Genomic DNA, 262,621 nt, shown 5'->3' with positions numbered 1-262,621 from the left:
AGCAGAGTCAAAACCCTGCCCCGATTCCAAGGCAGAGAATGTAGATCGCTACCTCTTGATAGGAGCAGTGTCCACATCCCAAAGCTCGTGGGATGGGAGGTCGTGCTGCAGCCACTGGGGAAATGATACAATTTGCCAGGAAAACAGTCTCCAAAATTCAGCCAAAAATGAACTCTAGAGGAAATCCCTAGAAAGAAAGCATTTGTAGACAGACAGCATCTAGATCTTAGAATTTTCTTGCTTGAATTCAAGCTGCCACCACCAGTCCCAGGCACACAGGGATGTGAGCGTGACCAATTACGGAAGCCTAGCCCATTTATGAAGCAACTTCTTTCACCTTGTTTTCTCTCAATATGCCAGAGACCAGTCAGCATGTTTAAAAGAACTTGGAAGGAGAGAAGAAAATAAACAAAGGAAATTGGATTTCCGAAGTATAAATATCTCATCTTAAGATCTGATGCAGGAGAAGTGGGGAAAATCTTTGCAGGATTCTAAACCTTCTTATCATAAGAATTTTCCATCTCAGCTCAAAATGCTCACAGATCTTTGCAGGCACCTGCAGCCTCTGGCCATACGTTGTTTTTCTGGACCTGAATAGCTATTCTAACAGTCCACTTTGTCCTCTCCAAAAATAAATTCCTGGAGACTTTTCTTTTTAAAACTCAAACTTCATTATGATTCTAATTTCCCAGAATATCCAGTATTCTCCTGCTCAGTTACAGTTTCCCTGGAGGCCACATCTTGGTGAGATGGAGGTGGTGACTGGCCCAGAGACAGATCCGGGCCTTCCTGGCTTAAGACACCTGTTCCCGCCACATAGGATCATTTTATGATGTCTCATCCAGATGGGTCCCCAAACATGGGAGGGGGTCTACCAGGACCCCACCTGTTACAGAGCGTGATGCTGCAGAACCGTGTGTATGGTGGGACATAGCAGGTGGGTGCCAGTTCTTGGAATTTTAGCCAAACTGTATTCGTTTCTTGTCTGGCTGAAAAGAGATCAAGTTTTTGCCCTAGGAAGAAAGTAGAGCCATAATTGAGGACGATTTTATCTGAAAACCAGATGATAACCCTCTCAGCCTTACCAGCCACGCTCCTCTTCCTCCGTGGCCTTCCAGGCCAGCTCTGAACAGTCTCAAAGAAGACATGTTTCATGTTTTTGCGGCTTAATGTAAGAATGCAGGAAAGAGGTTCTCCGTTTTGCATCAGATCTGTCCTACAGAGCTTAGGAGTCCTGATGACAGCCCTCCCTGTGAAGTACCCACAGGAATACGTGGCCGTCGCTCTTCAGAAACCCCTCACCATGCCAAAGGCTGCGTCACAGAAAATGATGGACAGGACTCCACCTGAGTCTGCCCTTGCCTGCCCGGAACTAAAGGCCCAGCAGCGAGGCACTGGAGCAGGTGGAAAGCTGTGGCCCTCACTTCCACGCTCTGGCTTCCAGGTGTCTAAAGGGGCCATCCAGCTCTGGCCCTAACAAGCTGGGGGTCTGGGTCATTCTTTTGTCTGAGCCATACTCTCTCCATCCATAGAGGGGGCAGGAGAAGGTAATGGGGATGAGGGTCTGCAGGAGAGGAATCTGAAAGGACGTATGTGCTATTTCTCTGTCTCCGGTTCTGTGCCCCTGCTGCATTACATCGGAGAAAAGCTGGGCCCGGCCTCATCCCAAGACCGTTGACCAACCAGAGATTCTAGTATAGTGTGGAAGCTTCTGCAGAGGCACATGGAGCCATGGATTGGAGCTCCTGGCATCATTGAAATTGGCAAAAGATTGATGTCAGCGGAGGATCAGGAATTTATGGGGAATCCGCCAAAGAACAAGTCATGCCACCACGCAGGAAATGGAGAGATCAAGGAGCAGGGCTCAGGGCACAGCAGAAGAAGGAATTCTCCAACTGACAGGCAGCCTCGGAACCAGCTTGCAGTCAGCACTGTGCCAGGCACCGAGGAGGAGGACAGAAGAGTGACAAGCCAGCAGCCCTGTCCCCCGGGAGCTTAGCAGCCATTTGGAAGGATCAGGCTGGGCACTTGAGCAACACTTATTACTCTGTCAGCGGGGGCCTGGGGAGAGACTGTGGTCCAGGCTCGAACCTCCAGAAGGTGGAGACGGGTGAGAGCTGAGTGGAGGGTGTGAGGAATGAGCTAAACCTTCAGGGAGGGAGCAGAGGAGGCAGGATGGGGAACAGGGGCTGCTGCCAGGGTACCTGTTGGTCTGGGAGCCCCGAGGGCAGAGTTGGCCTGCCTCACTCTCTGCTCTCCGTACCCTGGTGCCTGCCGGGCGGCGGTGTTCATTGGGCGTGCGTGGGGATGGACCTACAGGCGGGGTGGTACGGTGACACAGGGACAGCAGAGACTGCACTGGAGGACTGAGGAACCGGTGGGCCAGGAAAGGCTGAAGAGAAGCATCTCTATCGGCTCAAGTAAAACCAAGGGGCCAAGGGTGGTGGGGGAGCGGGGGGAACGAGGGGCCCAGGCAGTGAAAGGGGAGGGGCTGCGCTTCGTCTTTGGACCCACAGATGGACGGGGGGGGGTGGGGTGCAGCCACAGCTGGAGGGCTCGAGCGGGTCTATTTCTGGCACACATTCCACCCCCAGCCCTCTCTTTCTCGGGCCCCTCCACACTTGGTTCTCAGCCCCCACACAAAAGGGCCTTGTGCGGGAGTGCTAGGACATGCCCAGGGCATCTTTATTCCATGCCCCCCCTCCCCCAGAGCCTTGGCATGAGCATCGCTCTACCAGGTGCAGGAAACAGGAGGGGGGGCTGGGGACCAGACAGGAGCCAGAGGTCGGGTGCAGATGCAGCCCCGCCCTCCCGTCCCCAGGCTCCTCTGCACCCAGCGGCTCCACCCTCACCCCCCACCCCTTTGCCCCTGCCCCCTCCTTCTTTCACTGCCCCCTCTATCACGAGCCCTCACTGCCCAATTTTCTCTCCTTCTCTTCCTCTCTGTTCCTCCCCTCGTTGGGTTTCAGAGTCGTATGGGGAGCCTGGAGACAGAACCGGATTTATTCTTGGAAAAAGCATCCATTGCAGAGGGTACCACAGCAACAAGTTGCCATGGTGCTTGGACACAAGGTAAATATGGTGTAAAGAACCAGTTGCTGGACCCAGAGTCAGGAGACCTGAGTCCCCTCCCTGCCTTGTCTCACCAACAGTGCATCCTTAAGAAAGTTGTGCGACTTCCCTAAGCCTCGCTGGGAATTCCAGAAACGTCCAACCATGTAATCAGCAGCTGGCACTCACAAATGTGTACTGAGCACCTACTGTGAGCCAAACACCCTGCGAGGTGCAGGATGAGCAAAAGGCAGACACATCCTCGTTGTCACAGAACTTACAGCTAACAGCCGATAGGGATGTTCAGAAGAATACAGAGAGCTAACGGTCAGCGCAGTGGCCAGTCCATAGCTGGAGGAGGAGGTGTACCAGGAGCCCCTGTGGGACGCAGCTGCTTCGGCGCCGGTTAAAATTAGAAGGTGGTGCTGAACCTCTAACCTTGCTGGCAGCCCAGTGTCTGTTTCTAGGTGGTTAGAAACTAGGAAACAATGTGACAGAGTGAAGATTTATCTGCACAGGAGAGGATTGCCGACCCAACCCGGGAAGAACCAGCTATAGGGAGATTCTGGCGTGTGTTCTGAGAAGGGTGTGTTCCCTGGGGTAGGGTGGGAGAAAGACGTAAACAGTGATGAGCACCACTTTGGAAAGGAGGAGAATTCTTCCAGAGCCCCAACTTCTGAGGGCTTCGAAGCTAAGCTCCCTCCCCCCTCCCTTTCTAGGAAACCCACTTGGAAAAGCCCATGGCCTTGCGGGGTGGGGAGTCATGGCTGCCAGGGAAGCCCAGGGCAGGAGGGTTTGTGGGAGAGGCCAGTTGAGGCGCTGAGAAGATCCCATGGGGGACCCAGACAATAAGCCCATAGAAGGAGGGCTGTGCAGAGAGAGGGCGGGGAGGGGGGCAGGCTGTCATGACGGCTGCTCTCCTGGCAGCCTCCCAAGGTTAATTGAGGGGCACCAAGACGACCCTGTTCCATTCCAACAGGAGGGGGGCTGGTTTGAAAAGAGCATTTGCTGTGGGAGAAAGAGTCTTTCTCTGCCCGGGGCTGCTGTCCTTTGTGGAGGTTCTTTGAGGCATGAGCCCTGCAGAAAGGCGCGGGGCACGGGGCCGGGTGGATGGTCTGCCGTCTCAGCAGCAACGGTCCTCCCTGGTGGACAAGAAGGGGGTCCATGGCTGGTTCTGCTGCTTTCAGGCCCCTGAGAGGCTGTTCTCTCTATGCAGAATTCCAGCGTCTGACTGTCCCCCATGAACGACGGGTATTTACAGGGGGGCAGAAAGGGAGAGAAGGGAAGAAGCAGCTGGAAATCGGGCAGCACGTTTAGAGGGTGGGGTCAGGGGTTCACAGCCCAGGAAAATATGTGGACCCGTCCCAGGTCCCTGCCTAGGTTGAAGCCTTTGGCATGATAACGCCAAGGCTTTACCACGTGGCGTGTTTGTACCACTGGAACCCACCTCTCTCCACAAACACACACAGTGCACACACCTTTGCAGGGACTCACACATGAAAAATCACACACGTGATGTGGGACACGCCTGTGCCCACCTCCATAAGCAGGATCTCTTCTCACAGCCACGCACGTGTCATGTCCACCTCTGTACACGCCTGCGGAGTGCACATCCTCCCGAGCTCTCACACGGCAGGTGGGTGCCTCAGCCTTCCGCCCCCGAGCGTCCCACGTGCACGGACCTCCTGCCTTCAGCCAAGAGGCCCAGCATGGCATCCGGTCCTCTTGCCTAAGTCAGGCCCCAAGGAGCCTTGTCCAGTGACGTCCACCTTCGTCAGACTCGCCCTGAACGCGGCTCTGGGCTTCGCCCCAATTCTTGTCTCCGGGGGCCCAGCTCCCCACCCCGACCTGTGCAGACACTGGGGAGAGGCCACCAGCAGGTGGCGCCAGCAGGAGCCGCCTGTAAGCCCGTCTGGAGGAAAAGCGGCCGTGCAGGTGCCGGGCCCCGTGAGTGAATCTGCCACAAGCACCAGGCCAAGGACCCCCACTGCCGAGGGGCTGGAGGGGAGCACGAGGAACAGGGGCTCCGGAGAAGAGGGGCTGAAGGTCAGGACGCGGAGGCGCAGGGCGCCAGCTGAGTGGACGCGCGTGCTCACGTTCTGTGTGCGCGTGCCTTGCACAACTGCTGGGCTGCCTGTGCCCGTGGATGTGGAAGACGCAGGTGTGGACAGGCTTGAGGGTGCAGGTGTGTGTGCGCGCGTGTGTGCACCTGCGTGAGCGGCTCGGGGCGGAGGTGGAGATGAAGCCCAGCTCGCGGGGCTCCTCACCACGCCGCACCGCCAGCACCACGCGCTGCAGTCGTTCACCCCCGTCCTCACTCTCCACGCCACACACTCCAGGGACACAGGCTCTCACCGCCCACGCGGGCAGGTGCTGTGGCACCACGTTCGGACCTGCCGCCCACGCGCTTTCACACATATATGTGGCCCTGCGCAGAACCACGGGGATACGGATAGATGCCTCCAAGATGCTCGCCGGTGCCCAGCACCCGCGTCACGTGTATGCACACTTGCACACTCCGTGCCGTATCCGGGAGCTTTCGGTGCCGCCGCTCCCAGGAGAGATGGCTCTCCCAGCTACACAGCATCCCAATTTCTGAGCAACGAGAGCCCCTGGTCTGAGGATTGTGACAGCAGAGTCAGCACTGCGGACAGCGCCTCCACCTGCCGGGGACCCCTGGGCCATTCTGGAGGGGGGGACTCTGGGTCTCCCTGATCTGCACCCAGAGCAGCACTGGAGTCAGAGACTTTCGAGTCCCAATCCTTGGACTTTGGGGTCTTCTAAACGGGGGCTGTTGTGAGGGTCACATGAGCTGAAGACCACAAGGCCCCCAGCACCATGCCTGGCAGGGGGACGAGGGCAGCAGCCCTGGGTTCCAGCCCATGGCCCTCTAGCCCGGGAGCTGACTAGTCTGTGCAGAGAATACCGATCTGATTGGTAAGAGGGACTGAGAGCTGGTGATCTGCGTTTGAGCTCCAGCCTTGCCAAATTTTAGCTCTGAAACCAGGCCGCTCGCTTACCCCGCTAAGTCTTGAGCTCTCCTTTTATTGACCCGAAGCAGCTAACACTCACCGAGCCTCCTATGCACTGGCCCTGTTCCCAGCACTTTACAAAGAGCAGGTCACTGAATCCTCGTGACGCTAGGTGGGACACTCTGTTACATCCCCATTCTACAGAAGAGGAAATGAAATCCCTTGCCTAAGATCCCACCAGCGGCAGGAGCTGAGGCAGGGCTGGGACCCAGGCAGCTGCCTCCAGAACCCGTGCTCGGAACCGTGATGCTGCACCATCTCCTCCTCGGTGTCCTGTGCACCAGTGACATCAGGGGCCTAGTTTGTAGTTTGCAGACAAGGCTTGTCACAAACGTGAGGGCCAGTTGTTATGCGTCCCAGCCTGGCTCGTGCTCCGAGTAACTTCATGGGAGCGAGAACCGGGATGAGTGCCGGAAACAGGACGGGCTCGGTGCCACCGGGGCCTGGCACGTCACTCAGGAGAGAGGGGCTCCATGCCACAGCCGTGAGCATCCTTCACTGGGGCTACACTCTTCTCAGGCCATGGTGGCCTGGCACCCGAACGGCTCTGTGAAACGTTAAGATCATTCTCAAGTCTCCCAGGAAGTTCCTCTCAATTCTAACTTCGGCCTCCCCAGCTCCCTTCCTGTCAGCAGCCACAGCCCTAGTGTAGACCGTGTCACCTACGGTGGCGTATTTGGGAGTTGCTGTGATGGGACAGCTGCTGCTGTAGCCCAGAGCGTCCTAGGAGGGTCTCATAGCAGAGCCAGGGTGAGCGGGTATCAGGCCCCCCTGCCGCCTCAAAAAGCAGGACGTGGAGACCAGGAACTCTGTTTGCAACTGACTTCGGGGAAAGGAGACCCCTGAACAGTCCTTGAACCCCAACCTGACTCATCCTGGAGAAGATTCTCTGACTCTCAGAAATGAATTGCTCCACAGACGTGGGGAAGAGCCCCATCTTTTTGGAAGCTCCCCGCCCCCCGACCTCACTTGCTCCACATAAGACAGACTAGTCACTGGCCGGGGACGGAGGGGCCCTTAAACCCCTCACACCACCCCACCTCCTGCTTTTCCCAACCCTCCTTTCCAGAATCTTCCCCAGCCTGGTCCTTCCTGCCTTCCTCTCCTGGCTGATGACCCATCAGGACAGAGTCCTTTTCTTCTGCCCCTCAAGCTGGCAGCACGAACCCACCCGTTCACTAGGAATGGCTGTGAGCCTGATGCGATTAGCAGAGCCACGAAGGTGCACAGCCTCCCAGCTGTCTTGCTCCCGCCCCTTTTCCATCTCCTATCGTGTCCCCCTCGACTCAATCTGGATCCCCCTCCTGCATAAGAAAGACACAGCAGCTCCTTCTCTAAATTCCAAAGAATGAGCTTCTTCAGGAGCACGCGCTGAACTGGGGAGGCTGGGAACCCCGTGAACCCCAGATACCCTGGCTCTAAAGGGTCCTTGTCCCGCCCCCTCTTTATTCATGGTTTGGACCGCCCCCCCCCCAGCACCTTCCCTTCTCTTTCCACCTACCGCAGGCCCACATGGTGCCCATCACTCACATCCTCTCCCGACCATCCTCGCCCTGAGCTGGAACAAGCTTTTCCAGATGTCCTCCTCTCAGCCCCTAGCGCTGTGCTTCTCCACAAGCGGCTCCGGGTCCACCTGCGTTAGGAGCATCAGTGAAAATCTCAGGTCTGGGTCCAGCCCTCCTGAGAAGGAGGAAAGGCCTGAGGACTCGCCCTGCAGAGCCCCTTGTGGCTCAGGCCCACACTTTGAGGACCTGCTGCCCTAATGTGCGGGAACCAGCCTCCAAAGCCATCCTTACTCACAAGCCTTCACCCCAGACACTTGCATGTCTGTGCTGCACTGGAGAATCGCTGGTGTAGCCCCAGGCTGGGCTGGGACAGTGCACAGCTCCACCCCTACTGTCCACGGTGACTCGACTGTCCCCGTGCACCTGGCCTATGCCTGCTCACCTGTAAGATGGGGTGATGCTTGTTCTCTCACCTTAGGACTATGCTCTAAGGTTCAAATGAGAAAAGAAAAGTGAAACCCTGTGGAGAAGCTAGAAGCCTTGACTAAAGTACATGTGTTTTTATTATTATGTAAGCGATGCATGGGAGGGGGCGGCGAAGCATCTGTCAAGGGCTCCCGTGCTCGTGCCCCGGCAGCAAGGCCAAAGCCAGGAAGCTTGGCCCCCAGCCCTCACCCTGAGCCCGTCCCAAGCCCAGCGAGGAAGGAAGGCTCGTTGGCAGGAGGGCTCGAGGCAGAATCGCTGGGACCCCCTTGAATGAGTCTCCTCTCCCCGGCACCCCAGCTGCTCCCAGGCCACCAGCCTGTCAGGCGCAGGGCCCGGCCCCCTGCAACTGCTCTTCAGCTCTAATCACTCTGGCACCAGCCCGGCAACCAAATTACAATTGATCCTTCACTCCTCCTGGGTCAATGCCATCGACCCAGAGCAGGGGGATGAATACAAACTCCCCTCGAGGAAACCGCCGGCCCGAGGTCAAGCCCAGCACAGACCCGCCCACCCAAACTGTGCACGTGAGCACGTGCGCACACAGACGCGCACGTGCACTCGGGCACATACGCACACATGCGTGCGCACGTGCCCAGGAAGGCACACGGATGAGCATGTGCACAAAGGGCACCGGCCACACGTAGGTGTTCGCGTGGAGACACGTAGTCTGATGCCCATTCCTGGATACTCTCGTGCGTGTGTACACAAGTGTCCACACACACACGCACAGGTGGGGGCACGCACCTGCCGTTGGCACAAAGAAGAGGCCCTCTGGAGCCACAGGAAGAGTGTCCCGGCCAAGCGGAGAGCAGAATTCTAGTCCTCCGCAGCACCTCCCGCCCGCTCCCCGGCTGCACACTCAGGGGCCCGCAGGCTTGATTCACACCCACGTGCTTCCGACACGCCTCGGGCGGAAGCCTCTGTGGCTGTGTGGGGCTGCGGTGCCCACACCTCTAGGACGTGCCCTGTCCGCTAATCTCAACGGGGGCTGGAGCAACGCCCGGCGACTTCCTCCCCTGGCAACGCCCACTGCAGCTCAGCCGGGCTCCCGTTACACCGCCATCTGAAGAGAAGCCTGGTGTGCGTCTGCACCGGGGCCCCAAACAGCGGACGATGAGGTGCCCAGCCATCCAGAAGCCAGAGCACGGGGACAGCCACCAGCGCGATCCCGGCGGCTGCGGCGTGGGGACCAAGAGAGAGCGTCAAGTGTAGAGCAGAGAGAAGGCAGAATGGGACCCCCGCTCGGTACGGCCCATGCTGAAGCCCAAGGCCTCCGGCTGCGCGGCCCCCTGCCCTTGAGGTCAAGTTCTTCCACTCAGCCTCACACACACCCCCAGGCCACTGACCTCACGCCAGGTCCCCCTCTGGGTCGAGTCACAGAAGCACCGAATGTCAGAAATAGAAAAGGCCCGGGTACTATCGGGGACCCCGCCCCATCCTCTCCATGCCCACCTTTCCTTGAGGACTTTCTGGATAAGTGACCGTCCGTTATGTAAACAGGTTCACTGGACACTTGGGAAATGCAGAACCTTCATCCAGTCCCAGGATGAACAGCTCTCGGATTCTCTCCAAATAGAGTCAAAACCTTCCTCCCGACAGCATCCACCACTTGGCATGAAGCAGATTTTAATCATAAATGGCCGGCTCTGCTACTGCGGCTACTTCCAGACAGGGTCACCGTTTCACAGTGTCTGCTCACAGCTCCCAATAGGAGGCGCCGTGCAGAGGCGGACGACCAGGCCCCGGGTGGTCTGCCCCTCGGAAGGACGTGCAGGTGACTTTGACCTTAATCGTGCAACAGGAGACGATAGAAAAGTCCAAGATGCTTTCAGCCTTTCCAGGAAGCCTGACTTGGGTTCCGGCTCTCATTCTGTAGACTGATCTTCCTAAGTGACCGTGGGGGTCCTCTGGGTTCACAGGATCGTAGCAGACGCCACGTCCAAGGTCTGAGACGAGCATGTGGGCTGCCGGGCGCACCTGCTCATGGACGCCCAGCCTCGGCCCAGCTGTAGACTCTGGCCCTCAGCCCAGGAGGCGGGGTCCCTGAAGTCCCCTTCTCCACTTTGTTTGAAGCTTCTCCGCGTGACCCAGCACCCCTCGCTCACGCAGAGCCTTCCCAGCCCCTCCCTCTAGGGCCTGAGGACCCTCAGCCATGCCCCTGCCCCACCCCCAGGCTGTAACTGCTCCTCATCCCTCCGTCACTCCAGGCAAAACAACAGAGGGTCCGTCTGGGGGAGAGAAGCCTGTGGGGGACCCCATGTCACTCCCCTCCCCACCGTCTCCATGGAGAGGTTGGAAGCCGCCCCCCGCCCCACTTGATGCTGTGATTCCAGGTGTGAGTCAGACCCCGTCCCTGACACGCACCCACACAGGATCGGGATGCCCAGCAGGTGGGGGTGATGTGCCTGCAGCCTTGGCTGTCGGCCTCAGGGTCGCCTGCCGGAGCTTCCGTGTTTAGTCTTCATTTTCTGCATTTGGTAAACAGCAGCCTCTCCATCCGACTGTCTGATCCCCAGAGTCTACGGTCTGAGGCCAGTGGCAGCTCCAGTCTCACCGGGCTCAGCCCCCCGGCAGCCTCAGTGCCTCAGCAGCCCGGATTCTGCACTGGTCTGGGAGGTTCTAGTCGTCCCAACACTGAACCTGCCTCTCCCGCCCTCCAAGAGTACAAGCCCCTGTGACCCTGTAGCACATCCCTCTCTGCTTGGAATCTCTAGAGGGGAGACGTCGTCCTTCTCTGGACCTGGACAAACAAGGGGACGCTGGGTCAAGGGCAGTTTGGGAGTCAACTCAGTGTAGCAGGTTCTTGATGAGCACAAACTGTTTGTTTACCCTGGCCCGGTGCCCACGCAGACACGTACACATCAAGGGCAGGGGGAGCAGAGTCTCACCCACCCAGCCGGCTAAGCTCAAGGGAGAGAGGCGTGTGGAAGAAAGGGGGCCTTGGGAGGTGGGCAGACGGGCTCGGGCCTGGCTCCAGCGCTCACCGCGGTTGAGTGTGGGCACGCTGCCTACTCTCTGTCTAGGGCTAGGCTCCTTTGCTTTGCCCCTGCTGCCCCTCCTCTCCTTTGTCTCCATCATTCATCTGCCCAGACACTGGGCAGTGTCCTCTCCCCAAGGTCCCCTGGATCTCCTCCATCAGTGCCTCTGTTCTACACTAACCTCTCCCATAACCTCTCTGCATGGTCCATACAAAGTGCTCAGTAGACTGAGGGCTTCCCTGGTGGCTCAGTGGTTAAGAATCCACCTGCCAATGCAGGGGACATGGGTTCAAGCCCTGGTCCGGGAACATCCCACATGCCGCGGAGCAACTAAGCCCGTGCACCACAACTACTGAGCCCACGTGCCACAACTACTGAAGCCCGCATGCCTAGAGCCCGTGCTCCACAACAAGAGAAGCCACTGCAATGAGAAGCCCACGCACCACAACCAAGATCAGCCCCCGCTCGCCACAACTAGAGAAAGCACGCACGCAGCAACAAAGACCCAACGCAGCCAAAAATAAATACATTAAAAAAATTTTTTTAAAAACCAAAGTGCTCAGTAGATTGAATCCATCTGATTCCCATTCCAATATTTCTTTCACACACACACACACACACACACACACACACACACACACACACACAGAGGAAGAAACTATTTGTCTTAGGTTGAGTTCCCTAGCCACAGAACCTGAGATGGGGATTCTTGTGCAAGGGATTTATTGGGGTGGGAGCTCCCGGGAGGAAGCTAAGAGGCTAGATAGGAAGCCAGGAAAGATGGGGTTTCATGTGAAGTTGCACTCTCCCCTGGAGTCCCCAAGCCCCAGCCTTGAGGAAAGGCCTTTGTAACCTGCAGGTCACCCAGGCGGGGACACGACCTCCCCAGCGTTTCCCTGCAGGGCAGCTGCGGCGGGCCTGGGAGAAGCGCCGCCTGGGAGAGGTAGGAAACAGCAGGTGCACTACAGGATGCCTGGAGAGTGACACCTGGACAGACGGGGTCAGGGTCCCCGTGCAGTTGCCTTCCTCCCCCACCAGCTGAGCCAGAGTGGGTGGAGCAGATTCCGGCCAAGACGGCGAGATGGTCACAGCAAAGACTTGGTTGTGCCTGCAGGTATGTGGGGATTAATTAGGCACCATAAAGCTGCAAGGTGTGACCCTTCTCACCTGCCACAGGCAGACCTGTTGTTTGGGTTGCAGTGAATTCTGAACAGTCTGGTGGGACCCCGGGGGCCACCAAAGGGCACAGCAGGTGGAAGAGGCCTTACTTTCCAAGGCCACCTCGTCTTAGCATCTTCCCAGGAGGCAAGGGGATGTCTGGCACCCCCTCTTTCTGAGCAGCCTGTAGAGAGCTCTGTTCCATCCATAAGCCCGGGAGGGACAGAAAAACTTAGCGCTGGGAATGCAAGGGCAGCCCTGCAAAGACACAGCAAGCAGGGGCTGTATGGCCTGAGTCCGTCCTTAGTATTTCCTTCGCCCAGAAAGAGAAAGAGCGGAGCTGGTCAGAGCTGACCTTTCCCAGAGACAAGACACAGCCCAGGAGCCCGCAGGGTGCCCTGGGCCCTTGGGCTTTGGCCAGGAGGGACAATGCCAGAGGGACCTGATGCCTGGGCTTCCCCTTCCCGGGGACTGACGTCAGAGCTGCATGCTGCCTGCCTTAAGGAATCTCCCATCTTGGCTTGTTTGGTTTCTCACCTCTAAGCCAGGAATCTTGAGTCCCACACGCCCTACAACAGACTCCCAGGAGGCCAGAGTCACCAGAGCCGGAAGAGCAGCGCTCTGGGGGCCTCTGGTCCCTCTGGCCTCAACCCCACTGCCTTCCCTTCTCCCACCTCCCCCTGCCTGAAAGAAGCAGGTGGTGATTCCTCTTGGAGCAAATTTGCCCTAAGGGCTATCTGCTCTGGCCGAGAAGAGAAAGTAACAGCAGCAGGTCCCGGAGAATCCGTCTAGAGACCGTGGATGCCGGAGCAGTGATGCCCTCACGTGCCTCTCCGGCCCCGGGTCCCCGGCAGGCACCCACTCTGCCTCCCAAGGATACAAGGCGAATGGTGGCTCCCTGCTCCCAGGGCCACATCGTACGGGCAACAACAAGGTTGGCTCTGGTCTACAGGGCGGCACGGCGCCGAGCACTGAAGACGGGGTCGCACTTTACAATAGTTAGAGTCCTTCCCACGTGATGAGAAACTGCTGGACATTCAGGGGTAGCCAAGAAGATGGGACTCAGGTTCCAGGGGAGGTGGGGAGATGGGTGACACAGGTGGGGCAAGGAGGGGCATGGGGAACAGAGCAGGTGCACATGCACGGTCTGCCTGGGTCAGCGCGGCCCTGGCCGGTCTCCAGGCTAGAGCCTGTCCTCGCTCCCTCTTGTATCCCCCAAGCCCTCCGGCAAGCGTCACCCCCTCACCTCTCCAACCTCTGGATGCCACTTCTGGTGGAAACACTGCACTGGCTCCGCTCCGGAAACTCTCCCTTCTCACTTGAGCCCTTGTCTTAAGCAATAGCCGGAGCTGGGAATGCAGAAGACTGGGGGGATTCTGAGGTCATTCAGAGGTCAGGCCGCCCATCCCGCTTCCTCCTGTGACGCTCCACAAACCACGGTAACTTAGAAGACTATGCTCAGCGGGGCCGCGGAGCCCGCGCGCCTAAATGCCTCCCCGGCCCCGTGGTGCCCCTGTGTGGCGGACACAGCCAGCCTGGTGTGGTCTTGAGGTCTGGGCCGCAACCCCCTGTGGAGGAAGCAACACCCAGAGCGGCCGGGGTCTCCTCCTCCCTCCATCTACACCCACTTCACCAGTGCGGACAGGGAAGCAGAGGTCAGAGCACTTCTCCCTAAGGCGTCTGCCAGGAGCCCCCACGTCAGGACAGATCACAAGTCCGGGGCAGAGACCACAACTGCAGCACCTGGGCCCCAAACCATCCTCGCCCTTGGCGCATGGAAAGCCACCTCCCTCCCGCTTGTGCATGAAACGAGCAGAGGAGCGCTGGAGCCTCCCTGCAGCCAGCAGGTCCCGATAGGAAACCAGATGCACTGCCCGCCCTCAGGGTCCTCTCGCCCTCACCTGAGCTAACAGTGCGAGAAGCCAGGTCGCTGATGCAGCGGAAGACGTCAAGTGGTGTTTCCTGTAGGAATTGCCTCCAGCCTAACGTTGTATTAACATAGCTCTGCCTGGTGATCACCATAGTATTATATACTAATCAGAGGAGAACGAGGCACACTCACCTGCTTCTCTCCACAGTCCAGGACAAGATGCCCTCCCGTATCTGTGCCTCCGCCCCCCGTGGGGGCTGGCCGTGGGCTCAGCACCCCTTCCTGCAGGTGAAGACAGGGGGTCATCTTCTGTCCGTCTTCCAAGCTAACAATGTCCAAAGCCAGAGTTTGGAGCCCACACATCCCGGCCACCCACTGGCCTGTCTTTCATACCTTCAGGTGGAAAAATCTACCAGACAAACTAAGATCCAAGAGAGAAGAAAGAAAGTTCTGATGGTTTGCTGGGATCCAGAAGAACGCGTGCTTACCCGGGCCTGGGCCCCTCGTCCACGGCTGACCCGGCTCTGCTCTGTCAGGCACCCACTCGTTCCCTTAGCAAGGACCTGTTAAGCCTCTGCTCGGCAGGCACCGCTCCTACCCCGGAACTTCATTCCTGACGGAGGGACCGCGTCAGGCCACGGGGATGCAGCTTGAGAGGTCTTGGTCCCTGACCCCTCGCAAGGACACTGACCGACAACACAGGATACTGGGTAGCATTGTGACCTCGTGAGCAGAAGAACCAGGGCGGGCAGTGCGGGAAGAGACAGTACATAGGAACAGCTCCCAGCCCTGACTTCCACCAAAAGGCACCGCACGCGGGAGGGACCCGCGCTTCTCGTCACGGGACTGCCACTTGCCAGCGGTGATGGACACAGCGGCTCTGGGGCAACGAGAGCTGTCAGGACACAGAGGCAGTGCAGCCGCAGCAGCACAGGCGAGAAGAGGAGAGTAAAGAGCTGAAATCTATTAGCAGCAGGAAATCCATAACTGGGTGTGAGGCCAGGAAAGGGACTTGCAAAGAAAAGTCTGTTCATGGTGTATTTCCTTCTTATCACAGTAAATGGTCGGCCAAAGAGTCCTTGCTCTGTGTTAAAACCCTGCTGTCCTTTCAAAAGTGCACGCAGACACTCTGCATCGCATCTGCCGTGTGTACGTGGGGGCGGGGGGACGCACCCCTCCCACTCACAAGCACAGGGCCTGTGGTGTCTGAGGACTCACACTCCAGTGATGGGTAATCCTAGGACTTGTACCTAGGGATAAACGCCACCCTTTCCCCTTTTAAAGATATTTTTATCATATAATTATTATACAGCAGCAAACGCAGCTCTTTTTTCCTTTGGTGAATAGCTCTAATGAATTCCTACCCACATATAGGTCCATATAACCACGATCCTGATCAGGTCACGTGACAGCTCCATCACCCCCCAAACTCCCTCCACCACCCCTTTGTACTCAAGCCCTCACCCACCCCGCTGATTCGCTCCCCATCACCACAGCGTGTGTCTAACAAATGGAAGCACGTGGTCCGTAGCCTTTCCCACTGGCTTCCTCACCCAGCACGTCTGGGCGAGTCGCTGACCTGTTTCCTGTACCAGCAGCCCACGCTCTGTCTGTTGAGCGGTGTCCCCGGGGGATGGACCCGAGTTTGCTCCCCTGCCCTTTAGGCCGCCTCATAAATCCTTCCTTCCTTCCTCACATCGTGGGCAGAGGAAGAGAAGGGAAGACACCTTGACCTTCCACGTCTCTCCCTGAGTGGGTGTGGGCTGAGGTCCCCCGCGGGTGAGCACGCCCTCTGACTGGGGGTGCACACAGACCGAACCGTAACCCTGACGAGCGGACAGTGTGGGCTGTTAGGAGGTGCTGGGTGCTTTGCAGCAGAACAGAGGGCAAGGGGAGTCAGCAGTGTGGGCAGGGGGTGGGCTTAGGGACGGAGAAGGAGACATTTGGGCCAAGACTTGAAGGATTCCTGGAGCCGAGCAGCCTGGCGAGGAGACCCTTCGAGGAGGGGACGTCCCGCTAGAGCAAAGCTCACGACGCACGACGGCTTGGGGGAGGGGCCGGTCCTGCAGGCCTGGGGCTCAGCCTCCGCCTCGGACTGTGACATCCCGGAACGTCCTGGGGAGTCAAGCATGGAAGGGCACCAAAGGCCACCGGAGCACGTGCCCACGGAGGGAGCGGCCTCCCTAACCCACCACAGCTACACCCAGCCCCCCAAGCAGCCCCAAACCAGAGACCCTCGGGTCCTGACCCAAGAGTCTATTCTGCCCCCAGGAAAGTGGCATTCTGGTCACACTCTGCCCACACATCAGCAGGGCGACGCCAGGGGCCAGATGCAGCCCGAGTCCTGGGGGCTCAGGCCTCGCCAGGCTGAGGTCACAGGGGCCGGAGTCCACAGGCCTCTGCGGGAGAGACTGCTAAGCCCTCTGAGAGCCCAGAAGGGCGCTAATCCTCGCCTTCTCATTAGCATTTATAGAAGTTGAATTAATCCTCCGTTGATAATCTGGTGGTTATTGATTTTTATTTTTAACTCTTGTTTGATGAAGACAAATAAAGTGCCTTCCACAGCACAGATGTTCCCAGGGGTGCCGAGGAAGGGGAGAGACAGGACCCGGGCATTCAGACAGGACCAAAGAATCTCTTGTGGCCGAGTGAGCTGGTCCTGGGAGCAGGACAGGACATCAGAGTGGCCAGAGTCAATTCAACTGGACAGGGCCAGAGGGGAGCCCCAGAGGGGACCTAGAGGCCCAAACCCCTAACTCCCCAGTTAGGACCACCTGCAGCTGATGGGGGCAGTTCTGATTCACCTTCATCGCAAGCAAGTTAAAAATAAGCATCAATAACCAACAGCTGGCAGAGAGGAGGGGCCGTTTTGAGAAGCAGATGAAGTGGGACGTCCCAAAGCCAGGCGAGGAGGTGCAGTCCCTGACCCCGCGGCAAGCCTGGCCCAGGACCCTTGGGAGGCTGTCCCTTGCCCACACCTCTCAGGACCCAACCCGGAACGGAGCTGCTGTTTGTCCAGGCTGGAGCCGTGGTGGCCACCGCACCAGTGCCTTCACAGTCACGATGGTGCGGTGGGCAGGCCTGGTGCCGGATGACGTGGCTCCAGCCTGAGCTCGGGCTCGTCCCAGCGGTGGGAGCTGGACGCTGTGCAGGCCACGGGGCTTTGGTTAAGGTGTGTCACAGGTATACCGAGAGGCAAGGGCCTGCAGGGGCCAGGTCTCAGCAAGCCTCACCCATTCCTTCATGTTCTGCTTCCCTCAGAAGACAAGATCCACTGGGTAGAGAAGTTGGTTTAAGTTACAGAAGATAAAATACTTGATTAGACATCTCATCTAAATCAGGGGCCAAGGACTCTGCAGTAATATACGGGGTCCTTGCAATATATATTAAATCCCAACTCTTACCCACACAGAGCTTAAGAATCAAGCTGGGCTGGGCTTCCCTTGTGGCGCAGTGGTTGAGAGTCCGCCTGCCGATGCGGGGGACACGGGTTCGTGCCCCGGTTCGGGAAGATCCCACGTGCTGCGGAGCGGCTGGGCCCCTGGGCCATGGCCGCTGAGCCTGCATGTCCGGAGCCTGTGCTCCGCAACGGGAGGGGCCACAGCAGTGAGAGGCCCGCGTACCGCAAAAAAAAAAAAAAAAAAAAAATCAAGCTGGGCTGTTAGAGACACGGAGGAAGCAGAAGACAGACTCTCCCCCACGTCCACACAGACATCGGTGCACGGCTCAGACTCCGTTCTGCCAGGAGCAGGGGCCGGACGATGGGAGGGTGGAGGCTCCATCTTGCATCTTCTGCCCACGACACCGTGTTCAGTCCTCACCAGCCTGCAGATGAGGAAACTGGAACTCAGATGAGCCGCGTGAGTTAGAACCCGGCTGGGGTTTTAAGCATGTCTGTCGCTGTCAGCCCAGGGCCCCGGCGGCTACTCCCTCCACCCGGATGCAGAGCGGGGAGACCTCAGTCCAGCAAAGAGTCTGGACCAGTGGACTCACCAAGTCACCCAGTGGCCGGGCCCATCCCGACCGTGCTCTTGGCTCCAGCGTCTCTGAGTGCATCCGAGGCCCCTAACTGGCCCGTTAGCACGGACTCCAGCCCCCTCCTCACCTGCCCCCCTCAGCCTTCAGCCCCAGGCCGGGCAAGCTCCAGGGAGGGCAGGGCCTGGGTCATCCCCGGGGACAGAGACCTTTCTCCACGGAGAAATCGTCACCTCTCGCTCCTGGCGTGGAGACCAGCTGATTGGGAAGGCTGCATTAACCTCCAGTCAAAACCGCTGTGTAATACGAGCTGTGACAAAATTGTCACGTTAGATGTAGCTGAATAAAGTCTGCTGGGCGGCCGGCAGAGCACCATTTTACATCATTGTGACAGCCTGCATTAAGAAGCTGCAGGCGCCACCGGAAAATTACCTCCAAGCTCAGCCCAAATTACAGCCACTGCAGCGCATGCAGCCTTCGTGGGGTGGGAGGCTGCCCGGGCAGGGCTCTTCCTCTCCTGTCCTCCCACAGCCGGGAGGGCAAGAAAACGGCCTTTAGTGCAGTTCGGGGTGTTTAAAACTCAAAATTCTACCGAGAAGATGTCAAAGCTCTTACTGGCTTCATTCAAAAACGTTCAGGAATCGGGCTGCGTCCATCCAGCAGACAGAAAGGGGCTCCAAGGAGCACAATGAAGGACTTCCACAGGCAGGGCGGGGGGAGGGAGTTACCAGCAGCACGCTGGTATGGTTGGCCGTGGCAAAGTCACCCTCCCTCAGGGGCCGGGTGGCAGGGGTCTGCCAGGCAGACCACCTCCCTAGTGCGGACCAGGTCGTTCCACATGGACGGGTTCAAGAGTCCACTCCGGAGAGGCTGAAACTGTGATTAAGTGAGGTATGAAGTCTCGATTTAGGGACGGGGCTTAAGCACACACGATTCCACTTTAGGCCTGTTGTCCTCTTTCTGACGGGGAGACCAGCTTCCTTCCATCTGACCAGGAGCCCCTGGGCTTGCACTTCTGTATGGTCTCCCAGGAGAGCCGTCCGGGAAACACACTGGATGAGGGAGGGAGGGGAGGTGGGAAGTGGGGAAGGAAGGCAGGAAGGGAGGGAGAGAGGGAACAACCAAGAGGCAGGAGCAACCAGATTTCTTAATTATTCGAACAGCCTGTGCTTAAAGGTCCAGGGTGGCCTTCTCCGGAAGTAACCATCCTCACAGGCTTCACGGCAAGTAAGGAAATCTGTGCCTTTTGCATTTTCCCAGCGGGGAGCTCGGATGGCCAGAGACTTCTTGCCCTTGAAAGGGGGAGGTAGTGAGAAATAGGACCTCAGATGTCCTGCCTACGCCCAGCCTTGCAGAGGCAGAGGAGGCCTGAGCTCTGCGGGCTCCACCCCCCAACCCTAGGTGTCTCAAGTACAGTTTGGTGGAGCAGGCTGGGCTGGGAGAGATTGAGGGGAGCGGATGCAAAAGGGCGGGAGGCTCTGAATATTCATGATACTAATTAAGCAACAGCTAATTGGAAAATGTTGGATTTTATTAAGACCTCACACTTATACCACTGCAACATAACAACAGTCATCTAATGGGCACTTTGGGCTCCTTCCAGAGTTTCTTTCCTCTCTCCCTGGCTGTTAGTGTGCAGGAGAGAGCATGGCAGTGAGCAGACCAGGCCGAGGGAGGCGGCTTTACAGCTTGGCTTGGGGCCCTGGAGCAGAACGTTAGACCAGAGGACCTGGGGGCACTGCCCACATCATCAGGGGCGGGGCTGTAGAGAAGGCCAGTCTTCCCCCTCCCCTCTCGGGGGCTCCTGAGATGGGGGAGGCAGGGAGATACACAGAAGGAAGAGGGTGGGGGGAGGAGTACAGACCTAGTGTCATGCTTTGCACTCAGCAGACAGTTGGTGCTGATGGCCGAACAAAAGGGCCTTGGGGTGGAGTCATGCTGGTCACCCTCCCGAGAGCTGGGACCCAGCCACTTTTGTGCCCCCGGGAGGACGCTTCTCACAGCCTGTGTCAGCCTGAGGCGCAGAAAACAGCTCGGAATTTGGGGCAAACTCCCGTCTACTAGTTTAATTTCTCTACCCTGCAGACAGAAAGGCACCACTCGCAAGGAAACTGCGTAAACAGGGAAGAGCGCCCTGGAGCCTCTGGGTGGTGCGACGCTGGGGACAAGGTGCAGTCACACCTGCTCTGCTTGAGACTTTCGGGGACGGGGCAGCGTAGGGAGCAGACCAGAGGGCGCGGCCCCGGAAGCCCCTTCCCGGTTGTTTATGAGGGTATCACAGCTCAAACACGCTCCGAGTTCACATCCCACTTGACCATGGAAAGGACAGAGAGGGAGCAACAATAAATGTCTAGTTAGACAATCAAAACTGAGCATCAGAATCTGGGGAAACGGCCACAAACACCCTGATGAACAGTACTGGATTAATCCTCTGCAGAACAGCCTTGGTCACCAGCAGCCGGCAGCCCCCTCCCTGGCACCTAAGACACAGTGAGCCGCCCACGGGCCCTGTGAGAGGGGCAGGGAGCGGAGCCATTCCTCAGGCGATTTCATCGCCCTGCATCCTTCCAGCGACGCCATCCACCACCCTGCCCACCCAGCCCAGCCCACAGACCCCTTGGTGACCCTCTTGGGGTGGGAGTTCTCCCCCAGGCAGGGGGGCAGGCCTGCTGAGGAGGAGGTGGCCCCTGGCCCCCCTCTCAGGCAAGGTGACGGAAGTCAGGCAGGACAGTGAACGTCTCAGGGAGGGGTCACTCCTTGGGGACTTGTTCACGGGAAAGGAAGACCAGAGGCCTGAACTCTGACAATATCCCAGTGGTTTGCCGTTTTTTAAATCTGGTAAGAAAGGTTTTTTTATTGACAAGAAAAAATGTTTGTTATGTTTAATCAAAAAAGGCAAGTTGGAGAGCGGCATTTTTTGTGCAGATTAAAAGCAAACAATATATTCGTTTAAGTTTTCTCCCATCGGTTTGCTACTAGGAAGCTCTTTCTTCCCCGTTTTGGGGGAGCGCACTCCATCTGTCCTGGGAACCTAGACTCAGGCGCACTGTCATCTCTGGCCACGGCTCACCCACCCTCTGCCGCCAAAATGAGCTTGCTGGCGAGGGCGTGGGGGAAGGCAGCCCTCGTGCACTGCTGGTGGGGATGTAAGCTGGTGCAGCCACTGTGGAGAACGGCATGGAGGCTCCTCAGAAGACTGAAAATAAGACTGCCATCTGATCCAGCAATTCCGCTTCTGGGTATCTATCCAGAGAACACAGAGACAAGAATCTGAAAAAATGTCTGCACTCCCATGTTCACTGCAGCGCTATTTACAATAGCCAAGACACGGAAGCAACCTGCATGTCCATCTATGGGTGAACGGATAAAGAAGATGTGGTCCACATACAAATAAAAAGAAGGAAATCTTGCCATCTGCAGCAACATGGGTGGTCCTCAAGGTCATTATGCTCAGTGAAATAAGTCAGAGAAAGACAAACACTGTATGATCTCACTTATATGTGGAATCTAAAAACCAAACAAAACAAGCTCGTACCTACAGGGAACACACTGGTGGCTACACAAGTCGGGGGAGGGGGAGGGGGCGTGTGAAATGGGTGAAGGGGGTCAAAAGGTACAAACTTCAGTTATAAAATAAATAAGTCATGGGGACGTACAGCATGGCAACTACAGTTACTAATACTATTTTACGTATTTGAAAGTTGCTCAAAGAGTAAAGCTTTAAAGTTCTCATCACAAGAAAGAAGTTTTTTTGTAGCAATGCATGGTGACAGCTGTTATCGACTCATTTTGCAGCGTACACAAATATCAAATCACTATGTTGTACACCTGAAACTAATATAATGTTATAGGTCAATCATACCTGGATAAAATAACTTTAAAAAAGGAAAACAGATGATGGCTAGATGCGTTGGTGGATGGATGGGTGTAGGACAGCCACGAATAGAGGTGATGGACGCAGATACACAAAGCAAGGCAAAGCTCGGGGATTAACAGAACTGTGCTGTGTGACGGAAGATGCGGGCCCGGCTTCAGTGAGAACTCGGGGTGCGCACCCAGCAGCGGGGTGGGTGACACTGGCCCAGAAATGAGGGGGCTTCCGTGCCTGTGAGCAGAGGGCCAGAAAGATGGGCGGGGCAGAGGTCCCAGCAGCCTGGACCTCTCATAGAGGGAGGGACCAGCCCCGGCCCCTGGCAGGGCCTGTGTGGGTCCAGCTCCAGGGGGCACCAGGTCCACGTCCACACTGTACGTCCTCCAGGCCACGACCCAGAGCCCGTGCCTCCACCCACGAGGCCGCCTCCGAGGACTCTGCGGGGAGAAAGACCGTTGTTTTCCAGACTCCCAGGTCTTCTCCCTTCTGTTCTCCACGTGACCGCGCCTCTCTGGGGGTCAAGGACCCCCATGGCCCAGCCTCCCCGCAGCCTCGCTCCCGGCCTCCCCGCCCAGACTTTGCTGTGGCCGTGAACCTGCTCCTGAGACACAGGAAGCCCTGCCCACGGGACAGCTCACTGTGGTCCCCAGGTGGCTTGGCCCGTGAGTCAGCCATCCTCCCCGACGCAGTGAGGAGACCCCCCAGGACAGGCTCCTGCCTCCTCTCCCCCACCCCCAGCCCTCCCCCTGAGGCAGGCAGGTCCCGTGCACAGTGTCCCCTCCCCCACCCCCAGCCCTCCCCCTGAGGCAGGCAGGTCTCGTGCACGGTGTCCACACCGGGCTCCAGCTTGAAACAACTCACAGAAGGTGCCGGGGGTGGGGGGGTGGGGGGGAGCGTGCGAAGCCTCGGCTTGCCCGCTTCTCTGCATCTTCGCCATCGATACCGAAAGGCCCGGCAGCCTCCTCCAGACCTTCCCGAGCCCCAGCCTTCCAGGGGGAAAGCAGGGCGGGCAGCAGCCCCAGCTCATCTCCAGGAAGGGGCTGCGGAGACACCGCTGCCCGCGTCCCCCCACCCCCCGCACTGTCTTCCGTCTCCCCGGCCTCTCCCTCTGAGGCTTTAGGTGACAGGCTTGTCTGGTCCTCACCCCACCGTCGGGCCACCTCCCTGCCAGCCCCGGTTTCTGCTCCCTGCGTCACCTTGACCCCGGCTGCCACTGCCAGCAGCCTCCGTCCCCGCTGCCGTCTCTCCCTGTGAGTGACAGCTCTGCTACATCACGCTGTGTGGCTCAGGCAGCACTCCGCGTCCTTGAAGACTTTCTCCTGCCTGCAGTGCACGCGTGGCTGCCCCCCGCCCTCTGCAGCTTCCCCCAGACACTGCGGCCACCCTGTTCTCCCACCTCGACCTCCCCAGCGTCGGGAGACATTGTCACCCCAGCCCTGATTCACCACGTGTACAAACTTGGCAAACTTCGACCCTTTCTGAGGCTGTTCTCTCTGTAAAACAGCAATGATAGTGCATCTTCCTTAGCCTGCCTCACAAGACAACCGGGAGGTGAAATGAGATCCTGTGTGTGGGTTTGCTGAGCACCGTTAAGAACGGTTCTTACTATTCTTATTCGTACAAGACAACACACCCCAAACCTGATCACCAGCAGGCGGGGCCGGGGCAGTTTTAGTGCCTCGGGACTGTCACCTCCCACTTTCCCCATGACTTACCCCAGCAAGCTCACTCCACCCGGGTCTTAACACACGGGAAGACTATCAGGGCCCTACATGGCTGTGATGCTTAATTTTGTGTCAACTTGACTGGGCACAGGATGCCCAGGTATTCGGACGTTATTTTGGGGGTGTCCATGAGATTTTCGGATGAGATGAACGTGTGAATCTGCAGACTGAAAAAACCAGATTGCCCTCTCCCGTGTGGGTGGGCCTCACCCAATCAGCTGAAGGTCTGAGTAGAACAAAGGGGCTGACACTCCCGAAAGTCACAGGCAACTCCTCCTGCCTGACAGCCTTGAGCCGGGGCAGCAGTCTTTTCCTGTCTTCGGACTCAAACTGAAACATCAGCTCTTCCTGGGTCTTGAAACTGCCGGCCTTCAGACTGGACCTCACACCGTCTTCTCTCCCGGGTCCAACTTGCTGACTGCAGCTCTCGGGATTTGTCAGCCTCCATAACTGCATAAGCCAGTTCCTTATGATAAATATCTTCCTATACACGTGTCCTGTGTATAGTGGCCCCTGTCAGGCAGTATGTAGCAATGGAAACGCATGGGGGGATTTTTGGTTGTCAGAACGACTTGGGAGATGAGGTGCTACTAACAATTAGCAGGCTAAATGCCACCTACCACCCACACCCGTCTCACCCCAAATGCCCACAGCACTCCTTTCAGAAACTCTGGATCGATGCCCGCCGGCCTCTCCAAGCTCACGCCCTCTGCCAAAGCCACACTGGCCTCCTTCCTGCATCCCAGACACAGCCAGCTCACTGCTGCCCAGGTGTTTTGCCCTCGGCCTGGAGCTGCCTCCCCATCCCCAGACAGTTGCGTGGCTGCTTCTTTCTCGTCCTTCAGGTACCACCACCCAATGCAAGGTGGTCCCTCCACCCAGACACGCTCCAGTCCCCCGTTCTACTCGCCAGAGCCCTCAGAGATGACCGTGGCTGTCGCGTCCCGCTTCACCGCTGTCCATCTACTCGCATGGGGACAGGATCATCCTGTCACTCAGCCCCATATTCTCAGGACAGTGGGAGCTCGATGAGTGTTGATTAGACCTAGATCGGGCATTCATAGTGAGCCAGACGCTGTGCTGGGCACGGAAAGTAGAGCAAGCCCTCTCCCCTGACGCGGCGGTCCTGGGGGAAGGCCCAGCTCCTACGTGTTCACCAAGGTGTTGGTACAACCAGGTTCTGGCCCCAGTCCAGAGTGCTGGTGCCACTTCACCTCTAGCCTGCTTGACCGCAGATACCCCGCTACTTCCTCCGGCTCCACCAGCCTTGCCCCCAGGCCCTCCAGAAGTTGACTCACGGGGTGCCGACCACCCACCAGGGCCCACTTGCCCCAGGGACCCCCTCACACCTGCCAGTCCAGAGCTGCCCCTCCGACAAGCCCTCGAGGGCCAGCTGTTGACCCAGGAAGCAGTCTCGGCACATGGTTCCCACAGCCCCTGCTCTGTCCAGACCTGATTTCTGTCAGTCCTCCTCCAACTCAGGTTTCCAGAACCCCAGCCTGCCTTGTGCATAAACTCGCTCAGGTCCAGACCAGCAGACCACCCGCCCAGGACCGGATGCCAACTGACCTTTGACCTGGTCCTCACTGGCCCCCTGCACTTGGGGTCGGCGGAGTCTCAGGGGTGCGTTGGCAAACCTCTTACCTGACAGCACCTCTAGAAGCCGAGTTCCAGGGCTGTGTGCAGGCAACAGCGGCTGAAACAGAACATATGTTGTAAGAGACCTCAGCGCTGCCGGCGACGCTGACCGGCGACTCAGCCAGACGCCCCCCACCCCACCCCCCTGCCTGTAGCTCAGCGCTGTCTCCGGAAGCTTTTTGTTAAAAATGTAAATTTTATTCTTAATATACAAACCGGGAGACGTGGAACAGCAGTATTACCAGGTTCTCATTGTATCATAAGAACAGATCAAACACGAGCTGGGAGCCAGAAAAGCGCACCGGAAAGGAAGGGGGAGGACGTGCTGAGACAGAGGCTGTGGTTTCAGAATTTCGCCTCGGGTCACCCCTTGGAGCCGGTCTCCCAGGAAGGGAGCTCCCCTGGCAGGTGGGGATCACCAGGTGTCACCGCGTGGCACAGTCTGCTCTCCAGTGGCAGCAGCCCTGCATCCCCACCCCAGGGGTGCTGATCTGATCTCTGCCCTGTCCCTGCAGTGGGAACAATCACCTGTTTGCCTTAGGTTGGCTGATACAAGGTTGAAATTATTCTGGAAGTGTAAGAGGAGAAAAGCAAAAGGGGAAATCAGAAAACACAGCCACTGCTTTCTCCCAGGGCATCTGTTTGTGCAGGTAGGAATGACCTTCTTAGAGACAGAGTTTCCAAGTGTCCTCAGGATTTGAGATTTCTGTTCGTTCAAAATAATATCAAATCTATAAAGGCCCCATTTTCCTTCAAAATGAATAAGTTATGTTATGATATAACAGCAGCGCACTCTAATAAATAACATAATTTGCAATATAGATTGTAGTCAAAACTTTCTAATATTATGTCTTTTCATTGGATCTATAAATTTGTATCAAGCATATCTAACACATTTGTTGAAACCACCTGACAGCTGAGAGACAGAGGCCTCACCTGGGCCTCCAGCCAGAAGGAGCTCCTGGCTGAGTCCTGCGGGACAGCCCTGGGCACCTGGTCTAGGCAGGGCTGGCTCTCTGCCCGCAGCCCAGCCGCCATCCCCACACCTTGCTCTCCACCCCGGAACTGAGGGAGGGATTCTTCCCACAGGCATTTCAGTCCCCAGTTTAACCGTGAGGATTCTTCGGCCTTCTCTTGGTCACTAGCCAGCTGTGTTGGGGGCTCAGGGACGTTTGTATTTGGGGCCAGTCTCCCCACTTCAGTGCTGTCTGATAGGACTTGGTGCAGTGGTGGACACGGTCAACATGGTGACCTCTTGCCAGCCACAGGTGGCCTTTCCTCAGGGTAACACAACTGGGGAACTGAGGCTTTAATTCTATTTAATCATAGTTCATTTTTAAAATAATTTTTACTGGAGTATAGTTGATTTACAACGTTGTATTAGTTTCTGCTGTACAACAACGTGAATCCGTCATACAAATACATATATCCACTCCTTTTTTAGATTCTTTTCCCATACAGGTCATTACACAGTATTGAGTAGAGTTCCCTGTGCAAGAACAGTAAGAACTTACTGCAAGAACAGTAAGTTCTTATTAGTTATCTATTGGGTTGGCCAAAAGTTTAGTTCGTTTTTTTCCGTAAGATGGCTCTAGTAGCGCTTTGCTGTCTTTAACTTCGTTCAAAACAATTTCGCTAGATTGTATTGTGACAGCTGTCATATCAGCGTGCCTTTTAAAACGACATTAAAATTAGCGAATTTTTCTGTAGCCTTTTTAATATTGAAGATGGAAGAAAAGCAACATTTTTGGCATATTATGCTTTATTATTTCAAGAAAGGTAAAAACGCAACTGAAACACAAAAAAAAGATTTGTGCAGTGTATGCAGAAGGTGCTGTGACTGATCAAACATGTCAAAAGTGGTTTGCAAAGTTTCGTGTTGGAGATTTCTTGCTGGACAACGCTCCGCAGTCGGGTAGACCAGTTGAAGTTTATAGCGATCAAATCGAGACAGTAATTGAGACCAATCAATGTTATACCATGCGGGAGATAGCCGACATACTCATCATATCCAAATCGAGTGTTGAAAATCATTTGCACCAGCCTGGTTATGTGAATCGTTCTGATGTTTGGGTTCCACGTAAGTTAAGCGTAAAAAACCTTCTTGACCGTATTTCCGCGTGCGATTCTCTACTGAAACGCAAAAAAAACGTTCCGTTTTCAAAACAAATTGTGACGGGCGATGAAAAGTGGATACTGTACAATAATGTGGAATGGAAGAGAGAGTGGGGCAAGCACAATGAACCACCACCAACCACACCAAAGGCTGGCCTTCATCCAAAGAAGGTGATGTTGTGTATATGGTGGGATTGGAAGGGAGTCCTCTATTATAAGCTCCTTACGGAAAACCAAACAATTAATTCCAACAAGTACTAACTTGTTGGAACAGTTAGACCAACTGAAAGCAGCACTCAACGGAAAGCGTCCGGAATTAGTTAACAAAACACACATCATCTTCCATCAGGATAACGAAAGACCACATGTTTCTTTGATGACCAGGCAAAAAGTGCTACAGCTTGGCTGGGAAGCTCTGATTCATCCGCCAGGATGAATATTCACCAGACATTGAGCCTTCGGATTTCCATTTATTTCAGTCTTTACAAAATTCTCTTAATGGAAAAAAATTCAATTCCCTGGAATACTGTAAAAGGCACCTGGAACAGTTGTTTGCTCAAAAAGGTAAAAAGTTTTGGGAAGATGGAATTATGAAGTTGCCTGAAAAATGGCAGAAGGTAGTGGAACAAAACAGTGAATATGTTGTTCAATAAAGTTCTTGGTGAAAGGAAAAATGTGTCTTTTATTTTTACTTAAAAACTGAAGGCACTTTTTGGCCAGCCCAATATTTTATATACAGTAGTGTGTATATGTCAATCCCAATCTCCCAATTTATCCCTCCCCCCCATCATAGTTAGTTTAAATTTAAAGAGGCAGATGTGGCTTGTGGGCCCCGTATCAGTTGGTGACCCCATGGCCCCCAGACACCACCGTCACCCTGGTGTTGTCTGGCTCCGATCAATGTCCAGCCCATCCTTCCCTGTCGGTTACAAGATCACTGACATTGGAACTTAGGTTTAAACCCCTATTTAGTCCAAGAAGAGATGCCTTACTTTCATCATATTTGCAAAGCAGATTTATATCTTTAGCTTTTCATTATACCTTTAACCTGCTGGATGACCTGTGTCTCTTCAGTTTAGGGTATAAATTCTGCCGCTTCCCCAGGAGCTGCTCCCCCATGTGTGCCTGAGAAGCTGAGACAAACTGCCTGACAGGAAGGGAGAAGATAAAGTTATGTCATGAAGACTCTCAACATCAAGAAGGAATTTAGACACAGTGCCCTAAGACGTGAAAAACTGTTGGCAATTTCAGAGCCGAAAGGGACAAAGGAGGCAGGCATTTAAGGAAAACCTGGTAGATTTAAAGCCTAGCAGAGCTGAATTCGAGTCCTTTAACCAGCTATGAATAAGCGACTTAACGTTTCTGAGCCTCAATTTCTTTGTCTGTAAATAGGGGATAATTCTCACCTGTATTTGTCAGGGCTCTCCAGAGAAACAGAACCAACAGATGTGTATAGAGAGAAGTTTATTTTAAGGAACTGGCTCACATGATTATGTAGGCTAGAAGTTCCAACACCTGCAGGGTGGAGGCCCAGGGGAGCAATGTTGCAGCTCAAGTCCAAAGTCTGTCTGCTGCAGAATTCCTTTGCTCAGGGGGCGTCAGGCTTTTGTTGCATTTGGGCCTTCAACTGATTGGACGAGGCCCACCCACATCATGGAGGACACTCTGCTTTATTCTAAGTCCACCGATTTAAATGTTAATCTCATCCAAAAATACCCTCGTGGAACAATCAGACACACTGCAGAACCACATCTGACTTGCATCTGCACACCTTGGCCCAGCCAGCTGGACACACAAAGTTGCCCATCACTGCCCTGCAGTGAGGGTCACAGTCACTCATGTATTTGGCAGTGTTTTGTCAAATGCTGGAAGCACGTCGTCATGGGGGAAAGAGTGTCCATGGTCTGGAGGCCGCGTGCGGAACTGAGTGAGAGGGTGAAACAGGGTCCTCGCTGGCAGGAGGTGGGCCAGTGCAGAGACAGCTGGGATCTCGGGGCCCTGGATGCGTGTGGAGCGGGGGAGAAGTGAGCGTGGGTGGCGTCTTAGGACACGAGAGGACGCAGAAGACAGATCCCAGAGGTGGTCTTGTGGCTGGGTCCCGGGGGCCACGGACACGAAAGCAAGGACTTCCGTTTACTCACAGGGGCAGGAAGCCCACCCCAGGCCGGCCTCCTCTCCTAAGCAGGTCACTGTGGCTGCCTCTGCCCGTGCTGTGTGTTCACTGGAACCTCCTCCCTCAGCTTCCGTGCAGCCCCTGCCTCACACTGCTCAGGTATCTGCTGGACATAAATACGCGTCTGGGGCAAACTTCCCTGATCGCTCTGCATGTAATCTCCGTGCCTGAGGCCCGACCTCGGGTTTTTTTTGTGAAGCAAGTGCCTGACAGGCCGTGACTGCGAGGCATCCACTTCTGGGCAGCAGGGGTGGGGGCATCTCGCGTAAACACACAGCCAGACCCCAGCCAGGCCCCTTTGCTTTAGGGACCCTGGTTGATTTCAGTGACTGACGGCTTGGGCCACTTGTTTTCTCTCTTTGCGCTTTAAATTCCTGCTCTTCTGTTTTAAATTCACCAATAAAGCCTGAGCCTGTGAAACCCCAGGCCCCCACCCTCGACCCCAGTGAAAGCAGAGCCCCAGGCCCTGCTCGCTCGCTCACCCCCCACCCCGCAGCCCCTCACAGCTCGCTGTGTGGCCCCAGGTGTGCCGTGTAATTTCCAGGACGCGATGGTTGTTGCCGAGGGCATCTTGCAATCAGTAAGAACAACAGGGCCTGTCCTGCCACAGCGCTGGTTACAGATAGGCCGAGACCAGCAGGCAACAACCACACACAACAACCACACGCTCAACAACCGCACACGCAGCAACCACACGCGCAGCAACCACACGCTCTACAACCACACGCTCAACAACCACACACGCAACAACCACACGTGCAGCAAACACACGCGCAACAACCACCCACACAACCACAGAGAACAATCTCACATGCAGCAACCGTACACAACCACACACATAATCACACAACCACACACAACCACACACACAGCCACCACACACACCCCATCTCTAACCCCCCAGCCTCGCCCTTGCCCTGGTCTCCCTCGTCACTTCCACGCAGTTTGTGCACCTGCTCCCTGTCCGCCTCGCCCAGGAGCAGGACAGCTCCAAGAGGGGAGAGCGTCCCTCATCTCCACCGTGTCTCTGATGCCCAGAGCCGCAGCTGGCATGTATCAGAGACACAGATAACTTGCTGAGTGAACAAATGAGTGAACAGATGAACCTGTGAGGAGGACGGGAGAGGCCGGAGCCGATGCTCCAGCCCATCCTTCCCTCCCCTCCCCCGCCCAGGCTGTGGTGGACCCGCCCAGTGTCACTCGAGGCCCCGTGGGCGAGCCCGGGCTGCCCAGCACTGCGGGGCCTCCTGGCAGAGCAGACGTGGCCGTTAGGAGCTTCGTCTCCAGTAGCAAAGTGGGAGGTGCTCTCACGTCTTGGCCTCCAGACGGCAGGTCCTGACCCAGAAGTGGTGGCAGGGATGCCCCCTGGTGCCCGGCTCCCCCTGGGACTCCCTTCAGGGACAGTCATCACCCTCCTCCCCCCAGCAGCCCCATCCCCACGACCCCGTGGAAGGAAGAGGCCTGTGAGACGGGCTAGGGGGGCCTCCACCTCCCTCCTTTCTCCCAGCCGAAGGGAAGAAGCTTCCTACAGGAGTGATTTTAAAGAAAAAAAACTTACTTCATGAGTAATATTTCCAGATAAAAAGTGCCAGGCACGTAGGAGGAACTTATTATACACGTTTTAAAGGAAAGAATAAGGAAGCTTTGCCAGCCTCCGGGTGGGGTGGGGAGCCACGCCGGACCACAGCTGAGAGCCACGGCTGGCTGTCACATGGCATCGCGTCACCTCCCTCAACATGCTCCTTCCCGCCCACCTGTGAGGACCGTGTTGCTGTCTGTACACAGGGACCTTAAACAGGAAACAGGTGCAGCCCCCCTGGGGCTGAGAAGGCGTAATTACAGCTTTTCCAGACCATTTGCCACCGACAGCGTGATCTCTGGGCACTGGCTGGGAGGACCCTCTTCCAAAGTGGGGAGTCCGCTGTGGTGCCGGCCGAGGCAAGGCCACGGGACAGCCGTGGGGGGCAGGCCAGTCATCCCGCCCCTCTGGGCAGGACCGAGGCAGACCGTGGCCACCTCTAGACCCCTGCACGGTGCACACTCGCCGCCGAAACAGAGGACTCCACGGAGGCCCCTGGGGATCGAGGGCCTGGGCCAGAGGCAGAAGACCTGCTTCTGGTTTCAGCTCTGCCTTGACCTCGGCGTGTGCCCTGAGCCTGGGTTTTCATCTGTCTTCTGGAAGGGGGCGGCGACACATCCTGAGGCTTGAGAGGATTTCACGAGGTGCTACATGCGAAGGCTGAGCACAGGGCCGGGCCAGTCCACGGCCCCCTCTGGCCCTGCCCAGGAGGCCCTGCCTCACTGAGCGACGTGCCTCCGTGACCTGGTGGAGGAGACTGGCCCCTGGATGTCTACCCCCAGCTCTGTCCCTGAGTCTCTGGCCATGAATCGCACCCTTAACCCGTCACCGGATGACAACAAGAGGCCTTGTGCAGGAGGAGCTCCGGAAGCTGCGTCCACTGTGGCAGACGAAGTGCCTGTCCTCTGGAGGCAGCAGCACGGGGCGGGGCGGGCACGCACGGCGGGAGGAGGCCGCGGGTCTCCAGATCCTCTCCAGGTCCGCACGTTCGTTTGCTTGCTTGGTGAGCGGTCGAAGCAGGGGCTGAGGGGACACGGGGACGCTGGTGGTAACGTCGCACGACACCACGCTTGCACTTAACATCTCCTCTTGTCCCAGAGCCCAGAAAATCCTGGTCGGATGTGACACCTCTACCAGGAAAGGCTTTGCGACAAGGCCGGTCTGCTGGCTGGAGGCCTGCGGCGGCATCATTAGTACCTTCCCGGGGTGACCAGCCATCTCAGCTTACCGGGGACTGAAGTGTTCCCAGGACGTGGGACCTGGGTGAGTGTGACAACCAAGACAGCCCTGAGCACCACGGTGGGCTGCCCCATCCTTCCCATCCCAGCGAGCCCCCCCAGTCATTCCAAACCAGCCTTCCTGCTTGAAGTCCTCCAGCCCATACCTCCCTCCATCCCTGCTTGCAGCAGAGAGACAGGTGGGCAAGGCTGTGCCCGTCTGTGTCTCGGGCACTTTCAGGGCAGGACTAGTCTTTCTAGAAGCTGAGCTGGGTTAAGGACTGAAGGTGGACTCCAGAGGTGGGTGAGAAACCAGAGGCCTGAGCCATTTTATTAATGAAAAACCAGCCACTTTGTTCACAAAGCTGGGCCCAGCCCCTCCAAGTCTCCCCCTCGGGACTGCGGGTTCCTACTTCCTGGCTGTACGTGAGAAGGCGGTGACGTGCTGCTAACAGATCTGACGAAAACACGTGTAATTTAGACACAGCAGCAAGGCAGTGGTCTCCTCCCTGGGCCTGCGTCCCGGGGGTCTCCTCTGCCCCCTCACCAAAGGAGCTGAGGGCCAGGACCAGGGCTTACCGGCCTGGGTCACAGCCTTGGGTCTAAGGATCTAAGATGTTTCCTACTTTCAGAGCATTTACGCCCTTCTAACTGCAACAGTCCTTACCTCACCTCATTTTTTTCCAGAAGAGGTTTATTTGTTTATTTTTCCAGCTTTACTGAGATGTGATTGACACCGAACATTGTGTAAGTCAACTCATCACTTCGTACACCTTGAACACATCACCCCTTGACCCCGCTCAGCCTCCTGAGCTCCAGCCCCCGCGTGAGCTGCACCAGGTCCAGCCTGTCTGCTCGCTGCTCAACAGCATCATCTGGCAAGCCCGCCAGGCTCTGCGGCGGCCCAGGCAGGGGAGGAGAGAGTCACTGCCGCATCCTGATGGGTAAACCACAGGCTCCAGTGACCTGAGACGCGGCCCAGATGTCCCCGCCCCCAGGGGCCCCACTTTATCCATCTCAGCCAGGCCTGAAGCCAGAGGAAATACCTTTCAGGACAGACTGTACCTGCAGAGCTGTCGGCGAGAAGTCTGTGGGTCTCTAAATGCTGCGCTCGTTCAGACAGATACCAAAATATAACAGAGGTGTCAGCTTTTTAAAACTGCATCTTTTATAGTTTTCTCAAGTTGAAGGAGCTTACAGCAACATCACGTCCTCTGGGTGATTGCCTGCAAAGACCACACACGTGCACACACACACACGTGCGTGCGCACACACACACACATGTGCACACACACCAGTGCTGAGGATGGGTGGGCTGAGGTTCTTCCCACAGTCCTTCTAAGTTATCAGCACTGATGGAGAGACAGATGTTGGAGAGGCAAGTGCAAAGGACAAGGACCCCCCTCCCAATCAATTGCTGTGACCTTCTTTGAATCATCATGACAGAACAATTCTTATTCCGAACAGGAAGCGTTAACTCTTTATTTATTTATTTATTTACATCTTTATTAGAGGATAATTGCTTTACAATGGTGTGTTAGTTTCTGCTGTATAACAAAGTGAATCAGCTATACGTATACATACATCCCCATATCCCCTCCCTCTTCTGTCTCCCTCCCACCCTCCCTATCCCACCCCTCTGGGTGGTCACAGAGCACCGAGCTGATCTCCCTGTGCTGTGCGGCTGCTTCCCGCTAGCTCTCTACCTCACATTTGGTAGGAAGCGTAACTCTTGATGGCAAACCGGAGGATCTGGTCTGTGGGACTCAAGCCACACTCCCGAGCGTCGTCCATTACGATTTCTCTGCGCGGAGGCCACCGAGAAGGGTGCTCACGGGAACTTGACATGTGTCACTTTGTTACTTATTTTTTAAAAAGCCTTGAATACACAGGTATTAACTCCTGTTTTACAGATGACGGGGTAGTGGCTTAGAGAGGCTGCGGGGAGACTGGAGGTGTAGGCCCTGCGGAAAGGCTGGAGATGGAGATTGCTTTCAAAAATACACACTCTGCTTGAAGCTTCCACAGCTTCTCACGCACTGAGACTGAGTCCCGAGGCTGCCTGTGGCTGGCGAGGCCCCACCCCAAGCCCATCCACGCCCCCCTCCTGTCACCCTGCCGCACCTGGCTGGTACCTCCTCGGGGCCACCCCCCCAAACGTGACTGTGAGAACGAGGAAGAGGCGCCCACCCTGGGCAGTGCCGGCCATGCAGGCCCTCAGCCTGGAGAACAGGCTGGGCTTGGCTGCCATTCCTCCCACAACAGTCCCCAGAGCCGTACAGAGCAGCCCCCAAGCTCAAATATTCCTCAGAGAGGCCCCCGGCCCCTAGTACTTGCTAAGTCATGATTGTATTTTTTACGTGTTTATTGGTTCATATTTGTCATCGCCCTCTTGGCTCAATGAGAACAGGAACTGTACCTGACTGAGGTCCATGGTACACACTAGGTATTAAATAAATATGAATTACATAAATAATTGAATGAGTGAATGAAACAGCAAGGTATGCTTAGATTAACTAGGTCACCTATCGGATTCTGAGAGCATCTCCGATCAGGGTAAAAGACTCTGTGATGAGATGGACGGAATGGCCCCAACCAGACAATCTGGACCTTCTCCTTGTGCTCAGTGTCATATTCTAAATTTCCAGAAGAGCTCTACTTGCTCACAACTATTTCCCCCGTGGGGACCACAGTCCGTGACACACGGTAGGTACTTAATACATTTTTGTTAAATGAACAAAAGTTTCTGGCAAGTGTGGTTTCAAAGCAGTCACATTTCTGCGTTTAAGCCAGAGTCCTGTTTCCTTGATCAAATATTAACAGAAAATCATATTTTCTGGAAATTATCAGAACGATCCCTAGAAAATTCAGGGTCTGAGCATTCAAACATCAGGATGTTAAATGAGTAGATCTTGCTGTCCTGGTCTCTTTACAAATAACAATAATACAATGCACACAGTAAATGCAAATAGTCTCCAACCAAATCCAGTCTCCACCATTTTCCATCAAGGGCCCTTCGGAAAAGCGTCTTCCCTGAGCCTCAGTTTACGCACCTATAAATGCAGGTAATAAGGATGCCTACCACCCAGGGGAGCTGTGAGGATTAGACTAGGTTTCTCCCGGTACATGTAAGCAGCTACTATTATAATTGCTTGAACAGAAGGCATCACTTCAGAAGGAAGCCGTATACAGCTCTGAGAAAATATTGTAGAAAAGTTTTCCTGACATCATTCTATATACAGAAAAAAGTCAGGCAGTTCCTTGAAATGCGCTGCCCTAATGAGAGTATTCCCTCCTGATGCCGTTTCTCTGGCAATCAACAATCCAGTCTGAGGTGGATTCTGATTGAAATTACAAAAAAAAAAAAAAAATTGGCAACAAAAAAGTATATTGCAAAACAAAATGTGTTGCTTTTAAAGTGATTTTGGAGCCTTAGTAATTAGTCTAGCAGGTTCCAAAGATACATTCTGTAGCTGTCATTCAGTATTTGTTTCCTTTGGTTATCTGCCTTTCTTTCAAAATAAATACATAAATAAAAATAAGCTGGGGAAACATGTGTTCTGAAGCTGCCTGGGAGGACAGGGCCCCCGCCCTGGTGGGCTCTGTTTTAGGAGGAGCCCCCTTGGATCCCACACTCTGTCTTCCTGGCAGGCTGCTCTTGGGTCACTTCTCAGCTCTGGTGGCTGCTGAAACAAGACAGATGCTGCTGTACAAAATAACTTGAGAACATACCAGAGCCTGTTGCTTCCAGCACTTGGAAAATCTTGACATTCAAATATGCAAATATTTTATGGCACGAAGCGAAAAAAAGGAGAGAGAAGGAGCTGGAAAGTCACATTTGAAATGAAACATACTCGAGATGTAAGCAAACTCTGGATTATAATTAAACTGGTGCTATTATCAGAGAAGACCTCGGAATCGGCCGCGATCCGCCCAGGGGGTCTCCTGTGTCTGCGAAGCCACTCAGTGGGTCCTCAGCCCCTCCAGGTTGGCCGGCACGGCACACGTGGAGCCGGGTGCACCTCCTTCTCTGCCGGCCCCCAGCCCCGTTGGCTCAAAGGGCAGCCGGCAAGTGAGAACACTGTCTTCCTCCATTTTCAACAGTGTGATATTTATGTTTATTTTAAAAAGCAGGATGTCTTCAAGGATGTGGATTAAAACTCTGTCACGCATCCAAGTCCTCATAAGCTCTGAGTGCCCTTCTAGGAGCTGTGGAGATGCACACGGTGGGTCGTACCCTCAAACGGTGGTGTGAAAAGAAAAACAAACCGGAAGTCCCAAACCAACCTGGTCACACCGCTAACAGCTGAGCTAATTCCATTGTCTCGTGACTTTTTAGTCTCCGTCTCCTCAGGTGTGTTAGAGGAGCTCGTCTAGAAGATTCCAAAGCTGCTTTCCCGATCTTGGGTTCTGTGAACAATGGTAGTGGGAATGTAACCGAGCAGGACCGTATGGGCCCATATCCTCGCCCCTATCCTCCGCTGGGCTCCCCTCTGAAGTAGCCAGATCATAGTACCTGATGCACACTTCCTGAGTTGCTTTACAGATGCTAAAACCACCACCAAATGGAAGATGTTAACTACCTGATGACCCAGGCCTCCTGGAGCCTCAGGATTGATAATGCTGACCCTGTGACCTCACCATCAACCAACCAGAGAACTGCGCACGAGCTGCTCGCATGCCCTGCGACCCGCCCCCCTCACCTGGCCTTTAGAAATGCTCTGCTGAAAGCCTTTGGGAGTTCGGGGGGTTTGGGGGGCATGAGCCACCCGTCTCCTTGCTCAGCTCTGCAATAACCCTTTTTCTGCTCCAGACTCCCATGTTTCGGTATTGTTTGGCCTCACTCTGTGTCAGGCACATGAACCTGTGTCTGGTAACAGGAAGACTGGAACCAGGCAGATTCTGGTCTGAATGATGGTCTCATGATTTTCTCGATTATGTGAAGTTGGCATGTTGCTTAAGAGAATGGACCCTGTAAACAGGGATAACATCTGTAAACAGGGATAACAGCTCCCATCTCACAAGGTCGCCATAAAGTTGAAATGTAACTTTGTAAGTAATGCATTTGCCATAGAGTAAATTCTGGTTTTGAGACAGGCTGGGCCCTGGGCCCTTTGCTGCAGGACCTGCACCTGGACAAACATCTCCTTGAGCAACAGATACAAAGAAACTACAAGGGACTAAAAATAACTGCACTCCAGCCGCAGGGGGTGCAAATTATCAACAACAAGATACAAAAAGGCCACAAACCAACAGCCACTTCTGAGGTGCGGCAGGCAACAGCGGGGTCCTGTGCACAGTCCCTGCACACAGCACCACCAAGGGGGCGGGCAGACCACCTAAGCCCCACCTCTGGCCCGACCCTTGCATCCATCCCTACCCTCACCCCATTTAAGGGACCAGCCCGCCCTCCTTGGGGAGCAGCAAGGGCACCTGTTACTTGCTTACACTCCCTGTGCTGCAGGGGCCCCAATAAAGCCTTGCCTGAATTTCCCCTCTGGCCTCTGATCAATTTCTATTGATCAATGAGTCCAAGGACTCAGGTCATTAACAGTTTCATTCCCTCTTTCTTAGAATTTCTTCTCCTTTGTCAAGGAAGCCACAGAATTCAGCTAGATGAGAGAAGTGAGAGTTTGTGGCTGGGAACCTGCAACGGTGACCCCATGGGTGACATGTTCTAGACGCCCGAGGTAACTGTGAAGGTCTAGGCTCAGATCCAGTCATCCATGGGACTAGTCACTTAACTGAAGGACCACCCTCGGCACTTTTTATATATAATTTGCCATCCTCTGATGCCAAATGCACGTCCAGTGCCGCAACATCATCAGGTGGTGTGTATTTAGCGAATAGCAGTCATTTTTATTATCAATCTAGCAATAAGAGGTGAACTTTACCACCTGACTTCCCCTCCCCCATAAATCACATGAAGATATCCAGAAATGAGTTTCACTGTGGGTTTTTCTGAAGTTTAAAAATTTTATTTTATATACAAAGAGTTAGTATTGTTTCTGAGGAAGGTAGATACGCTTGATGACCCATTCAAGAAGTTCACACTTAGTCCAACCTAATGAAGCCGATGGCCTTCGCGTACGGGCAGAAACACGGGCGGCGTATATTGAGGCCATATTCCCGGATCACACCGTGCCGGTCTGAGCGAGAACCCTGGCCAAATTTTCCCAGATGGCTCCAGTAGAGCTACTGGTGACCCATGTTGCTTTCTCAGCTGCAACGAGGTAAAAGCTCATTGCGGTTTTTTGGGGGTTTTTTTTAAAATAAATTTATTTATTTAGGGCTGCGTTGGGTCCTCATTGCTGCCCACGGGCTTTCTCTAGTTGCAGCCAGCGGGGGCTACTCTTCATTGTGGTGCGCGGGCCTCTCACTGAGGTGTCTTCTCTTGTTGCAGATCACGGGCTCTAGGCGCGTGGGCTTCAGTAGTTGTGGCACACGGGCTCAGTAGTTGTGGCTCATGGGCTCTAGAGCACAGGCTCAGTAGTTGTGACGCATGGGCTTAGTTGCTCCACGGCATGTGGGATCTTCCCGGACCAGGGCTTGAACCCCTGCGCCCTGCATTGGCAGAAAGATTCTTAACCACTGTGCCACCAGGGAAGCCCCTCATTGTGTTTTAACTTTATCAGTAACACTTATTTGACAGATACTGAAATTTATTGATTTAATTAATTCGCCTGATTCCTCTGGCATTTGCTCCATGTTTTTTAATACTGAGACAAGCTATTTACCAGGCACTATGCTAAGCCCACAAAATAAATGAGAGGAACATTCTTCAGTTTGATTGGATAAAGGAAGGCTGATTTATCAATAGGCTCGGCTCCAGTAAGACATCATTGGGAAGGGCATGGTGAAAGAAACCTCGTCACAGAGAAACACACCGTATCAATAATCTACTGCTGTTTTACAAACCACTCCGAGAAAGAAACAGTTGCTGAAAACAATACACATTTATCGTTCTGCACAGTTTGTGGAACCCAGGAGGAAGCCGACAGCAGCTCTGACGGATGGTCCCGGCTCAGGGCGTCTCCTGAGGCTGCAGGCAGGTATCAGCCGGGGCTGCGTCACCTACAGGCTTGACTGGGGCTGGAGGACCCACCTCCCGGCGGCTCAGTCACACGCCGGGAAGTTCCCCTGGTTTTTGGCAGGAGCTTGTCCCTGGTAGACCCCTCCACGGGGCTGCTGGGCTACCTCCTGACGAGGCAGCCGGCTTCCCACGGCTTCCCCCTTCTGTGCCTCTACAGCTTCCGACTGGGCACCCAGGTGTGGACGGGGACCTCGAGGGGTGTGGGTCCCAGCAGGTGAGGGTCATCGGGGGCCATGCTGGAGACTGGCCATCACATGGATGATTGGAGAAAGAGAATGGACTTTAGGCCATGGAGGGGGACAGGGGACAGTAATTCTAACCAAAGGCAAGGAGAGGAAGGAACAAAGCCATCCACTTTGTTGGATGGGATAGGGATAGAGATCAGAGAGCATGCAGAAGCCACCAGCGTTCGCCCCGTTAGGAAGGTGGGTGGTGGTCTGGCCACCAGGAGCCTAACCCCGCTGCAGGGAGTGAAGGCAAGACAGAGGCGGGGGAGGGGTCAGAGGCAGTGGGAGGGCTGATGCTGCCTTGCGGGAGGGGTGGCGAGCAGAGAGAAGGGGCGCTGGTGGGGGGGGGGGGAGCACGTAAGCAATGCAGTCAAAGCTCTGGGACACAAAGGGGAGGCGGGCAGGCCTGGGGAGGGACACGCCATCCTCCTGGACGCTCAGCTGCCGTGCTCTTTCCATCAAAGGAAACCATCCAACTGGTGCTCGAAGCCCACCCCCGGCTGGGGCTCCGGTCTTCCCTCGTTCCACAGTCCAAGCCTCACACGTTTTCTTTCCTCATGTGGTCCTAGGACAATGCCAAGAAAGAAGCATTTATAAAGACCTCGAACTAGGAATTTTCACCAGGACATCAGCCTCCATGAGGCCCAGCAGCTTGGACACTGAACCTGGGTCTGGCTGGGATTTTTCTCCCTTTAGTGATTTATGTGGTCGGTGTTGTAACAGAAATCACCATGAGTTACATTTAAAAGCTTTACCCTGTGAGGCTCCTCACGAAGCGGGTAAGTGTGTTTCCTGCGGCTCTGTGTCCTTGCCTGGGGCGCATCCCTCGGGAGTGCTTCCAGACTGGCAGGCCAGGTCCGAAAGGCTGGGCACAGGACTAGCGAGGCGGCCTGCAGGCACTGAGTGGCCCTGTGGCCTCTGCCCAAAGTGGTGCCCCTGGAGGCTGCACCCAAGCCCACAAGCAGAGATGGCAGCGGCTCGGCTGCACCTTTTGTTTTTTTTTTTTTGCGGTACGCGGGCCTCTCACCACCGCGGCCCCTCCCATTGCGGAGCACAGGGTCGGGACGCGCAGGCCCAGCGGCCATGGCTCACGGGCCCAACCGCTCCGCGGCATGTGGGATCTTCCCAGACCAGGGCACGAACCCGTGTCCCCTGCATCGGCAGGCGGACTCTCAACCGCTGCGCCACCAGGGAAGCCCTCGGCTGCACCTTTGAGAGGCTGACGGCGACGAAGCTGGCCTCGCAAATGGAAGGAAGGCGAGGAAGGTGCGGGGAAACTGTCCAGCAGTGCTTCACTCTCTGTCTGGGCCACCGCACAGGGTGGCTGTGACCCCGGCCCCCAGCTCCATGGGGGCAGTGAGTCTGAGCTCAGAGACCATGGGTTGTGATGACCCCATTTACCCTGGTGAGTAATAAAATCAGGGCCCATCTGCTCAGATGCTTTGTCCCTCGAGGGAGGACCAGGGGCAGGACAGGCCGACGGAGAGATGGAAGGGCAGCCAGGACCTTGTCGCCCACGAAATGACGCCATCTGACAGGAGAAGCCGGCAGAGACCGACCTCAGACCCCCTGGGGGAGGAGAGCTTCTCCACCAGCTCCCACGCTCTTCAGGGCTCGAGGTAGGTGAAGTAGGTGTCGGGATCCCTGCCAGGCTGCAGCACATCTGGCCAAGATCACATTATGCAAACGGGACTGCCAGAGGAAGAGCTGAGACGCAGATGCCCAGATCCCGAGGGCAGAGAAAACAGCATCTTCCCGAGCCCTCGGTTCAGCTCAAGGCCGTTCACCATCCCCATCTCAGTTGCCTGGGAAAGCTCCGCACCCCACCCACACAGTCATGGCAGACTCCCCGGGAGGGGCTCAGCCTCTGGGTCCTTCCCCTCCAGCAACGCCCCACGGCACAGCCCCAGCTCCACTTCCTCGAAGAGGCTGCTGTGGTCAGGCCCTCATGTGGGGACTTGGCAGGGCTCTGCTCTCAATCCAACTCCTACACGAGGTGCACTGGTACTTACAGGAATTTCCCGAAGAACGACACTTTGGGGAAGGAGCGGGGATGCTTGGAGGGACTGGCACGTCCTTCCTCATCTGCTCACTGCCTCCCAGGCATCCACCGTGTGTTGAGCAGCCCACAGGCCACACGGGGGTCTTGGCTCCGGGAAAAGCAGAGCTGCTTCAGCGTCTCCAGGTTCCAGCCCGTAAGGAACTTACCATTTCTCCATTCACAAAATGCGAAGCCTTCAGAGTTTCTAGGTAAAGCAGAACCTACCTACCCCCGAGGTAAACTTGTTGACTTGTAAGTAAGACCACACACACTGTGTGCACGGGCTATATCCATGCAGCGCTCAAAAGGGAAGTTTAACAAAGGGGTCAAGGCTGAACAAATGAAAACAGGTATTTTACCTTTTTGAAAACCTGCCCCAAAGTTCATCACTAGCACTCAGCTCTCTCGAGTCACCCCGTGACCTCTTACTCAGTCCACCTCTCACAGATGACAAGACAGCAGCAAGATGCTTTAGCCAGAAGGTTACCCGTATCTGCGCCTCTGTCCTCTAAGTCTTTGAAAATAATTTAGGATACAAGGGAGGGAGCGTTTCCTGAGGGAGCAGCCAGGAACAGATTAACCAAATGATATCAGAGTGCAAACCCGCTTACCTTAATGTATGCATGATATAAATGCTTACTGTCTAGTGTTACTTTTTTAAAGTTTGCTCTTTTTGTCCTGTGGATGGCTGCCCATATCAGGATGTCTGTCTTTAGACTTCTGATTCCTCAAAGACAAGTCTTTGTCTCGAATAACAATTGTTATTTTATTTTATTTTATTTTATTTTATTTTTTTTTTGCGGTACGCGGGCCTCTCACTGTTGTGGCCTCTCCCGTTGCGGAGCACAGGCTCCGGATGCGCAGGCCTAGCAGCCATGGCTCATGGGCCCAGCCGCTCCGTGGCATGTGGGATCTTCCTGGACCGGGGCATGAACCCGTGTCCCCTGCATCGGCAGGCGGACTCTCAACCACAGCGCCACCAGGGAAGCCCACAATTGTTATTTTAAAACATGAAAGAGTACATGATTCTGAGTGGTTTTCACCAACATGGAGAACAGGGCCCTCAGGAAGAAAGCAAGACTGTCCCCCTACTCAGCATTCCTCCCCCACCCCACACCCCCTGCTCCTCAAGTTAAGAGAACCTTGAGGGGAGGCCTTTGAGATTTGACAATGTATCGAGCAGAAAGGTTGAGGGGAGTGGGTCCTGCTGCCCGGAGACCATTAAGCTGCTGATGGAACCCCTGGAGGTTGGGGTGGGAGGATGTGACAATGGTAAAATGTCCCCAATAATCAGGAACAGAGGGTTCGTAAAGGCAGACAAGAGGAGATATTTGTCAGGGACACGTGATTAAGTGTTAGAAGGAGTACGATCCTGAAACTGGGGTGGACAGAGAGCCAGAAGCCACCAAAGCCAAGCTACACTTGTCACCAAGGGCGAGGGGAGCAGCAGGTTTCACAGTTCACGTTCCCAAGGAGTGGTGTGTCCTCCCCTGTTAGTTCCAGGCACATGGTCGGTGCTCATGAGACACTTGTGCACAACAGGACTGGAGGATTCAAAAATAAAAGGGTCTAAAGCCAGATACATCCACTCCTCCCACCTGTGTCAGACTGCCTCGGGGTTCAGCCCGAGGTGTGCACGGCAGGCTGGCCCCCGTGCCCGAGTCTCACACCTTCCAGGGGGAGCTCACGCCCAGCTCTGCATTCCTCCTTGACTGCGCTGTTCCCTGGTATTTTTAGCTTGGCTTCTTAGCAGTTCCTCAGATGCTTCAAGATGCTCACGGGTACGTCTCGAGAACTACATAGTACAAAACTGAGGAGCTCTCCCAAGGCCCGCCCACTGCATCTTTATTCCACAGTCCCACCTACGAAGGTCTCTGTCTTGTTCTCCTGCCAGTTTTCCTCTCTGACGGGCTTGGGTGCCAGAAGCCCAGGCTGGATCCACCCCATAAATCAACCTGAACTCTGGCATGAAATAAAAGAGAAAGCTTTTAAAGATATTACTTTTCTGTCATTAGGCAAAGAGACAGTTCTCCAATGGACTGACAACCTTCATCTGACTTTCAGGGGCTAAGCAGATGGCCTATGAGCAAGGAAGCTCTCCTATGTCAACTTCAACAAGGGAAGCAAGGCCCGGGGAGGGCAGATTTGCCTATTTGACACCCAGTGAAAAACACATAAGGGTATGTATAAGGTGGGACCCGCTTTCTCTCTTTAGGAAAGATGGCAGCAAAACCAATGAAAGTTAGATGGAAAGACTTTCCTGCTCTTAGGATGGCCCCTCCCGTCTTAGAGGTTTAGAGGCGTCTGGGTCATCTTCTGCATACGAAGCTTAAAAACACTTGCCCTTATAAGAAGTTCAGGAAGAGGAGAGATGACTTTAAAGCAATTACATCTAAAGGTGAGGGCAGGGTGAGCTACAGGTGAGTTGGGGTAGGGGGAGAACGTTGAGGAAGCCCTTGGTCACCTCTGGATTTCAGGTTCCCCTTCTCGAAAAGGTGAAAATCGTGAAGACCTCTTCAGCCTCTAACACTGCATCGTTCTGGAGATCTCACCCAACTTGAGAAGAAGTTGATTCTAAATGGTGAGTCCTGGGGTTTATAAGTTTCCACCACTGGTAACTGGCAAGTCAGTTTCTCAGTCATTCGCAGTGGAATCTTGGACGCCTCTGATGCCACAAAGAAGAGGGAATCGTGGCCAGGCAGAATCCAGCTCTCAGAAAATCCGCACTAACAGGGGCTGCGGGGCCAGTAGTCTTCTAATTAAATGAAGACCTTTTCACTTGGCGGGGGTTAGTGAGGACGATGGGGGCTGGGGAGACTGAGGCAAGAAACTAGGGGAGGAGAGCCAAGACCTTCTTTTGAGAAACCCACCCCCTTTGGGGACTTGGAGGGGAGCGGAGGGGACCAAGGAAGAGAAAAGATTATGTCAGAGGAGAGCATGCAGTATATATTCCTGCACTCCTGGACAAATCGCAGGTGACCCTATCATGATACTCCTGCCCGGATCCTCACCGTGCATTTAGACACAGGGCAGGTGACAGAGAGGGCGGACCCACCGCTCCCGCTCTCAGCAGCAGTCACTCGGGCTAGAAGCGTGGCAGGGTCTTAAGACGACTGTCCTCTAGTCAAGCCTTTGTGCCAAGTGCCTGTTCTGCGTTGCCCTCATCATCTGGAAAACCCACCTCTGTGTTCTTGGAGCAGATCCATCGGTCCTGGCTGAGCAGACAGCCTGGTCAGAGAGCACAGTGGTTGGCTTCTACACAGGCGTCTGCCCTTACTTACGAGAACTCCCGCTCTTTCCCTCTGTGAAATCATAGGCGTCCAGCAGGCAAATGTGCCCTCCCTGTGGCCCCTTCTCCTTCCTCTGGTCAAGTCTTCTCTTGCTGAAGTTAAGGAAGAACTGCTAAGCTCGTAAGCCATCTGGTTGGCCCCCGAGGTCACGTGATGGGATAAGTACCTCTCGCTGAGATGCTCCCTGCTGAAGGAGGCTGCTGTCACCACACGCTCTCTGAGCATCTTCGTCATCTTAGACTAAGTTGCCACAGAAAAGACATCCCCGCCTCTCGCCACCTGGAACAGACATCTTGCTTCTGTCTGTTTTATTGGTTGCTGCCTTATTCCCTTCCTTGCTTAAAAAAAATCTTTCCTCCCTTGCTGGTGTCTTAATTCCCCTCTCCTTTGACTGTAATTTCGGCAGCTCTGCTATTTAGCTCCGTGGTGTCATAGCAGACTGTTGGTGGGGAAGGAACTGTGCTAAGTGACAGAACGTCAAAATCCAGGACTGGCTCTGGGTGGTTAGCAAGCCTTCTTCAAAGCTCGCTGCCATTTCATAGCTGTGCAGGGACTTCCCTTTGGCGAGAGAAGAGAAAGCAGCCTTAATCCACTACTTTGCACTCCTACACGTCTAACCCGCCCCCCCAGGCGGTGTCCAGTGGGCCTTTACTGCCCGCAGGACATGGCCGTGACCATATTCCTCCCCTGGTGGAAGGAGACATGGCAGCAGGGGTGGGGGGAGGCGGAGGGTATGGGGGGTTTGGTGTGGCCATCCTGCTCCAGAGCCCAGAGGGCCCAGCACTGCACTTTAGAACTTGGAGAGGCCGCCTTCTCCTCTGTAGCCTCAGCCTGCTGACCCATAGCTGAGTTCACAGAACCGTCCAGAAACCCCTGCCTTGGTCCACACACCAAAAAGCCTCAGGATGTGGTAGAAAAGAGAACGAGCCTGGAGTCAGTGTTCCAGCCCGACTCTGTCGCTGCTGACGGACCGTGGGCAAGATGCAAAGTGAGAGTCAGATGACGAGAGGTGTCGGCCTTCCAGTCACACACACCTGTTAGAGGATTTTAAAGAGAAGGATTACAGCTTATGCTGTGCAGGTCTGTAAGGAAGTTGGCCTGGGACTTTAAGACCCCTATGTTTTGACAGTTCACAATTCCAATTCTTTAATAAACTCATAAACCCTGAAACTGGGGTTATAATCATCAACAATTAGAAAACCAGTCATTTATTGAACACACACTGTGTATCACTCTGCTCTTTCCCTTGAAAGGCTTGAAATGCAGACGGGCTATATTTTTTTTAGGTCAATGAAATACATGCTAGCATATGCTGAGTGACAAACGACAGCATTGTGAAAGCAGAACGTCCCCCTGGGTTCCGAGGAGGAAGCAATTACCCAGAAGGCCCCAGTGACACGTCTGCCCAGCCCAGCCCCCCTATACGACCTTCACCAATTTCCATCTCAGCCAGGAGAAGCCAAGCACAATGGATTATTGGGAGGATGTTTTGAACTCCAGGTTTTTCGTCTCAAGGACACAGCGGGGGGTCCCAGGTCCTGCCTTCCATGACAGCGTCTCTCTCGCCAGCCCTGCGGTTTGGGAGCAGAGCTAACAGGAGGTGCCCGTGCTGGCCCCTGGAGAAGGGGCGCTGCTTGGAGCTGTGTTCATCTTTCTCAGATGCGGAGAGCCAGCCGACAGGAGACGTGGCACTGTTTGCATCTAATCCGTCACCCGGCCAGGACCCAAGTCTTTGCATTTCCCTGGGTTCGTAAACTGTCAAGAATTTCCCCCCGCATTTCAGGGGTGAGGAAACTACAGCTCGGAGTGCAGAATGACGTTCACCCAGGTTTCAAATCCACTAGAGCAGCACCTTGCTTGACAGTACTGTTTGGTAAGGCCCAGTGTCCAGGCAGACTCTGAGATGAAGCCTCCCTGGCCAGCCCTGCTGTCATCCCCCACCCCCCGCCGCCCAAGAGTGGGACCTGGGACCGAGCCCAAGCACAGCGGGCACACCGAGCTGGGGCGGCGGCTTGCAGGGGACAGACCTCTCCCTAGGGAGCCAGTTACTCCTGCTGCTTGGTTTATGTTTTTGGAATAAATCACTGGTGTAATAATAGAAATGAAGGCGCTGGAGTGAAACATCGTGACAGAAGGGCTCCCACTGGCATCTTGATCAGCTGTGGGTTTCTAGAGCGGTCTAGGGGGAGAGGACAGTTCTGGGACTGGAAGGGACTTGAGAGACCATCGTGTCCAATTTTCTCATTTTCCATGAGGTCAGGGTCAGTGACTTGCCCCGGGTCCACACCTGTATCTGACTTTCCTGCTGGGGGAAATTTCCACCATGACACCCTCCCCCCGGTGAGGAGAGGAGAGATTTCCAGTGAGTTCCAGGCAGCTGGACACCCGCCTGGCGCTGCCCCTTTTGCATTTTCCCTTCCCTCACACCCTTCCCCTAGTTGACCCCCAGTGGTCCAGCCAAGCACCACCTTCTCTGGGAGCTTCCTGCTCCCCAGGTTGACTTGACTGTCCCTCTTTTTTGCTTTTCAACTCCTTTTGCCTGTGTCCATTATGGCCAAACATGGGCCATCATGCTGCAGTGAAGCCATTGATTTACCTGGCGGCTTCCTCACTCACCTGAGCACTGCTCGAGGGCAGAGACCCGGTTGTAGCATCGTACCCAGCACATAGCAAGGGTGCACAAGACGTTTGCTGAGTGTGTGCAGAAGAGCTCACGTGGCCAGCAGGAGTCTGTTCTGCAGAGAGGTGGGCGCCCCTCCCCGGGCAGGAGCGAGGCTTGGAGAGCACGTCTGGTGGGGACAGAGCAGCGGCACCCGGAGCAGCGCATGGAGAGGAGGCGGTGGGGGGCACACTCGGGCTCAGCTGTGGGAGTGTGATGATGACAAGTCCAAGTGTAAGGAAGTGATGGCATTGCCAGGAAAGCCACGAGCCGCCCTGGAAGCAGGAGAGATCAAGGAAATGGGAGGCACAGAGGCTGCAGCAGAGACTGTGGGACTTCCACAGAGCGTTGATTCCTGCAGAGTCAGGAGGCTTATCCAGGCTGAAACCCCAAAGGGTCCAGTGCCCCCCGTGCTCCACCGCCGAGGCTGTCAGGCCAGGCAGACCTCAGGACTCCCGTGACACTCAGTGCCGGGCACGGGATGCCTGAAAGTGGTCGAGGTTACACAGGTTGCCACTCCGCCCCCAGAGCTGTGCCGCCACGTCATGCTGGACGGGACGGCCTCTGCGGTGGCAGGAAGGCCCAGGCGTCTGATGACCTGAGCGTAGTCGTGCTCTCCCGCCAACGAGCATGAGCTCCTAAACAAACCGATTCATCTCGCCAGGTGTCAGCTCCCTCACCTAGACTCCCACGTAGCTACCCTGAAGCTACCTGCCCCTCTGGCTCCCCACGGAGCGTCATCCTGGGCCCCAACCCTCTGTCCTGTCCCCTCCCCCCACCCCGGGGGGACAAACTCTGCATCTTAAATGCCTCGTGGTCACAGACTCAGCCAAGTTTTGCTTGTGGCAGAAATTCACAGGAGGACCAAGACCCAATGTCCAACTAGAGGATGGACAGGAGAAATCCTTCTAGCATGGGGGACGTGTCCTGAGTGGCAGCCTGGGACTGACAGCTGGAGGGGACAGAGACAAGCCAGCTTGTCTTCCTGCTCCTTCCTTCTGCTCCTATGGGGGGCGGGCACTGTGATAACCCCCCATCCAGGCCCCTCCCCTTCTCCTTGGCACAGTGGCAGGAGCGGCTGGTTGAGCCCTCGTCTGAGAAGCCACCTTGCCCGTAGAAGAACCCACCTCAGCTCTGTAACCCCCCCTTTCCACTCTGCTCTCCCCGTACTAGCAGCTCAATCAATACACTGATGGCTGTTGTCCTGGCCTTCAACGGCAAGAGGCCACAGCCCACACATGCCAAGCGAGGAGGAAGTTTCCCAGGAGCGTTTTCTGCTGCTCTGAGGCCAGTGGAGGCCGGGGCGTGTGTGAGGAGCTGGACCTTGGGAGTAGGACTGGGCTTCTGGGGTCAGAGAACGGTGCTTCACGGGCACCAGGCCCCTCCCACCGGCAGGTGCAAGAACCAGGATCTTGGTGACTTGGCTCCCAATCTGATGGTTCAGTCGCCCTGATTGTAGAGCCCTTGGGTCTGTGGGGCTGTTCTGGAAGCATTCTGCATCCAGAATTCAGACAGGCCCGAAGCCCAGGCCTCTGCCAAGGAAAAACGGCCTTTGCTCTTCCCAAGGTCATAATAAACACCGGGAAATAGAAGGAAAGCTGTGTGTGAGTGCCTCACACTGGCTGAACAGGCCGGCTCATGGCAGCGGTGCCCAGAACGGTCAGGCCGTCGGGGTGGTCAGGGCAGGAGGGAGCCCACGGACACCAGGATGGAGGCAGCATCTCGGCGGGAGCCCCAGCAGAGCCCTGGCCCCCTCGGGTGGGTGGCCTCAGCTGTGATCTCACGGGGGCTCTGGGCCTGCTGGGTGGTCCGCTGGTCTGGGATCGCCCTGCAGGCTCTGGCCGAGGCCTCCTAGAGGTTAACGTGGTGACATCCCGAACTTTGTACCTTTGCACCTCGTGTCAGCCACCCGTGTTTGCATTCTGGCAGCCACTTGAAGTCCCATCCTTGTTCTTCTCACCGGTCAAGGGTTCTTGCTTCTCCTTTGGGATAAAGAAAAGTTGGAGGGACTTCCCCGGTGGCACAGCGGATAAGACTCTGTGCTCCCAAGGCAGGGGGCCTGGGTTCGATTCCTGGTCAGGGAACTAGATCTCACATGCATGCGGCAACTGAGAGTTCACGTGCCACATCTAAGGAGCCTGCGAGCCACAACTAAGGAGCCTGCAAGCCACAACTAAGACCTGATACAACCATAAATAAATAAATAAATATAAAAAGCTCATTAAAAAAAAAAAAGAAAAGAAAAGTTGGAAAAGAATTAGACTCTTCCTCAAGGCATATGTTTGGTGTCGCCCTGGCCTGAGATGGAGCATTTGACGAAACCTCCAAGGTCTAGTATCTTGATTATTTATGAAAATGGTATCTTGATCATTCTACACTGAAGGTTCACACTTCCCCGACTTCTAGTTTCTAAGACTCCAAACCCAAGACAGAAGGGGTACCATCTAGGTCTCCTCAGAAGCCAATCAGGCATTTTCAAGGTATGTGCACCTCTGGTACCTTCCCAAAGGCGGCTGCCAATAATAAAGCGGCCTCTTTCGTTAAATATTTATTGTGTTTGGGGGGCAATTTGCATCATTGTGTCACCCAACTTACTGTTCTATGTGACCACAGTGTACTATAAACCTGGTCCCCTCGGTCAGGATTTCTTCCTTGTCTTTGGAACAGAGGCGAGAAACTGGTGAAAAGTTACCTTCTTCGTTTAGGGCCGATGCTCAGTGCTGCCCTGCCCGCCTCTGCTGCTACAGTCTGGTCCCCACAATCCCCATGAGCAGGAATTCTATTCTCTTCTTACGGGTGAGGAAACAGCCTCAGAGAGGTGGGGTCAGCTGAGCAGAGCTAGGGAGTCCAAACTGGGTTCATAGCCAAGTGTCTTAACTGGACAACCTGCCAGCCTCTCCCATCAGGGCCGTCCCCAGACCCCTCACTTTTCTGGTGTGGGCATTATCACTGCTTCGCCTGTCCAGGGCCCTGGCAGTGTCCACCCTGGGCTTCGCCCCTAATTCTCAGAAAAGACCCCAACCTCCTCACATTACCATTGGAAAATGAAAGAAAAAAAACAACACCTTTGATTCAGAATCAGAAGCTCATCAGCTTAAGAAACGCTGCTTTTTAAAGTGCCTCTGAATCACTCACCTTTCCAACAAGCCTCCCCCTCCAGCCTGCAAGCGGGGCAGGTGAGGCAGGGAACAGAGCAGCCACGAGGAAGCTTCAGCCCTGAGTCAGCCGTGCCTCCCAGGCTTTCTCCTCCGTGGATTAATCACCTCCGATTACGGCTCCTGACTGGGTGCGAGTCACTCACGGCGTCACCTCCTTTGTCTGACCCTCGCCTCCCTGCCATCCGGCTGCTTGTTTGTCCAAGATGCTGGAGCGTGCTGTACTTGCTGGTACCCCCAAAAGGAAGCCCGGCAGACAAGTGACTCAGGAATCAGGACCCACCAGCCTCCCCCTCACCGTCTGCTCTCAACACCGTGCGCCTCTGGGGCAAGAAGAGGGGCCGTGAGATTGCTCCCCCCAGAGCCTGCAGATGACTGATCCCTCGGCTTGCGGATCGGATGGTACCCTGTGCTTCTCCCCAGCAGTGACAAATAAAGCCATCATTTCCCCATCACCCTCTGAGAGGATGCCAACAGCCCACCCGGCCTGGGGGCGTTCCAGGGCTCCCCCGCAGCTCCCCTCACCTCCCTCTCCAGCCCTCCTACCACCTGCCAACGAGGCCTGGGGCGGCTGGGCCCCTGCTGCCTTCCCGCTCCCTCGGAATCGCCGAGCCTCCTCGCTCTGGCTGCTGATCCAGGCACATGGTACCCAGAGGCACCGTGCCATCTGCCTGCCCAGGGACACCCACCCAGGGACACCAGCCCGGGCTCTCTGCCCTGAGCCACAGGCATGGGCGCATCTCTGTAGCATGGCTCAGTCTACAAGGACGCCCTGAGGTCGCTTGCTTTGACCGGCGCGTAGCCAACAGTGACTCTACACAGCGTCCCCCAAGAAAATAGGGTACACTGTGACCCCTGCTCCTGGGAGACAGGGAAACCCAGCTCCAGGAGCCCACGCACCTGTCCCACCTCGGTGTTGTGGTACCAGGTGTGGAGCAGGGACTCCGCACGTCGTGGTCCGGCCCTGGCGAGATGACGTGAAGCACCGTGAACACCTTCTCGGGGCGCCTAAGCGCCAGAACCGGACAGAATGTGGCTGGACCCTGCTCTGCCTCTGCTTCGTTTGGTGGCAGGGGCTGTTCTAAGTGCTTTTCAAATGTCGTGCTGCCTCTTTTAACTCCTTTGGGGTGGGACTCGTCAGGATCCTCGGTGTGTGGCTGGGAGACCAGAGACCGGGCCCCGAGCTCGCAGGCTGGGGTCAGGCCGGGGCGCCCTGGTCCACGGCCCCTCGCCCCTCCGACGCCTAACTGCATCGACTTGGCAGATGGCTTACTTTTTTGTTGCTTCAATATTCTCATCTCTAAACAGCAGTGGTGAGGGAACGTACTCCCCCGGCGTGAGGGTTGATGGGACCCTGTGGACAGGGTGTGTAAGATGCGGAGCTCAGGGCCTGGGCACAGCAAACACGCGTGGTTTACACGGCCGACCTCGGGGGAGAGCTGCGAGGCGGAGGAGGGCGGGAAGGATGGAACATTCAGGACGGTCAGGAGGGTCACCCCACCCCCTATTCCCAGAGGTCCCCAGTGGGGCAGATGGTAGGTTTCAGTCCCTGTGGGGGTCCCCGGGTAACACGCCGTCTGTCCCTACGCTGCCGCGCTCACCCCTTCCTCTGTGCGTACCTCCCAAGCCTGTGGATCAGCCAGTCCCTGAGCTCATTCTGACTCTGAAAGCAAAAGCCTCCGTAATTGCGGCTCTTACCTACTGGGGATCTTAGTCTTCTTTGAGAGTTGGATAAAAACTATAAACTCTTTCTCAGAAAAATCCACATACACAGAGATACACAAACATGTTCTTAGAAATCAGGGGTGATCATCCGACCCCAAGATTACGAGCTGCTTTTCCATGTAGTCACGAAGGATCCCGGGGCCGTGGCAGCAAGGCTGGCCCAGGCTTTCCCCTCCCAACCTCATAAGCACCTCAGCTCTGCTGGACATGCACTCCCTGCCTCCCCCGAGAGCATCTCTGGACAGCGCCCCACTCCCACGCCCAGCCGCCAGTGCAGAAGCTGCAGCAGTGGTGGCGATGGCGCTGGTGACGGCAGTTGCTAAGGAGCCAGGAGGCTGGGTGGGGGAGGTGAGTGGGCAGCAGCCCAGCAGAGCTGCCCCTTATGCAGGTCTGAGCGCCTCGGGCCCTGGAAACGGTGCTCCCAGCTGGCTGCCATGGCAACTGGCAGGCTTGGGAAACTATTCATCAGGGTCTGGACAGATTTCTCCAGCTCCCCCTGCTCTTTCTTCTCCCTAAGTGGCTAACTAGGGTGTGAATGGGTCTGCTGGATGCAGGCCAGGGGCACAGAGGGCAAAGGGCTGGTCACACACCCCACACGGCAGGCTCCCCGGGAGGCTGAGCGACCGGTGTCGGGCCTGAGCCAGCTCCCAAGCGGAGGCCCGACCCCAGAAGAAGGACGCTCATCCCTCTTCCAGGGGCCCCGCCCCCTCCTGCCAGGGACCGCTGGCTCCTGGCCCAAGGAGTCACCCTAGGAGGGAGACCTACCTGCTGTGCCCCAGGTGAGCCAGCGGCCAGGTGGGATGGGTCTTTTCCAGCAGGGCCACTCAGAAGATGCGGGGACCGTGGAGGGTCAGGCTGACAGGAGGAATCAGGAGATCGGGACTTAATGGCACTGGGTCTGATTTAAGCGAGGCAAAGGGACAGAGGAGGTCAGAAGTTAGTGAAGTACACTGTCAAGGCCACCAGTCACTGGTCTGGCTGTCGGGCCACTGAACACCACCAGCATCTGAAGCACCGTCCAGTCATCTCCACTGTGTGGTGATTAAATGGTGTGCCTCTCGCGGCTTGCTCTCGGAGGCCGCCTTCCGAGTGAGCCATCGTCCTCCTTTTGAGACCAGAGAGCTGGGCTTAGGGAGACCAAGCCACTTGCCCACGTCGTGCGGCCAGAAGGTGATAAAGCTGAGATTTGAACTGACGTCTGTCTGCCTGCAAATCCGTCTCTTACTGACGTGCCAGCAGGTGGCAGAGGGACCAAGGCTGCGGGGCTATGACCTGTTCACCTCTCCAGACAAGGGCAGGCCCGTCCGAGCCGGTCTGGGGTTCAGGGCGCTCACGGTCAAAGTGGCCCCTCGCTGTGCATTGTCACCTGTGGCTTTAGACCAACAGTTACATTTCTCCTGAACCCCGGGATCTGCTGTGCGACCACTTTGCATCATTGTCTTTAAGACACGTGCCCGAGAGTCTGTGACCGGGGCTCTGGTGCCTGGCGGTGACTCCAGAAAGCTCCACAGGAAGAAGACCCTGGACAGGAATCACTGGGCCCTCCTCTGTCAGAACAACTGGGGCACCTGGAGGACGTCACCTGGTCTCGGCTCTCAGAAGCTTGGAGGGCAAAGCGAGGGGGCTGGGCCAGCTGGGATCATGAGAGGAAGGGGACTAGCAGTTAGAAGCACCTACTACGCTCCAGGGATTCTAGTACATTTATTGCTGAATCTTTTTTCTTTTTCCTGCAGGTATGTTGAAAGCTTTACTGGGGTTCAGACAGGGCTGGGCCGGAACCACACCGGGAAGCAGGGCCAGCACACCAGGCCAATTCCAGTCTTCAGGGCAGGGCTGGGCGCTCAGAGCAAGCGCTATGGGCCAGGGGTCTGGCTGGGCTCCCCATAGCAGAAGCCACCATGGAAGGGAAGGGTCGTCTGGTTGTCTTTAGTGCAGGAGGGACAATGTGGGGTGGGGAGGAACTTTGCTGAAGAAAAGTGGGGACGGAAGCTTTAAAGGATAGATGAAAAGGGAGTTGGGAGGGAGATAAGGGGGCCGAGAAGGCATCCAGAGTGAACAGAAGGAGGAAGAAAAACACAGATGGTTCTGGGTGCACGAGATCCAGCTGTTTTCCAGGGCACCAGCTCCCCACTCCCATCTCCTGGTTCCAGGACACTACTTGTTGCCCCACATAGAGCAATCTTTAGAAACAGAGGGCCTGGAGGCAAGTGAGTGGACTTCATGTAGGCAGAGATCTTCTTCAGGCCCTCAAAATGGGAAATGAAGTCTTTCAGGTTTGGGAACTCATGCAGGCGCTCGGGCTCACGTATGCAGTGCACGTCGGGATGTTATAGCCAGGAAGTCCACATAGGTGAGCTTGCTCCCTGCAAACCAAGGCCTCTTCCCCAGAAAATCTGAGAAGAGCCTCATCTTTCCAGGGGTCTCCTTCAAGCACTCAGGCTTCAGTTTCTCACAGTCAGAGCTGTAGCAGGTCCTGGCCACGTACAAGCAGACATCCAAAACCTGGTTCTCCTACATCCACGCGAATCTTCTCTCGCTCTGTCTCGCCGCAGGTCGTGCTTGCGAAGGACGGCGTTGCTCTGGGGGAGCTCGTGAGCCGCGTCCGTCAAGTGGGGCAGATTGGGGAAGTCCAGGCCCAGCTTGGATTTCTCACTCAGCCGCTGGCTCCTGTCATAGTCGGGAGCATCCCCCATCGTGTACGTCCTCTCCACATCGTTCGAGTCTGTGTACTCTGGGAGCAGGCGGGCGGCGTGCACCAGCCCGCGGATGTCCCAGTAACCCAGGATCGTGGGCCGGGTGCTGGTTTCTGTGCTCCGAGTGGAGATGCTTCACAGGAGCTGGGCTGGAACTTTATTGTTGAATCTTCACTCGAACCCTTTAAGGTTGGTAGTGCTACCCGTGTTAGGGAGTGAGCTCAGAGAGGTTGGCGATTTGACCCAGAACAGCAGGACTTCAGCCCAGATTTAACTGGCTCCAAGTCTGTCAGGTTTCTGTTCTATTCTCTGACCTCCCACAAGCACGGGCTGCTCCTCGGGCCTGTGGACGCCAGGGAGCCCCGATTCAGCCTCTTAGCTGGGAGTCTACATAGCCTCCTTCCTCCTCAGGCCCCATCACTACACGGCAGATGGGCATCCTTCATCCTCCAGCTACTTCTATTTCTCTTTCCATTCTTCTTTCCCTCCTGGCTCCATCCAAGCAGGAGACCAGGAGGCACAGCCAACAGGCAGAAGCCAGAGCAAGGCTCTCACCCCATCCCCCGCTCCGACCACAGCAGAGGTGGAGACTGGGGTCCTCACCAAGCCTGAGTACAAAGGAGGGTCATCGGGGAAGCCTGGAGACGGGGTCTCTGCCCCAAGCTGCAGGCTGTGCATCTCCAAACTTTCCTCCACATCTCTGCTTCCTTGGGAAGCCTTCACATCTGCAGGCCACGGCAGGATCTCAGGGTGTCCTCAGTACCCCTCTCTCTGGGATGGACGCCTTCTGACCAAGCTCAGCCTGTCTCTGGAGTCATGTCCCCTTTTGGAATTGTTCCTTAGGGGGCAGCTTGCAATCCTGCGAAGCGCTCAAGATTGGGGGTCAGAAGATCTTTGTGCTGTTCCCACTTCTGCCACCAACAAGCTGGGTGATCTTGAGCGTCTGGGCCTCGGCTTCCTCTCCTGTAGTCTCTGGACTAGCTGGCCCATCCTAACACCCTGCACTGTCCTCCAAGCTCTGCAGTTCCTCGGCCCCCTCCCAACCCAGCGATGCCTCCACCCCCAGCAGCCAGGTGCCCCTGTCCTGTGCCAACCTGCCAAAATGCAAAGTGCGCAAGGCATTTGGTTTGTTGGTGCTATGATTCCTTTTGAGGCAGGAAGTCGAATTTAAATTGTGCCCCAATCAGCACAAAAGCCGGGAAGCTCGGGCCTTCCACACAACGGATTATATAGAACAGCTCAGCTCTTCTTCCCTTTATTTCCCTCTCTGTGTTCCTTCTCTTTCCCAGTCATTCAGTCAAGTAACCTGTATTAAGTGGATGTGTCCGCGAGGCTGGGTGCAGACGTGTGATCCAAGCCGACAAGGGCTGTCGGGAGGACTTGTGGTTCCCCAAGAATACGGCACAGACCGCGGAAGGACAAAGAGTTCCTCAGTGCCTCTGCTCCCGCACCAATGGTATTTGTCGATTTTATAGTGAGATCATGTTTTCTGTGCCCGCCTCCTGCCTTCTCATCCAGGCAGGAGATCAGGCTGCTCTCTTGCCGGGGCCTCACCTCCAACCTGGATGGGCTGACCTAGTTCCCGCATCTCTGGCACCAAAGACGAGGGTCTGAAGATGTTGATGTGCTAGCCGTGCCCATCCAGGCAGATGACGGGACGCTGATGGAGCTGGTGTAGGCAGTGAGGTCGCTGGCCTCTCCGGAGGCCCCGGGCATCCGTGCTCCTCGCTGAGCGCCCCCCGAGGGCAGGGGATGCCCGTCTTCCCCGTGCAGAGGCCCCGGGCATCCGTGCTCCTCGCTGAGCCTCCCCGAGGGCAGGGGATGCCCGTCTTCCCCTTGCAGTGCTGGCACCTCGGCATTCCACGCCTGCTTCTCTAGAGCTCTGTGCGTGCACCCAGTGCTCGCACCCCTGCTTCTTCATTTCATCTTCTCGGCAACGCAGCGATGCAGGACTATTACTGCTGCTTCCTCACAGATAAGGACCTGAGCTCAGAGAGGCTCATGAGCGCCCCAGACCTCACAGCTGGACCGGCCGGGCCGAGCTGGGCTCACTGAGCTCTCACGGCACCAGCTGCGCCCTCGGGAATCTCCCTGGGGAATCCGAGGGGCCCCAGCTCACTGCTCTCCTAAAACTGACGACACCTGCAGCCCCAGGGCAGGGGGCCCGGAGACCCCGAGCCCAAGCTCTCCCTCCACCGCCTCACACTGCACAGGAGGCCAGGGCTCGGGACACGAGAGCAGGAGGTCAGCAAGGAAGGCAGCGCTCGTGAAAGGGAGCCAGAGGGCACGGCTGCCCTTCCCCACCTGAGGACCACACCGACGGAACCTCCTCGGTGGGATAGAGTGTTTGAAACAGAGTGGGTGTTGAAGGGTTTGTTAGATTTGTTTTTCTTTTCCAGACAGAAATAAAAGAATGTTTAAGAAAGTATTAGGACATTGGCCCAGGAGTCCCATGTAAAACCGAGGTAGGTGTCTCGGGGCGGAAGCGTCCTCTTTGGGCATCGGAGGCTGGCTGTGTGGGCGGGAGGGGCTGGCGGGAGCCTTCCCTGGAGAAGAGGAGGTTTGCCTGCACCGCAGCTGCCGGAGGCCCCACGACCAGCCTCGAGGCGAGTCTGTGTGGCCAGGTGCCCGTCAGCTGGGTGCCGGGGCTCATAAGGAAGGGGTGCACGGGGCCCACCCTGGGAGTTTAGACCAGAGTCAGGAGCTGTGGAGGAGGGATGCGGTCCCCTCCGACAGCCCACGGGCTTCATAAAGGAGGGTTGCCCCAGCCACCTTGAGGCTGCACTGACCACGTTGTCACTGAGAGACAAAGGCCGGGCAGCTTACGAGGAGGTGGTCAGGGGGCAAAGAGATGTGAGGAATGGGAAAGACAGAAGAGAAAGGGAGCAGAGGTGGGGGCTGGACCCCGAGGATGGGGGAAGACAGGCAGGTGCCGTGAAGGTTAGGCAGAGAAAGAAGAATAAAGCAGAGAAGGAATCCCAGGGCCAGAAGATAAAAAGGCAGAGAGAGGAGCCGGCAACCAGGGGGGCCGGGGGACCGTGAGCCCCGCCCCACCTCCCAGGCTTGTGGCCCCTCTGGGCCTGCTCCCCCCTCCTCCCTGTTGTCCCCTCCCCCCGGGGGGGCCGGGGGGCAGTGTCTCAGGCCCTCCTCCCTCAACTGTCACTTTTCTCTGTCCTTCACCGGCCACGGCCAAGGGCTGGCATCCCAAGCCCAGCTGTTTGTCCAGCGCTGCAGGTGCTGGTGGAGCAAGTCCCGGCCCGAAGCCACAGTTCCTTCGTTTCTGAACCTCCCACACGAGTTGTAAGGGGGGTGCAATACGGCAGGTGTAAAAGGATTGTCAGTCACCAAAGGGTCAGGTGCTTGGGGCCTACGTTAATTTCTAGGACTGAGCTCCTCAAATCCCTTCCACGGGAACCTGTCCCCGAGGTGTGGGGCTTCCTGCCCCCTGACCTCACTGTCTTGCTGGTCCTCGCCCTGCAGCACAGGCCTCACACTGGAGGAGGCACCGAGAGGGTAGGCGGCCTCACCGATACTTGCCAGGCAGTTAATCCAGGCTGGGGTCGGAGACAGGGACGCAGAATTATGGGGTGAGAAGTTTTATTCTTTATTCCTGAAGCAGATCCAGGCTGTTAGCACTGAGAATAGTCTAGGTGGATTTTCAAGGAGCTGCTGAATATGTATGATGGAGAGAATCTGAACACGGGAGAAACAGCAGAGACGCGAGAAGAAACTGGATGGATGAAGGCCGAGGGGAGGAAGGTGGGACTGTGGCACGGATGGACGTGGCTGGACAGGGATGGGGGGAGAGGCAGGAAAAAGGAGGCTCAGGAGAAAGGAAAGGGAAGAGGAATAGAGGCCAAGGGAGCGGGCCAGCAGCCGGCGGAGCGGCCAGACGGAGCAGCACACGGCAAGGCCTGGCCGCCAAGCCCCGCGGCTTCCGAGGGAAGCAGACGCTTCCAGGGAGCATGCGGCGGATCCTTGTTGACTCAGGCCCAGCGCAGCCCGGAGGAGCGACCCAGTCCCTGCCCTGCGAGGTTCTGTTCCCTCCTCTCCACCCTCCTTCAGGCTCCGCCAGCCCCTCGTGGGTCCTGGTGGAGGCAGAAGCCACCACATCTCACCCGGGAGATGCGCTCTGGGGGTGAGTGTGTGCAATGTGTGTGCGGGTGTGCAAGCAGGCAGGAGGCCAGGGGAGGGGCAATGACTCGGGGGCGATGGGCCGGGGCGGGCCCGACCTGCCGGCCGAGGGGAGGCCAGCCTGTCCCGTCGTGCCCACCGGGAGCACCTGCAGCTTCTCGCTGCCACCGACTTTCCTTTCACCCAAACCACCAGACTGCCACGGCCCCGCTCAGCAGGAAGGGCTGGAGTCCACCCCGGGTTCTGGGGCTTCCCTGTCCTCATTCTCTCCTGCTGCTACTCACGGTCACTTTCCTCCCCCTGCTTCGGGACGAGGGCAGTATCTACATGGTGTCCCACCCACACCCCGGCCCCTCCGCAACCCAGCAAAGCCCTTGATGGGAAGGACGCTGAGAATGACCGGGGAGGGCGGGGTTCCCACAGGCCCCAGCCCCCTCCTCAGTCCAGGCCCCTCCCACGCTACCCTCCACCACCCACCTCAACCTCCCTTCCCAAGGGCGGCCCGAACACTACAGGGACACCGATGCCCCTCACTGCCCCTCCACCCAAGGTCAAGGGCTCCCTCGGTGGCCCAGAGGGGAGAGCCAGGCCCTGGGAGGGAAGTGGTGGAGGAGGACAGCGGGGCGGGGGGCACCCGCGGGAAAGACAGGTACCAGGGAGCCAGATGGGCCTGGCGGGAACAGAAGTTAAGTGGGAAGAGACGGATAAACAGCAGACATCAAGCAACCAGCCAAGCATATGCTCCGCAAGCAGGCGCCACCGGCCCCCAGCGGGGTGGGGGGGTGTGGACCCACGGCAGGCGCCCCTGGCACCCAGTGGGGGGGGGGGGTGTGGACCCACGGCAGGCGCCCCCAGCACCCAGCAGGGCGGGGAGGTGTGGACCCACGCAGGCGCCCCCGGCCCCCAGCGGGGTGGGGAGGTGTGGACCCACGGCAGGCGCCCCCGGCACCCAGCGGGGTGGGGAGGTGTGGACCCACGGCAGGGCACGGTGGAGTTGCTGCGGCTGACTGTCGCCTGGCCGGAACCAGGGGTCGAGGTCCCCTCCGTGGAGCCTCAGAACCACGGAGCAGCCTGTGCGGGCCGGGTGGGGAGGAACGTCCGGCCGCCTGCCCCAGGGATGGTCTCTGGCGGAAGAACCGAGCCCCAGACTTGGACGTCTGAATATCCAGGTGCCGGCTCCAGGACCCCAAAGCAGAGACCCAGGGCCCGAGCAGGATTCAGGGGATGAGCAGAGAAGCAGGCCTGGGCTACCCAGGAAGTCCTGGAGCCCCGCGGTGCCAGCTTCCAGATCGCAGCCCAAGCAGGCCGGAGCCCTCACTCGGGTGATGTCATCCCTTCGAGCCGCGGGGCGGAGCCCGGCTGGAGCTCTGCGGACTTCACAGGCTCCACCCCCACACCAGCTCAGCTGCAGGCCCTGTCTGCCCGGCTCCAAGCAGGCCTCCAGGCCAGCCTGCCTTCGGGAAACTGCAGAGCCCGAGGAGGGAGAAGGGAGGAGGGGCCCCGCACACTCACCCCTGCAGAAGGCTTACCTGGGGCCCTCATCCACCCCATCGCCGTCCACCTAGGGGAACCCCGAGCTTCCAAGGCCCCGAGCCTGCTGGCAGGAGGCCCTTTTCCTGGTATTCCAGCCTCAGCCTCCCTCTCCCCCCAGAAAGTCCAGAAATGTTCGTCTGCTCTGCAAAGTACCAGGTGTCCCAGTGGAATGTCTTCTCTAAATAGTGCTGCGGGAGGACGACCAGGGAGACAGGCCCTGTCCTGGGCTCATTAGCGCTGAGCTAAAGGAATAAAAGCTCTGAGCTGAATCTGAGACTGTTCTGAGCCCCAAAGCCAGACAGCCCTCCTACAGAATGGCCCCATCACCTCTCACATGCTCCTGTGGACAAAAGCCAGCTAGAGGCCAGCTGCTGGCCTCCTTCCATAGCTGGCACTGGCCCCAGCGTGCTGCCCGCCCTCCTTGCGCTACCCCGGCCTGTACCAGCCACCATGGCACAGCTCACTGAGGACTCAGGCTCGGCCAAACCCGGCCTTCCCACGCCCGGCTCAGGGTGCTAGTGGGGGTTGCCTCGGGGCAGTGGAGCTGGGGTATTGCAGATTCAAGAGCAGCCCATCCGCACCACAGGGCCTCCCGTCCTGGCAGCGGCTTGGCATGGCTCCAGGGCCCAGGAGCAGAGAGGAGCTCTCCCAGGCACAAGCCCACAGGAGCCTGGGAGCAGGGCCCACGTGAGCCCACACGCCCAGGGCAGATGCTGGACCCCGTGCCGGCACTCCTGGATCTTCCTAAGCCCTTGGCCTTGTAGCCAGGACGTGTCTGGGGCAGACGAGAGTGAAGATGAGGGTGACACCAGCGTGAAGGAAGGGGGACTGGGAGTGAAATTTCTGCTTTGGTTCACTGAGCCCTGGACCAGGAGCCCTGGCAAGAGCAGCTGCGGGACCCACTCACTCCGGGAAAATGCTGCCCCTACCTTTGCTGGCTCTCGGACTGGACATCACACATGGGCCCAACGGCCCTAAGAGCCCATGTGTCACGCGTGTTACACTTCCCAGGCTGCTTCCTCATATATCAGGGCTGGTTCCCATAACATTGCCATGATGGAGATAAAGCGATGGTACTTTCATTTACTCTGTGGATGAGGAAAGTGAGGCTGGATTTGAGTATCTGTTTATTGATGGCCTCACAAGGCAAGTGAGGTTATGCAAGGATAAATGAACCAAGGAACTTAATATGAGCCGGGCTGAGCGGACAGCCCAGGCTCCCAGCCTCCTTCCCCACATGACATTGCTGCCCGTACTCAGCCCTGAGGGAAGAGACGCGGCTGGGAAGACGTGTCCACCCAGGGATGCTGCTTGAGGAAGGAGGGGGTGTGTGACAGGTGGACTGTCACCCTGCACGGGGCCTGGAACAGAGGCGCTCAGGGCGTGTGAGCACGCACTGCACTGCGCGTTTTCAAGGTGAGCTGGGGAAGGCACGTGAGCGTGCTGGAGGTCACCGTGCAACGTGCATGTCGGCCCCCGAGCCATGACAAACGCGGGACGGGAAGATGCCCAGGGAAGGGAAGGATGTCTTCCTGCGGAGATGTGAGCAGGGTCTGGGTGTGTTTGTCTGGGTGACGGTAAGAAGGAAGTTTTGCAGACAGGTTCACGCATGTGTCCACGATCGTGGCCTTTGCGTCGGGTGTGCACACGTGGACCTGTGTGTGGGCGCCGGTGAGCAAGTGTGTAAAGGAAACTAGCACACCTGGGCCAGGCGCTTCCTGGTGCTGCCGCTAAGATGCTGAGTCAGGCGCCTCTGCTGTCCTCTCCCAGGGGCCTCAGGGCGTCTTCCTCCCCAGACAAAAAGGTGAGTGAGCCTGCTCCCCCTGCAGAAGCACCTCCACTCTCCGCCCTCCACATCTGCCATTCACAGAGGACCTGAGTGGTCAGTTAGAGACATTTAAATTCCAGGAGTGCCGAGGAGGCCCAGGAAGAGGGAGGAAAAGGCGGCGTGGATTCCGATGGAGGGACTGGAGTTTGCAGATCTTACCACTCGGCACCTGGAGCCCCTGAGTCCTGTTGAAGCCACGCTGGGCCAGAAGCACAAAGGCCAGGTGGCGCCAGGACCTGCCCCCTTCCATGCCCAGAGCCGCAGCCCACAGGCCCTGGAGCAGAGGGGCTGCATCTCCCCCGCCCACCCCGTCTGCTCCCAGCAGGTGCCCCAGGCTGAGGACGAGGGGCGTCCCCCGTGCAGGGCGCCCAGCTGCCCAGGAAGCCGACCCTGTCGAAGCCCACCCCCTCCATCTCCAGGTGTCTGGGCTGCACTGATCTGTGAGGCCGTTACCTCTGTCAGAGCAGGCGACCTCGGCCTCAGGCCTAAAGTGGGGGGGTGGGGGGCGTGTGACTGATGAAGGAGGCGGGCCTGCGGGGCCGGGTGGCCGGGAGCACAGCGCGGGTCTGGGCCCAGGTCCCAGCCCCTCTGGGGCGTCAGCACATGGAAGCGCTTCTCCCCGTCCCCTCAGTGGAGGACACACCTGTAGGGACCACGGCAGAGATTCTGGGCACATCCGTGCCGGGAGGAGCCTCAGCTCTACTTCAGTGTCCAGCCCCCTCATTCCACAGATGAGAAAGCTGAGACCCCCGAAGCGGGGGGGCTTGGCCAGGGTCACAGAGCTTGTCAGGCCGCACCACAACTTTAATGTGTTAGGATTTCTGCAAATGGGTCTTCTATAGTTTGGTAGGACTTAGAAATGTTTCCATAGCCTGGACTGTCTGGGCCCTAATCCGCACTGTGATTAAAATTCAGCCGCACACCTCTCGCTGGGAAATGCAGTGATGGAGCCCTCAGCCCAGGCCAGGCAGCTGCTTCTGCTCTTCAAACAGGGCCTCTACGCACAAGGCCCTGCGTCAGCTTCCCGGGCTTGTAAGCCCTTCCAAGGCTCGGCAGACTTCTGAATGTCTGTGCTCTGGACATTCTTCTGGAGAGAAGCTTACAGCCTTAATTGATTTACAAAGAGATGCAGGAGGTGAAAGGTTGAGAATTGTTGCCTGAAAGCATCAGGAATCCAGACTCCAGAGAAATCAGATCTTCACAGCCAGTTGCTAAGCGCCTTTGCAGCATTTACAGACATAAAAGCGTTGGGCTCCTGTTCCCTGGGTTTATGCGTGTATATTTTTCAATATGAAAGCGCTTCTAAGCTCTAGGATGTAAGTTCCTCAAGGGCAAGTTTCTGGCCCACTTGTTCACTCTCTAAGCCATCCTTGGAGCCTGGGTCAGGGCCTGGGCAGATGAAAACGCGATTAATGTATTGATCTAGGCGCTTCTCTTCCATGCCCACCACTACCTGGTCTGCAGAGATGACAAGAATCGCAGTCATACGGAGGCAGTGACTCAAGAATTGCACGAATTATTTTATGATTCAGTGCTGATTTTTCAGCACCCTTTTCATCTCCTGTGAAAGACTGATCACCTTTGGGGAGGTGAAGGCAAACCCAGACCTCCTGACGCATCCTGGGAGGCGTTCCACCACTGCCCAAGACCATTTGGTGGGGTGCGGGGGGGAAGGTTGCTCATGCAGACAGGAGGGCAGAGCTTCCAGAAGCAGGGCAGCTGTGCCTGGCATGTCTCAGACCCCGGACCTGGGGAGTCTGAGTCCTTAGCTGCAAAGAGAAGAATTCTGAGTCCACCGAGGACCAGCGTGCCTGGCCTCAGGACACAGGCTGCAAGCCCCGGCCTCTCCACCTTGCCTCTGACCCTACTTTCCTGTCCCACTTCGTAGCCTCTGCAGCTCAGCCACTAAGCCCCCCGGGGATTAAGACACTGGAGGAGGGGGCCGGAGGGCAGCTCATCTGGGGGCGGGGCCGCCTTCCCGGGAGGGAGGGAGGACGGACCAGGAGCTGGGGTCCCAGGCCCCCTGGACCCGCCCTCCTCTCCTTCCTCAGGCTTGCCTGGGGGCGGGACACTCCTTTCGGGAGCCGAGCTCTGTGCAGTGGCTGCACAGCTGCTGCTTCTGTCTGGGGCTAAAAATAGCCTCCTCTCTGCCCTTGTCCAGCTCAGGCTGGGCCAAGGCTGAGAGGGGGACTCACGGGCAGGAGGGGAAACAGGTGGGCAACACTCAAGTGCTGCCCGAACGGGCACAGCCTAGGGGACACAGGGGACCCCCCAGGGGGGACAGAGACCCCCCAGAGGAGATGGGGGACCCCCTGGGGGTAACGGGAGACCCCCTGGGGGAGACAGGAGACTCAGGTCCTGCATATTGACTCTGACGCCCCAGAAACTCCCCCAGGGAAGGGATGGGGTTCCTCGGGGCAGTGCTTCTGAGGGGAAGGAGGCGTGGAAAGACTCAGCCAGCTGACCTGGCCCTTAGGAGGTACTTGCCAGGTGCCTGCTTTCACTGGTTGAAGCACCACAGACATAAAAGGACCCTATGATGTAGGTGGTGGTATTATTATTCCCTTTGGCAGTTGAAGAAACAAAGGCCCAGAGACACGAACTCGGAAGCCACGGAGCCATCAGGTGGAGGCCGCAGCCCGAATGCAGAGCCCACCCCAAGCACGGCGACGCCCAGCTGGCCTGGGTACAACCGTCTGGGAAGAGGACACGGGGTCCCAGAGCTGCCCCGAGGAGACGGGCGCGGTGGCCCCGGCACCACCCTCCAAAGGGCTCATCGTAATCCTGGACACAGGACACGTCCCAAGGCCCAGAGCCACTTCCTCAGATTTGCTCCGAATTTTCAGGTAAATCCTCTCTGGCCACCACATCCCCGTTTCCTGACAAGGCCCAGGGACGTGATGTCCAGCTAAGTCCTGGTGAGTAGGGACCCCAGAGGACAGGGTGGAGACTTTGCCTGCCAAGCTCCCCAAAGCCACAGGACCCCCCTTGGAGGGTAATTTTACCTCTGAGGACAGAGTGTGAGACCGAGGGTCTGTGCAAGGACTTGTGCACGACTTGGAGACAGGATTGTGTACGTGTGTGTGCGTGTGTGCTCAGTCTGGAAAACTGGTGACTCATTGAAAAAGGGAGATTTCTGACCCAAAGAGCTTATTTTCAGCTATTTTTATCTCCTTTTGTATCTTGGCCCTTTTTCCCCTTGTCTTTTTCAGAAGTGGAGGAATTTGGGGGCAGTGAAAGCTGTGTGTACGCATGTGAGGCAAAGTCTGGGCTGAGAGGGGACCCCTGGGGGTGCAGGGACGGTGCACACAGGGGTCTGCGGGTGCACACTGGTCCCCTGCTCTGGTACGTGCATGTGTGGGCGTACAAGCAAGGTCCCTGCCCTTCCCCCACCTGCAGGAACGCTCTGACGGAGCTGGGCTGTATCTCTGCATTTTCCCGTTGACCTCTGCCTCCTCCCAGGCCCCAGCCCCTCACACCCACCCAGGTGGGTGCCCTCACGTGAATATGTGGACACAGACACAGTCCTGGGCCCCTGTCTCGGGAGTGGCCCTGGACCCTGAATTTTCTCTATTCTCTGCCCTGCCATCCTCACCCCAAAACACTGACATCTTCTCAGGAAGGTCTTTCTCTGCTCTTTCTTTGCTCTGCTAGGGAACAAGAACTGGGCTTCTCTGGAGACTCACCCATCCCTCCCACCCACCCACCCACCCACCCGCCTTGGCCCTGAGAGCCAGCAGTGGTCCGGCTAGCTGGGGCCAGCTTGTGCAGGGGTTTGGGGGCCTGGCCACTGCTCAGAGAGGCTGCTCAGAAAGAGGGACAGGAGGAGGGGAGGTGTTCTCTGATTTCTCCACCTCGGGACCTGCCCCTGCAGAGGCCAGAGCGGCCTCCTCTCCCCCCGCTCCACAGGGACAGTGCAGGGCGCAGATTGCGTCCTTCAGGGATCTAGAAGGCCTGCGTGTCCCTTACCCAGGGTCTATGTGGACGTGACCATATATGAGCACGTGTCCTGGTGTCACGAGGCACACGTGCACACGTGCAGATTCTGCACAGCGTGTGACAGACACTCTCGGTGTCACTGCCCATGGGCATGGCCACCTCCGCCGGGGCGGGGGGGAGCGTGCAGGTGTGTGCCCACTGTGTGTATGCGTGGGCAGACAAACCGGACACATGGCAGTGCCCTGTGCTGCTCCCTGAGAAGCAGAGGGAGCGGAGGACGCTCCGGAAGGCCTTCACCGGAAGCCGCTCTGGCCTCTGCAGGGGAGGGATGGAGGGGGGGGACAGAGGGCCAGCCCCTCCGAGGGCTAATGCCCAGTGTCCACTGCACACCAGGAGCTACAGAGCCTCTGGGCATCCTGAGCTCCGCTACGTCCCGCTGAGCTGGGCTGTAGTTCACGCCCGGCTCAAAGGCCCTGGCCAACGGAGGGGCCCGAACCCAGCCTGTGTGCCCGGAGGGGCCATGTGTCCGGTTTGTCCGCCCAGACAGTGCCTGGGCGTGGCGGAAGGAGCAGGCCGCATGGGGCGGAGGTGGGGTGGGGAAGGGGGAGGGGGAGGGGTGGGTTGGTGGTGGAGGCGGGGTGGAGGCAGACCCCGCCAGCCGGCCGCCCAGTTTCTGATCCTGCCCTGACTCTGGCTCGGCAGCCTGGCCTCAAGGAGAAGAGGTATTGAATTATAATCCTCTCTTCTCACCCTACATGGAAGGGAAAATCTTTGGCTTTCTTGAAAGATCTGAATCCCTTCCAAGGGGTGCCTTCTAAGTGTCTATAAAATGGGGATCCTGATGGGGCTGCCCCACAGGGAGGTTCTGAAGATTCATTCAGGGGAAGGGTGAAATACGCACTAACTTATTAGTCATTATCATCGGCCTGCTCTGTGAGCGAAGACAGTGGTTCTCAATCGATGGTGTCCCGGAGGACGTCTTGCAGTGTCTGGACACATGTTGGTTGGTGAAAGCTGCCGGGCTGGGGGAACTGGCCTCTAGGTGACAGAGACCAGGGATGCTGCCAGCGTCCTGCGGAGCACAGGATGCCCCCGCACAGGTGACAGAGACCAGGGATGCTGCCAGCGTCCTGCGGAGTACAGGATGCCCCCGCACAGCGGAGCACGCAATCCGAGAGGCAACTAGTGCAGAGGCTGGGAACCGGGGCGAGGAGCTTGCGTTCCTCCTGAAGGCAACACGCTGATGACGAGCTGAAGCACAGAATGACACAAGGAAATCTCGGCTCTAGAGAGAAAAGTCCAGCCAAGTTGTGACATGACTACAGAGCTCAATTAGGGGCCCTGCAGACCTGCAGATCAGCAAGGTGCCATGAGAGGGGCCCGGGGTGGCAGGGAGACCAGGAAGGGGGCACCCGGAGAACTGGCCGGGGCCAGGGAGGGAGGACTGGTGGGGCCGGGGGGATGCTAAGGCTTCTAGCTTGTGGGACCGGGCAGGGAAAGACTCTGTCTGGCCTCCAGGAGTCGTAGTTGGGGCGAAAGCACCTCCAGCAACCTGGACATCAGCCGTGTCCCCTCCACTGCCCCCACCCTTCCCCCAGGGCCCCCTTCAGGAGACCGCTCCGCACGCCCTTGGGGCCCCGAGAGATGGGCATCAGATCTCCTCCTCCTCCCCCATGGATGAGTGGAGATAGAGGCCCCTCAGCCGACCAGCGGCAGACAGAAGAGGACACTCTGGCCCCGAGGCCAGCACCCTCTGCAGCTTCCCAGGGGCCGGAGCTGCTGGGGGCAAACGGGAGGACGTGAAGCCAGGTGGGCTTGACCAGCACGCAGACTGAGCCCCCTCTAGCCCCGGTTCCCCTGCCCCTTCACACAGGTTCTGAAGACAAGTTACAGGACACGGGGAGAAACCCCCGGCGGCCACGCCATCAGCAGGTGAACAGGTGGAGTCCTGAGCTGACGCCAGAGCAGTTTAAGACATCACCTCATGGGGAGGGCAGAGGACAGCCCGAAGACAGAGAGGCCCTGGCGTGGTCCAAGGAGCACTGGGTAGGGACTAGACCAGAGCTCCAGCCCACACCGTGCAGCCCGCAGCGGGTTCCTCACCTGTGCGGGTGACCTCTGACTGTCTAGGTTAAGGATGGTGGTAGCACTTCTGCCTGGACCACTGGGTTGACAAGGACTCTGAGGCTGTGGTTGATTTGTGACACCTGTGGGGAATGCCCGGGGATGCTAGTCAACATGTTGCTACTTCTCTACCATCCTGATTAAGAGCAACGGACAGGGGTCATTTGTAAGGGCTCTTCCTGCCCGCAAACTCTATCATTCTATGATTTCAATGTTAAATTTCCAGGCACTGGCTGGAAACACAGTAAGTCAGAGCAGGAGGGGATTGAGTGGGTTAGAACCCTCAGCGCGGGCTTTGGGAAGGAGGCGGCACTCCAAGAAGCTGTGCGGCTGCCTAGTGCGTTTTCTGTACTGGAGGTGGGAGGACATTTATGGGCAAGAAAAGGGGGCTGAGCAGGGGCTGTTTCCGGTGCAGGAGGAGGAGGCCGGCGCCACGGGAACACGCGGTCTCCGTCTGGGCCAAACAGGATCACATGTGTGAGGTCGGTGGTGCGTGAAAACCAGAGCCAACTCCGTGGGAATCCAAAGAGCCAGATGTCCCTGCGCACGTCATCCCAGGGGTCCTCGCCCATGCCCCCTGGTGAGCGCCGTCAGCAGCCTCCCCTTGAGGAGGGCACACAGGTCAGGGCCGGGGGTGACTGGCTCAGGGAGAGCCTGGGGGTCAGCCTGGCTCGGGTTCCGACGTGCAGGCGGGACCTCTGCTCTGTGGCTCCCTCCTCTTCAGAGCAGTGGAGATTCTCTGAGATCCAGAAGGAGGGCAGGGACAGCTGCATCCCAGGAAGAAAGACCTGCCCGGGGAAGTGGACTGCCCGACAGACCCCAGCCAGGGACACTGGTGTGGGCGCTGACCACAGTGAGCACCTCAGGCTTGGGTCCCGGCTCCTGGACGCTTTCCCCAGGCCCTACCTAACCCAAACTGCAGAGAAGGCAAGAGGGCCTGAAATTCCAGGGCCTCGGGGCTCAGCCTGTGAGGGTGAAACAGATCCTGCCCGCCCCCCCACCCCCACCCCGGCTCCACGGCAGCCCGAAATGAAATTCCAGCTGACTTCAGAAATCCTGGCTCAGCTTGGCCCCGCCCAGGGCCGCAGCTCCCTCCCCTGCACTGTCACCCGCGCCCGCCCCCCCCACCAGCCCTGCTGGTCGCTGGGCACTTCTGTCCTTTCTCCCTCTTCTCTGCCTCTCCTGTGCCTGCCTTCCCTCCCAGGTCTCCCCAGCTTTTGCTCAATGGGACCCAGGAAGGTCTGCTGTGCTTCTCCTGCTGCCAGGTGCCCGGGCAGAGGGAAGGCTGTGTCCTCTCCTCTAGGACTTGTCCACATCCACCTGGGCCATCTGGGCCCGGCTCACCGCCTGCCTCCCTCCCTGCTGCCCACCCGGCTCTTTCTCAGCTGGTCCCACTCATCTCAGGGCCCCTTGAGGTCCTTCCTCTAGCTCCCCCGTCTGGGCTCAGGGCCACCTGGGCCCCCATGAAACGTCCTCGCTTTGAGGAAGGGGCAGAGGGTCGCTATGGGCCGGAGGCTCCCGCGGACCACCAGCTGCTCCGACTGCCCCCTGCAAGCTCTCCTTCTTGTCCACAACATGCTCCCTCCCAGGCCACTGGGCCCGTGTGGCCATCCTCACCATCGGGAAGTCCATCCTCACTCCCAGCCTGGTGTCACTCCCTCTCATTCTGGGGAGTAGCCGGCAGGACGCTGCAATGGTGTCGCCCCCCAAAACACACCTCCTCACTTTCTCCACTTTTCCAGAGCTTCCAGTCCCAGCCCCCTGAACCTGAGGCAAAAGAAAAAGCGCTTTCCTTCCAGCAAGTCGTAAAGGGCAGCAACGCTGGGCATCCCCAGGGGCCTCCGGCTGCCTCTCAGAAGCCCGTGGAAGCCCCTCGACTCTGCATGGACTCCCGAGCCCTGCTTTCTCCCGGGGCCCCGGGGCCTGCGTCCCTTGGCCAAGCCTCTCCCCAGTCTGTCTACAAAATCACTCTGGGTCTTATCTGGGCTCCCTGACAGAACCATGTTGTGACAGGCAAATGGGCTCTGGTGTCAGAGACAGGAAGCCCGAAGCTGCATCTCCCTCTGCCTGGAGAGTGAGGTGATAAGAGAGCAGAGAGAGGGCGGCCCTGCAGCAGCCAGGGACCTGGGAGCCGGCCCTGACCTCACCTGCCGCTGGGCTCGGGCGGATGCAGGAGTCACAGGGTGCTGTGGGCGCCCCATCTTCCCATCAGCCCCGCCTGATGCTGGACTAACAGTAGGGAAAGGAAGGCATCCCCACGGGGCCTGTGAGGATGACCTAAACCCCTTTCCAGTGGGAATAAACGTCAAAGTGCTACTTCTTAAAGGGGCCACCACCTGGCTGGGCAGGTAAGAGGGGCTGGAGCAGGTAGGTCCTGCTGGGGGTGCAGCAGCCATCCTGGCCCATCAGGTCCTGTTGTCTTTAGAACAGAGGCCCCGTTACATAAGCTCCAGCTGACTTGGTAGAAGCTATGACTAAGAAAACTTTCCAAAGACAGTTGGTGGCCCTCCACCCCCTCTGAGTGGTGAGAACCCCCCCCCCCCACGGAGAGGGGGGCAGAGATTAGGGCTCTGAGGCCCTGACTCACCACACACACAAACACTCCCCAACACTCTTTCCCAAAACGGTTCCCGCCCACCCGTCCGCCCTCCTACCCAGGCTGGTGACAAAAAGAACACCCCAGAGATTTTGCCAAGTTCTGGGCCAGGCTGAGCCCAGGGAACATGAAATTCCCCGTGGAGTGGGAGGCCGGATCCCCACAGAAGCAAACAACGTCCAGTCAGGGGACAACAACGACTGCAGCCCACCAAGATCACCGTGTGGTTTCTCTAATAGCCGGGGCTACTCTCCCTCAAAGAAGAGCTCCCAGCTCTGTAATCACAAATATTAGCTTGTAAAGGGGTCTTAAAGACCACCCTTAGCCCGTCCACGGCCACCCCATTTCCAGGCACCTACCCATCCACGCACGTATCCATCTATTCCGTCACCAGATAGTTACTGAGCTCCTACCATGTGTCATGAACGGTCCAGGCAATGGTGACCCAAAGACTAGTCTTTCCTCAAGGAGCTAATCGCCGTGTAGGTGAGAAAGGCAAGGAGGCAGCTGCAGCCCGGTGCGCTAAGTAGGGGACAGGAAGAAGGCTCGTTCTAGAAGCAGCAGGGGTGGGGTGGGAGTTGCGTGGAGACTTACTGAGAGAAATGACACCTAGGCTGAGATATGAACGAGAAGGACATTCCCCTTTATTCACTAAGGGGTCTGCTCAGCACGCAGTGTGGCCAGAGCAGTGCCAGGCAGGCTCCGCAAAGACGAGCTAGGATGGTATCTACTAGTGGAGCTGGCCACCTGGCAAGGGTGTAGAATAGAGGCCCAGACGCCTGGGCTGTACGGTGAAGCACCACCCAAGAGAAGGGTCCGTGAGTCCCCGCGTGGGTCCAGGAGAGGACGAGGGGATGGATATGCAGTTGGGAAGGTCAGGAGAAGCTCCAGGGAAGGAGTGGAATTTGGGTTCACTGTGGGGATGGATGGAACTTAGAGGCACAGATGAGGTGGGGTGGGCACCCCAAGCAAACGGAAGGACACCAGCAGACTTTAAGAGCCAGCGCTGTCTGTTTGGGAGGAGGAGAACAGACCGGTGTGACTGCAGCATGAAAGAGGATGTGATGGCGGCTGTGGCTTGAACACAGACCGAGGCCTTACAACGGGTGGTTCTGAAATTTAAGGCGAGGCCCAGAGAGGCTAAGCAGTTTTCTCAAGGTCACAGAGTTAGTAGAGAAGCAGAGTTCACCTCCAGCGCTCCTTCTGCTGGCCCTAGGCCACGGATTCCCCTCCCAGGCTTGGGGCCCCTCCCTGTGGCCCACTCCCCTCTCCCCCGCCACAGGGGTCTTGCCCTCACGGCTGGTAGATCCCAGGCTGCCAGTGCAGGCTGCCCGGCTCCCAATCCTGCATTTTTAGATGAGTACGGAAATGCTCTTAAAGAGGGTAGAAAAGTCATCTCACAGCCTGGGTTAGGGACTCGGCCCGGCCCAGCCCAGACTAAAATACCTGGAATTTCCCTAGCTGGCCCCTCTCCTCTTCCTCACCCGACCCAGATCGCTGACCCGTGGGTTTACTATAGCCCTTTCTGTGCGCCGTCCACGTCAGTCCCCAGAAGTCCCTCTGAACAGTGGGCACAGAACCAACAGCTGGGGTTGGAAGACAGCGCTGCCTGCGTTAGGGCGGGGTCGGTGGGGAAGGAGCCGTGGTGGCAGGAGCGGCCGCCAGGTGGCGCCATGAGCCTGGCGCCAGGCCAGCCCGTTGGTGGCCGACACCTGCTGTCTGGGCGGCCGGGTGGCTGTTCCGAGGGGCCACGGTGGGCTCTCCAGCGGGATCGGAGCACGGGGGAGGCCCAACCCGGGGCTACCCTCTGTCCCCTCCTCTCCTTTGTCAGCCGTTGGGGACCACGCGGTTGGATCCTACTCAGGTGGGAGGGCCAGCGTGGGGAGCGGGGAGCTGGAGGAGGGGGTGTGTGTGTGTGTGTGTGTGTGTGTGTGTGTGTGTGTGTGTGTGTGTGTGTGTGTGTGTGTGTGTGTCCTTGGAGTTGCTTTTTTTTTTTTTGGCTGCCTTGGGTCTTCATTGCTGCACACGGGCTTTCTCTAGTTGCGGCTAGCGGGGGCCACTCTTCGTCGTGGTGCATGGGCTTCTCATTGCGGTGGCTTCTCTTGTTGTGGAGCACAGGCTCTAGGCGCGCGGGCTTCAGTAGTTGTGGTGCATGGGCTCAGTAGTTGTGGCTCACGGGCTCTAGAACGCAGGCACAGTAGTTGTGGCGCACGGCCTTAGTTGCTCCACGGCATGTGGGATCTTCCCGGACCAGGGCTCGAGCCCATGTTCCCTGCACTGGCGGGCGGATTCTTACCACTGCGCCACCAGGGAAGTCCCTGTCCTTGAAGTTTGAGAGTCAGGGTGGGACAGGTCAAAGATGCTATTTTCTTAGTCTAACAAGCTTCTTGGAAACAAAGCCAGTTCTTGGAGGGAAGCCAACCCCTGGATGTTTGCTGCTGCCCCAGAGTCAGACATTTTAAGGGGTTTACCCATGAGATAACCATAAAAGGGAGTCAACTTCCGGTTGGGTGCTTCTAAGAAGCTTCCTCTCTGTTTTTCATCCAAAACCCAGCCTTCCCAAAGTCCACACAATCAAACACTTCTCCCACCTCAGTTCATTTCTGTGGTTAAATATGCATTTCTACAAATGTCATTTTCCACACACACACACACACACACACACACACACACATACCCCCAACAGCTTTCTGCAACACACAGCTCAGACACACATCTGTGCACATGGGTTCCTCCCCACACCAGCCCACATCCCCCCGACTCCACCTCCCCACGCTTCTCACACGGGGGCTCCACACAGAATTCGTGCATGTTACCTCATAGGCACTGCTCCACGCAGACAGGCAGATGTACACCCCTGTGCACGCACATGCGCGCATGCACACACACACACACACACACAGAGACACCGAGACAGCAGACACAGGGTGATGCAGAGACAATAACAACCCCACGCAGGGTGAGGCCTGATCACCGTTTGACCTTGGGTGGGCAGTTTGTTTCCCTCTCAGCACAGGCTGGCTCTGAGCTCAGCTTGAGGAGGGAGACGAGGAGAAACAGGACAGTCTGTCCTCGGCAATGAGGAGAGGGAGCCCCGGCTTTGGAATCTTCTGTGAGGTCAGGGATGAGGGAGATGCGCTCGGCTCCGCAGGAGCCAGGAAGGGTTGCCTTTGAACTTGGCCTTCGCAGGTCAGCCAAGGGAGTTTGTTGATGCAGGAACAGAAGTTACAAGAGCGTGGGGCTGCGTGTGTTCAAAACAAGGGGGAACCTGCAGGAGAAGGGAAGGACCACACCACAGAGATGGGAGCAGGGCTGGGACGGTGGGGACCAAGGAGCCAGTCAGAGAAAAAAAAAAAATCCCAGACGCGGGAGAGGGGATGGAAGCTGAGGGGGACCGGAGGAGGACCAGCCTGGGACTGGGGCGATGGGAGCGCGGGGGCGGGGAGCCCGGGCGGCCGGTTGGCAGCTCAGCCGCTACTTAGGAGCACACGCGCCCCTCAATCCTGATTAACAGGAATTAGTGGCATGCGGCTAATCCTCCCGCGCTCCGTTAGTGCTCTCAGGCCTGCAGAGGGACCTGGCGGCCCTCCCCACCCGGACCGGCCTCCCTGCATCCGCTGACCGGGGCATCTAGCCAGGGGCAGGAGGAGGACGTGGTGGCTGGAAAACTTTCTCCACCGAGCTGCACAGAACACCCATGCACTGTACGTGTGCCCTTTCCTTTTCCTTCTTCCAAAGTCCGTGTCCCTTGTTTCCCGTAGATCATCACAGCACGGGAGACCACGCGATCCATGCCCGTGAAAGAATTAGGAGAACAAACCCAGAGAGCTGGGAGAATTTAACCCAGGACTGCCTGCTCAGTGGACGACTCTGGGCATCCTTTCTCCCCGCCCAGCCCAGCCTGAGATGATGGTGGCTGATTTGCTCCTGGAGGAAGGAAAATAGGAGATGGGGTGGGGGGAGGTGGGGGAGTTGGGGGGAGGTAGGAGGAGGAGGGGGGAGGCGGGAGAGGGGAGAGAGGCGGGGGAGGGGGAGGGGAGGAAAGAAAAGAGCTGGAGAGACTTGAACTTGCGATGGTGGCTGGGTCAGAGTCAGCATGCCCTGAGCCCAGACCCAGTGCTTTGTGACTGAGGACCCCGGCCTCCTTCCGGGTAGCGTGGGAAGCAGACTCAAGGTGATGAGGATTTGTGTGGAAGAGAGTGCCCTCCCCGCCCCCGGAGGGGGCAGTCAGAGGGTGGGGAGAGAAAGGGTGCCTTTCAGGCAAAGCCTCAGCCCCAGCCCATCCTTAGAGGAGCCTGGAGGGAAAGCCAGGCAGCTGGGCCTCATCCTAGGAGAAGAAGCCCCTCCCCACCTGGGACACTGACTCCCAGGCACTGGGCTCCCTGAGCAGGGGAGTGCTCCAGGGGCCCCAGGCAGTGCCCTGAAGAGGGGTGGGCCGGCCACCCAAGGGAGGGAACAGAAGCTGGGGGAGCATAGAGCCGGCACTCTCTGCTACTCACAGAAGGCTTGCTGGTGTCAGACCCTCACCATTCCCATAAAAGATAGCTAACTTAGATTTCTGAAATGTTTCTTCCCTTCAGGAGTTCACAGACCAGAAGAAAGACAGTTGCATGCTATATACACGTGCACATAAATAATGACATACTGTGATAGATGCTATTTCAGAGATACCCTCCAAGAGGCTTTGGAACACGGAGTAAGTGCTTAGTTCTGCCCAGGGTGTGTCGGGAGTGTAAGGTGGGGCTCGATCCCCTGTTAGAAAGCCTTCTGTAATTCCCATCTCCCGTGGGATGTGGTACAAAGCTCAGCCTGCCATCCAAGGACCTTTGCTGGAGACCCCTTCACCTCTCCACTGATCTGGAAGTTGAAAACTTCTTTCCTTTTAAGGAGCACCCCCTAAATGTTCCAACTCCATATGCTCGAATTTTAAGTCTAATTTAAACATTAACTGTCCTCCCTATGCTCTAAGTGTCTTCCACCCCTAGTTTTTTATGTTATTAGTGTCTAGTAGTTTGGCTTTATTTTTCAAAATTCACAGGCTAGGTTACTATTATTATTATATTGTTGCGTGTTTTTAGAGCCAGTGCTTACTTGCAGATGCCCACCTGCTTTTACCAAAGCTTTGGCTCATCTTTGCTTCTTTCATCCCGTTGCTTCCTTCTGGATTGTCTCCTCCTTTTCCTTTTATGCTTTTCTTTTAGAGCATCCTTGAGCATCTCTTTCAGCACATGAGCAGCTGATCTGCTCTCACATTTGTACCCTTACTCTTGAGCCCTGCTTTACTGGGAGGTAGAATCCTGGACTGACTCCTCGTTTCCCTCAGCTCTTGGGGGCAGTTATCTCCTTTTGTTCCAGCCTCTACTATTGCTGCTGTTATTCCCTTGTAAATAGCCCATCTTTTCAACCTAAGTAATTTTGGGATGTTTCTTCTAGTTTTGGGTTCTGATACTTCACCCTGTTATATCTAGGGATGGTCCATGTGGCTGGGTGATTAAACAAAGAGGAGACATTTCTTTATCCTGGGCTATCATGTGGGATACCCCCTCAAACTAAGGATTCATGTCTTTCATCAATTCTGGAATTTCTGAGCCATTATCTCTTCAGTTACTGCTTTTTCCTTGTTCTTATTTTATTCCTCTACAATTCTTATCCTCTATTGCACATCTTAACACCTTTTTCACATTTTCATGTCTTTACTTCTCTGTGCCTCATCCTGAGTAATTTCCTAAGATCTCTCACTTTGCTAATTTTCTTTCAGTCAACTGTCAATTCATCCACTGAGTTCTTTTTTTCCCCCCTAAATGTTTCATTCCTAGAAATGTGAGCAGGACCCCATGGGGGCCTTCCCGGGACAGGCCCTCCCCCAGATCCTCTGCTTTGCTCCTCTCTGAAGTACCTAGATAATAGTGTTTGATGCACATTTCCTGAGTTGTTTTGTAGATGTAAAAAACCCCCCTCTCCAACAAATGGAGGAGGTTAACTCCTTGAGGACCTTGAGCACATAACCCCAGGCCTCCTGTTGCCTGAGGACTGATAATGTTAACCGGTGACACCACCCTGCTGCCTCACCATCAGACAGTCGGAGAATTGTGCACAAGCTGATCATATACCCTGCGTCACCTCCCCCCGCCCCCCCTACCCCAAACTTTTAAAAGTGCTTTGCCAGAACCCTTCAGGGAGCTCGGGGCTTTTTAGGGCATGAGCTGCCTGTCTCCTTGCCTGACCTTGCAATAAGGCTTTCTCTCCTCCAAACTCTGACGTTTCAGTTTGTTTGGCCTCGCTGTACATAATCGGGCACACGGACTTGCGTTAACAGAAACTCTCTGTGGCTCTTTTTCTTGTCTTCTTAGTCCTTCCGGTGCCCTTTTATTCCTCCATATTTTTCTAGTCCTCTTATCTCTGTGCACTTTGTAGGGCAACTTATTTTGTTGTCTCTTTTGGATTATTTCATTATCTCAGGATTTGGGGGGAGTCTCCCGCTGGTCACGGGCTGCCTCTGAGGCAAGCTGCCTTCTCCGGAGCTTGTAAATCATGCTTAGCATCCTTGCCACGTTGTTTATTCTGCGGGGCCTTTACAGGAAGAGTTGTCGGTTTGCTTCAATTGGTTGCCCCGAGGTTTCCCCATTGTGAGAACGAGTTTTACATTAATTTTGGGGTTTGGGGATTTCCACACCCTGAGAGATGGTGTAAGTTCACATCCCACACCTGGAAATTTTTTTTTTTTTTGAGCTTTGACTTAATCATACATTTTATTTCAATATATCTCCAAGATACAACACTTTAAAATGCTTCTTTAGAAGTTAAAAATGGTATTGTTCTATGAAGAAAGATGATACACTTTTAAAAAGAAGTACAATAGATTTTACCCATATTTAAAACCCGTATTTAGATAAGACGTAACATAAGTGTTCCAAAATAATCAACACAAACTAATCTGCTAAAATGTATACAAAGCAATGCTTTCTGATGATACATTTGCAAGTGATAAAAATCAAAGAGCTTGATATCTAAGATGAAGCTAAGGTTAAAGTACTGTAAAGTACGTAGACAGACACAATTAACGTCATCAGATAGATTATGGAGCTGTAGGTAGAGTGGTGCACTACATTTTACTGAGTATTTTATTAAACCAAATTCCCAAACAGCTGCATATATTGCTTTTTAATCTGCTATAACCCTCTGAAGAGAACCAGCAGGTTGGGATGTTTATGCGGACCTGCCACCCGTTAATACTCTTGAAGCACGTGAGAATAAATGAAATGGAAACCGGCATCCATACGTAAATGTGAGACAACCTGGCACCCTCGTCGCACTGTAAGTAAGATACACAGCAGATGCAAATGCTTAGTTTTCAACACTAATTCAATAAGAAAATGCATTTGATAGATTTTCATAACTGAGAAATTTAGTGTAAAGGCAGACGGAAAAGGACCGGTTGGGGATTGTAAGCCGTGGAGCAGAAGAGGTGACTGTGCGGGTCCCAAGCAACTCCACAGCGCTGGGATTTCAAAATCCTCAGAAACTTGTGGCCAGACCTCCATCATCACCTTGCCGGGACTTTTTCAAAGACTGTTCTCCTAAAAGCCTCTGTCTACCAACCAGCACGCCTGACAAAGGCATAGTGTCGTCTGGCTGCTTCCCAGGGCTCTCGAGAAACACCAGGGTGTTTGGGGAGGTTAGCTCTCCAACATGCACCTGGGCAGTGTACTCAGCTGGCCCTCCTTCTCTCTTCATAAATGAGGACACAGAAGAGAGAGAAATGCAGAACTAGAAACCATTTGGCTTCTGGGGAGATGTCACTTTGGTAATGGGAATTAAAGTAAGGTACGGGACCTGACTCTCTAAAGAAGAGTTAATATTAAAGTTCAAGTAAGTTGTCTCACTTTTCATTCTTTCATTTTTCTCAAAAAAGCTGAGGCTGCTTTTAACCTGGATCAAAGCCGTAAAATATAGACAAGTCATTTCTTTAAGAAAATTTATTTGTAGCTCTAGAGCAGAATTAGGGAACTCATACCACATTCATTTGAATAAGGCCTGTTACTGCAACATTGTTTCTAGATTTTCCAAATCCAGCCAACATGGATATCTCTGCTACTCTGTTTTGGCCTTCACAGCAGCTTCTTCTCTCAGACCAGCTTTCTTTTCTAGGTTCAGGCTTGTTAAAGACTCGTTTCTTTTGGCAGCCTCCTTGCCCTCAGTAACCATCAAGGTGCATCCTGCCACTGTCTAGGCAATCATTACATAGCCGATCTTCACCCGGACCTTGTTCTTTGCAGCATCGAGCATCTCAAACGAGACAGTCTCTGGGATTTCATCTTCCTTTTTGAAGCGACCTGACCATGTTAAGATCTTCTTCTCCCAATCCGTAGGCTTATGCAATGGCGCTCTGTGGCCGTAAGTGTGGGCTGGAGGCTTTGGACTTTCCTGGAGTTTGTTGCAAAATCCATTTATTCTCTTCAAATCAGAGTTTCTGGTAAGCCTTAAAGATGAGAAAGCATCTCTTTCACAGAACCTAAAATAACTTCCGGCCGCTGGGCACAGGCCAAGGAGGCTCCCCATGGCCGCCTACTCCGCCGACCAACACAGTGCCCCAAGGCCGGCAGTGGCACAGGTAAGCTCAAGGTCGCCTAGCGCTGCGAACAGAGACCCGAGCAGGACTCTGGGGCGGGGCTTCCCACACCTGGAAATTTGAGTTTCTCACAGGAAACTGTTTTCTTTTTCTTACCCAGAGCCTAGGGCAGAAAATGATGGATGGAGATTTTTCCTAGCCAAATTCCCCTGAAGGAGCCGGGATTTCCATCCAGAGTCCTGCTGCCCATGGGTCCTAAGGCCTGTCCCCTTGCCCGGTGTGGTGATGAACTGCTCCCCTGGTTCTGCACCCTCCTCCTCCCGTTAGCTTTGCCATGGCTTCAGTTTGCAGACTTACTATTTTGGCTTTAAATTCCTTCCTCGTTTCTGTTGCTTATGGATTTCTTTATTTTGAACTCAATATGCATTTTAATTTTTCGATCCTGTTTTATTGAGACTCTCCCTGTGTGATGGAACAGAGCAGTGGAGATCCATGGTAGCTCATTCTGTGAGTTACTTGATGCCTAGGGCATGATTATTTTTCCTCCTCTCTCTCCTACCGGACTGTGGGCTCCTTGAAGAAGGAAACTGTGCCCATATTATTTCTGGTTCTTCGCTCAGTACCGGGCACAAACACAATGCGCATGGCCTTTGCCGGGCGGATAGTTAAATGATGGAAGGTGATTATCAAAGGTTATACAGCTCTCTCCACATCTCCAGGAAGAAGATTTCCTCAATCATTCCGAACACAAAGATATTCTTTTATTCTGAAAAATCTTTTACAGGTGATTCTGTAGCATATGTCATTATTATGACATCTATGTGCATGTGTTTCTCAACATTCTAATGTGGTCATCAAGCCAGCACCGCGTGGCAGGCCCTCAGAAGACGTGACACAAGGCCAGCACTGACCCGTGGTCCTCCAGCTGGAGGCCGTGACTTGGAAAGCATGTCTATCACGTGATCGTTTGCCATGATTTCACTTATGGAGAGGACTGTGTTTGTTTGGAGGAAAATGTTCACCAGGCCTACTTGGGAGAGCAGCTAAGCCTTCAGGGAACTTGACAGGGAGAGGCTGCTGAGGCCTGAGGCCGGCAAGGGCAGCATTTTCCTGGTTGAGGCCGAGGCAGAGGGGGAGGGGAGGAGTGGAAGCCAGGAGGGTGAAAACCACAAGCTTGCCCCATGCTGTCCTCGGGATGGCACGGTGCTCCCGAACCTGTGCACGTGTAGCAAACATAGAAACGTAATGATGAGAGATCCACAATCACAACCTGATATTTAACCAAACTTTCCCAGATATTAATAACTAAAGTAAAAAAGGAAGGCAAAGATATGGACCTTAAGTGGCACAATAAAAAATTTAACTGAATGTATATCCAGGAGTCTGTACCTAACTGAGGCAGGAGACAGACGGGCCCCAGGCTGAGCAGCTGGAGTCTGGCCCCTGTGGACAGAGACCCCGAGATAAACATCATAGCAGGAGCAGGGAGAAGCCTCTTCCCCTAACCCCAAACCCTGGAGGAGGGGTTGACCCCCAGAGGGACTCCAAGACAGACAGCCTTCCTGCAGCAGAAGAGGACACCCTGGTCTCTCTCCGGTGCCTCCAGGAAGTAAACACTCCGTCGTACCATTTGTGTGAAGAGAAAATTAGCTCTCATTGGAGGGTTGGGGTAAAAATATCTCCAGTCTGTAAACACATCGGTTGGGGCATCCTGGAGGCACACGACTGGAGCACCACGGGCTGCAGGTGCCTGTCTGCCCTGCGTCTTCTCACCCCCACAGGTGCTCCTGGCTCTGCTTCAGGACAACCGGGTCGCACACGTGTCCCCAGCCCTGGAGCATAGATTAGGAAAAGTTTCTCACTTTTCTCCAGGTCAGTGGAAAAGTTCTTGAGACCAAGTGGAGGGAAAGAAAGAGCTGGTCTGTTTTCTGTCTCAGCAGATGTCCTTCTGGAAGGCGATGGGGAGTGTCGTTTACCAGCATCCCTGACCCCTCTTCCCTGGCATCCTGGCACCCAGCCAAGCCCTGTTTCTCTGCTTTCTCAGAGAAGGTGCTCAGGCTGACACCCCGACAGGGAGCTGGGGTTCCTAATTCTTAGGGCTCTCAGCCCGGGAGAAGCAACTCCTGTGTCAGGCTTCCTCGTGGCCATGTTGCTGTCCATCCCTGTTGGTGGTACCATGGCTGCCTGTACCCCGGTGAATAAAGAGGCCCTGACTGATGCTGACCCTGGGCAGAGGGGAGGGGCTCTTTCTTCCACCCACAGCATGTATGATATCTTTACTTAAACGCACACACACACTGACACACTCTAGCACATGGCACAGAGCCTCCTTCGGGTGAAACGTGTAAGGCCTGCTCAATCGCTTCTTAAAAAAGTTTCTCTCTAGGAAGCCACTGTAAGCCCAAACTTTAGCATTAATATGACCTTTTTCGAGTGAACCCCTACAAAGGAGAGGAACGTGCAAATAAATCAAAGTGCAGACTTTGCTTCTTAATCCAGCATAAGCAGCATGTCTGGTTGTTACCCCCAGAAAAATGGGGTTCACCTCTTGGTGGGTGTGGAGCCAGAAGACACAACCAAGCCAAAGAGTGGGAGAAGGGAGGATTTATTACTGGCAGCAAGTGAGGAGAACACAGGGGATCTTCCCCGAAGCAGTGTGTCCCCGAAGAGCAAAACTGGGGAAGTTTTACCCTAAGGGTCACATGCATCTTCATGAAGGGGCTTGAGCAGAGGCAAACTCAGCATAGAATTGGGGCAAAGTTCAACAGAGTCCACACTTGAGGGTCCACATCATTGCTCCGTCCTCCTCCTGGGTGGGGGCCTTAGTTCCTGCAGAACTCAGAGACTGGATCCCATGTTATATGTAGCCCTTGAAGAGGAAATGGGACTCTGTTCTACTTCTGAGCTGTTGTTTCTTGACTGCTTTTCCTGTGTTCCCACATTCCCTTACTTCTCTGAGAGCATTGATTACTGAGACCTGTTCAAGGGCAAGCGCTGTGGCCAAGATTCGATCACAAAATGGCTCAGGCCAGAAATGCCTTCTCTTATGTCTAGAAAGCCATGCCTGGTTCTCTCTCTCGGGGGACCCCCTACTCTATCGTTAAAGGGGATGTCTGCTACTTGCACACAAAAAAATTGTTGCCTGCCATTTCAGTAAACAAAGAATGCTGCCTGCCATTCTGGTAAACAATGAATGCTGCCCACCAGCAAGCCATCAGACACTGCAGCCCACCCTGCTGTGAGCCCTGAGAGGAACTCAGGATGGAGGAGAAAAGGATACAGGCCCTAGTTAAGGTGCACCTCAAAGGACTGATTTCAATGAGCCCAGACTCTTGCATCCTCCCATACATAGAAAAGCACTAAAGTCATTAATTTGAGATGTCTGTTTATTTTTGTGATTAGCAGTCATCTTTTGACGTTTGACTACATGTGATTTTTTTTCAGCAAAAACTTCTCTACATCCTGGCTCTCCCCTACCTCTTTGGAGCAGTCCCTCAGAGCTATCTGCGAGGCTGTCTCCCCAGCTGTTGACCTCAGTAAGGTCCCGAATAAAACATAACTTTCAACTTCCAGGTTGTGCGTTTTTTTTCAGTCCACATACTGTTTCCTCAGGTTATGGAGACGTGTCCTTCTATTCAAAAAAAGACGAAGGAAAGACATTGAAGAGAAAGAGAAGATGGTAGACGAGACAAATGTGTGAGAACAGAGTTGGAAATACTGCAAGAAGTTGGGACCTGACGAGAGGGAACCTGGAGCCACAGAACCTTGGATCAACCCAGCGGGCGTGCTTACTGGGAGGCTCTGGGGTCAGTGACTTCCCTGTCAGTGGATCCTGCTCTCTCCTTCCCGGAGGCTGACTTCAGGTCGTTGCTCTGGTGTAGGATGCACAACAAAGGAGCAGAAGCACAGTCCTGTTACTTTTTCAGAACTTAGTCACACTGAAACTGAGCAGGACCCTGTGGGGCTTCAGGGCACAAAAGTCCTTCTGTGTTCCCCATTTCTTGTTTGCAGGAAATAGGCTTCATTCAGCCTCCAAGACCTTCCCAGAGTTCCAAAGGGCAGGTTCAAACAGATGCTAATCAGGGAAGGGAGGGGATGCAGAGACAAGGGAGGAGCAGTCAGGAGACAATAGTGCAGCCTTGAGGCAGGGTCCTGGTGCCCCCTCAGGGGATGCACACAACAATGTCTTTGAGCTGTTTTGCAGATACTGAAACTCCCACCAGGTGGGAGAAGTTAACTGTATGCTGCCCACAAGCACGTAGACCCCAGACCAGTTGGAGCCAGGTTGATGACGTTGACCCCTGATTACCTCACCACCAATTCTTCTGATTGCAGAAGAATGTCCACCAGCTGATCACGCCCTCTCTGAACCATCACTATAAAACTCCTCACTACCCGCTCCAGGTTGGGACACACAGTTTTGAGGGCATTAGCGCACTGTGGCCCCCTTTGCCTGGCAAGGCAATAAAGCTATGCGTTTCTACTTCACCCAAAGCTCTGTCTCAGATTTAATTCAGTGTTGGGGTGCAGAGGCTGAATTCAGCATCAAAACGAAAAGAATAAACACACTTTGATGTAAATCTCCCTCTCTGCTTCTCATTCCTTCTGACCCATCTGCAGACTTAAGTTTCTTTTCTTTATCAAGACTTTCCAGGACTGTTATACCATTTTGCCCAATCTGAACCAAAATAGTAGGAAAGGGAAGGGGTCCAGGCAACAAACATGTATTGAGCACCTGGTATGCTCCAAGTCTTTATCTCACATGATCTTCAAAATGACCATTTGAGGTGGGTATTTTTATCCCTATTTTACAGACAAGGAATCCAAGGCTTAGAGAAGTTAAGCAACTTTCCCAAGTTTACAAAAACCAAGAATTGGAATCATTGTCCTTCAGACTCCAGAGCCCATGTCCCCCCATGTTGCTTCCAGCATCTCTCCAGTCTGTTTGGAGGTGAGTTTTTTTTGAACCCAAGTTCGTGTGCTCGACGCACAGTGAGGCCAAACAAACCGAAACATTGAAGTCTGGAGCAGAGAAAGGTTCATTGCAGGGCCACGCAAGGAGAATGGGTGGCTCGTGCTCAAAACCCCCATACTCCCAGGTGGTTTTTGGGGAACAGTTTTTAAAGGCCAAATTGGGGGTGAGGGCTTCAAGGTGTGTGACTTCCTTCTGTTTGGTTGGTGGGGACGTAACAGGGCAGTGCCCCAGGAATCTTGTGCTCAGCCTGAAATTACCATCCTCCACCTGGTGGGGGCCCTGGTTCCTGCTGAAGAACTCAAAGACATATTGTTATGTAAATCCCTTAAGGAGGAAACAGGACCCCTCTTTTTGGAAGCACTATGGTTTCTCAGCTGCTCCTCCCTTGTCTCTGCAGCCCCCGCTTCTCTAATTAGTAACCATTTGCATCTGTCCTTTGGAACACAGGGAAGGTCTAGGAGGCTGAAGCCTTTTCCCTGCTGTAGACGAAGAGTGTCGGCCGCCATATCAGTAAACAAAGGATGTTTCGGCCATCAAGGCCTCAGCCACTGCAGCCTCCCCCAACTGTATACCCTGAAGGGACTCAGGAGGGAGAAAAACAGGATACTGGCCCTAGATAGTTAAGGAGCATATCAAAGGAATGATTTCAATAAGTCCAGACTCTTGCATCTTCCTATATGTAGAAAAGCACTTAATTCATTAATTTGAGATGTCTGGTTTTTCTTTAATTAACAGTAATCTCTTGCTGTTCCGCCCATGTGGTTTTTGTTGCAAAAATTCCTATATATCCTGGCTCTTCCCTCACCTCTTTGGAGCAGTGCCCCAGAGCTATCGGAGAGGCTGCCACCCAGGCTTAAGTCCTCAGCAAGTCCACCAAATGAAACCCAATTGTCAACTTTTAGGTTGTGCATTTTTTTTCAGTCAACACTACAAATAAGAAACGGGGGACACGGAAAGGCTTTTGTACCTAGGGGTACCCCACAGGATCCTGCTTGATTTCAAGTCTCGAAGGAAAATTCAACTCCCCATTTGCTACTTGATTTGCGCTTTGTGTTGGTTTGAAAAGCATTGCAAATGCTTTTGTTCAAGTTTAGCACAAATGTATTTAGTTCCCTGAGCTCTTTTAAGACATGTATCTCTCCTTAGTAAGCCATCATTAGAAACAAGCGTAGTTAGTTGGATAATGTGGTGATAGAAGCACAGACTCCACAGCCTTGCTCACTGAATGCGTCCAGGGCTCTGCTGCCTTTCTGCACAGGGCCAGAGCTCTCCAGAGAACAGTGAAATCATAAGGAGGAGCAGATCACTTGACAGTCAAGTGCCTCCTACCGTGTCACTAGTTAGGCTCCATTCCAGGATCCTGTCTCAGCCACTAGTCATGACATGTGTACTCCATCTGTGGAGGAAAATCAGTGTTTTACAACGAAGCACCTGCATTCACTCTCATAGGAACCTCTGCTCCATATAGAATATTCATGGAGCCTTTCTCTGTGATCTCGTTCTGAGTTTCAAAAGATTCCCTCGCGGAAAAGACCATTTAACAGACAGAACAATTTCACAACGCAAACACAGGAAATTCAGCGGGAGAAAAGAGACACTGATACTGAAAACTGCTCTTTCCACAATCAGACACCACCTCATATTTCCCAGGTCACCACAATGGCAAACATGCCTGAGCATATAAAGGGAATATAAAGGGAGCATATAAAGGGAGCTAAAGGGAATGGCAGAGCACAGAGAGAGCAGAAGGAAAGTCAATGAGCCTAAGTAGAATTCTACTGTTTTTAATTTCTCTATTGTGTTTAGTGATGGGACAGACCGTCACCATAAAATAATTTTTACTTGTGACTTGGGAACATGGTAAACTAGAGCAGAAAGAAGGTTTAGTAAAGGAAGACAATAGAAACACAATAGGTGATGGAGTTATTTCAGTATTTTTATTCTGTCTTTATGAGATTTGGAGGAATGTAATTAATTCACACTTACAAAAGTGTGAGCAGTTACAAAGACATAAAGAAGATCATATAGTGATGACAGTTGAAGCATATCCTTGTCAACAACGTCAATCTATTTCATGTTTCTTGGCATTCATAATTTAGTATAGTAAGTTATATATGTGTATACATACTTATTTTTTTAATTAATTAATTAATTTTTGGCTGCATTGGGTCTTCATTTCTGTGTGTGGGCTTTCTCTAGCTGTGTCCAGCGAGGGCTACTCTTCATTGCAGCGCGCGGGCTTCTCATTGCAGTGGCTTTTCTTGTTGCAGAGCACGGGCTCTAGAGTGCGGGCTCAGTAGTTGTGGCGCACAGGCTTAGTTGCTCCGCGGCATGTGGGATCTTCCCGGGCCAGGACTTGAACCCGTGTCCCCTGCACTGGCAGGCGGATTCTTAATCACTGTGCCACCAGGGAAGTCCCTGTATATATATACATATATACACACTTACAAAATTCTACTTTTGTAAAACCGATGCAGGGGACACGGGTTCGTGCCCTGGTCTGGGAAGACCCCACATGCCGCAGAGCAGCTGGGCCCATGAGCCATGGCCGCTGAGCCTGCACGTCCAGAGCCTGTGCTCCGCAACGGGAGAGGCCACAACAGTGAGAGGCCCGCGTACCACAAACAAACAAAAAAAACCTAGGGTGACTGTATGAAAAATGAAGTCCCTAAGTTAAACATTAAAAAATATTAGTCATTGGAAAGAAACTCTGTCATATTTTACTAATAACTATACTGAGAATTCTGATTTGACTCTGTTGCTTCCTGGAGCATTAGGGATGTACTTTCTACGTTGGATGTAAAACAAGCTATTTCAAGAATTTCCCACAGTGGGACTTCCCTGGTGGTCCAGTGGTTAAGACTCAGAGCTCCCAATGCAGGGGGCCCGGGTTCGATCCCTGGTCAGGGAACTAGATCCCACATGCCGCAACTAAAGATCCCATACGCAGCAACAAAGATCCTGTGTGCTGTTACTAAGACCCCACGCAGCCAAATAAATAAATAATAAAAGAATTTCCCACAGTATTAAATGTATCAAGATCTCCTGCATCCTTGAGTCCAATTTCCAGTATGTTTAATCCTCCTCATTTTGTGTGTTGGTCCTCAAAAGATTCTGTTCCATTTTTCCTCCCTAACCTTAACATTTCCCAATATTCAGAAATCAGAGCAAAGAATTATCTTGCTTTTCTGCATAACAAACTATTTGGTATACCATCATGCTTTTAATCTAACACAGAAACGAAGGATTATGTTTATTTTAGAAATACATCATTTTTATGTACTGTATAATGCACATCTTGCTTATGTTTTATACAGATTTCAGCGCTTTCCCCTCTCATCACATTTACAGTCTGGGCCCCAAAAGAGGCGCAGGCAATAATGCTTCCACAGTAACTGGGCTCCATCCTTATTTGTAAAATAAGAAGCACTTCATTTCTCAAATTTTAATGGAGCGTTCCTTCCCGGATCTGTAGTGACGGATTCATTTTATAGATGTGGAAATTAACCCCGCCCACTCTTGAACGCGCTCCTTCACCTCCTTCCACCAAATTCTTTGAAAGAGACCCCGGTATCCCGGTCCAGAGCATCCCTGCCTCCATAGCAACCAGACTCGTCTTGGGCTTCCCGTGCACCATGGCGACGGCGCGCCGCCGTGGTCGCTATGGTGACCGGGGCGGGCGCAGGGCCGCGGGCAGGGCGCCTGCGCCGGGAGCGGGCCCTCGGCCCCTCAGCTGCTCTCGACATGGCGCTGAGGCGGCGGCCCGCGCTCGCCCTGCTGCTGCTCCTGCGGGGTGAGTACGCGGGCCTCCGCCGGGCGCGGCCGGACGGGTCCGGGCGGAGTGGGGGGCGGGCGCGGGGGTTCGGGAGTGGGCGGTGCGGGGGGTCCTGGGTTCAGGGAGGGGAATCCCGGGGATGCGGCGGTCCGGTCCATGTACGGGGTCAGGGATGTGGGGGTCCCGGGGTCCGGGAGGGGCGGGGAGCGGCCCCGAAGGTGCGGGGGCCCCAGAGGTGCGGGCCCCGGGTCGGGGTAGGGGGTGCGGGCCGGGGAAGAGGTGTGGGCGTCGGGGGTCCCAGAGGTAGGGAATCCTGGCGGTCTGGGGGTCTGGGTGCAGAGCGTCCCGGGGTGCGGGGTCCGGCCCGGGGCCCGTGGCCCTGCGCTCCATCACTCCTCGAACAAAGCCGACCCGTTCCCGGTCCCCTTTGTCCCGCCGGCGCCCAGCCCTGCAGCCCGCCCTGGAGTGGCCCGGGGGCGGCTCGGACGGGGCGTTGGTCTGTCCTTCCTCCCCCCAGCCCACCCCCAACCCCCCCAACCCCCGGCTGGAGGCCCCGGGCAGCCGGACGGCGAGACCACACGCTGGGGGCCGTGGGCGCGCGCTAGGCGCTCGAGACCGCGGTCCCACGTAGTCCTCAGAGCAGAGTCCAGAGAGAGCACTGAGCCCGAAGTCTGCCCCCAGGAGCAAGGGACACTCAGACCCGGGGTCCCGAGCGCCGCGCCAGCCTCGCCTGGGGCATCAGCAGTTCTCCCCCGTTCTCGGGTCGGTCTGTGGTCTGCTTAGTTGCCATCGTCATCCCGTGATGTTTGCCAGAGTGTACACAGCGAAGCCCCAAGTGACTGTTTGGGGGTGGGGTGGGCGGCGTACTAGGAAAACAAAGGCTCCTGTGTTGGAGGCTCATTGTGGGGTGGTCCTCGGGGGTGACGTGAACAGTGAGGGTCCGGGCAGAAGCCGGGGAGCAGGGCTCTGTGATGAGGGCGAAGTTCAGGGAGTAGATGTTGTCCCTATGCTGTGCTTGAAAGTGGTTTCCACAAACGTGTGGTTGGGAGAGATGAATGATCAAAGGCTAGCCAGGGGACAGGGGTGTCAGGAATGTCCCCTCCCGGCTTTGTTGGTCACACTGACAGTGTCCTATTCACAGACTGGAACAACTCCCTATTGAGAAGATCTGTTCACATGAGAGTTTGCAGTTTTTATCGCAGAAACATTTGGCAGTTTAGTTCAGGAATGAGTTTCAAGTTGGTGGTTTGTTAGTAAAACTAGTGGATGCTAAAGGCCTTCACATCCCCTTAACTTATTTTAAAAAAAATTCTTTTTAATTTAATTTTTTTTTAACCACTGGACCGCCAGGAAAGTCCCCATTAACTTCTTATTTTGGTATCCCGGAGGGGCTACTTGTGTGCCTTTCTTAACGCTAAGGACTGGTATTCACCTGTAGAACACAGGAGGAATAATCACAGTTTTGCAAAATAGCACTAATGACAAAGAATAGAGGTGGTAGGATGTATTAATACACTTTGAAGGGATGTAGCTATCATTTTTAGTAGGGAGCTCTTTTCTGTTATTTGCTTATGCTCTAAATATACAGTAATATCTTGAAAACTGTATTCGGTCACAGGGCATCACAGCTGTGTCTCTTTTATTTTCATGATTACACTTTTCAATTGCTATTATTTATGCGTGTTCGCATTTAAAAAAAAATCTGGTTCCTGATATAATACAAACATTCTTTATTAGCTACCCTTTGCCAGCCTCTGTTATAAAAATTTAATATGTATTAATTTAATATTGATAACTCTAAAAGGTTGTTAGTATCATCTTGCCCATTTTGTGGACTAAGAAACAAGTACGGAGAGATTCAGTAACTTGCTCAGGGTGACATCCCATGTGTTTCAGATGTGGAAATCAACCATTTGTGTTAATCCATTTTTTTGGTTACTTGTACTATTCTGTTTGACATGGAGTTCTTGTTATGGATCATTTTAACCAGATTTTTAAATGTTCAACGCTGCGTGGTTTGTAGATAAAGTATTCTTTTGTTGAATTGGTGACAGGTGCAATTCATCTTTGCAAATGTTATATACCACATGTCTTTTTTGAATGATTATGTGGTAATTATTGTCGGGTTTCCAAATCTTTTGATGTCCTAGAGAAGTGCTTCATTTAGAGTTAAAACAGTTACAGTTTGTGTATTCTTGGGGTAAGACAATTTGTGTGTGAAAGTTTAGCAAAATCTGAAAATCATAATTTCCAGGAAATTTTTGAAAAAAATTGTAAATTTTCCATTTGCATATGTTTGGACCTCTGAAACATTTTTAAATGACCTATTTTGTGTTGTTTTCAGTCTTTTGAATTAATTATATCTGACTGATATAAGCGTTATCAGACATGCATGTGCATGTGTGTGTTCAGAAAAACAAGGACCACCTGCCCTGAAGCATGCACTGCTACAGATCAGCTGTTCATTCCTGAAGGGCCTGTTGAAGGCATTTGTTCTGAGTGCTTCAGGCTGAGGAGACTGAATGGGCAGCTATTAGAGATTCTTAATCACAAGTAATTGCAGCGGTACATACAGACAGAATGTTCACACACCCAACCCCAAGCTCTGGGAAACTTGCTCTTAAGGCAGCCTGGCGGGGTAGGCTTCAATCAATTCTTTTGAAAGAAACCAGGTTTGTATTAATAGCCCACTTTCTGAGATGGCCATATAATGTGACCGAAGAGGCTGTCGATTTAGTACAATCCAGCCAGCAGCTGTTAGCGATGTAATCTTAGCAAATTCCTTCTCCATAAATTCTTTGCATTTTTTCACAAGCACAAGTGGAGTAAAACAAAGGAAAATTTGTGTGTGGATGAAGTCAGGATGTATGGAGTCTGCTAAGTGATACCCTAGTCATGACACTGGATTCTCTTTAAGACAAGTGTATAATCAGGTGGTGAATGTGATGCTGTTAGGGCTGAAGCCGATTTCACATCTCCTGTGTTTACCCCCTGGATGCTCACAGTACATGCAGATAGCTTCAGTGGAGTCGAAAGGGTTCCTGAAAGAAAGTTTTGGTAAGCACATTCTTTTACACCTAGTTTAGTAAGGACAGTATCCACTGTGGTTCTATATGTGGAGATCTAAGGCCTTAATCTTCTGCCTTTTCCCACATGTCATGACACACACAAAGCTTCCTGAGAATTAGCCCTTGTTTCTGATGTCTAGGAATGCTGTAGTACTTTGTGTTGGTGTGTTTTCTTTGTTTTTAAGTAATATCTACTATGTATTATATATATATTATTTTTCCCATGAGTAGTTACTATGTACAGCTGAGGTTTCAAAGCTGTTCGTGTAGAAACATCTAACTCGTTAATAGATTAGGACTATACAAACATTTTTTTCTTATGCCGTCTTTCATTTTCACAGCATCCCAAGGCTTCTATGGTTCAGCTTTCTTTCTGCAAAATATTGCTCAAATCAAGTTCTGCCATGTTCACGTTGTCTGCTTTGCCCAGCTTAACCTCAGCTCACAGTGATCTTTACTGTCTCTGAAGCGTAGCTTGTAGTTTGTAGCTCTGTTCAGTACAACAGACATTTACTGAGTATCTGTAATATGTCCTTCATGCTAGGGGTGCAGAAAGGGACAAGGCATCCCAAGCCCTTGAAGAGCCAGGGTTATTGCATGCCGAATTATGCTGCACTTTAGTTGTTGGGTGTAAATGCATTTTATCTTCTCAGTGTTACTAAAAATCCATTGGGAACAGAGGCTGAATTTAATTTCTTTTGTATCTTTCCAGGGACTATAGTAAATATTGCCTTTGTCACTTGAAAGTCAGTTGACATTTCTTAAACACTTCCTATGCATCCAAGCATTTTTTTATGTATCTTATCTCCAGTGACCCCAGAAACTTTTGGAAATTCTTGGTTTTTACTACAGTAAAAACAGGAGTTTCTGTGGAAGAACGAGAATGGCATTTCTTGACTTGGTTTACTTTTTAAACATCTTCTTTCTCTCATCTACTCTATGTAGTTATATGAGGTTATGAAGAAGAAAAACATGGGGAAATGCTTGTGGAGTCATTTAAGTAACACAGTCATACACCATAGGATTCCAATTACACAAAACATCTTTTCCTTAGAGGAAAAACATCTGGAAGATAGTGAACCAAAATGTTGATAGGTGCTGTCTTTGAGTAGCAGGTCTTATGGCTGATTTAAAAAAAAAAATTATTATTTATTTACTTTGGCTGTGCTGTGCAGCACGTGGGATCTTAGTTCCCTGAACAGGGATCGAACCTGTGCCCCCTGCAGTGGAAGCGCGGAGTCCTAACCACTGGACCACCAGGTCTTATGGCTGATTGTTTTCTACTTTTCTCTTGTTTTTCTGACTGATTCTTTTGGGGGTTTTTTTTCCCCCAAGTTTTCTTTGATAAGGATTTTTTTTATATAATGAAAACAATTGCATTTTGGGGGCCTCCTAGACAAAATAGTGGAATTTTAATTTTGACACTTAGTAAAGATTTTCTTTTAAAGTGGGAAAACTTAGTTAAAAGTGATAGCATGTGATTGTGGCTTTTTCTAGCTCCTGAATTAATGTCAGCTGCAGTGCAAGAAGGACGGGCAGCCTTGAAGTTGGGTTTGATCACGCATTCTTTGTGACCCATTTGAGAGATTTGCTGTTCCTGGCTCTTGGGTTGGGCAGCCAGCTGTGGCATCCTCCGCAAGTGCTTAGCTGGAAAACTGAAAGAGGGTTGATGAGAATACCTGCCTCTTCCTTTTTTTGAACAAACAAACGGAATCATCTGAGGAGCTGCTTTGCTCTGCCTTTTCGGCATCAGCCCGTGTTTACTGGACCCCTCGTTCGTGCCAGCCGGGCAGCTCCTGGGGGACTGTTTTCTTTGTCTTGGGTGATACAAATACCAGGCCAAATTGACTTCCTTGGGAAACAGACTCTGAAAGATGTTTCCTGAAGTAAGCTGACAGCTGAAGTTCCCTTATCACTTCTTCCTGCCCACCAGGACTTCCTCGTGGGATGTCTTTCTCTAAGGAAAATATTTGACGTCTTTAGAATGAAGTGCAGCTGTCTGGAGGATTACAAGGAATGCAGCACATCCTAAGACAACTGCCTTTTCTTTCCTTTTTTCTTTTTTTTTAAATTTGGTGCCATGTTTTTCCTCTAAAGTGTCTCTACCAGGGCCCTGGAGCTCAATCAGCCAATCCATCATTATTAGGCAAAAATCTCCGTTTTCATGGCAGTAGAGCTTTCCACAGGCAGAACAGGGACAGCTGAGATAAGCGCTTCCCCAGACCAGAAACATCACACAGTTTAGGTAGTTAATGAACAGAGTAGCACTTTGGGTCAATGTTTTACGTGTTTAGAAGTGAGAGCACTTACTTTGGGCTGGCCTGGTAGAGGAAAATTTCAAGAAGCAGCTGGACTTTTGGCAGTAATTTGGTTGACTTAGTGCAGATTTTTGGGGAATGGACGTGTTAGGGGCCAGTGAAGTGAGGAAATACCGTGAGCAAAGGCGTGGCGTTGGGAATGCATATGTTGTATTTTGGGACCAATGAGTTATCATAATGATAACTAGTAACAGCTGCCAGGCACTGTGGAGAGCGCTACGGTATGGGGGTCTTAGCCCATGTCAGCGGTCAGTCCCTATAGGGCTCACGTTGCAGGTGCTGAACCTGAGGCTCAGGCAGGTTAGTTACCTGGCCCAGGTCACAGCTGGTAAGTTGAGGAGCCAGATAGATGGTCATGGACCTTATTATGTAGGTTCTAGAAATTCATGTGGCAGTTTGAAGCAGGAAGTGATCTGATCAAATGATTTTACATGTGTTGGACTGATATTCTATTCAAGATGGTGGGAGAGGGTAGGTCAGTTAGGAAGCTTCTAGAATAGTTCACAGTCACTCCCTTTAGGGTAGGTCTATTGATGTTGAATTCATTTTTGTTTATATCCGAAAATATCTTTATTTTCATCTTGTTCTTGAAGTATAGATTTACTAGGTATGTAATTTTAGGTTGACAGTTATTTTGACTTGGAGCCTGGGCTCCATTACACGGATGCTTTCTGGTTTCCATCGTTCCTGTTGTGAAACCTGCCGTCACGTCATCAGCCTGTCTTTCTCCAGCCACTTTAAAGATCTTGTCTTCTCTTTGGCGTTCTGAAATGTTACTGTGTGTGTCTAGGGTGCATTTCTTTTTAATTATTCTACTTGTTAATTTGTTATACTTTGTGTATCTGTGACTTTATATCTTTCTGGAGAATTCTCAGGTAGTATGAGTTCAAATACTGCCCAGCTTCTATTTTCGTAACTCTTTCCTTTTGGAACTCTGATTAGATATATTCAGTCTTCCATCTTCCAAGACTGTTAACCTTTCTGTTGTAATTTCATGTTCTTCTTTCTTTGTGCTGTTCTGGGTTATTTATTTAGTTTTGTTTTACAATTGTTTCTTTTGCCAGCCATGTCTAATCTGTTATTTAACCAATGTATGAAGTTGTTTTTTTAACCCATTATATTCATTTTTGAAAGTTTACTTGATTCTTTTTATAATCTGGTTTCTTTTGCCTGCTCATTTTCACTCCTTTTTAATTTTATTTATTTATTTTTGAAAAAATAAATTTTATTATTTTATTTATTTATTTTTGGCTGCGTTGGGTCTTCTTTGCTTCTCACAGGCTTTCTCTGGTTGTGGCAAGTGGGGGCTACTCTTCGTTGTGGTGCACAGGCTTCTCATTGCGGTGCTTCTCTTGTGGAGCATGGGCTCCAGGCGTGCAGGCTTCAGTAGTTGTGGCTTGCGGGCTTCAGTAGTTGAGGCTCACAGGCTCTAGAGCACAGGCTCAGTAGTTGCGGTGCACGGGCTTAGTTGTTCACAGCATGAGGGATCTTCCTGGACCAGGGCTCGAACCCGTGTCCCCTGCATTGGCAGGTGGGTTCTCCACTGCGCCACCAGGGAAGCCCTTACTTTTTTATTTTTAAACATTTCACGTACAGCTGTTTTATATTCTGCATGTGAGACTTCAAATATCTGACGTTCTTGGGGGTCTAAATCTAATGTTTGTTGTTTCTTATGACTCTTACTTGCAGTGACTTGTTTTTCTTTACTCGTAAATGACGTTTGGTTGATCGCAATCTGTGCAGATCTGGGGACGCTTTGTGTGAGAGACATGGTCATCTGGGATGGCTTTCAGGGCCTGGCAGGGTTGGGAAGTCTCAGGCTCAGCTCTGCCTTCCTGCTGGCCCATTGGCGCAGTCTCCCTAATGACCCTCAGGGTCATGCCCCACCCATCCTATTATTTTCTGGGTTCAGCCTACAGCTATTTGACTTGCTGCGTTAAAGATCGCCCCCTTCTCGAGAGCCCAGAGGTGCAGTAAAAACTGCAGTTTGCTTGCGTGGGCTCTCCAAAGTTGGAGTGCCGAGGCCTTTTGGAGAAGCTAACCCACAGCTGGAGCTGGAAACAAGAACCTCGGCTTTACCTAACGTAGGCCCCCTTCTATATAACTTAAGGGTCACACACCTTCCTTTAAAAGTTTATATTCTGAAGGTAATGCTTTTGTTTTCATTTTTCAAGTATAAAATGAAATTAAAATATTGGCTCTGCTTTTTCAGAGCACATATACGCCCACGAAGGTCTGATAGGGTTGGGGGAAGGGGTTGAATGAGTCTTGCTAAGTAAGCATCACTGCTGTCAGGATGGGGCTGTCCTGTTATAAAGACATATATATACCCAACTGCACAGCCGTTATCCCCATCCTTGGGTGGGTTTATCTGAAGAGTAATGAGCATTGATCATTTGAGACGCAGCAACTTAAAATTTGGAGAATTACTGCTGTCCCACACTATACAGGTGTCTGGGACAGCAGCTCCCCACTCTGCTGGTAACAGGACAGGTGAAGAGCTCTCCAGGTTTTCAGATTCAGATGCCTACAGGGTGAGGTGAGAGGGACCACCCATCCCAGGCTCCGCTGTCCGCTGCCTCTCAGATCCTTTTCTGGGTGGAGGAGGGAGCACACGTGGGTGTCAGGAACTCTGGACCCACTTCCCAGCTTTGCACGTGATTCATTTGGGGACCTTGGGGAAATAATATTGGTTTTAATCCAAGTCGCTTGAAAGTAATTTAAGCAGCATTCCTCTTCTCCTACCACCAACACATTCACATTTCTTTCCCCTGTTAGATAACTCACAGTGTGAATTTCAGATCCAAAGAAGTGGTTTTATGGGAATACCAGAGAATACCAGAGAATTTTTAACTGATTCGTTGAATTACTTTATTTGTTAATTAAAAATTCATTTGAAGGTTTTGAAAGCCCAGTTCATAGAAATGTCTTCCTCTTCTGAAAGTTTGGAAGTTTTTAGAGCCGGGTAACCTTGGTTTGAAGCCCTCTTCTACTCCAAGAGGTTAGGAAATTACATCTTTCAGAAGCTCAGGTTTTGTGTTTGTTTGTTTTTTTAATCTGCTACAACCTTACTTACTGGATCTAGTGTTTTAAGAGTTCCTGTGTTTGTTTACCAGGAAGAAAAAAATAGACCACTATTTGGTTGGGTTGGTAATCTGTTGTTTGATATCTAGTGTCAGATATGGAGTTTTCACTCTGACCGTATTTGGTCTCGCTTTTAAGTCCACTGCCAGTAGAGAACGTTAGCCGTGAACCTCTAGAGCAGTGGTTCAGTAAGAACAAATGTTTGTGTCTTTAATTCACCAGGTCCTGTTTCAGACCTTCGTCTGTGGAGTAGTTTATGTCAGGAACACCGTGTAGATGATGGAAGTTATGGCCCTTTTTTCCAAATAGTACTTTCATGTACATATGTGGAAATTTTATATACTATTTTGGGGGTTACAACCCCCAGAAGATCATTTGTGACCTCAGGGTGAGAGGCCTCCTCGAGGGCCCAGGGTCCCTGGACTGTGTGTCTTCTGAAGTAGATGCTGACTGCGTACAGAGCTCAGGACTGGTATACAAGTGTGTTCTTTTATTATTCTGTTATTTCTTCTTGCCCTTAACTCCGTCCCAGCCTGACTTCTGTGAGGCTGTGTTATGGATGGTGACTGTCCGTGTGAAGCATCTGGTCGTAATTTCCGTACATTTCCAGTTTAGCTCACTCTGTGGGTAGGTCAGAGGGAAGACTTTTATTTAAATGGAAAACAAAGTATGCACGTGGCTTCAGAGATGCTTAATTCTGCGATTCTGCAGTGCTCTGTCGTGTTAGCACAGGTGCAGGAGGTGTGCAGGGTGAAGCCCCAGGAAAAACAGAGAAACCCCTGCTGGAGCTGCCTTTCCATCTCCCTCGGTGTCCGTGTCTGTGTCTGTCTGTCTCTACCCTAGGCAATGGTGATGAGAGAACAGGCCTAAAGGACGTCTCGTGATGTTGGATGAGGGATCTGGCCCTTGCTGAAGCCAGAACAAATACCCTCCTGGTGGCCCCGTGGCTGACCCCCTCCCCTGCCCCCTACATGTGGTTTGCAGCACAGAGGGCTGCTCCCCCTGGGCATCCTCAGGGTGGTGACTTTCTCTGGGACGAGTGCGTTTTCGTGTTTTGTTCCCTCTTCCACTAACACATTTGCTTTCTGTGCTGTTCTCAGCAGGTACGTTTTCTATGTGCAGAGTAAATAAAACGTGTTAGGACTTTGGTGTTTCTGTCCTTGTGCGAGCAGCGCCTTTCAGCTCCCAGTTTTTTCTTTACTTTTTTTTTTTTTTTTTTGCGGTACGCGGGCCTCTCACTGTTGTGGCCTCTCCCGTTGCGGAGCACAGGCTCCGGATGCGCAGGCTCAGCGGCCATGGCTCACGGGCCCAGCCACTCCACGGCATGTGGGATCTTCCCGGACCGGGGCACGAACCCGCGTCCCCTGCATCGGCAGGCGGACTCTCAACCACTATGCCACCAGGGAAGCCCTCAGCTCCCAGTTTTGAAGCTACTCCTCACAAAACTTGGAGGAAGACTCTTTAACTGGCGCTCAGAGACTCCAGTCTGGGGGTCCTGTCTTGGCTCTCCTGCCCTGCCCCGCAGGACTGGGCTGTACAAGTCCTGGGCTCCAGCAGGGGCGCTGCCTTCACGGGAGAATCGCCGGGTTTGGGCTTCGGGTGGCGGAGACGAGGCACTTTGGCGTCCACACCAGCCCTCTCCGTAGAGGAGTTGGGTTCTAGAGAAGCGTAGCCTTTTCCTTTTCTTTTACAAGATAATGGCTATGTCATAAAGAGAAAATTGACCCTAAGAGTGTATTCACTCAATTCAGTTTTGTCGGGGAAATCACGCGATTTGGAGCATGGTCTTGGGCTCTGTAGAAGTGTTCCATCACTGTCTCCTGAATCACCCTTGTGTGTCGCCATTTGTTTTATTGTCATGGCCCATCTACCCCAGTGCAGATCACCCTCTTTCTGTTCAGTTCCACTCATTCCCTGGTATCCAGCTCAACACACTTCTCTGTAAAGCCTTTTTTAGGTCTCTAGCCTGTAGCGATCTCTTCCTTTCTGAATTCCTGTTCATCAGGAAGAACGTAAGCTACACCAAGGTTTGAATCTCAGCTCCACTGTAGGACTTGTCCAGGTCAATCTCCTTACCTATAAAAAAGCAGAAAAACATATAACTTTGTAGGATTGTTTTGCAAACCAGTGACTATATATTAGTGTTCCTATCAAAGTTATCTATATGAGTGCTAACAAAAATTACACTAATCGATATAGTAAAATTAAAATTAATTACATAATTAAGTGCTTAGCAGAGGGCCTGGTATAATAAGCTCTCAGTGCTGGGTTTTAGAGATTTACTGTCACTACTAATTGTTGATGCTGCTGCTAATACTCCTATTACTACTTTACTACAATTCATTTAATCCTCAATTAATCAGAAGCAAATGGAAAATGAACCTTATCAAGTGCAGGCTTTTGGACTCCTCCATTACAAGGAGGCCCCTTCCCAGGCCCCAGGTTTCGTCTTAGCAGTGTCCTCAGATTTGCAGCACTTAGACGCCTTAGCTATAATCAGGTAAGACTGAGAAGTTCTCTTCTTCCCCTCTGCTGCCTTCGTGGCCTTGCACTGGCCCAGCACAGGGAGGTGAGTGTCTGTTCTTAGTTGTGGTTTGGGAAAGGGGCAGGGGGTTCACTAGCCATTTTAGATGGGGGCCGACACCTATTTCTATTCAAACAAATTACAACCTGGACAGATGAGAAACCAGGACCTAATTTGTATGTTTCTTTTTTTTTTTTTTTTTTTTTGCGGTACGTGGGCCTCTCACTGTTGTGGCCTCTCCCGTTGCGGAGCACAGGCTCCGGACGCGCAGGCTCAGCGGCCATGGCTCACGGGCCCAGCCGCTCCACAGCACGTGGGATCTTCCCAGACCGGGGCACGAACCCGTGTCCCCTGCATCGGCAGGCGGACTCTCAACCACTGCGCCACCAGGGAAGCCCTGTATGTTTCTTAATTGTTATTTTAAATAATTTCGAGTCAGAAGACCTGGTTTCTACCTTGGCCTCTGATACTTTCAAGTTTTGAGGCTGTAATTGTCTCCTAATATATCCGAGCCCTCTTCTCTTTATCTGTAGATAAATACCCACTTTACAGGGCTCTTAGGTGCATCAAGTGAGACTGGACGTGAGAGTGGTCCTGTACATTATAAAATGCTATGCGGATGTAACAGTGTCGTTCTTGGCTTTATTCCCCTTGGGTTCTAGGATTTTATTAGTCCTCTGGTTCTTTTTTTTTTTAATTTTTATTGGAGTATAGTTGATTAACAATGTTGTGTTAGTTTCTGCTGTACAGCAAAGTGAATCAGTTATACATACACATATATCCGTTCTTTTTTAGATTCTTTTCTCATCTAGGCCATTGCACAGTATTGAGTAGAGCTCCCTGTGCTATACAGCAGGTCCTTATGAGTTGTCTATTTTACATATAGTCCTCTGATTGTTTAGGTTACAAACCTCATTTAGAGGAACTTTCTCATATTAAAGCTTCCCTGATGCCTTATTTTGATGAGATAGCAAGTTTTTACATTTATTTTTTCTGTGTAGGAAAGACATTTCACCTAAAGTACATATTGGTGTCCTGATTTTTTCTTAGAAAAACAAAAATCCAGTTTTAAGTTTCAAGAGTAAAGAAGAAGAAATTATCTGACATTCTTGGATTTAAAAAGTGGTTCAGTGATATTTGTAGAAAAGATTAGGCCTCTTTTGCTTGGGGACATTTTCAGGCCTGCACTAGCAAACTTTGAATAATAAAAAGTTTCCGTGGAAATTCCAGCCTATCTTTAAGTAGAGGAGCTGCCAATATAAATCAGTGTGTTTACATTAAAAATAAGCATCTTTTTAGATAAATAGCTATGAAGAATGGATGAGTTCAGGACAAGAAAATGTCACGTGAGTACATAGGCCTCAGTATCCACAGGAATCCCGTGTCCTGGGACCAGGGTGCCACGTGATGGTGGGCGCCCTCAGCTGCGGGCGTGTCCAGAGAAAGTAGGGGAGAGAATGGAAGAAAGCCCTGAGGAACTCAGCAAGTCTCTGCCTCTGTTTAGACCCAAGGGGCGTGTAGTTTCCAAAAAGTGCTAGAACAGAGCATGCGTTAGGCATGGAGTCTGGCCTCCCAGCTCTCCTGGGTTACGTCCCTGCTCAGTTCAGGGCGTCAGCTGAAGAGCCGAGTCCTGCAATCCGCCTCTTTCCAGACCCGCGAGATAAGATGCTTAAAGCCATTCCCTCTTCCTACGAGGGAGGTTGGTGTCGGACTTCTGTGGAGGAGGGAACCGTCTTACAGGCCTGATTTCTCACCACCTGTCTGGTTACAGGAGGCGTGAGTTCACCCTGGTTTACACTTGGTCTCAGCAAGTCCTCCAATCCTCTTTGTTAGCTTTATACCCAGAGAAGTAGTATTTACCCCTCAACTCAACAGACATGTAGGTTATAGAATTTTGGAGCCGAAAGAGACCGTGAGACAGGGTTTCTCGAGCTTGGCGCTGTTGACATTTTGGGCCGGTTGATCCTTTGTTATGGGGGCGCTGCCCTGGGTGTTGTGGATGTTTAGCAGCACCCCTGGCCTCTCCGTGCCACTACTAGCACCCCCAGCTGTAACACCCAGAGACGACTCCAGGTGACCCGGGTGGCAGGGTCTCTGCGGTGGAAACCCTCTGCTGTGAGAGGCCCAGAGACGCGCAGTGCCCAGCGTGGGTCACGACTCCCGCCTGAGTGGGAGTGTGGAGCTACCCCCACTTCCCAGTTTCCCCTACCTTAACACAGAGTGGAAACACCTCCTAAAAACTGTCTGCAGTTGCTGCTCTGCGTTTCAGGGCGTTTTTGCACGTTGGATGGAGTCCTGGCTGGTCACCTGCTCCCTGCCTCATGTGTGGGAACAGGGTCCTTAGCAACACCTTCACCTTAGATTAATGACATTCTCAGCTCACGCTGCTGGGGTCTCTTTCGGGCATCAGTGACAAGCTCAGTGTCTGTTGCAGAGACATCTCCTGGCCTGGGCTGGCCTTGAGCGGGGAGAAGGCTGACTTGTGGCTGTGAGTCAGCTCTACAGGTTTTTTTCTACTAGCGGAGAAGGAAGCATTGTCAGGAACGCAGAATCCAAACTACAAAGAATTAAGAACAATTTAAAACTGTATTTTACTTGAAATAATATTTGTTATATTTCTGACCAGAGAATGTTTACTTCAGGTTTATGTTTTCTTGCTTTCTTTTTCTATTACAAGATGCCACTTTAAAAATCTCCCAAATCATGGAAAGTCATTTTAAGGTGTGATCTTCAGGTTTTTAAATTTAAAACCTATTCCTAATTTTCCTCTTCCGGATCTGTGCCCTTCTTGGTGCCGTGGGATGGATACTGAGTTCTTGCCTTTATTAGGGGCTCTAGCCCTTGAGTTCGTGAACATTTCATGCTTCCGCAGTTGTGAGCACGGTTTCGTCTTTTCCAGTCATTTCCCGTCCGTGACAAACCTGTCCACTTTGTAGGGCGCACGGGAAACATCCCCCTTGAGCTTCGCCACTTCATTCCCCAAACCTCAGGGTCCCCCACCCCCACCCCCTGGGTCCAGTCCCTATTTATTGAGTGACTGCTGTATGCACAGGGCATCACGATGAGGTGTGGCCAAGGCCGTGCCCCTCCGCGCCCGGGGAGGAGACAGCGCTGGCTGCTTCTTCCACACCCTGTGGGCCTCTGCCTGCCTGCGAACGCACGCGGAGGCTGCGGTGTAGACTGCGGCGTAGACGGCTGTTGTCTAAGGAGAGAGCCAGAAAGTTCACCTTCGGAGAGGAAGGCTCAGCGCTTCCAAGCTAAGAAAAGTCTTCCGTTGGAAAGAGGTCTGTTAGTGAAGCAAGCTAGTTCTTACAAAAAGCACAGTAACCAAAGCCAGATAAAACCCATTAGAAGGTTCACGTGAGATATTCGGAATTTGCAAAATTAGCTTTAATGAGCCGGGAAAGGTGCGAACTGTCTCTTCCAGGGCAAGATCTGCTTTTCCCAGGCATGTAAAGCCAGAACCAGCGGTCCCTGAGCCGAAAGGCTCCCAGGCCGAGTTCCCTGTGTGGTGGGTCAGTGTCACCTGTCACAGGTGGGAAGCCTTCCGCTGCATCCATCACCCCAGGGCACCGTCAGGGCCCTCAGCTGACGACTGGCTGTGAATTAGACCAATAGCACTGCCTTCTCTTGTGTTTTCAGGCCTGATTTTTATGGTCTTCTGAAGAGCCAGCGCTGGCCCCCTCCTCCGACCTCCTGCAGAGTCTGCTCTGGCCTGGGGCGCCGGTTACAGCAGCACCAGCCTGGAGGGCGCCGAGGCCGCTCCTGGTCTAGATGTTCTTTTCCTCACCCCCGCCCTCTACGTGGTGGAGGGTCCGGTGCACGCGGTGAAACGATGCAGCCGGCCGGGTGAACTCTCCCCAAGCTTCTGCTTCCATTAGGAGAGGGCTTTGAGGTGACCCCCTGTCCCCCTTTTTAGTGCCTTTCTCTGGACCTTCCGTGGAATGACCACTTTTCTGATCCAGACGAGTTTCCGGGACTTAATTGCAAGGCCCCACGTTTCCGGAGGCATGGCTGCTCCCCCACTGCCCCTGCACCAGCCCCACCCCAGGGCCCAGGGTCCACCCACACAGCCTTTCCTGATGACGAGGGGGCGCCACTCAGGGGAAGCACAGTGCTTTTCAGGCCCAGATGACGAGGAAGATCCCTCAGGAAGCTGTACGCTGAACGGGGTGGTGGGGGTAGCAGGATGAAAAAACCTGTCATCAGGCTCCCGTTAGCTCTAAGACCACCTTGTGGTCCCGCTCTTCGTTTGTGTGTCCCAGCAGGCGGCGAGCTGGTACTCCTTGGCGGCAGCATGCGTGGAACTGCACGCGTCAGGACAGCAGCCCGGGCAAGAGTGCACGTGTGGGGCCGCGCCGACATTCTCCGCGGGCCCTCCTCTCTGTTTGGGGGGCGGTCATCACAGTGCTGCCTCACGGGGCTGCCCGGAGGACTGTGAGAGCCCAGAGCCTGCAGGGGCCGGTGCTTGGCACGCAGGCATGCTCCTGAGGACGTCGGTGCGCGTGCGTGTGTGAGAGATGGCGCGCAGCCCTGTATCTGTGTGGACATCTGTAATTCATGTCATGTACACACACACACTGCATTCTTGTTTAGTGTATGGCTGTAGTTTTCACTTGGAACCTGCATGTCATTCCTGTTCCCGAGTGTACAGCTCATTTTAAATTGCTTTTCTGTGTTAAATGTTGCCACATGAGAGGGCTGCTTGTCACGTACAAGCTATTTTCTGTTTTTAGAGACCTGCTGTCTTCCTTGGTTCTGAAACCGCCCTCGCCTTCATGTGATAAGGAGGCTGGGGAGGAGGGAGGAGAGGCTGGACCCGGATAGCCGAGTTGCTTGGCTCAGGGAGTACGCTGGGCCTGAGTTATAACAGTGGGAGATTGGGCGTGTGGGTATCCTGTTAGTTTATGGATCTACAGAAACGAAAAAATGAAACACTTGTCTGCTGAGACAAATTATCTAAAAAGAACACAGAGATTCCTGCTTTATTATTTATCTGGAATGAGAACAACACATTTTTTTCGAAGCTCCAGTTTGCTTTTTCCATTTCATTTTGCAAATTATTTATTTTTGAGAAATGAAAATCATATACATTTAAGGTGCATGTATATGTGCCATGTAATTTTTTTTAATTGGATTATAGTTGTTTTACAATGTTGTGTTAGTTTCAGGTATATAGCACAGTGATTCAGTTATATTTTTTTTCAGATGTTTTTCCCTTACAGGTTATTACAAAACATTGAGTATAATTCCCCGTGCTATACAGTAGGACCTTGTTGTTTATTTTATATAGTTTGCTTTCTTAAAAATTTTATTTATCCTTTTGGCTGCATTGGGTCTTCGTTGCTGCACGTGGTCTTTCTCTAGTTGCAGCGAGCGGGGGCTACTCTTTCGTTGCAGTGTGTGGGCTTCTCATTGCAGTGGCTTCTCTTGTTGTGGAGCACAGGCTCTAGGCACGCGGGCTTCGGTAGTTGTGGCACTCAGGCTCAGTAGTTGTGGTGCATGGGCTCTAGAGTGCAGGCTCAGTAGTTGTGGCTCACGGGCCTAGTTGCTCCGCGGCATGTGGGATCTTCCCAGACCAGGGCTCAAACCCGTGTCCCCTGCATTGGCAGGTGGATTTTTAACCACTGTGCCACCAGGGAAGTCCTTATAGTTTGCTTTTAACTTGTGATTTTTAACCATTTCTGCACTTTGCCATTCTTTGCTTTATTCCTTGGTACCTTGTAGGGTCCCATTTTAAAGTTCAAAGACAGGGCCCAAAACTTAATTCTGGCTGTGTGGGGAAGATGGTTACATGGTCTGAGAAAAATTAGGAGCTCCTTCCTTTTGAAAACTATGGTTTTACTCACCCATAGGATCATGCAGAAGGACAGAAATGAAAGTGCTTGAATTGTCACTGGTGTCTTTCTGTAGCTGAGTTAAACAATGGATGTGTGGGGTGCAGGCAGGCGTGCAGCCCCGGTGTAGGAAAGGTGTAGTGAGGACAAAGCGGCATCTTCAGGCAACCGTGTTGGTCCTGTATCCTTATGCCCTAAGCTCCTCAGAAAGGAAAAAGTCCGGGTACCTCTGTGCCTGTGCCCAGTCTTGGAAGCAAGGGCTCTGGCTTAGAGCTGCTGCATCCTTATTCTGCAGGTCACCATGTCACAGGGCCACCCACCTGAACCTGTTTTTCAGTTTTGGAAACTTTTAGAAAACAGTTGAGATGTAATTGACATATAATAAACCACACATATTTCGTGTAGTTTGATAAGTTTGGCCTGTACATGAACTCCTGTGACTTCTGCCACAGTCAAGATTTTGGTTCTGTCCACCGCTACCAAGTTTCCTAGTGCCCCTTCCTCTCTGCCCACCGTCCCCATCCCACCCCATCCTGCCCTGGCCCCAGGCAACCACTTACTGTTTTCTTTCACTGCACGCTGGTTTGGATTCCACAGAGCTTTGTGTAAATGGAATCGTACCGTAGGTACTCTTTCTCATCTGGCTTATTTCCCTCAGTATAATTATTTTGACATGTTGCAGCAGCATCAGTAACTCACTTCTTTTTACGGATGAATGGAAATAACTGCAGTTTGTTCATCTGTTCATTGTTTATGGTTGGTTGTGTTGTTTCCAGTTTTTAGCTGTTACAAATAAAGTTGCTGTGAATATTTGTGTACCAGTATTTCTTTGAACATCATTCTCTTTGGTAGGTATCTGGGAAGAGGATGATATATAGATAAATAGAATGAACCAAATGATAGGCATGTGTTTAAATTTTAAAGGAACTGCCAAGCTCGCTTCCAAAGTGACTGTGCCATTTTACACTCCCACCTGCAGTGGGTGAGAAATCCAGTTTCTCGCATCCTTGTTGCGAAAAGACTTGACCTAGTCAGTCTTTTTAGTTTTAACCATCCTAATAGGTGTGTAGTGGTGTCTCATTACTTTAACTTACATTTCAATAATGGCTAAAGATGGGGAGCATCTTTTCTTGTGTTTCCTTTCCATGACGCCTCTGTCTCAGTTACCCTACTCTGCCGCTTTGGGGTGAGAGCAGTAAGTAGATGAATGGGTGGGGCTGTGTTCCAGTGAAACTTTATTTATCCAGATAAACAAACAACAGCAAGAGAAAACAGGGAGCAGGATGTACACGGCCTTCGCATCATAGTTTGCTGACTCCTGACATAGATGATCCAGATGTCTGCAAATAAAGATAGATTTACTTCTTTTCCTATCTGGATGCATTTAAAATTCTTTTCATGCCTGATGGCACTGGCTAAACTGTCCAGTACAGTGTTGACTGGAAATGGTGAGAGCAGATATCCTTGTCCTGTTCCTGATCTTAGGGGGAAAGCAGTCTTTTATCATTAATCATAATCAATCTTAGCTGTAGATACTGTTTATCAAGATTAGGCAATTCTCGGGGCTTCCCTGGTGGCGCAGTGGTTGAGAGTCCGCCTTCCAGTGCAGGGGACACGGGTTCATGCCCCGGTCCGGGAAGATCCCATATGCCATGGAGAGGCTAGGCCCGTGAGCCATGGCCACTGAGCCTGCACGTCCGGAGCCTGTGCTCCGCAACGGGAGAGGCCACAACAGTGAGAGGCCCGCGTACCACAAAAAAAAAAAAAAAAAAAAAAGATTAGGAAATTCTCTCAAGCTGGTTTGTTGATTCTTTTTTTTTTTTTTCTGTTATCTATCTCAGGAAGTTCTTTTCTATTCCCAAAATTTTTATCAGGAATAGTAGATAATGGTTAGATGGTTAATGGATAATGGTTAGATTTTGTCAGATTATTTTTGGATTTATTGAGAATGTCATATAGTTTTTCCTTTTTAGTATGATGAATTATATTAATTGGTTTTCAAATGTTTAGGCAAGCATCTATGTTCATGAGATATATTGGTCTGTATTTTCTTTTCTTATAATGTGTCTAGTTTTGATATTGGGGTAATGCTGGCCTCATAGAATGAATAAGTTGGGAAATATTTCCTTTTCTTCACATTTCTGGAGCAGTTTGTTCAGAATTGGTATTATTTTTTCTTAAGATGTTTTGTAGAATTTACCAGTTAAGCTGTCTGGGCCTGGAGTTTGCTTTTGTGGGGAGGTTTTTAACCTCTATAAATTCTTCTTTTTAAAAAAAAAAAAAAATATTTATTTATTTTTGGCTGTGTTGGGTCTTTGTTGCTACGCACGGGCTTCCTCTAGTTGCGGCGAGCGGGAGCTACTCTTCATTGTAGTGCGCGGGCTTCTCATTGTGGTGGCTTCTCTTTGTTGCGAGACACGGGCTCTAGGCGCATGGGCTTCAGTAGTTGTGGCAGGCAGGCTCAGTAGTTGTGGCTCGTGGGCTCTAGAGCGCACACTCAGTAGTTGTGGTGCCCAGGCTTAGTTGCTCCGCGGCATGTGGGATCTTCCCAGACCAGGGCTCGAACCCATGTCTCCTGCATTGGCAGGTGGATTCTTAACCACTGCGTCACCAGGGAAGTCCCTAAATTCTTTTTTTTTTAAATAGACATATAGATATTCATCTCTTTATTAAAGAGTAAAGGAAAGTAAAAGTACTTATAAAGTAAAACTCTGAGTGCAAGTTACTCATTTCTTCTTGAATGAGCTTTGGTGGTTTGCGTCATTCAAGGAATTTATTTACTCTGAGTTGTCAGATTTGTAAGCATAAACTTGCTCATAATGTTGTCTCAATGTTCTTTTAATGTCTGTGCAGTTGTAGTCACCCCTCTCAATTCTGACGGTGTTACTCTGTGTCTTCTATTTTTCCTGACCAGTCTAGGTAGAAGCTCATTAATTTTGTGATCTTTCCAAAGAGCCACCTTTTGGTTTTATTAGTTTTTCTCTATTTGTCTGTTTTCTCTCTTGTGACCTCTGCTTTGATCTCTGTTATTTACTTTATTCTGTTTATTTTGGATACAATTTGCTTCTCTATTTCTGCTGTCATAATGTAGAAGCTGAGATCGTTGATTTGAGACCTTCTCTTCTAATATAGGCCTTTACTGGTATAAATTTCACTCTACTGCTTTAGTGACCTACCACAAATGCTTATGTCATGTTTTCATCTTCATTCAGTTTAAAATACTTTCTAATTTTCTTTTGATTTCTTCTTTGACCTATGGGTTATTGAAAATTATGTTATTCAGTCTACAAATATTAGGGATTTTTCAGATACTTTTCCGTAATTGATTTCTAGTTTAATTTTATAGCTAGAGAACAGACTTTGTATGACTTGAATTTTTAAAAATTTATTGTGGTTGGTTTTATCTCCCAGAATATTATCTACTTTGGTAAATATTCCATGTGCACTTGAGAAGAATGTGTATTTTACTGTCTTTGGGTAAAATGTTCTATAAATGTCAACTAAGTCACATTGACAGTGCTTTTTAAAATCTTCTGTATCCTTACTGATTTTCTTTCTACTTGTTCTGTTAATTACTGAGAGAAGTGTATTGAAATGTACCCAATAATAACTGGATTTATATATCATATAACATAGCTTTGTTATTAGGTGCATAATTGTTTAACATTGTTATGTCCTATTAACAAATTGAAGGATAAAAATCATATGGTAATCTCAATATATGCAGAAAAAGCTTTTGACAACATTCAACATCGATTTATGATAAAAACTCTCAACACAGTGGATATAGAGGGAACATACCTCAACATAATAAAGGCCATATATGACAGGCCCACAACTAATATCATATTCAGTGGTGGAAAGGCAGAAGCATTTTCTCTAAGATCAAGAACAAGACAAGGATGCTGACTCTCACCACTTTTATTCAACATGGTATTGGAAATCCTAGCCACATCAGACAAGAAAAAGAAAAGGAATCCAAACTGGTAAGGAAGAAGTAAAACTGTCACTGTTTGCAGATGACATGATACTATACATAGAAAGTCCTCAAGATGCCACCAAAAAAACTAGAGCTCATCAGTGAATTCAGTAAAGTTGCAGGATACAGAATTAATATAGAGAAATCTGTTGCACTTCTGTATACAAACAGTAAGCAATCAGAAAGAGAAATTAAGAAAAAAATCCCATTTACAATCTCATCAGAAAAGAATAAAATACCTAGGAATAAATCTATGGAGGTAAATTACTAGTACTCAGAAAACTATAAGACACTGATTAAAGAAATTAAAGATGACACAAACAGATGGAAAGATATGCCAAGTTCATGGATTGGAAGAATTAATGTTGTTTAAATGACTATACTACCCAAGACAATCTCCAGATTCATTGCAATCCCTATCAAAATACCAGCGGCATTTTCCACAGGACTAGAACAAATAATCTTAAAACTTGTTTGGAAACACAAAAGATCCCAAAGAGCCAAAACAGTCTTGAGAAAGAAGAACAAAGCTGGAGGTATCATGCTTCCTGATTTCAAACTATACTGCAAAGCTACAGTAATCAAGACAGTATGGTGCTGGCACAAAAACAGTTGCACAGATCAATGGAACAGAATAGAGAGCCCAGAAATTAACCCACACATATATGGGCAATTAATCAATGACAAAGGAGGCCAGAATATACCTCATCAATAAATCGTGTTGGGAAAACTGGACAGCTACACACAACAGAATCAAACTGGACTACTTTCTCACCATATACAAAAATAAACTCAAAATGGATTAAAGACTTAAATGTAAGACTGAAGCCATAAAACTTCTAGAAGAAAACATAGGCAGTACACTCTTCGATATCAGTCTTAGCAATATTTTTTTTTTCAATCTGTCTCTTCAGGCAAAGGAAACCAAAGCAAAAATAAACATATGGGACTACATCAAACTAAAAAGCTTTTGCACAGCGAAGCTTATCAACAAAGTGAAAAGGCCACCTAGTGAGTGGGAGAAGATATTTGCAAACGATATATCTGATAAAAGGTTACTTTCCAAAATATAGAAAGAACTCATACAACTCAACATCAAAAAAAACCCCAAACAACATGATTAAAGAATGGGCAGAGGAGCTGAACAGACATTTTCCCAAAGAAGACATACTAATGGTCAACATGAAAGGTGATCACCATCACTAGTCATCAGGGAAATGCAAACCAAAACCATGATGAGATGTCACCTCACAACTGTCAGAATGGCTGTTATCAAAAAGACAACAAATAACAATGTTGGTGAGGATGTGGAGAAAAGGGAGTCCTCATGCACTTTTGCTGGAACGTAAATTGGTGCAGCCACTGTGGAAAACAGTATGGAGATTCCTCAAAAAATTAAGAATGGAACTACCATGTGATCAGCAATTTCACTCCTGGATATTTATTTGAAGAAAACAATAATACTAATTGGTATTACTAATTACTAATACTAATTGGTAATACTATTGGTAAAAGGTATATGCACTTCTGTGTTCATTGCAGCACTGTTTACAGTAGCGAAGACATAGAAGCAACCTAAGTGCCCATCAACAGGTGAATGGGTAAAGAAGATGTGATATATATATATATATATATATACACACACACATACATACATACATACACACACACATACACACATTGTGGAATATTACTTGGTTATAAAAAAAGGAATTAAATCTTACCATTGGCAACAACATGCATGGACCTAGAGGGTATTATGCTAAGTGAAATGAGTCAAAGAAAGACAAACATTGTATGATTTCACTTATGTTTGAAATCTAAAACACAAAACAAATGAAGAAACATAACAGAGACAAGGTCATAGACACAGAAAACAAATAGGTGGTTGCCAGATGGGAGGGGGTGGGGGGAAGGAAAGAAATAGGTGTATGGGTATGAAATGTGCAGTGTAGGGAATGTAGTTAACAACTGTGTAGTATCTTTGTATGGTGATGTATCGTAACTAGACTTATGGTGATCATTTTGAAATGTATAGAAATATCAAATCACTATGTTGTGTAACAGGAACTAACATAGTGTTGTAGGTCAGTTATACTTCAGTGAACAAACTCATAGAAAAAGACTTCAGATTTGTGGTTACCAGAGGTGGGGGCTAGGGGGAGGGGGAATTGGATGAAGGCAGATAAAAGGTACAGACTTCCAGTTATAAGATAAATAAGTCCTAGGGATGGAATGTACAACATGATAAATGTAATTAACACTCGTATGCTATATATGAATGATGTCAAGAGAGTAAATCCTAAGAGCTCTCATCAGATGAAAAAAAATTTTCCATTTCTTTAATTTTGTATCTGTATGAGGTAATAGATGTTTACTAAACTTATTGTGATAATCATTTCATGACGTATGTAAATCAAATTATTATACTATACACCTTAGACATACAGTTCTATATGTCAGTAATATCTCAAGAAGACTGGAAGAAAAATAAAAATAAATAAATTGTAATTATATCCTCTTGATGAATCGACCCCTTTAACATGAGTGACCTTTCTAAAAATCCGTGTTAATATTTTTTGCTCTAAAGTTTACTTTGTCTGATATTAATATAGGTACCCCACTTTTCTCTTGACTAGTGTTAGCATAGTATTAGGTGGGCCAAAAAGTGCCTTTGGTTTTTTTAAGTAAAAATAAAAGACACATTTTTCATTTTCACCAAGAACTTTATTGAACAACACATTCACTGTTTTGTTCCACTGCCTTCTGCCATTTTTCAGGCAACTTCATAATTCCATCTTCCCAAAACTTTTTACCTTTTTGAGCAAACAACTGTTCCAGGTGCCTTTTACAGTATTCCAGGGAATTGAATTTTTTTCCACTAAGAGAATTCTGTAAAGACCGAAATAAATGGAAATCCAAAGGTACAGTGTCTGGTGAATATGGCAGGTGAATCAGAACTTCCCAGCCAAGCTGTAACAGTTTTTGCCTGGTCATTAAAGAAACATGCGGTCTTGCGTTATCCTGATGGAAGATTATGCGTTTTCTTTTGTCTAATTCTGAACGCTTTTTGTGGAGCGCTGCTTTCAGTTGGTCTAACTGGGAGCAGTACTTGTTGGAATTAATGATTTGGTTTTCCATAAGGAGCTCATAATAGAGGACTCCCTTTCCAGTCCCACCATATACACAACATCACCTTCTTTGGATGAAGACCGGCCTTTGGTGTGGTTGGTGGTGGTTCATTTCACTTGCCCCATGATCTCTTCTGTCCCACATTATTGTACGGTATCCACTTTTCATTGCTCGTCACAATTTGTTTTAAAAACGGAACGTTTTTGTTACATTTAAGTAGAGAATCGCATGTGGAAATATGGTCAAGAAGGTTTTTTTTTTGCTTAACTTATGTGGAACCCAAACATCAAAATGATTCACATAACCAAGCTGGTGCAAATGATTTTCAACGCTTAATTTGGATACTTTGAGTATGTTGGCTATCTCCTGTGTGGTATGATGTTGATTGTTCTCAATTATTATTGTCTCGATTTGATCGCTATCAACTTCAACTGGTCTACCCGACTGTGGAGCATTGTCCAGCAAGAAGTCTCCAGCATGAGACTTAGCAAATCACTTTTGACATGTTCGATCAGTCACAGAACCTTCTCCGTATGCTGAACAAATCTTTTTGTGCGCTTCAGTTGCATTTTTACCTTTCTTGAAATTATAGAGCATAATATGCTGAAAATGTTGCTTTTTTCTTCCATCTTCAGTATTAAAATGGCTACACAAAAATTCACCAATTTTGATAAGTCTTTTTTTAAATGCATGCTGATATGACAGCTGTCACATACAATCTAACAAAATTGTTTCGAATGAAGTTAAAGACAACTAAGTGCTACTAGAGACATCTTACAGAAAAAAATGAATGGAACTTTTGGCCCACCCAATATATTCTCTTATTTCTGATCTTTTTGTATCTTTATATTTAAAGATGTCTTGCATTTTAAAGAACTCTGACAATCTCTGCCTTTTAATTGGGATGTTTAGACCATTTACATTTAATGTGATTATTTTTTATAGTTAGGTTTACATCTATTATTTTTCTATTTGTTTTCTACATGTCTTATCTGTTCTTTGTTCCTCTTTTCTCACTTCTTTCATATTATTATTTTATTTTATCTCCTTTGTTAGTTTCTTAGCTATTACTCATGAGCTTGACACATTTAAAGAGTAGTGGTTGGGTATTTTGTAGAATGTCCCTCAGTTTGAGTTTTTTTGATGTCTTCTCATGATTGGCCTTGGGTTATAGATTTTGAGGGGGTAGGTGGGAGAATTCCATAGAGGTGTAGTACCCTTCTTATCATCATATTACCATGACATTTCACTGATGATGTTGCCTTGATCTCTGAGTTTAGGTGGTGGCTTCTGGGTTTCTCCCCTGTGAAGTTACTGTTTTTCCTTTTTTGAACACTATTAGAGGTTCAGCCAGCCTACCTCAAGGGGAGGGCAGAGTATCAAATAATTTGTGGACATATGAGAAACCCACATAAGTATTTGGTGGGATCAGATATTCTGAAGCTGTCCAAATATTCTGTTTCTCTTTAAAGTTTTTCAACTAAGTTTGGCAGTCATCAGTGGATCTTGCCTGAAGCAACTATTACTTTGTTGTTCTAAAGGTGGTTTTCTGTTTCCCTCATTCATTCTACATTATTAATTGGGATTCTTCCGTAAAGAAAGTTCTCTGTCTCCCTTCCATTTGCTTATTCATTCACTTATTGCTATCTAATGGACTCATGGATACTTATTTTATTCTTTGTGTGATAACAGTCTATCGTTTATTATTCCTATCTAATGGACTCATGGATACTTATTTTATTCTTTGTGTGATAACAGTCTATCATTTATTATTCCTATCTAATGGACTCATGGATACTTATTTTATTCTTTGTGTGGTAACAGTCTATCGTTTATTATTCCTATCTAATGGACTCACGGATACTTATTTCTCTATTTGTGTATATTTGAAATAAACATTGATTTGTACTAGTGTCTCTGACTGGTCCAGCCCTACAGGGCTACTTCTGGCTTCTCTCTTTCATATTCATAACTTTCTTTGACAGTGAGAAACGTGGCTCTCATTATTGATGACATCTTTATAGTTTTTATTTACTCAACCCTGTTATACATGTAAAGTATTTTCAGAGTTGCTAACCCACGCTGCTATGAGAAGTAAATTTATCAGCTAGAGTGCAGTGTTTGTGCAAAATTCTTCTCTTGGTAGCCTTGTTATATCCAGTCAAAACACTGTTTCCCAAAGTCATTTATGTCAACTCCTTTCTTCCCCATCTCCTTCAGTGAGGTTATTTTACTTGTAATACAGTTAGCTTCATTTCTCAGAGTCCGCATTCCATCCTGGTTCCCTGGACATTTTGTATGATGCATATTTTTAAATGTTCACGCAGTATAATGTTCACTCTCTGTGGTGTAGAGTTCGGAAGGGTTTGGTGAATGCTTGGCCGTGGATTCACCGTCATGGTACTGCACCCTAATATGTCCATCAGGCAGCCCCTTGCCTCTTTTTAAAAATGAAGTTATTTATTAAAATAAGTTATTACATGGATCCTTATAGTGTATTTTGATATTAAAATAAACCATATAATGCTAAAGTCATTTCTTCAGAGCAGCTTTTGACATGAAATACCGTGCAGGTCAGCCAGAGCTGGAGTTCTTGTTAGGTTGAAATCAGCAGAGAAACAAGCGAAGACAACCATGGCTTTGCTCGCTTTTTGTCCCAGGGTGGTAGAGTCTTTGATGTGGCTTCCCAGGGAAGAATTTCAGAAAATCAGCATCTCTGATCTTCCTGTCCATAGTGGAGCTGGTAAAGACCAGGTTAAGAAAATCAGACTGAAGCTGCCACAGCAGATGTTTGAGCTATCTCTAGAGCCGACTTTTGGTCTGTGTTCCATTTCCTCTTCTATCTCCTTTCTTACACTTCTGCACTTTCTCCCTTTTCCTATGTTTGTTTTTTTTTATGCTATTTCTTTTCTTCTTCTTCTTCTTTTTTTTTTTTTTTTTTGCCGTGCTGCTTGTGGGATCTTAGTTCCCCAACCAGAGATCAAAACCATGCCCTTGGCAGTGAATGTGTGGAGTCCTAACCACTGGACTACCAGGGATTCCCTTCCTGAATTCATTTGTATGTGCATTTATTCAGTAAACTTTATGTATTTAGTCGTGACTGTGCCTGTGTCACTAAACTCTAGATTTTTCTCTCATATTTCCTTGTTTCTTTCTGTCTCCTTACAACTAGCTTTAATGTAAAATTAAAATATTTATTTTTTAGCATTAGTTATATTTTTGAATATATATGTTTAATTTGGTCTGAATTTAAAATGTAAGTGGATTGAATGTTTCAGTCTTTCTTGAGACAAGAAAAAGCAAATTAAATTGCTTTATAATGATTTGTTTAGTTTGTGTATGACTCAGTGGCCATCCTCCCATGTTAGAGAAGAAATAGAATCTATTCTTCCACCTCAGGTGGGACGGTGCTAAAGCCAGTGTGTATAGACTCCCCCCACCTCCCCACCCCAGCACTTTGGTCCCCACTGGAGTATTTCATAGCTTTTCCAACATGCTGACCCTAAAACCCACTTACTGTAGCTCAAATTTGTTTCCTCTTGTTGGTGGATCAGTGGAATAAAAAAGGAACAGAAACAGCACCAACAGGGGACTTCCCTGCGGGTCCAGTGGTTAAGAATCTGCCTTCCAATGCAGGGAACACGGGTTTGATCCCTGGTAGGGGAACTAAGATCCCACATGCCACAGGGCAACTAAGCCTGCACGTCACAACTACTGAGCCCGTGCGCTCTAGAGCCCAAGTGCCACAAGCAGAGAGCCTGCATGCTGCAACTCCTGGGCCCGCGCACTCTAGAGCCCAAGCGCCACAACTAGAGAGAAGCCTGCGTGCCACAAGGACAGTCCCGCGGCAGCTAAGACCCAACGCGGCCAAAAGAAACATCGGGTGCCCTGCCTCCACTGTGGTCCTCAGCAGTGACACACCCCTCGGGCCTTTGACCCAAGCAGCAGGCGACCCCCAGCGCCTCTGGGATGGGCTGCACAGACACACTTGGAGGGTTTCTCTGCGGCTGCGAGCATTCATCCTCTAACCCTTGGCATTCTCTGACCCCAGAATCTGTAATAGCAGAACAGGGCTCACGCTCAGGGCCAGGTTTGTGGGACTTATTTCCTGAGGAGGCGTTTTACAGAATGACGTGCTTGACACATGGTCTGTGATGGTTACACATACTTGTCAGACCCCAGTGCCTCTGAGGCTTTTGTGTGTTGATCTGGGCTTTAGAGCCAGGGCTGGCGTACGTTTGGTCCGACTGGTCTGCGGTGCTGGGTTCATGTGACGATGGTGCCCGCCCGTGCAACTGGTACCCGTTTCAGCACAAGCCCAGCTCATGGGGAGAACAGGGCCCTGCAGCATCTCTGTCCATGCACAGACATGCCTGGAGCTGCTGTAGACACCGAGGACCACTGCACTGGCGCCACAGGCGTGCTGCCTGCCTGGGTGCCCTTTCCCTTCCTCTCCCAGGCCCTCTGCCTCCACCCCTCTCTGCTCAGCTGCACCCCCCTTCCTCTACCCTTCTGGGCCAACTCCCCAAGCTCTGGTTTACTGAATGGTTTGACGCCAGTGGGCGTGTAGGACCCAGCCCTTCCCTCTTTCCCCCTGGTTGTCCCCTTCGGCTTCCTTTAGTGACGGGGACTCCTCCCTCGGTAACCCCGGACGGTTTCCCTGGACCGTGCCTGAGATGAAAGAAGGAGGGGGGTCCCTCCAGAGCATTAGCTCTTCAGACACTCTGTCCAGGTGACCGCTTGATGGACTTGTATCTGCTTTGACCTGGCCCAGTTGGTCGGACTCATGGTCAGAAATCTTCCACGGCTTTGGCTTGGAGATAGAATTAAGTGAACTCACGTCAGTAGTGCCTCAGCTGACGTCTTGCTGCTGAGCCGATCCCTGGAGCAGGATGTGACCGTGCCGAGACTGTCTAGTGTCGCCACTGAGCATTCTTCATGGGGCACATGTGCAGTTTCCGATAAACTCGGGATTTAGAACAAGACACGCCGTGGCCAGGGTATGAGTCAGGGCTCTCCAGAGAAACACAACAAACAGGATGTGTGTGTGTGTGAACAGAACACAGTAGAATTTATTTACCTTATGTATATATCTTCTGTACAGATAAAGAGATTGATTATAAAGAACTGGCTTGTGTGATTATGGGGGCTGGTGAGTTGACACTCTGCAGGGCGGGCTTGCCGGCTGGAGACCCAGGAGGTCTGAGGGTTCCGTCTGGTGGAGAAACACCCTCCAGCCTGGGGAGACTGGTCTTTTTGATTTGTTCATGCCCCTCAACTCATTGGATGAGGCCCCCCACATTATGGAGGGCAGTGCACTAAAAGTTCACAATTTAATGTTAATCACATCCAAAAACACCCTCCAAGCTGACACTTGGACCATCACAGCCAGATTTATTTGGAATTCCATGATGTTTGGTTGGGTCTCTTTATACTTTAGTATGTATGTATGTATGTTATTTTTGTCTGCACTGGGTCTTCGTTGCTGTGCGTGGGCTTCTGATTGCGGTGGCTTCTCTTGTTGCGGAGCATGGGCTCTAGGTGCGCGGACTTCAGTAGTTGTGGCGCGTGGGCTCAGTAGTTTTGGCTCACGGGCTCTAGAGCGCAGGCTCAGTAGTTGTGGCGCAAGGGCTTAGTTGGTCTGCGGCATGTGGGATCTTCCCAGACCAGGGCTTAAACCTGTGTCCCCTGCGTTGGCAGGCGGATTCTTAACCATTGCACCACCAGGGAAGCCCTACAACGGGCCATCTTTAACCAGAGCTTCAGCTGCCTGTGTTCTTGTCAGAGCCCATATTTGATGGGTTTACTGTGGATTCTTTGCTGTGTGTCTGGAAAATATCACTGACATGGACTTCTCCCCCTGCTCTTAAATTCCTCTAAAAATCGGTTAAGGAACCAGAGCAGTGTTGAAAACATGTATGGGGTACTTTCTTCTCTAGGACGGGTTCTGCTAAGCAAGCACACAGAAGTTGTCTTGAGGATGGCCATGCAGTGTTCTCGCTGGAGAGCCTGCACTGCCGTTTATATTTAGCCTGGAGCCTGGGGGAGCAGCGAGGCCCGCAGTGGAGCCACCGTGCGCCCGCACTGCTCCAGGCCTGGTCGAGAGCGGGGGACATGCTGGATGGAATGTCAGAGGCTAAATATAACTCTTTACAGAGCCAGACACACATGTGACTTGGAGTGGAAACATTTTCTAAAAGAGCTGCTTTTTGCTCTCAGTTTACAGTAATGAATAGAAACCCAAATCAGTTTGACTTCTTGTTGAGAGCTGTCTCTGCAGTTAAATGATCTCAGGTGCTGTTGAAGGTAGAAGGAAGGCCCTCACCCCGTGCCCATCCAGGAGCCGGCAGGCCTGTCTTGCTGTGTTCAGATTGGTTTTGTTTCCACAGGAGGAAAAGATGGGTAGTTTCCACTTCACACCTTGATGTGTCTGGATGTGGGTTGAGTGGTGGACGTCGGCATTTCGTTTTCCCTTGGTCTCACTCTGCGCCGGGACGCGAGCACCGGCGTGGGCTCCTGGGAGAGCGGACCACAGCAAGGCAGGCTCTGCTGAGTCAGGGAGCCTGGGGCCGAGACTGCCTTACCTCCACAGCTGTTCCGGCTTAAATGTACTTTTTTTGTTTTTGCGGTACGCGGGCCTCTCACTGTTGTGGCCTCTCCCGTTGTGGAGCACAGGCTCCGGACGCGCAGGCTCAGCGGCCATGGCTCACGGGCCCAGCCGCTCCACGGCACGTGGGCTCTACCCGGACCGGGGCACGAACCCATGTCCCCTGCATCGGCAGGCGGACTCTCAACCGCTGCGCCACCAGGGAAGCCCTAAATGTACTTTTTTATCATATTTTCTGTTGTTATTAGTTCCTTTGCCTGAGGATTCACAAGCACTGTGTGGTTAGTAATTTCTTGAGAAAGTAAAGGGGAGCAGGCAGCGTCCTCAAGCCCAGCCCCAGGGCTGTGCCTCTGTGGACCCGGCTCTCGATTTGGGGTGGCCCTGACTTCATGAAGGGCTCAGTGGGGTTGCCAGATGGGCCGCGCATGAGAATCACGTGAGAGGCTTGGAGAGACACAGATCCGGGCCTTTCCTAACCTGCTGAGTTAGAATCTGGGGCGTGTGCTCTCGGGCCGAGGAGGGGGGTTGGGAAGCGGGCTTTTAAACGGGCCCCCTGAGGTGATCCCCCCACAGCCTGCCTGGCACCAGGCCCCCAGGCCCTGGCACGATTTCTGAAAGTTCTCCCGCAACCGCAGTAAGAAACTGTACTTGTCTCTAAGAGCCGCTGGGATGGTTCCAGACCAGGAGAGAGGCGGGCAGACGGGGGGCCAGGAGCCACTGGGCGCAGCATGGCCTCCTCCCCATCTGCCTGCCCCTCCACTCCCCCAGCTTCCCGGTGGGAAAGGGTGGCTGCTGGAGATGCCATCGGCCCGTTGTTCCCGAGGCTTTCTCAAGGCCGCTTCCCTTGCGCCTCGGCTAAGGGAGGTCCGGAAGAACAGTGGGATATGAGCTGGGCTTCCGGGTCTGACCCGGGCTTCCTTAAGCTACGATCCCCCTCACACACCCTTGTTGCTGTCTCTTCTGGTTCTGGGCGTGTTCCTTCTCGTAAGAGACTGTGTGAGCCAGAGCAGGGAAGTAGGAACTGGCTTCTGGTTCTCGCTCTGCGCTCACAGACGTGAACCAGCTGGGCTCGAGTAGTCCCCCTGCCCCACGACGACGGGAGCTGGGGGGCTGGAGCGCGTTCAGGAGGGGCTGGAGCCGACGCACAGGATGAGACGCCCGCAGCACCTGGGCCTTCCCACTCCCTCCCCCTTGGTTCCTCTCTCCGTGTTAGGTCATCCTGCAAGCTGGGCATCGGTCCTGTTCCGGGAAAAGGCCCCAGCGGTTCAGTTACCCTTTTCAGCATCGTCGTGGTTGAGCTGCAAGCAGCAGCGGACCCGCACGCCCCCCCGACTCCTTGTGTGCCTCGAGGCCTCGCGTTCCCCGTCCGTCAGCTCCTCTCCCGGAGCCCTGCTGGTGGTGAAGTTTATTCTCCATGCAGCACCCCTGCCCCAGCCCACCCTGGTCGTCTCAGGAAGAGCATGTTTCCCTTGCAGACCACTGTCCAGAGGGGTGGGGTCCTTGACATCCTGGAGCCCAGTTGCTTAGCCAGATGATACTGGAACTTAGAAACGGACCCCGGTCCTCTGGCTCTTACTCTGCATCTGCCGTGCCGGGCACCCCAGCCAAGGGGCAAAGGCTGGTGTCCAGGGCGCTGACTTATGCAGACAATGCCTCCGTGTGCCTGCCCTGCCGCCATCACTCTGTTTCTTCCAGCTGAGCCCGCGCCGCAGGGCCCTTTGGGTCCCTTTTTGTGCATGACTCTCATCTGTGTCTGAGTGCAGGCCTCCTGACCCGGGGGGCCTGTCTCTGAGTCCTCCAGGCGGGATTCCCGGCTGGCGCCCTCCCTCACAGCAGTGCCTTGTCCCTCACGCTTGGCAAACATACAGGAAGGGGCACTACTGGGTGGCCTGGGGACGAGTAGTGGAGATGGCTCAGGACGTCTTTGACGAGCCAGGACAGCAGTCAGCCTTGGTCAGCCCTAGTTTCCTACTAGAAAACTTGTGCCGGACGCTGCTGTTCACGGCCTGGGCGTGTTCCCCGTGTCACCCTTCTGAATCTTGGCTCTGTCTCTTCCTCCCCAGGTCCTGCTGCTTCTACCACTGTTGGGCCTTAGGAGAGTGGGTGGGTCCTCCCTGCCGCTCTAGTAACCGGGTGTGGTGGGCATCCATAGAGCAGAGGTAACCTGGCCGTTGGGCCATTTTAGTGTCACTTAGCATTTGGGGAAATAAGTGGTTAGATTGTAGAGGACAAATCCTCAGACTTCTGTCATCTGCCACATTTCTTGTCACATGTGTGACAAGATGCACATGTGTGCATCACACATAAAACCAACCGCGTGTTCTTTTTTTTTTTTTTTGGCTGCGTTGGGTCTTTGTTGCCGTGCACGGGCTTCTCACTGCAGTGGCTTCTCTTGTTGTGGAGCGTGGCCTCTAGGCCCGTGGGCTCAGTAGTTGTGGCTCACAGGCTTCAAAGCGCAGTCTCAGTAGTTGTGGCACACGGGCTTAGTCGCTCCACGGCATGTGGGATCTTCCCGGACCGGGGCTCCAACCCATGTCCCCCTGTATTAGCAGGTGGATTCTTAACCGCTGCGCCACCAGGGAAGCCCCCGACCACATTTTAATGAATTCTTTCATGGAGTCACAGGGAAAAGAAGGAACTGTAGACAGTACAGTGAAATGGGAAGAGAGTTGGACTGAGTCTGAGGATGAGCTAGAGGACGAGCTGCATCCTCCACTGAGGACAGTCCCTTAGCTGCTGCTTCGTAACCTGGAAATGCCACTCACCCTCACCGTCTTGAAGGGTGAGCTGAGGAGGGAGTCGGAATCATCCTCACCTCTGTCCCCAGCCCTGGACGGTGCCACCTCTGATGGGCGTGGTTTCAAGAGTAAATAACGCCATTGTAATAAGCCACTTCAAAGCATGATGCCTCTGGAGATACAACTTAGTTTAATATTTTTCAAACAAGTAGGCCCAGTGGAGAATAGAGTGACCACTGCTGCTCCTAGAATAACATGAAGAAGGGCACAGAGGACAACAACAGGAAGAGAGACCCACGAGGCTGGCCATCCTGTCCCCGCATGCGTCCTCAGCTCCTGACCCTGCCCTCCCTGCCCTGGTGTGTGGCAGCGTGGCTGTTCGGTTGGTATGAAGTACCTCCGGGCAGAAAGCACGTATCAATTCTCACAGTGAGCCAAGTGGTGGTATTTTTTGCTTGTAAAAATAAAATCAGAGCCTTTTGGGTGTTATTTACAAGAAGAAAAAAGACAGGAAAGAAAAGATTTCCCTCCTGGGTTTTAGCCTTGGCTCAGCACTGAGCTGGTATATTTTTGTAATTATTATCAGCTGGAGAACACACCAGCTTGAGGTCAGGTTTTCTCCTTAACATAGTTGGAAATGCCATTCTGTGTGGTTTCATAAATCCTTTGTCATCTCTGCTCACTTGCAGAGATGGCCCTCCCAGGAGTGGACCCCAGTGTCTGCATCCTCAGAACTGATCTGTCCCCCAGCTGGGATTAAACACCATCAAGCCAGAAGACCAACAGCCTTTGCCAGCTATGAATTCAAGCATATTTTGATGCTCAGAAATTTAGAATTTCTGGATTTAGTGTAAAGTCAGGAATCATCACTTTGATGTTTTCTTTTTTTTTTTCACTGCCTTTCAGTCCTCTCTTTTTCAGTTCTTCTTGTTCCCCTTCTTTCTTTCCTTTTTCTTTTTTAGCCTGTCTCTCCCTCTCGTGTCTTAGATGTTGTATTGAATTTTCTTGGAATTCTCATTTGTATTATTCCACTCATGGTATCCAGGGTTAATATATTTTCTGGCCTCTGGCCTAAAGCCATTAAGTATGAAACTTACTGTTCCTTGGGCCACTAGAAGAATGTTGGTTCCTATAAAGCAAATATAATAATAACAATGATAATAAATGACCCCTCTTCTAAATGTTTATTTATCATCAATTATTGGTGAAAGAAGGGTAAAGAGTTTCTAATAATATTTTATAGTTGGAAAAAATGAGGGGTGCAGAATCACACTGAAAGTCAATAGGAATATTAAAAATAGGGCCCAGGGCTTCCCTGGTGGCGCAGTGGTTGAGAGTCCGCCTGCCGATGCAGGGGATGCGGGTTCGTGCCCCAGTCCGGGAAGATCCCACATGCCGTGGAGCGGCTGGGCCCGTGAGCCATGGCCGCTGAGCCTGCGCGTCCAGAGCCTGTGCTCCGCAACGGGAGAGGCAACAAGAGTGAGAGGCCCGCGAACCAAAAAAAAAAAAAAAAAAAAAAATAGGGCCCAGATTCTTGGTAGTAGTTCATAGCTTTAGCATATAGAAGAGCTTTGAAAATGAAATTAAAAGCCCAAGACTGATTGGATCAGTCCTCTGTTCTGGACTGGACCGCCTAGTTCTTCTGTGTTGAAAACACATTTGTCAGTCCTACTTGAAGCAGTGAATCCTGGGAAATCATGGAAACCAAACCTGCCAGTTTCCCAACTTACAGTGAGAGGTGCACTGTCAGAAGTGACACCAAAAGAGCAAAGATGGTGAGTTGGACAGTCCTGGGCTTGGATCCTGGTTCTCCGGCCAGCTTCACTGTGCTCTGCAGCCTTCTTTGTGACATTTATCATATTCTATTGAAATCCTGTCTCTCTTCCTCACAGTCAGTAACATTTCCAGAAACTCTTGCATCTCAGGTATGGTGGTAGGGAATTGGAGATGCATAAGAATGGCTGAAATAAAAAAGAAAAAAAGCAGCAATTTTCACCTGCAGTGAAATCAGGAAGAGGCAGAATAGGAAACTCCAGGCCCTTGTTCCCCGACAGAAACATTGGAGAAACAAACAGGAGCTGAAACAACTGTGTAGGAGATCTGGAAACAGTTGAAGGTTTATAGCAACCACGTCAATACCTGATCAAGAAAAAAAGATCTTCAGAGTGGTAGGAAGGTTTCATGAGACATTTTCTCAACCTTGCCCCACCGTCTACCCAGCACATCCTCCTCCCCTCCTCCCACCAAATTGGAGGGAGCAGAGCAAACCCTATTTGCAAATTATTGTGTCCATCATTCTCACCTGCCTGGGGATACCTGAAAGACTGAGACGAGGGGCTTGTCTTTGTCTCCTTGGGATGTAGGTGGGAAAGGCAGCAGGCACTGCTTGTAAGAGCTACAAGGGGATGACAAACCCACAACTGCCTGAAGAGATTCTGGTGGAGGCACACAACAGGCCATCTGAGGCTCAGGAGAGAAACTGTGGTGAGACAGGGAAGGTAGGACAAAAGCAACCACATCACATCTCAAGGTGACCCCTACACTCTGAGCAAGCCTAGCTGAGAGGTGAAGGAGTACCTATACAGCCAGTTTGCAAAGACTTGGGAGAGGGGGCTCCTCCCTGCCTCCCTCCCTCCCTCCCTCTCTCCCTCCCTCTCTCCCTCCCTCTCTTCCTCCCTCCCTCCCTCCCTCCCTCTCTCCCTCCTGGTGTTTTTGTTTGTTTTAGCTCTTGGCATTCAAGGGAATCTTAATCAGAATGTTATTTGAAGATGAGGTAAAGGAACCTCAGTTATCATGCTTGAAAGGAAATAGTGTTTGAGAAAAAAGTTTGGAACTCAAAACAAATGCACTCCTATAGCCTTCAACAATAATAATTTTGAATACACGTGTGTGTGCATGCGTGCGCACGCACACACACACACAGGGCACAGGATCTGATTTCCAGAGAAACTGCTTTATAATAGATGCCCAGTTTTCAACCAAAAAAAAATCACAAAGCATACAAAGAAACAGGAAAACGTGGTTCATTCAAAAGAGCAAAATGAATGAACAGAAACTGTCCCAGTTTCTGAGGAGGCCCAGATATTGGGTTTACTAGACAAAAACAAATTGTCTTAAATATGCTTAGACTAATGCTTAGACTAAGGGAAAACATTATATGAGCAACAAAGTATCAATAAGGAGAAAAGTTATAAAAAGGAATCAAAAAGAAATTTTGGAGCTGAAAAGTGTAGTAACTGAAATGAAAAATTTACTGGAGGGGATAAACAGCTTATTTGAGCAGGCAAAAGAATCAGTGAACTAGAAGATAAGAAAATTGAAATTATCATGTCTGGGAGAAGAGAGGAAAAATAATGGAGAAATGTGAACAGAGCATGTATGTTTGCTAGGCTGCCATAACAATATCACAGACTGAGTGGCTTAAACAACAGAAATTTATTTTCTTACAGTTCTGGAGGGTAGATGTTCAAGATCAAGATATTGGCAGAGTTGATTTCTTCTGAGGCTTCTCTTTGGCTTGCATATGGCCACCTTCTTGCTGTGTCCTCACATGGTCTTTCCTCTGCACACACATCATTCTATGTGTCCTAATCTCCTATTTTTATAAGAACACTAGTCAGATTGGATTAGGGCCTCTAACAGCCTCATTTTAACTTATTACCTCTTTAAGGACCCTAGCTCCACATATAGTCACATTCTGGGTTGCTGGGGGTGAAGGCTTCAATATATGAATTTGGGTGGCAGGGGGACACAATTCACCCCATAACAGAGCCTAAGGGCATTGTGGGGTGCTGTCAAGCTGACCAAGATATGTTTTTTTTAAAACATCTTTATTGGGGTATAATTGCAAGATATGTTTTATGGGAGTCCCAGGAGAAGAGGGAGAGAGAGAGGCAGAAAGGTTATCTGAAGAAATAATGGCTGAAAACTCCCCCAATTTGACATATGGCATTTATCTACAAATTCAAGAAGCTCGGTGAACTCTAAGTAGGATAAACCCAAGAGGACCCACTCTGAGACACATTATAATCAAACAGTCAAAAGCTAAAGACAAAGAGAGAATCTTGAAAACAGCAAGTGAGAAGTGTCTCATTACATACAGGGGATACTCAACAAGATCTTAAGCTGATTTCTCATCAGAAATGTTGGATGCCAGAAGACAGTGGGATGAAAGATTTAATGTGTTGAAAGAAAAAAAACCCAACAACAACACTGTAAACAGAAGATTTTATATCTGGCAACACTGACTTTCAAAAATGAGGGAAAAATTAAGACATTCCCAGAAGAACAAAAGCTGAGGGAGTTAATGACCACTAGCCCTGCTCTACAAAAAGTGCTAAAGGAAATCCTTCAAGTTGAAATAAAGCAACACTAGACAGTAACTCAAAGCTGTATGAAGATCTAAAGATCTCCAGTAGAGGTAATTAATGGACAAATATAAATGCTAGTCTTATTATAATTTTGGTTTGTAACTGCACTTTTTATTTCTGTAGAATTTAAAAGATAAATCCATTATTGATAAGGCACACAATGTATAAAGACGTAATTTGTGTCTTCAACATAAAGGGTAGGACAGAGTTTTTGTGTACAATTAAAGTTAAATTGGTATCAATTCAAGTTTGTAATTTTAGGATGTTATGATAATCCTCATGATAACCACAAAGTTTGGTTATCATGAGTATACACTAAAGGATATGAGAAGGGAATCAAAATGTGTCAGTACAAAAAAAATCAACAAAATACAAAAGGCGGCAGTAGTGGATGAAATGAGGGACAAAAGAATAATATACACAGAAGACAAGTAGCAGAATAGCAAAAGTAAGTCCTTTATCAGTTAATTAAATGAAAATGGATCAAACTGTCCAGTCAAAAGGCAGAGATTGGCAGAATGGATGAAATAGTGTGATCCAACTTTATGCTGTCTACAAGACACTCACTTTAGACCTAAACACAAATAGGCTGGTAAAGTGAAAGGATGGAAAAAGACATTCTATGCAAATAATAACCAAAAGAGAGCTGAGGTAGCTATAGTCATATCAGACAAAATAGACTTTAAGTCAGAAAACAGTTACAAGAGACAAAGAATGACAATGTATATTGATTCACCAAGAAAACATAACAATTATAAACATATGCATGAAATATCTAAGCCCCATAATATATGAAGCAAACATTGAGAGGATTGAAGAGAGAAACAGATTGTTTTACAATAATAATCGGACATTTCAGTGCCCTACTTTCAATAACAGATAGACAAGATAGAAGATTAATAAGGAAATATAGGACTTGAAGAACAATATGGACCAGTCAGACCTAACATATACAGAACACTACACCTCAAAACAGCAGAATACACATTTTCCACATGTGCAGATGGAACATTCTCTAGGATAGATCATATGTTAGGTCAAAACACAAGTCTTAATTTAAAAAAATTTTTAAGCATATAAAGTATCTTTTCTAATCACAGTGGAATGAAGTTAGAAGTAAATAACTGAAGGAAACTAGAATATTTACAGATACGTGGAAATCAACATACTCTTAACCAATGGGTCAAAGAAGTTAAAAGGAGGTTAGAAAATACCTGAAGAAAATGAAAATGAAAACACAACATACCAAAACTTAGTGGGATTCAGCAAAAGCAGTACTAAGACATGTAAATTTCAAAAAAAAAAAATATATATATATCTCAAATCAGTGACAATCTTACACCTTTAGGAACTGGACAAAGGAGAACAAACTAAACCCAAAACTAGCAGAAGGAAGGAATTAATAAAGATTAGAGCAGAGGTTAATGAAAAAGAGAAAAGAAAAACAGTAGGGAAAAATCAATGAAAACAAAAGTTGCTGATTTGAAAAGAACAGCGAAATTGACAAACCTTTAACTAGATTCAGTAAGGAAAAAAGAAGACTTGAATTACTAAAATCAGCAAAGAAAGTGGGGCTATAACTACTGATTTTATGGAAATAAATAGGATTATAAGACATTGCTATGAACAAGTATATATCAACAAGTTGGATAACCTAGATGAAATGGACAAATTCCTAAAAACATAAAATCTAGCAAAATGTAGTCATTAAGAAGTAGAAAATCTGAATAGAACTACAGTAATTAAAAACAGAAAAGCTTGGACCTGGTGGTTTCATTGATGGATTCTACCAAACATTTAAAGAATTAATACCAGTCCTTCTCAAACTCTTCCCAAAGATTGAAGAGAATACTTCCTAACTCATTCTGTAAGGCCAGCATTACCCTGACACTAACACCAGGCAAAGCCACTACAAGAAAGCCATAGACCAATATTCCTTAACATTGATGCAAAATTCTTCCAAAACATACTAGCGGATGGAATTCCACAACACACTAAAAGGATTATACACCGTGAATGAATGGGATTTGTTCCCAGAATGAAAGAATGGTTTAACATATGAAAATTACGGTAATACATCGCATTAATAGAATATAGGAAAAGAACCACATGATTATCTCAGTTGATGCAGAAAAAATATTTGACAAATTCAACACCCTTTCATAATAAAAACACTCAGTAAACTAGGAGTAGATGAGATCTCCTTCAACATAATAAAAGATATATGAAAAACCTTATAGCCAGTGTCATAATTAATGGTGAAAGACTGAAAGGTTTTTCCCTAAGATCAGGAAGAAGAGTAGGATACCAGAGCTCACCACTTTTGTTCTACATAACATTGAAATTTCTAGCCAGAGCAATTAGGCAACAAAAAGAAATTTAAAAGTTGTCCAAATTGGAAAAGAAAACATAAAATTATCCCTACTCGTGGATGACTTAATCTTATACGTGGAAAACCCTAAAGATTACACCAAAAACAAAACAAAGAAACAAAAAACCCTGTTAGAGCTAATAACAGGAAAACAGAAAACCAACCTACAAATATCAGTTGCATTTCTATACACTAACAAAGAACAATCAGAAAAGGAAATTAAGAAAACAATCCCATTTACAGTAGTATCTAAATGAATAAAATACTTAGGAATAAATTTAATCAAGGAGGTAAAAGACATAGTACACTGAAATCTAAAAAACACTCCTGAAAGAAATTAAAGGAGATACAAATAAATGGAAGATACTCCATGTTTATGGATTAGAAAATCTAATATTGTTAAAACTATGGAAAGCCATCTACAGATTCAATACGTTCTCTATCAAAATCCCAATTTTTTTTTTCAGAAATAAAAAATCCCATCCTAAAGTTTTATATGGAATCTCAAGGGAACCCGAATAGCCAAAGTCATCTTGAAAAAAAAAAAAGAACAAAGTTGGAGGACTCACACTTTCTGATTACAAAACTTACTATGAAGCTACAGTAATCAAAACAGTATGGTACTGGCATAAAGATAGACGTATGGACCAATGGAACAGAACAGAGAGCCCTGAAATAAACTCTTGTGTATATAAGCAAATAATTTCTGACAAGTGCCAAGACCATTGAATGGAGCACAGTCTTTTCACCAAATGATGTTAGAAAAACTGGATATACACATTCTAAATAATGAAGTTGGATCCTTGCCTTATAAAAAATTAAAATGGACCAAAGACCTAAACATACGATTTAAAACTATAAAATTCTTAGAAGAAAACAGTGCAAGATATTCATGACATTGGATTTGGCAATGATTTCTTGGATGTGACATCAAAAGCACAGGCAGGCAACAAAAGAAAAAAATAGGTAAATTGGACTTCATTGAAATTAAAAACTTTTGTACATCAAAGAATACTATCAAGAGAGTAAAAATACAACTTAGAGTGGGAGGAGGTATTTGCAAAGCACATACATAACAAGGGATTAATATCCAGAATATATAAAGAACTCCTACAACTCAACAACAAAAACCCCAAACAATGCAATTTAAAAAATGGCAAAGGATTTGAATAAACATTTCTCCAAAGAAGATATGAAAATGGTCAATAAACACATGAAAGGATGTGCATTATTAGCCTTTATGGAAATGCAAATAAAAACCACAATGAGACACCACTTCACACCCATTAGGATGGATATTATTGAAAAAAAGGAAAATTACGAACATTGGTGAGGATGTGGAGAAATTCGAATCTGTCTGCATTGCTGATGGGATCATAAAATGGTGCAGCCACTGTGGAAAAGCTTGGGAGTTCTTCAAACAGTTACACATAGGATTGCAATATGATCCAGTAATTAAGCTTCTAGGTGCATACCGCAAATAGTTGAAAGCAGGGACTCAGATAGATATTTGTACACCACTGTTCACAGCAGCATTGTTCACAATGGCCAAAAGGTAGAAACAACCTAATGTCCATCAACAGATGAATGGATAAACAAGACACGGTATACAGTCAGCACTCTGTATCTATGGGTTCCATATCCCTGGATTTAACAAATGCAGATCCAAAATATTTGAAAAAAGATTCCAGAAAGTTACAAAAAGCCACACTTGAACTTGCCTCGCCCTGGCAACTTTTTATATAGCATTGGCATTGTATTAGGCATTCTAAGTAACCTAGAGATGATTTAAAGTACCTGAGAGGTTGTGTAGGTTATATGCAAACGCTAGGCCATATGAAGGACTTGAGCATTCATGGATTTTGCTAGCCGAGGGGTGTCCTGGAACCAGTCCACTGCAGATACCGAGGGATGACTGTATACGTACAGTGGAATATCATTCAGCCTTAAAAGGAATGGGCTGCTGCTACATGTTACATGGATGTACCTTGGAAACATCATCCTGCATGAAGTAAGTCAGACATAAAAGGACAAATATTGTGTGATTCCACTGGTGAGGTCTGTCAAGTAGGCAAGTCCAGAGACAATGGCCTGGAGGTTGCCAGCGGCCAGGGTTCCGAAGAAGTGGGGAGCTGCTGTTTAATGGGGATGGGGTTTCTGTTTGGTACGATGAGCAAGTTGTGGAGACAGATGGTGGTGTTGGCTGCACACATTGTGCATGTACCTAATGCCGCTGAGGTTTTACACGTAAAAGTGATTAAAGTGGTAAATTTTATGTTGTGTATGTTGTACCAGAATAAAAAACATTGTTAAATAATGATGATGGTGAGACAGTGGGAAAAGTGGAAAACGCAGTGAGAGTACAAAGGGCGGAGCCCCACGTCTCACATTCAGTTGTAAGAATCTCCTGAGATAAAAATACCACATTTGATAAAGGGGGAATCTTGATGTCACCCTGACTCCTGTTTTCTCTGTTCACCAACCTTCAGCTGGGTAGGAACAGCAACTTTCTACCTGCTGCTGCTGCTTTTTAGAGTCCAAAAGCAAAACCTCAGACATTACTGTTCAGTGAAACGCACTGCAGATTATTCATGACCACACGAGTATTCCTTTTATATACTTTGGTCATGAATACGGTTACACCAGTTGATTTTTTTTAATTTTTAAAAACCATTTATTTATTTGGCTGCGTCAGGTCTTAGTTGCGGCACACAGGCTCTTTGTTGCGGCGCGTGGGCTTCTCTCTAGTTGTGGCGCGTGAGGTGCGCGACCTCAGTAGTCGTGGTGTGCAGGCTTAGTTGCCCTGCGGCATTCGGGATCTTAGCTCCCTGACCAGGGATCAAACCCTCATCCCCTGCATTGGAAGGCGGATTCTTAACTACTGGACCACCAGGGAAGCCCCATGCCAGTTGATTTTTTAACTGATGTATTCACTGAAAGAATTCAGGAGGCCTTACATAAAAATTTTTATCTAAGTTTAAATAGTTGTTAAGTATATATATGATTTCTGGTGTATTGTGAATATCAATGCTTTAAAACTGTTACTTCAGTTTTTTGCATACCCAACCGATTCCAAATGCCATACTGATTTCACTATCATCATTTTAGAAATAGAGAAGTGTTCTACGATTTAATGTTGAAATAATTATAGATTCACAGGAAGTTGCAAAGGTAGTACAGAGTGGTCCGGTGTACCCTGCTAAGTTTAAAAACCAAAATTTAGAAAGAAAACTTTCCTACAATGAATTTTTGGTCCAGCCCAACTCTGGAAAACAGTTATTAGTTTCTTTAAAAAACTAACCATGCCACAACATACGACGAGGGTTTGTGCTCTTGGGCATCTGTCCCAGAGAAAAGGAAACTTATGTTCATACGAAAGTCTGTGCACAAATGTCACAGCAGTTTTATTCATCATAGCCCCAAACTGGAAACAACCCAGACGCCTTTCCGTGGGTGAGTGGTTAAACACAGTGTGGTGCATCCCCGGTGCGGAGCGCTGCTTGGCTGTAGAAAGAAACAAACTGTCATTACACACAAGGTGGATGGACCTAAAGGGCTTTATTCTGAACGAAAAAGTCAGCCTCAAAAGGCCACCGACTGTGTATTTCCTGTTATATAGCATTCTCCAAATGACAGAATTATGGCCATAGGGGACAGATTAACATTTGCCAGTGCTGAGGGATGGTGAGGGCCTGCAGGAGGGAGGTCTTTGGTGATGGAAGAGGTCTGTGTCTTGACTGCAGTGGTGGTTACAGGAATCTTCACATGTGATAAATGATGTACAACCATCCACATACACTGTACACGCGTCAGTTTTCTGGTTTTGATACTGTGCTGTAATTATATAACCATTGGGGGAGGCTGGGTCAAGGTCACATTAAATGAACACAATATACTTGGAACTTACCACACCTGCCTCCAGAGGACAGTCTTAAATTTCTTTCGGAGGATTTGAATAGAAACAGACAACTACACATGTCTTAGATTCCTTCTAAGTCCAGGATTTAATAATGGATTCCTGGGCAAGATGAAAAATAGAGTAGCCACATTACAGCTCTGTGAGCAAACTGAATTCAACTAAATGATTTTCTGGAAAACTCAAGGAGATCCAATCTAGAACATAAAAAATGCACATTGATTTATTCGGTAAACACTTTTGGAGTCCCTGCTAAATACCATTCCACACTAGATTTGAAGATAGAAAGATGAGTGCATATGATACTTGTTTCTTTGTACTGTTGATAGAATGTAAGCTCCATGAGGGCATAGATTTTTATCTTTTATTCATGTATCATCCCTCATGTTTAGGCCAGTATCTGGCTTATAAAAGGCAATAAATAAAAAATTGCTGAATGACTGGATTGTCCCAAAGAGCTTAGAGTCTGGCAGGCGCAAGCCAAGGTTGGTATGAAATTAAAGAGGAACAGCTACATGTGATGTATGCTGTAATGGATTTCCCCCCTTTTTCTCCTTCCGTCCAAAATCCCTTTGCTGAGTCTTACATAATGTAGCCTCAGTGTATTCCGACAGCACCAGGAGGTTGGCTTATGTCAGAACCTCATGCCCAGGCACTGGCTCATATCCGGAGGAGTTACCTGCGATGTCGTCAAGCGTTTGGTCTGGGGCTTCCAGTCCTCACAAACACCGTTCTGATACACAAGTTACTTCTGTATTTTAAAGTGGGACCCTGGGCTGTTGGAGGTGGGCAAAGTAAGGAACGTAACCGTCTTTACATTTAAGAACAGCTTGGGAGCAGAAGGAAATGCTGAGGAGAGACTCAGCACGGGGCCGCGGCAGAGCCAGGGCCCGGCTGCTGTGAGCCATCACTTCGTCTAGCTCTGCCCTTACGCATGTGGTTGGGCAGGAGAGAGTCAGGCCTTGGGGTGCATTCACCTTGGCCACAACGCAGGGGGAGAAAAGAGGTGATTATCTCCATCATCTGGGGCTGTGTTACCTTAGCTTCTTTTAGGTTATAAGAAACAAGTGGTCTTGGTTTCCCTAAGAGGTTTATTGTGAAGAGTTGGCCCCCGTGACAATCTGACCTTTGTGGACACTAGAGTAACCTCAGTGTCCCCTTCTTGTCCCCTGGCTCATCTGTCGCCAGCTCTGTGTCCTCAGGCTCTACTTCAGCTGTTTCTCTCGTGACTGTAAACTCTCTAGTTTATTCTCTTATTTCTCTCAGCTTCATACTTCTCAAGAGAAAGCCTCAGATTGGGTTGTCCTGTCATTATCCAGTCAGGCAAAGCTCTGGTGACTTACCTCTAAGACCCCTTAGATGGCCTTTGGGTCGGAAGCTGATCCCTGGTCATAGTCATTTGGGACCACAGTTTTGGTGTCTCATCACCTAAATTACAGTGATCGCACTGAAAGGACTGAGGTCATTTTCCCTAGAGGGAACCTGTGTGGCCTTGGTAGATACTCAGAGCGTCCCGTGTTCCTCTCTGTTAGTGGGTCCCTGGGGGCTTCTGGATGGAAGGAGCAGTGGAAAGGGCTGCATTAGTGTGGGTGGGTTTCCCCAAAAGGGAAACCCGTGGTTACAAAACAAAGCACGTGGTTACAAAACAAAACAGAGCAGGCGCCACTTGTCCTGGATCTGAAATCTAAAGTAGAAGTGACTGTTTTAGCAACTAATGACAGTTCAAGTATATTATACTTCTTCTTTTTTTTTTAATTTTAAAGTTTATTTATTTATTTAGGCTCTTCGTTGCTGTGCGCGGGCTTTCTCTAGCTGCGGCGAGCGGGGGCTACTCTTCGTTGTGGTGCGCAGGCTTCTCATTGCTTTGACTTCTCTTGTTGTGCAGCACGGGCTCTAGAGCGCAGGCTCAGTAGTTGTGGCGCACGGGCTTAGTTGCTCCGCGGCATGTGGGATCTTCCCAGGCCAGGGCTCGAACCTGTGTCCCCTGCATTGGCAGGCAGATTCTCAACCACTGCGCCACCAGTGAAGCCCCTATACTTCTGATTTTCATCCCTATTATTAACATTCTTTAAGGCTTCTGCTGTAATTAATGAAGTCTTACTAAATAAGACAGAAAGCATCAAAACACATACTTGGAATGTATACATGTAGCCAAACCATTAAATAAGATTTAAAAATTAAAAAAATGGATTGTTGTGACCTGCAGCTCAGAGTACAGGTCTTCACATTTTCTTACCTGGTGTGGTAAGCTGAGGTCCAGGGACCTTAATGAGGGTTAACATAGGAAGGCCTTCTCTGGGGATGGCATATTCTCCTAGAGGCCAAGTCGCTGAAGAATGACATTTTGTAGGTGGTCAATGTACCTAGTTGATCTTGTCTCCAAGAAATCAGCTAAGACATTTTGAGACCATAATAACTGATTTCAGCGTTGTTTAAACACGTGGATAGTCAGGTGCTAATTTCGAAAGAGATCACCATGCAAATGGCATATTTTGATTCCATCGATAGCTTCATTCAGCTAAGCTTCATGAAAATCGCCATGTTGTTATTTTTCTTATTTTACCAAAGACTGGTGCAAACTTTTTAATGGATGGAAATCACGGGTTGGATAAACAGCTAATCCAGCAAGGTGGTCTCTTACCTGGTTGGTAACTGTACCCAGAATGTCCATGCCATCATGCAGGGGAAGGTACCAGGCAGGAGGGAGGAATGACAAGAAGGCCCATGTAGGTCTGGGAGATGATGAAAAGAAAATTCTTAAAAAAATTTTTTTTATTGAGGTAACATTGATTTTATAACATTATATAAGCTTCTTGTGCACAACATTATACTTCTGTATCCACTACAGCAGCTTACCACCAAGAGTTTACTTTCCACGCATCACCATATTGACCCCCTTTACCCATCCCCACCCCCTCTGGTAACCATTACTCTGTTCTCTGTATCTACATGTTTGTTATAGTTAGGTTTGGTTCATTTATTTTGTCATTTTGTTTGTTTTTTTATATTCCATGTATGAGTGAAATCATATGGTATTTGTCTTTCTTCACCTGATATTTCACTTAGCATAATATCCTCAAGGTTCATCCATGTTTTTGCAAATGGCAAGATTCCATCTTTTTTATGGCTGAGTAATATTCCATCCCACACACATATATATACACACACATGCCACATCTTTGTCCATTTTTCCATTGATGGCCACTTAGGTTGCTTCCATATCTTGGCTACTATAAATAATGCTGCAATGAACATAGGGGTGCATATATCTTTTATAATTAGTGTTTTTGTTTTCTTCTGATAAATACCCAGGAGTGGAATTGCTCAGTCATATGGTAGTTCTAGTGTTAGTTTTTTGTTTGTTTTTTGCGGTACACGGGCCTCTCACTGTTGTGGCCTCTCTGGGAGCACAGGCTCCGGACGCGCAGGCTCAGCGGCCATGGTTCACGGGCCCAGCCGCTCCGCGCGGCATGTGGGATCTTCCCGGACTGGGGCACAAACCCGTGTCCCCTGCATCGGCAGGCGGACTCTCAACCACTGCGCCACCAGGGAAGCTCCCTAGTGTTAGTTTTTTGAGGATCTCCATACTGTTTTCCACAGTGGCTGCACCAATTTACATTATCCATGTACACCGTGGTTTCCTTTTCTCCACATCCTTGCCAACACTTGTTATTTCTTGCCTTTTTGATAACAGCCATTCTGACAGATATAATGTGATATCTCATTGTGGTTTTGATTTGCGTTTCCCTGATAATTAGTGATGTTGAACATCTTTTCACATCTGTTGGCCATCTGTATGTCTTCTTTGCAAGAATGTATGTTCAGTTCCTCTGCCCATTTTTTAATCAGGTTATTGGGGTTTTTTTTTATTGTTCTTTATATATTTTGAGCATTAATGCCTTATTGGATATATGATTTGCAAATATCTTCTCCTATTTGGTAGCTTGTGTTTTCATTTTGTTGTTTTCTTTGCTGTGCAAAAGGTTTTTAGTTTGATGTGGTCCCATTTGTTTATTTTTGCTTTTGTTTCCCTTGCTGAGGAGGCATATCTAGAAAGATATTGCAAAGACTGATGTCAAAGGTGTACTGCCTGTGTTTTCTTTTAGAGTTTTATGGTTTCATGGCTTACATTCAATCTTTAATCCCTTTGGGGTTGATTTTTGTATATGGCATATGATAGTCATCTAGTTTCAATTTTTTTTTTTTGCATGTGGCTGTGCAGTTTTCCCAACACCATTTATTGAAGACTATCCTTTCTCCATTGTATGCTGTTTGCTCCTTTGTCATAAATTAATTGTCCATATATGTGTGGGTTTATTTCTGGACTTTCAATTCTGTTCCATTGAGCTATATCTGTTTTTCTGCCAATATCATGCTGTTTTGAGTTCTAAAGCTTTATAATGTAGTTTGAAATCAGGGAGTGTGATATCTCCAGCTTTGTTCTTTTTTTCTCAGGATTGCTTTGGTTATTCAGGGTCTTTTGTGGTTGTATATGAATTTTAGAATTTTTTGTTCTATTTCTGTGAAAAATAAAAATGCCCTTGGGATGTTGATAGGGATTGCATTGAATCTGTGGTTGCTTTAGGTAATGTGGACATTTTAACAGTGTTAATTCTTTCAATCCATGAGCACAGAATGTCTTTCCGTTTCTTTGTGTCTTCTTCAGTTTCTTTGAACAATGTCTTATAGTTTTCTGTGTACAGGTCTTTCACCTCTTTGGACAAATTTATTCTTAGGTTATTTTATTCTTTTTGTTGCAGTTGTAAATGGTATTGTTTTCTTAATTTCTCTTTCTGCTAGCTTGTTGTTAATTTTTAGAAATAGAACAGATTTCTGTATGTTGATTTTGTACCCTTCAACTTTACTGAATTCATTTATTATATCTAATAGTTTTTTGGTGGAGTCTTTAGGATTTTCTGTGTATAAAATCATGTCATATACAAATAGTGATAATTTCACTTCTTCCTTTCCAATTTGGATGTTTTTATTTATTTTATTAATTTTTTTTCTTTTTTTTTTTTTTTTTTTTTTGTTCGCAGGCCCCTTTTTTTTTTTTTTTTTCCCGTTTGGGGAGACAGGTCTCGGAACCCCCAGGCTCAGCGGCCATGGCTCACGGGCCCAGCCGCTCTGCGGCATGTGGGATCTTCCCGGACCGGGGCACGAACCCGTGTCCCCTGCATTGGCAGGTGGACTCTCAACCACTGTGCCACCAGGGAAGCCCCTAATTTTTTTTCTTTTTTTTTAAATTTATTTTTTGGCTGTGTTGGGTCTTCGTTGCTGCACACGGGCTTTCTCTAGTTGCGGCGAGTGGGGGCTACTCTTTGTGGTGCTCGGGCTTCTCATCGCAGTGGCTTCTCCTGTTGCAGAGCACAGGCCCTAGAGCACGTGGGCTCCAGCACTTGCGGCGCGTGGGCTCTGTAGTTGTGACTAGTGGGCTCTAGAGCGCAGGCTTGGTAGTTGTGGCGCATGGGCTTAGATGCTCCATGGTATGTGGATCTTCCCGGACCAGGGATCAAACCTGTTTCCCCTGCATTGGCAGGCGGATTCTTAACCACTGGGCCACCAGGGAAGTCCCCGGATGTTTTAATTTTCTTTTCATGGCTAATTGCTCTGGCTAGGACTTCCTGTGTTGAATAGGAGTGGTGAGAGTGGGCATCCTTACCTTGTTCCCAATTGTAAAAGAAAGCTTTTAGTTTTTCACTGTAGAGCAGTGGTCCCCAACCTTTTTGGCACCAGGGACTGGTTTCATGGAAGACAGTTTTTCCTCAGACTGGGGGTGGGGGGGTGGTTTAGGCAGTAATGTGAGTGGCAGTCAGGCGGTAACGTGAGCGATAGGGAGTGGAAGATGAAGCTTCGGTCGCTTGCCCGCCGTTTACCTCATGCTATGTGGCCTGGTTCCTAACAGGCCTACTGGTCCACGGCCCGGAGGTTGGGGACCCTTGCTGTAGAGTGTGATGTTAGCTGTGGGTTTGTCATTTGTGGCCTTTATTATGTTGAGCTTCCTTCTATACCCATTTTTTTTGAGAGTTTTGTCATAAATAGGTGTTGAACCTTGTGAAATGTTCTTTCTGCATCTGAGATGCTCATATGGTTTTTATCCTTCATTTTGTTAATGTGGTGTATCATGTTCATTGATTTGTGGATGTTGAATAAGTCCCACTTGTTCATGGTGTATGATCTTTTTAATGTATTGTTGTATTCAGTTTGCTAATATTTTGTTGAGAATTTTTGCATCTATGTTCATCAGAGATAATTTTCTTTTTGTGTGTTATCTTTGTCTGGTTTTGGTATCAGGGTAATGTTGGCTTTGAAAAATGAGTTAGGAAGTGTTCTGTCCTCTTAAATTTTGGGGGATAGTTTGAGAAGGACAGGTATCAAATCTTTGAATGTTTGGTAGGATTTACCAGTGAAGCTGACTGGTCCTGGACTTTTGTTTGGGGGGAGCTTTTGATTACTGTTTCAGTCTCCTCACTAGTGATCTATTTAGATTTTCTTTCTTCATGATTCAGTCTTAGAAAGTTGTATGATTCTAAGAATTTGTCCATTTCTTCTGGGTTGTCCAGTCTGTTGTTCTGTAGCTCTCTCTTACAATCCTTTTTTTAAAAGTACATTCTTAGAGGAAGGTCTTGAAAGTTCTAGGGGCTTTGTTCTGGGACTAAGAAGGAAAGTGCACTCTGAGAATTCTCTTTCTCCTGGGTTCCTTCCAGTGAAGGTCAGACTCAGAAAGCAGTCACCCTGCTGTATCTAAGAGACTTTGTTTTGGAACATGACATTTGACATCCTCTGTGGTTCGTGACTGAAGCCGCCATGAAGGGAAAGTCTGATGTCAAGTGCGGGTTCTCTGCTCTTTTAGTGTCGCGTTGTCTCTGATTTTACTTTTCTTTTTTCCCTCAGGCTGCTTGATAGGGGCTGTGAATCTCAAATCCAGCAACCGAAACCCAGTGGTACAGGAATTTGAAAGTAAGTCCAAGGAAGGGTTTAGGCAAAGGGGCACCACTTGGTGATCTGGCAGCTGATGCAGGATAGACACACACGGATGTGTCCTGCCCAAGAGGCTTGGGGGTGGCCGGCTCCCCAGCAGCCATCTGACGTGCACGTGTGAGCGAAGCACCGCTTCAGCAGCCCGCGGGCAACTCTGCAGGCTTTCTGTTGGCTGAAACCTGATTCCTGGCCTGGCTTTGCGTTTACAGAACCAAGAACGTTCTTATATACAAGCAAGAGTATTAGGGGGAACGTGTGCTCTCTTTAATAAAAGTCTTTGCTAATCATCTATATTGTTTTTCTAGCTAAAACTAAAGTCTTGGAGCCTGGAGCTAGCTAGATTTTTAATCTACACGACAGACCTAAATATACATGTAGCTTGCAGGGTCTGGGTATACAAGTGAACCTAAAATTGTTCCACATTCACTGACAGTTCTCTTTCTTCCCTTGCTCATTAGGTGTGGAACTATCTTGTATCATTACGGATTCACAGACAAATGACCCCAGGATTGAGTGGAAGAAAATCCAAGATGAACAAACCACATATGTGTTTTTTGACAACAAAATTCAGGGTATGATCCTGTAGTCCTCTCGTTTGTACAGAAGGCCCAGGCATGCACTTGTGGCCAAGACTTTGCTCTAACTGGACCTGCATCTGTAGCCAGGATTGGTGTTCTGTCTTGTTTTATATATGGAAAAATCAACATGCAAAAGTAGTGAGAATAGTGTATGGAACCTCCCTGCACCTGTGACCCTGCTTCAGTAAATACCACGTAATCAGTTAGGATTTTAGTCCACACGCAGCCGTAGCTTTGAGGTATCTGAGTGAACATTCTCCGAGGCCATCTCCCTATCGTGACCCACGACTTTATAAGTGACTTCATTAGTAGGACAGTATGGAACAGCAGGGGGACAGCAGCACCCACTGTACACACCTGGGTGCTGAGCGCACCATGCGGGAGGGCAGGGTACGGGCTGCAGGGAGGCGCTGGGCCATGAGCACGTGGGGCAGAAAGACGTGGAAGCGCAGGGAGCTTCTCGGAGGGACCGCTGGCTCTCGGCCCAGCAGGGGAGGGCGGACACAAGGTGGATGGCGCTTGGAAGGCCTCAGGAGGGGCGTGATGTGGTCCCACTGATGCTTTAGAGACGGGGGTGGTTGCTTTGCAGACGGGGCTGGTGGTGGGCACAGCTGAGAGCAGGGCCCAGTTCAGGATTCTTCTGCAGAGGCCAGGAGGGGGTCAGGGTAGTGTGGATGGGGTGGGGGGGTTGTGATGGCGGGAGGGGGCCACCCCGGGGGACAGCAGGCAGATGGAAGAGTCAGTGCAGCTGCAGAGGCGGGCAGCCCCGATCCCTCGGAGAATGTGACAGTGGGGGTTTCAGGGAAGGGGTGGAGGCTTTGCGCATCAACCTGAAATTACGGCCTTTCTGCCTCAGGTCCTCCACATCATCGGGGGTCATCGGCTCTTAAAAACAGTTCTGTTTGCCCACCAGTATCCTCCCACCTCTGGTTTACGAAGAGATGGCAATGCTATTCTCAGGAAGCAAATCGGTTTTCTCTGGCAGCTTCATCAGGCTGTTCTTGATAAGCCCTGACCGAGCAGGAATGTTCTTAAGCAACTTTCTGTTTCTTCCCCCCCCCCCCCCCCCAGAAACTGCCACACAAAATAGAGGCCTGGAGGGAGGCCTTGCCTAGGGCAGGGCTGTGCCACCAGCGCCTGGTGGGTTTGCGTTTACTTGTTTCCCACACGGTGGACGCTCTGACCCCTGCTGGTGCCTGGATGACGAACCTTCCCGCTAGAAAACGCCGTCAGAAACGTTCGTTCTCTTAGCAAAAGCATTTTGCCGTTTCCATCACATGTGGTAAATCCTTCCTAGACTTGTCACCAATTAGCAGGTTTAGTAAATTCGTTTCTAATTTTTGTGTCATTTTCTTTTCTAACTCTTTCCCTATTTGTCAGTGCCCGGGTTCTTTGTGCTTCTTTGAAAGAGTTACTGTGTCCTTTATGCTTTAAAAATGTTTTAATTGAGACACAGTAATTCACATAGCATGAAACTCACTGTTTTGAAGCATGTAGTTGGTGGTTAGTACATTCAGCAAAGACGTGTGGCCGTCACTGGCAGATTCCAGCACATCCCCGCCCCCAAAAGAAACCGTGTCCCTTCTTCCCCAGCCTGGCAGCCACTAATTCACCTTGTGGGTTTGCCTGTCCTGGATGCTTCCTATAAATGGAATCATACAATATTCGGTCCTGGCTTCTTTCACTTAGTGCATCGTTTTCAAGGTTCATCCATGTTGTAGCAAGTGTCTGTATTTTGTTCTTTTAAAAAATATATATATATATTTATTTGGCCTTGTCGGGTCTTAGTTGCAGCACGTGGGATATTCATTGCGGCATGTGGGATCTTTAGTTGTGGTGCACGGGCTTTAGAGAGCACAGGCTTAGTTGCTCCACGGCATGTGGGATCTTAGTTCCCTGACCAGAGATTGAACCCATGTCCCCTGCACTGGAAGGCGGATTCTTAACCACTGGACCACCAGGAAAGTCCCTGTTCTTCTTTATATCGATGAATAATATTCCATTATAGATATGCCGCATTTCATCAACTGCTGTACATTTGGGTTGTTTCCATTTTGGGCTATTATCAATAATGTTCATAAACATTGTAGAGGTTTTGGTGCAAACGTAATTTTTCACTTCTTGGGGATAATTAGTAGGAGCACAATTGTGGGGTCATGTGGTATCACATGTTCAGTTTTCTGAGAAACCGCCAAGCTCTTTTCCACAGTGGCTGGACGATTTTACGTTCCCTTGGCTGTGTGTTTCCCCGCATCTTCAGTAACGCTTGAGATTATCCATTGTTTTGAGTCCAGTCATCCTAGGGGGTGTGAAGTGGTATCTCGTTGTGGTTCTGACTTGCATTTCCCTGACAGCTAATGATGTTGAGAATCTTTTCACGTGCTTATTGGCTATTTGTCTATCTTTTTGGAGAAATGTCTATTCAAATCCTTTGTCCATTTTTAATTAGGTTGTTTATTTGTTGAATTGCGAATTTTCATACGTTCTGTGTCCTAGTCCTTTGTCAGATATATGATTTTCTCCCAGTCAGCAGATTGTCTTCTTACTTGCTTCTGTCCTTTGAAGCACAAAAGTTCTTAATTTATTATGAAAGGCTCGTGAAGGCTGATATAACTTTGTGTGTGTGGGCTTGTGCTTTTGGTGACCTAAGAGATCACTGTCTAATCCAAGGTCATGGTTATTCACGTCTCTGTTTTTTCCTAAGGGTTTCAGTTTCAGCTTGTGCAGCAAGGTTTGTGTTGTGTGTGGTGTGAGGTAGGGGTCCACGTCATTCTCTTGCATGTGGGTACCCAGGTGTCCCAGTACCATTTGTGGAATGCTGTTTGTCTTTTAATGTTGTTTGACTTGTTTTCTCTTTTAATTGGGAACCCTTTCTGGGAATGATGAAAAGGAAAGGAGGCCCTTGCCTTAACAACAGAGACACATGGCCAAGTCCTCTTACAGCCCAGGCACTCCCTTGGTGCTCGGCATTCTCACAGGAACGGAGACGAGCCAGTTGCAGTTTTCCTGCCGAGGCACCAGAGATGGCCCCAGAACCTCCTCCTCAAGCAGCAGAGCTGTCTGTAAAGAGCCCCTCAGTGCCCTGTCTTCTGTACAGGAGACCTGGCCGGCCGTGCAGAACTGCTGGGGAAAACTTCTCTGAAGATCTGGAACGTGACCCGGACGGACTCAGCCCTTTACCGCTGTGAGGTGGTTGCTCGGCACGACCGCAAGGAGATTGATGAGATTGTCATCGAGTTAACTGTGCAAGGTGCGGGTGCACGTGGGGTGGTGGCCCCTGCCCTCGGCTCAAGCGCCTGCCTGTGGGGAGAAGACCAGCTTCCTTCCTTCCTTTGCTTCTACGGTCACGTCCCCAAGGGTGTGGCGCTTGGTGGGGCAGGGGAAGCTCAGGCTGCCTGCGTTGGGTTGGAGGTGAGGAGAGAAGGGGAGCTTATGCCTCTTCTGTCCACCTGCTAGAGGGGGTGGAGGCACTGGGAACGCTGGGGGGTCACCTACGGGGGCAACCACAGGCAGCGCGGGCCGCAGGGGAGCGGGCCTGCCCGCAACACAGCGTCTGGAACCCGGCTAGCTGACTCGTTTTTGGAGCAGGTTCATTGTGGGCTGTGGTAAGAACAGGGCCCTGTTGCTGACCGTAACCCCTGCTGTGCTTCTCCTGCAGTGAAGCCGGTGCCCCCAGTGTGCAGGGTGCCAAGGGCTGTGCCTGTGGGCAAGGCGGCCACGCTGACCTGCCAGGAGGGCGAGGGCTACCCCCGGCCGCATTACAGCTGGTACCGCAACGACGTGCCACTGCCCACAGATTCCAGGGCCAACCCCCGGTTCCGAAACTCCTCTTTCCTCTTCAACCCTGACACGGGCACCCTGGTAAGGTCTCTCAGAAGGGGGGCGGGTGCGCACATCTGTGTCGTGGGAAGAGCAGTTATTAAGAGACAGTAAACTTTACGAGACAGCAGCTTTGAGCCCCGCACATCGGGGACCCTGCCCTCCCTTTATAGACAGAAAAGTTGTAAGGGGGCCAGGGAAAGGGGGCAGAGCCAAGGGGGGGACAGTGACTGAGGAGGGCGTAGGTGGCCTGGCCGGTGCTGTCCTCGGGACAGAGTCGGGAGGCAGCTGGGACTTGCTCCCTGGCCACACGTCTGATGTTGAGGAACTGCTGGCTGCGTTCAGCATGGTCGTGGTGTCGTGGGCACGACTTTTAAAAAGTCCTTCTAGAGACACACAGATGGTCGTGGACGACCCCGTGGTGGGGAGTGAGGAGGCAGTGGGTTGGAGTCGCGGGCGCGTGAAGCCCGGCTGCTGCCGGCTCTGGTGCCCCTGGCATGGAGGGGGCTCACTGTGCACCAAGCCCTGTTGTCGGGTCCCCATTCACTCCCAGTCCCCAAACAGGTGTTCAGCGCCATCCACAAGGAGGACTCGGGCCAGTACTACTGCATCGCCTCCAACGATGCGGGCTCAGCCCGCTGCGAGGAGCAGGACATGGAAGTGTGTGAGTGTCTCTGCCGAGCCTTGCCCTGCAGACCGGCGGGTGCCCCTCAGCTGTGACCCCCTCCCCCCCCGTGCGGGCACACGGGCTCTGCCCGGGTCCGGTGGGAGGAGGCGAGGACGCACCAAGGAGCAGCTGGAGGACTGACACGCTGGTCCTCCTCATCTTGTAACTCTTAGCGACGTTCCATGAACTCCATTTCTTTGGTAACTGATAGAATTATCGAGATACAAGGTTCTCCAAAAATGTATCAAGTTTAACCGTTTTGCAGTAGCAGTAAGCTGAAACCCAGGGTTTAGCCCCAGTAATTCTGCCCTGTTCAGGTGCTTCTTTCTCTGGGGGCGTTGGCTCTAAGGGGGGGTTGAGGGCAGGACGGGGTTAGACTTCAGGGCCCCCCTCACCTGTGAAGTCAGCCTCCAGGCGACTCTTCTGGCTGCTGTCAGATTTGGGAAGCTGCTCTCGGCAGGAGGAAGATTCCTGGGCTTTGCCCCAGACCTCTGGACTCTCTATGGATAGAGCTTGGGAACTGACGTTATGAAATCAAAATTTCAAAGACTTATTTTTAAATAACAGTGCACTCACATTCAAGAATGCTGTACTAGACAAGGGAGAATTTTTTCTTCCTTAGGACTCTGGCTCCTAGCTGTCTTTGTAGTATAACCATGTTGTCCAGTAATAATGTCCCCAGAGGATTGTTATGCCCCGCAGGCAGTGCCACACGGCTTTGGCGCAGCGGGTGGGTGTCATGGCCTGTGGGCGGAGGTGTTCTGGGCCGGGAGGGGCAGGGGCGGCAGGCCGTGTCTTCTGACCCCTTCTCTTCTCCAGATGACCTCAACATCGGCGGGATTATTGGGGGAGTCCTGGTTGTCCTGACTGTACTGGCCCTGATCACAGTGGGCATCTGCTGTGCCTACAGACGTGGCTACTTCATCAACAATAAGCAGAACGGGGAAAGGTGAGCCTGTCCTACCTGCACAAAGCTCCAGTGGGCATTTCTGTGGTCCACTGGTGGTCACTCGGCTCCCCTCTGTTACAGCTACAAGAACCCAGGGAAGCCGGATGGAGTTAACTACATCAGGACAGACGATGAGGTAAGGCAGCCTAGAGGCTGCAGTGTCCCGAGCAGGGAAGATGACATTCCCCTGAGAACCAAGCAGGTCCTTAAAAGAGATTTCTGAGTCACATCCGAAGCGCGAGCCCTCAGCCCTTCCCCTGGCTGTGTGCTCGCGGGGCACTCAGTCCACAGGCCTCGCGGCCTCTCCTCAGAGCACGCTGTGGGGAAGCGGTGTCAGGCTCCCTTCCCACTGCACGCTGGGCCGTGCGTGACCGCGGGCTGCCCTCTAAGCCGATGTTGGCCTTGCAGGGCGACTTCAGACACAAGTCCTCGTTCGTGATCTAGACGGCAGCACGGCCGCACGCACACGTGGATACCTCCACGGGGGACCCTGCTGGGAGCAGCCCTGCGAGGGGAGCCAGACGGGGCTGGACACGCGCACGAAAGCTTTTTGTTTTGGCCAAAGTTGACCGCTACTCCTTTCTTACTTTTTAACAAGCCACACGAATAAAAGAGTTTTCCTCAAGATGGGCACAGTCACAAGGCCAAAAAGTGACCGACCCCATCGGGGTCTGGGTGGCCTCAGGGCGGGCGCCAAGGGCCCGGGAGGCACGGTGATCTGCTCCGTGGCAGGTGGCATCGGCATCGGTATCCAAGGGCTGGCAGAGGGGGGCAAGGCATGAGCCTCAGCTGCAGTGACCTGGCTTCACGGTGGCCAAGTGGTCAGGCCACTTCATCCTGAGGCTTTGCTGTCACTGTCCTAGTGTCCATCTTGGGGAATCTTTTTGGGTCAGCATTTTATAACAACAGTCCAAATCAGGAAGGTAAATTGCTTGTTAGAAGGAGGGAATCTTCTTACCTGTAGGAACCCTGCTCATCCATGGCGGGTCCCAGTGTTGAAGGAAGACCTTCATCTTATGCTAAATCTGAAATGGTACTGATACTATGTTCTGCTTTTCTATGGGTATTTTATAAAATTTTACATTCTAAATTTTTGCTAAAGATGTATTTTGATTATTGAAAATTTCTATTTAAACTGTAAATAAGTTGTCATACAATGTTAAATAACCTCTCTTTTTTAAAAGTTCAACTTAAGGCAGGAGCCCAAGCTACTCCTGTTCAATTGGACACACCACTCAGTGTTCCTTGTGCTTAGGAAACCTTTAAGAAAATTCCAGTTGAGTACTGTCTTGGTCTGTTTGCGTCTCTCCAGAAGAGACATGAAGGGCTCTCGGGTTGGCTTCAAGCTGCCTCTTCCTTGGGCTCCTCAGACCACCTCTGCCCCAGACCCACAGACGCGGTGTGCAGACCGTGCTGGTTGGTGCCCGGGGTGGGGCCGCATACCTGCTCGGAGTAGCATTGGCTCCTGACTCCAGGCCAGCCCGCCCACCCTTGTCCGACGCCCCGACGCTGGCCGTGCGTGGATCAGCCCTACCTAAGGTGCCGTTCACGTACCACGTGGGTCAACCCAGGACGGCGGCAAGGGCGGGGTCCTCGGTGTGGCACCCCAGCCTGGCTTCCCTGGGACAGAGGTTTTTGGCTGAAGATGGCTCAGGAAACAGCAGCCCTGCTGTCTGGCTTTTAAATTCATTTTACTTACTTGTGTAGTTCATACGACGGTCCAGGGCCAAAGGCAGTTTTGAAATCAAATCTGTTAAAGACAATGAACCCCACTGTCCCTCTCTGCCATAAAGACAGCGCAGGTTCTGTCTCGCCGCACAGGAAGCTGTTGTGCAGGGTCGCGAGGCCAGCCTCTGAAGAACAGCAGGAAGGGCGGCCGGCGACGGTCTGACTGACGATGGGCAAAGTGTGTGCCTGAGTCAAAGGCAACTTCCTGATCGTGCCCCACATGCTGCCTGCTTTGTGGGGGCGTCAGGAACAGCACCCTTTGTTCTTAGCCTCAGACACACTGCTGTGTTAACTCAGCGTGAAGCCCTTGGGACCAAGGAGCTTCTCAGAAGGATGCCTCCGACTCTGTTACAGGATGGTTTTTATGTAGAAGAACATAGTCATCTTGGGATGAAACTTTCAGTGTCTTACTTGAATACTCGAGACTTGCATTGCCCTTTCTTTTCTGAGTCGTGTGAACGCTGTCATGGAGTATTGGCAGCAGCAGAGGGCAGCGCCTCGTCATGCTAGGGTGCCTGACTTCTTCCATCTGTGTCTTGAGAGCGCTGACAGACCTAAGACTGTCCCTTCATCTTCAGCTCCTCTGGGTGGAGAAGGGTAGGGCCCTTCCACCTGTGGGGGCAGCTCCAGCCTCCTCCTCGGTTGTCATAGTGATGGGGTAGTCTTCTTGTACCCTAAAACCTCCGTCCTGGTGCCATGTGACCTGGCTCTGACTCTGACGGAGGAGAGAGGAGTGAGTGTGGGGTCTGGGAGGCTGCTGCCCGTCACTGTAAAAAACGCAGACAGAAAAGGAGCATCGAGTGATTTTAAGATGTAAACGTTGCTGGAGACGCAAGGCCACATGGGCTGCTGGGGCCTTGGTGTGGCTGCAGCTGTACACAGTGCCACAGACCTGTGCTACTAACACACCTGTGAGTTGGTATTTCTTAAACCTCATTTATAAAAGCTTCTAAAAAAAAAGCAGCTCGGTCTCTTCATTTCTCTCCTTCCTGTGTCGTGTCAGGCATGGCCCTAGGTTTGAAGTGCTGGACGGAGGTGAGGGTATTCGCTTAGGGGCAGCCCTGTGACTGACTCCGTGCATGCGTGTCAACACACACGGGAGCTGGGGGGTCATGACGACATCCACCCTCTCATCCAACCACCCCGTCACGTGCAGGACACGCAAACAGCAACCCTGTGCTTTTACTTCTGTAGAACTGGGATTAAGACGTGAACCAACCAAATTTCTTTCTGGTCATTCTTGGACAAAACACGCACATACAAGGGTTTTAAGGTTACCTGATGGCGCCAACAGAGGAACCTAAGGCCACTCTCCTGCGGGAACAGCCCTTAGCGGACTACGCGCATGTCATCAGCGCTGCTGTTGCTCCGGGTAAGGAACACAGAGGGTTTTCTTAAGCAGAGACTTGTAGTCTATGCTAAGATGTCTGCTGTGAGGAAAAAGACAGAGGCAGGGGCAGAGGACCTGGACGTTAAAGACAGATTGAGTCCTTTTTCCCTAATGGGGAAGATTTGGGTTCTTAAACACTTTATGTCAATTAAGTACCAATTAAAGCCCTGCGCTAAAAATACTCGAAGGCTGTACTCATACTTTTATGCATTTGAAAAAGCTTTAAAAGTCTGCAATTTATAAATAAGAATAGAAAAAATATTACAATCAAGATTTTGATATCAGATACGGGAAACTATGTACTTAGTATAAGGAACTGAAACCAGCTACCAGAAGCTTGACTATAGAAGAGAAAGCTCAGGACCGTGTTCTTTAAGGACCAGAACAGCGCTTATGAGAAGGGACTGGATATCTTCAAAGTTTTTTTAAATTCACAAATCTCTTCGGTTTATTGCACACAATTAGCACATGACACAGGTTGGCAGAAGTCGGGAAAAGAGGGTCACAAACCACGGTGGGGAGAAGCCAGGGAAGGAGACCTTTCTGCAAGAGCAGGACCTCCAGTCCAGCAAGGGTCCCTGGAGAAGCAGAGTGGGAAGCCGCCCTCTGGCAGCCTCCTTCCATCTGGAGTAAAGTTACAGTATTAAATGCTTAAGGCATTTCTCCAGTATTTTACACTTTTTAACCAGGCATTTCATAAGGAGAAACTGAAAAGGTTGACCAACCACACAGGTGAAAAGCTGGGCGGCGCTGGACTCACAGGCGAGCCCTTTGCTCACAGTGGAAGCGTCTGGGGCCAGGGGCACAGTGGTCAGTTGGCTGTTTTCAGGGGGGCCTTGCGGCGTGACCTCCTGGGGGCTGCGCTGTCCTTTCCTCTGGCGGGAGATGTCACGTTCCACTGCGGGGGCTGCGGGGGCCTGGGGGGAATAGGCGTGTCACCTGGGGTGGGACAGCCCCCCCGCCTCCCAACGGGAACACCTCTGGGCGGGGGCCAGGGAACTTACGGCATGTCGGGCAGCGACAGACAAAGAACGTTGTCCCCGTGGCCCGGGGCCTCTGACACCCCCAGACTTCCTGGAGTGCCGGCACGGCTCGTGGACCTGGCCGGGGGGGAGTGGCCTCTGACGGGAAAGGGTGTCCGGGGTGAGCTGATGTAGCTGAGTCCCGCTCCAAACGTGACATTCTGGATGGTCCCTGGGTGGAGGGGAGAGTCAGTGGAGGGTTAGCGAAGGCCTTCAGGGAGAGAAACTGAGCAAGGTCAGATGCGGGTCTTGCTATGGGTCCACCCAGGCCCACGCGGTGCCCAAGCCCGGCCTCCATCATCGGGCCACCCTGCAGGACCAGACCGCTGGCCTGACGGCCCTCCGAGCACCGGCGCGTACAGCCTTGGCTTCTCAACAGCCACTTGTCGTGCCTGAGGCCCCACCCGCAGCTCAGATCCCCCTGCAGAGCCCCCTGCTCTTCCTGTCACTGCTCCAGAGTCCCGTGAAGATGCTGCCCTGCTCCCTCCCTCCCTCCCTCCCTCTGGTCACTGCAGCCCTGCTGCTACCCCGGATGTCCCCTCGCCTGCCACCTCCCCTCCCACCTTGGTCAGACTTGGGCTCTGTGTCCCACCGGTTGTGTGAGCTACTCTGGGAACCTCGAGTTTCTTAATCTCTAAAGGGGAAACACATGCACCTCCCTGAGAAGAACTGCCAGGTTTGAATGAGATCACTTGTGTTAAGTCCTTAACACAGTACTCGGTACAAGGTAAGTGCTGAAAACACTGAACCACGACTGTCGTTTACTACCTGGGTCCCCCCATCCCCAGAGGCAAATCTGCCCAGATCCGCGTGTGCACCCCAGTGGCTCCGTGCTCAGGGGGCCCGGCCCCCACTGCCCCTGAGACGCCCCCACCCCGTACGCGGTAGGCACACTGTCACCGCACGCATCAGGACGGCCAGGCTCTGGGCATCCCCTGCGCTGTGGCTGGCTAGCGTCAGTGCATCCCTGGTGCCGTGGGCCCAGGAGCCTCTCGCGCCCCCTTAACAGGCAGCAGCAGGGTATGTTTCCACCGCTGCTGTCCAGACCCTGGGCCCCTGGGGGCTCTGAGCCCCCTCCCCGCATATCCTGGCACATCCAGGCAGCAGCACCTTCGCCACTGACTTACAGCCTAAGAGGGACTTGCTACCCGCCGCCTCCCCCCATTTTCAGTTAAAATCTGGCTCTGAAAATCCCTCATTTCCACTCAGCAGAAATGCCATGTCCACACCGAGTGCAGCCGAGACCACTTCCCCATGGTCACCCCACCTGAGAAGTGGTGACAGAACCGGTACATAAACCAGAGAAGGCAGAACGTGGGCTTCTTAAGTTATCTGGTAATTCTCAGAGGAGGGAGAGCTAGGAGGCAACCTTCCAGCATTTCTTTCTGGTTCAGTGTGAGGAGAGAGCCCCAGGAATGTTACATTCAAGAGACTCGAGAAGTAGTCTCACTTCCAGTGCAAATCCGAGTGGCAGCAGCCGGGCCTCCTGTGAGGGGCACGTGCGGCCAGGACAGAGCAGGGACTGGGGGACAGCAGAGGACGGGAAATGCACTCCCTCCCACAGCATCTGGCACCAAACCGCCAGGACAGGAGCACAGAGCATACACCGCACTCTTCTGCTTGAAAAAGGGTGACTTTTTACATATATAACATTAGACCCCAATTACCCCTGCTCTTCATGACAAAAGCTGTCACGATTCAGGCATCATCTGGGGAGGGGTGGGGTAGGAGTTCTGTTCATCCATTAATCTCCCTTCACAGGACGACGGATGAAAATCATCTCTAACCCGTTAAGTATTCTAAGAGCTCACAGGTAACAGAACCACCAGACAAGGCGCAAGAACACAGCAGGTGCCCAGTAAGTGCCCGCTGATGGAGCACGACTGCACGATGGCCCAATGCCCTGAGGCCTCGACACCACGGGGAACGGCGTGTTCCGCTCCTCCTGTAATAATGCCTAGGACCAGTGCCGAGAAAGCAGTGGGGCCGGAGAGAAGCACCCAAGTCCTTGCCCAGCTCGGCCACCACCTGACCTCTCGTCCCGCCGGCTCGCAGCCCTCGCCGTCCAGGCCCGGACAGCACCCCCAGACGTGGTGGAGAGCAAACAGTTACAAACCAAAGCCAGACGGACGGTGAAGGACTTGCAAGTGTGGTGCCAGGGGCACCTCATCCACTCTGAGGGTCAAACAGGGCTTCTTCTGGAAGTGAAGGGGTGATGGCTGGGGGAGGGGCCCCAGGACGCGGACGCCAGGAGAGCGGGGCTCCTGCACCCTTGGGAGGACTGCCCACACTGGGGTGCAGAGCCAGGGGCAGGTGGCGGGAGATGGGCAGAGGCCCATGGGCCACGCCAGGCGGGGCCTTGCAAACATACTACAGACTCTGGACAGGCAGAGTTTCTTCATACTGCAGTAATTTTCTCAATGGTTTTTATGGGTTTTGAGATAATAGGCTACATATAAAACGAGTGATAGAAATAAACACACTTCTAACTCACCTCTATTTTCAAATAGAAGGAAAGCACGGGACATTAGAAAAACCTCCCAGTGGGAGAGAGAGGACAGACTCTCCTCACGGCCAGCAGGGGAGGCCTCAGCCCACTCAGGCAGCCCGCAGTGACGCGCGGTGCCGCGAGCGCTGAGGCCTGGCCCCTGAAGCGGGTGGCCTGAGGTGTTGGCCACCTGAGGTGTTGGCCACCTGAGGAGTCACCAGGTGTAAAAGCACCTGGAAGAGGTCGGCGGTCAGCTGTGCCCAGTCTGACCTGATGCCCCGCGACGTGGCTGAAGCAGCTCTGCTGCGACCCCCGCACACGCGGTACCTGCCGCAGAGTCAGAACGGCTCGTCCCCGCGAACCACTTACGGTCAGGGGTGCTGATCGCCCGTTTAGTTATGAGGTCAAGAGCTCCGCTGGACTCCTGCTCCAAGCCCTGCGAGGACACTGGGATGAAATGGGAGAGCGTTACCTCCCCGAAAACCCAAACAGCCCCAGAGACAAAACATTCCAATGAGAAAAAACACTTGCAAACTACACAACACACTTATTGTCCCAAATAAAGTATTCTTTTAAAGAGGTAATTCAGAAAGATACAAATAAATGACAAACACGAGAAAACAATGGACTTTTCTCACTGGGATTCAAACAAGTGGAAATGAAAATGAAAATTTTGGGTCTATAAAGCTCAGCAGAGGGCTTCCCTGGTGGCGCAGTAGTTGAGAGTCCGCCTGCTGATGCAGGGGACACAGGTTCGTGCCCCAGTCCGGGAAGATCCCACATGCTGCGGAGCGGCTGGGCCCGTGAGCCATGGCCGCTGAGCCTGCGCGTCCAGAGCCTGTGCTCCGCAACGGGAGAGGCCACAGCAGTGAGAGGCCCGCGTACCGCAAAAAAAAAAAAGCTCAGCAGAGAAAGTGGAAAATTATGAAACCAGTGTTTCTCTGTAGGACCTGGGCTCTCATGGGCCACGGCAGGGATGTCACTGAGGGGAACTGGAGACGACAGTTTGACCATCAAAAGGTTAAGACGTTCAGGGGGGTTAATCCTAAAGATCACACACATACAAGACTGTATGTTCCAGGATGTTCTTTGTGATGTGATTTGTTTCAAAACGTTGAGAAAACCTACATTTCCAGGAATGGGCAGGCGAGCAACACGTCATGGCTGCCAAGGCACGGCAGAAGGGTGACGGGAAGCCCTCCCCATGTTGCTGTGGTCGTGGGGTTGTGTGCACGACAGTTACAAAGCCACACAGCCTCCACCACAACTGCATACACAAAACCACACACACACCTCACCGCTATGGCTGGGTCTCCACATCACCCCATTCTCCAGATCTTCCATCATAAACAGGATTGTTTTACTCCCTGTGACCCCAAGTCCCCAAAGTCCCTTGTTTAAAGACAACAAACAGAAATGCTTTGATGGGGAAGGAGAAGGGGGCCCGGGTCTCCGAGAGCCCTGGAGCCACCCGGTGGACTCACCGCGCTCAGTGGGCTCGCCTGGGCCCTGGGGACACATGGTGAAGGGTGGCAGCCCCACGCTCCGGCCGCTCGACTCCACGGCCTTCTTGACGGAATTCAGGATGGCGATGGTGCTCGGCGACATGGGCCTGTTGTCGCAAAGACACCAGTGAAGCACAGAGGCGAGACGCGCCCTCATCCTCCCTCAGACCCAATCTGCACCAACATGCGAACAATGCTCAGGGTGACCTGGGAGGTGCCTCTGGGGACGTGGTGACTCGGCCCTGCACACCTGGCTTTGGGCACCAGCCTCTTCAGTGGCCCAGTGTCCAGGGACAGAGGTGCGTGGGCAGCATGGGGCCTGGATGTGGACGCCTGGCTGGCGGCGGTGCCCACGGTGCCATTTTCTCGGCCGGCAGGAGCTGGCATTTCCAAACTTGGAACAACCTGTCGCAGAAGAGAAATTAAGACTATGTATCTTCCAACACTTAACGTCAAGAAATGTTTACACCCTCTGAGCAGTTCCGTCTCAGACCCCCGCCCCCGGCAGCTGCCTGGCACGGCACTCACAGGGCTTTCAGGGATTCTGGGAGAGAAGCTCACCCCAAGGGGGCTGTGGGGGAGACCAGGTTCTCTGCCATCAAAGAGCAAGGACCCTCAGCAGGGTCCTCGCTCTCCAGGAACTTGCACGCTCCCCACACCGGGACTCAGGACTTTCCAGATGGGCGGGGGCGACGAAGAGAAGGCCCTTGGCGATTCTGTCCACGGGACACGGGAACACTGAGACACCCTCAGGCCTCCAGCCACCCCAGGGCCTCGCTCAGACGACCGCGCTCACAAGTGCATGCTGGGACACGCTGGGGAGGCGGGTGGCAGGGAGCAGATGGAGAGGGGCCGCCCACTCACCTGCCCGGCCTGCGCCCCCTGGGCGCTCGCGGCCGCCCTGTCTGCATCGGCCTGCCTCGCCAGCTCCTGTTCCTGGGCCAGCTGCTCCTGGTACCGTTTCATGTCGTACTCGAGCTCTGAGGCCAGCTGCTTGTCAACCGCGAAGAAATCCTTGATTTCATCTCGGTAATCCTGCATCACCTCCTAAAACAGACCCAAGGCATCCATGAGCATTCTCTTGAATAAGTGAATGAGCTCTCCCACATGACATCATCAATAACAGGAACATGCCGAGACCAGGCGGTTCCCACTACATCGACCGACCAGTGAACCTGACGGTATCTCCCCAGGAAGTGCCGGCTGCACTGTACTGACCACACAAGCAGGGGCCTGAGCCCCTGGACGCTTCCCACATATCTGCCAGGTAACCCGGCATCCCACATTCTTAGCCTAAAGCAGCCCGTCACAGGGCACAGAACTGCCCTGACAGCTGGATGGGGGTGGAGGTGTATCTGGGCAGCCTGGCTCGGCTCTTGGTCACCACCAGTTCAAAGGGTCTTGTGGTGCCATGAGGCAGCCCTTCAGGAATCCCAGCCAGAGGCTGGGGAGCGGGCAACACACAGTATCCTGGCTGGAGCCAGTCACGGGGGCTGTCCATACTGGCTTTCTCAGGGGAGGTAGCTGCGGCTTGGAGCCAGATATCTGTACATCCTGACAGAGGCTATGAGTACATCAGGGCGAGGATGCTCTCAGGTCTTAAGGACGGATGCCAGGACCCAGCCTGTCTGCCTTAAGGAAGAAACCATTTTCCCTAACATGTTGGAGGGAGAAAAGATCTACTGTGGCCCCACATTAGGGGATGAGACCCGCCCAGTCCTCCAGCCGCCCCAGGGCTCCCAGGTGGAGGAGAGGACTGCGGGAGCTGCTCCGATGGGGTCCACACGAAGCCGTGCCACCCTCCTCGGTTAAAGCCGTGTGGCCGTGCTCGGTGTGTGCTCAGAAACGGGGACTTCCTTTCCTCACGTGTTTAAGGAGTCTACCTAGGACCTAAGCTCTTTTTATTCCTCTGAGGTTTAGCAGGGCAAAAACATGAGTGACCTGAAGTCCTCATTTTCTCCACAGTCAGCCTGTCTTTCCCACCTTCACTTCTGTAGGATAAAGAGATATTTGAAAAATCATTATTAAATCTAATTTTTTCAGCGCCCTTTTTGGAAAAAAATGCTTAGCATTTTTTGAGGAAGAAAATAGCCTAGTGTAAACAAAAAGGAAAAAAATGCTGCATTTCTTTCTAATTGAAAGATTCTGCAGAGAGGCCTGAGGCCTCATTTATGTCCGCTCTGCATGTATGCGTGCCCCACTGCGTAGACCAGGATCAGGACGCCCCGAAGCCACCGCTCTGGGCAGCATCTCCCGACTGGGAACCCAGAGAGTGAACTAAGACGAGGGCTCTGCTTGTAGCCGCAGCTGAGAAGCTTCAAAACTGAATGTAATTGTCAGCAAGGACACAAGACTCAACTGCCCGCAAAAGGCAGGACCAGCTTCTGAGGAACCTGCGGAGTCAATCTGTCTTCCCCCCAGTCAGAGGCCGGCCTGGGGCACAGCTCCGAGCGCGGATGCACCCACGGTAAGGACTGCAAGACACCCTGAGTAACCAATAGGGGCGTGGCACCAACCACAAATCCCAAGGCCGACTTTACCCTGAGATACTGCATGAGTTCCCGCAGAGCTGGGATCTTATTCTTCTCTAGTACAGACTTCAGGGAGGTGATAATTGGAATAATATTTTCTATGAAATTCCTCTTCTGAACCTGTGGTAACACAAACGAAGACTGTTTGAGATGCACAAATTTCTGAAAGACAAAGACTTTCCCTCAGCCTAGTTCTGCCTGCGTGGCCGATCTCATACACGACCTAAGTTTACTTTTTATTTTTGATATGATTCTGGGGATTGGAGAGGAACGCCACCTCAGCCGGGGAGACTGTAAAACCATTACCTCAAAACGCTCAGAGGGCTTTGTAAAGCAGGATGCAGACAAGTACTATTCTTATTTCTAAACAAGAAAAAGAAACTAGAATTACAGTTAACCCTTGAACAACCCCAGTCTGTAAGTTACAGAGATTTTCAACTACGTGGGAAGAGCGGGGTGTCGGTGCCCCAGCCCCTACACTGCTCAAGGGACAACTGAATGAAGAACTTGACACAAGCTCCAAACCTCCCCACAACCCACCACGGACCCCTGGCTCCTCGCCGGGCCCCTCCTTTCAACATCCTCCCTGGGACTGGGGACATCGCGTGCCTGCAGGTGGGAGGGCGATGCGGGGAGGGGCCGGGCCTGGAGACGGTTTGCGTGTCCCCCTCTGTAACTCTGCACACATTTAGAACGTGCTGGGTATTTTACACAGTGCCTTCGCAGTCTTCACCAAGAACAATCACTAACCACAAAGGTCTGCACTAAATCTCTTAGAATTAAAAATAACTCATTACAGTAGCCCACATATGCAAGACTGTCATTCTGAATCTGAAAATTATTCTTTTCCTCATTTAAAGTCACTAGTATATGTTCCTTACTTGTAATCCACTCATTTCTAAAAAATCTTATCAGAGTTCTTGAAACAGGAGAGCAAAGACTAAAGGAATAAATAATTTAATAAAGATGAGTCTAAGCAGAGGCTAAGTATAGGGACAGCCTTAAAAAATGGCTTAAATGCATTCACTCCACAAATATCATCCAACACCTTCTCTCTACCAGACACAAGGCTAACCTCCAGGGCTACAGAAATGAGGCCAAGAACTCTTGCCTTCAAGTTACTTCTAGGCCAGGCTGTGCGTTACAATGTGTGGCCAGGTGACGAGTGGCAGGTGTTAAGGGACTTTGGAAGAGGGATGCCTAAGAGGGAAGGAGCAGGGCGGGATGTGTATCAGGGAAAACCCTGGGGACGTGTAGGGATTGGGTGGCAGCAGGGGAGGACGGGGTGGGACAGGGCACCTTGGGCAGAAACGGCAGCACACAAAGGCACAGGGCAGGAGAGCACATCTCCACAGAGGCCAAGAGTCAGCGGACTGGAGGGATGGGAGGAGGCGTGGAGGGAAGGGCGTGCTGTGCACACAGGAGTTCTGTGTGCCTTGAAGAAGAATTGGGATTTTATCCAGAAGGTGACAGGAAGCCACCAACCCACTTATTAAAGATATCATTGATGAGGTGTAACTTACATACCACAGCATTTGCCCGTGTTATGTGAACAGATGAACGAGTTTTGGCACAAGTATATGCTGAGTAACCAACACTGCATCTAGATAATCACCCACGATCCATGGCCCCAAAAGTGCCCTGCTCCCCCTCTCTGCCTCAGTCTATTTTAAGCAGGAGAATAAAAAGATCAAATCTGCACTTAAGAAAGATTACCCTGGCAGCAAGGCGGTACACAGCCCAGAACAAAAAGAAACGAGATGGAAATGGTACAGGTTAAATAAATGTGGAGCTAGTGGGAACGTGAGACAGACAGATTTGTGGGATGAATGGACAGGACCTGGGGACACACTGGATGTGACCAAAGTCCACTCCTTTGGGCTCAGAAGGCTTCAGGGCTCAGGTGGCGATGCGGGCTCGGTACCAGAACCTGGGCCTGGTGAGCACCACAGCTGTTGTTCGAATCCCAATCCTCACACGCACCGGCCAAGCAGTGCTCTGTGCCTAGCCTGCCAGACTCAGGCTCCCTTTAGGGTAACTTGGCAGATAAAGGTGCCCTTCTCCACAACAGAGCCCCCGGGAACCACGATAGAGAGACACGTAGGAGGGAGAGATGACCAATTCTGCCTGAGATGCCCGCAGCACAGCCAGGCCACAGGCTCGCAGGTCCAGGCTTGCAGGAGCCGCTGGAGCCACAGGCACAGGTGGAGAACAGCACCGCACAGGTGGAGAACAGCACCCCCCAGGTGAGCATTGAGGCCAATGGGAAGAATGAGGCGGGGCCTTGGCAGACACCCGGAACTCGGGGCGGGGGTCGCACAGGCCCCTTCAGGGAGTAGCACACTCACCTGGGAGATGAGCTTCTTCTGCGCCTCCTGCATGACCACATTGGCCAGGGCCAGGTCCTCCTCCTCCACGAGCTGGTCCTTGTCCGGTTTAGCCCTCATCGCCAGCAGCTTGATCTCCTTTGAGCTGAGCACCTCGAATGCGTCCGAAAGCAGCTCGCTGGCTTCCATGTCCAGGGGCAGGACGCCGTCGGCAAAGCACGCTGGAGGAAGCAGAGATGGGCTTCTGAGAGACGCTGCCGGGGGCGGGGCAAGGGGGGATGCACAGCCGGTGGTCCGTCGGCCTGCACGGCACAGCTGACGGCCAAGGACATAAGGGGCCCTGGCTGCAGGGGAGCTGGGTCCTTCACACATGTCTCATCCCCCACGCCGGCCGGTCCTACCCAGGATGCTCAGGCAGATTTTGGAAGTGATGTTGAACCGCTGCTCGTCTGTGAAGTGCTCCAGAAGGAACTTGTAGATTTTCATCCGCTTCTCCTTGTTTGTCTTCCCCTTCAGTGAGAACAGCCGCTTCTCTCTAGGGCAGAACAGGACCCTCTGAGCACTGCCCGTGGGCGAGGCCGAGAGGAATTCACTTCCAACGGCAGCTGGAGCCACCCGCACGCCCAGGAGGTGATGCTGCCCATCTCCCCAAACTCCGCCCCAGCGGCGCTGACCTCTCCGACTGGGGGAACCTGTTGTACTTCTCATGCTTCTCGTAGCTGCTGAAGTGGAAGATGCACTCGATGAAGTGCTGGAAAAACATGGCAGGGTTCCTCTTCAGCAGGAGGTGGGCCAGGCAGAACTTCCCAGTGCTGCGGAGAAGGGGACAGGGGACCGTGTGCTACCGGGAGACAGCCTCTAAGTCACACCAAGACCCTGCAACAGAGGGGACCGTGGAGAGGGTGGGCGACAGCTGCACTCCCGTCACTCGGCTCCTTGGCCCATCCTGCCCTGTGAACCCAGGTCTCACCACCAGCTCTCCCTGCAAAGCTCACAGGCCACTGTCACTCAGCTACACCTCACATGTGGGACTCCCCCCCACCCCACCGCCAAAACCGCTCCTTCAGGCGGACCCGCTGGCCACGACCACTGCGAGTGAACCTCACCCTCCCACCCCAATTGAACTCTGAACCTTCTCGAGCACCGGGATTAAGCACAAGAGGTTAGTTTGGGTCAGCAGGACAAGGACCTGCCACAGGCGGCAGCCGCTCGACCCAGGCTGCAGAGGGACACATAGGGCCCAGCGCCCACAACCCCAAAGCAGGCACACGCGGACAGGCGAGCGAACGCCCAGGCCTGGCCTCCGCTCGGGGGTCAACCCGAGGCAGTGGAGGCTGGCTCTGATCCGGTCACACCGGCCAGACCAATCTGTTCAAGCTCAGTGGAACTTCCACCCGACAGGAGCCCCGCCGCTCCTGGGGGGAGGAGCAGCAACAAGCACAGTCTGAGCACTTTGCTCTTGGCCTTGGGATGCGCAGGACCCCAGGAGAGCCCCTTCCCCCGATGCTCTCCTTCAAGCTAAGGATAAACTCAGTCTGTTCACAGCACACACACCCACTACGAGTCAGAGGAGGCAGGTCAGAGATCTCGACAGTGACGTGACCTGCTGCCAACAGCAACCCTCCAACTGTTCACCCTGACACCCTGCAACCACAGAACAGCGAAAACTCTACCTACCAAAGGGAGTTCCCTGGGGAGGAGGCCTGAGCGCCGTTAAGCGCCCTCAGTCCACTCCACACAAACCTGCTCAGCCTCTGAAAGCAGGCTGGAGGCAGAGGCCACAGGGTCAGAGGAGGGGCTTTCCTGACAGGGTCACTCTGCTAAACCAGCAGTGACCACGAATGGAGAAAACCACTAAACAAGCAAAAACATCCCCAAGAAACAACCTGGCTTCACCCCTGAGGTATCCGATGACAGTTAACCCTTCAAGGGTTTTCGCAGCTGCCAGACTTGGAAGTCATTCCTATGAATACATACAACCAGACAGAATCCAGCGATGCTTCTGTGAGAAGACAGGCTGCTTTAGGCTTCCATTTGATGTCACATGCTCATCTACTCACTTTAGGTCAAGAACATGTACAGGTGGTGACTGATGGGCAAGCACCCTGGTGAATAACCAGCTTAAACAACTGTACAAATAAATTCCACAGTCTAGGGACTTCCCTGGTGGCACAGTGGTTAAGAATCCACCTGCCAATGCAGGGGACACGGGTTCAAGCCCTGGTGTGGGCTTGAAGCCCTGGGCAGGCTGCTGGTGAGAAACCACATCCTCCACCAGGCTCACACGAGGCTCAGCCTTTCTTCTGGATGCTCCTGCCACGCGCCTGTTTTGACCACTCGGTAAGTACTTCCTGGTTTTCTCCATTCCAAACCCCAACATCGCTGCTATGGTCTGAATCCCAGTTTGTATCCCTCCGAATTCCTATGTTGGAAACCGAGCCCCCGAGGGGGTGGTATTAGGAGAAGGGCCTTTGGGAGGTGACTGGGTCACGAGGGCAGAGCTCTCACCGACGGGGTGAGCATCTTATAAACGAAGCCCGAGTCCCTCCTTCCCTTCTGCCCCGTGAAGACACGGTGCCGTGAGGACAGGGTGAGAGGTCTGCTCTCTGGAAGCGCCTCACCTCACATTCTCCACCTCCAAATGCAGAGGGGCAGTTCCTGCTGTTTATCGGCTGCCCAGTCTGTGGGACTTGTTCTAACAGCCCAGAAGGCCTGGGACAATCTCTCAGAGCCGTTTCAGTGTCCACACAGCCTCCTGGTCCCCCAGCTTCATCGACTCAGGGACCGCCCCCCACCAGGACTGTGTGTCACAACATCAGAGCCCCCACTTCTGAGGTTGGACAACCCACCCTCACCTGCCGACCCATGAAGCTTTCTGACTCCCTCATCCCCTCACGTGTCCTGCAGGGAGCCCTCTGGATCCTCAATTCCTCCTTTTTCTCCCAAACCAAGCCACCTCTGCCTTACTTCCTTCTCTATCTCCATGGCCCGTCACTGTAGTCACCGTCTTGCCCTAAACCCCTCCGGCCCCTGCCTTCTTGCATGCCCAGAGCATCTGCCCAGCTCCCCTGAAACAGCCCACCAGCCACCTGGCCATCACCCAGACTGCTGTGCTACACGGGCACCACCTAGTGGACAGACGAGGAAACAGGTCATACAATTTTGTAGCCCTCATATTGGGGGTTTACAGGACCAATTAAAAATGTTGTGCAAGAAAACCATAATCCGAAAAGATACATGCACCCCAATGTTCACTGCAGCACTAGTCACAATAGCCAAGACATGGAAGCAACCCACATGTCCATGGACAGAGCAATGGACGAAGATGTGGTACGTATATACAATGGAATATTACTCAGCCATGAAAAAGAATGAAATAACGCTATTTGCAGCAACATGGATGGACCTAGAGATTGTCATACTGACTGAAGTAAGCCAGACAGAGAAAGACAAATATCATGATATCACTTACAGGTGGAACCAAAAAAAAAAAATGGTACAAATGAATTTATTTACAAAACCAAAAGAGTCACAGATGTAGAAAACAAACTTATGGTTACCAAGGGGGAAAACGAGGGGAGGGGTAAACTGGGAGATTGCGCTTGACATACACATACTACTATATATAAAATAGATAACTATTAAGGATCTGTATAGCACAGGAACTCTACTCAATACTCTCTAATGACCTATAGGGGAAAAGAATCTAAAAAAGAGTGGATATACGTATATGTATAACTGATTCACTTTGCTGTACAGCAGAAACTAACACAACATTGTAAATCAACTATACTCCAATAAAAATTAATTTTAAAAAACATCATGCAATTTTGTTCATGCCAGAATTGCCAGGAAATCTACCACCTGGACCAAAAATAAATTCACAGGGCTCTGCTGCTATAGTCTCTTGGGAAGAGCTGTCTTAGCAGATACATATGGAAAAATTAAGGTGTTTAAAGTAAGCAGATAGGCCTGACCTTTGGCCTAAAAATAGAGGACAGATTTAGTTTTTCAAACCTTTTCAAATCATGCTCCACATTTTTACCATGGTTCAAACAAATCCAGATCGCAGGGATAAAATGGAAAGATTTAAGGGGGAGGGAGAAAATGTTACCAGAAGTACTGGTTTTCTCACTACAGTGGAGATGTCTGCCTGTCCTAGTTTCCTTCTGACTCATGCTCTCATCACCTGTGGAACAGGCCCTGCATGTGGTCTACGGAGCGAACAAGGCTGTAACATACACGTGGAGGAGCTGACGCAAGGGGAAGACACCAACGTGCAGGTTAAACACCCACCCTCCCCTCCCGGGTGTGTCCTCCCAAAGCCCCCCAGCACTGGTGCTCCTGCCTGCTCCTGGGCCGCACGTGGCACACGGGCTGCAGGGCCGGCCTGGGGCAGAGGGGGAAGGTGAGAGGGCACGGCATAGCTGCCCCATCTCTTTCCCAATTATACACAGAAAAAGAAAGCATAGCAGCCTTAGCTTTTTCCTCTCTGACTCTAGACGTGCTAATTAGGATGTTAACCTTCTACCAGTTTACTATGTAAAATGTTTCTCCTTGGAAAAACATACCCAAAGGAAACCGAACAGAAATCCTTCCATGGGACTAGAATAAACCACTGGTGACCATATTTAGAACCAGAGGAACCCATTACTATATGCTATTTATAGTTAATGAATCTGTAAAGACCTCTTCCCAACTGTGGTAGCTTCTGCCATGCATTCAACATTCTATTTTCCAACTGCAGACTTGCTTTAAAAAGAATTACTCATGTAATATAATCAAGGTTAGCAAATTCTGTGAGATCATTTCTAAACCCCTTGAAAATAAATCTTTAATTATAGAAGGGGAAGAATTAACAGTGGCAAGGCAGTCCCCCTGCCTTCCAATTCTTGGGAAACACCCATTTCCAAGGAGCCTTGTAAACTATATGATTTCACACTGCAATTCTGTGTTAATCCCTAGAATTTCTTCCTTACAGTTTCTGCACTTAGAAGAAAGTCTGAACTCTTACTGTACTGGCCTAGAAGTCAACAGTTACTGGCTTCTGCTCTGACAGCTGACCACAACAGAGGCTCACACTGCTCTTCACTCCTCCGTTTGGAAGAACAAAGTGTCAGCAAATGTGGTCAGTGCTGGGATTATTCGATGGTCAATCTGGACAAGGGCTTCTTTGTTTTTTGTTTTTAAACTTATGTGAAAACTAAAGCTTTGTTACACAGCTTAGCATTTTAAAAATCGGCTAATTTTCCGGCAACTGCCGAAGGTTCACTAAATCCTAAATAACACAACTCTAAACCAGTTTTAAAGAAAAAGAGATCTTTTCCAGAAACTAGGCCAATCACTCGGCTGGCTGGCGTGAGGAAAAAGACTCACCTAGCGATGTCTGGGTGCGGGTCCACCAGCGTGCTGACGAACCGGAAGAACAGGGAGCCCTTCCACTTCACGAAGTCCTCCTGCTCGAGAGAACAAAGGCTCACGCTTACAGGGGCCTCAGCACACAGCCCTCTGTCCCTGGGGCCATGGGCGCTCACATGGGAGAGTGTGGGCAGGAGAGCCCGACCGTGACTCAGTGCCCCTGCAGGCGGGGAGGCGGCTGCACCCCGCACGAGACAGTGAGGGCATGGACGCATCAGAATAGACACACAACTCACTTAAAGATCAAATAGCATTTTCCCCTCACATCAGGCTACACACGCGCTCTCGAGCTCTGTCCACGCAGACGTGTCTCTGCAGGCTCTGGGAGCATGTCTGCAAGGTCACCCGGGCAAGCGCAAGGGCCCTCGTTGTACAAACGATGAACGTTCGTCTGGGAACACCGACCATTCACAGAATCGGAACCAGACCTACTCGTCTATACGTGCTTTTCTCTACGTGCTGTTTACTTGTGAAAACAAACTTCACCCTGCACAACGGGATCTCTGGACAAACACTCAGAAAGAATATTAGGAAGTATCAATCTGTTTAAACGTCTGTCCAGAACGTCAGAAGAGTGGTATGTGAAACTGCACGTGAGCAAATACCTGTGCCTCTACTACGGTGCAGCCCGACGCCTACACTGCTCAGACCCCCGAACAGGAGCAGCCGGCCCGGCAAGCCCTCATGCGCACCTGCAGGAGGTTAGTGAGCAAGAAGAGGGTCTGCCTGCGGATGAAGGGGTCCGAGTCCTTCAGACACACAGAGATGTTGGGGATGTACTTGTCCACCATGACCGTGTACCGGACGCAGAGGTCGCACAGGACGATGACGACGTTGTTGCGGACGGCCACATCCCCGCACACCTCCAGCTCCCGCACCAGGGCCGGGATGCTCTTCTTTGCAAGATCCTCGTGCTGCAAGCACAGCTTCCCTGCCACCGAGAAAGAAAGACACCCTGACTCTATTCTCATTCTCTGCCTCACATTTTCTCCAGCTGTATCCTGCTATGGATTTTATTTAATCAAAGTGAAAACATCACATCAACAATCACAAACAAAAACTCTAAGGCAGACAGACCCATACTAAATATTAAGAAGCACCATATACCCCCGGGTTTCACAAGGCAGACACTCTGAGATGTTCCCTCACTTCCTTTTAAAGTCAACATCTGAATTTTGGAGTTATCAACTTACCTGGAAAATGACGAATAAAATGTAACCGATGATACTTTTTACTTTTGATTATACACATAATTGATAGAAGCTGAAAAGTTTAATAATGAACTTGAAATCTGAGCTAGGTGAATAGATAATCGTGTCATTTATTTCACTTCTTGTTCATAGTTAGAAGAAGGAAGGCTGTTGTTGAGTTTTGTGTTTTTTTTTTCTGGCCCGGGGAACATTTTGCTCTTATTTACACTTCTGAGATTTCTGAAAAATAACCATTATTACCAAAAATTCGTAACTCGTGTTGAGTATACACAATCACAAAGAAAATTCAAATTTTGTTTGCAAATACTGACAGAAGTCGGTCTTCTTAAGATAAACAACAGTGTGAGGTCATGGAAAGTATCAAATAAACTGTCTCTTTTTGTGTGTCAGTGTGTTAGTTTCTGCTTTATAACAAAGTGAATCAGCTATACGTATACATATATCCCCACATCCCCTCCCTCTTGCGTTTCCCTCCCACCCTCCCTATCCCAACTCTCTAGGTCACCGCAAAGCACCAAGCTGATCTCCCTGTGCTATGTGGCTGCTTCCCACTAGCTAGCTATTTTACATTTGGTAGTGTATATACGTCCATGCCACTCTCTCACTTCATCCCAGCTTCCCCTTCCCCCTCCCCGTGTCCTCAAGTCCATTCTCTATGCCTGTGTCTTTATCCCTGTCCTGCTCCTAGATTCTTCAGAACCATTTCTTTTTTTTTTCTTAGATTCCATATATATGTGTTAGCATACGCTATTTGTTTTTCTCTTTCTGACTTACTTCACTCTGTATGACGGACGCTAGGTCCATCCACCTCACTACAAATAACTCAGTTTCGTTTGTTTATGGCTGAGTAATATTCCATTGTATATACGTGCCACATCTTCTTTATCCATTCATCTGTCGATGGACACTTAAGTTGCTTCCATGTCCTGGCTATTGTAAATAGAGCTGCAATGAACATTGAGGTGCATGTGTCTTTTTTTTTTTTTGCAGTACACAGGTCTCTCACTGTTGTGGCCTCTCCGGTTGCGGAGCACAGGCTCCGGACACGCAGGCCCAGCGGCCATGGCTCACGGGCCCAGCTGCTCCGCGGCATGTGGGATCTTCCCAGACCGGGGCACGAACCCGTGTCCCCTGCATCGGCAAGCGGACTCTCAACCACTGCACCACCAGGGAAGCCCGCATGTGTCTTTTTGAATTATGGTTTTCTCAGGGTATATGCCCAGTAGTGGGATTGCTGTGTTGTATGGTAGTTCTATTTTTAGATTTTTAAGGAACCTCCATACTGTTCTCCATAGTGGCTTTATCAATTTACATTCCCACCAACAGTGCAAGAGGGTTCCCTTTTCTCCACACCCTCTTCAGCATTTATTGTTTGTAGATTTTTTGATGATGGCCATTCTAACTGGTGTGAGGTGATACCTCATGGTAGTTTTGATTTGCATTTCTCTCATGATTAGTGGTGTTGAGCATCCTTTCATGTGTTTGTTGGCAATCTGTATATCTTCTTTGGAGAAATGTCTACTTAGGTCTTCTGCCCATTTTTGGATTGGGTTGTTTGTTTTCTTGTTATTGAGCTGCATGAGCTGCTTGTAAATTTTGGAGATTAATCCTTTGTCGGTTGCTTCATTTGCAAATATTTTCTCCCATTCTGAGGGTTGTCTTTTCAGCTTGTTTATGGTTTCCTTTGCTATGCAAAAGCTTTGAAGTTTCATTAGGTTCCATTTGTTTATTTTTGTTTTTATTTCCATTTCTCTAGAAGGTGGGTCAAAAAGAATCTTACTGTGATTTATGTCATAGAGTGTTCTGCCTATGCTTTCCTCTAAGATAAACCATCTCTTTATCATGTGAACTGCAAACTTATTTCTTCATTCCCAGAACTCAGTGCAGTGCCTGGCATACAGCTCTTGAAGAACAGACTTCATGGTGCTACATTATGAGTATAAAAAAATCAGGTTTGATGGTAATAAATTAAACAGGGAGTGTCCTGCAGAGCTGGGCACTCCTACAGTTACCTCCCGAGCTTACAAGCTTATAAATCACAAAGCACACGTGGAGAGGCTGCCCCGTGTCTCCTTACTCACCCAAGGTGATGACGGCATGTGCTCTGATCACAGAGGGCATGACAGAGCCCTGGAACTGGGAGATGGGCTGGGAGGATGCGGCCTCACTGCTGCCTGGGTCCGACATGGTCACTACAGGAGGGAAGAGAAGGCAGGAGAGGTCTTGCTGCACTGCTACAAGGCAAAGCCAGCCCCGAAGCAGCAGGCGCGGAAGGCACGCCAAGGGCCTTACAATGCTCCGTGCTGGCAGAAGCAGCCAGGATGGACTGCATCAGCAGGAAGGCTCTCTTGTCCACTCTGGCTGGACAAAGCTGGGCTACGTCTCCTAAGGTAAAAATGTACTTCACCTGTAAAGAGAATTGGTTTTGCAGTAAGAATAAGTCAAAAGAAAAATGAACTCTAGGTAGGTTAAGGCCATGTCAGTGGAGTACTTTTTCTGTCCCCCAAATTAAATGGCTGGTTTTTTTCCCTGCAACAACACACAGCCATTGTAAAAATCCTGTCACTGCTTCAACTAGGGTGACTGTATAGGTTTATCATCTGTATCTAGATACTCCTGCAAGTCAAAGGGGTGCTATGACAACAGAGTGTACCTCGGTGCTTCTGGGTAAGTGGGGACACGGAACAGCTGACTTACAATCCTGCCACCCACAGACACCATCCTTGTTTTTCTGTATGACTTTCTTTTCAAAGTATTTTTATAGTCACAGGGCTTCCTGTTTGCTTTTCTCACACTTGCCAATCACAGTAGGTTGAAGTTTGTGATTCTAAATTTCAGTATCAGGCATCCTTTCATGTCAATATATACGATCAATATGTTTAATGACTACATAAATATGTTAAAAACTCTGAATGTCATCAAGGTTGACCGCACTATTACTATACATTTATGTTGACATAATCCCTTCCTGTTTGCATCAGCTCTGATGGACACCTTTGCGTCCTGGGACAGTGTTCTGCCTCCTCAGAGGGGAAGTGTGGGGTGAGAGGGCATATAGCCTGTTGCACGCTTTAAACTCACTTCCAAACTGTCCTCCTGCTTAGCTTACTAGTAAGACTCCTACCAAAACTTGTGAGAATTTGCTTCCTCAAGCCACCACTACTGTGTCTTTATTAAGGACCTTCAGCTGCACAGTTAAGTAATACTTATTTTTTTAATCGTAAAAATACAAGGGTGATGCTAAATAAACAGTAAAATGTTGAATAAAGGCTTTTTAAGAGTAAAAAAAGCTAATAATAAGGATGTGTGTGTTTAAAAAGAACTGAACACACTGTATCTCAGTGGATTAGCGGCACATTTGAATTATAGTTAAAGAAGAGTAAAATAAACAATATATATAGGGCAAACTTCTCCATATATTTTGACCAAAGGGTAAATTTTGGTGACATATTTAACAGGGAAAAAAAAAATCTTAGCGGGGAAAACTCACTGGTCATAATAAGCGTTTTTCTTAGATTGGGTAGGGAATCCCAGACAAATTAGCGGAGCAAGACCCTCCAGAGAAACCCTGGGTCGGGACCACTCTAAACATTGCAACCTCTGACCCAAAACATCTGGGATCTCGGTGATCAGGATATTTTTATTACTGAACTGGGTCCGTATTAATGCCTTGGCACAAAGGGTCTTCTCCTCCAACAAATCTAAACACGGCCATCAATCCCCAGGTCCAAGTGCGAGGGACCAAAGCAGGAATTGAACACAGAAGGTAAGTGCTCTACTAATTTTCAAACAGACAAGGAAAATGACCAGTTTTGGTGAAATGATGGCCTAGTCTGAAGGGCATCAAAAAGCAGCTCATTTTTGTCCTTATGGGACAGTGTCAGATGCTGGAATCAGAATCACCACGTTTTGTTGACAGTCAGCTACTTGAACCAGAAAGCGGGCCCCGCATTCACTGGCTCAAAGGCACCTCTTCACGGCACCATTTCTAAAGCAGGGTGCATGCCACACACCCTCACTGCTCCCAGGGCAGCAGCTTCTCCAGCTCTCAAATATTCCATTTGTTTTAGACATGACCTGGGAGCTGCTCTATAGTCTGATATTCAAACAGTTTGCCAGACACATTACACAATTAAAAAAAAAAATCAAACCAACAAGCCAAAAGAACAAAGAGGATGCTCACTTTACTCTTTTCTCACCTTATTACTTCTGAGCTCACAACACACACTGTTTTCCCTGTTGGATCAGGAATCTCACACGACCCAACTGGGAGAAGGATTTACCATCATTTTCCCCCAGATGATAAGTATGGGAGAGAAAAATGAATAGGTCACCGATAAAAAATTCTAAAAAAACGAGTAAGCCCCAGGCTAGGAAAATCCTTTTCTTGCTAAGAGTATTGAAAACGCACCTCACAAAGCCGTCTACAGGCCCAGCCGACACAAGCAGGAGAGGAGGACGCTAAGAGCAGCAGCTACTCACCGCCAGGTCTTCGTTCATCCTCCCGGTCCCGTCCTCCTTCAGAACTATGTCGGAGAGGCAGCGCACACAGGCAGAAAGCACGTCCCCGCACGCCTGCACCAGTAGTCCCTGCGGCAAGTCAAAGGCCATCTCTGAAGGGCACCGCGCGTCCATCAGACTGCCCGCGACACACAACTTGCTCACAAGAAACTCTATGGCCTTCAAATGCATAAACCGCAAGCCATGGAAACCCCAGCCATCATGCTTTTGCATCTTTGCTCTTTTAGCAATCTGGCAATGCAAACTGGCTAAGTAGAATTCACGAAGAACACTTATGTATGTTCTTTTTAATATGCTATATTTACTACAAACATATATATTTATGTATTATCTTTCTATTGTTACATTTGCCCTATAAGAGGGAAAGACATCTATTTAGGAAGATCTACTGCCCTAATTTATAAGAGATCTGTAACAGCAGTGCTCCTCCAATAGAGAAAAACATTGCAATTCTTCTGGCATATATAGATGGTGAATTAACTACTGTAATAAAGAGTATATTTTAAAAACACATAGAATAAAAAAGAACAGTTTTTACCCTCCTGAAATATATTTATTAGAGAGAAGTTTTCAGAGTCTCTTATTAGTTAAAGTGACCTCAAGGGGGTCCCACCTCCGGCCCACACATCTCACCACGCTTATGGGCCAAGTGAGGAGCTCGGTCACACCCTATAACCCGGAAGCCACTTTTCCCAGGAGGCCGTCCCTACACACCCAGGCTGAGCTGAGTGGCTCCGCCCCAGGACCGCCACGTTACCAGACACTCGGTTCTGTTTCAGGAATTATTCTAAGATGTTGGGATTACAGGTTAATGTGTAGGTCTCCCACACTATGCGGCAGGTGCCTTAGGAAGGGGCAGTGTGAACCACACCCCCAGGGAGTGCCCAGCAGCAATACCACAAGACGGTACTCTAAGTTTGCCAAATTGCTGGCAAACCATCACGATCCAGACATTTGTAGTCTGACTCGGCCTAAAATGTGTCAAAGCTATTGTCTTTATTAACGTTTTACAAAATGACTGCACTTAAGATGTTAAGAGACTGCACAACCTGGAGCTTCTGAAATGCACGTGCTCTGTCCCAGCCTGGCTGAGTCCTTTAGGCCCAGCACCCGGCTGCTAGTGAGAGGAAGACCTCAGAGTCTGGGCGAGCCACCAGCCAGCCAGCCCTGGGCTCTCTCCATGCAGGGGCTCCTGTCACGCATCCAGTGTGACTCCCACTAACCAGAGAGACATGTCCAGAGGCAAGTCTGTCCAGTCTAGGCAGATCTCAGTACAGTTTTTCTTCAGTTGGGCAAAATCTGTCTCCTTGCAATTTCCACCCACTGGTCGAAATCAGTGCTCTGTGATGCCAAATAAATCCAGTTCTCTGTCCTTTGGGTCCTTCATTCATGTGTATTAAGCCAGGCAGCCGGCCTCCCCACACTTCCTTCTCCAGCTAAACACGCCAGGCCCTCAGCGCTCCCGGCCAGCCTGCTCTGTCACCCTGCTGACTGCTCTCCTTGGATACATCCATCTGGTCTCATCCACGTTCTCTGAATGGCTGTCACTGAGACAGAATGGCAGTATGTGGCCTTAGAATCGAGTGTACAGACAGCAGGACGAGCACCTGTTCCAGACACGATCTCTACTCCCACAGTCCACACCTGCACCCACTTCTTCAACGACAGCCTCAGAATGCTATGAGCTCACACCAAGCTTGCAGAGAGCAACGATGCCCAAAGACCAAGCCTCTCACACGTGCTGCTGTTGAGCTACATCTTGTTGAGCTACATCTTGATGGTCTATTCTTTGGGTAACTTGTTTTTCTCCGTAAAATACAGGACATTCATTTACAGATAAAAGAAGCACAAGTACGTTTCTGGTCACTTGGATGTAAAGCATCCTGAGATTCTGGGAAGTCTCAGGGCCTTAGTCCACTGCCCACCACCAAGGGAGGTGGTCTTGGCAAAGCTAACACCCTGCTTTTCTCCTAACGCAGCAGTGAGTTCCTCTCCCTTCTGGGTCTCAGTTTCTATGTTTGATGACAACTCAGCCTTCCCCACAGACTAACAATGACACAACTTACTGCTCTAATGACTGTGGCCGGTGGTGGGCAGACAGTTAGTCTTTACGGCCCTGGCTCCCCCCATTGCAGACCCTCTCCAGCCAGTGCTGGGGAGCCACACAGCCCCAGGAAGCGGGGCCCGTGGTGCAGGCCTGGCTCCGCACTAACAAGCGACATGCCGCAGACACTTGGGGGACGGCGCCCTCACATTCTGCCACAGAATCTCCACTCTTTCCTACAGCGTTTGTTCCTCATCATCTTTTGTTTTGTTTTTACCTGTTTTCTGCTATTCAAATATGCTCCCTACTTAGGTAATGTTCCTTATTTAAAAGTTTTTCACACACTTTCTTGGATCAGAGATAAACAGAAAATCAAATAAAGCAAGTATCCTCTTCACCAAAAAGTGCCAAAAGGTTTATGCCAGGAAAACACCAGACACAGAAAGAGCTGGGCATTTTTAATTAAATTTCAACCTGCTTTAAGTCCTAAGCAAAAAAGTTACAGTATATTGTCTTACTACAATGGTTAACTTATCAGGAAAGGACTTTTTAAAAAGAACTTATACAAGAAAATGAAGCTTAGGAAGGTGGCAAGTAGCTCAGACGAAGCAATAATGTCTTTATTCTGGGAGATTTAAATATATTTCAGCAATTATTTAATTTTTGACTTCTAAAATCATTATTAATAACCCCCAGTCCGAAAATTTTTCATTATGATTAGCACTGTCTAGGAGTATATTTCATGATAAAAACTGAATACATGGTAGTAAGATAATTTATCATTAGAGATACTTAAATGGATAGCTTTGGGGGAGTCAAAGTAACCCTCTGTGTCACACAGAACGCTGGTTTGGAGTTGTGATGATGAATCCACAGAGAATGTCAGCAGGAGGCTCTGGGAACTCTGGGGACAAGAGATACTAGGGTGACAGGATGATGACTAATCAGAAATCTTCTGGTCTGGAGGGAAGCCGTGACTAGGAGGAAACCTCTTACACATCCTTGGAGTGAGGGAGGAGGGTCTAACAGGCTATTGTGAGCACCGAGGTTACGATGATTAAGACAACCTTGTAGATTCAATCCTGGAAACAGGTGTCCGCCAGGTGTGCTTCCTACAAGACACTGGTACTCACAACCAAGGAGGTGACCTCCTATAGGAGCTGTGTGTCTTCAGCAGCCAAGATCTTCTTGGGGACTGTCAACTGCTTGTCACGTAGGTGCTTCCTTGGAGAACTAACTGCTGGGGACCACCCACCCTTCCAGGTTCTCTGCGGAGAACACGCCCCCAGCTTCAAGGCAGAGCTTTATGTCTACGTACAGACAAATGACAGACACACCCAGGAGAGTCTGTAGCGTACCTGCTCCTCCGCTGGCGTCTCTGCAGATGCTCTACAGAGTCTTTGCAAAGTATCAACAGCTGGGCTGATCAACTTTGGTGACCACCAGAATCCATTCAGCTTACTTTTGATAACATCTAAAAAAGAGAGTTAATTCCCTTGAAGTTTAACTCTTAAAAATATATATAAAGTGAGAGGCAAAGCCTTTTCACAATTCTCCGGTAGACACTCACCTGTCACCTTGTTCCGGGTGCTCTGAGGAAGATGCTTTGCAATATGCCCGATAACACAGAGGATGTGCCCTAAGGTGTCTGCATTGGGGTCCTGCTGCCTGTGGAAAGGGCAGAAGAAATATCAGTATAGAACCAAAGTAAAAATTGCTGCCAACAAAATACTTTTCTTCTGGATTACCAGTACTGGAGGAAGTAGGGTAACATGGTTTAGGAGTCGAGTTGGGGAGCATTAAGGCACTTAATGTACTTGGACAATCAAAGCCTAAAAGTGATTCTTTTTTTCATGTTTGTTTTTATGCCAGAATTTAAAGAAAAGATCTGTGTATATTAACAGCTATGAAAGAGCCCACTTCCTTAAGACATGAGCTTTGTTTCCAAGACTCTCTCGTGTCTGGTGGCAGCTAAATCACAAGCATGCGAACCTGCTTATTTTCTCCCAGGACTTTATGATTTGGGTGTAGTCCAGCGTGGGTGACGAGCCAGCAACCTTGGAGAGCAGCATCCAGGCCGGGGCAGAGTGCTCCTTGCCAGTGTGGGAGAGCACATTGTTTACAAAAGTGGAGGAGAACTTATCTTTCTTGGACCAGACGTGAAAAGCCTTATCTAAATAGCGGCTGGAAAAAAAGATGAGAAAGCAGAATTGTAACTGTAAATACACAAAACTGTTCAGACCTGCCCCTCAGTGAAGGGTATCAACTTCTGCTCTAGGATTCTGGCACATAAAACATGTAAACAGAGGTTCCTGGCGAGTGGCTCATCTGATAGCAAACTAGGTATCTTTCTAATTATTATTACACTGAATAAGGTATATTTACCCCTCCCCTGCCCATAAAGTATTAATTTTTAAAGAAAATAATAAAATTTCATAATTCACTTGAGACCCTCTAAAATTTCTATGCAAACATATGGGGTAAGTTACCAATAACAGGTACATCCAGAGTCTACAGGGTTTTAGTGACAAAAAAATGTAGACATTGTCCTTTTTTCAATGGAAGGATTGGGGAGAAATGACATCCTAGCATTTAAATATGGTGATATTAAATGAGCTCGACTTTGCTATGAGCTGCCAATACCACTCAGAAATACATATATCAAACTTTTCTAAAATAAAAAATGCTTCTGATGTATTAAAGTGTTTGTGTGATGTCATTGCTATTTTTAAACCATTTCTTATTTTACTTTTTCCTATAGCACTGAATGACATCATATGACTCATGAGACAAATGCAGTATTATATATTTAAGTGGAGAGACAAATACATTCCTTCCCCCAATTAATTTCTTCTACTGCTAGGCACACACACACACTCAGATTAGCAAGACTTTCTCATTAAATGAAAAAAAGAATTCTCAAAGCACACAGAAGGCAACTATAAGAAAATAAACACATCTACACACAATAAGCATATGCATATAAATGAATGGTTTTATTAATAAATTAGCTTTTGGTTAAAAATCCATCTAGAGTTTTACTGCAAACGACTAACATAATTTATATGTGACTGCTATCCAAAAGCAAGATACATGAAATCAACAAATATTTAAAAGTTTATGTACAAGCATCACAGAGTATTAACTGAAGTTTACTGCAGGAAGCCAACAGAATGACAAAACATCCTCTGAACTTCCAGGTCTGAAACCTCAAATCTGGCTCCTCTCTGACCACGTACACCCTCCACGTGGGCTGGGCCGTCCCCAAAGCCTCCCAACTGGACCCTCCATTAGCCACACTGCCCATCACAAGCAGGGGATGGCGCATCACTCAGAATGCGGTTCAGCAAACACCACCTGGTTTCCTGAAAAGCACTGCCGACGTCTATCCTAATATCAAACCAAAGCAACACCCCTCAGTGCCCATCTCAGCGCCCCCTGCTGGACAGAACTGACCACGCTCTCCCTTACGCTCCAGTCGACTTGTTTGACCGTCTCACTAATTCCTTTTCTTCTAATCACACCAACTGCTGATTTTGAAGAGGTCTGTTCTTAGTCATCTTCTCTAACCTACAACCTAACTCTGGGCGATGTGCTCCATCACCAGGATCCTCGCAAGCACACGCTGAAAATGGGACTCCATCCCCAGCCCTCCCTCCACCCCCTGCCCTGCCCCACCTCTGCTTTCCGGGCCTTGTTCAACAGCAACCCCACCCAGAAGCCCTTTCAGTTAGGATTCCTGGAGCGGCAGGCCTCTAAGCCTTTGCGTTGCTATTTCCTGCCTGGAGACCCTCACCATTAGGCCTGCCTGGTTACTCTCAACTCTTTCCACCTCTAGGGATGATTGAGGTCACACCACCATCAAAAGGAAGCTACCCTAAGCTTAAAAACAAGAAGAAAAGGTAAAAACCCATACTGCTCCACGTGCTCCCTGCTGGCTGCCGTGACTCCCTTTCCACTGGACTGTGGGCAACCAGAGTGGAGGGTGCAGGGCGTCCTCAGCCCTCAGAGCCCGTGCCCCCTCCCTGGCTTCCCACCGCTGGACAGCTCCTCTTCAGCCAGCTGCTTCCCCTGGACCCGGGTCGCCATGCCTTGAGCTCAAGTCATTCACCGGTGGTCTGTGTCCTCAGACTCTGGTCACAGACACAGCCGATCCGTGACACCTCCTGTGCTATGAACTCCTGGGGCCCCTGCAGCATACACCACGCATGCGCCCGTGGCTCTGCACCGGCTGCGTCCTCCTCAAGAGCACCTCCCGCCCCTTGTTAACCGCCAAGGTCCAAACTCGAAGCTCACCTGTTCTGTGAAGTCTCCTGTCCTGAGCAGATCCTGGAATCCTAGTTACTTTCTGTTTATTAAAGAACTTATCACAAGAGTTTATTTATAGAACTCTATTCCACTACCTACTGTTCTCAATCCTTTTTTAAAATTGATTCCCTTGTTCAGTGGCTCTCACACTTTTTCTGCTCAGGGCCCTTTTAAACTCTTAAAAATTACTGACTGCCTCGAAGACCTTTTTTGTTCATGCGGGTTATACCTATCAATATTTGCCATACTAGAAGTTAAAACAGAAATTTAAAATTACTTATCTATTAATTTGCCAATTACATGTTAACATAAATAATGCAATTCCTTCCCCAAAAAAACCTGGTATCTTTCTCAAAACAAAAAAAAACTTGGTAAGAACAGTGACATTGCTTTATACTTCTGTAAATCTCCTTATGGACTGGCTTAAACAAAAGACGTGCATTCTTACATCTGATTCTCCATTCAATTTATTTCAATATCATCACATGGCTTCTGGAAACTCTAGTACTGTCAAAGAGTAAAAATGGCAATGGCACATGACATCTTAATATTACAATAAAGGCTGTCAACTAAAAACTGCCGCTTGCCATCTGCCTCTACAAGGATGAGGTTACTGGCCATTGCAGTCCCTTGACCTTCCCCACCTCCTGAGAGGAGTTCTGGGCCAAGACCAGGAATGAGGCCCTCTGTGCTCTCGGAAAACTGGCAGAACAGGCCTTCAGATAGGTAGGTATTTTCAGGAAGATTTTATGAGCCCAATTTCTTGCATCTTCTCATACCTAGAAAAGCCCTAAAATCCATTTACAGACACATCTGCTCCTCGTGACCAGCAGCAACCTTCTACCAAGATGTGTGCTTGATTGCACGTACGCCCCTCACCAAAATCACATATATACTGACCCGCCCCCCCCACACCTCTTCAGAGCAGTTCCTCAGTTACAGAGAGGCTGTCTCCTGGACTACAGTCCTCAGTAAGCCCCAAATAAAACAACTCACAGCTCTCTGTGTATGTGTGTTTTTAAGAGGACAAGAAAGAGTCTAAGCTCCTGAATCCACCACACTTTGAGAACTGCTACCCCTAATTCTACCCTCTCCTTCCTAACTTCAGCAAATACGTTGTTTTCTAAATTGTGGTAATGTACATAACAAACCTTATCTTTTTAACCATTTTAAAGTACAGAGATCAGTGGCATTAAGCCCATTCGCACTGTTGTGCAACCACCCACCTCCAGAGCTTTTTCTCACCCCACACTGAGACTCTGTACCCCTTAAGCAGTTCCTCCCCACCGCCCCTTTCTGCCTCCCAGAGTCCAACTATTCTAGGGACCTCACATAAGAGGAACCATCCAATATTTGTCCTTTCGTGTCTGGCTTATTTCACTTAGCATGTTTTCAAGGTTCATCCACGTTATAGCATCTGTCAGAATTTTGTGACTTCTTAAGGCTAATATTTCATTGTGTGTATAGACCACATCTTATTTATCTCTTCACCAGTGCACGGACACCTGGATCGTTTCCACCTTTTAGCTGTTGTGGATTGTGCTGCTGTGAACATGCTGTACTGGGCAAACACTGAGCATCACTTTATGGAGAAGAAAAAGGCTAAAAGCTCTAGTGCTCATATTATGTCCTCTTTTGTGTTTCTCTCTCCCTGTTCTCTTTGTTTCCTTTTATTTCTGGAGCTCTCTCCTCCTACTTTATAAAGTGTATCCTTTCACATATTGGTTTTTTTTTCAGAAACTTTATCCCTTTCAATCATCCTCGATATTTTCTACATACTGGTTTTCTGACTTCAAATATGCACAGGTGTTTCCCCCATCTTAAAATGAAAACAGAGAGCCTATGAAGGAAGCTATGACATATCTTAAATGCAGGTAAGTTAAAGACCTAACTATAAAGGGGAAAGAAAAAAATCAAACTTCTAGGAGATTATATGGGAAAATATGTATATGACCCTGAGGTAGGAAAAGATTTCTTTAAAAATACATTAACCATAAAGAAAACCACTGACAAACTGAACTCATCAAAACACATCATTAAGAGAGTAAAGAGGCAAATCATGGGATAGGAGAGATATCCGTAATACATACAACAATGCTTGTACATAAATATATAATGAACACTTCGGGGTGAACAAGCAAAAGAGTGACAGCCTAATTAAAAAAAAAAAAAGGGCCGGAGACCTGGGCAGGTAATTCACAATATGAATATCTAAATGCTAATCCACCTATGAAAAGAGGCTCAACTGCATTAGTCAACATGGCAGTGCAAATTAAAACCACCAAGAAATACCAGTATTGGTCCAAAATGGACCAAAATGGCTAAAAAGGAAGACTGACAACACGACATGCAGGCCAAAATCTTGAGTAACTGGAACTCTCATTAAGTGCTGCAAGGAAATGTAACTCGGTCCCACCACTCTGGAAAGCTGTCTGGCAGTAACCATGAAAGATGAATAAAAGCACACTCAACAGCACTGCTCTTAGGTGTACACCCAAGAGAAATGTGTGCCAAAGATACACATGGGAATATTCACAACAGCATTATACCTCGTAATAAAAAACTGGAAACGACCCATAATCTATTAACAGTTGACTGGATAAATAAGCTGTAGTTTATTCACAAATATCATACACACAGCAATGAAAGTGAATGAGCTATAGCTGCACACAATAACTTGAATGCATTTTGTATTCCTTTGAGTAAAAGGAGTCGGACACACAAAGAATACATACCACATAATTCCACTTACATGAAGATGAAGAGTAGAGAAAACCCACACATAGTGTTAAAATCACAGTGGTCGTTCCCTTTGAGGAGGGAAGGAGAGCGATTGGAAGGAAGAGTTTTCTCAGGCCGAGCAATGTTCTATTTTTGGACCTGGGTGGTGGTTACATGGCTATATTTTTTTGATATTTATTGATCTTACAGTTTGTACGTTTTTCTATACGTTATATTTTAATATAAAAGTTAAAAAAAAGAAATGAAATAAACCTCCCAACAGTTTCTCATGAGCTAGTATACACTGGGTGTGCACAGTAAGATATCCCTAAGAAAAGCAAAAAAGTAGTTGATTCTACTGCTGGCTAAATTCCTCTCCCTTCCAGGAATTTCAGCAAAGCATATAGTTGGTAGTGATAAAATATTTAATGAGTGAATGCATTTTCAGTCAGATTTTTAACAACAAAAGGAACCTTAAGAGATCGTGTAGTGTAACCGACTCTTTTTACAAATGAGAAAACTAAGGCCCAGAGAGATGGGGTGATTTGCCAGGGCCACAGACGGTATGCTAAATCTATTATTATCTATCAGTATCTATTTTTTTTTAAGTTTTATATTGGAGCATGGTTAACAATTATTAGTACCTATTATGATACTAAATCTATTATTCTTTTCATTGGATGATAATTCCTCCATAAGTACATGTAAACAAGCAGGGAGGTATTTCTTGTATGATAAATTTAGAAAAAAAGGAAAGGAAAAGACAGTCAAGGGAGCACAAACACAAACCAGCTGCAAGATTACTGCAGTAGAGATTAAAATTGATCAGTGCAGGTGCTAACTCTTCACCGCATTGCTCACTGAACAGTGAACACCCAGCATGTTATCAAATGGAAAAAATGCTGCAGTGTGATTAAGTCAACCGACCCAATAAAATGTCAGAAAAAGTCTAACTTGTCATACCCAGGAAGTCATCTATCATAATAACTAGTATTGTGGAAAGTTAATGTTAACATAGCAAATCCATTAATGTTTTCTACTACATATTAAGACATCAATTCGAAGCTGGAAAACACTCAGAGAAAAGCAAAGGAAGGCTTCACAAAAACTGTCACCACAAAAATGCTAAGAGATTTGAACTAGGTCAAGGGAAAAAGATCAAGATTGAGTTTTCGTATATTAAGCAATTTGGAGAGCTGATTTTCCGAGATCGACACAGGAATTTATAACGAAAGCCCTCCCGTAAGGACAACCAGTTGCACACAAACGTACCCCAGTTCCTGGCTCTCTGTGCTCAGCAGTGTCAGCAGCGTCCAGGCGAGCACCTGGCTGTTGTCCCCGTAGTGGAACTGACCATGATGCCTGATGTTCTGCAGCAAGAGCTGGTCGAGACACTCCAGGGCCTTGTCCTGCACGGTGTTCTCACTGTCCATCACGGCCGGGACAACCCCCCCCAGCCAGGCCTTCTGTACCTGGACACACTGAGGCTGTGCCTGAGGAGTTGAAAGTCAGGAAGTCATAAAGACGCCTACGCTATCACAGGTCTGAACACAAATCGGGGAAGCTGTGATCGATGTTTTAGGATATGTTACAAGTAGCTGCTCACATAATTACAAATAAAACATACAGTGGAAAAAAAAATCAACATTCCAAATATACGTGAAAAACAAATTCAAGCTCCAGTAACTGTAAATCAGTAAATACTGAAATTTTAAATTTATTTATTTATTTTTGGCTGCATTGGGTCTTCGTTGCTGCACACAGGCTTCTCATTGCTGTGGCTTCTCTCGTTGCGCAGCATGGGCTCCAGAGTACAGGCCCAGTAGTTGTGACACACGGGCCTAGCTGCTCCGTTGCATGTGGGATCTTCCTGGACCAGGGATTGAACCCGTGTACCCTGCACTGGCAGGCAGATTCTTAACCACTGCGCCACCAGGGAAATCCCATACTGGAATTTTAGACTTACACAGTGATTATCTCATTATTGGTAGTGAAGCAGCACTTTTTCGTAATTCAAGATCGAGAGCAAAGAGTAAATTTTTATCCGAAGGAGTAATTAGAATAGATGCTAACAGAGAAAGTCAAAACATGCACTGCTTAATGCCTTCTATCATGAAATAAAGAAAAAAACTCACTTTTAAAATTCTTCAAAAATTAATTATTTGGCAAAAGTAAATTATATATAGGATTAGTGGATCTGCTCTTTTGGCAATATCACCTATATAGGTTTTAATGGACAAAAATTAATCTAGGCCTCTTACCTAACCAAATTAATTTTAAAATTCACATTTCTATATGAGATTTAACCTGAAGTCAACAGAAAGCTAACCATTAGCATTCTCTAGCATTAGTCATGTTATATTTAATATGAAATGCAATCTACCAGAAGTAATGGACAGATTCCCTTCTCTTACACTGTAGAATCCTACAGTGGACTTAGGAGAGTTTCTAACAGGTACTTCATCAAGCTCAATTATTTGTAATGTAAAATACCACCCATCAGACACACGATGGCTGCATCTCACCATAAGAAGCTCGGTGAGAGACTGCAAGGCCTGCTTGCGTACAGACACAGCAAGGTCCCGACACCGGTCCTGCAGGATTGACAGCTCTTCTTTCATACCCGAGACGTCACAGTGCTTCAAAATGCTCACTAAGACCTAGAAGGTCATGTGTAACATGAAGGGGTGACTTAGGCATAATGTCAATACAAAAAGCAAAACTGCAGACAAAACACTGCCTTTTAAGTTTGTGATTCTTTCATTTTTGAGATCACAGATCCATCCCTCCTCCCACCTTTTAGAATCTGATGAAATTTAACACCTTTCTGGAGAAAACCCGACATACATTTTATACAAACAAGTACTCTGAAACAATTTCAGGGGTTTCATGAACCCTATCAAAATCCATCCATGGTCCCCAGGTTAAGAATCCTTATTCTAAAAAATGAAATTAAGGATATAAAATTGTGATTCCTAAAAAGCCAGCAACCCAGTAGGAACACGTAAGAACAGATGATCCTTCAGTTCATCTATGTAATTTACATTTAACAGGAACAAGGTGAACTAACATTAAGGGAAAAGTGAGTAATGAATATGGCCGAAGGGTTTTTAAAATAGTCTCTTGTATCTTCAAGTTGGTAGTGCTTAAAAAGAGTACATGAAAAGAATGTCCAGAAAAACTCACACCTGGAGCGCAGACTTCCTGACGTTGGTCTTCTCATCTCCAACCCTGCTCCTCAGCATCATCATGAGACCCCTTCCTGTTGAGGAAACAGCACAGTCATTACAGCCTGAGCACACCACACAATCCTGAGAACACGCTGTAATCCCAGACTGATTCATTAGCTGGTTTTAAATCATAAGAAATCAGAGCATGAAATGACATAGAAAAAGAAGAAAATTCAAATAATTAGCTACTCACAATAATGAAAAAGGTAGAGTAGTAAAATTTTATAAGGGCATAAATTCTGGAAAATTTAATTTTAAATCCAGGCTGCTAAGTCTAAAATTCTGAATGAATTATTTAGATCTCTATTCTGTTTACTACAAGTGGTAAGATCTAAACCATCAGGTTTTTTAAAGACTAAGTAAAACAATACATAACAGTAGCTTTAAAACCTTTCCATTAATGGTCCCTTTACACTATTATAAATTACTGAAGACTCCTAAGAGCTTTTTTAATGTGGATTATATCTTTTAATATAAATTAGAAATTTAAACTGAGAACTGTAAAAAGATTTAATAATTCATTTTAAAATAACAAGGCATTGTTATAAATGGTATATTTTTTAACTAAAAAATAACTATAGTCCAAAACAAAAAAAATTTAGTGAAAAGAATACCACTGATTTACATTTCTGCAAACTCTTTAATGTCTGGCTTAATAAAAGACAACTGGATACCCATCTCTGCTTCTATCTGCTTCTGCCTGTCTGGGACCTCTGCAATACTCCAAATTACACTTGTGAGAAAATCAGAGTGTAGAAGGTAAATAACATCTAAATATTATTACGAAAACTGTATTAACTTCAAGGACCCACTGAAGGAGGCTTAGGGACCCCAAACCACACTTAAGAACTGCTGAGGTACAAGAAAGAACATTAAAAAATGAAACAGAATACAGAAAGCAATAAAGAAAATCAATGAAATCAAAGTAGGTTCCTTGAAAAATATCAACAAAATTAACAACATTTTCCTAGACTAAGAAAATAAGAAAGAAGAGTCAAATTGCTAAAATTAGGAATGAATGAGGGAACATTACTACTGACTTTACAGAAATAAAAAGGTTACGAACACTACGAACAATTTTATGCTAACAAATTAAGTAACCTAGATGAAATTTCTACAAAGATAAGAATTAGGGAAACTGACCTAAGAAGAAACAAAGACACACTACCCCCCCATACACAAAGGGCCAGGACCAGACGGCTTTACTGGAAAAGCCTGCCAAATGTTAACAAAATTGCCAATTAACAAAAATTAATATCAACGCTTCATAAACTCTTTCAAAAAACAGAATCTCTTCTGTTTCACTTTCCACCTCCCTCTGTGAAGCCAGTATTATCCTGAGAGCAGAACCAGACAAAACAGCTCAAGAGTACAACAGACCCAAATCCCTTCTGAATATAGACATAAAATCCTCAGCAAAATATTAGCAAATTAAACCTAGCAAGATACAAAAAGGATTATACGCCATGCTTGGGATTTATCCCAGGACATAGGAAAATCACTCACTGTGATATACCACCATAGAACAAAGGACAAAGGCCACGTGATCATCTCCATAGACACAGAAAAAGTATTTGCAAAATCCTACACCTATTCATGATAAAAACACTCAACAAACTCAGAACAGAAGGAAACTCCTGCACACCGATAAAGGTCATCCTGAAAAAACTCACAGCTAACCACTCAATGGTGAAAGACGAAAAGTTTTCCCTCTAAGAACAGAAGAAAGACAAGGACCTCTGCTTTCCCCACTTCTTTTCAACACCACTAGAGGTCCTAGCCAGGGAAAATAGGAAAGAAAAAGAAATAAAGGCATTCAGGCTGGATAAAACAAATAACTCTATTCGCATATGGCATGATCTGATATGTAGAAAATCCTAAGGAATCTCTCTCTCACACACACACACACACACACACACACACACACAACCTTTTAAAGCTAGTAACAAATTTAACAGTGTCACAGGACACAAGATCAATCATCAAAAATCAGTTGTAAAACCTAGCAATAAACAATTCAAAACTGAAATTAAGCAAGCAATTTCATTTACAATAGCATCAAAGAGAATAAAATACTTAGGAATATGTTTAAAGAGCAAGAGTTATACACTGAAAACTATAAAACATCATTGAAACAAATTAAAGGAGACCTAAATATAGAAAGGCACCCCTTGTTCATGGATTGGAAAACTCAGTATTTTTAAGATGGCAACACACCCCACATGGATTAAGAGGTCAATCCCTATCAAAACGCAAGCTGGCTTTTTTGCAGACGTTGACAGCCGAACCTAAAATTCATATGGAAATACAAGAGACACAGAATAGCCAAACCAAACCTGAAAAGCAAGAACAAGGATGCAGAGCCCACACTTTCTGATTTCAAAATTACTGTAAAGCAACAGTAATCAACACAGAGTGGTACCGGCATACAGATGGACAATGAAATATCAATGGAATAGAATTGAGAGTACAGAAATAAGTGCATATGCCTATGGTCAACTAATTTTTGACAAGAGTGCCAAGAGCATTCAAAGGTGAAAAAACAGTCCTTTAAACAAAGGGTGCTCCATCAATTTGATATTCACATGTGAAAGCTGGACCCCTACCTCACACCATATGCAAAAATTAACTCAAAACTGAACCAAGACAAAAATGTAAAAGCTAAAACTATAAAACTCTTAGAACACCATCAAGCAAGTGAAAAGATAACCCACAAAATGAGAAAAAGATATGTGCACATTATAGCTGATGAGGAACTTGGATGCAGAATAGATCAATTACTTTCACCTCAAAAAGATAAGTGGGGGGCTTCCCTGGTGGCACAGTGGTTGAGACTCCGCCTGCCAATGCAGAGGACACGGGTTCGTGCCCCAGTCCAGGAGGATCCTACATGCCGCAAAGCGGCTGGGCCCGTGAGCCATGGCCGCTGAGCCTGTGCTCCGCAACAGGAGAGGCCACAACAGTGAGAGGCCCGCGTGTCGCAAAAAAAAAAAAAAATAAGTGGACATTTGGGTTGTTTCCACCTTTTTGGCTATTATGAACACTGCTCTTATGAACATTCTTGTACCAGTTTTGGGTATGAATATATTTTCATTCCTTGAGGGTGCACACTCAGGAATCATATCAGATCACGCCATCTGTAAACTGCTGAGTCATGTGGTAACTCTATGTCTAACGTTCTGAGGAACCGCCAGACTGAATGAACACACAAAATGTGGTCTATCCATACAACGGACTATATGCAGCCGTAAAAAGGAACAGAGTACTAATACATGCTACAACACGGATGAACCCTGAAAACGAGTGGTGGATGAAAGAAGCTATCCACAGAAGGTCACACGTTGTGGGATTCCATTTATGTGGAATGTCCAAAATAGGTGAATCCACAGAGACAGAGGCGGGGGGAGGGGAGAATGGAGAGTGACTGCTCACAGGTATGCGGTTTCTTTTTCAGCTAATGAAAAGTTTCTGGAAGTTGATTACACAATTTTATGAATATACTAAAAACCACTGAATTCAATACACTTTAAATGGTGAATTTTATGATATGTGAATTCTCTCTCAAAACAAAACCAAAAAACACCAACAAAGGTACTTATTAGCACAGTGACTGGCATGTAGTAACTATACAAATTTTTTAAAGTATAGTTAATACCAATAATATGTCACTTTAGGGACTTCCCTGGTGGTGCAGTAGTTAAGAATCCACCTGCGAATGCAGGGGACACGGGTACAATCCCTGGTCCGGGAAGATCTCACATGCCGCAGAGCAACTAAGCCCATGCACCACAACTACTGAGGCTGCGCTCTAGAGCCCACACACCACAACTATCGAGCCCACACGCCACAACTACTGAAGGCCGCACACTCTAGGGCCTGTGTGCCTAGAGCCTGAACTCTGCAACAAGAGAAGCCACTGAAACAAGAAGCCCGCGCACCGCAACGAAGAGTAGCCCCCGCTTGACACAACTAGAGAAAGCCAGCGTGCAGCAATGAAGACCCAACACAGCCCCACCCCCACCCCCCAAAAAAGTCACTTTAGTTTATCAAAAGTAAGATAGGGGACTTCCCTGGTGGCGCAGTGGTTAAGAATACACCTGCCAATGCAGGGGACACAGGCTCGAGCCCTGGTCTGGGAAGAGCCCACATGCTGTGGAACAACAAAGCCTGTGTGCCACAACTACTGAGCCTGCGCTCTAGAGCCCGCGAGCCACAACTACTGAAGCCCATGCACCTAGAGCCGATGCTTTGCAACAGGAGAAGCCACCGCAAAGAGAAGCCCGCGCACCGCAACGAAGAGTAGCCCCCACTCACTGCCAACTAGAGAAAGCCCGCATGCAGCAACGAAGACCCAATGCAGCCAAAAATAAATAAATAAATACATTTATTAAAAAAACAACAAACAGTAAGATGGGAACATGGTTGCTATACATCTGGCAAATTTTTATACTTTGGAAGCATCGTTAAATCAGTACAACTCAATAGTGTTCGCAAGTGTCTGTGCAAGAGTGAATCTGTAACTTGCTCAGACTGGAATTAAACCAGACATTTTTCCAGATTAAATTTCTTTACATATTTTAGGGAATCTGTTTATACATAGAGTTATTGCTCTGAATTTGAGTAAAACATACTAATATCTAGTCATTTAAACGTAATCTTCCAGGCTGCAATGATAAGTAATGATCCTCATGGCACTTCACATGTGCTTCAGCATCCATCTCACAATATTACGATTTTACGTACACACATACCTGCCTCTCCCACTGCTCCTTAAGAGATGGAACTATGTTTTGTCACAGTCTGTACCTGCAATGCCTTGCACAGATTGGGAGGGACCACAAACATGTTTATCGAATAAACTAATAAATCTCATTATATCACTTATCCTCTGCAAATGTTCCCTCTTTTTTCTTTTGAAGTCACTTCTCTAAACATAATTTCTATAAACCTGACAACAGCCCTTTGTGAAAGACAGGGAAGGTGTTAGGATCAGAAGTGACAAGCAGGCAGGGAGTTCTGCTGACTCCCATGTCTTGGGTCATGCAGCTCTTTAGTAGCAGTGTTGGGATAAGAATTCAGATTGCCTCTCATTTCTAATGTAGTTTTTCCCCTACTGCATTACACTATGTCGTAGTATAAGTGAAGGAAAAGCCCAGAAAAGTAAAGTGACTTTCTCAAGACCATACAGTTAGACTGAAACAGAATCTGAGAGTAGCTCCAGGTCTACCTACTACCTAGCCCAGGTGTGTTTCTTCCCTCCCGAATCACACTGACACTTTACCATCCCAGATTATTCTGGCTTCCATAAGTCACTGAAAGAGAACAGGCATCATTTGTGTTCAGAATCCCGTGCTGGGATCCACGGGAGAGAGCACCCTATAACCACTCCACACAATGTGTATGACCCATTAAAGAACAGTTCATACTGCTGGTGAAGAGAAATTACCTAAATTCTGAACTTTTTCAATGGAAGCTTGGGCTCACAGTTCCCTACCACGTATTAAAAATGGATTCTGGGATGGCTTAATCAGAGTCAAGATGCCAGGTGGAAAAAGTAATAAGGAATAAAAAATAGACACAAGGGTGAGTACCATAGTACCGTTTATCTTTTCCCCTCTTCCGTGATGACTCTTCTCCAAACACAAATTTAATTTCTACTGCACCTTTCCTAGTAACTGGTCCTTTCTGGCCAGCAAGCCCAAGTGTTCAGAACAATGGACTTCACTAAGGAAATAAAATATTTGCTAACATTCTCTTAAGTGTGACAGAAATACTGGGTTTCAGTACACAACAAGGGAAATGTAGCTTATTCTTTATCTTAAAATGAAATATAGTATAGTGCAAAGACATCGATTAAAAATATAAAATAAAAATTATTCTACTTTTAAGGGAAAAAAAGTTCCAATTCTTGAGGGTGAATTAGTCAGAAAAAAATTCCAAGGTTTTGAGGCTCTACTTACAGTTGTCTGAAATCCAATAGTTATTACTCATCTGATAGGGATAAAATCTGACATACCCCTATATCCAGCTGTTTCACCACTGTTGTCTATATTGATCACCTCTGAGCCTCCAGAAGGGTTAAATGTCTGCCTCTGATAGGAAAAAGCTTAAAAATAAATTTTAAAAAAGCCCAGTCAGTACAGGAAAAACTTGTTATACCTTTAAGTAATATAAGCATGGCATATTCCACGTTTAAGTTACTACACATCATTACTGAAATGAATTTCAATTTCTTTGATGAAGAAAAAAAGTGCAGTATTAAAACAGGTAATATGGAGATAGAAAAAAACATTCAAATATTCAGCAAGTCCTTTAATTAAAAGGACAATTATTCAATATCTGACAATATACTGACCCATTTCATTACCTGATGAATTTTTCAGTGAAGCGTCATGGTGGCTCTCTATTCCTGAAACTGCAGGAGCTAAAAGTAAGCAAGTAGATAAGAGAGAAAAGTCTTAGTATCAAAAACCATACATAAATATTTACAGAGGAATCAAAACCCAGATAATTAGGCCTGAAGACAAGACAGAGTCTAAATGCTGACAGTTCAGTGTTCTCCTTGGCTGTGCATTAAACTGGTCATCAGACCCAATACAGCCAATACCAACGACACGAAGGAATAGTGACAGCGGCCAACCACCTCAGCCTGAGGTCGAGAATACGTTAACTGCTTAGTAAGGCTCGTCTAAGAAGTCATTCGACAGTAAAACCTACTGAAAGGGTCTCTGAGGGTCCCAGTCTATCACAGCACATCTATTATTTCTGCCACCACAGCTTCTGGACCAGCAGGAGCCAGACCCGGCCTCATGGTGCTCGGCACACTCACTGTTCACCAGAAGTTCCAGGACGCTCTCTGACGCAGCTGTAGCAGAGAACTCCAGGCAGTGCGCAAAACTGGACAGTGCCTTGCTGCGCACAGTCGGAGCCTTGTCTACACAGCGGGCAAACATGATTTCCTGCACCAAGAACTTATGCTTCAGGAACTTCTGATGCTCTGGGGGCAGCGTGCCGTCCACCTCTCGTTCAGGCAGTTCCAGCAGAGCCAAGACAACATCAAGAGTGAACACCCGGTACGGAATCTGGTAAAGCAAAATCGCACGCATCTCCGTCAGAGATAAAGAAAACTAATCTTCAGAAACAGATCTTCAGATCTAGCCGTCACTAGAAGGTTGCAGAGCCAGGAGCCACAATTTCACGCAGATGTAGCTCCTACCTTGGCATTTCGTGAATATCCATAAAGCCAGGCCACGAAAGAAGCATATTCCGCACAAGGAAGCTTGCTGAGCAGCTGCACCAGGGACTGAGCTGCACTGGTCCGGTACTCGGATTTATCGACCACCTGAAACACAGACCCTGAGAAGCTGCCCAGCCAGTACCCAAAGCAGGACGACGGAGACGCATGTAGTAGTGCGATCGGACGATCGCTGAGTGAGCCTGGCTCGGCGACAGTGCCGAGCGTTTACATGTTACAGAAATGACTAACCAGTTCTAGGTCTCAGACCCCTTGGGAAACTAGCCTATAAGAAACCTGTACGCCCACTCCTCAGAGCCTAATTTCAAAGAGTTTACGGACCCCTAGGGTCCATAGAGTTCAGGTAAAGAATCATCTGTCCAAACTGTTATAAAAATTTATGAGACAATAGTAGAAATGTAAACACTGACCGGATACTGGACAATACTAAGGAATTACTGTGAATTTTTTAGGTGTGTTAATATTTTGTGGTTATGTTTTTAACGAGTTCTTATCCTTTAGAGAGACATGAAATATTTATGTCTGAAAGGATATGATGAAATCTGCTTCAAAAGAAAAATCCAGCGTGCGTATGTGCTGGGGGAGTTACAGCTTATACAAAATCACTGAAGACAGTGTTCATCACACTATTCTATTTCTATTTCTATTTGAAATTTTCCAAAATAAAAAGTTGTTTTCCCCCGAAAACCACACTAGAGGGGAACACCTAGTGAATATACTAAATAAAACAACGTTTAGTAATGATGTAGACTCATTTCCAAGAACACACATGCATGTTTACCTTCATGTGTATTTATACACCCTCATTAAAGCAAACAGTACCTTGACACAGATGTGCTGGAGTAAGACACGAAGGACTGGAAACATACTTTCTTTTAGTTCATCCACAAGTGAGCTATAAAAGGAAAGAAACACAGCCACGGTTTGTAATACACCTATAATGACAACAAAGTAGCAATTTTCCTTGAATCTGTTCTCAAAAATAGAGAAATTTCTACCTTTTCAAAATCCTAACTATTAAAAACAATCTACCCCTATACTGCAAGCATTGTGAGTGCATGGATTGTAAAGACAAAGTGTCACAACAGAACACCAGTCACCACGCCCCAGGTGCTCTCCGAGCTGCTGTGAGCAGCCAGCCAGTCAGGGAGGGGCAGGGGTGCAGTCCTCACAGGGCCCTTGGACTGCCCAGGACGTTTCATATTAAGGCTGAAATATATCCTTTTGAGGTAGAGGATAGACTGAGACACAGTACCACCTAGTGGTAGCTCAGTGAAATGCATTTCTAACAGTACCTCTCCAAGCTGTAACCCCAAAAGAAACTATTATAATGCCCAGATTGGACCCATTTTCAGTGTTAAGTTTCCTTGCACCATTATAGGAATATTACTGCAATTTGTGACATCATTAACTCATGGAAGAACTAAAATGAGTGTTTCTACTTAAAACATCTTAGTTATTTAATGTTTAAAAGTCCTTAACGAGACACTCGCTCAAGGATCAGACAGCAGCCTGCACCTGGACTGAAGCATCCACACCCCACGTCTGCACCCACAGCACGCACCGCGGCTGCTTCCAGGTATGTACACACTCTCACATACACATCTTCCCCTTCTTCCCACCACCTCCATGCTGCTGCCGAGTAGCCAGTTAACAGAAGAAAAGAAAAGCCGAGGACACGGCAAACATGTCTTCCCCAGTAAAGCCCAGACACAGGACTTCACAAGTGAAACTAAGTGACTCTTGAGGGGAGAATTAGTCTATCAATTATTGCTAAAGAAGTTAAAAAAAAAAAAAAGTGGCAAGGAACGAAAAGATGGAGACTAAGAGGAGAGAGAAAAAGAAAAGGTGGAGGCAGACTTGGAGCGGCTAACACTAAGGCCGCTGTCAGAACTCAGAGCTGACTTCACAGGCTGGTCCACAAACTTCAGACCCCTCATCCCCGCAACAACACCCCAGACCACACAAACCAGATGAGCTACCAAGTGCTTTATTTTGAACCCTGAACCACAAACAGCCCAGACGTTTCTTAGTTTCTAGAGGTGTCAGAAATCCTGGTTAGTACAGGGCCCAGAAGACTGAGGGAGAGGGACAGAGGGTAAAGATCCGAGCTGTGTGTGTTTCACCTGACAAACTGGACTGCCTGGTTTTTACCACTGATGGCTGGAGAAGTGATGGCAAGGGGGGCGTGATGGGAGCCTTTGCCCACTTCTAACATTAATATTACATAGAGCATTCGATGGAAAACACATCTGATAACCTGGAAGAGAAAAGAAAATTCAGTTTAAGGCATGACAGAGAATCCCAGGGCCTTGGAGACCGTGATGCAGACCACAGTGAACCACTTCAAGGACCTGAAGTTAAATGAGGCTGACACAGGTTTTGCTTCAACACTAAGGATGCACTTCCTGGACGATGACCAGGTATCAATAGGTGCACAACGCAGCAGTGTGAAAGTGCTGCGTACAGATAATGATAGGAACTCCAGCTGGCTTCTCTGCTCGGCCTCTCGCACTCCAGCCCAGAAGTTAGGGACTATAGAGAATTAGCTGTAACTTACGAAGGGCAAAGGATGCTACTGATTAGCCCTTACAGAAAAGAGGAAAGTGATGATTCTTTACACCTGTATTACACCTGAAGCTTACAGAGCACCTTCCAATATACCATCACACATCACTTACTCAGCTACTTAATTCATTCATCCAGTAGATAAAACAATTTACTGGAAACCAAATATGTGACAGGTATTGCATTAAGCACGTCCACGTGTTACTAGATCTGACCACACTTTCTCTGAAACCTCTCAACTCCACGAGGTCAGCAAGGCTTTTCCATTTTGTTAATACTTTTACTATAATCTCTACTTTATACATAATAAAAGACTCCCAAGGTGAGTTGTCCAAAGTCAAGTAATTAAAGGTCAGGCCACAGCCAATGTCGCCCAGCATCAGGGCAGCACTTTCACAATGAAGAACACCATGTCCTTAGAGACACTGTTGCCTGAAAGGATAATTTCCCAACCTCCTTATCTCCTAAAATGTTAAAAAGGGCTCAGGAATTATGTTTTACTGTGAATGCTATCACATCCATATTTCAAACAGAGAAGTGACAATGACATAATAACGAAATATGGGGCGTTTTCTAAACAGCAGGCATTGTACAGAGGCATTCTTCCCTGTAATCCTCCTCAGAAATCCACGAGGAAGGGAAGCCTTTCACCCTCTTTGTCCAGATGAGGAAACCGAGGCCTCACAGGAGGACATAGAGGCAGTGAGGGGTGAGGCCCAAGTCTGGACAAAATGCAGAGCCCTGAGTGCCCAGGGCCTTCTCATTCACACATCGTTGCCCCTGGAAACTTGGTGTATCGCAGCCACCAAAAGCACAGGACCTTGGTCCGTCACGTTTTTTGCAAACTCCTGTTTCATTAACAACATCCAGGTTTAGTAACACCCTACTGCTTAAAAAGCCGTTAACTCCAGTGTCCAGAGCTGCAGGGCTTCGAAGGTCACTGGGAGCAAATCCATATATGAATGCTAACCAGAAGTGTGTTTGCACAATCATCCACTAAAACACAAACACTAACAGAAATACAGGGGCACACGGGAACTGCTGAGGGAAACTGGGAAGTCTGTGACTGTCTAACTCTTCTTCTCAGAAGAGTTTGGTAAATACTTCTGTAAAAGTAATGCTCAGGGGGCTTCCCTGGTGGCGCAGTGGTTAAGAATCCAGCTGCCAATGCAGGGAACATGGGTTCGAGCCCTGGTCCAGGAAGATCCCACATGCCACGGAGCAACTAAGCCCGTGAGCCACAACTACTGAGACTGCACTTTAGAGCTCGCGAGCCACAACTACCGAAGCCCGTGCACCTAGAGCCCGTGCTCCACAACAAGAGAAGCCACACCATGAGAAGCCCGTGCACCACAACGAACAGTAGCCCCTGCTCACCGCAACTAGAGAAAGCCCGCGTGCAGCAACAGACCCAACACAACCAAAAATAATAAATAAAACAAATTTATTTAAAAAAAAAATAAGTAATGCTCAGTAGCTTATCTTTTCCTCTACCCAAGTCACACTGGAACCATTCTTTATGCCTTAACCCAACAAGAACTTCCTGTGGCCACCAGGTACTTGGATATAAGCCTGGAATGAACAGTGGGCACCACGTAGTGATGGGGATGATTTTCATTATACAAACGTCCTCAAGTCATGACAATGACCTAGTGAGTTCACACGGCATCACATCAAAAGCTTCCAGCATCCCACGACCCGCATGCTTTCACTTCAACCAGTAACTCAGTGGTGTCCTGTCTCCCTTACCTTATCTCCTTCTCTGTGAATTGGGGAGCACAGCAAATACAATCCATGATAGGCCAGTTCTGGTATGTATTTTGCTTGGTTAAGGTTTCTAAAAAAAAAAAAAAAAGCAAAAGATTAGTTAATGGATGTGATTTCACTTGGAATAGCTCCTAACCCTATAAGCTATATCTAAATGAATAAATTCTACCTGTGTGCCAATTAGGGTAAAATGGCATTAAGGCTTCTGATGGAGCAAAACTCATTGTACCATAATTAAATGTTAGCACTGGAAGATTTAATGGCTCACCTGGCTTGTGTAACATGAAATTCGTGAACTGGTTCAAAATTAGTCAATGCAACGAAGACCTGGAAAACAGAGACCAAGAAAAGGCCTGGTTTTTCCCACTCTTTAAGTATTAGCCCGTGTCCTCGCTCTTTGAACTTGCCCAAGGTTCCTGGAATTCTCACTTACCTCTACACAATTCTGTATACATTGTGGCTTTTCTTTCAGGGAAAACTTGAGCAGAAGCCTTAAAAAATTCTTCAAGACGTGAAAGATGGCATTTCGAATTTGACAAAGGTCTCGGGAAGAAAAAAAAATATTCTCTTCATCCTCTTGTTCTTCAATCACTTCATCCATCTAGATTATGAAGAAATGTACAGCTGACTGTGTAGTACTGCCTAACAGTTTGTCCCGACTGGTTTCAATGTACCCAGTCAAGGGTAGTGAAACTCCAGGTGGGCGCTGGGTCGCTGACCAGGTGCCTCGACTGCTTGGGGTCTCCACAGCCGCAGCTGCTAGCCACTGGACCAGATGGAAGCTACCACAGTTTCTAGTTCTATACTTACACGTCAGTGAGATTTCTTGGGTTTCTTAGAAGTTCTGGTGTCAATGAACCTCTACCACCCTACCTAGTCACATAAAAATTAGGAATTAATGTTATTCTATTATGTTCTATGGACGAGAGTCCTCAGGATACTTCGACCACCATCTCTAATGACAATAAAATAATGTGGCAAACACACCTGTTGGCCTGTGGTGAGCACATCTGGGAACAAGGCGGGAGAGAGATGATGGGGAGGTTGGGAAGATGGTAAGGGGAACATACGCTCAGCGGTACATGAGGCGACTGCAAGTCCTACGGGAGGGATGGCGGACGGCACGCTAGGGCTTTGGTATAATCGTGACCCCTGAAACCCTACCTTAATATAAATTCTTAAGTAAATCAGATATGCTTCACGACTCCACTCCCTCTTACCTCCATCTCCTCTTTCCTGGGGGGCCTTCCTCTCTTCCTACTCTCCCTTGGGTTGGCCTGAGCATTCTTTGGTTGTTCTTTTTTTCTTTTCGGATTCAAGCTGGATTCCTGAGGCCAACTCTTCTTTAGAATCTGAATACATTTGTCAAACATCACTGGGTGGAAAACTTGGTTGGCTATACTGCCTATTCAAAAAGAATAAAGAGTAAGCAGGGTAGGTTTAATTGTCTTGAAATACGTCTGTAACAACAATGAAAAATTAAAAAGCAAAACCAGACTTTTCCTTAACTTTGAATAACAGTGAACCTTTAGCAAAAAAGTTCCATTCAACTTCAGCCCTAGGCAGTGAGCAACAGGCCTCATCATAAATAAACAATGAGATTTCCGTAGCTGGCTGTAACGGAGTAAGTGGTTTTACACTTTTCCTCCTGCCATAAACAACTATACAACTGGACAGAAATTTACAAAGTGACCATCTAAGACCCAGAGCAAGAGGTAGCCTAGCCACACAATCCCCGAGAAAAGGGAAACCAGTGAGATAAACCCTAAAATTGACCCGATTCTGTGTCTGGAGGCAATGTCTGGACAACAGCAGAAAAATGATGAACCCAAGCACACTCTGATGGACTTACTAACTCAGGAATACAAGGATCAGTGTCAGGAAGGCAGGGTGGCTGGAATGTATGGAGCAGAGCACTGGAAACGAGTAAGCCACGTGGAGACAGTGCTGAGAAGTCTGCACAGGGCTGACCTTAGCTAGGACGCATGGGGCGAACTCCATGATGGTGGGCAAAGAAAACCTCCAAGCAGGTGGGAGATGGACAGTTTTTGGAATGCACACAGGGGAGAGATACGTTGGAGCCCCAGCCAGCCACAGTGACCTGGAACATTCACGACACACTCGGAGAGAAACACACCTTAACAGCAGGGCTAAACTAGCTCCAGAGTAAAGGCTACTTTACATCTGCCCCAACAAAGCTTTCAAACAAGCCTCAAAAGGACCAAATTAATGCACCAATAGCTGCCTATCAAAACATACTTAAACACTACTTAAAGGAAAACAACAAAACCAAGACACTCAAAAACTTCACATTCAAAATGTCCAGCATCCAATAAAAAGGTACTGGGCGGGGCTTCCCTGGTGGCGCAGTGGTTGAGCGTCCGCCTGCCGATGCAGGGGACACGGGTTCGTGCCCCGGTTTGGGAAGATCCCACATGCCACGGAGCGGCTGGGCCCATGAGCCATGGCCGCTGAGCCTGCGCATCCGGAGCCTGTGCTCCGCAACGGGAGAGGCCACAGCAGTGAGAGGCCCGCGTACCAAAAGAAAAAATAAAAAACGTACTGGGCATCCAGAGAGAGGAAAACGTGCCCTGTGGTGAGAAGAGAATCGTCACTAGAAACAGTCCAAGAAATGACAGAGCAAGCAGAGAAGAACCGTAGGGCAGATATTATAAATAAGCTCAAGAATTAAACAGTAGCAAACAAAGCAAGAAATGAAAATATTTTAAAGAATCAAATGGAACTTCTGGATCTGAAAAAGAAAACGTCACTGGGTGATCTCAACAGCTGATGAGATGCTACAGGAACAAAGGCATGTGAACTTTAAGAAACAGAAGCACAGAAACAAAAAGAAATTAATAAAGGCCCTGGGACCCATGGGAGAATATCAAGCAATCTAACATACGAGTAATTGGAATCCCATAAAAAAGAGAGGGAAGAAAATATCTGAAGGAATAATAACTGGAAAATTTCCAAATATGTTAAAAACTACAAATTCACAGACCCAAGAAGCTCAATGAACCAAACTATGATGAACACAAAGGAAATCCCACCAAAGGGTAGATAATCTAATCAAATCAAAACTAATAATCTAATCAAATCAAAACAAACTAATAGAGAAAATCTTCAAGGTAACCACGCCAAAAAAAAAAAAAAAAGACAAAAACACACAGAACAGCAATGATAAAAGTCATGCAGACTTCTCATCAGAAGTGAAGTAAACCAGAAGACAATGAAATAACACCCAAAAAGCACTGAAAGAAAAAAATCTGTCAACCTAGAATTCTATATTCAGCAAAAACATTCTGGAAGATGAAAGATACTTTCATGGAATCAAAATCCAAGACGGTCGATGGCTAACAGATGCACAGCATGAGAAGAGTCAAAGAGAGTTCTTCAGGCCAGAAGAAAATTACGTGAGATGAAATCTTTTAAAAAGAAAAGACATTTATTTTTTCATTTTCTAAAAAAATTATTTAAAAGATAATTCAGAGAAAAATGTTATGAATAAATTGTGTGGTTTACAACACACAGAAATTCAACGTATAACTACAACAGCACAAACAGGAGGGGAGAAAGGAAAGCACACTGTCTTAAGGCTTTACATTATCTATAAGTAGATTATCGGAAGACAGACTATTAAAGTACTTATCGTACACCCAAAGCAAGCACTTAAAACATACACACACAAATAAGTATAGTTAATAGGCCAAAAGGGGAGATAACATGGAATACTAAAAAAATACCCAATCGAAAAAGGGCAGGAAGAGGGGAAAATGGAACAAAAAACAGATGGAACAAACAGAAAATAAATACCAAGAGGGCAGAAACCCAACCATATTGATAATCAATTATCTAAATTGTCTAAATGTCCCATAAAAAGGCAAAGATTGTTGAGAGGATGAAACCCAGTGATGGGCAGTCTACAACACTGTTTAATTACAAACGTGCAGACATGTCACATGTAAATCATGAGAAAGGGTGTGCCAACCTAGGACAAGTCACATGATAACGAGAAAGGCCATTTTAAGATCAAAGTAGATTTCAGCACGATGAACACAACCAGACAAAGAGGGACATAACACCAAAGGGGACACACGCAATCACAAATATGTTTGTAACCAGCAGACTTTCAAAATACCTGCCTTTAAAATTGGCAGACTTGAAAGGAGAAACAGGTAAGTTAAAACTATACTTGGAGATTTCAATGCTCTTCTCAGTAACTGAGAGAACAAATAAACAGACTATCAGAAAGGATACAGAAGACCTGAACAACCGCAGCAACCTACTCAACTTTGACAGAAAAGAGGTCCCCCAAAGGCAGAATGCACATTCCGTTCAAGGGCAAACACAAGATTCACCAAGTCAGACCTTGTGCCGAGCCATTTAAAACAAAAACAAAAAGTCAGCAATTTAAAAGTACTGTAGTCATATAAAGTATGTGCTCTGATCTCAACATAAATAAAATAGAAAGCAATTACAACATTTCAGGAAATTCCTCAAATATTTGGAAATTAAACACACTACTAAATACCTCAGAGGTGTAAAAAGAAATCACAAGAAAAATCAGAAAACTGCTTTGGCCTGAATGGTAATGAACAGATTATCAAAATCTGTGGGATGCAGATAGAGCAGTATATATAGAAGGAAATTTACAATATTACGTATATTAGAAACAAAGAAAAGTGAGAATAAAGATCTTAAGAAGTTAGAATAAGAACAAATTAAACCCTAAATAAGAAGGCAATAAGAGATAAGACCAAAATCACTGAAATAGAAAAGGAACAATAGAGTATAATCAATAACAGCAAAAATGGGTTCTTTGAAATGATCAAATCAATCAATAAATCTCTATCTAAACTGATGAAGGAAAAGAAGAAATGCAGATTACCAACATCACGACTAAAAGAGGACATATCACTACAGATTCTACAAACAAAACACTTCTTTCAATGAAAACTCCAGGCCCAGATGGCTTCTCTAGTGAATTCCACCAAAAATGTGAGTAAGAAAAACAACCAGTTCTTCACAAACTTCCAAAATACAGAGTAGGCAAGAACACTACCCAACTCATTCCATGAGACTGGTATTGCCCTGAAACCCAAACCAGATGAAGGCATCAAAAAAAAAAAAAAAAAAATCCCTTATCAATACAGATGCAAAAATATTCAATAAAATATTATCTAACTGAATCTGGCAACAGATTAAACACTATGACCAAGGTCATGCAAAACTGGCTTAACATATGAAAAAATCAATGAATATATCACTAGAATGAAGAACAAAAACCACATGATCACCTTACAGATGCACAAAAGCAAATGACAAAATCTAATACCCATTCATAGTAAAACACTCAACAAACTAGGAATAATAACCTGATAAAGGCCATCCTCAAAACACCCCCGGGGGCATCATACTTAAGGGCAAAAGACTGAAAGCTTTCCTCCTGAGATCGGGAAGAAGATGCCCAACTCCCCACTCCTATTCAACAGTGGACTGGAGCTGTTAGCCAGGGCAACGAGGCAAGAAAAAGAAATAAAAAGCACCCAGACAGGAAAGGAATAAGGAAAATTATGTCTGTTCACAGATGACATGATCTTATATATAGAAAATCCTATTGGAACCAGTAAATGAGTTCCGCCAAGTTTCAGGGTGCAAGATCAATTATCAAAAATCATAGCCAAGGGACTTCCCTGGTGGTCCAGTGAGTAAGATGCCATGCTCCCAATGCAGGGGGCCGGGGTTGGGTGGGGGAGGGATGGATTGGGAGTTTGGGGTTAGGAAATGCAAACTGTTATATACAGGATGGATAAACAATGAGGTCCTAGTGTACAGCACAGGGAACTATATTCAATATCCTGTGATAAACCATAATGGAAAAGAAAATAAAAAAGAACAGGTGTGTGTGTGTGTATATGTATATATATAAGACTAAATATAACATAAAATTGGAAATCAACTATACTTCAATAAAAAAGATAAACTGTACTTCTATACACCACCAGTAAACAATTGGATTAAATTTAAAAATTAAATTAAGAAAACAAGTTCATCTACTATAGCGCAGAAAAGAATAAAATACTTAGGAATATATTTAACCAAGGACGTGCAAGAGTTTTGTACCCTGAAAACTACAAAACAGGGGCTTCCCTGGTGGCGCAGTGGTTGAGAGTCCGCCTGCCAATGCAGGGGACGCGGGTTCGTGCCCCGGTCTGGGAAGATCCCACATGCCACAGAGCCGCTGGGCCTGTGAGCCATGGCCGCTGAGCCTGCATGTCCGGAGCCTGTGCCCCGCATCGGGAGAGGCCACAACAATGAGAGGCACGCGTACCGCAAAACAAACAAACAAACAAAAAACTACAAAACATCATCAAAACCAATGAAAGCCCTAAATATATGGAAAGACGTCCATGTTCACGGATTGGAAGACTGAACACTGCTAAGACAGCAACACTCCCCACACTGATCTACAGAGTCAATGCAACCCGTCAAAACCCCAGCTTTTTGGAAAGAAGTTGATGCACAAATCCTAAAATTCATATGGAAATGCAAGGGATCTTGAAAAAGAACAAACCATGATCAAATATTAAGTATCAACAGCACCCCAACCATAATCCAGAAACATTTAAACACAGAAGGTAACTGGCAGAAGTACGACTTGCTGGAAAGCTGCAAGTGGCCCTACGAGTAACAGCCAGCCCTCAGCTCTGGGCTGAATCTCAACCTTAATCGGAAGGCGCTGCGCCCAGCAAGGAAAAGAAGAGTGAAACTGGGTTTCCAAGGCCACCACTTTGCTAAGAGCCCAGTTACACCTGAGATATCGCTTAGTAAGTGAGTTCTTTGGGAGCTTATTATTTCAAGTCATGATGGGAGCATTAACAGTAAAACAAATCAGTGTTCCAGGCTTTACATATCTCTTCACTAATTCCCAAGTCATATGGAATAGGCCTTTAACATCTACTATGAACGCGCTGACATGAGCAACGTCGAGCTGCAAGGCGGCTGACCCTGATTCTCTTCCACGTGAACTCAAGGTCCCAAGCTGCAGCTCCCTCTGCACCCCACCCTCTCCTGCCCTGGGCTGGGGTGAGTGGGGAGGAGGGACTCCTTCATGGCTCCCACCCGAAGGAAGCGGGGGAGCATCACAGAGACACCCCTCCCCCGTGCTTCCTTCCTCAGCCTTACTAACTGTGCTCTCTGGCCTATTGGATGAGAACAGTCCCAACTACTGTCCACACCCACGCGGGGGAGACAACAGTTCCCTCTCCCCCGCCCCCAGCACTTTTCTCAGCCTGTACAGGGTGTCAGAAGGCAGGGCAGTATCGGAATGGTATGCTGGGTGGGGTGGGTCAGAGTGGAGCTCTGAAACACCCCCTCCAGCCTTACCCCTCTCAGACTGCTTGTATTAGGTTACAAACCCAGCATAACAACATCAGAAAACACATTTACAGTTAAACAGGAGAGCTTTCTGGAACACCTGTAACATGCCACGTGCTTCACAGATTCCCTCTCACCTAGCCTCCCAGTGAGGAAACAAAGTACAAGTACAAAACAATGTAGATAAATTAAAAACTAAAAGCCCTGTCCTATCACACCAAACACACATACTGTACCTGGTACTTCCAGCAGCAGAAAATAAAGCCCAGCGGCATGAAGGCCAAATTCCCGCTGCTGGGCACTGACGTTTTTCTTAAGGACCGTCTGAACGAAGTGATGGAACAAGGCCATCAGCGCGTTGTGGGAAATGCTGTTCTCCATGAAGAAGGTCCAAATGCTCTGGGGGAGGGGCGAACCATAAGAGCCAATAATTAGAGAAATGGGAAAATCTCCTATTATCTGATTTTTCTGAGTACTTTTAGTGCCCTATAAAAAAGGGAACAGACCATTCTGGCTCCTAATTGTAAATGTTTGTCATTTCACAGGGACTAAAACAAAATTTAAAAGTGTATTATTCAAAATTACAAGGCGAATTCCCTGGCAGTCCAGGTGTGACGACTCCACGCTTTCACTGCTGAGTGCCTGGGTTCGATCCCTGGTTGGGGAACTAAGATCCCACAAGCTGCATGGTGTGACCAAAACAAAACAAAAAAATTACAAAGATAAATAACTATACAAGAAACTTAATTAACCTTTCAAAATAACTTTGGGTAAGTTTGAAGCACATATATTTCTGAAATTACTATACCTAAAAGCTACACCAAGACTATGGGGGCACCCTATATCAGTAATTATGCAAACAAGTTACTCTCCACGTATGTCAAATGTACCCCAATTCATTTATCACTCAAATTACTAACTGAAGAAATCAGAGCAACTTATTTAAATTGAAATGTTCTATGGGCAATGGAAGCAGGAGAGGAAATACCGTGAAGTGTCTCCCTCAAGAGATTTCAGAAATAGCCTAGGTAAGACAGGAAATAAACCCTAGAGCATAAACCACAATCTTATTAATTTTATCACTGTTCTATGCTTTCTCCTATTAAACATGTGAACAGGAAATAGGTTATTTGTATAAACCAAACATAGCAGGAACTAAATATGGTTTATTCTGGGCTACTTTAAAAAAACATAAGCTCACAAAAGTTCAAGAAATCAGACCTCGTATATACTGCTTCCCTGAAAAGACAGGGAAAACTCTCCTCTTTCCTTCACCACGAAGCTTCTGGAAGAAATGAGTTACATCCTCATCCCTAAGGCCATCTCAGCTCCACTCCACTCACCTGTAACTGTGACCCTGGGGGACCCAATCACCTCTGCAGCATTTCATACCTGATAAAAGCTAAGTTCACAAAACTCTATTAACTCCATCTGAAAAAAAGGCCCTAGTTGTTAGCCCTCCTCCCCAATTTCCACAACCGTAACTCCAGACCATGCCGTAACACACATTTAAAAAAACAGATGAGCAAAACACAGTTGAACAGTTGGCTGTTGAACAACACAGGGCAAGTCCAAAGTCCTTGTGGAATTCATAGCCGGCCCTCTACAGACACAGTTCCTCCATATCCATGGTTCTGCATCCACAGACTCAAACAACTGGAATCGTGGAGTCCTGTAGTTACTACTGAAAAACTCTGCAGGTAAGTGGGCCTGTGCAGTTCAAACCCGTGTTGTTCAAGGGTCAGCTGTACTGTCCCCAGGGACCTCCCTGCGTGTAGCAATTCCCACTTCAGTCCATCTTCGGTCAAGAACATCCGTCTGAAACAGATCTCTTCAAGTCCCTTAGTCTACTGCTCACTAGAACCTCTTCCTCCGAGAGCTGGATGTGAGAATGAGTGGGTTAATCTATGTATGATGCTTAGACCTGAACCTTGTATACCACAAACACCTCACCCTCGAACCCCACTGTGGTCCCCACTTACAGCTCAGTCCTGTGTGCCCCGCCCTGCCCCCATCCCCTCGGCACCCGTTGCACATCCGCACTGTGATGATCCCTCCGTAGGCTACCCTAGGACTCGCATTACTGCAGTCAACATTCTATCCATTTGTGAAGACTTGCCTCCAGCTAGCTACTTTCTTTCTGGGACCCACCCAATCTCACCACGCTCCCTTTTCTATGCCCCTATGAGATGGCATCTAACCTGTCCTAGAGCAGTTTTTACAATGCAGACTCTGGTGGCCTGGTGCTTCTCCATGCCTGCGGATGTGGTCGCTGGACATGCCTAGCCAGTGCAACGCAAGTGGGCCCCCCAAGAGCCAGTGCTTAATTCTCCCCTCTCCCCCAGGTAGGGGGAGGCTCTTTACCTTAACCATCATGTTACCTGCTGAGGTACTTCATGCAGTACTCAGCATTACGCTTAATGAATGTTTAACAGGATGATTTAATTTTTGAACAGCTACATGAAACCTCTAACTGAAATATTTTTGGTAATTTAGATCTTTCAGAGATGTTAATATCTAAGTATTCTTTGTTCTGCTTTAGAGTCCCTCAGTTTTTGAAAAGCAGTTAATGATCTAAACAGTAATAGGTAGAACTCAGTATTTAAAGGAACTTTTTTCCATTTTTAATTCAACTCATCCCTTTTCAGTTTTATATCCAGCTTTCCTAAAATTAAGGCATGCCCGAATTGTTATTGCATTGTCCTTGGCCAACTTTTCCTATTTGGTTTATCTGCTTTCCCTCCTTGCCTTGGCCTTTATTCTTTTCCTTTAATTTGCTGTTGTAAACAGTGGTCATGACTTGAAAAAGAATCACAGATTAATACCTTGAACCTCTGGAAGGAAAGCTATGAGGCTACCCCAATAAATGAACCACATTCTTTATGCCACTCTTTATCATACTCCTTCTGAACTATACACTAAAAAGACTAAGCTTTAGATGATAATAGGGCCTTTTATCTTCCACTTCTGACAACTAAATGGCTAGCTTGATTTTTTTTTTTTTTTTTTACCTCTGTAGGTCCATGCTCCCCAGCAGCAAAAGTTAAAAGACTGTCATAGAGATTTGTGAATGCGCTCAGTCCGGTCTGCACGATCTCTGCTTCTATGGTGGGATCCAGAGGCTCAGTTTCCGTGAATTCCAGTTCCCATACTGTGCCCACCCATTCTAGTGGGAAAATGCAATGAAGTCAACAAATGTTCTATAATAAGAAAGACCAATAAGCTTTAGAGGCTGAGTACATTCATGAAGAGAAAAGTTTACTAGTCACAACTCACATTTAACTATACCATACAGGTGAGGCAGAATTAGAAGGAAGCAGAAGAGGTTAGAACATCTTTTTTTAATCATTAACTGACAGCTGGCTATTAGGTTGGTCATCATCTAAAAATATCAAGAAGGAAAACACTTTTCAGATGTAACAGTTTGGGGGATGATCCAGCCTTCCCGTATGTTCAATCTGGAGAAGAGAAGGTTAATAAAAGGTTGCCTTAGCTGTCCCTTTGTGAAAGTCTTACAATCAAGTTAATAAACCCAAATAAAGTGTAGAACACAAAGGGACAGCTGAGGCAAATGACTATTTAACATGCTTTAATTACTCATTCACTCTTCCCTAACTGATCTCCTAACAAATACAATCAGCTTCCTAAAAATGTTCTTGCATCTTTTCTTGCCTTTTTCTCTCATACATTCTCCCACTTATTTTATATGCATATTTTTAAATGCACACCCATATTTCTGACCTCATTTCTGAATCGAAACTACGAAGTCCCAGTGATAAAAGATCTGGAATCAGAAAATCAATATATTCAACAAATGACAGCTATTATCACGTCTACAATGGATAGGTGTTAAAGCCGTAGTAGACAGTACAACAGTAGAGAGCAGATGGAGACTATTCCTGGGGGAGGCAGGGGGCAGAGGTGGGAAGGAAGACGATCCTTCAGCTGCTCCAACACGTGGGGGTTACCAGGGAAAGAGACACCGAGAAGGGCATCCCAGGCAGAGAGGACCCCATAACAAAGCACAAAAGGAAACAAAGTATCACCTGTTTAGAAACCAACACCATCGTAACAGCACTGAGCTCAGCTGTGAAGGGTGAGTTGTTATCAGCACTTACTCAGCAGGTAGTATAATGCGGCCGGTCCCTAGGGGCCTTCCCAGAACAGCCCCTCCCCCCATGCGCTCCGCCTGCCTTTGTCTGCAAAACAACTTGAGTCAAAGGATAAACTTAATGAGAAAACTGAGAAAATGCAGAAAGAGAGAAAAACAGTCAAGCAAAGCAAAATAATAATTAGCCAATAAACAAAGTCAAGGACCTTTAGTTCCTCCTCAAGGACTAGATACTAGTCTGAGCCATGTCCTTTGAGCCGTTTTGCAGACACTGAAACACCCCCCCAACAGGTGGGAGAAGTCAACTGCTGCCCACAAGCGCGGTAGACGGGTTGGAACCAGGCTGATGCTGCTGACCCCTGACTACCTCACCACCAACCAACCAATCAGAAGAATATTCACCAGGTGATCACACACCCTTCAACTCTCCTCCCTCACCCTGTCTTTAAACTCTTCCCCTGAAAGCCTTTGGGGAGTTGGGGTCTTTTAAGCACAAGCTGCCTGGACGCCTTGTCGGTTCCTGCAATGAAGGCTGCACTTTGCTTCACCACAACCGGGGATCAGCAGATTGGCCTTGCCGCGCACGGGCCAAGTGGACCCAAGTTTGTTTTGTTAACAGCAGGTGCAGGTATTAAATCAATCTTCACGAACAGCCGCAAAGTAGATCTTAGAACCCCCATTTGACACAAGCGACCGAGGCCCGCGAGGCTCGGGTGCTCAGCGGCGGACCAAGGCACCGGCCCCAGGTCCGACTCCAGAGCTCAGCTCTGGAAAAAGAGCACCCGCAGGGACAGGTGAAGGCTCTCGCCACAAACAGAGGCTGTGGTAACTCAGGAAGCCGAGGGAACCACTGAAGGGTCAGAGACCCGGCGGGTCACGCTGGCGTTTTCAAGGTGGTCCCGGAAGGGGTGTGGGGCCGGGTCGGGATGGAAGTGCTGGCGCCAGAAGGGCAGGAGGTGCCCCAAGCGCCAAGACGGGCCACAGCGAGGGCGCGGGTTGGACCGCAGCCTCGGGAAGCGGCGGGCGAGGCTGGGACGAGGGGCCGCCGCCACCAGAGGCTGGAAGTGGGGGAGGGGGGCACCTCCTGCCCTTCAGGGAGGATGGGCGCCCGGGGACGCCAGCCGCACCCCTGGGCCTCAAGTTCAGGAAGTCGGCCCGGCCCAACAAACAGACGCGCTGCCGAAGCCTCGGCACCTGCGGGGCTGTCCGCGCAGACCCGGAGGCAAGGCCGAGAAGCAGGAGCACAGAGCGGAAGGAGCCCGCGGAGAAGCGCCAACGCCGCTGCCCGGCGCGACCCCTCCCCAGCACCCCCCGCAGCCCGCAGGCCCCGGCCGCGTCCTCACCTGGACTGAGGTCCAGCGGGCACCAGGGCTGCAGGGCGCTCGCCAGGTCCCGCCAAGCCGCCATGACCGCCGCTCGCCTCAACTTTCAAAGCTCCTCCGGCGCGCGCGCCGAGAAGACCCAGCGGGCTCAGGGGGACACGGGGTTCGCACCAACCAATTACCGCGCCCCGCCGGTCCGTCCGCTGGCCAATCAGCAGGGCCTTCCGCCGCATGCGCAAAGGGTGAGGCGGGCCCAAACCCACCCACGCAGCCGAGGTCGGGGGTTGTTTTCAGCTTTTCCTCAGAACTGGGGGTCAAGAGCTAAATCTAATGTCCCGTTTCCCTAAAAGGGGACACTCTGAAGAGAATCTGAGGCAGTATACTTTTTTGTTGTAATTGTCACCTCTTTCTCCTGTCAAGCGGCATTTCTTGTGCGTGTCAAAGGGCCGCGTTTACCCATCAGACAGCATCGAAGGTGTACACATTCGAGTGTGGGTGGCGGCCTACCGTTTACCAAACTAAATAAAGGAAAAGCAAAACAAGGCATTCTGAATTTTACGGGACATCTGGCCGGAGATCCGGAAGGAAGCCCTGGTCGCCATGTCAACTGCGGGAAAGCCGAGCGGCCCTCTCCCGGCGCGCATGCGCAGCGCGCACTCCGCCGGAGGCTCGGCGGCCTAGCAGGAGAGGCGGGGGCGTGCGCATGCGCGCGGCGAGTCCGGCGCGTCCGGCTGAGCGGCGGAAGCGGCGGGCGCTGCTCCCGGGCCGGGCGGCTGGCTGGCTGGTCGGCGCCGCAAGCACCGGCGGGCGGGTGCCTTGCGCCTGCTCTGCGCTGCCCCCGGAACCGCGCCGGCCCGGCGAGCGCGGGCGTCGGCGCCGCGTCCAGCCCTCCGGCCTTCCCAGGCCCGGCCGGCCCGGCGGGGACATGAGCTTCTTCGGCTTCGGGCAGAGCGTGGATGTGGACATCCTGCTGAACGATGCGGACAGCAGGAAGCGGGCCGAGCACAAGACGGAGGATGGGAAAAAGGACAAGTACTTCCTATTCTACGACGGAGAGACGGTGTCCGGGAAGGTGAGCCTGGCGCTCAAGAACCCCAACAAGCGGCTGGAGCACCAGGGCATCAAGGTCGAGTTCATCGGGCAGATTGGTGAGTGCAGGATCCACCCCACCCGGTCCCGCTCCTTGCCCCCGCGCCCCGGTCCCCGACCCTGTCCTCCACCCCAACCCTGACCCGACCCCTGACCCTTGACCCCTGACCTCGCCCCTGACCCCCCACTCCCACTCACTAACCCCTGGTCCCTGACACGACCCCCGACCTTTGACCCTGCTCCCTAACCCTTGCTTCCTAACCCCCGCCCCCATTACTTCGACTCCGTATCCCCTTTCGCCGCCTCAGGCCGCGCAGCCTTGTTGCCCACCCGGGGTCCGGGCTCCTTTTTCCTGCCCGGCCTTCGGTGCTGCTGGGCCCGCCCGCAGGTCGTGGCCACCGAGTCCCGCGGCCAGTCCACCCCTTTCTAGTACCTGTGTCCCGCCTGCCTCTCACATCCCACCTTCACCGGGAGCTGTTTGAGAAAGCAGCCCCGCGGGCTCCAGCGTCAGCCCTCTGTCCAGCCAGCCGGCGTCCCTTAGACTTCTTGATTAGAACCTAGCCTTCAGCAGACTCATCTTCTTAAAGAAATGATGCTCCTAAGACGCAAATTAAGTGGTCACAATTTCTCAAGGCTCTAACACTCTTCCAACATGAGTGTTAGCAGTTACAACTAGACAATAAAAGGCAGTAGCTGTACCGAATATCTGAGAGCTGCCAGTCAGCACGGGGTTGTTTCCAGTTCTCTTTGGACTCTGTGTTTATTAAAACTCGCAGGTGCTTCTGAAATAAATTGTCATTGTCATTCGTTCAGGGGTAGATTCACAGTAAATACCCATGTGGCCTGAAAAGACCTCTGGCAGAGAATTCATACCCCATACCAGGCTCTGCACATCTGGCCCTGTTGGGGGGGGGGATTTCCTGTGAAAGCTCGTTGAATGCTCACTGTCATTCCCTGAGAGCCCTGCACAGAATCTTGCTCCCCTTTTACAGAGGCAGGAAATACTGGAGCCCTGGGAAAAGGCCGTGCGGCCTGCCTCTGCAGCCCAGTGCTCAGCCTGGAGTATTGGCTTCTGGTGTTTGAGAAAAGGAAATCAGGTTGAAGGCTGGCTGATCCTATAGGAACCTGTTTGTTGTTACTTTAAACCCAGAATACGAGTGGCCTGAAAGGGAGCTGAAGAGTGAGTTTCAGACCCTCTGCTCTCTTGCTTCCGGCTTGGATAGGGTTTCTCAACAGCAGTGCTGTCGACATTGTGGGCCTGATCATTCTTTGTTGTGGGTGAGTGTTTAACAGCCTCCTCGGCCTCTACCCGCCAGATACTAGAACCACAGGAATGTCTTATATCCGTGTAAGGTAAACTCACTCCTAGCAAAGAGCCACTGGGTAGACAGGATGAACCCACAGCATTCTGTGCTAGGCGTAAGATGTAAGAAGTGGAGAAGTCCTTGCCTACTTAGAATTAGTATTTTTACGTCGTAGCTTTAAGGTTATTGCTGGATTCTTTGGTTCTGCAATGCGAGTGCAGACAGGCATGTCTAGCCAGTGTCTGTACCATCATTCCAGGGGGTGACACCTCGCCAATACATGAAAGGTAACCAGAGTGTCCCCTGCCCCCCTGTGCCCCAGCAGTTGTGAAATGAGCTGTTCAGGGGGGACACTGGCAAGGCCTCCTTGCAGTCTGAATGAAAGGGAGTTGACAAGGTGCCGTCCCTGCCCTGCCTTCTCGTCTGTCTCCTGGCATCCCAGGACAGCAGCCCTGCTCAGATTTCTAAGAACCTTTTGTTGCTTCCATTGATAACTCTCCCTGGGCCCCTGAGCACTCTGGGCTGAGTCCACCCTTGGCTTTGGGGAAGCTGTACCCCTCTCTGAGCCTCAGCTTTCTCACCTGTAAGACAAGGATAATAACAGAATCACCTTGTTGAGATGTGTAGGGACCAGGCTTTGTGCGGAGTGTGGTGTATTTGTCTCCTGTACCTGAGAGGCTCTGTGAACTGACCTCAGGGCACTGGAGCGAGGCTGGTGAGTAAGTTCCCCATGGTTGTGGTCGTGTGGTTTTCTCCTTCGTTGCTTTCTTGATGCTGCATGAAGTGGGTGGAACTTCGGTCGGGCTCTAAGGTCTGGCTGTACGGATGACGCACAGGATGGTCCTACAGCTGGACTGCGGTAAGAACGGCGATGTCACTGTGCTCTGGACACCTTCCTCGTCGGTTTCACTCAGAACTTTTCTTCTTACAAACCATAGTCTCTTGGATTTGCTTCTTTTTTCCTTCTTTCTTTTCTTCCTTCCCTGCTTCCTGGGAAGAGTTTCTGGGAAGAGTTCCACAGCTTGAAAATGAAGTGATTTATGTATTTAACATTCCTATCCTTATGATTAATTTCTTTTTCCTGCTGATGAAAGTGTATGTGTCCATGGGGCTTCCCTGGTGGCGCTGTGGTTGAGAGTCCGCCTGCCGATGCAGGGGACGCGGGTTCGTGCCCCGGTCCGGGAAGATTCCACATGCCGCAGAGCGGCTGGGCCCGTGAGCCATGGCTGCTGAGCCTGCGCGTCCGGAGCCTGTGCTCCGCAACGGGAAAGGCCGCAGCAGTGAGAGGCCCGCGTACCACCAAAAAAAAAAAAAGAAAGTGTATGTGTCCTTCTGTAGAAGGACAGCCTGGTGCGTGATTGAGGGTCAAGCAGAGGGTTACTTAGGTTAGATAAGGCTCCGTTTATAAGGTACGGACTTTGCAAGGGTCTCGTGAGGACTACTAGAGATCATCAATGTACATGAAGTGCAGGGTTTGGCACTCATCGCAAATACTCATAATCCCTGTTAAGCTGGATCCATCCAGAAGTTTCCAGGGGCCGGACCTTTAAAACGTCAGCCCTGATTCCTCTGCCGACAGCCCACGGGACTGTTCACACCAGGCCAGCCTCCCTGCACTTCCTGCCCGGTGTGTTCTCCCAGCAGGCGCGCTCGCCTGAGGGAAAACCTGTGGAAGGGTCTCCCCGGAGTCCAGGCAGAGACAGCTGTCTGGTGATCGTTGCATCGGTCCTCTTCAGACCCCATTCCTCACAGCGGCCCAGCCCCTGCTCAGAAAAGCTCCTGTCTCGGTCTTGGTTTGGGAGGTGGGCAGGAAGGGGGGCCCTTCTGTCTGCTGGCCCTTCTCACACTGTCAGCTACTCTGGCAACCTCATCCACACCCCTCATTGCAGTGTCCTCTTAGACTCCGATGACTCCCAATCCTTTGTCCTCACTGGACTCTCCCCTGAGTTTCATGCTTGGGTTTCTAACCGTCTGCTAGAGTCCCCCGCTGGATACCCCTCAGGTCCCTCAAAGACACATCCAAACCAGAAACCTTTTTCTCTTCCTGCTCCAGCCCCAGCCCTGCTGCTTCTCCTGTTTTCTCCACTCTGGCCCGTCACCTGGGTCCATTCAGCCTCAGAAATCTGGGAGTCCTCGAGGCCCCTCCCTCCCCCTCCTACGCGTCCAACTGGCATCTCAGTTTGGGTCCTCTCCAGTACCCAGTACCCAGATACTCTAGGGTATCTCGAGTCTGTGCTTCCTCTCCGCTCTTGATGCTGCTAACTTTGATGCTTCTGTGTGTAGCAACCTGACTGGCCTTCCTGCCTTTGTTTGCCTTTTCTTTCAGTTCATCTTTTGTAAGAGTGGACTTTCTAAACGTCAGTGCTGACATGGTCAGTCACCTCCTTAAAATTCTTCTTGTTGACTCCCTGCCGGTTGAAGGGGAGAAGTCATTCAGCTCTTTCCCAAGCTGCCTCTGCCTTTCTCCGGCCGAGTCTCTGCGACCCTTCACTCCTGCCACGTGTGCTTTCCTCAAAGTATCATGTTCCTTTTAGAGGGGTCTTGGCCTCTTCCCTTTGTATATAAACATCTTTCTGCAAAGAATGGCCTTCCACCCAAGCTCTCACTCATTCTTAAAGCCCAGCAGGCATGACACCCGTCAGAAAGCTTTCCCTGACCTCCCCTGGCTGACTGAAGCCCTTCTTCCACCGTTATTCTAGAGGCCTTGTGATTTCTCCCTTAACATAAGGAGTTAAGAGTTGTCAGGCCCCCATTCAGTTCTGCACCGACAGCTCAGGTGTTGCCCCTGATTCATCCACCTGTTGTGTGCATTTTTCTGTCCTCCTGAAGTTTTTGAACCATGTTGGGATTCTTCCTGTGTCTACTGTGCACTTCCCAGCGGTTTGGTCTGTGTTCCAACAACACCAGCAAATGTGTGGTGAGGGCACCCCCCATGTCACTCGATGGCCCATGTTTTTAGAAGAACACTGTGGCACGTAAGGAGTATTGAGGGAAGTTCTGTATTTAGAAGATGGAGAGACCATTTTTTAGGTGGAATCATTGGGGGAACACTCGTGGAGGGTGTCAGGCCACCTTGCAGATGGATGGGGTTAAATAAACCAAAGGTAATTCGACAGTCACACTTGCAGAGGAGGGAGGACCTGAATACCCTTGCACTCCAAAGCCAGAGAGAGAACTTCTGGATTTTTTTTTTTTTTTTAAGTTTTTTAAAATAATGCCACTGGGTGAATCTAAACCCATCAGCCCCAGTCGAGCCTGTGCTGGTAAGACCCTGGAGGCCTTCTGTATTTTAATTCATGAAGCCATGAGTGCCAAGGGAGAGGCACACTGATTCTCACGTACTCACAGTCTGCTGCAGGGCCTGGAGCAGAGCGGCAGCTGGCTGGGCACGGGCAGCCCAGAGACGTTACTGCTCCCGCAGGCTTACCAGGCCCAGGAGGTCCAAGTGGACGTGGCGAGCGTGAATCTTGACCAGGTGGCCAGTCAGCAGACAGCAGCTGGGAAGAGCAGGCTGTTTGAAAGAGGTGTTTTTGCCCTGGTTGACTTAGGTTTCTTCCAAGACCAGTGTGAAGCCTAGCCCAGCAGCGAGTCTCAGGGCGCCTTTCACGGGATGACCCCGTGGGGCAGAGCTGTCTCACTTTCCTTCCAAAGTGGCAAATTCACTCCTCAGCCATTGGTGGCAAGTTTCGGTGAAAACATCCTGACTACAGAAGTCATTTCCTCCTGTTGGACGGAGACTGGGAAGTTACCTTAAGAAAGAACCGGTCAGTTCCTCCTTCTGGCTTGAAATGGCTGGTCCCTTTGGGCTTTGGAGGCTGGGGAGAACTCGGGGTAACTTGGGAAGAAAGAGGCAGTTGACAGTCTCTTTAGGGCAGACCTCCTGCTAGAACAGTCTTGGGTTTTCTGTTTTAATTTATGCAAGAGGAAACCAGACTTTCTGGCACGCAGTGAAGTACGGCTGCTATTTCTGCCCCTTTGCCCCACAATGTTTCCAGAAGCCTTGCAAATGGCTTATACAGTATGCATTAAAAAGCCCAGTCAAGCCCCACTCAGACTATGCACTGGCCACTCTTTCACGATGTCTGGGGGGAGGCGGGGAAGCCCTGGGAGGACATGCCGCCAGGCAGGAAGGCCCTGTCCCCCCGGGGGGTCCCAGCCCAGCTTCTCTGCTGGGACCCCTGGTGCCAGCGATCTGAGTGCTCTGTGAACACTGTGGATCCTTCTCTGGTTTGTTTCTCATGTTGCCTCTGAGGCTGTGTGAGCACATTTGTGTGTTTTTCCATCCTTCTCTTCCCATCTTTCTCTTGACTCCGGGATTTCCCACTTAAAGTTCACAGACGCTGGGGCTTTGTTCCGCCTGCTTCTGTCCCCTGAAACTATGGCAGAATCCAGTGCTTGGGAACGGAGGCACCACTTTCCCCAGTTAAGGGGTCAGTGCCCATCAACAGAGACTCCAGTAGCAAAGGACCAGCAAGAGTGAGTGGACGGGCCTTTGTCACAGGCTGGCCACTGGCTCTGTTCCTACCTGGTCACTGCACTTCCTTACCTTGGTTGGGGGCACAGTTGTTGGATTTCAAAACGAGGGATGGCTGTTCGCCTTTCCCCAGCACCCCCTGCCCGGAAGGTTTGAACTGCCCTCCCCCTTTGGCGGCTTTGTGGGTCATCACTCCCTACCCAGAGCGCTGCCTGCTGCTTGATTCCACTTGGTGTTTGGAAGAGAAGGTGGATTGTTTGTAACGTAAGGTGGATCCAAGCGTAACTAGGTAGGAAATGAGCACAAACTATGCTCACAGGGTGCACTGGGTGTGCATACAGAAGCAGCAGCGCTGGCTGGGGACTGACCGCACTGCTGCTTCCTCTCGAGCTGGACACACCTTAGGAGCCCACTGCGCTTTCCGATGCCTCGCTGCCTGGGGAGAAGAGGCTCTGGGGGTGGCGCTGTCCGGGTCAGCGGACAGGGCAGCAAGGCCGAAAGCACCCCTGGAATCACGTTCCCCTCCCGAGCGTCCCCATGGCAGGCCTGGACACTGTGTTGGCTCTGGGAGGCAAGAGCTCTGGTTTCTTGAGCCCAAGAAGGCTTTGATCCTGGGGGGCTCAGACCTTTGCTGTCTGGGGTCCTCCCTAGCCCCGGATGCTCTGAGAGAGCTGGAGCATTGTGCTCCAGAGAGGCAGGCCAGGCCTGGCGGGCGGTTGTCCCAGGCATGCCTCCCTGTGGCCCTGTCTCTCCCCAAGCAGCCAACAGCAGAAGCGACGAGAGTACACTGCCTGCTGCCTGTCCTGCTGCAGGGTGCCCACGGGTGGTCCCTTGACTGTAACGTGGCCACACAGGGTCACAGTCGGTATTAAGTGTCCCTGCTGCACAGCCAGGGACTGGAGGTGCCAGGAAGCTGGGGACATAGGCCTTATCTCTAACGACCACGCCTGGAGCAAAAGTTAACACATAGCAGAGTACAAACAGGCATATATAACCTAGAACAAATAGGTGGCATGACTCATAATAAACAGCAGAAGTGTTTCCAGAGGAGGATGGGTGAAGAGCAGTGCTCCTCAGACTGTGGTCCCTGGACCAGCAGGAAGCATCTCTGGTAGTCTGTTAACAATGTCCATTCTCAGGCCCCACCCCAGACCCCCGGAATCAAAAACACTAGGGGTGGGGCCCAGCCGTCTGTGTGTTAACACAGCCCCCGGTGATTCTGATGTTCACAGAAGTCTGGGGACCCTGAACTTAGACGTGGGGCATTGTTACAGCCCCTCTGTCCCGTCGGCCACATGGACTCCTCTCTGAAGGGCAGAGGCAGCTAATACTTCTGGAGCATTTGCCGTCTCTTAAGTACCACTCCAAGTCCTTTACCTGCATCGCCTCGTCCCGTGCTCACAACACCTGGAGTGCGTTATGTTGCTACCCCCATTTTGCCAGGTCCTAGAAGTAGACGCGGTCCAGCGGGAGACCTGGGACCCTAGGCCAGTCACCGACCCCACTGTGTCTCAGTTTCCTTGTCGGTTAAATGGGTGATAGGGCTGTCCTAGCTATCTCACAAGGTGGTTATGAGGGTGATGTGACCGAATAACTATGAGTATGCTTTCCAAAGTTAGAAGTAGTTTTGAATGTGTTTTAGGAAATGTGGCGTTTTGATCGCGGTCCCCCTGCTGTGTCCCTCACAGGTGCTGCCCGGTGCCCTGGAGCAGGAGTATGTCGGGTTCTGGCTGTGCTCCAGGGACAGGGTCTCTACGCAGGGTGTTTGGAAGGGGCGGGAGAGGGCACCCAGGGTTCTGGGCTGCAGTGCAGGGGCAGGGCAGGAAGCGAGGGAGCCATAAACCAGACTGGAGGCTCTGTGTGTTGGCGGGAGGCTCCTGTAGCTGGGAGCCCCCTCGCCGGGCCACATAGCTCAGGGTCTGGTAGAAGTGGTCAATGCTCTCCCTGCAGAACTCTACTACGACCGCGGGAACCACCACGAGTTCGTGTCCCTGGTGAAGGACCTGGCCCGGCCCGGAGAGGTCACCCAGTCACAGGCCTTCGACTTTGAGTTCACCCACGTGGAGAAGCCCTATGAGTCCTACACTGGGCAGAACGTGAAGCTGCGGTAAGTGGCGCCCCCAGGGTGCCCCGTGTGGACGGACCCTGACTGTGTCCCGTTTCTGAGGCTCTGTGTGGCTGTAGGGAAGGTGTGCTGCGGGGGGGGTTGTGCAGTGGGCCTCCCTCCAGGAGGAGTGCTCCTGGCTTGTCTGTCCGTTTCTGGAGTGTCGGTATCCCCACCGTGGCCACTTTCGAGCCACTGACCCAGCGCCCCTGAGTGCAGAGTTGAGAGGTACGCACCTGCCCCTCGACAGCACACTGCTGCACAGGCACCAGACGTCACCACCACCACCCCCGGCCCAGGAGCAGAGAGGACTGTGACACACCAGAATAGCTAGGATATTACCTTTGTTCTTAATAGAATTCGAGTGCAGGTGTCTGTAATTTAATTTTAAATGTTGTGATTAACAGCTGATTCTGAAAGTTCCCGAAAGTTGGATACTCGGCTTTCACACACCCCTGGCTGGGCCTCAGGGCCACTGATCCTCGTCCAGCTCTGCACGAGATGGTGGCGGAGTCCTGAGCTCTGTCACTTGAGAAGCGGGTCATAGATTTGGGTTCTAAATCCTAGACCCGTCCTCTCCATATTTTGGGACAATGAGGGAGTAAAACGTAACACAGTAGGACAAGTTTTAAAACATTAATACACACCTTTTAAGTACATGGGATTGTTTTCCTTGTTCCAGTCTTGGAAACTCTGCAGGGGGAGACTGATTCCATGGCCTCCGGGGTATGTGATGTCACTCTGCATGCCTGGCTCCAGGTCTTGGGTGTCACCTGAGGCCTGCATGTGGCATGGTGTGGGCTACTGCAAGCTCTCCCCTCTCCCGTCAGAAGAGGGGCTGCAGGCTCTCCTTTCCAGCCTGTGCAGAGAGGTCTAAGCACGGGTGCTGCCCCACTTCAGCAGCGTTGCGTGACTGCACTCAGAAGGGCAGCAACAGTGAGGAGTATCTAGTCATCACTTAAGCTGGGCTTGGGGCCTGTTGCTATTGAATTTGATGTTTTGCAGTGGACTTCTCATAAATGTTCTTATGTCAGGAAGAAAGGTGTTGAGAACAGTATGGTGCTTCTTCAAAATAGAATTACCGTATGATTCATCAATTCCACTTCTGTGTATAATCCCAAAGAAGTGAAAGCAAGGACTCAAACAGATTTATGTATACTCACATTTGTAGCAGCATTATTCACAATAGCCAAAAAGTGGATACAACCCAAGTGTCTATGAGTAGATGCGTGGATGAACAACATGTGTATCCACACAGTGGAATAGTATTTAGCCTTGAAAAGGGGGAGATTCCGACACCTGCTACGGCATGGATGAGCCTTGAGAACATTGTTCTCAGTGACATAAGCCAGATACAAAGAGACAAATACTGATTCCACTTCTGTAAGCAGTTAGATAGTCAAAATCGTAGAGGTAGAAAGTAGAATGGTGGTTGCCAGGGGCTGGGGAAAGGGGCTGGGGAGTTAGTGGTTGATAGGGCAGAGTTTCAGTTGGGGAAGGTGAACACGTGGAGATGGACAGTGGTGACCGCTGCCCAGCACCTTGAGTGTACTTAATGCCACTGAACTGTGCCCGTAAAAATGGTTACATTGTGTTATATATATTGGAGGGGAGGAAAAAACTTTTCCCTCCACCATGTCAGGTTCATTGGCGCGGGCTCTGCAAATCGGACGGATGGAAGACAGATTGGCCAGAGGCAAGCAAGCAGGTGTATTCCCGTGTTCATTGTGCTCCCACCTGAGCTCTGCCCGGTGACTGAGGGGCAGTTGAACTTGGGCTTATGCAGCATCTTAACAGAGAAGTGAAGAGGCAGAGAAGGGGCCCTGCGGCTCGAGCTATGGGAAGCACGGGGAGAGGCTTGCTTTGGTGAGGAGCGCTCTGTGGGCAGCACCCCCAGCAGCTCCCAGGCTGCACAGCCTCTCCTGGTGGAGAGGGCCCCGGAGTCTGTCTTGTGTGCACTGTTTCCCTGTTGCTTTCAGCTCAATAGAACCCTCGTGCCAGAGTGGCATGTTTTGGGGTGCATGCTCTGCACCCTGTATTTTGTATTTTATCACAATGAAAGAAAAGCGTTACTGTCTAAATTAGACAAAGACTTCCGGATTCATGCTGAGAAAGGAGGTAAAATCGGGAACATTAGTTAATGGAAGATGTAAGTTCCAGATTAAGGGCTTGTGTCTTATTACAGGCAGAGGGGAAACATGAAAAGATTATTTTGGACTCCTTTTCCTTTGTTTTTAGGCAGGGCGGTGGTTCTGTTAGAAGATTGAAGTCACTATGTCATATTTGATGGGTGGGTGGAGTGTTGGGTCAAGGCTGTGGGAAGGTTTGTGTGAGGTCCTGAGTTTTCCTTTAGTGGACGCCATGGGAACAGGCAGAAAACAAGGAATTTAATAGACGCCAGCAGAATTGACCATTGAGTGGAGATGCAGACATAGGGCCATCAGGAGGAGGAGATGACCTGTGAGGCGATTCATCCAGTTCCAGGGAGCAGTTTGAAGCACGGGCAGAACAGACAATTGGAAATCAAGCCTGTCGCTCAGGACAGAGGAATGCACTGTCGGAAATCACCTGCTCAGAGGTGGTAACTGATAGGTTTTTCCAGGAGGGGAGCTGTGGGAGAGGAGAGCCCGGGACCTACTGGGACTCTTGGGGACCCTACTGGGACTCTTGGGGACGGAGGAGGAGTGGGGTGATGCTTGAATGAGAAGGGAGTGTTTTACGCTCTAATGCAGAGCTGATGCCAAAAAAAAAAGCCCCTGGACTTGGCAGCTGTGAGCCCTGTGCTCCCTTTGGGAGGGCAGCTCCTGTTGGGTGGTAGAGACGGAAGCTGGGGCGAGGCGTAGGGCCTGGGGACGAAGCTGCAGGGTTAGAACAGGACCCCCGGACAGCTGTTTCTGAGGAAAGGTGGAGTGTGGGCCCTGGGGAGTGTCCTGGGGATTGATGGCTTTGGGACTTTTTATAAACTCAGGAAGAAGCTTTAGCTGGAGAGAGATTGGATGTGTTGAGAAAGTTGGGAAGTTGAAGCATCAGGATGCCAGACAGTAGTTCTCTACCAAGGGTCCTGTGTTAGAATCATTGTGGGGGGGGCTTTAAAAAGTATAGATCCCCATGTCCCTCTCCAGAGCAATTATGTGGCAGACGCGCCCCGGGGTGAGTCCCCTGCGCCTCCAGACTGCTGGCGCAGGGGAGGCGCTCGAGCAGCTGGAAGCTTTGTGGAGCCTTCCCTTCTACACTGCTGCCAGGCCCCGCTCCACAGGGCGTGGGGGCTTGAGGGCCTGAGCCGTAGGGCAGGCTGGAGCCACGTCTGGGGCTGCGTGGAGGGAGCAGGAAGGAGAGGGTGGCCGGGGGGTGGTGAGGCTGCAGAGGAGGGCCACCAAGGTCCCCACCAAGGCCTACCGTCCCAGCGTTGTTAGAGGGCCGCACAGAGTTAAGGGGACGAGGGGTGCGGGGGGCGCCACAATGAAGGGCTGGCTGGCGGTCAGGCATGGCTCACTGCCTTTCAGCGCTGTGTCTTTCCCTCTTTCTAACGTGTCCCAGGACCCTAGGCTTAGCCGGAGACCATCCTTGTTCAGACCTGGGGCTCTCCCACCTCTGTTGCTTTAGTTCTAAGGCCTGCTCCTCCTGAAGGCACCCCTCTCTCCCCACAGCACTTGATTCCTGCCTTTGAATGGACACTTTCCATGTGTTCTAATTTTTCTGTTGATCTGCCCATCTCCCCCAGGGGACGATGAGTCCCTGTGAGACTCCATCTTATCCGTCCTAGGCCCGGCAATAAACGTGCGCGATGCATCGCTGACCTGATTTCTCCATTATCTTATTCCTGTTGTTTAACTGTGAGGGACTTGAAAAATGCTCTTTGATCGAATATTGTTAAATAAACAGCATGCAAACATGAGTATGCGATCCCTGTGCCCAAAGAGCCGGGAGTTAGTTGAAGAAATGGAAGCTGTACACGGTGCCTGGCAGGTGGCAGCGAGGCTGCTCTTGAGGTGCAGAGAGAGGCGTCACCTCTTACCTCGGAGCTCAGGCTTAGAGGAGGGTTGGGGAAAGGACTTTGATCTCCCTGGAATTGTAATTGCAGGATTTTGTGTCTCAGTGCATTTTCCTGGGAAGGGGGTACCCAGCGGTGAATTCTCAGTGCATTCAGAGCCCCAGGGGGTGACCTCTACCAGGGGTCCTCTGCGGGGTGGGCTCCGGAGGCTGGGAGTGGCCCTTCACCGCATGTCTGCGTCCCTCAGGTATTTCCTTCGCGCTACCATCAGCCGCCGCCTCAACGATGTTGTCAAGGAGATGGACATCGTGGTCCACACGCTGAGCACGTACCCGGAGCTGAACTCCTCCATCAAGATGGAGGTTGGGATCGAGGACTGTCTGCACATCGAGTTTGAGTACAACAAATCCAAGTGAGTGTCGGGCCCGGCTGGTTGGTGGTGACCTGCGGGGGCGGCCACAGAAATAACGCGGTGGATGTGTGTGCAGGCCGGCCGAGGTCACGGGTCAGGAAAGAGCTGCATCTCACTGCAGCTGAACTGTACTAACTTAAGAGGGCAAACTTCAGTTAAACATCCTATGAGGTCTTTCAAAGTCAAGCGAAACTAACTTTAAAGTATTTGTTTTGGATTCTAGGTACATCTGTTTCCTTCTACTGATGAGATTAACCTCAGAATACCATTCTATTATCATTTGTATCCTGTATACAGTGAGTCTTTAGAAACCAAAGTGAGGAAAGCCAAGTTGACTGCTTCCTCCTTGAATTAAAATGAATTGTAACAAAGAATATCTGATGCCTTTTTATAAAGGTCTTTAAGTAATTTTATTTTAACTGGCCATATATGTTTTAAACTGTGCCTGCTATTACAACATCCAAATACGTAAGTGCTTGTAAATCACAAAAATTGCTGACAGTTCAAAAATGTACTGCAAGCAGCTCTCTTTTTAATATGATACATTCCTGAAAATGTTCGAGAATCAAATATGCAAAAGTAAACGTGTCTTCTATTCACAGAGAACTAACCCTCCCCGCTGCGAGTCTCTAATGAGGCTTCTCCCCGTGGGGAGGCCTCACCTCAGACTCGCTGGCCTCCAGAGGCTCGGAGGGTGGAGGCCTGAGCAGCGGCTCTCCCGTGAAGGGCTGGGAACACACGTGCTTCCCAGGACAGGGGGAGGGATGGCCGTTTCCCGCCTGGCCTGACCTGGTGCTGAGCGTGGCCCCGATGGGCCCCTACAGGAAAGGCAGGGCGAGTCTGGAGCAGGCCCCTGCGCTTCCTCCTCATGGTCTTGGGTCTCACGGGCCCTCCTGAGACAGAGGCCCCCAAAGTGCCTGCCCACCAGCGCCCCAGCCTCCTAGTGAAGGGGGTGCCACCTCGAAGGCGCTCAAGCAGCCGCAGCCAGCAGTGCAGTCAAGACCAAGGTGAGCGTGAGACAGGCGTGTCACAGGCTGGACGGGCTGGACCGGGTCCTGCCCTTGCAGAGCAGGCTGCCCTGTGAGTGCCAGGCCGTCTGAACAGACAGGAAGAGCCCAGACCTTAGGACAGCGTCCCGTTCTGCCACTAAGGACTTAGGCTCAGGTTAGCAGGTACTAAGACTTCTGTACCTGGGGTTTCTCATCTGAAAAATGAGGGGTTTGGTCAGGTCAGTGGAAAGGTGCCTTGAAGGAGGAGCGGGGCCCGGGTATCACACGCGGCTCCTTTGTGTTTCTTGTGTGTAAGATTTCATTTAGAACAAAGGAACGTTCAATCTTTAAACGTTTGAATGCCCAGAGAATCTGTGCTCTGAGCATTCCTTCTAATGCGCTGCAAGCAGCAGAGTTCTGCTCTCCTCAGTCCTTGTGCGTCCGCCATCTCCCCAGGCAGGCTGAAGGCAGAAAGGTGGCGTGAAGTGGTGGGGAGACCCCAGGCCTGCAGGTTGGGAACCTGGGTCCACACCCGCGTCTGCCCCTCCTCGGATCCCACCACGTCATCTGTTTTCTTTGCACTCCCTAGGGCTCCTCCCCTGTGATCCGGGAGCTCGAATCCTCAGGTCCCCCGTCCTGAGCTTCAGGTTGAAGGTTTGCTTTCTGCGGCCACACCTGGTACAGAGCAGCCCTGCTGCCGGCTGGCCCCGGGGGAAAAGCCCAGTTCCTGGAAGCGGGAGGAAGAGCCGGGACCTGGTCCCCACACTTGCGGGTCAGCCTCTCACACCAGAGCCTCTAAAACACATGCACTCGTTAAAGCGCTGAGCAGAGGGTGACGGAACCATGCTCTGAGGTGCAGGCGGGACAGCAGAGGGGAAGTGACGCAGGTTCAAGTGTAGAAGGTTGTTGGGACTCGCCTTGGGGGGCAGCGCCCTCTCCTGGAACCAGGAGGCCTGTCACGTGTGGGGGCCGCACCTCTCACCTTCCTCTCCGCAGGTACCACTTGAAAGATGTCATTGTGGGGAAGATCTACTTCCTGCTGGTGAGGATCAAGATCAAGCACATGGAGATAGACATCATCAAGCGGGAAACGACAGGCACGGGCCCCAATGTGTACCACGAGAACGACACCATTGCCAAGTACGAGATCATGGACGGCGCGCCCGTGAGAGGTGAGCTCCGGCCCCATGGCCTCGGCCCAGCCCCAGTGTTGGAGGGGCTTCAGGGATCATCCTGTCAAAGTTAGGGGGCCTGGTAGCCCGTAATTTCTTAATCTCTAACTGTGCACTGTGGGTCCCGAGAAGGAGGAGAAGGAGGCTGGGGGTGTGGAGCTCAGGCCCCGCTCACCTTCACCCAGCAGACGTCCGAGTGGACCTCGTTTATAGACTGAGCTTGTACTGCAGTTTAAATCTCAAGAGTTATGTCTTAAAAAAAATCAAAAGACGTTTGAAAAGCACCAGTTTAGCAGATACAGTTTGAACACTCTGTTTACACTTTCCTATTGACATTCTGAATTTCTTTGCTGCGGGGGGGATGGGCAAGAGATTAAAGCAGAATCCTCATTTCTGTTACTTAGTTCCTACTCAGGTAAAACGAGTCATGCTCTGAATTCATTCGCTAAGTCCACACACCCTGACCGACACTTCTAGTGCTGCACACAGTGCCAGCGTGACCTCTGGGATGAGGGGAGCTGAGAGCTGGGTGGGAAGTTGTGTGATTGTTAGGAGGAGCAGTCGAGTACATTCTTTGTTGGCTCTGCAGCAGCTGATGATGAAGTGTTTTCACGTAGCAGTGCTTGGCGCTGCGGAGGTTTCATTCAGTTTTTTCCCAGTCTGCTCCACGTGGAAGGAGGGGTGTCATAGCTTTCTCAGGCCCTCGGAGGTCACGAGCGGGGTCCTCGGGGCAGGGCTGAGCCATCCTGCCTGCTTGTTCCATGTTTCCCCATCCGAGCAGCTGGGCTGAGCTCACCCTCCCAGTGGCACTGACAGGACACCGAGATGAGCACAGAACAGTGCGAAGTGAAACAGGGTTCATGTTTGGCTTTAGGCTGCACTGTAGGTTTGGACTTTCTCAGCAGAATTCTGCCCTGATTTTGTTCCACTTATCTTAGGAGAGGCACAGTGTTAGAGCTGGAAGTAATCTAAAATATTATGTAGCCTGATATCATAATTTTCCCCATGAGAAAATGAAAGTCCACGGAAAGCACCAGACTTACTCAGAGTCATACCTCGGGTCAGTGGAGAGAACTGGGTCCAGAGAGAAGCTTTTCTGTTTTCCAGACCACCACACCCTGCCAACTCGACTTAGAGGGGAGGCGTACGGGGTGGGGGCTATGCTAATTGGGATGGAGGGAGGTGGCATCAGAATTACTGGGTGACATGTTGGGTTAGCTGGGGTTTGACAATGGCTCTTAAACCCAACAACTATACACACTAAATGAGTCAGAAGATGCTTACCTAGCATTCTTGTGCTGTTCACACTCACCAGGCAGCGGCAGGCGCCTCCCCGAAGGCAGAAGCGTTAGCCTGGGTGTCCAACCCCCCCCTCAGGCAGCCCCTCCACCGCGGTGTAAGGTGGGGCCCCCCTGCCCTCGCCCTGACTCCCGCCCGGCCCTTGCAGGAGAGTCCATCCCCATCCGCCTCTTCCTGGCGGGCTACGAGCTCACGCCCACCATGCGGGACATCAACAAGAAGTTCTCTGTGCGCTACTACCTCAACCTGGTGCTGATTGATGAGGAGGAGCGGCGCTACTTCAAGCAGCAGGTGAGCTGGCCGCCCCCAGAGCCCCGGCCGCCCAGACAGAATCAGAGGGCATCGTCCCCGCCCAGGGCAAGCAGACGGGATGGGGATGGGGGGTGAGCTGGTTAGTCTCTGTGCCACTTAGTTTACCCCGAGCCCCACAGCAAGGACGGGGGTTCCCAGTTGACGCCCAGAGTCTGCTTTCTCGGGCCCAGCCCCTGCGGCTGCTCTGCCCTCCCGGCCACACTGTCAGCAGGCACCTGGGGCCCAGAGGTGTGGACGGCTGCTGTCATTGGTGAGATATGAGCGGAGGCTTTTGCCTAAGATTCCCGGGAGAAGGCAGAGCCTCTGGGACCCTCCCCAGGCCTCCCTCTCACGTGTCGCCTGCCCCCCCCACCCCCGCCTGCCCATCCTGCAGGAAGTGGTCCTGTGGCGGAAGGGTGACATCGTTCGGAAGAGCATGTCCCACCAGGCAGCCATCGCCTCGCAGCGCTTCGAGGGCACGGCCCCCCTGGGGGAGGCGCGGAACCCCGGCCAGCTGTCCGACGGCAGCAGCAGACAGTAGGCCTGGGGCCAGGAAGCTGCTGGGCTCCCACCCCGGCTCCAGGCCCACAGGCACCAGCAGCCGGGGCAGCAAGATGCTCAGCTGACCCGCTACTCGCAACCTGAAAACAAATCATGTTCTTGATGTAAATTCTTTTTCCTGAAGAACCTAAGGGGTTGGGGTTGGGAGGGAGTGTCTCTGGGACGCTGTGGCTGATGGGAACATAGGGAGAGGGGGCGTCCCGGGGAGAGCCGGCTGCGGGGCTGCCTGGGCCGTGGGAGCACAGCGCGGCCGGGCTCTGAGCCTCCTGGGACAGGAGCTGGGGGCTGGGGGTGCGTCCCACGGGTGGTCCTGTCTCACACTCCCCTCCCCCGTCCCTTAGCGAGTGGCAGAGGGTGTGGCGCCCGCCCCGCTCTAACTGGCGGTGAGGGTTCAAGACCAGGAAGCTGCCTCCTTGGGAGTCTCGAATGTGGTGCTTTGGAGCCTCCACAAGCCACCCTCCTTCTGGCCCTTCTCTCACCGCTGGGACCGGGCACCTCCCAGGGACTCTGGTCAGTCATGTCCTGGATGGAACGGGAGCTTGTGGTAGGGGCTTTGGCTGATATCCCTGGGCACAAAGACATCTGTGTCACCCGTGGATGGCAACCGGGTGGACCTCGGCGGCTGTGCCCGGTGCGGGCAACCCTGAGGGCCAGAGGTCCTCAGCCCCGGGCCCTGAACGAGGACATCTTTCCCCCGAGGAGAGGTCCGGGAAGGGCCCGTTCTCTCCGCCTCCCCGGGAGTGGACCCTCTTGGCTCCCTGCTGCCCATCTCACTCCTGGGAACCGGCACTTGTTCTCACATGTAGAAGCTTTGTGCTCACCCTGCGAGCTGGGAGGAAGGGGAGGGCCTCCTGAGCCGCCATCCTCCCCACCAGCCGGCTGACCAGAGCTTAGGACCGTTGGTGTTCTGTGTATGTGGACGCTCTCATCATGCTAGAGAGGGTCTCCCGCTGTTGCACTGCACCGCGCCTGTCCTGTTAAGGGTGTGCATGTCCTTCCTGTCTCCTGTTGGCCTCTCTTCCCTTCTAGAAAGACCAAGCAGACCCCCATGGCCAGCAGGTACAATAGTTGGTGGTCTGAGTTCTCTGTCATTTGGGAAGCAGAGGGGTTGGTTCTTGTGTCATCTTTCAGTTAGTGTGGAAAACGGGGACCCGTCTCTTCCTCGGAAATTGGTGCAGCGGTAGGCCTCGGACTGGGCAGGGCTCACGGATCAGAGCTGAGATGGGAGGGAAGGGCGTTTGGGGTGACGCTCGAGGTGGACTGGGGGCAGAAGAACCAAGCAAGGGAAGCTGGTTCCCCCAGGCTGGACCCCGGGTTCAGGTGTGAAGGACAGTCCCCGTGGGGACAGGACCACCTGTGCGACTGCCCCTGGATTATCAGGGTTGGGGGCCTAAGCGTGGGAGAGGCAGCTCCTGTGTCCCTCGCCTTCTCCGGAGCGTGAGCTGGGGCTCTGGCGCATCCCACGACAGCTGGCCCCTTAACTATTAGGTACCCGCCGATCCCTCTGCCTTCCAGCCGACCACAGATTCACTTCCCAACCTTCCCGACACCTGAAGCCTGTCTCCTGAGAGAACTAGAGGTAGAATTTGCTTCTGTCCTCTCGGGAGCTTCTGTTCTTTCCCCTGCCCCATTCTCTGCCTCTTTGTGCGTCGGGGAAGGGGAGGCCCATCCCTGGGACCCTGGCAGAGCATAGGGACTGAACCAAGCACTGCGGCCTGGGGTTGAGCAGCTGCGGTGTTTACAAGTTTCTCAACGTGTGTCTTTTCAATGGCTGTTTTAAACAAAGCAGTCTGTTTCAGCTCTCTCCCTGATTAAAGCAAGCCCCTGGGCTCGGAGGCATCATGCCCACGGTCCACCAGACTCTGTGGTCTCTTCTTACTGCCCTGCCGCACACAAGGGGAGACGCCCCGCCCTGACCCACGACACCTGCCCTCCTGGTGTCTGTGGCCCCTGGTGAACAATGACACCCACTCTATTAATGCCTGTTTTAGACAAGCCCATGGCTGAGAAAGGCATTCTGGTTTTACTCCAGTCTGGCAACTTGTCCTGAAACTGCTGGTTTTACCCACTCTGGGACCAGATACTTCAGGGGTGGGTTAAGGAAGGCTGGTGTAGAGACAATCCATGTTAGTGGGTGTCAGCAGACTGGGCCCTGCATCTGGCCGAGGGGATGTAAAGACGTGCAGTGGAGTATTCTACCCCCGATGCTGATTTTAAAGAAACACCTCCAACTCAAACATTCATGTTTTATTAAAAAGGACCCAAACCCGACGTCTATACACAACGCCAGGTGAACACAACCAGCATGTTCCCCACGCCTTCTTTTGTCTTGTGGAAGCTTGACTTTCAGGCAACATCTTGCCCACTTCAGCAGAGCTGTGTCTCCATTAACTCGGTTCCTTTTCCTCCAGGCTCAAAATAAAATCAAACTCCTCTGCCGAAAAGGGCAAGAAGAAGAGGAAGAATTAGGTCTGTGTCTCCTCCTGAACAGAGCAGTCATGGCAGGCATTTCTCAAGTCACGAGGCAGGTAGTCCTACACTCAGAACCCTCAGGGGCGTTTCGACAGGTGCCGAGCACAGCTGCCCTGGGCAGCTCAAGGGGGCTCCTCCCTCGTGGGAGTTACAGGTGGGAAGACAGACTCAGACCTTAACCACCGTGCTTAGGGTTCACCAGCTAGTACATGTGAATTCACGGTCACTCTGGCATGTGATCAAAAGGCGAGAGCCGTTCTTACCTCGGGTCAGGGGCTGGACTGAGAGTCTCTGGCGGGTGAAGAGAGCCATGTTTTTTAAGGGACCGCCAGTGGCTCTGTGCGCTTGGTGGTGGGTTTTGAGCTCAGCCAGTGGGATGAAACGCTTCATCATCCGAACAAACTGTACGTCCACCTACATGGCAACAGTGTATGGGACAGAAAGGCACGTCCAGCTGGACTCTGCCTCCTGTGTTTTAGCTGCTTGCAGGAGGTCCCGTGAGCCTGGCTGCCGGTGTTTGTCCTTCTCTCCAAAGGCAGGGTAACCTCATCGGACTGAGCGGGGCTCTGTGCCCTGGTCTAAAGATACCCCAGACCTTCTTCCTCCCTCTCTGTCCATCCTTTCTCTTTTGTGAAATAGGAAGAATAGTAGTATCTTTACCATGGACCATTTGGGGTTGTCTTCTTTGCTGGATGGATCATAATGGGGATTGTTTTTCTCAAACTGTGTGTGGTCTGGGTATGCCTCCTTCACAATCTGAAATTAAAGCCGAGTCTCCAATCATTTGTCTGTCCAGTCAGCTCCATGGCCAGGCTTTAGTCCAAGTCCAACTGTCATTTCCTACCCTACGTATTCTTACCCCATCTGTCTCGCTGTTGAGCCACTGAGGGCTCAAATATCTGGAAGTAATACACAGTCTAAGATAAGCAGAGGAAATCAACCCTATTTTGACAAAAATCTTAAAAGTATGTTCTAAAACCAAACATTAAAGGTTATCATTGGTGCCACTGTTTCTCCACCTACAGTTAATTCTATCCTGGTAACTCCTGGCCTGGAAGAGCTACCATCAGGCCTGTTTTTGAGTGAAAGACCAAGGTGCAGAAATGGAGAGGTCTGTGCCAGCGGGGCCTGAAATGAAGGCCTGCCTTGCTGCAGTCCTGTCACATGTCCCTGAGACAGCAGGGATGGGGAGCGGGGTTACCTGCCTATGCTGTCTCCCTAACCTGCATGAAGGGAGATGGACTCAGACCTAAGCCTGTACAACCGACCTTCATAAGCCCCGCAATGCCTGGCTCTCTGCAGTTGCTGTGGTAGAAGAAGGCTTCTTCCTCCAGCTTCATGGCTCTCAGGAAGTTCCGGGCCTGTTCCAGCAGAGAAGAAACAAGAACTATCCTCCCACCAGCTAGAAGACACTAGCCCTGGAAATCAAGTCTGCTTTTATTAGATGAGATTTTGGTTTTCGCAGCTTCCCCCCACACCCTGCAGTTCAATTCTTGCCTTTTACCCAGAGCTGTATCAGGACACTGGCTGGAACACAGGCCATTTGAAAACTGCGTGCAGTCAAAGAAATCAAGGCATTTGTTAATATATTTTCAGGTTTGGGTTCTGGGAAAAAACCACCTTAGCCAAGAGATTTTGCTACTGAATAAGTCAGAAGGAAGCAGGCTTTTATCCCCTCCCGGGTCTCGAGGTCCTGTCTAACCCGCTTACCTGGTAGTTGCGAACACCATCCCAGCATGCTGTCTGCTTGGGCTGTGCTCTGAGATCCTCAATGCTGAACTGGGCAAGAAATAAGGTCATTCAGTAAACAATCCTGGGCCAATCGGTAAGAATATATGGAAGCAGACAAGTTCCTTCCCCTATAGGGTGTTGCCAGCTGGAATGGCATGTGAGCTTACTGGGAAGCTCTTCACAGAGCCACTCATACTGCGCAAGTAGAAGTTAGCTTTGTGTTACCTTGTTAGCCTTGCTCATTGAGAGGATTAGATGAGTGGATAATCTGGTAATTGCTGACTATCTGTATTTCATTTATTAAAATATTATATATGCCTTCTATAGTATCTCTAATTTTATTTTCTCCAGGCTACTATGAAATTTGATTTACATTCGCCTCCTGTGTACCAGCTGTTGGCAGGGAGATACCTAGGAGCGTGGCAGGTGGCAAGAGAAAGGCAACCTAAGACTCAATGTTGCCTAGATCAGGGGTTGGAAAACTATAGCCTTCAGGCCAAATCTAGCCCATGCCTGATTTTGCTGACAGTTTTATCGGAACTCAGCCACACTATCTGTCTATGTCTTTCTTGTGATGCCAGCAGAGTTGCAACAGCACCACCTGGCCCTTTAGAGAAAATGTTTGCCAACCCCTGCCCTAAGTAGAAGATTCACAAAACAGAGAGTGGATGGCAATAAATCCTGCTGATTCTATTCTTTATCACCTTTTCCTACCCTTCGAAGGTAAGAAGTGGGTGATGGGACCCTGTGGTGTCCCCCGTGCACTCTGGAGACAGGTGCGGGACCTCACCTTCACATCTACCCCTTTCTCCAGTCGGCTTTCTGGCTCTGACTTCATCAGCCAGTAGCTGCTTAGGTTCTTCCCACAGTCTCTAGAGGCTGAAGTCTCCTGGAGGCTGGAGTTCTCCACCTTAGCTGATGCCTCCCCTGGGTCCTCAGTTTTGGTACGTTTTCTGCCTGGCCCCTTCTTGTCTGCAATAGGAGAAGAAAAAAGAAGAGAACTTTCTTGCTTGTTGAGAGAGAAAGTTCTGTTGCAGGAAAAGCACATGCTTTGGAGTCAGAGCTGGACTCAAATTTTGGAGCTGTCAGTTACTAACAGTGGCAGCTTCATTGCTGAACTTGTTCCTCATCTATAAAAATGGGACCAGAACGCCTACCTTACAGGACATCTTCTGGGTTACCCATTCAGTGGGATAAGGATAACTCCCGTGGCATCTATTAAGCAGTCAATGTTTTCTTTTCCTCACCCTCTCCTCTGCCTTTGCTGGGGCTGTTCTCTCCAACAAGGCACCTACTCCACGGACTTGCTTATATGATTAAATAAGATAATACAAACAATGGGCTGAAGCAGTGTCTGGCGTTACCATAAATGCTCAATAATATTAGCTATTAGGTCACCTTGACTTCTTCCTTCTTGCTCAGTATGCTCTGTGGCCTGCCTCCTTTCTACTCCTTGAAGGTGCCAAGAAAAGCTGGATAAAACAGCCACTTTGGACTCTGCAGACATGGTCAAGACTGGACTTTATCGTACAGAGTGAGGGAAATGTGCCTGGAGCAGAGTGGGTGCCCTGTAACTAATAGCTGTTAAATTCTTACCCTACGCCTACACAATCTATGAGGTGTTCTGTCCATCTGTAAGATGTGTCCCAGATCACACATCAGGGCCTGCCACGCTGGTCTATCTGAATCCACTAAACGACCATCCTACGCAGCCTCTGAACCAAGTCCAAGCTTCTACGTATGCCATCATGATGGACGTCTAACACGTGGAACCTTCCTAGGGTCCTGGTGGTCCCCCTGGACTTGATCGGCACACTGTAAACACCGTGTGTGCTGTTAGCAATGTGTTGTGGGCAACTCGGAACCCTCCCCAGTCTCGAAAAAGCACTTTCTCTGTCGTGCATTGCTTTGCTGCTGCTCCTATAATGCCACTCATCCTTGTGAACACAACGGGTTCCTACGCATTCTTTACGGCTAGACTCAAATCCCCTCCCTCTCAAGGCGTCCCCCCAACCCCTCCCTGCTCTCACAGCCCCAGTGACCCCTTCCTTCCTCGTCTGGCTCTCCGGGGAGCGGGAACTGTAAACGACCGGCCTGCCAGCCCGTGTCCCAGCTACTTTTCGTGCTTTCCAAACAGCTACCGCTCGGACGAGCAAACAGCAGAGGGGCCCTGAGCATAAGCCTGGTGAGCGGCTCGGGACATCGGACCTCAAAACGACCCACTCGGGCCTTTCCCCACGCGCAGGGGCGGAAGGTGAGGGGCACTGAGCAGCCGGGCGCGGCTCACCTGGCCTCGCGGCCCCCGCCGGCCTCTTCCGGGCTCGCGGCATGGCGTCCCCGCGCGCCGAGGATAGAGGGTCCCGCCGTCGCCCAGGGCGCCCGGGGAATCCTTCCGCGTTACCCACACCAGTATGTCCGCCTAGCACAGACCGCCGCTGAGCGCCCCCGGTGGTCTTCTTTCTCAATCACAGCTACCCCCGCGAGTCCGCAAGCCTTCGAAGCACTACTCCAACCCACCTCCCCGCGCGCGCCGCAGGGCGCTGCACAGCGTCCCCGCGGCGCTTTCTTGTCTTGGCGCGCGCCCCGGGGAACCCCTGGGAGTTGTAGTCCCGGCTCCTCGCGCAGGCGCCCCGAGCCTGCACGCGGGGCCACGGCGCGCACTACAGCTCCCAGCGTGCGGTGCGGCGCGGCCCTTGTGGCCGGCCGGTCGGGGTCACCGGCGCTCAGACCTCGGCCCGAGCTGAAAGGAGTGGAGCAGGCGGCGGCTATGTTGTGGGTCCCGTGGTGGCGTGTCGGGGCGCGGCTGCGCGGCTTGCGCGGCGGGCTCCAGGCCCCCGCCGAAAGCGGTCGGCGGGGCGTGGTCTCCTGCATCGATCGTAAGGCTCGCCCGGGGGTAGGGGTCCGTCCACCTGGCCGGCCCGGCCGCCCTCCTAGCCGGCCTGGCCGCCCTCATTCACCGCGTCGGCCTGTCCGGGCGCCCCGGGCCTAGTGGTCTCCCCGGCTTAGACGTGGCGCGGCCCCGGGGGCGGGCGACCCTCGGCGGCTCAGCCCGGTGGCCGATGCTGGTCCGTCCTTGTACAGACCGCCCTTACCGTGCTTTGCGTTATGAACCTGGCGGTACGTTTCGCGAGGCCGCCCCTGCGACCTTTCCTCTCACAATTCGGAGCTACGTCGTTACCCATCTGCTTTCGGATAACGACGGGCTCCGCCGCGGAAGCTCGTGACTTTGTTTTTTTAAATCACAACCATCGGTTCTAAAGGCAGTAAGAATGTGAAAAGCCCGGGGCTGGTTGTGATTGGTGAACAAAATCTCCGGTGATACAAGGTTTGCTCCCATATATAAATTATAGAACAACACCTGTAACTACAAAACACTTTAACTGTTGAAATTTCTGCAGAAAAATAACCTGTTGCAAATGGGAAACTACCAGAGCTTACAGATCTGAATGTCTCCTGGCACCAGGCAAATAATTTCGATGCCAGTAACGGAGTGGGGGGGACCTAGGCCGCCTAGGGTGTAACCAGACACTTTGTGACGTTGTCGGGCGCCTAACCACTTTTTTCTTTTGAAGTCTTTCTTTTTTAAAATTTTTAATAAATGACAGTTTTGAAAACAGCAGAGTAGCTTGTGAGGGCCTTAGCTCGACATCCAGAGCTGTAAAGGACGCCAAGGTATAGGACAGTTTTCTTCTCAATGTTCTAAAAGACCTTCACAGGGTGCCACCCTATCCTAGCCCTTAGAATTCGGTAAGCAAGGTCACCTTTGTTGATTGGCAACAAATTGGTTAAATATAAGTATATCCGGTGGCTAGTGGTGTAACTTCAACCAGTTGAAGGTGCTTTTTAATGCTCTTTTAATTAGTAAAATGAAAGAAAACTGTCCTTTAGGTGTATCATTCTACATATTAGAATATCAAGTTAATGGAAGTGATCAACAAAGGTTTCTCATTGATTCATGGCATATTTTAATGTGAAAAGTAATTTTTAAGAGCGTTATGATTTTCATTATATCTGATATATCATTTTACAGATGAGGAAACTTGCTCAGTGTCTAGTGCAGCCCCCTGGTTTTACAGCAGGGCACCTGAGGCTGAGGGAGGAGTCTGGAGGCCTGACTTCCTGAAAATTGTATAATTAATAGTTGCAGACCCAGATCTTGAACACCTGGTTCCTTGTCCAGTGCTCCCTCATTGTGATTTGCTGCAGCTTCCCAAGCGTTCCTTGAGCTCCAGGATTCTCAGAACTGTTGAGTCTCTGGCTAGATTTGGCCTTTGGATGCATTCAAAGATTCTTTTCTTAATAAATTTATTTATTTATTTATTTTTGGCTGCATTGGGTCTTCGTTGTTGCACGCGGGCTTTCTTTAGTTGCAGCGAGCAGGACTACTCTTTGTTGTGGTGCGCAGGGTTCTCATTGCGGAGCACGGGGCTCTAGGCACGTGGGCTTCAGTAGTTGTGGCACAGCGGTCTCAGTAGTTGTGGCTCACGGGCTCAGTAGTTGTGGCTCGCGGGCTCTAGAGCCCAGGCTCAGTAGTTGTAGCGCACAGGCTTAGTTGCTCCGTGGCATGTGGGATCTTCCCGGACCAAGGCTTGAACCCGTGTCCCCTGCATTGGCAGGTGGATTCTTAACCACTGCACCACCAGGGAAGTTCCTGGTTTTCGTCTTGTTTTGTTTTCCAGTGCATGTTTTCTGAGAACTTAGGTATTTTTACTCAGTAACCATGCTTTCTTGTGTATAATTTACTTTTTAGCTTGCCATTTCCACTTTTTTTCTCCAAGCAGTGTTCTCCTTTTGTTAGCATTCCATTATCTAGAATTGATTATTATCTATCTTAAATAAATATGTAATTATGTTGTATTTATACAGGTGCACCTCAGAGATACTGCAGGTTTGGTTCCATACCACTGTAATGAAGCAGATACTGCAATAACGACTTTGTTGTTTTCCGGGTACTTGTAAAAGTTATGTTTACACTGCACTGTAGTCTATTAAGTGTGCAGTAGCATTGTGTCTAAGAAAACAATGTCCATACCTTAATTTAAAAATACTTCATTGCTAAAAAAGCCTAACCATCATTTGACAACACAGAGTTGCTACAGACCTTCAGTTTGTGAAAAACACAGATTCTGCAGAGAGAAATGAAGGGCAATGAAACAAGGTGTGCCTGTACATCTGATTTGTGTACACCCATTCCCTCTTATTTACTTTGTATGCAATTCAGATCTACTTCTTAGACCTTTTATACCCTGAATTACTTGTTTTACTCTGTCAAATACTAATAATAATATCTGTAGACACATATTGAGCTCTTGCTGGGACGGAAGTATTGTAGCCCGTGTACAGTCAGATGTTTGCTTTCTCACCACTTATGTCATCCTTTGGGTGAATGGACCATTTTCATCTTTGACACCCCAGCACTGCTCCATGGTAGACAGTCAGTATTCTTTTGTGAATGGAAAATGACCCGACTCCCAGGCAAGGAACCATGAATTGTTTATCCCTAACCACATTTCCGAGAGCAACACCCAACGTAGTTTTCTGCTTTGGACTTCTCAAGGTAGCGTCATCTTTAATCCTCACAACTCATCACTTCTCAGTTTCCCATTTTGGTGAGGGTCCTGCTACAGACAGACAGCTTTGTCCTGCTTCACACAGCAGCCACTCCTGAGGCCCAGGTCTACCCAGAGACACATGCTGCCACCTGCCCTTGTTCTCAGTGGGAAGGGCCGCGCAGGACAGTCAGGCACTGAAGGAAGTCGTGGTCGGGTGTGCTCTTTAGCATCACCCCAGGACCAAAAGGCTGAAACCTTAGAAAGCAGTGGAGAGCCCAACACTTCCTCTTCCCCTGATGTTTCCTCAGCCACCACTGTGCCTCCAGCTGCAGCAGACACTCCGTTCTCTCTTCCTGGCACATGTGAGGCAGGCGGTCCTTTCAAAACGGCAGTCCTAAGAAAACAAAAGAAAGATAACGTGAGCAGCGTAAGTCTGTCACCCTGTGCAGGTTGCTGACCCTTCTGCATGGTGGCTCCCAGGATTCATGGTCCTTTCATTTCTAGATTCTCTACACGGTTCCCAAAAGGTTGTGGTTTTTCACAGGAGCTTTGCTTAGGTTCTTCCCTTTTAGCTTCTGGCCTGTCTCTAGCTGAAAGTCTTATCACCTTGCAAAACGGGAAAGATATTTCAGGCCCACATGACCAGCTAGATGGCCTGTCGCTCTGCTTTCCAATTGAGTCCTACCTCATTCTGCACAGTGTTTGAAAAAAAACATAGAAAATAAATAGTGTTCGTGTCATTCGGGGAACTGGCTCTTTAAAGAAAAGTTGTAAAGTAATGACACTGTGAATTGAGTGGTCACTATTTCACGTAGGCTCGTGCAGATATCTTTCTCCTAAAGAGTATCACCCTTGATGAAATACTGGAATAGTATAGTCTTTTACAAAATGTTTAAGGTTCCAGAGAAACTTGTCCACTACCTGTCTCTTGGTATTGCTCAGTCAGTTCATTTCCTTAGCTTTTAAGTAGCTTAGACCTGGAAGTGAAGGAGTTACCCAAAGTCACAGCATTAACAGTTAGGAAAGAAAATATTCTAAAAATTGTGAATCCATTAGGTGAAGACGGATTTAGGAAGGCCTTAGCCATGTTTTCAACACTGGAAGACTCGTTATCATTGTTATCAGTGACTGTCAAATGCACAGCTTTGTTACAGGATCTTTTCCTTAATTTGGAAGGTAAGCCAAAGTACACGTATCTTCCTTTCCTGACTGATGTTTTAAAATGAAACTGTTGTAGCTGGTAGACAAATACGCACAGGTTCCAATACAGAAAATGCAGGACATCCTGAAGGAAAAATATGTTCATCATAATTTGAGGGTCAGTGTGTTTATTACTCCTTTAATGTGGATTCGTGAGGAGGAAGAGATGAAGATGAGTATTGAAAGAATAAGTAACAAGGTAAATGAAGTCAGCCAGTCTGTTTGGGAGTAAAGAAGGAAGGAGGCAGGTGATGCTACATCAAGACGCTGATTAACGGTGGGTGCTGGAGGTGGTGTGCCCTGTGGGAATGCTCTCGTAGGTCCACCGCCGGCCCGGGCTTCGTGGTGCTTCTTGCTTGCAGTACACTTCCCTGACCCCTGTCCTGGTTCTGAGTAAATGCCGCCTTGCCCACAGCTTCTACGGGACTAAACGAAGAGCAGAAAGAGTTCCAGAAAGTGGCGTTCAACTTTGCTGCCCGGGAGATGGCGCCAAACATGGCAGAGTGGGACCAGAAGGTGCGGGTTTTCCTATGCTGGATATCCCCACAGACACCTCGTGCAGTGACCCTTATCTCCTCCTTATGATCCAGATTGTTTGGTATTTATTCTCCACTTAAAACTCTCACAGCGAATGCAAGTTCCAGGAGTGGTGTGATTCCTTTCCTGGAAAGCATCTTCTGCATCCTGTAGATATCATTTCTTTTAATTGCACAGAGATTTGGGCACTCTTAAACCAAGGCAATTCTATTGATGATAAAAAGAAACTTTGATGCCAGAAACCAGTCCTTATAGAATGCATTTTAACTGGTTCCACTATATAGATGACAAAAGGCATGTTAAGAGACTCCCTACTCTCTCCCGAGTGCAAACGTCTCGATCCTTCCTTGTGCCCTGTAAAGAAAAGGCCGTTTGTGAATAACTTGCTGATGACCCTGCGCTCTTCGTACGCAGGAGCTGTTCCCAGTGGATGTGATGCGGAAGGCAGCCCAGCTGGGCTTTGGGGGGATTTACGTACGAACAGATGTAGGAGGGTCTGGACTGTCACGACTCGACACCTCTGTCATCTTTGAAGCCTTGGCCACAGGCTGCACCAGCACCACAGCCTACATAAGCATCCACAAGTGAGTGGCCAAGATCGGGAAGCACGGTGACGTGCTCGTGCGGGCTGGCTGGGAAATTTTATATAAACAGGGAAAAGGTTGCTCTTTTCAGGTTGGCTGTCCTTGAAGGACTAGACAGTTAAAAGTTCGCAGTTAGGTCTGCTGCTCCCTGTTGGACTTGAATCTGTCATCTTGTATGTTGCTTAGAGAATGCTGGCCTTCTCCCAAATTCCAGATTGACCTGGTACCAAACAGACTTCTCCAGTAGAGTGGTTGGGGCCTGTTCCCTTTTCCTTAGCCCAGAGATGAAGCCTCCACTAATTTGGGAAAGGACATGTGACTCCTTGATTTTTAGGGAGCTCAGTTAACCTAACTAGAAATAGCATGAACAGCATCCAGGTGGGAAATACCTTGGCCCTGGGTACGTCTGGGTAGTATGTGTTCCAGGAATATGTGTTAATCCAGGCCTTTGCTTTAAAGATGAATCTTCTCAATTGTGACTTTTCCCTTCCCACTCTGTTCTGCTTCACTCTACTTTGCTGCCTTTGTTCTCTTTCCCCGTTCCCCTCCCCCCTCAAATTTCCTTTTCTTTTCCCTCTCTATCTCTGTCAATGTCTCTTCTTGGTGTACCTGTCAGCATGTGTGCCTGGATGATTGATACCTTTGGAAGTGAGGAACAGAGGCACAGGTTTTGCCCTCCACTCTGTACCATGGAGAAGTTTGCTTCCTACTGCCTCACTGAACCAGGTGGGTTTGCCATGCAGCAGGAGGTGTGGCTCATGGGAAATCACGGGGCGTGCCTTCTCAGCCCCGCACGTGTAGCCGTTGTTGACCAGGAGTGCCTGATGGCCGTGGCCTGATGTCACAGGCTAAGAGCTCTCTAGGGCAGAGTCTTTCCAGGCTGCAGACCAGAACCTCCTTGTAGGAGGCTCCTTGCAAGCTAGTGTGATGGGAGATGGAAAAGGGTCTGATTGCCGTATGCAGTTTTCACAAGTATAGAGAGCTTCTCAGCCATATGCATTTTAAAGTATCAAACTCTGAGGTGTTTTTTGTAAGGGAAGATTTCTCAGGTAGAGCCTTGCCGGGGCTTCCTTACCTTCCCAGGCCCTCTCCCACCTCTACGCTTCCCTCCTGTCCCTGCCATAGGCAGTGGGAGTGATGCCGCCTCCCTCTTGACCTCCGCCAAGCGACGAGGAGATCATTACGTGCTCAGTGGCTCCAAGGTACAAGCATGCCGTCCTCGGTCCTCCCCGGGCAGACTGTCCCCCTCCTGCCTCCGCAGCCTGGACCCCAGGTCCGCGAGTGAACGTTCCCGGGGGTGGTACGTGTGGGAGGGAACCTCAGGCCGACTTCCCGTGTTCACTGTCTCTGTTTCTCTTCGGGTCTCAGTCCACTTAGTTCCGTTCACTAGTGTCTGTCCTTTCTACAGCCTCAGTGCCGGCTCTTTGTAACCCTCCTTAGTTTCTCTGTGCCACCATATCTCTCACTGTCCCATCGTCAGAGGACCGCAGTGTTTTCCCCTCTCCAAACCCGCAGGCCTTCATCAGTGGTGGAGGCGAAGCAGACATCTATGTGGTCATGTGCCGAACAGGAGGACCAGGCCCCAAAGGCATCTCGTGCATAGTTGTTGAGAAGGGGACCCCTGGCCTCAGCTTCGGCAAGAAGGAGAGAAAGGTGAGTGCGGTTGGACAGGGAGAGTCAGGTCGTGAGCCTCTTGCTTCTGCCAGACCAGCCTCTGCTCTGTTTCGGGAAATGGGTTCCACACTGGCTCACTGGCCTTCAATTAGGGTTTCCACAGTGTATCAGCGGGATAGGGCGTCAGAGTGCGCTGGACCGCTGGTGAAGTGGCAGCATTTGCCAGGAAGTTCATCAATAGGAGGGGTTTCTCTGTCATCTCTCCTGCAGCCACTTTTGGCCTGTATCTCTTATCTACCTTCTTATCTTGATGCCCTCTTGTTCCCCCAGGAGGAAATGCTTGCAGAAGACTAGAGGTCTCAGCAATGAAAAGCATATGGGCCACTTTTCTTCTCTAAATAAAAATACAGTAAAACTCACTGGAAGTGATTGTGGGTCTTTCAGTAATGTAAGAGGAAGAGTGTTTCCATAGGCTTCGAGAAGACGTTTTTAGGATTAAGAAGTAGCCAGGCCATGAACAGTAGACCTGTGGTTATGTAACTGTCACTGGTGATGAGGGTGGGATCTAGTCCGGTGGGCCAGGCCAGGTGACTGGCCTCCACCTCCAGCAGGTACTGTTAGAGTTGGAGCTTTTGGAGAGAAGTCAGTAATGAAATGGCCCCTAATCTACCTCTCCTCTCCTGGCTCCCCGGTTCCCCATTCGTCCCTTCATGACCTTCCTGAACCTTTGTAGCTGCTAGGAGTTCAGAGGTTCAGTGCCCCTTCTCTTGTACAGGAAAGCAGGACCTGCTAGACACAGACTCTGCAAAGGCTTACACTCGCTCCTGGGGGTACAAGAATCACCACAGCTTGTCTGGGATTCTAAGACATCGGCTTACCTTTATAAGCTATGTAAGCTGTGTACACGTGGTATATGAGATAGGTAGCTCTAAGACTTCTTAATCCTAGGAATGTCTGTTTGGGATTATAAGACAGACTGACATGGAGCCTGACATAATTTTCCAGGACCAAGTCATACTGATTCTGGTGTTTGTGCTTATAAAGACAGTGATGATTATTTCAGCACATCAGTATTTCTGGTATCGGTTGATAGCATACCAAAGCTGACAAGGTTAGGGCCTGGAGAAAAACTAAGTAAATTCCATCAACAAAAAGCGTCTCTTTACCTTTACTTTCTGTCTCCTCTCGCTTTTAAGCATATATATCGTATTTCTTTTTGCTTGTTTTCTTCTTAATTATGCGTCTTGCTTTACGTGTCCTATAATGTGTGGGGAATTTGGAAGGGTGTCTCATTCGTTGAGCAGCTAGCAGGGGTCCACTGTACCGAGTGGTGGGACAGAGCAGGGGCCCGCACGGACGCGCCCTGCCCTGTAGAATTGGCCTGTTAGCAGCAGGGTGGAGGGTGGGCGCAGGAACCAACACGGTGCCTTCCATCAGCGCTCAGGGCAAGGGAGGAAGGCAGGCTGGAGGCTACGTCATGGACGGAGGAGAGCTTCTCAGGGTGGGGACAGACGACTCTCTGAAGATGAGGTGTCCTTTGAGATGAGGTCTGCAGCGTCATGGGAGCCGGCCGTGAGGACAGTTCTGGGCAGAGACGGCAGTGGGACAGAGGGCCCGAGGTGGGGGCAGGATGAGCCTGTTTGAAGAAGCCAGAGCCTCTCCGTGTGGCCGGGGGGTCGTGAGCAAAGGGAACGGTGTGGGATGAAGTTGGAGAGGCAGGCAGGGCTGCGCAGGCCGGGTGCAGGGTCACCCACTGATCGCCATGGCTGATTTGGCTGCCGTGATGGCCTGAGCAGCGGGTCTTTCTCTCCAGCTGCATGGCCGTCTTTCCTGCAGGCACGTGCTTTGACTTGGCCTACTGAGCACATTTTGTAGCTGAGAGCTTTAAACAACCAGTTCTGCATTGGCTTTATGGGAAAGTGGTGTGAGGAATTGTTTTATGTTGGATTTAATTGTTAAAAGGTTTCGTACAGAAGAATGCGTTTTCCCGTAGGAGGGGTGGCAGTGGGAAGGCAGTCTGTGGAAGGAAAGACAGATGGACGGGACAGGGCTCCCCTGGTCCTGGGCGGCCGGGGCTGCCGGAGGGGTGGGGAGGAGGGTCTTCTTTCTGGCTGCAGCCTCCCAGGGGCTCTGGGGGTTGAGGAGCGGGGTTCTCTGCCCCGGGGAGAAGGGAGCTGCTTTCACAGGAAGGGGCTAGGAGGTAGCAGCTGTTTGTATGTGGTTCTCTTATGATTGGCTGTCGTTAAGGTCTGCCCGTCTGCCCCGTTCCACGTGTGTATGTTCTGGATGGGAGGTAAGTTCCAGGGAGACCACACAGGCCAGTGTGGGAAGGTTTCAGACTTGGGGGCCTGAAAGACAGTGAGGTCAGTGCTGGCTCAGGCGACCGGAAGGGCCTCAGGAGGTTCCAGCGAAGCTCGACTTTGATGGAGGTTGGAGATGGGAGTGCTTCCGGGGAGGGAGAGGAGAAGCAGAAGTATGGTCAACAGGCCAGCCGCACAGGTCGCAGAACAGTTTGAGTGGAATCGAGGGTACAGGGTGACGGACAGAAGAGAAGGACTGAGCCCTTCTCTTGGAAGAAAAACCTTAAATAAAAGGCTGTGGGTGGAGCGCCTCTTCCCACGGCAGGGAGCCCTGAACGAGGGCAGTGGGGCTCTCAGCTGTCGGGGAGCCGGGGGCTTTGTCTGGTCTTGTGCTCTTCAGGATCTGCCTCACTGAGCCTCAGCTCCCTGGGAAAAGCAGACACCAAGAAGCCCCTCATGTGCAGTGTTTGCCAGTTTCTGTGGTGGAAATACTCTCCCCGGACCGATTTCTGGCTTCCGGGGTGATGTCACCGGGATGATGTCACCAGGATGACGTCACCGGCAGCCAAGCTGAGAGAAGGTGTGTGTGATTGGCTCCCACGCGCCAGTGCCTGCATCTCGCCGGGTCCGTGCAGCCGATGGCCAGCGTGGTGGATGTTACGGCACCACGTGCAACAACGCTGAGCTCTTCAAAGGACAAGGGTGGCTCTTGGTCATTATGATCCTTGCGCTGTCCTTATAAAAGGACACATACTCCGAGTAATCCTTATACCGTCAATGTTTTTTATAGAAGAATATACTCATGGAGGTGCCACAAAGGAGGAGGGCTCTGCCCGATCCTGAAGGAAGCGGTGGGAAATGTTTGGGGACAGGTTGGTCTGGTGGAGTGGGCGCTAGGAAGTAGATGCTCGTAATGTGTTGAAAATGTTGAGCTGAAAGAGAAAAACCTGAGTCGACAGATATTTGTGTGACCTTTCTATTTTTCCTCATTGAAGTTCCCGAGGGACTAAGTCCAGGGATAGGAGAGCCTGGTGGACAGGACGCTGCCCTGAGCGGTCAACTTCTGGGCAGCCACACAGCCCCTGATTTTTGCCAGGTGGGGTGGAACTCACAGCCGACCCGAGCAGTGATCTTTGAAGACTGTGCTGTCCCTGTGGCCAACAGGATCGGGGACGAGGGCCAGGGCTTCCTCATTGCCATGAGAGGACTGAACGGGGGGAGGATCAATGTCGGTGAGGACCCCAGGGGGCAGGAGCGGCGGGCGGGCAGCACGGTCCCCTGGCTCACTTGACGTGTTGGTACCGTCCTTCCTAGCGTCCTGCTCTCTGGGCGCTGCTTATGCTTCGGTCATCCTCACCCGAGACCACCTCAAGGTCCGGAAGCAGTTTGGAGAGCCCCTGGCCAGTAACCAGGTAACTTCCCCGGTGTCCTAGCTTTTGCTTTTGTCTCTAGAACATTCTCTACAACTGTGGGGCCCTGATGTCTCTTGTGGGTTCTGCCCCCATTTCAGCCAGAACTTGTGCTCTATTTCTGTCAATAATTGTTTAATAATTTTTGCTTATAGTCGTGAAAAGATTCGTGATACATTGACTGGCAAGAAAAAGCACGACATTTTAGAGGAGTATGCTTCTGCTTTGTTTACAGAATACATGAATATGTATAAATTTTTTTTAATTAATTTACTTGTCTGTCTTTGGCTGCTTTTGTTCTTCACTGCTGTGCACAGCTTTCTCTAGTTGCGGCGAGCAGGGGCTTCTCATCGCGGAGGCTTCTCTTGTTGTGGAGCACGGGCTCTAGGTGCGCAGGCTTTGGTAGATGTGGCTTGAAGGCTCTAGAGCACAGGCTCAGTAGTTGTGGCACATGGGGTTAGTTGCTCCGCAGCATGCGGGATCTTCCCAGACCAGGGCTCGAACCCGTGTCCCCTGCGTTGGTAGGCGGATTCTTAACCACTGCGCCACCAGGGAAGCCCTAAATTTCTTTTAAAAGATTTTTTTTTTTTTGATGTGGACCATTTTTTTTCTTAAGTCTTTATTGAATTGTTACAATATTGCTCTGTTTTATGTTTTGATTTTTTGGCAGCAAGGCAGGTGGGATGTTAGCTCCCTGACTGTGGATTGAACCCACACCCCCTGAATTGAAAGGTGAAGTCTTAACCACTGGACCACCAGGGAAGTCCCTGTATAAATATTAATGAAACACTTTCAGGGATACATCTGAAAAATGCAAGAAGTAATTATTTCAGGGGGATGGGATTAGATGATTTATCTCTTTTTTCTTTTGCTTGTGTTCCAGTTTTTCTTTCTTTTTTCTTTATTGAGGTAATGCTGGTTTATAACATTATATGTTTCATGTATACATTTTTTTTTTTTTTTTGCCTGCACCGTGTAGCATGTGGCATGTGGGATCTTAGTTCCCTGACCAGGAATCAAACCCGTGTCCCCTGCATTGGGAGCGTGGAGTCTTATCCGCTGGACCACCAGGGAAGTCCCTCACTTATACATTATAATTGGATTTCTGTATACACTACAGTGAGCTCACCACTGAAAGTCTGATTTCCATCAATCAGCATAACAGTTGATCTCCTTTACCCATTTCACCCTCCCCTCACCCCCTTCTTCTCTGGTAACCACCAGTCTGTTCTCTGTATCTACGTGGTGGTGTTTTGTTTTGTGCATTCATTTATTGTGTGTGTTCTAGACTCTTCGTATGAGTGAAATCATATGGTATTTGTCTTTCTATGTCTGACTTATTTCACTTAACATAATATTCTCTAGGTCCATCCATGTTGTCACAAAAGGCAAGATTCCATTCTTTTTTATGGCTGAGTAATATTCCATTGTATACGTACACCCTGTCTTCTTTGTGCATTTATCTATTGATGGGCACTTAGGTTGCTTCCATATCTTGGCTGTTGTAAATAGTGCTGCAGTGAACATAGAGGTGCATGTATCTTTTTGAATTAGTGTTTTCATATTCTTTGGAAAAATACCGTAAGTGGGACGGCTGGATTGTAAGATAGTTCTGTTCCGCCCTTAGCCTAATGGGGTTCCTTTGTAGGTTATTGCCCTTTTTTTCTGACTGCCTTTAAAATTCTTTCTTTGTCATTGACTGTGGACAGTTTTAATATTATGTGTCTTGGAGAAGATCTTTTTGCGTTGAGATAATTAGGTTTTCTCTTAGTTTCACAGACTTGTGTATCCAGTTCCTTCCCCAGGTTTGGGACACTCTCAGCTATTACTTCTTTTTTTTTTTTAATTTATTTATTTTATTTTTGGCCGCGTTGGGTCTTTGTTGCTGCCCACGGGCTTTTCTCTAGTTGCAGTGAGCGGGGGCTACTCTTCCTTGCGGTGTGCGGGCTTCTCATTGCGGTGGCTTCTCTTGTTGCAGAGCACGGGCTCTAGGTGCGCGGGCTTCAGTACTTGTGGCTCACAGGCTCTAGAGCGCAGGCTCAGTAGTTGTGGTGCATGGGCTTAGTTGCTCTGCAGCATGTGGGATCTTCCCAGACCAGGGCTCGAACCCGTGTCCCCTGCATTCGCAGGCGGATTCTTAACCACTGTGCCACCAAGGAAGCCCTCAGCTCTTACTTCTAAACAAGCTCTGTGCTCCCTTCCCCTGTCTTCTCCTTCTGGGATGCCCACTGTCCTTCTGTTGCTCTTCCTGATGGAGTGGGATAGCTCTCGTAGGATCCCGTGTTTTTAATCTTAGCTCTCTCTCCTCTCCTGCCTGAATCATTTCTAGATTTCCGTCTTGGAGCTCACTAGTTCCCTCTTCCTTGTGGTCGGCTCGATCCCCATTGCCCTCTAATGCATTTTCCGTCTCATTTATTGAGTTCTTCAGCTCCAGAATTTTGGTTGGATTCTTTCTTAAGAGTCTCAGTCTCTTTGGTAAAGTACTGCCCATCTGACTTTTCTCGTAACTCATCGAGTTTCCTGATGCAGCTATTTTGAATTCTCCATCAGTTAGGTCCCAGTATTCCATGACTTTAAGTCTGGTTTCTGGAGAATTGTCGTCTTTCTGTTGTCCCACGTGTTACCGTGCTTCTGCATGGTGCTTGGTGAGTTGTTCCTCTGCTGGCCCATTTGAAGTAGCCAGTACCTTCTTGGGTAGAGCTTTTTTACTTGGTTCTAACTTTCCTTTGGTTTTCGGCAGGTGGCGCTGTAGTGTGGGCTTTGGTTTCTCTTGCCTCTGCCGCTGCTGCCAGAGGTGCTGCGCTGGGCGTGCTGGTGCTTGCTGTGCCTGGGGCTGTGCCTGTGGCTGATGTCGCCTCAAGGGGCACCGGACGGCGGGCACCTCTGCCACATTCGGGGTTGCCTGGGTCACGAGCACTGCCACCACAGCAGGCGGGGGGGGCGGGGCCGGAGCTGGGGTCGCAGGCGCCCTGCTGTGTCTAGCTTGTTGGGTTCGGGGCGCTGCTATGGCCTGTGCTGCTGCTGCCGGGGCAGGGGTCTCGGGCACCACGTCCACTGCTTCCTGGCCCTGCCCGTGCTGGGTCCCAGCCCACCCCCCGTGAGGTGTGCAGGGGCTCGGGGTCCCAGGGCGTGCCGGGCAGAGCTGTGGGCGTTTTACTGGTTGTAGGTGGAAGGGACAGACGGAGGGAGCATCTTCCTAAGGAGGCGAGATGCTGAAGTGCAGGGAGTGCAGTGGACTTAGAACTTAACGAGGCACATTCTTTGTGGAGCCTGGGGCCCCTTAGAAGCGGCCCGGTTAGAGGTGGCTCTCTGAGCCTGTCTGTGTGTCTGGTTCTCTTCTCTCCTCTCACTGCAGTACCTGCAGTTCAAACTGGCAGATATGGTGGCCAGGCTGGTGGCCTCACGGCTGATGATCCGCAACGCAGCCGTGGCTCTGCAGGAGGAACGTGAGGATGCGGTGGCCCTGTGCTCCATGGCCAAGCTCTTCGCTACAGACGAATGCTTTGCGGTGAGTGGTGCTGCTGTCTGCCTCTCTTGGGTGACCGGCCTGTGGCGGGCCGCCCGGCTGCTCCTGGAATGCTGCGTAAGGCGTCAGTTATTCAGGAGAGGCCCACGTGGGCGCTCGGCCGGCACTTCACCTGCTCCACGCCGCCGCACATCAGGTTTTGTCTCTGCCCTTTGGCTGTGCGCTGGGTGAGATGCTGCCTTTGGAAGAAGGGTCAGACCACAGCACTGTTTAAATGTCAGGGACAGAGCCATTTCCACAGCGAGGCTGCATCTGCCGCTCACCAGAACTCCAGCTGGTGTGGGGCGGGCAGCCTCTCCCTGCAGACAGCAGGCGAGAAGGGCAGAGGCCTCTGAGTCCCTCGTGGGTGGGGACTGGCTCACTCAGGAAGCAGACTTCCCTCGTTGTCCCTGTGCACACAGAACCGGAGACCCTCTGGCCTGGCTGGCACCTTCACCTTCCTCACGTTGGCTCAGGGCAGGCAGCCAGATCAGGGCTGGGGCGGAGAGAGGAGCCCCTGTTCCGGAGCCTTCTCAGAATCCGAGGTATCTAATCCCTGTGTCCCTGCAGATCTGCAACCAGGCCCTGCAGATGCACGGGGGCTACGGCTACCTGAAGGACTGCGCGGTCCAGCAGTACATGCGGGACTCCAGGGTCCATCAGATCCTCGAAGGTAAAAGTGGCCAAGGTGGTTCTCTCCCTTTCGGAGCCGTCACCCCTGCCGTCTGTCGCCGTGCTTCCTGTCTTCCTCCTCCCTCCTTGCTCCTGGCCCCCTCTGGAGGGGCCTGCTGTGCCGTCCTGACCTGGCCTGGGGGCCGGGAGGCCCTGCTCTGTCCCCACGGAAGTCACCGAGTCACCCCTCTCTGCTCTTTGCCTTTGTCATTTATAGAGACAGCACAAACGAAGATAACATCCGAGAAAGCATTTTGAAAACTGCAGCAGCGGCTGTTCTTCACTGTTGTAAAATACTTGGTCCTCAGGGATCCCAGGACTTCTCCACAGTAACTTCCAGGGTAGATGTGAGCTAGTTTGATCTCCAGCCTCTACACACTGATCATGACCATCAGTGTTGCTAATGGAGCTTTCAGTAAATTAATTGTCACACATGGGCATCTTCTTGCCGATCACAGGCCCACGGGCAGGAGATGGGTAAGCTGCTGGCGTCGGGCTCTGCAGGGCCTTCTCCACTCTATGCTGATTTGGAAGTCTTCAAATTACATGACTGTTGTTTAGCCAGTAGGCAGCTGAGGTTGTTACACTGTAGCAAAGGCAGCAGATGAGGCAAAGGCTTATGGAAGTGACTTTGAGTGAAGGAACCTGAAGGAAGCACCAGCCTCCCTGTGGCTTCTGAAGCATCCTTCTCAGACCCGACCAGCGTCAGGACCACTGGGAGGATTTGTGAGCACAGAGCTTCTGACTCCATGGGTCTTGGTGGGCCTGGGGATCTGCATTTCTAACGAGGGTTCAGGGAGGTTGCTCCTGCCTGTCTGGAAGCCACATTGAGAGCCACCACGGGGTGTCACGTCCAAGTCACAGGCTTTAGTATCTGCTTTCTGCTGCAAACCTTGTCCCTAAAGCGTGTTTATGAGCAGGGTTGCTAGTGCGCAGGCCAAACCCGTCGCCTCATTCCTTCTGTGACTCCAGTCGTACGTGGCTGTTGCTTTCCAGCCTTGGTGAGTGCGGGAGACTTCCCTTCATTCTGACTCTTTCAACCCTGTTAGAATAACTGAGAAAAGCCAGATATGCTTATTTCAGGCCACACCATCATCCACTTGTAGGAAAATGTGCGCACTGGTCTTCGTGACTTGTTTCACCCCAGACTTTGTTATTGGATAGATAGGAAATTTCAGCTTTGATTTTATTCGAGATGTGTGATTAGTCATTCCTCATGGTGGTGAATATTTCTTTTTGCATTAAAAAGAGTGGAAATAAAAAAATAAACTAAAAAAAAAGAGTGGAAAAATGAAGCAAGCAACTGACCCACCCCTTCTTTCAGGGAAAATGTTTTTGTTTTTTTAAAATTCAGTTTTCTGATTACCAGTGATGTTGGTATATTTATTGTTGAAGACTTACAAAATATAAGAAAAGTTAAAAAAGATCATTCATGTTTTGACATCAGAACTAATACTTTGGGCTCCTTTTATATTTAAGACCAAAAATATCTTCTTTTGGACCTTTTTCTGCACTTGTATAGATACATTTTTTAAAGTTAATTTTTATTGGAGGATAGTTGCTTTACAATGTTGTATTAGTTTCTGCTGTACAGCAAAGTGAATCAGCTATACATATGCATGTATCCTCTCTTTTTTGGATTTCCTTCCCATTTAGGTCACCACAGAGCAATGAGTAGAGTTCCCTGTGCTATACAATAGGTTCTCATTAGTTATCTGTTTTATGCATAGTGTGTATATGTCAATCCCAATCTCCCAATTCATCCCACCCCCCCATAGATACATTTTTTTGAAGTAGAGTCATACTACGTATACTATTGTATGTTCTGCTGTTTTATTTTGTTTGCTTTGACTATCAGGAGAGGTTACTTTTTTTTTTTAACATCTTTATTGGAGTATAATTGCTTTACAGTGGTATGTTAGTTTCTGCTTTATAACAAAGTGAATCAGCTATACGTATACATGTATCCCCATATCTCCTCCCTCTTGTGTCTCCCTCCCACCCCCCCGTCCCACCCCTCTAGGTGGTCACAGAGCACTGAGCTGATCTCCCTGTGCTATGCGGCTGCTTCCCACTAGCTATTTTACGTTTGGTAGTGTATATATGTCCATATATAGAGGTTTTTTTAAAAGTAAATTTTTTCCTCACTTCCTGACATCTTTCAAGATAAAAAGCGATGTTGCCGGGCTTCCCTGGTGGCGCAGTGGTTGAGAGTCCACCTGCCAATGCAGGGGACGTGGGTTCGTGCCCCGGTCTGGGAAGATCCCACGTGCCGCGGAGCGGCTGGGCCCGTGAGCCATGGCCGCTGAGCCTGCGCGTCCGGAGCCTGTGCTCTGCAACGGGAGAGGCCACAACAGTGAGAGGCCCGTGTACCGCAAAAAAAAAAAAAAAAAGCGACGTTGCCCTTTACATCCCTAGCCAGAGCTTTGCTGACTCTCAGGCCCGGCAGCTCCTAAGCCCCTCCATCCTCTCTCGCTCTTGCAGGCAGCAACGAAGTGATGCGGATACTGATCTCAAGAAGCCTGCTGCAGGAGTAGCCCCTGGACTGAGGCTCCGATGGGAGGATCAGTGTCGAGTGGTTCCATGTGGACGGCACTGTCACAGTGAGTCCAGGATGCGCTGGAAGGGCTGTGCTTGTCCAGGGCACCATCACAGCGTCAGCTGGAGGGCGGCACCTGGAGGACGGCAGGAGCTGCCCTGGCTGGAACGTTACAAGAAGACGTGCCGCCTTGTTTTCCTGACGCAGAGGGTGACCAGTGAACACTGACCACGAAACCACTGTCCTTTCCTGGATCCACAGTCTGCATTTTGCTGGTTCACCAGATTCCTCTTCTGGGAATCTGGGTACTTCTGTTGAGGGTTTTTCCTGACTGTAAAGCAAAGGTGTGGGAAAGGAGAAATGGAGAGAAAGCGTCTTCCTGTCTTTTTCTGTTCTTTGTGCCTCGGCTGAAGATGCAGAAGGTTTCTGTGGGCTGCTCTTCCTTTGCAGCAACTCCTCCTCTGAATGTAAATCATGATGAAATGAGTGTTTGGAAATCCTTCTCCTAAGCTGAGATTTAGGGCGTATCTGCACTTCTGGACTATCTGAATATCAAGGGCTGAGATTATTTGGAACTGTGAATACTTGTTGTTTTAGAAGCATGTGGTCTGGGAATGGTATTCAAAGTTCCTGTGACATTTCCTTATAAGTGCTTTGAGTATACTTTTTTTCTGAGTTTTTGCTTTTTTGCTCCTCTTTTTAAATGTTTTTAATCACTACATTAATAAATCTACCCCTCTCTGTACCATTTTCAGGTCTACTGGTTTTTATTTTATCTTTCTAAATAAGCCTTCACGACTATTTTTTAAATTTTTATTACATTTAATTAAACATTTAACTAGACTTTGGGATAATAAACAAAAATCTCTCCTTGACCAAGTTGACTTTTTAAAAATAGGTTCCTTAAATTATTAATAGCCTTGTAAAGCAAGTAGTGTTTATGATTTATGAAAGTAGATTTAAAGTAATACCCAAAGATGTAGACTTTTTAGAGAACCCTGTTATAAATGATCACTGCATTATTTCATCTCATCTCTATAAAAGAAATATCCAAGGTATTTTTTTAACTATAAGTCAGTGTTTAGAGAGACCAACATATGTGCCCTTAGCTACGACAGGTGTTTTCTGTTTTGACCTCGAAGTCTAAGGCACTGTACTGGGTAGTGCGGGGGGACAGGCTGTGGGTCTACCGCGAAGCTGAAGTTAAATTTCCACCTTCAGAAGCCTAACTCCACAGCTGCAGTGCAAGATAATGATGGGTCTACGGAAGAGAGAATGATGCCGCACAAGTGTTGTAGGAAGGAATTCATGGAGAAAGTAGGAATTCAAATTAAGCCTTTATGATGATGTGTGGTATTTAAAGATAACCAAGAAGGTCAGCTTCAGACAGGAAAGAACCAGGAGCAGGAAAAGTGCAGGCTGTGAGTGGGAGCTGTTGACACTTTGCTTCTGCGGGGCGGTCCCGGGATGGAAAGATTTAAGTTCAATCTGGATGCAGCCTTACGAAGGCCGAGCACTGGAGAGCCATGGAAGGCTTTTAATGAGGAAGATGTGATGAGATTAATCCACTGAGAGGAACATTCTGGGATGCCTGTGGGGGAGGAATTTGAGTGGGGAAAGACAGAGCGTGAGGCCGGCCAGTCAGTAGGTTCTTGAAGCCGGCAAGATGAGACTGTTTGAGCCTGAACTTGCCAGGTAGCAGGAGAGTGGGTGTGGTGCTGCCTTGGGGCCTGGATGGCCTCCCGGTCCTCAGGATGCTTCCAGCACCCAGTTCTGACCCAAGGCCAGAGCAGGTATGCTGTTTGTACCCTTGAGAGCTCTGTGAGCCGCTGGGATTCTGCACACACGTGCTTCGCCTTTGGTTACTTATTAGAGCTCAGCTTCCCAGCAGCCTGAATTCGGGCCCTGTGGCAAGAACACAGTGAACTTGGAGCTCATCTCTGTCATCGACCATTCAGCTGGTCCATAAGTGAAACCAGCAGAAGCAGAGCAGACAGGTCCTGAGGAAATCCACTGCCAGGGGCCCTGGTGGGCGCAGGACGCGCACAGGTGACCAGATGCAGCCCAAAATGGCTGGATTTGACGGGCTGGAAGCCTGCTCGGGGTGTGGCATCGAGGACCAGGCCTGCAGAGTGCCCGGCCGGGGGTTGGGGCTCGGGGGTGGTGGGGGGCTTGAGCCAGGGACGCAGTGCCTCAGTTACAACTGCACCTCCAAGGGGTCTGAACTCTTCCAGGTCTCCTCGGGCTGCCTCTACTCTGACCCTGTCACGGGGGAGGGGAAATTAACCACTCCAGTATATGGATGTTTGAACAGAGGAGGATTTCGGTCACCTGTTAAAAACGTCTGTATCCCTTATAGATTTGAGAAATTAGAAGTCCTGTCTCTGCTCAGTTATTTTAAAAACAGTAGGACTTCTCCAAAACACTTCCCTGTAAACTATCTCCTAGTTTTCACAGGGGGGTCCTTGCACGAACAGACACCCAGGAGGTTACACCCAGGAGATGTTTGTTGTGTTAATTTATTGGAATTGAATTGCAGGACAGCCCTGCTGAAAACGTGCTGCCGTCCCCTTGAGCCTGGGCTCTGGAGTCAGACTCCCCCGACCTTTGATTGCCAGCTTTGCCACCAACTGCGGCTTAAAGCAAAATCGCTTAAATTCTGCCTGTTTCCTCCCGTAAACTGGAGAGAATAAAAGTTCCTCTCTCATAGGATAACTGGTGAATCAAGTGAGAGAATCCACAGAAAGGGCTCAGAATAGAGTGCAGTAAGCACTCTCATCCCACAGACGAGCACAGTGAACTGCAGGGAGGTTAAGTGTCTCGCTCAACTTGCACATCTCCTGACAGACTTTAAAATATTTAAATCATGACTCGTGGTAGTCAGTTAGTGCTGATTACCAGCTGTTTCCCGTCTGCCTCTTCCAGGTAAACGGCAGGATTGCATCTCCCTTTGCCAACGTTACAGAAACACATAAGCACAAGAACAAGTCACTGAGGTTTCTCCCAGGATCCCAGAAGTCTCGGCTTCATCCGTTCCACAGTAAAGATCCTGTGGTCCATCCTCTGCTTTGTCTGAACATGTCCATATATATTCTTCTCACCCAAAGTTTGTCGCCTCTTTGGCACTGGAAAGGCCTGTCATTCCTGGGAATCAAGATCAGCCAGACGCCGTGTGAGTGAATGCTGTCTATGTCAGGGGGACAGGGTCGGCTGCCACAGGGCCATGACAAAGTGTGCATCCCCACGTCACTCCCCAATACTACCTCCCCCTGGGAGGAGAGAGGAGGGGGCCACTGAGGCCAGGGTAGAGTGGGAGACCCAGTGGACAAGACTTTGCAGCTGGAAACCTAATCCTAGATGCTTAGTGACCTGTGGCAAGTAGTGGGTGAGCAGGGGAAGAGGGGACCAGGGCAGGGTCCCCGGGAGCCAAGGTCATCTCCGCCTCAGGTGTGTCCAACCTCACTGTCTGTGAGCAAGGTGATGCCCCATGTCCTCTGGTCCTTCCACTGTCTCCTGGCTGGTGTCTTGTCACCCAGCTCCGTGGTCCAAAGCCCAGGGGGGATTTCTAGGTGACGCCCTCCTGTCCTCACAAACAGGGAAGTTCATCCCCACAGGACAGGAGGAGCAGCTGCCCGTTGTCTCCAGGCTGGCAGAGGGCAGGGGAACCTCCAGCCGCCAGGCCTTGGCCGCGTGGGGCCTGCGGATCATTTCCGGTGCAGTTCCGCTCAGCTTGGATGCGGCTCTCACTCCTCAACTTCACACCATTACAGCATCGTCACATTATCAACATCACCATTTTCTCAGGCGTTGGTAAAGAGCCGTATACACAGTACAAACGTAAACAACACGCCTGGACAGTCCACTGGTTACCTTCCTCATCCCTCACCTGGATCATGGCCCTGAGCCCCTCACACTATTCTGGGCTTTCCACAGAAAATCTGGAATATCACTGTTTTCCATTTTGTCTATAAATCATCCTGTGGGTCTAATGGGTTGTGAATTCTTCCACAGGCTTTAAGCTTGTCAGAGTCAGAAATACACCTGATTCATCTCTTTCTTCTTGGTGTGTTCCTGGCATCAAGCAGGAACTCGATGTTTATTGAACAAATAGAGAACAACTGGAGAAAAGCTATCGTCACCCATGTGATACTGTAGCTGGCGGCCAGTCCCATGCAGGAACGGGCAAGACACATCACCCAAAGTCGGCTAGACACTAAGAACTCGGATGGACCCCCAGGGAAGCCAGGTGAGTGCAAAGGCAAGCTCGCAGGGCTGTGCACGTGCGACCCCTTCATAGAGCATTCCAGAAATGATGCTGCTACTGAGATGGAAGCCGGGATTAGAGGGGGAAGGGGAGGAGAGGAGCCGCCATCAGGGGTGCAGGAGGCTGTGGGGATGGAGCAGCTCTACACTGGGATCATGCTGGCGGCCACAGGGGCCATGGATGGGAGACAGTCGCGTGGAACTCTGCACATACTGGTGGCACCTGGACGAGCCCGGGTTGCGCCCGCGCATCTCACGCTGCTGATGCCGTGTGCGCCAGGAGCCAGTGTGGGGCACTGGGGATCCCACGAACATCCACGTTACAGCTTCCTGTGAAGCTATACTTACTGCAGAATAAACACTGTTTCCAAGTCCGCTGGCCAGCAAAACCGCACTTCCCGGACCCAGCCTCCCGGTCCCCGCTGTCAGGGCAACTGCGGTTTGGGGCCATGCAGGTGCCAGCAGGACGCGGGAGGCCGGAGAACAGGGCACGGTGGGCGGGGGTCCTTGCAAGTGGGCTCAGGAACCCCCCACGGCCCCGGAGCTTTCTGGGGCAGGGGGAAGAACAAGACCCCTGGGGCCGAAGGCTCGGAGACGGTCACTGTCCACCCTCCGCGCCCCATCCCCCAGCAGTGTTTCCCTGTACAGGTCTCGTGGGCCAAGGACTTGGCTTCTATTCTGTGACAATGGAGAGCACTGGATGGATGGGTGCTGAGTGGGGAGGACCTCAAAAGATCTGCTTTTCAGAAGCCATGTCTGGTAGAGGGGCGGGGCCGTCCTGAAGCTGGATGCCCCGTTCAATTGCTGCCTCTCCAGCCAGGAGGGGGACCACGGGGCCTGCCTGCAAGGGGCGTGGGGAGCTGCCAGCGAGCCTAAGACGGGGACCCCGAGAGACACAAAGTGGGTGTGGGTGACGGTAAGCGGGGAGCTGAGGAGGACTCCGGGGAGACAGGGGAGATGAGAGAGTAGCAGAAGAACAGCAGGTTGATGGGGGAGGTGCCGAACTGCATTGTCAACAGGCCGAGACGGTGCCCGCTGGAAACAGCCGTGTATCAGGGCCCTCGGGGAAAGGCCGGCTCCAGGAAAAGGTCAGTCTGTCCAGTCCGGGGCTCCCTGCTGTCACCTCCCATGGAGCTTCCCATCAGCTCTCACGGCTCCTGGAGGGGTTGACAGTCCCCTGGGATCCAAGGATCTGTTCTCTCTGCCCTCTTTTCACAGACTCTCCACTCTTTCCCCCATTCATTGATGCTTTGCTGGTCTACATGTGAATGAAAGCGTTTTCTGTGTGTATAAGCCCTCAGATACTTTTTTTTTTTTTAAGCAGAGGTCTTCTTAGAAGCCCGTATGATTTAAATTTATTTATTTATGGCTGTGTTGAGTCTTCGTTTCTGTGCGAGGGCCTTCTCTAGTTGTGGCAAACGGGGGCCACACTTCATCGTGGTGCGCGGGCCTCTCACTATCGCAGCCTCTCTTGCTGCGGAGTGCAGGCTCAGTAATTGTGGCTCACGGGCCCAGTTGCTCCATGACATGTGGGATCTTCTCAGCCCAGGGCACAAACCCGTGTCCCCTGCATTGGCAGGCAGATTCTCAACCACTGCGCCACCAGGGAAGCCCCCTCAGATACTTTTTGAACAGTGTGTTTAATAAGATGCTATGAGCAGAGCTCACAACCAGGAAAGTGCTGAAGACTCACTGTATTCAAGACCCGCCTTGTCTCACAGGTGGCCAGAGAGCAGCTCGTGTTGGCTGTCAGAGGACCTGCAACCTCTTCCATCAGAACCGTGGCCGCAGCACCGGGGGAGGTTTCGGGCACAGCTAGTGTGTTAGTGCCTCTCTGATCTTCTAAATATTTCATACTTTCATAATAGAAAAATTGTTTTCACTCCTCTTTTCTGACTTGACCCGGGTTTCTGGTCTTTCTCGAAACTCAAGCCACCTGTTCTGAGCTGGAACAATCCCAGCGTCACCATATACGCTCTACTGCCGACCAGACCGGGACGAGGACCTCAGGCTCCCCTTTGTATGCAACAATATTGAAGAGATATCTCTGGGCAAAAATAAATTAGTCCTGCCTATCTCACCGTCACTTTTTTCTTAGAGCTCTGTACACTTTGATGGGTTTCCCTGGACAATTCTCTTACCATAAACCAAAACTTAGCCTCATCTGAGTTACAGATGTTATTATGGTCATGATTTACATGCACAGAGGATTTGACCATGTCAACTTCAGTCTCCAGATCCTTCATTTCCTTACACCACAGGTCAGAAATATGTACATAGACCTGTCTTCTGAAGCATCTAAGCCCTCAGTGCTTCGTGGTTTGATAACTGCTTTTATTACTCTCACCTTCCCGCAGTGAAATTAGCATGGACGACATCCTCAAGGGCAAAGTACCGGTACAAGAAGTTCCGGCAAAGCTGAATGCCGTTGCCATCACAATCCCACTAAAGCAGGCCTGCTTCTTTAGCCTAAGGGAAGATGAGTCATTTCACAAAGATCCAAGTTTATTTTTCTATATGACCGCTTGTTTTGAGCCATTAAAGGTGGCCGCTGGCTGCTCACTGGTCCCCAAACTGCACCCCTGCTCCAGACCTTCCGGATTTTCTTCATCTTCATCACTGAGGCTGATGTTTCCCTTGATTCCGGAGGACTTCATCATGTGGTTCCCTAAATTATGTAGTCACTCAACAAACAACTACTGAGAGCCTGGCATAAAATAAAGTAAAATAAAATGTGTCTTTGTAAGAAAAAAAAAACACAAGGATTTTTTAATATAGAATCCCCCTGACCTAACAATTACTTCATTAACAGCACTTATTTTCCTGGGATGGGGAAGTTGATTGAGAATAGAGTATTTTCCATCACGTACAAACTGGTGTTTGGAGAGACTAACACTTGCATTTTCAACTAAAACTAGTACTTGCTGATTGTTGCAGAAGTGCTGCGTGCACTTGTCAGGCGCGGGGCAAGAGGCTGCGTCAGGGACACAGATTTGCTTAAAGTACGGTTCCCGCCAGGAAAGCACTTAGCAACACTTGTCCCCACTGAGGAGTAGCTCCTGGGGCTGGGGTCAGAGCCTTGGGTCCTGGGTGCCATGTGCTGCCCCTGCAGCCCGCCTGACCCAGTCCCCATAGCACCTCGTAGGCAGGAGAGCCCTGCAGTGACCTGGCAGAGTAGGAGGCCACGGGCTCCCATGGAGAATCTTCCCGGGGCTGAGATGTGCCCCCTCTCATCTGCCTGCCCCCCCACACCTGTCTGAGCTTCCAGCCCTTTCTGAATGGCAGCTGACATCCCACCTAGCACAAGCCCCCCGCTCCTGCCCCCATCCCACAGGCTCTCAGAACCCATGTCAACCTCAGAGATCCCTGAGTCTGTTCCCTCTACAAATGGATGTAAGTTGTTTTAAGGTTTTGTGGCTCCTCTGTGGACAAATCAGATCCACCCCCGTCTTTCCCAATGTCACCCATTCTTTGGTGGCCCCTTGGTCCTACATCTAAGCCTGATGTCCGTCCCATCAGTGTGGAGAGTCCCAGGTATCAGACTCCACACTCCTGGGCCTGAGATCTCACTGTCTGCCGGGACGGAGCAGCTGTTACCTCACACAGGTGCCTGCCCGCAGGGTCGCCAGGCGTGGGAGCTAAGCCTTCCTCAGTCTGATAGCCACTTTTATGTCTCAGTCCATTTCCCTGAGAAACAGCTCGAGTAGCCACTGTTCTTCACAACAGTGTTCCGAAGACAGAAGGCTACGCCGCATGGTTTACAACTGCCTGTGGTAACTTGTTGCCTTTCTTAAAAAATAATTTTTTTTCTTATCAAAGTTACATATGTAGGTCAGAACAGTGCTTTGGAATATAGTAAGTTCCCATTAAATGTTTTTTAACTTAGTGAATAAATAAAAGTTAAAGTGTGGCATCGTCCGGAAAGGGAAACTCTCTAATTTTTTCAGGCCCCAGAAGAGAGATATTGAACAGTATTGAAATACCTCGTGTTTAAGTGGGATCTAATTATAACTTGAACTTGATGAAATGATTTTAAAATTTATCTGGAATAATACATGAATAAACAGGAAGCCTCCTTAAATAGAATAACAAAGTCATGGACTTGAGCTATGTAGTGTGCTGTGTTGTATAAGAATATTCGAATCTATAGAAAACAAATAGAAAGGATAAAACTTGTAAGATGTGTGAAGCATAGATAAATTAGTCACCTGTGGAACTTGTTAGATGATGTAGGTAGATCACATGTGTGTAAACACAGAAAGGGATAGAAGGACCAAGCATGGACTAAATATTTATGACGCTGAGAGTGAGGGCCTCCTTAACTTTCGCACCTTGTTTACCCATTCTAGTCCCAGCCCTGTACCGTGGACATAGGCCTGACTGTCCACGGTACGCTAAGTGTGTATGAATCATACAAGGCCCGCAGTACTCATGAGGTCTAATTCCCTCATCCACTGGGAATACTCATTCTGTCCATAGGGTCCTTGACTGCAGAAACACAGAGAAAACTCATGGCTGTTCTGCAGACTAAATGGAGGACCATTTAGCTATTGGCCATCTCTCCTGTGGGATAAGTGGGTGACCTTGGTCCAGGCACCTTCCTTCTCATGGGGCCCCCTGGGTCCTCATAACCACACCATTAGCAGGACTCAGGCAGTGTCCTTCTGTCCACTGGCACTCTATCCTCAGAGTGCTAACCTACTCTGTCTCTTTCGCTTTTCACTATGTGTTTTTAATTTATTTATTAAACCATGTGATCTGAGTTAATTTGGTCTGTAAGCCTCTCTGTTCCTAGACCTTTGGGATAATTTGCTGGTAGTGTACCTAGAGGCCTACATTGCACTAAAGTAATTTCCCAAACAAAAGGCATTGAAATATTAAAGTATATACTACATGGCCCAGAGGTTAACAGCACAGGCTTTGGAACTCTGTCACCAGGGATTGAATCCTGGGTTTGCCACTAACTGCTGTGCCACCTTGGGCAGGTTACCTAAACTCACTCTGCCTCAGTTCCTTTTTTTTGGCTGCACTGCACGACTTGTGGGATCTTAGTTCCCCAACCAGGGATTGAACCAGCACCCTCAGCAGTCAAAGTACGGAGTCTTAACCACTGGACTGCCAGGGAATTCCCTGCCTCAGTTCCTAAATCTGTGAAATAGGGATAAAAAGAGCACTAGCTCATAAGGTTTTAAGGATGATAAATGAGTTCACAGGTAGTGAGTTTAGAACTGTGTCTGGCATAGTGTAAATTCTCTTTGCAAATTGGATCTGGTCAGACAGATCCAGTGGAATAAATGGAATAAAATACAGAATCCAAAGCAGACACAAGTATATGATAATTTAGTGTATGATAAAGGTCTTTGCAAATTAATAAGGAAAGAATTACATTTAGGAGTAATCTGCTAGCCATTTGGAAAAAAACGAAAGGTTCATCCACATTTCAAACTTATATTAAAATAAATTTTTGATGAACCAAAGATTTAAATGAAGAAACAAACTGCAGAAACATTAGAATAAAACATAGGCACCATGGCGTAATCCACAGAATTAATGCCATAATAAGATGTTTGGATCTTAAATGACAGGACTGTAACGAGATCTACAATCAATGCCAAGTGAGTGAGTAATTAATATATCCATACAAGCAGCAATACATGTTTTGCAGGAACACATACAACAAAGGACATACAGCCATCTTTCAGTATCTGGGGGGATTGATTCCAGAAACTCCTAAGATACCAAAATCCACTGGTGCTCAAGTCCCATCAGCCCTCCACATCCCCAGGTATGGAACTTGTGGTACAGAGGGCCAATTGTACAAAAAAACACACTAGAGTGACTAACCATGGAAAGTAGAGGAAAAGTAAAGTGGGGAATAGGGATGCTGAAAATTATCTAACAAAATTAAAAGGAAATACAAATTACAAATAATAAATATAAAAGTGTTTAAATACAGCTGATATTTTAGGTTAATTTTTAACGATTTTTTAAAACTTTTTAAACTTTTAAAACTTTTTCAGCACTTTTATTTTTTGCGGTACGCGGGCCTCTCACTGCTGTGGCCTCTCCCGTTGTGGAGCACAGGCTCTGGAAGCGCAGGCTCAGCGGCCATGGCTCACGGGCGCAGCCGTTCCGCAGCATGTGGGATCTTCCCGGACCGGGGCACGAACCCGTGTCCCCTGCATCGGCAGGCGGACTGTCAATCACTGCGCCACCAGGGAAGCCCAATTTGTTTGTATTTTGTTGAGAATTTTTGCTTCCATGTTCATGAGAGATATTGATTGTTGGTTTTCATTTCTTGAAACATCTTTGTTTGATTTTGGAATTAGGCCTCATACAATGAGTGTGTGTGTAGTGGGGGAGATGCAGGGGCAGTGAGCAATGTCTTCACGCTTTTCCCTGCAGTCTGTGTGTCTCTGAGGTGATCTCCTGGGTCACATCCAATCAGAGAAGGAACAGCAGTTTGGTTGTTGGTTCTGGTGTGTGTGTGACAGCAGAACCTGGCATGGAGTGTCTGTGTCTTATCACTCCTGAGCCCTCTGGGTGTAGTCAAAGCTCTTACTGGTAGTGGACGGATATTGGTGAGAGAAGCCACACAGGCACGAATACTGCAACCAACTTTCTCAAATGACATCACTGGAAAACAGTCACATACAGTCATCCCTCCGTGTCCAAGGGGGGCTGATTCCAGAACCCCCTGTGGATGCCAAAATCCACAGATGCTCAAGGCCCTTACATAAAATGGCATACATACTATTTGCATGTAACTTACACAATCCTCCTCTATACTGCACTTTAAATCCTCTCTAGATTACTTGTACTACCTAATACAATGTAAATGCTATGTAAATAGTTGCTGGCCCGGGACAAATTTAAGTTTTGCTTTTGGGAACTTTCTGATTTTTTTCCTGAGTATTTTTTTTTTAAAGTTTTGGCTGCATTGGGTCTTTGTTGCTGTGTGCGGGCTTTCTCTAGTTGCAGCTGAACAACGACTGAGAATAGCAAGGTAAGAACTGTTTTGAGAAACTTTTCATTTAGACTCCGTAAACTCAGCTATAAGAAATTGTCTTGAAGGACCATGAGAAGCCGTCCTTTTGCAGTTTGTTCAGTGAGAAGAAAATGTGCCTGCTTTTTGTTTAACACTTGCATCTATTTTTCATATATTTATTCTGTCTGGATCGAAGACGATTCCTCACAGATGCAGCTGCACGTCACCTTGGAACTCTTTCTCCTCATGAAATTTCAAGGTAGTAAGAATTCCCAGAGAAGATCTTTTCTCCCAAGACTCACAGCTAGAAGGAAATTAAGTAATTAAATCCAGTTTATAAAAAGCATGTTGTTTAATGATAGGAATGGTATACATCAAACAGTTCAACAATGATAAAAACTGGTAAAACAATCTTTTAAAATATACCTTAATTATTATCAATATCTTAAATTTTATATATTATATAAATATATGTCTATGTATTTTACATTTAAAAATTATCTATTTCATATACATTTAGCTATATCTATTTCATATACCTATTCTTTGTTCAAAGAGGATATTATAGTCTTCCTACCCTTATAAAGCTAGTGTACTCTCTTAATATTCTTATTAGCTGTCAGTGTATTTCCCCATGTGCTTAATTTAAGTATTTGAAAGTTCTTAATAATTGTTTTAGTAGCTTATATTGATAGTTTTCATAATAATCGTTAATCATTGCTTTATTTTACTTCAACTTAATACAATTTTACTTTATTTTTAATTAATTAATTAATTTTATTTTTGGCTGCATTGGGTCTTCATTGCTGCACGTGAGCCTTCTCTAGTTGTGGAGAGCGGGGGCTACTCTTTGTCGTAGTGTACGGGCTTCTCATCGCAGTGGCTTCTCTTACTGTGGAGCACGGGCTCTAGGCATGTGGGCTTCAGTAGTTGTGGCACACGGGCTCAGTAGTTGTGGTACACGGGTTAGTTGCTCTGAGGCATGTGGAATCTTCCCAGACCAGGGCTCGTACCCGTGTCCCCTGCATCAGCAGGCGGATTCTTAACCACTGCGCCACCAGGGAAACCCCAATACAATTTTAATGTTTCACTTTACGTCACATCTCAGATGCATACATTCAGATATTAACAACAAATTCAAATGACAAGGCTAGTTCTCATTTCTGATTAGTGTCACTCTGTTTATATTTGAAATGTCTGTCGCCGAGAAAGCATGATGTCTTGAGTGACCCTGTCAGCTCACCCCAGAGCCTGCCCTTCACAGGCCACTAACCCGTCCACGGCACCTACTCAGATGTAGCTCCAGAAATTCCCCCACTGTCTCTCCTGCTTCAGTGACTTTTCACTCTCTTTGATCACGATCAGTGTACCATGCTGTGGTTTCTCCCACCTGGAAATGAAAACAGGGCATTACCCTCGACTCAGGGTCATGAGCCACCAGCTACATTCCCATTTATTTATTCCTTCTTCCAGCAAATATCCATGAACGAGACTCATCTGTATCCACTGAGATTCCTCCACCTCCTCTAACCCGTTCCAGTCTCCCCAAACCCCCCCCACCTGCCTGCATCACAGTCACCAAAGTCTTATGTGGTGTCTCCACCTGCACGTCTCCTTGATGGCTCAACACCCCCCAGACTGAGCCGGGCTTCTGGGACTCCAACACGGAAGAGCAAAATAGGACTCCATGTTGGATCTGTTTCTTTGATGTTAACCTTTGCTTTTCCGTGCTTTTGTTATTATAATCACACACAATGGCCTGCCTCAGGGAACCCTGCCCCGCTGCCTGAATGTTAAACTGAAGTGCCTTTGTTCAGCTCAGAGGGAGACAATCTGACCCTGCCCACCTGTGAATGGCTGCAGAAAAGAAGAAATTAACACATCCCCTCCTGGAGGCTGGCCAAACCAGGCAAAACCAGTGGCCTTTTTACTTTACTTCCTCACCTCCTCCCCCTCTCTGTTCTATAAAAGAAACTGGCATTCCAACGTGATGGAGTCGTTCTTGATTTCTCTCACCCCACAAACGACCCAGGAATCCAGACTCGTCTCCACGCCAGCTGCCACTTGTCTGAACAGCAGCACCTGGCACGCGACCCCTGCGGTAGCCCCTGGCCTGGTCTCCTGTTTTCGACAGCTGCCAGCCCCTGGCACCTGAGTGACCTTTTAAAGCGTAATGGATGCCACGCCCAGAGCCTGCCCCGCTTCTGTTTGTTTGAGTCAAAGCTCTGCCCCCGAAGGCCTGCCTGATCTGGCCCTGGTTCCTCTGCCTCCCCCCACCCCCTGCAGTCCTGGAGTGCCGGGCGTCACCCCTGCCTGAGGCCTTCGCACTCGAGGTCCTCTCTGCTTGGCTGGCGGCCCCTTCCTCGGCACCTGCGTGCAGGTAATGCTCCTCGTTCAGGTCTTTGCTCAGCGATGCCTTCTCTGCGAGACCTGCTCTGCGCACCCCTCCCCCCAGTCTTCCTTTGTCCGCTTCATTTATGCTCTGGATTTACTACCTTTGAGACAGCCTGGGCCCTGGGCCCTTTGCTGCAGGACCTGCACTTGGACAAACATCTCTAACAACAGATACAAAGAAACTATAAGGGACTAAAAATAAGTGCAGGGCTGTGCAGGGGGGCAAATTATCAACCACAAGATACAAAAAGGCCACAAACCCAACTGCCACTTCTGAGGTGTTGGGAGCAAAAGCAGGGTCCTGTGTCCATCCCTGCACACACAGCACCAAGGGGGCAGGCAGACCACCTAAGCTGTCCCTCAGGCCAGAACCCCTGGACCTGCCCCACCCTCACCCCATTTAAGGGAGCAGCCTGCCCCCCTCGGAAGCAGCAAGGGCACCTGTTACTTGTTCTCGCTACCTGGGCTGCAGAGTGAGTCCCAGTCAAGCCTTGCCTGAATTCCTCGTGTGGCCTCTTATCAATTTCTGTTGATTAAAGAGCCTGGGGTCAGTATCACCTTTGAACACACTTTATGGTTTACTAATTCATTTGTTGATTTTTGTTATCCTTCTTCCTCAGCTGGAACAGAAATTTCAGAGGGAGGGGATCTTTGTTTTGTGC

At 50.1% G+C, this 262,621-nt stretch overlaps 5 protein-coding genes, 1 long non-coding RNA gene and 3 pseudogenes across 20 annotated transcripts; 3 read left to right on the top strand and 6 right to left on the bottom strand.

The window, feature by feature from the left end:
* Nucleotides 1–38,344: 38,344 nt before the first annotated feature.
* On the bottom strand, nt 38,345–38,582 carry LOC113612796 (40S ribosomal protein S29 pseudogene; annotated as a pseudogene).
* A 15,833-nt stretch (nt 38,583–54,415) lies between these two features.
* Nucleotides 54,416–60,940, bottom strand: LOC113612791 (glutathione S-transferase Mu 1-like; annotated as a pseudogene).
* An 18,434-nt stretch (nt 60,941–79,374) lies between these two features.
* LOC113612769 (protein FAM162A pseudogene) lies at nt 79,375–80,017 on the bottom strand (annotated as a pseudogene).
* Nucleotides 80,018–88,674: 8,657 nt separating this feature from the next.
* Nucleotides 88,675–146,303, top strand: JAM3 (junctional adhesion molecule 3). Its single transcript, XM_027092997.1, has 9 exons — nt 88,675–88,746; nt 139,567–139,632; nt 140,112–140,225; nt 143,329–143,481; nt 143,890–144,092; nt 144,615–144,714; nt 145,537–145,666; nt 145,748–145,802; nt 146,075–146,303. The coding sequence occupies exons 1-9, from the start codon at nt 88,698–88,700 to the stop codon at nt 146,108–146,110; spliced, it is 906 nt and encodes a 301-aa protein (XP_026948798.1). The 5' UTR covers nt 88,675–88,697; the 3' UTR covers nt 146,111–146,303.
* Nucleotides 123,505–135,632, bottom strand: LOC113612818 (uncharacterized). Of its 2 annotated transcripts, XR_003429981.1 has the most exons (4): nt 135,314–135,632; nt 132,664–132,774; nt 132,058–132,260; nt 130,048–130,758 (listed from the first exon to the last, which is right to left on the bottom strand). It is a non-coding gene; the product is annotated as an uncharacterized LOC113612818 (long non-coding RNA). The 2 variants fall into 2 exon arrangements; XR_003429980.1 differs by lacking the exons at nt 130,048–130,758; nt 132,058–132,260; nt 132,664–132,774 and adding exons at nt 123,505–123,976; nt 125,463–125,610.
* Nucleotides 146,304–149,204: 2,901 nt separating the features above from the next.
* Nucleotides 149,205–207,071, bottom strand: NCAPD3 (non-SMC condensin II complex subunit D3). 7 transcript variants are annotated; one of them, XM_027092984.1, is made up of 34 exons: nt 206,535–207,067; nt 204,092–204,246; nt 201,317–201,479; nt 194,921–195,105; nt 194,134–194,301; nt 193,969–194,027; nt 193,683–193,770; nt 191,492–191,625; nt 190,188–190,260; nt 189,327–189,452; nt 188,940–189,192; nt 188,478–188,534; nt 188,127–188,216; nt 182,069–182,142; nt 181,406–181,540; nt 180,153–180,373; nt 173,844–174,035; nt 173,422–173,519; nt 173,210–173,325; nt 169,769–169,966; nt 167,579–167,693; nt 167,368–167,478; nt 164,768–165,006; nt 164,034–164,113; nt 159,332–159,469; nt 159,059–159,192; nt 158,679–158,878; nt 156,340–156,450; nt 154,664–154,846; nt 154,050–154,204; nt 153,779–153,906; nt 152,664–152,741; nt 149,789–149,978; nt 149,205–149,701 (listed from the first exon to the last, which is right to left on the bottom strand). In XM_027092984.1, exons 1-34 carry the CDS (start codon nt 206,596–206,598, stop codon nt 149,596–149,598), a joined length of 4,617 nt encoding a protein of 1,538 aa, XP_026948785.1. In that variant the 5' UTR covers nt 206,599–207,067; the 3' UTR covers nt 149,205–149,595. The 7 variants fall into 7 exon arrangements, 6 of the variants coding, with proteins under 6 accessions (XP_026948785.1, XP_026948786.1, XP_026948788.1 ...); XM_027092985.1 differs by having other exon boundaries at nt 169,769–169,876; nt 206,535–207,065; XM_027092987.1 differs by having other exon boundaries at nt 204,092–204,280; nt 206,535–206,656.
* A 162-nt stretch (nt 207,072–207,233) lies between these two features.
* VPS26B (VPS26 retromer complex component B) lies at nt 207,234–226,054 on the top strand. 2 transcript variants are annotated; one of them, XR_003429979.1, is made up of 7 exons: nt 207,234–207,661; nt 215,331–215,487; nt 219,723–219,887; nt 221,873–222,048; nt 223,496–223,638; nt 224,033–224,303; nt 224,541–226,054. XR_003429979.1 is itself a non-coding variant. In XM_027092996.1 (6 exons), exons 1-6 carry the CDS (start codon nt 207,439–207,441, stop codon nt 224,177–224,179), a joined length of 1,011 nt encoding a protein of 336 aa, XP_026948797.1. In that variant the 5' UTR covers nt 207,234–207,438; the 3' UTR covers nt 224,180–226,054. The 2 variants fall into 2 exon arrangements, 1 of the variants encoding a protein (XP_026948797.1); XM_027092996.1 differs by having other exon boundaries at nt 224,033–226,054.
* Nucleotides 226,055–226,431: 377 nt separating this feature from the next.
* On the bottom strand, nt 226,432–230,966 carry THYN1 (thymocyte nuclear protein 1). Of its 3 annotated transcripts, XM_027092999.1 has the most exons (7): nt 230,690–230,951; nt 229,193–229,374; nt 228,382–228,450; nt 227,940–228,032; nt 227,332–227,427; nt 226,935–227,085; nt 226,432–226,633 (listed from the first exon to the last, which is right to left on the bottom strand). In XM_027092999.1, exons 1-7 carry the CDS (start codon nt 230,730–230,732, stop codon nt 226,587–226,589), a joined length of 681 nt encoding a protein of 226 aa, XP_026948800.1. In that variant the 5' UTR covers nt 230,733–230,951; the 3' UTR covers nt 226,432–226,586. The 3 variants fall into 3 exon arrangements, with proteins under 3 accessions (XP_026948800.1, XP_026948799.1, XP_026948801.1); XM_027092998.1 differs by having other exon boundaries at nt 226,432–227,085; nt 230,690–230,957; XM_027093000.1 differs by lacking the exon at nt 227,940–228,032 and having other exon boundaries at nt 226,432–227,085; nt 230,690–230,966.
* Nucleotides 230,967–231,146: 180 nt separating this feature from the next.
* On the top strand, nt 231,147–249,064 carry ACAD8 (acyl-CoA dehydrogenase family member 8). Of its 5 annotated transcripts, none has more exons than XM_027092990.1 (11): nt 231,147–231,278; nt 235,570–235,670; nt 236,106–236,275; nt 236,892–237,001; nt 237,401–237,477; nt 237,791–237,928; nt 241,286–241,421; nt 241,504–241,601; nt 244,954–245,106; nt 245,674–245,776; nt 248,260–249,064. In XM_027092990.1, the coding sequence occupies exons 1-11, from the start codon at nt 231,170–231,172 to the stop codon at nt 248,310–248,312; spliced, it is 1,248 nt and encodes a 415-aa protein (XP_026948791.1). In that variant the 5' UTR covers nt 231,147–231,169; the 3' UTR covers nt 248,313–249,064. The 5 variants fall into 5 exon arrangements, with proteins under 5 accessions (XP_026948791.1, XP_026948796.1, XP_026948795.1 ...); XM_027092992.1 differs by lacking the exon at nt 231,147–231,278 and adding an exon at nt 234,363–234,381; XM_027092991.1 differs by lacking the exon at nt 231,147–231,278 and adding an exon at nt 234,398–235,130.
* The last annotated feature ends 13,557 nt before the right edge of the window (nt 249,065–262,621 follow it).

The sequence above is a fragment of the Aethalodelphis obliquidens genome, unplaced genomic scaffold, assembly GCF_003676395.1.
Source record: "Aethalodelphis obliquidens isolate GAN/ISIS:26980383/991018 unplaced genomic scaffold, ASM367639v1 scaffold82, whole genome shotgun sequence".
Classification (NCBI taxonomy): domain Eukaryota; kingdom Metazoa; phylum Chordata; class Mammalia; order Artiodactyla; family Delphinidae; genus Aethalodelphis; species Aethalodelphis obliquidens.
The sequence above is the reverse complement of the archived record's forward strand: the minus strand, read 5'-3'. Positions and strand labels throughout refer to the sequence as shown.

Bases quoted from the DNA above. Each gene is read 5' to 3' on its own strand.
- JAM3 (XM_027092997.1), top strand. From the start codon at position 88,698: ATGGCGCTGAGGCGGCGGCCCGCGCTCGCCCTGCTGCTGCTCCTGCGG. The intron at 140,226-143,328 runs GTATGATCCTGT...TCTTCTGTACAG, and splicing joins TTTTGACAACAAAATTCAGG to GAGACCTGGCCGGCCGTGCA. The intron at 144,093-144,614 runs GTAAGGTCTCTC...GTCCCCAAACAG, and splicing joins ACCCTGACACGGGCACCCTG to GTGTTCAGCGCCATCCACAA.
- NCAPD3 (XM_027092984.1), bottom strand. From the start codon at position 206,598: ATGGCGGCTTGGCGGGACCTGGCGAGCGCCCTGCAGCCCTGGTGCCCG. The intron at 194,302-194,920 runs GTAAGAGGGAGT...TTCATAATCTAG, and splicing joins CCAGGAAAGAGGAGATGGAG to ATGGATGAAGTGATTGAAGA. The intron at 153,907-154,049 runs GTGTGCAGGGCC...TTGCGACAACAG, and splicing joins AGGCTGGTGCCCAAAGCCAG to GCCCATGTCGCCGAGCACCA.
- VPS26B (XM_027092996.1), top strand. From the start codon at position 207,439: ATGAGCTTCTTCGGCTTCGGGCAGAGCGTGGATGTGGACATCCTGCTG. The intron at 219,888-221,872 runs GTGAGTGTCGGG...TCCTCTCCGCAG, and splicing joins TTTGAGTACAACAAATCCAA to GTACCACTTGAAAGATGTCA. The intron at 223,639-224,032 runs GTGAGCTGGCCG...CCCATCCTGCAG, and splicing joins GGCGCTACTTCAAGCAGCAG to GAAGTGGTCCTGTGGCGGAA.
- THYN1 (XM_027092998.1), bottom strand. From the start codon at position 230,732: ATGCCGCGAGCCCGGAAGAGGCCGGCGGGGGCCGCGAGGCCAG. The intron at 228,033-228,381 runs GTAAGCGGGTTA...CTGCTGGAACAG, and splicing joins ATGGTGTTCGCAACTACCAG to GCCCGGAACTTCCTGAGAGC. The intron at 227,086-227,331 runs GTAAAGATACTA...GTTGCCATGTAG, and splicing joins ACAACCCCAAATGGTCCATG to GTGGACGTACAGTTTGTTCG.
- ACAD8 (XM_027092990.1), top strand. From the start codon at position 231,170: ATGTTGTGGGTCCCGTGGTGGCGTGTCGGGGCGCGGCTGCGCGGCTTG. The intron at 237,002-237,400 runs GTGGGTTTGCCA...TCCCTGCCATAG, and splicing joins CTACTGCCTCACTGAACCAG to GCAGTGGGAGTGATGCCGCC. The intron at 241,422-241,503 runs GTGAGGACCCCA...CGTCCTTCCTAG, and splicing joins CGGGGGGAGGATCAATGTCG to CGTCCTGCTCTCTGGGCGCT.